We start from the raw sequence: 213,834 nt of genomic DNA on the forward strand, positions 1-213,834 counted from the left end.
CCGGGAACGGGCACGGCGGGGCTGGGGCACGGACCGCTCCCCGTGTCGTCCCCCCCCCGGGATGAGGAGAGGCGGGGGCATGGACCGATCCCCCCCCCCCGAGAAGCAGCGGGGCGGGGGCAGGGACCGGTCCCCATGTCGTGTCCCCCCCGCCGCGGGGTCGCAACGGGGCGGGGGCAGCGACCGTGTCCCCCCCGAGACGCGGTGGGGCGGGGGCAGCGACCGGTCCCCGTCGGGACGCGGTGGGGCGGGGGCAGCGACCGGTCCCCGTGTTCCCCCCGGGAAGCGGCGGGGCGCGGGCAGGGACCGCTCCCCCCGCCCCGCTCCGGTGCGGTCGGGGCGGGGGCACAGACCGGTCTCCCCAGAGAAACAGCGGGGCGGGGGCACGGATCGGTTCTCCCCCGGGACGCAGCGGGGCGAGGGCAAGGACCGGTTCCCGTGTCCCCCGGGAGGCGGCGGGGCGGGGGCAGGGACCGGCCCGACCCCCCCGCCTCTCCCCGGTGCGGGCGGGGCTCTGCCCGCCCCCCGCCGCCGGGGCCCGCCCCCGCGCTGCCGCCGCGGCCGCCGCCGCCGCCGCCGCCCCCTCCCCGCGCCCTGACAGACAGCTCCGGCGGCGCTGGGCCGGGGAGGCGGCGAGGCGAGGCCGGGCGATGCGCCGCCGCCGCCGCCATCCCGGCGCAGCCCGCGGCCGCCCCCAGCCGCGCTAGCTGCAGGCGGAAGGGCAGTGGCGGCGGCGGTGGTGGCGGCGGCTTCTCCTCCTCCTCCGTGCCGGCTTCCCCGCATGAGGAGAGGCGTTGAATAGCGCCAGCGCCGCCTTCCCCCCCCCACCCCACCCCCCCGCCCTTACCCTGACCCCCTCCCCCCCCACTGCCCGGTCGGTGGCGGCGGAAACATGGCGAGCGACTCGCCGGCGCGGAGCCTGGACGAGATCGACCTCTCGGCGCTGCGGGTGAGGCGCGGAGACGGGTCGGGGACCGGGGAGGGGGGGGGATGCGGGGACGAGGGTTGGGGGGGGGATGCTGGAGCGGCTGACACACACACACAAACACACACTCACACCCCGATCCATCCATCCATCCATCCATCCATCATGCCTCCATCCCGGTGGGGGGGCTGTGTGTGCGGGTGCACGTATGTAAATACCGAGGTAGAAGCGTGTGCGCCTGCATGCACATAGCTGTGTGTACGCATGTGTGTATATATGTATGTGTATATATATATATATGTATGTATATATACACACACACACGTATGCCTGCGCGCACAGGTCCGTTCCCGCACCCCGGTGTGTGCCTGTGCGTACAGCCCGGGGTGGTGGTGGTGGGGGGGGAGGGGGGGGACGGCGGACGGACACACACCGTGGGGACCGGTGCCCTGCACCCCCCCTGGGGGGGGGACAGCCCGCCCCCCCCCCCCCCTCCCCGTTTGGCGGCGGGGCCGGGCAGTGCCGCAGGACGGGCGGGGATGGGGGGGGAGCCGGGCACCTCCGGGGTGCGGGGCTGCTCCCCGCAGCGCCCCCCCCCCCCACCCTCCACGCCGGCAGCGCTTCCATCCATCTCCCCCCCTTCGCTCGGGCTCCTCCTCAACACCCCCCCCCCGAAAATACCCTTGAAATGTCGGGCTCGTCAAACGTGTCAGCCTCTGCGTGGGCTGTGGCCTGATGTGTGTGTTTGTCCCCCCCCCCACCCCCCCCGGCCTATTTTTTTTTCCTATAACTTTCTGCCTCTTCCACCCCCCCCAATTTCTTCATTCTTTTTGGGTAGAAGAAGAGCTGGTTGGTGTCGAGCACGGGGAGTCATTTAGAGAAGCGGCGTTTCTTGGGGAGGCAGCGGCGAGGCTGCTGCTCTCGACCTGCTGGCGTAGATAAATAAATAAAATGAAGCGGAATCCGCTGAAGACTTGCACAAGTGTATTTTTAGAAATATTATTTGCTTCAGTGCAAGGGGAAAAAAAAAAAAGGGGAAAAAAAAAAAAAGAAGTCTGTCTTTATTCAGTTGCCCTACTTTCTTCCTGGTGAGTTTCTGGTTGATTAATAGTGTAAGCGATTGCTCAGCAATAGACACTGTAGGGGAGACTGGAGCCGGGGCGGAGGGGGGAGCACCCAGTGTAAAAACAGCCCTGGAGCTCGTTTCGCCTCTCGGGGGGCAGGAAGGTGCCTTGGAAGAGGGGTTGCTGGAGCTGGTGGAGTTAATCCAGGAAAGCAGTATCGTTTGGGGAGGGGAAGGGGTCCCTTTCTTTCTCCCCCACCCCCTGAAAATATTATAATTTTTTATATATATATATTTTTTTAACATGTGTTAGGAAGTTTGTTTGAATTGGGGCGCCATTTCTTTTTAAAACTGTGTCCACAGGGGCTTAGGTGCTTTTTTTTTTGTGTGTGTGTGTTTTGGCTTTTTAATAGCAGTGCGCCCCAGATACAGTCAGGGTTTTGTTTTCGCTTTAGGAGGAAATGTATATTCCCTCCCTCCATCCCTCCCCCCCCCCCCCCCCCCCCCCCCCCGGCACCGACACCCACCGGCAGTGCCTGGTCTGTGAGCAGAGCGATGCTGGCATTTCGGGATAACAGGAGAGAAGGGGACCCGAAACCCCCACCGACGGCGGGGCGAGAGCGCAAAGCTGTGTCCCCCTGCCCAGCCCTGTCCCCTCCGGCAGGACCCTGGGGGCTCCTGCTCTTTGTGCCCCTGCCCCTTCTCAAGGGGAGAGACCTGCTACGGCGCTTCCCTATAAACGATGAGAGATGTGTTGGGTTTGTAAGTGAGACAAGAATAGGAGCTTAATTTGCCAAGGAATAGATCTTCTTCTGAACTAAGCTCTTTTAGCACTTAGAATAATTGTTAAAGGTCATAAATTCAGCAGATAGGGCAAGAAGCGTGAATCATTCCACGGGGTCTGAATCAGAAATCAATAGTAAATTTGCTGCCTGAGCACAAAACGCGGCAGGGAGGAGTAATTCCCCAAGCCTTGCAAAATTTCATTTATTAGAGAAGAAGTGTCACATTGCTGCGGGTTGGTAGATGAGTCCGGATGGAGGAGACGTTGCTCTTGTGCCTACGTGTTTGAAGGGGTGAGGGATGTGAGACGCGGGGAGCAGGTAGTGACTCAAAAATCTGATTTACTCCCGGCAGTGGGGAAAGGAAAAAAAGCTTGGGCTGCTTATCTCCAAGTTTGAGTCACCAAGACGTTGCAGGAGGTTGGGTTTTATGAACAAGAAAAAAAAAAAAAAAAAAAAGGGTGGACCTTTGCCTGCTGGTTCGCCCCGTCCTGTCCTTTGGCTTTCTGTCGCCCAAGGGACTTCTCTTCTTGCCACGCTCGCGTTGATGGTGGCCACGCAGCCGAGCTCCACCGCAGCAGTGCATCGTTCTTGACGCGCTGGCGGCCGGGCCGGGAACAAAGCGCTGAATTCTGATTAAAATGCATGGAGTTAAGCACACTTCGGGCTGGCTCCTGCCTTCTTTTGCGGCACGTTTCCATCCATCCCTCTGCGCCGCGCTCATTGCCATGGTACCCGAGTGTGTCCCCGTGTCGGTGCGGAGGGCTGAGCGCGTAAGGAAGGGCAGGGTGAAACCTTCCACATCAGAAAGGTTCTTAAAATAGAGATCTTCCGGTGGTGATGCTGGTAATGAGTATTGTTAATGTTGCAGAAAACGGTAATTTGAAATGATGAGGCCATTGAACAGGTAGTGCTGCATATTATACTGACAAGGGGATAAGATAAACTACATTATAATGTTCTTTTGTACGGGCGAGGAGATATTTTTGCTGGTCCACTCAGCATGTTTAATAGCCGAATGACCTGGCGGTGCCATTAGCAGAATAATGATTAACGCGGGGATTCGCACGGGCTGTTGACAGCCGTGTTTGAGCAGCAGATTTTCACAGTAAAAGGCGGATGAGCGAGGGGAGGGACGCGGTGGGCCAGGCTCTCTGGTGGCAAACGCGCAGCTGATCCCAACGGGAGAGCAAGCAGAAAGATGGGGCTGGGTTTTGGGGGATTTTTTTTCACCCTTTTTAAAGTTATTTATTTTTTTTTTTTTTTGTCTCGGCCAATGCGAGAGCCTGTCATCTCCTGCTGAAGGCGGTGGCCTTGATCCTTCTAAAATATTCAGGTCAATAGCTTTTCCTCCGCCGCATCCATCTGCAGGGACGGGCCTCGGGCTGATGCAGCGGTGGCAGCGGGCTCCTCCGCAGTAGGGGATGCCACAGCTGGATGCATTTGGGGAGCTTTGCGAGGTGCGTGGGAGGTGGTAAAAGCTCTTTGGGAGGAGAAAAAACCCCTTTCTCAGGGTGCTGATAACCCCCTGGGACGAGCAAACCCCCCCCCCCGCTCACAGGTGCACCTTGTCTGCTTGGCGAGGGGATCGGGTCCCAGCTGACGGCTGGGGGCTTGCGAGGCTCACCTGGGTTGTACGGCTTGGAGAAGGGTTTTCTGCGAGCCTGGGAATTGAAAAAGAGCATTATTTATTATTTTCTTTTATTTTTTTGGGGGGGGGGGGAGGGGTAATTGTTTTCTTCGTGTACCTGGACGTTGCTTTTGTTTGGGATTCATTAACAAAACCCAAGCTTTAGTTATTTACTTTAGCAAAGTGCTGACCCCGCGCTCTCTGGAAACTGGATCCTAAAACCGTTAGTTGTTTTGGAAATGCCTGGCCTTTAATGCTCGGGCTGGGAGAGGAGACAGCACAGAATTAAGGAGCCGGTGGGTATTAGCTGTTGCTGGGAAGAATTGGATGAAACCCAAAAATGTCGCTACTCTTCCTTTCGCTTGGCTTTGTATAGAAGTCAAGTTCCAGTGGCCATTTGTTTGCATTAGTTGATCGTTGGCAATGAAGATAAAAGCTCTCATATTAAAAAAAAGCAAAACAAAACCCCAAACCACAAACGCAACCCCCAAACAAAGATGCTGGCATCGTCTTGTTTGCAGAACTTCATCAGTTTATGGCATATTTCAGCATCATTAAAGATTTAGGAGAAGTTCTAATGGGGGATAAGCGCTGAAGCCACCACTCAGGAGCATTACCCTGCCAGCATTAGGTTTGGTTTCTTCTTCCAGCACCTGTTAAAAAAACTCTGTAGCTCGACAGAATTTGGGCAGCTTTTTGCGAAGGTCACCTTCTTCCCGAATAGAAAGAGGAACAAATTTGACTTCCGGAGATTAAAAAAAGGCACGAAAAGCTGATTTATTTTGTGCTGTGTTTTACATGATGTGCTGCCCTGCAACATTTGGGATGCGTCTTCAACCAATGTACGTGTAGCTGCAGTTCCTGAGGATGGACGCTTCCCCCCATCAGGGCCTTCGTCTGTCCCCTTGCAGTGTGATTCAGCGCGTGTGTAAGCTCTAGACCAGGACTGTGGCCATGTACTTTGTATATTTTTGACCCTTTTATATTATTTTTTTAAAAACCATAAATCCTTGGCAGCACAATACGGGCCTCTGAATCATCCCAAAGGGATGACGATGTCCAACTCTAAGCCTTTTTCTCTGCGTCTCCTCGCAGGAGTGCTGATAGAAGATGAGTGTTTGCACCTCTACAAACGCATATTCTTGTGCGTGCGCTCATGAAAAGTTACAACAGAAACCAAGCTGTCTTCTGTCTAATCTTTCAGCGTGGTTGATTTTATACTTTTTTTTCCCACCTTTTGGAGTCGTGCAGCCCAGATGTTGCTCTTCTGCAGTTCTCCGTGTCTCCTTCAGCACTGGTTGCTCTTCCCCATCTTTGGAGATCTTCCCCAACACCAGAGCGTACGGTGTTTTTAAAGGCGTGGAGAATCCCTCTCTTCTCACTAGTGTTCCTGTGCTGGTCAACCATAAAAATTAATAATTTGGGGTGAATTTTATAGCGAAATGTGTGCTCAAGCAGGTCGATGTTTCAGCACAAGCGTTTTGTTGAGGTTTGAAGCAACAAGGAGTATTTGGTGGGTGTGCGTATTTGAAAGAGCGTCTGATTTATTTTTTTTTTATTTCATGTGAGGATTTAGAGGAGGCTTTTCTCCTTGCTACGTGAAGGTAGTTTTTATCGGCCAGGCTGTAGTAAATGTGGCAGTACAGTTTGTATGGGGTGGGAAGCTGTTTCCATTCAGTCTGTACTTAAGTCTCCGGAAGAGAATCTCCCGGCTAAGGAAGAGGTGTCCTTGGAAGTCGTCATCTGCGTGGGGCCAGGTCACACCAAAGCTGCCGTCGCCTCTGCAAACCCTTGCCTGGCTCCTCCTAACGCACCCCTGGTCACTTTACAGGGGTCATTGCAGCCATCAGCGAGAGCTCTGTGCCTCCGACCTGCCGACCAAGGGCAGAGTATTGATCCCCGTCCCGTTTCTTCATGTCGCAAGTATAAATGGGGAGAATCCTGGTAGGTTCCCTGCGTTTGCCCCTGGTAAAAAGCTACCAACAGGCAAAAGGGTTTGCGGCGTGGAGGAATTCTGAAAGCTGGCGTGTCTTGGGGTGGGGAGGGTGGTGTTGAGGGTTCAGGACCCACCTCCTGAAGGCTTCAAGCGGTCTGTAGGCTGCGGGATGAAAACCACTAGCCGAAGTCATTGATGGCCCTATTAAATGAGGGGTTGTGTTTCCCACTTATAAAGCCAGTAACTTGGATTTCCATCCCCTCCTCCTGTCCCCTCTTGTCACTTTGAACCGTGGCTGCCCGTTGAAACCGATGGGCTCCTGCTCTGGGCTCAGGAAAACAATTTATTTAAGCGAGGTTTGACGTTCTGCGTGTAAATCACTTATGAGTTCTAAAGGAGGGGTGTCTAACAAACATGGTCCTTGGGAAATGGAGACTCCCCCTCGTTCGGTGTTCTCCCTCCCTGCTGGTTTTGAGATGAGCCCCGTGAGGGGCCGAGCATCCCCTTCCCGCAGAGGGAGGAGGATGCTCAGCAAGTGGGGCCCAGCTCCTGAGTGAGAGGGGAGGAAAAGCCACCGAGGTTGGAAAACACTGATAAGAAGTTCACTCAGAATTCAGTGATATCTCTCTGCACGCCTGATTTTATTTTGTAATGGCAAACCAGAAAAACCTTCCTCCCCTTGGGTTGAGAATGTTGCTTTTCCACGTCAGTTTTCTGCAGCGCTTGCCCGAGGTTCAAGGTTGCGTGTTGGTAGCAAATGATGGATGGTGGTAACCAGCTGGGCAGCGCTGGAATACCCAGCTGTGTCCTGCGTGGCTGAGAACCGACGTTTCTCCTGCCGTACCGGCTGAGCAAACAGCCCGTGCTCGGCTGCCGGCTTCCCCGGGCGCAGCAGAAAGCAATGCACTTTGCTCTGCTGCAGATAACCAGCTCTCCTCTGCTACAGGAACCCCATCAGATATTAATGGCTTCACGCAAACACCACCCTCTTGCCAGGAAGCGAGACCTGAGCGGTTCACATGGTCCCGTCCTTCCTCTGTACCGGCTGGGGCTGAACGCAGCCGCTCTTGGGAGCGAAGCCTTAGCAATCTGATTTTCAGCATCCTCCTGGTGCGAAGCGCTGCCGCGAGGGCGAGTGGGTGGATGTGTCTCTGCTCACGCGTGGTTTCCAGCTGCAGCGGGGCACAAAACCTTTTCTTACGTTTGTGGTTTTTTGTTTGTTTTTTTTGTTGTTGTTGTTGGTTTTTTTTGTTTGTTTGTTTGTTTTTTTGCTGGCTTCTTCCAGCAATGGCATTTCAGAGGGCAGGATGAAATAAGTTGTTCTGAAAGCAGCACTTTTTTAGAAGCCAGGGACATTGCCTGGAATGTATATTCCATTATAAAGAGAATCAAAAGTTTCATTTAAGCGGCTGACACATCCACCCCCCCCCCCCATCTTTTAAAAATTCTTTTTGCTCCTAATTTTGAAACTCAGCAGGAAAAAGCCGACTGCCAGCTGAGTCATGTGTTTTGTGCTCGACAGAAGTGACTGTTTGGGACCATGCCCTTAATCTGCTGGAGGGAGACTTTAGGATGCACTGGAGGCGGTGGAGCCTTTGCCGAGGAAGAGATCGCACAGCTTGAATCTAATAAAATGTGTCTAATAACCGCTGTAGCATGCTACAGAAATACAAGAGATCAAAGCTTCGGAGGCATTTATTTTCATAATTTGTGGGTCAGATCCTTGCAGGACTAATTGGGTGCTGTTTGATGTCCAGGCAACAATAGAAATCTCCCTGTAAATCAGAATACATTTGCCTTTTCCTTTCTCTTTCGTACACGAGCATAAAAGCTTAGTATGATTTTTTGAGATAAACTGGCAAAAGCCAAGGTACGGATCTCCTGCCTACCTCGCTGCCATCTTTCTTGGATGTATTGCATAGAGCTGATACGGTGACCAAAACAACTGCCTTTACCTGGGGGCTGGTGCTGCTGCCGGTTGTTGCCTACCGTGCTTCTGCTCTCCGGAGCGTCAACCAGAGGAAACCAGAGAACGAGCTCCGATGGGGCGGTTTGTAGGATCTCCCCTCTTGTGGCTCACCTGGTCATGATACCCGGGTGGTATCTCAGCTGTGCAGGTGGTCACCCCCGACACGCAGCAGGTCAGATATGCTGTGGGGGTACTTACAAAGGTCTTTTTTCTTATATATCTCTCTCTCTCTAAAATTAAAATAATATAAAAATTAATATATGTACACTATATAGAAACATATAAGATAAAAATACTGAAATAATATATAAAAATAATATACATGCAGCGTGTATATATACATATATATATATATAAGCATAGAAAATATATAGAGAAATAAATGCGGATGTAACGGTTCCCTCTGGAGTGGCGGAGGACGGCGTGGTGGGCTGGCGCGATATGAACGGCACAGCCTGTGTCCCTGTTCCTGGCACACAGACCTTCTTCAAAACACGGTTTTTCCATGCCGCTCGCTTACGTGGGAGATGCTGAATTAGCCGTAGACCTGTTCTCGCAGGTGAAACCTGGCTGGAAAGGAAGGGGCACTGCCCTTAAACTGGTGTTTTTTGTGTTATAGCCTCCCACTAAATACTCACCGTAGGTTTTCGTGGGGGGCTTCTCTCCTGTGCCTGCAGATGCCACCGTTTGGGGAGGAAAGAAAGATGGGCGTGCAAGAAAACTGTGTTCTTGGAGCAAAACCAGAGGCCAAGGCAACAAAATTGAAAGGGCTTTAAATGCATTTTCTGGCTATGCAGACAGCCTGTCTTCACTGCCATAAATCTTCAGCCTTCACGTATTGATTAGCTTCAGTAAATAGCGGGATGACTCCGCTCCTCCTGTTGCTATTCTGTGGGGATCGGTGTGTTCGTACGGCCGAAGAGGCTGTAAGAGCTAAATGGGGTTCCAGCAGTGAGAGCAGTTTACAAATGCTCTCCAAAGTGGACCTCGCAGCCAGTGGGACTGTGTTTGACTGCTATAAATATAAACACGGAGGGCTCCGCTGGTCACCAGGCTGGTAATGGCCATGTTTTCTAATGGGCAAAACCATGTTCCCCAAGTTAAATGCCCTGCAGTGACTGTGCCTTGCCCTGGAAGGGGTGCCGTCTTCTCGTGGCTCACTGGTTGGGGAGCTGTGGTGGGTACGTTGTGTTGGGGGGTGAGCGAATGGATGGGGAGAGGCTGGAGTCACGTTGAAATGTGGGGCTGCTCGGCTGGAAAATGGCTGAAAATGACTCCTTTTTTACCCGCCCTGTAATAGTTCCTTCAATACTCACGTGTCGCTGGGCATAGTTCAAAGTGATTTTGTTGGTTAGGCTTTGCCCCTGCTCTTGGAGGCAATGAGGTGGTGTGGCAGCCTGAAGGTGGTTGTATTTGAGCGCTGGGCGAGCGCCAGATCCTTGGAAAATTGTCAAGACAAAGTTTGAATGGAGCAGGATGGTGGCAGGGACGGCAGCTTGTTGTCCCTGTGGAGCAGAAGCGGGAGGAGGGATGGAGAGCTGCTTTAGATATCAGGTGCCGTAGCTGAAAATCCATCCAGAAGACTTCCCGGGTGTGTCCAGGTTTTGTGACAACCTGTAACTGCACCATGGTGGAAAAGTTCTTCCAGAGGCGGTTTGGGCCATGAAGTGAAACCCCAGGTTGCTCCGGAGACAGTGGATGGAAAGATGGGATGAAGCAGATGTAAAATTAGCATAACAATATACCTTTAATTCAACTTGAAGGAAATAATTGAAGACTAGTTGTCGCTTATGGTGGCGACCTCTGCCAAGATGACTCATGCTGCAATATAATATGAGTCACTTGTTAATGATGGCCTGTTAAGGAGAAAGTGCCAAATCCCGGTAACTTCTTCATTGTGCCATATAAAAGCCAGGACGAAGAAGGGTGTTCAGGATATTGTTGCCTAAAAATAGCTGATACTTGAGAGTGCTGAAGCACCTTTACTTGGCCCTGGGGGACTCTAGCGTGAAAAGGCAAAGACCCTGAGCAGAAACGCTCCTTCTTCTTTGGCCTTGGCTTAAAAGAGCCATGCAACACACTTTGTACCTCTCCTCCCCAGCCTTCTCCGCGTTGATGTGATGTTGCCCAAGGGTGGGGACCCTGATAGCTCTCCTTCCTGTCTGACAGCTCAGGTAGCTGGAGGACACGTGCCCGCTGATGGGAGGGAGGTGGGTAGGCGCTAAGTCATGCAGTGAGCATGGAAAGCCACCTTTGCAAGGGCTTAGCACAGGGAGGGACGTCTTGGGGGCAGCATGGCTGGTGGGAGAGCAGGAAGGTGGGAACAAGGTCCTCCATGGGAAGGTCCCTGTGGTGCCACCGGTGGGGGGCCGTGGGTTGGGAGACCTGCAGTTGGGAGCCTGAGGGAGAGGGAGGTGAAGAAGTGTCTGTGGCCACGTTGTCCCCTGCAGTGAGGGCTTCACCAGGCCCAATCTCTTCATGAACTCACCTCCAGCACCTGCCAAGTGGGTGCAGGCCAAGAAGATTTTTATTGTGCTCCTGGAGCAATTGACTTGAGCACTCACTTGTTAATCATCTACTAGCTTTCTCAAATGCTTCTTCATATTGAACCAGTGTTTTTCCTCAGTAAACGAGGTTTTGCAATCCACAGAAGAAAGTGAGAGCCTGGTGCAAAGGTGCAAGGGCAGGAGGTCACCAAGAAGTGATAGGTGGATTAGCTCCTGGGCTGACCCGGGATGGTCGGTGCCCCAGAGATGCTCTTCTCTGCCCTTTCACGTAGCAGAGGGGCAAGAGGAAGGTACGGCAGAAGGGCACTTTGCTCCTAGGAAAGGGTTTCTAGTTGGTCAAAAGCCTGATGATTTTGTCTGCGGTCATGAAATCCTGTGAAATCCTGACACCAGAAGTTAGCTTGAGAGGGGAGTATTTTTTTTCCTAGATCTCATAATTGTAAGGAAGCGTGGAGATAAAGGGCCTTCCTAAAAGATCATAATCCAAAGGGCAAATAGAAGACCCCAAGTACTTTACTGAAAATTCAGAAGGAAAAAATGGCGAAAAATATGTGAGGCCTTGCATTCTTTCTTCCCTGGGTGGTGCCCCACAGCAGCCGGAGATCCCTGGGCTGCTCCTGCCACGCTTTCATTTTCCGGGTGAGCTTTTTACCTCCACCATCCCCCACTGCTGCCACCTGCTTCAAGGTGTATCTTGCCCTCTGGACCAGGCTACCAGAGGAGATCCTGCTGCCTTACGCAGCACCAGCATGGTCCTCAGGGAGATGGGAGGGTGGTGGTGAAGGGCGGTGGAGGAAGGTTGAGAGTTGAGGAGATGAGGAGCGGTGGGCCTGAAGGAAAGCTTTTCACCCAGATGTTGCTGTCAAGGCGATCTGAAGCGACCAAAGGACATTGAGTGTATGAGTGGTTGCATTGCAGAAAATGGATGTGTCGTAGCTTAGGAACAGACCTCTCTGAGAGCTGGTGAAACTTCTCTTCCTGAAAAGAAGACAGTGCCAGACACTGCCAGTGCAGTGGGACCCAAATCTTCTACACATCTTTTTGTCTTGCTCCTTTGGTAATCATCATCCTCCTCTTTAGCAAGTTCCCACCGTTAGCGAGGTGGTCCTGCTGCTGTGGCAGCTCTTGGGAGCTCTCATCATGCCTCTCTTGTCATCCTTGTCAGCTTCAGCCCCTGAAGGGGCCCACAATAAAGAGGGTTTTTGTTCACTGGTAGAACAAACCAGTGCGGTTGGTTTTCACCGAGCATCCCAGGTGCCAGCTCCTCCTGGGCTGGTCTCCAGATGGCCGTTTGACCTGGGGGTGCCCCGAGAGGGCCATGGTGTTTCTCTGCCATGAGTGGAGTTGGGGTAGAGCACTACAGGCTGAAGGGTGGCTGGGCTGCCTCTGCATCACGTCGTACACGTGTGTGTTCAGGCCTGGGAAGGCCAAATGTCCTTTACAGGGAGACCTGTGCTTCTAAGATGTACCAGCTCACATCTTCTGGGAAGCGGGTGGAGTAAAAGCATTATGCTTCTGAATAGGCAAAGGCTTTATCATGTGATTCAAAGGGAGAGACGCCTTGTGAACAGTCCGTACCCCTGAAAAACCGAAGCACTGTGATTGACAAGGGAGATGGGGCATAAGTTCAAAGCTGAGGTTGCTTTCTCAAGACCCTTTCACAATAAGTCATGGTTTTGCTTTCGCTGGTTGACGTGACCTCTTCCGTGCTGCTGGTGTAGAGCAAAGTGCCTGCACAGAGGAAACGTCCTCGAGAGAAGATGCAAGAGCCCTGCTCATTATCAGAAACGAGTAAAACTGCTCCAAGCTAATCTGGTTGCCTAAAAATAGAAGTGGTGGTAGGGGGGAGGGACTGTCTTCTGTGTTCGTTTGCCCTTGATTTTCATGACATTTTGCTGCTCTATATTATGTGTCGTGTAGGGGAGACTGTGTATCCTGGTCACACTGGAGCAATTCACGGGAGCACGTGCTCGTGTCAAAAACCGTCGGGGAGGAAGGCCGATGAGCTTGTTCAGGGCTTAGCGGTTAACTCGTAAAGTGCAGTTATTCCGGTTTACTCCCTCATTCTCCTGCTCCTCGCGGGTTCACAGCCTCTCCCTTGGTGTGATCTCGAAGCCTCCCCTGGGGCAGGTCTGAAGAAGCGATGACTGGTGATGTGACTGGTGGCAAGGCTGTGGGGTGGGATGGATCCCTGGTGGTGAGCGGTGGTGGGACAGGGGGTATCCATCATGTGTGCACCTCGCCAGAGTCATGCCTCAGTTGAAGGTTGCAGTATCTACTTTGCAGTTAAGGGAGGGGGTTGGAAGAGAACCACAAATGTATGAGACTTAATTACGGTGTTACTGTTATTCACTGTTCAAACCCCAAGTTTCGTAACTGCCTTGTGATATCAGCGTTTATGTTCTTTGTCAGTATTATGCAAGCGGCTCACCTTGTGATCATGAAATACTGAAATGTTCTTTCTGATGTTCACCCTCTGTTTCTCAATGAGTCCGTAAAACCTCTTCTGCTTTCCATTAATTATGGAACAATAGGACATTTTTCTCTTCTTTTTAAAAAGAGCTGAGCCTTTTGTGTTTTTCTTTTTTCTTTTTTTCCTTCCTTTTTTTTTTTTTCTTCTGGTTCTTGGGCCAGCTGTTCCTCTGAGACCTTTCTGTTCCATGCGGCTAGACGGGGGTGGACATACCTTCTGTCCTTCACTGCACCGTCTGTCATCACTTGGTGGGAAGCAGGAGGTTTGTGGACCCATCTAGGAGCAAAGGCCTTGCTGTACTGGAGCAGCTCCGGCTGGTACGGTGGCTGTTGCTGGCATGGGTGTGGTTGATGTGATCTACCTACAAGGAGGCAACTGGGAAACATGGGAACAGGTTGGGATGGGGTGACTTTTCTTCTTCTCCAAAAGATGTGACATATTACCTTGCTTGTTGATATTCAGTTTTTCCAACTGGAAGTGTCTATTAACACCAGAAGAAGCCCTTCCTGCACCCCACCAGAAGTGCGTGGCGTGCCCCCAAAGGCTGCAGTGCCAGGGCAAAACAGAGCAGGAGCCCCATGAGCTGGGCCCTGGTCTGATCCATGGGAGCATCTGTGCTGTGTCTGGATTTTCCCCATCTCCACATCCAGCTTTTGTAGGACAGTAGGAGTAGACTTCTCGCTTTTCTTCTGAACCAGTCCAGAGCAAGGGTGGGAAAGGGAAGGTTGTTCTGTCTTGTGGCCGTGTTGCCTGTGGGACAGTTCTGACTAGCTAGAGGTGGTGGGGTCTCTGGATACTTCAGTGAAAGAATCTTGCATGATTTCTTTGACTTACAGAGACATAGAATTTCATCTTTTCTCTGAGCTTTCTCAAGAAGAAAGACATTGCTGGTTTTTTGGTTTGTTTTTTTTTCCCTGTAGAGGGAAAGAATTAAAATGTTTCTCTAAGCACGGATGTGGAGTGCAATGTGGTTCGGTTTGCCTGAATACACTGAAGAGGACGTGTCTCCAGGCTCCCTGGCCAGTGCTGCTTCTCCATCCTTTCATACTTTGCTTTACATACACATCTGGAGATGCGTAACTCTTTTCAGATGCTAATGAGGAGTTTATAGATAAGATCCCCTGTGAGGAAAGGAATGCTGGGATAGTCTCCTAGCAGGGGAAATCAAGGTGAGGAGGGGTCAAGCATCTTCCCCAGATTCCCTTCCTCAGCCCTGGCAGAGTTGAGAGTGAAAGTCAGACCCTCTGGCCTCTCATCCTGTGCTCTAGCCCTTAAACTCTGCTCTCCTAAGATTAGATAATGTGTCTTTTTGGTGTCTGCAAGGCTTGATGAGCAAATTCCTTTGAATAAATGCTTTTCTTGTACACTTGCCAAGACAGAGTGAGGTTTGGGACGTGAGGGAAGGGAAATAACTTGCAGGTGTCAATTTTCAGGAGGGAAATCAGATGGGGAGATAATACCCGGTGGGTCGGAGTTCTTGGAGGGACTCAGTGGTGAGGATCACATCTTGCATCTCTGCTTTTGAGTAAGTGATGCAGGGAACCCAAGGTGCGACCGCGCTGCCAGCAGCCTGCCACAATTTCCAATTCCTTTTCCTGCGGAAAAGGACTTGGGGGTACTGCTGGATGAAAAGCTGGACATGAGCCAACAACGTGTGCGTGCAGCCCAGGAGGCCAGTCACATCCTGGTCTGCATCAAAAGAAGCACAGCCAGCAGGTCAAGGGAGGTGATTCTCCCCCTCTACTCAGCTCTGGTGAGACCCCACCTGGAGCTCTGGGGCCCTCAGCACAAAGAAGGACGTGGACCTGTTGGAGCGGGTCCAGAGGAGGCCCCGGAGATGCTGGGAGGGCTGGAGCCCCTCTGCTGTGAGGACAGGCTGAGAGAGTTGGGGGTGTTCAGCCTGGAGAAGAGAAGGCTGGGAGACCTTAGAGCCCCTTCCAGTGCCTAAAGGGGCTCCAGGAAAACTGGGGAGGGACTTTTTACAAGGGCATGTAGGGATAGGACGAGGGGCAATGGTTTAAACCAGAGCACGGCAGGTTTAGATGAGACATGAGGAAGAAGTTCTTTACACGGAGGGTGGTGAGACACTGGCCCAGGTTGCCCAGAGAGGGGGTGGAGGCCCCATCCCTGGAGACATTCAAGGCCAGGCTGGATGAGGCTCTGAGCAACCTGATCTAGTTGAAGATGTCCCTGCTGACTGCAGTGGGGTTGGACTAGATGGCCTTTAAAGGTCCCTTCCAACCCAACACATTCTGTGATTCTAGGATTACTGAATAATCTGGGTCTCTGGCAATGGCGAGACGTGGCGCTGGAGTTTGTTTGGGCCCCGGGATAGATGCTGAAGGTAACAGGGTTAACTTTATGCCTGAATATTGAGGGTCTTGATGGATCTAGCTGCAGAATTCTGAATTTTCTTACAGCGTGAATTGTTGTAGCACGGTACCCGGTGTCACCCTGACCAAAAACTCCATCCTGGCTTCAGAGCTCTTCCAGTCTGGGGAAACACTGAGAGCTGAACTGGTTTCCCAGCGTAATGAAATATTCCTTTCCAATACGTCAGGCCTTCAGAGGAGGAAAGGATTTCAAGAGCATCTTGGGTAGTAATTTGTCTTCCTCGCTGTAGCCTGAGGCTGTAAGGTGGATCAGAGCTCAGCTGAACACGCGCTGTGGTTGCTTATGATAAAACTGCTGCGGCTGCCCTCCCCTTGGACCAGGAGAGGTGGTGATGGACCAGCTGGATCTGCCGGGTGGGATGAGGTGATGCTGTCCGCTGGGTGCCGCAGGGAGCTCTCTGAGGATTTAGGGTGGCCTGGCAGAGTTCGTTGTGCTCTTTATTTTCCTTTCTGAGACAGTGTGTTGCTGAAGCTCTCGCATGGATTTGATTTCTGGTTATGAGCACCCTTATCTGCTCCTGTAGCCATTAGCTCTTTGTCTTGCCCACGCGGGAAGCTGTAAGTTACTTCATCCGATAAGGCTTTTCTTATCAGCTCTGACGTTTATTGTGTTGAATTCAAATTATTCTAGGAACTATAAAAAAGGGGATGGGAGTTACAGCTGAGAGGTTATGTTCCTCTTCCTTGCGCAGACCAGCGAGATGTCAGTGGAAAGTCTGAATGTCTCCATGCGTCAAGCTGGTTGTGTATCGTGCCTAGAAAGAAGCACATGCTCCGAGGTTGTTTTTTTTTTTTTTTCCCTTTCCTTCCTCGCTTTGTGCAGCATCATGAAAACACTCCTTTTGGCCTTTTAAACCCATCAGCCTGCTTGTGAAATATTCTGAGAAGCTTGGGCCGCGTTTGCATCACTGTCAGTGGGTTGCATCCTTTTGGAGCGGCTTTGATCTTGCTTACTCCGTGCTGAGTAATTTACACTCCTCTCACACGAGCAGCAGCTTCAATGGATACGCCGCCCTCTGAGAGTCTGGCCCTTGCAGGCTTCTCTCAGTTTCTCCTAATGGTAAGCATTTAAATGGTATTAAAGCTGCTTATCCGACTCTTGTGCTTTTTTAGAGTCATTAACACCTCTGCCAAGAAAGCGTAAAACTCTAGTAAGTCCGCTGGTGGCACTTTGCGATGGTTTGAGTGGTTACCTGGAGTGCGGGGGACCGAGGGCTGGGCTTCCCGTTGAGAAGGGTGCTGGTGGTGGCCACAGTGCCGGTGGCTGGGGAGCTGGTGCTCCTATGGCATGGTGGGGGTCACCCTCGGGAGGTGGTGTTCCCCTTTGTCCAGGGATCAGGGCTCCCTTTTGGGGCTGAGATCAGGCACCTCAAGTTTTTATTGTGGATTGTGGTGGTTGTTTGGGTTTTTTTCCCCTCTCTGATTCCCCAGGGGTCAGAAATGCCCATCTCGCCATGTTTGCCGTGTCCAGTTTAGTGGCACGTTCCAAGTGATGTCAGGAATTTTCTTTTAAAGAATCTGTGCCGTTCTGTTACAAGGAGACATTGATGTTTGAGGGTGATCCGTCCATGTAGTGGTCCCAAAAAAACCAAGCTGGCTTTGTTCTTCACCTTGAACGTTGTCCTGTGCAGCAACAGTGCCACAGTGGTTTGACCTTCTTCATGGCCCCTGAGAGGTCCCGCTCTTGGTCTGTTGAGCCAGTTGAGCTCTGCACTGAGTAACGGGAAATTATCATGACTAATGTTAGGCTGGTAGAAAAAACTAATAGAGGTGAATAATAGCACAAGATACATGGAAATCAACATTTTTCTCCTTGGAGGCTGCAGATGTAATCCACTTAATATTCTGTGGAACACAAGATTAATTTTCTTCGGCATAATATACGTTGAGGGCTTCTCTTTTTAGCTTGCTGGCAGAGGCATTGCCGCGTTGCTAAAGCTGAGGGTAAGGGATTAGGAAGATGCTGACCCAACTTCCAGAGGATTCAGAAACAGTGAAATCTGGCCGGAGGAGATTAAACTTCTCCCTCGCCGGCGGGACTTTTCTGCAAGAAGTGTGGCTGGGACTGGGTGTCTCGCACTGGGATGGCCCTGCTGCGTTTGCTCGTTGGGCTTTGTTGTGTGGTAGGGTATCTTCCAACTCTCTGGATGCCTAAAATATCGAGGAATGGATCGGATTTGCTTGGACTTTGTGTTGAAACTCTCCTGGTGGGCTCCCGGTGCAGAGCCGGTGTCTGCGGCGTGTGGAAACCAGCTCCAGCCTTGCGCTTGCCCTCCTTCACAACATGCCTTTGCTGTGATTTAAACTTGCAAAGCTTTTCAGAGGTTCCTTTAAAATAATAATAAACCAAAACCCCCGTTCTTTTTCTTTCACGGGGTGGAAAGAATGCAGTGACTTGCCAAGCTTAAAGTGGAGTAGATACAGCAGAAATAAATAAATCAAGCCCATTTATTTTAAGTTGATTAATCTGATATGTTCGTAGTTTTCTAAAATAAAATCTAGCCCTGGAGGGTTTAGCAAATCAAATAACAATAACGGCAATTAATTTAAAAGCAGTTATGAATGCTTCCCGTCCCCGTTTCACATCCCTACACCCACATGATTAATCTCGCCGCTTATGACTGTGGGCCAAATACTGCGTGGGGATGTGTGGTTGTCTCTCTTGGGTTGGAGAAGGTGGACCCAAAGAGCTTCCTCCACGCCTGAGCATGGGGAAGGCGCGTGGGCAGGGGTGAGATGTTGGGCTGGTGGATGCTGGGCTCTTGGGGAACCCTCTGCCTGCAGGAGGGCTTGGTCTGCTGCCGGGTGGGATTTCTCTGTTGAAAAACCAAGTATTACGGACTTCTCCGCCTGCTTTGTTTGCCCATTTTGTACTGGTCTTCAGCAGGCTGGTACCTGTGGTCTTAACACGGCTTGCTTTGCTGCTGTGTGCATGTTGTGTTAATGTGTCCAGCCTGCTTTTGTGAACTAATTAAAAAAAAAAAAAAAAAAGCAAAACCACAACCAACCTGGAGCTCTAGCAAAGCGGGTTTTGCTGTGCGGAGGCCAGGTAATGTCACGGCTGGCTCCAGGGAGCAGAGCCACCGAGAGCTCCCGAGGTGCCATGGGGCTGTGACTTGACAGGGAGCTCAACTGATCCCGTAAAGCAAAACGGGGTGGTTGGATTTACAGGGCATCGTGGTGACTTGCCAAGCAAACCCAATGCGCTTTCCAGGGATGCCTGTGTGAGAAAGGTTCCTCTGATTTCTCTTAGCTGAAGTGCTGTTGGAATGCGTGTATCAAATCAACTTCACTACATAATCCTTGCCCCTACCCCGAGTTTAGTAATTTGGGACAGGGGGATTTGAAATAAAAAGCATCTCCCTGAATTTACAAGAGTTTTGCCACGATGTAAGGAGCCACCAAGAAATACGGAAGGCTCGCTTGTGGGAAATACTTTACAACCTGGCAAAAATTTATTGCAAATCGTTTCAGCAACTGTGGATTGTCTCTGACTTTCAGACCGTTTTGGTTTTTTGGCATGCGTGAGGCAGGAACTTGCTTTTTGCTATGGGACCTTGTTTCCTCCCCCCGGCCCCCAGTTTAAGTGAGCGTCTGTCAAGATCAACCCTTTGGACTCCCTGCCGAGTCTGGCATTATTGGAGGCAGCCTGTGAAATGTAGGAAAAAGGTGAGAAGCCTTCCCGGCAACTTGTTCGCTCCTGGGTGAGAAAAGGTCTTTCCAGATACACAGCACACAAATTAACATGTATTTGCTGCTCTTTTAAATAAATTTGCTGCTTTGTCAAGACAACTCTGTGAAAAATGTTTAGAACGCACGGTTTGAGGAGCTTGTTGAGTGTAGTTGTGTTTTTTAACAGTCTGTTGGCCGCGTCTTGGAGAGGTTTGCAACTAGTTGAACGCTCAATAATTCAATGTTATTTGCTCCCCATGTTATCCTTTTTTTGAAACTATTGCTACCGGAGAGTTATCTGATCCCCTCCTGCTCACCAGCCCTTGCAGAACCAAGTGTAAGGAGGTGACGAAAAGTGACAGGCTGTGGGTCAACTCTTTGAAAAGCACTAAACCAGCAGATGACTCCGTCTCCAGATGATCTGTGAAAACTGGACTGGCGTGAGAAACTTGTCTGAATCCGGTAGAGAGGCGATGTTCCTCCAGACACCTATATAGGGACTCTAGCCTGTCTTCAATAAAATATTAAAAAGTAATGGCAGTCACTTTAAACTGGGATGTAATGACTTCTGATGGGCAAGGCTCCCCACCCACCTTGTCTCTCTGAAGACCAAGGTGTAACTCCTGCTCTGTTGGGGTGGTATGAAGGGTTCCCGGCATCTCCACAAGACCAAGCCCTCCCAGGTGCAGTATCTTTGGCTGTAATGCTCGTCTGCTGCTGCTGGGGAAACATGAACGGTCACAGCTCTGGCCCAGATGCCTTCTCAGCCCTCCCTTTTCTTTAAGGCTCTCTGAAGCTCCTTGGCATTCATGCATACGTGCCCAGAGTGTATGTTGGTTGTTACAGAGATCCCTGCAGTTGAAGGCTGTGGTCTCTAGGTTGTTGGTGCCACAATGACACAACTGTTGCATCCCTGTCAACTTTTCCTTGGTCAGCTCAGCCCAAGTCTTCAACAGGCACAGAGGTGCAAAACCATCCTACTTTCAAAAATCAGAGGGTTTTAAGATTGCTTTGCTTTTTGTGCTCCTAAAAGCACCTGGAAGTAAGGCATTCTCCCATTTTAAGGCACTCCTCTGGCCATAACTCTCACTACAAGAGAGGAACAAGGCTCCCTCTTCTTGACAAAGGCAATCCCCGATGGGCGACCTCAGCAGCCTCCTGTGAGGGCGGCAGAAGCTGGGATGTCCGGCCTGCAGTCGCTTGGAGAGGTGCAGATGGGCTTCTGAGCCCCGTACAGACGCCCACAGACCAAACCACAAATGTGACCTGAATTGGAGGCTGAAGTTTTGCCTGTATACGAGAGAGGGCTTTGCTTTTGGTGTGAGCTTGGCAGCGACCTTGCTTTTCAAAGTGTGCCTCTAGGAGTGGTATGTGAAGAGGCTGCAGTTCCCGAAACAGCTGCTTTGGTAAGTAATTAAACCAACTCCTCTGAGAGCCCATAAACCTTTGACAGCATTTACTAGTAGGTAGCAATTTCAGCTTGATGCAAACATTTGCTGGATGAGGTGAAACTCTTTATTTCTCAGAGGGATGAGATCTAAACATTTAGGAATAATATCTTACTGGTCTGAAACTGCAGATAAGTGACTTCCAGTGAGGAGAGTGTCCAGCTGCTGCGCTCTAATTGATGTCTGCATCCGAAGAAGTGCGGCACAATACTAGTAGTGACTTTAGATCTTCTGGGGACTATAGATATGATTTATAATTGGCACTCTAGCTTTTTAGAGGCACTGAGCATAGCCAAGCCTTTTATATATTGTCCCGTTGAAGTTGTGTGCTTGAATTAGGCATATGTTGAAGTGGCTGATTGTACTGGGGCTGCATTCATCTAACACGGCGTTGGAAACCTCGCTTAGCAGTAGTGCTTTTGCTGGTGCTTCTGGACTGATTGACTCCTACCTCTTGGTGAACAGCCTTCTGTGAACTGGAAGGAGGGCTCATCATACAACTGCAAACAATTAGTGGAGACCTTCCTGGGGATCTACGGGATGTACTGTAGAGCTTTAAAAATGAGAAAGTGCTGTCCGATTTGGAGGGAGTCTGAATGAAGAATAAGTACAACTGTGTTGTCTTAAGGGGTATTGAACATCTCAGCATCTTCTTACCATAGTGAGTCTTGCGGAGGACAGACGTTGGTCTTCATTAGCTTCAAGTCAAAACTCACTGCTTCTTGCTTGAGTGACGTCAGGACTAGATGGAGTCACCTTGTTGCTAGCAATCCTTAGGTCAGGCTTTTGAAGGAATGGAGAGGAGGCTTGTACCCTTCATGTTTTGATTAGCGTAAGTGTGTATCTTGTGGTTGGCTTTTCCTTAGACCGGTCTGCTTCAGCGTGCCCTGTTGGAGGAAGGTTAGCTCTATATGTGTCAGTGTAGTCATTGGTGTCCTCTACTGGTGTCACTGCTGCATCTTGGGCTGTGGGACCCACCGTCTGCAGTGGTACAAGTGGTTTGGTAAATCTGTTTCCAGGTCTGTACGTGTTCCTTACTGGCTTGGAGCTCCCATGTTTCCTACTTTTGGAGAGTGTAGAGTGGCTGCTTTTTCTGTTGACATGGTAGGAAGGAGAAACTAGGTCAGAAGAACTCTTAAATTTGTGTGTGCAAGTGCTAGTCTGTGAGCAGGAAATCTGGAATTCCTGGATATTATTGTAGCTTTGTTGGCTTGGCCTCAGCAGGGCCAAGTGGGACTGGACTGCGTGTGTGCATGGGGGATTTTTTCCTTTCCTTCCTTCAGTGGTGGTGTTGGCTATACCTTTGCTGGCTGGTGGCTACGAATCCACACTTACATCTTAAGTTGAACAGGTAATAGTTGAAGAAGTAATCCGGCTTTATTGACTGAAAAGCCCAACGTGGTGATTAGTTCTCATTTAGTTTTGCTGTTGATGACTATTGGCAGGTCTTAACGTTTTGGAAAGGAAAGAGATGCACGTGTGGTGGCTGGAGCTTTCCTGCAGCGAGAAGCTAGGGAGAGCAGTGTTGGAGACCCAGGAGAGCTGATGTATGGTTTAGGAAGAGGAGATGGGCAGGACACAGAAGTGGCTCTCGGCAGGGGCTGGAGGAACGGCTCCTCCTGAGGTGCTGAAGAGGAACGGTTCAAACAGATTTGTAAACAGTCTTCTCTCAGCTGTCAAGCGGAGAAATCTTTCTCCTGTTAATAACATAGCCTTGACAACAGTTTTTCTTATGCTGTATAGGAGTGTTGTTTCTCGACTAACATCTTGGTTTAAGATACGGAGCTGGGTGTTTGGGGGTGAGGGAGGACAAACTGCTTCTTCAACATGAAAACAAAACCCTCGTCGGGTTCCTTATTACTCTTCCAAGTAGAGCAGCTTGTATTGCTTGAGTAGGCAGGAGGTGCAGTGGTAGATGGCATTGATGATAGCTTGTCTTGTGAGTCTCTGGATGGGTGGGCGAAGGAGGGGAAAAGTACCAAAGCTAGGAGGAGAAGACGTGAGATTAAGCAATCCCGGTGAAGACTGTGTAGCATCTAGTAGTCCAGTGTGGTTCTGCTTCATTACTTGGCTTGTAACCAAAGCGAAATACCTCAAAAAAAATAACCTGTGCAGCCTGTTGAGGTTTTTTTTGCACTGCTTTAATTAACGGGCGGGCTTAGGGCTACGTCTGCGTGGTGAGAAGGCAGTGTTTGGAGCTCCAAAAGCTGATGTCACCACCGCCTTTTTCTGGAAGTTCCCAGTAACTCGATCAATGTATTGTTGCCGCGGCCTTTGCCTTCCCGCTTTGCGTGCCACTGTCTGCGGCGATGTTAGCAATCCTCTCCTGGCTTCTGCAGTCCATCATCCTATTACTCACAGGGCTGTTAACTAGAAGTGCCTTGGAGATGGAGACAGCTAGTTGATGACTAAAAAGCAACTGTGTCCTCAGGTACTCTTCAGACCCCTCCGTTTTTCTCTGAACTATGTGCCATCTGGGGTAGCTCCCCCAGGGTGATCGGGACTTTGTTTTGTCAAATCATACAAGCGCTTTAATTCTTGTTGTAGAAACCAGTGTAAAAAGTATGGCAAAATGGGTGAGTTGATGTGTCTTCAGAAGGAACAGCAGGTGACTTCTTAGAGCTTGAGGTTACTCGGGTCCTGATGCTTGGGAGATGTGCGTGGCTGTCTACAGAGTTTCTGACTTTGCTAACACGAAGGATGGCTTCAGAGACTGTGGTCTAGCTCAGGCATTTGGCCTTGGGAAACAAAATCCGGGCAAGTAGATATTACGTGGACTTAAGGCTTGATCCTTACACTCGTTCTTCATAGTGATGTTTTGCATAATTGGAAATACATTGCCCTGACGACAATTTTACGTATCAAATTGAATTGCTGAAGGGCTTTTCTCTCTCTCCTGCATTCCCCGCAAAGCCTTTCCCACACGCTGAATTAATGAGCTGCCTCTCCTGGTAGGAGCTTGCTGGGGTTTGAAGACTCGACATTCTCCAGGCAGTTGTGTAGGTACGCTCCATCTCAAGACAACCACTTGTGTTGAGGGTGCTGCTCACTGCTGTCAGGCCAAGCTGCGTGATGCCGGGTGGGATCACGGCTCTTCTGCGTGCCATGGCAATGCCGTTACAAGAAACAACTGCTTGTGCCGGGGGGGGAATGACCCATTGGTGCTTCCCAGTGCCAAAAATCTCTCCCTGTGACTGCCAGGACATGTCTAAGCTGAGGCACCTGCTCCCAGGCAGCGCTCACGGGGCTGGTGTTGAGGGCTATGGGTACCTGGCTTTGTGAGCCTGCTTTGGTTCTTGAGGATGCCTGATCAGCTTAATGGGATCTGCTGGTGAGGCCGTTCTACTACGGAGCTGGAAGGCAGAGGCTCGTAAAATCCTGATGTTTGGAAGCGTTACTTGCACCGGCTTTATTTGTATTGGAGATTAAAAAAACCTCTCCTCGTGCCATGGAGTTGCTTCAGCTGACTGGTGCCTGGGGGTGCTCCTCTGTTACTGACCCATAGCTGGGTGCTGCCTCCAGTTGCGCACTGCGTTTCCCTTCTCTGGGGTTACAGCATTTGCTTAATGACTGGTTATCTCCGTGATTTTTTGGCTGGAAGTTGTCATTAGCCGCTCAGAACTGGGGGACTAAGTGCACAATGATTATAGAGGCTCTGATCTCTCGTTTCCCCTCCCGTGCGTTCACAGCAATCGTGGTTTAATTGACGTGCCCCTCGGTTCCGCCCCCCCCCCCACCCCGAGCATCTCTCCGCTGTCTCCTCCTGTAACCCTTCCTGTTAGATACCTTTTGTGTGGGCTAGAAGGGAGAAAAATGAGGCTTCCTCAAGGAAAATGAGCAAGTTTGGTATACAGACTGTGTATAAATGCTTCTTGGCGTTGGTGGACATCTGCCTGGCCGTGTTTAAGGGCAGCTAACTGGTGATCCACTAACTTGGTAGTCACCATAGCCAACACCAGTACATACCTGCAGCCCTCAACCCTGAGCTGGCTTAGCCCTGGATGTGGATATTACTCTCTAAATAGTCTCCTCGAGTGAAGTGTTGGCTCTTTTGTGCCTTGGGCTCGTTGAGACGTCATGGAGTGGGTGAGGACATCTTTCAGCTGTAGTTGGGCAGAGCGGGGGGGTTTTAACCAGGAGCGTGCTCCTGCTGGGAGCCCCGCTGCTGCCTGCTCCACGCCGATAAGCCCTTCAAAAGGGATGCCGGTTTTGTTGCTGAAATTTGGATGCATCCTGCTTTATCATCCACGTACAGAAGTCCCTTTTCTGATAATGCAGCAGCGTTAAATATACTGTGGACTCTGTTGTTTTGTTTGGTTTTTTTTCCCCACGATGTTGCTGGAAAAGATGATGCTCTTGCCTTGTTCTGTGTCTCAGACTGGTTCTAGCCGCTGAGACTTCGCTACCACTGATTTTCCTGGTGGCTGGGTGAGGAACATAACAATTTCCCACTTGAATTTGAGCCTGTGGTGGCTGCAGCTGTGGAAGCAGGGGCAGGTCCTGGCACGGGAGAGCTCGGGTGCCAGCCCGTCCCTGGCTGGAGGACCACCGAGTCTACGCAGCCCTTGCCACGGGGGCCGCTATGTAAAACATTTCCCATCCCATGGGCAACTGAAAGATCCTGTTGTTGAGTGTTCCGGTGCTTTATGAAGCCTGAGTTTGCTCCTGTGTCTTCTGGCACAAATTCAGAGTAACTCGTCCTCCTCAACGAGGCTTTGTGTGCCGTGGTGGGCGAGCGGCCGTGCCGGGGCTGGTGGCACCTTGGTATGGAGAAAGCTACAGCTGGGCTCTTCTGGGAGAGGGGCACTGAGCCTGCACCACCCCAGAAAGCTTACTGGGAGGGAGGGAGGGACACTGCTTTGGTACAAGGGCTCTCATCCGAGCCCTGATGCTACGACAACCCTGCAAACCCTTTTCTGCCTGAAGCTGCTGTAGAGCTGAAAATTATTTGTGGGTTTGTCTTAAACACTGGTTTTTCCTCCCCCCCGCCCCCCCATTTTAAACAGTGCACCTTCTTTTCCTAAACTAACAGATCACCTCGTTTTATTTTATTTTTTTCTTTTAATTTATGGGCTTGTTCTTTAGTCCAGATGTTTTCAGTTAAAAAATAAAACACGGTAGTGTTTGTGAGGGCAGCGCGGGGTGTGGGAAGAGGCGGCCGCCGTAGCGGCGGGAGGGTCTCAGCCTCAGGGACCGCGTGTCCCTCTTCCGTGGGGAGAGGACGTGGGGAGGAGGTGGAAGGTGCCTGCTGGAAGCAGCTGTGTCTAATGGGCTCCGAGGGCAGCCCCAGCCAAGCGCAACCCGGCTGGCTGCTGGGAGCCCCGCTCTGCAGCGCGGGCTATATTTGGTCTGGGATTACTCCCTGCTCGGCCTGGATTGGTCCCCGCCGGAGCTCTGCAGGCGGGATTGCTTTTCCCCTGGCTGAAGTAAAAGCCCCCATGAAGCGTGCATCCGTATCTTCCTCCCTCGCTGCCCGCTCCAGCCTGCCCTCGCTGCTCTCTGGTACCTCCTGAAGCATCTCGGCTGGGGCTTTGCAAGGTGCAGGATGTCCCCCCCAGTACCAGGGACAACCTATTCCCCAGCATCATTAAGATGCAAAGCTCATCTCCGCCTAGGATCCAGCCCAGGAGTGGAAAGAAGGATTTTTTTCCCCGCCTGCCCACTCCATCCCCTGCTGTATAACAACACATCACTCCTGGGCACCAAGAGCGGCTGTTGGGGAGAAGTGTTGTCCCTCTGACTGCCCGCTGCATGGACCGAGGAGGGCAGGGTGGCCGGGAGGAGAGATCCAGCTCGCTGCCGGCATTCCCGGCGTGTTGCCGTGGCTGTGCCGAGATGGGGTGTCTTGTGCCTGCAGTCAGGAGAGAGAAGTGTTGCTCAGCTCCGTGCCGCCAGAGATGGCTGGTTACCTTGGCAATGCTTCTGGAAAAACGCGGAGAGGGATGGAGGGGGGAGACGTGCAGCAGAGAAATTGCTCGGCGGGTGGGAGCTGGAGCTGTGGATGGTGGGAACGGTGGGGGAAAGCCCCCCTGGTGCACAAGCTGCCCCTGGCTGGCACAAAGCTGCCCTGGCCAAAGTGGGGTGGTGGCAACCTCGACAGGCGTGGGGCTGGTGGGTCTGCAACCAAGTGGTGGATGGACTCGGATAAACCTGGCGGAACACTAGCAGTCGTTGGAGGAGTAAGAAGTGACCTGGGATGGTGGGAAGGGGTACGCTTTGGTTTGAGGATTTGTGTAAAGAGGCTGGAAAACATACTGTGAAGAGCAGTTTGCTTTATCAGAAATGGCCAGCTGCTTCCCTGGATGTTTCTCTGAACCTCCTGATCATCTGCCCTAGGCACAGCTTTCTTCTCCCTTAATCTCCTAGTGAATATTCAAAAATAGATATACTTGTAGCACTGGAAAAGCCTCTTTCAGGGTTGTTTCAGCACTGCAGAGAACAACCCTTAGGAAAGAAAATAAAAAAATAAACAGCAGCTGCTGCCACGTTTCCTCCCCATCCTTTTTCACCCAGGTTATGGAAACACAGTGCACCACCAGTTCCCTTTCCCATCTGTTTGTGGCATTTCCCTGCCTGGTACCAAGGCAGTAAAGCCATGGGATGTTCGCACCTGGCTGAGATGCTGGGTGATAGAAACCTGTTGTGCTGCAGCTTCATCCGCTGAATGTTTGTTGGCGTATGTTTGCAACAGGGCAGAATTGTCCTCGGTGGTCTCCAAGCCTTCTTCAGAGCAGCTTCCCTGCCCTTAGCTGCAGATGGTACCACCAAAGGCTGAGCTTGGGCTCCCTGGTGGCTTCCCACGTGCACAAGATGGAGAAACAGGCAGAAGCAGGATGTGGCATTTCTAGATGTATGGGGTGATGAGAGGGTTGCAGTGACCCTGGCACGGAGATGTGCCGAGCTCCAGCAGGTACGCGGCAGTGTGTGTTCTGGGCTGAGTGCAAAGGTGCCTCAGTCACGTCAAGGCTTGGATTAATTGACTTGCGGTGTTATTAATATGTTGAACTGTGCTTCTCAGCTGCTCACAAAGACCCAGTGTTTGACTTTTGGACCCAGAAGTCATCTTGAACCGATGCGGGCTTTGTAATGAATGAAACCTCTGTGTCCATGGCACGGTGGTGGGTGTCCCTCTCCTGTCTTCCAAGGAGTGCTGCTGGCTAATCCGCCTTTCCCTGTTAGAGCCATTAACGGACCCATCTGCGTCCTCTTGGATGGCAGCTGGCAGCCCTCTGCTCACTGGGACGCCGACTTGTTTGGTACCTAAAGTGTCTCAAAACCCAGCAGAGAGGGTGGTTGGTGCCGTGGGTGCTGGGGTCGCCCATGTCATGGGTGGATGGGCTGGGTGGTCACAGGGATGCTGGGATGCCTCTGCATCCACCAGCATCCAGGGGGATCGCCTATCCGAAACTGGAGTGATGAGTACGGGAGAAGGAGGAGGAGTGGAAAAGTATAAATAAAGCTTCTGGAAGGGGAAAACCCACCAAGAGGAGAAAATAGCAGCGCCGGTTTATTCTTTTCCCACCCTCCCTCATACCTCTCGGCTTCTATCATCTCTCAACTGTGCCGGCGGCTTCTACACGGGTTTCTGTGACCGCTCTTCCACTAGCGGGGCAGGAGGGGGCCTGGGGACAGGTTTTGGTGCTTGGGTGCCACCTTCCAAATCATTGGCCCCTCACGACAAGAAAGATGTTGAGGTGCTGGAGCGTGTCCAGAGAAGGGCAACGGAGCTGGTGAGGGGTCTGGAGCACAAGTCCTGTGAGGAGCGGCTGAGGGAGCTGGGGGTGTTCAGCCTGGAGAAGAGGAGGCTGAGGGGAGACCTCTTTACTTTCCACAACTCCCTGAAAGGAGGGTGGAGCAAGGAGGGAGGTCGGTCTCTTCTCCCAAGGAACAGGCGATAGGACAGGAGGGAATGGCCTCAAGTTCCCCCAGGGGAGGTTTAGACTGGATATTAGAAAAAAGTTCTTCACCGAAAGGGTTATCAAACGTTGGAACAGGCTGCCCAGGGAAGTGGTGGAATCACCATCCCTGGAGGTATTTAAAAGTCGGGTAGACGTGGTGCTGAGGGACATGGGTAAGTGGTGGATTCGTCAGAGTTAGGTTGATGGTTGGACTCGATGATCTAAAAGGTCCCTTCCAACCTGGACGACTCTATGGTTGATTGTAGCACTGCCCTAGATCTGCTCGTCTCGGTTGACAAACCGGGAACATCAGTGGCCAGGATGTACCAAACCAATGATGACACTTAGGCCAAGTAATACTAATGCTGCTGACCTCAGGAACAGACCTGGAAAACCCTGTCTTGAGCCCGAAAGTGACATCCCACCGGTTACCTTGTTTTATTCCAAAGCTGATGCATCAGAAAACCAAAGTTTTAATAGGAAATAATTGCTATTGCATTTAAAACATACACTGAGCATTCGCATTTCCAGCAGATGACCGTCGGATAGATCAGTGCTTGCTCACGAGTGCCAGGCCGGTACCTCCCAGTCCAGATGCTGGAGGTGGGCAGCACTGGGCAGAGCTTCTGCTCATCATCACTGTGATGCTAATGCCTGGGCAGCCCGAAAAGCCTAAAACGCTCAAAACATTTGTCAGTGAAATGTTGCACTCTCTTTGTCGACCGTTTATTCTTGCAGAAATCTGTAAGTATTGTTTATTAAATATAATTATTGTATTTTTTTTTTCTTCCTTTTCTCCTAGGATCCTGCGGGAATCTTTGAATTGGTGGAGCTTGTTGGCAATGGTACCTACGGGCAGGTCTATAAGGTAAGGCCTTCATCTGAAGTGATCCCGTTTGCCTTGGCCGTGTGTTGAACGTGGTGGAGCATCCTAGCACATCGTCTTGGCTAGGTTGGACCTGTTCCAGGCCTGACAAGAAGCCTTTTTGAACTCCGGCTTTTTTGGTCTTGTGTGCAAGTGCCATGTAGCACCCAGAGCTCTTATTATAAGCAATTCATATTAGTTCTGAAACTGTCACTAAAAAATAAATAGCGCTTTTTCTTCCCCCCCACCCCAGCTGCTTTTTATTGATTATCTGATGAGGAGGGGAGTGAAAAGTCTGCGCTTTAATAGATAAATCTCGATCTCTTCTAAGAGCTGAGTTTACGGCCGCAATAGGCTGCCAAATGAGTTTGCCACAGTCCAGTGCTCTGCTCGCACGCGGGCTGGCGGCCGCCTTCCCACCAGCATAAACCTGCTGCGGGAGAAACAACAGTCGACAGCCTTGCTTTCGACGTCTATAAACATCTGGAAGCAGCTCTCCGGGTGAAAATAGTGAGGGGACTGTGGAGAACAGAATTTTAAACCCATGGACTTGTTTACAGAAGTGCTTAAAATGTCCACCCTCCGCTAAATTACATCACCCGTTGCAAACACCTCTTAGAGCCCCTTCCAGTCCCTAAAGGGGCTACAGGAGGGATGGGGAGGGACTCTGGATCAGGGAGGGAAGCCACAGGACGAGGGGGAATGGTTTTAAACTGAAAGAGGGGAGATTTAGATGAGATATCAGGAAGAAATTCTTGGCTGTGAGGGTGGTGAGCCCCTGGCCCAGGTTGCCCAGAGAAGCTGTGGCTGCCCCATCCCTGGAGGGGTTCAAGGCCAGGTTGGACGGGGCTTGGAGCCACCTGGGCTGGTGGGAGGTGTCCCTGCCCAGGGCAGGGGTTGGCACTGGGTGGGCTTTTAAGGTCCCTTCTAACTCAAACCATTCTATGATTCTGTGATTTCCAGAATTTGTTGTCTTGGTGGGGTGTTTTTGTGGATGATTCTTCTGGGGTTGGGGAAGGATCGAATTATTTCAAAGTCTGGGTTTATCTGTGCGTAATATTTTGGTGGGGAGATGTTTCTCGGCCCGGTTGCATGAGGAATTTGCCAAATATTTTGGGTCTGCTGGGTGACAATAGCTCTCCCAGGTCCCATTCTCCAAAAACTTCTCTATGAATGGGCACAAGTTCTGTATATACGTGTACTTTTGTGTTTGTGTGTGCACGCAGAGATCCTGTTTATCCGTGGTGCCCATATTCTTGTGTGACTATAGAAAAGAAATATATTCACGTGCTTTTTCTTGGTCACTTGGAAAGCGCAGCTCTTGCCTGTCAAGCGGTAAAAGACGGCGGCGAGTTGCCCCTGCTGAAGAGAAGAGGAGGGAGGGTGCTTAAAAAGCTACCTGTCAGGAAATATTTGTTCTGAATTCTGGTTTCCTTCCCCCCCTTCCTCCCACTGCTGGGGGCTAATCCCGCCAGTATGAGGATAGAGGGACTGAAGTGAACCGAAGATGAACTGGAACTTCTGGACTTTCAAATGTGTGATTTTTTGAACTGGAATAAGTTGCTTTTTTTTTTTTCCTCAAAAAAAAAAAAAGGCAAACAAAACAAAAAAAAAAAGAGGTAAAAAAAAAACCACACCAAAACTATTCTTATCAAGGTTATATTCCAGGGAGCCCTCCCCTCCGGTACTGGTCGTTTTTCCCCCTGTGCGCTCCCCGCCGCGGGAGCTCCCTTCTGAACTGTTTTTCTTCTCAGCTGCTAAAATGATGGTAGAGGGTGACCTAATTTTAACTGGTGCATATTTCTAACAATCAGTGGAAACTATGCGCCTTTAACGGCCTTTTTGAAAGCGCCGTGTTTTTGTGGAGAGCAGAAACGGGAAATCAGCTAGCTGGTGCTCTGCTGGTCCCGTTTCCGCTCGCCGTCTTTGATTCTTTTGGCGCGGCTGTATGTTACCTCAAAATTGGAGGGGGAAAAAAAAAAAAACCACCCAGAAACGTCCAAGTGTAGGTTTTCCAGGAGGCGAACGCTTCTGTGTTCCCTTTTTCTCCTGCTGTACAAGAAAAAAATATCCTCTTAACTGTTTTTAACTTGCTGGGGTAATGGGATTGTCCTCGGTGTGATTCACTGGGTACCGGTGCCAGGCGGGATGGTGCTGGGGGGGAACGCTGCTGTCCGAACCAAATTAGTAAGTATTGAGGTATGAGTTGAGGCTAAGACTGACTTCAGAGCTCTTAAACTGAAGACTTGGAGTAGCACCCGCTCTATAAACAAAAGGAGACTTTGATATAAAGCATACATAACTGTTTATGATGTCCCACCCTGAAACCTAGCGCAGAAATGAGACCTCGGCCATTCTTTTCCTCCAGATCCCACTGCTGTATTTATCTCTTGCAGCAAAACAAAAGGATCGACTTTCACGGCACACAGACCTCCTGGCTGCCTTCTAAAACAGCCTTCAGAAGTGGTCCATACCTAGGAGCAGTGTCCTCTGTAATCAGGTGCTTGTTCCACCACCGTTTCAAACCCATCTCTGGTGGGTTTTTCCCACCCCTCTGTGCTGGTGCTCCCCGAGGTGCACCATTGCTCACCTCCCAGAGGTTGTGCGTTGTCTCTAGTTATATTTTCAGATGTGGAAGGAGTAATTCATTGAGGTGCCCGCTCTGGTGCTGGCTTCCTAGCCCAGGCTTTACAGGTCCAACCCCTGTGCTCTCTACCAGGAGCATCCCTGGTGAGCATCACCTCAGCACGGCCGGTCCCTCTCTGAAGTGAGCAGAGCAGCAATCCCGTTGGGAAGAGGCAGATGTGAGATGCTTATTCCAGGCAGGGGAGAGCATCTTACGTTTGTGTGCTGCAAGACTGCCGAAACAGGACCGCAGCCCTGATGTTTCCCCCAGAAAACCTGACTCAGCAGCTGTGTGGCCACGTTTGTGTTGGAGACTACAGGCGGTGACCAGGTGGCCTGGCCAGGACCTGGAGGGACATGTGCAAGGTGCAAACCTCCCATTGATCCCATGGGATAAATCATAGAATCTTCATGGTTGGAAAGGACCTTTGAGATCATCGAGTCCAACCATACACACACAAAAAAACCCAAACCCCTACAATCTCTGTCACTAGAGCATGCCCTGAAGTGCCACATCTGGATGTTTCTTAAATGCCTCTAGGGATGGTGACTCAACGCCCTCCCTGGGCAGGCAGTTCCAGTGCCTGACCACTCTTTCAGTAAAGTAATTCTTCCTGATATCTAATCTAAACCTCCCCTGCCGCAACTTCAGACTATTTCCTCTGGTCCTGTCATTGTTCACCTGGGAGCAGAGGCCAACACCCACCTCTCTCCAACCTCCTTTCAGGGAGTTGTGGAGGGCAATGAGGTCTCTCTTCAGCCTCCTCTTCTCCAAGCTAAACATGCCCGGCTCCCTCAGCCTCTCCTCATGTGACCTGGTCTCCAGACCCCTCACCAGCCTGGTAGCTCTCCTCTGGACAAGCTCCAGCACCTCAATGTTCCTCTTGTACAGCGGGGCCCAGAACTGAACACAGCACTCGATGTGAGGCCTCAGCAGTGCCGAGTACAGAGGCACCATCACTTCCCTGCTCCTGCTGGCCACGCTGTTCCTGATACAAGCCAGAATGCTGTTGGCCTTCTTGGCCACCTGGGCACACTGCTGGCTCATGTGAAGCTGGCCGTCCACCAGCACCCCCAGGTCCTTTTCTGCCGGGCAGCTTTCCAGCCACTCTTCCCCAAGCCTGTAGCGTTGCTTGAAGTGCATGGTTATGTTGCTCTGATGACTAGATGATACCGTAGACTGACAAGGTGGGGAGCCTGAGAAATGTCTGGTAGTACCACGGTAGCAGGAGCCATCAGAGACCAGCGGTTCACGGAGCCAACCTCTGGATCTGCTGTGTTGGAGAGGCTGGGGAGCCCCTGCCACAGCACATACCTTCTCCTTGTTTGTGGGAGAAAAGATGTATCGGCCAAGTCCAGTGGACGTTAGGAGCTCCCACCGGGAGTGCACCCCTCTGCCGAAGCGTGGGCACTGGCGTGGAGCTGGCTGCACGGCTCGCTTTGATCCTGCTTTCCAGGTCATGATTTGAAGGTCCCCTTCAGGTGGTACACAACGCTTCTGTAAATCAAAGCCTTCTCCCCTGAGGCTTGAGCTCCCGAGGCCAAGGTAGCTTGTTCGCATTGATCTCTGTATTTTCAAGTGAAGGCCTTTCTCTGCGCCGGACCGCAGGTTAAAACATCGCTGCGGTCCTCCCCGGCTCTGGCCGTACCCTGGGGACACCTGAATGCCGCGACCTGCTCTGCTTGCTCTCCTCTAACCCCGACCACCCGCCCTTCGCTTGGGATAATTGCAGAGAGAAATAGCATTCCTTGTTCACTGCTTAACAATCTCTTGTGAATAGCTTGATTTTTATTTTAATGAGGGACCGCACTGGTGATGGTTTGTCTCTCTAATTGAATCGGCAGCTTTTCTTTATTTTCTAATAATCCTGCAGCTAATCTTACAGATTGTAAACTCTTATGATAAGAGACTGAGAACTTGCTAGCGCCTGTGCCAGACGTTGTTGCAGTAGGGGATTTTTGTGTCCTTGGTTTTTCTTTTCTCTCTTTTTTTTTTTTTTTTTTTTTTTCTTCATTTAAGGTGTTTAAAGAAATGACTAACAGGGATACAATGAGTTGGAGTTGGGGAACTGAGCCATCGCCTCGGTGTTTTTTAGGAGGTAGCTGATGGCTGAAAGCAAAACTGTAAACATAAAAATCACTAAGACCCTTTGGAGCATGATCTAAAGTGTGAGGAAATGCTGCTTTTATGTTCCAGAACGTTGTTATTACTGCTTATCTCTACTTTGCATTGGAGAGTAAGCAAAAAGTCCTTAAAATTCTGTGTGTGCTTAGATTGCCTGGATAAATCACAGCATGAGGGCCACAGCCGCTGGTGTGTCCAACAACACCAATAAATATGGGGGTTGAAAGCAAAAGGGACGCTGGGCTGCTCGGAAATACCTTTCCAACAGGTCGTTACAAGGCGGGGGGAAGGCAGGCAGTGGGCTGCTTATTATTGTGCACTGAATATGTTAAAAACCCAAAGCAATTCCCCGGGTGTTTTAACCCTGCCTAGCCACGGGCGTTCCCGCGCTGGCCTGTCACCAAAGCAGGATTTTGATGCAAGCCTTTGCAATAACGGGGGAAAAAAAAAATAATAAATCAGTAAATAGGTCAGATGGTAACCTTTGCCTCTCTCATCTTGTGTAGTTTTACAGCGTTGAACGGGGAAATAAATGGTGTTGAGATTACAAACTCACGTGCTTCTTCCCAACCATACCAGGAGGACAACGGTCGTTAATGCCAAGTGCTGCGGGCCCTGGGGACGCGACTCTCCATTTACAGCTTCAGCAAGGCTTTATTTTACAGGGTACAAGATACAGTACTGTGGGCTAACTCCGTAACTGCACAATAACTATTGATTGTTTAATTAGCTGGTAAATGCCACATAATCGCTAAGCCATTACGCAGCAGTATTCCGCGCTCTGAAGTAGAGCGTGTGGGATCCGGCAGCCGTGGATCTCGCAGCTCTGGCTCCCCGGGGAGCTCCTCCACCGTCATTGCGGGATGGGGCAGAGCAGGGGTCACCCCCCAGGAGCCACCTTGGGGTGGCCACTGGCCGCCTCCAGGCAAGGCGCCCGGCCACGGGCTGTCCCTCTCCCCCACCAGCCCAAGTTAGGCAGCGTTGGGAGAGGACACGGTTTTTGCAATTGCTCTTTGTTGCGCTGTGTTGTGTCTGCCTGGGGTTACAACACGTGGCGGGGTGGGGAAGGATGAGGAAATGCTTCCCAAGGTCTTTTGTCAGGGTTTATTTCTTTATTACCCAGCTGGCGTTTGCCGGAAGCCAGGACTGATCCACCTGGAGGCAACCCGCCAGGTTTGACCCAGTGGATGAAGATGTTGAGGTGTGTGGGTATGAGAAAGTGAATAAAGCATTTGAAATCCAAGGCGGCCTGTTGCTGGAGAGCTGGGAGCAGCAGGGCCGCCGGGACACTTTGGTCCCCGAGTCAAACCCCTGAGAATGTCCCGGACACAAGCCTGTTCTCAGTAACGTTGTCCTGGAGTTTGCGGATGCCGGACAAGGAGGGATAACGCGTGTCCTGCCCTCCCGGGTGCTGTTTGTCCCCGCGCGGCAGCATCCTTCCTGGTGGCACCCCTGGCATCCCGCTGGTGAGGTAGAAGGGGAATATACTTTTAGAAGATTGTTGTTTTTTTTTTCTTTCTTTCACATTTTTTTTGGAGGGGAGGAACGAGAAAACAAGCAATGTGCAGTCTGTGCCACGTTTAGGCTGGCCGTGGTCTGGCTCAGCCTGGCTCCGCTGATCAAGTCTTGGGCCCTTGCATCAGCCCCGGTGAGAAGAGTGACTCTGCAGGCTCCTGGGTCATTATTAGCAGTTCAGATAATTAGCCTGAGTCAAGAATGGCATTAATTGTTTTTAATAATGCGTTGTGTTATTGTCTCTCTTTCCGAAAGGCTGATGGTCAGTAGTTTGGTAATTAATCACTGTTGCTTTTAGCCGTGTGGAAGAAGTTACCATGCTGCACACAATTAATATTTCCTGGGGTTTGTTGCTGTAAAGAATTAATCTTGGTTTTTGTACACACGGCTTTTATAGCTGAAGACTGACCGCTGTGCCTTGCTCGAGAGACCGGGCTGAACGCACGCGGGCCACGCGTGGTGGCTGCAGACTGGGCACGCTGCTGGCCACCCCTCGTCCCATCACCCGTCCGGCGGTGGTGGCTGAGCATGCCCGGGGCATGCGGACCTGGCTTTCCTGGGCCACCAGAGTAATTGAGAGCCCCCGCGTCTTGCTATCCAAGCAAACAGCTCTAACCCTAGATGGCCAGCTGTTGCATTTGGAGGGGCATTCCAAGTTATTTCCCTTTTCCCACCATCTTGTTGGTGTAAAATGAATTGCGGTGCTGTGAAGTGTGACTTGAGCCAGGTAGGTCCTTCTAGTGTCCCATCCTTGGCTTTGGGTCCTTCTTTTTGTTTCCAGCCTCTTCAGAGACTGCTTTTGCTACACGGAGGACAGGCTGAGTGTAGCCCCATGCGTATGTGTGTATAATGGCCATCCCTCCGCGTGGTCTGATGGTTGCCGCAGACAGGGGCAAACACATGAAGGGTTGGTCCCCTCTGATTTCGGTGGCTCCCCTCTGATTTGGGTGACTCCCCAGCTTTCCCCATGGTCTGGAGCCTGCTCCATAGGGCTGAGCCAGGGAACCACCCTGCAGTTAACTGGTGCTGAGCTGCTGTGCCCCATCCAGGGCTGCTCTTTCCACTGGGATGGTTTTGGTGGTGGCTGGGACCACTCACATCCACGTCCAGATACGGAGCCGCGTGGGTGGGCATCGGCCAGCTGGCGTCTCCAAGGTCGCATGAGGGCCGTGCAAGTGTGAATGGATTTACGAGATTTACAAGCTGCTTTATAATCCTTCCGTATTACAAGCACGGTATTAAATATTAAGCCATTGTTTCCTCTGGGATGACTCCCTGTGCCGGCAGAGAGGACGGATGGTGCAAGGATGCTCATCGGGGCAGGGGTCCCGTAGCCACCGGCTCTGGGTCGGTGCTGTGCTGCTTATCAGCTCTTCTTGGGTTGCGGGAAGAGGCTGGGCTGGCGTATTGGTATGCGATAACGCGTGGTAGCGTTATCGGAAGGAAAACGGGCGACCTCAATTCTGTCAGCTTCCCAGTGATGTTAAAATATCTCTAGAAGAGAAGGTCCTTTCCTTGCTGACTCGAATGGGGGGTTTGTGTGTTTCTGAAGCGGGGACTTGTTTTTGCCATGCAGGCAAGGAAGTCTTAACTGGAAAATGCTTAAAATGATGTTTCACTCTGAGGGGGGGGGGGGGAAGGAAGGGGGGAAAAAAAAAAAAAGGCAAAAGCTTTGTTACCAGAGCAACTGGTACATCTTGTGCTGCTTCATTTCTCTGAAACACAGAGAGAGCCCTCAGCCCTCCCTCCCTCCCCCCAAGAAACCAGCCCACACACACCTACGCGCCAATATGTCGCATTAACTTCGCTGCTTTCTGAATAATATAAGGGAAAGGTGCTTTTCACATCTCAATCCTATAGAACTCAGGTTATGAAAGGTGATTAAAAATGTTCCTGTACTGCCTCCCTTTTTAATCTCTGTTCCCTTCCCCTCCCCTCCGGAGTTAGTGATGGGAAAGGGCAGGGTGAAGGTCAGGAGCATCTGTGAAGTGCCACTTGCCCACTCTCCCTTGCGTTGCTGGGTGCTCTGCTTCTGTAAATACTGCACAGTTTTGCAGGACAGAAAAATATCTGCAATGGCGGGGGGGGGAAGCTACCTCTGAAGATGCTAAGCAAAGTCAATGGCACGCTGCAGAGCATGGGGGACACGTGGTGGGTCTTGCGGTGCTGTTTGTGTGGGTGCCGGGCATGGATAGGGACGGAGGGAGAGCCCTCTCCTAGACTTGTGGGGATTAGAAGATGATCCCTGCAAGCAGCTGCTCTGCAGAGCAAGCACTGCTTCCAGTGCCACCTTCTATTCCATAGGAGTGACTGGACTGGGAACTCAGACCTGTCTTCTCAGGTCTCCTGTGAGGACACTTAAAGTGGGCCCATTCACTGGTTGGCGGTATGGCCCTGGGATCCGTAGGTTTCATGGTTGTGGACCAGTACTGCTGGACGTGTGGCCGATTCTATGCGAGCGGAGCTGCAGAGCAGCGGGAAGACAAGGATGTGGATGCATGTAGCTATATTTAATACTGGGGTCTGAGAAGACTCACTGCCTAGTTGTCTTCAAGCTCCCCAGGAGAAATTGGTCCATGTGAGTTGTCAGGCTGGTCTGTGCTTGTGCAGCCACTCTTGACGTTCCTCAAAGTCCCTTGACTTTGGTCGGGCTCTCTGGGTCTCCTCATGGTGGTGTACTTGGGCATCCAGCTACCATCTGCATTGCTTAACCTGGGAGATGGGGATGTGGGGAGAGCTGTTTAGGAAATAGCCAGCTTTTCAGAATCGGGGTTATTCCACGTGAAAGCATCAGTCTCCCTTTTGGGAGGTGCAGGTTCTTGGCCTACTGAAGCTTCCGTTGCTCTGCTCCCTGTAATATCTTGCAATAGTGTGTTATAAGCATGTGGTCGAGGCCAACTGGTGAGGTATGGATGCTGTAAGGCTCGGGTGGATTACAAAAAACATTTATTGCTAGAATATACCAATCTAATGGTAACCCTGGGCTGCAGAGCGGCAGATTAGGAGCATCTTGCTCAAAGTAAAAGCTGGTACTTGCTGATTTTTGTTGTTGTTGACTTATAGTATTGAAAGAGTATTGGGTTAGTCTAGTGAACTGGAGCCTAATGCAGTGTACAGAAAGCCCAGGGCCAAGTTCCCGCTGTTGCAGACTTTGCTGGTAACCTTCGCTAAATGACTCGTCTCTTCTCCTTCCCCACCCCTATCCCCATAAAATCCGAAACAGGGCAATGCCCGGGCTGGTTTTGGGAGCTGCTTGGTAGTGCCGGCATTGGAAAGCCATCTATGAGGAGGTGGTGTGCCCCATGTCTTTTGTTTGAAAACAAAAGGTTGGGGGTGAGGCCGGTTCCCAGAGGAGCCGTGTCCAGCAGTAGTCAGCCGTTAGTAGGTCAGCTGAGCAAAACAATCTAAAGGAGCACTGAAAAGTAGGTTTTGGAGCTGAGAGGTATTTTGTTCCTCCCGGCTCTGAAGGTGCCACTCTCAGCTAAGGCAGGAGAGGACATTTTGGAAGGTTTAGAGAAGGACATGGGGAAGCAGTAGCCTGTGAACGTTGGTCCAGGCTGTGTATTCAAGGCGTTCATGGTTCCTGGGGGTGTTTGTCTTCAGAGATGTTTCTTGCTTGTCATTTTTTGTATCTTTTCAAATTTTGATGCAGCTTGACTTGCGTCTGAAGACTTGAAGGCGGGCGATGCTTACGGGGAGCTGGTTGGAGCTCTGGATCTTCTCCTGGTTGCGCTTTGAAGACTCACTGCAGCGAGAAGTGTGTGTCTCGTGAAATCTGCAGTTTATTCTTAGGTTTACCTGGGAAGCCCTTTACGCTAATTACCTAAAGATGGAAAGTGCCAAGCAAACACAGCCTGCTTCCAAACGTTGTGGGGTTTTTTTCCTCCGCTCGCATAAGAATGGCAGATTGGCATAATTTTTTTTTTTTTTTGTGTTTAGGTCTTTACATTCTTTTGTGTGTTTATGTCTCTAAATTCTTGTGTTCGAATGTGTTTGTGGAAGCATGTGGCTAGGAGCCCAACTCCATCCCCACGTCCCCACCACGCTGCCTTTGTCCCTAAGCCTTCATCCCTTTCAGCTCTCCATGTTAGGTGTCTGAAGAGGTGGTCAATTTGGGCTTCAAACCGCACTGCAGTCAGCTGGAGAGGGATGCTAGAGACCTGTGTGTTGATGTTTGTATCCTCAGACTTCTCCCCCCTCAAGATTTTTTGCTCTCCACTGGGGCAGGGCAGTACTTTTAAAGAAGAAGTGTTGGTACACGCTCCTTTTCATGCATCACCTCAATTTTCCCATCAGAGGTGACACGAAGTCATCCAGGAGACTCCACTGTGGCCTGCAGGTCTTCAAGAGGATGAGAAATCCAGGCGGTGGGTTGGGGCTGGTGGGCTTTCTCTTGCTGTGAATCTGCGCTTGAGTGCAGCGGTTGGACGCAGGGACTGTAGGAACCTCCTGACTTGTTGGCTTGCATCAGTTGGGTGCTTGGGGAGGTTTCACTGAGGACCTCAGGAGCACCCTGGAGTGGGAGGGATGCTGCTCTGCCCCTGTTTTATAGGGGCGCTTGCAACCTGTGGCAGCGAGTTTCCAAAACTAATAGCCTTCTGCGGGTCTCTGGTTTTTGTTTTTAATCCACTGTAAAGCTGAACCTGATGGCAAATGGTACTTGAAGTGACCTGGGTGCGCAGGGAGCAAAGAGGGACAAGGGAAGTAATCCAGCCCCCAATGTGTTTAAAAATGGGAGCCGTGGAGGGGGGAGAGTTGCATAAAGGACAGAACTGGATTTCAGATGTCCGTAGTTAATTTTAAAAAGCTGCTGGCTTTGTTAGCTCTCCACGGGCATTAAAGATGAAGCACCTTATATGGGCAAGACCCATTAGCGCGACACGCTTCTCGCGCTGGAGGTGATGCTTCACCTCGGCTGCAGGGGACGGGCGATGCACCGCGCTCCCGTCTCATCGCATTTTGGTGGATGTTGCCTTAGCTTGATGTCATTTTTTTTATTTTTTTCCAGCTAGTGCGGGGTGGGGATATTTTTTCAGTAAGTCTAGCTATTGAGTTCCAAATAAACAAATGGTGTTAGCTCGTTACAGTTCTACTCCCTTGAGAAATAGTTATTAACAGGGTCAGTGTGAAGAAATGTATTTTATGTTGCATGGTATCTAGATGGAATGAGATCGGGCTTATGCAGTTAAACGGCTACATTAAAAAACCTTTAACTCATGGATGCCTCCTCATTAGTTAAAAGGTGTGATTGGTTCCTCGCAGGGTGGCGTTGTGTTTTCCTTGAAATAACTGCTGGTGCGTGAACTTCAGGGTGGTTCCTCCATGTGGGCAAACAGCCCTGGGGTGTCTGCAGGGATTCCTGGTGGGACCCCGAGGGGATGGGTTGGGATGGGAGCCTCTGCTGCTGGGCCCTCATCCCAGCTCCTCCTCCAGAAACCCTGCTGTAATGGCAAGTAGCGGGCAGCGTGCCGGATGGAGGGTTGGAAAGGAAAGCTCGGAGCTTGTTCCGAGGTCTCTCCTTCTCCCTGTCCGTTTATCTGTGGTTTTCCCAGTGAGGGTGGAACAGCCAGGTCGCTGGGCTGGCGGGGCTGTGTGCCTGCAGGTGGGTCAGTGTCTTGTGCGGCTGTGCTGGTTTGCATTTAAAAAAATAAGATAATTTACAGGTGGCTTGCTGAGGAGGGATTGAACATGTGAACCTCGGTGACAAAGAAAACAAATTTAAGCAGACTTTATTTATATTTTTTTTTCTTTCTTTTAAATTCCACGTGGCAGATGTGTCCCTGCAGAGCCAGGGCTGAGGCATGGCGGCGGGGAGCAGTACTGCGCTTATCTCTGCCGGGAATTGAGCTGGTTTGCTTCTCGCTGAGAAGCAGAAAGAAAAGCAAGTCACTGCAGTGGGACGTTCGTGGTAGCAGTCCCATTTCTCATTAATCACTCAGGTCTCTGCCCACGTTTTCCGACACCTATATGTCCGCGTTCAGTCCTACTAGGTTCTGTATGTCACAGAAAACAACTCTACTGAGTGTAGTGAGGAGTTGAGCCTTCCTCTGTGGTGTGGTCTTCCAAGTGCTGAGCAGCTGGTGGCATCTGTAGGAATCAGCAGCACAGTGTGGCACTCCTGGGCTCCGGCACTGGCATTCCCGGGCTCCGGCACACTGCTGGTGCCAGTACTGAGGTCCAGCGAGCGGAGGGGATGTGTTGGGAGAGACCATCATCTCTCCTGCCAGGGTCTCTGGGGGCAGCCCTGCCATGCAGGCGGAGCCATTTCATGCTTCCAGCTTATTCTTTTTTTTTATTTTATTTTATTTTTTTTCCCTTGCTTTGCATCCCCTTTTGAAAAAATGGGATGTTTCTGCTCTGGCACATCTTGCAGTTGATAAGTCTTTATGCTAATACTTTCCTTGGTGTTGCAATTTGTCCCTGAGCAAAACCATTAGTTGGGAATACGATGCCTCATTAAGTATCTAACTTGAGCATTCCGAAGTCTCCAGCCGACCTCCCCCCTCCCCGCCTGGTACATAAAAACCTCTTTAGAGCTTGAAGCTTCTTACGGGCAACACGAAAGGCTGGAAACGCATCTTTATATTTTATGGAAGTAGAAATTCGCATGCAAGCAGCGATCAGGGCTGAGGAAAAACTGCAAATACCACCGGACTTGCCATTAGTCTCTTGTTTCGTTAGAGCAATTATGGTTATAGCCGGAGTGGGCAGCGCTGCTGGTTGCGCGGTGGAAATGCCTTCGTGTTCCTGCGCTTCAGAGATTTTTCTCTTTCACACTTTAATTCAGCAGGTCCAGGATCGAGGCCAAAGCTTTTTCTCCTCTACATAACTAATAGAAAGGCAGCCAATTCAGCAGAATTTCTGTAAATAGCCTGTTCCAGATGAATTGCAAATTGTGTATCCGAATGCCAACAGGGTTAACGCGAGGGGTGGCTTGCAAAAGAAAATGGAAATCTTGTGTCGGAGGAGCAGGCTACTGAAATGTGATGTAAAATTGCACTTTTGGACTTTGCAGAAATAACGTTTGCTGTAGTCATGAAGCCGCCCAAAATGCGGAAAACCAAAGCCTTGATCCCTGCTGCTGAAGGGTGAATCCTCCAGGTTGCACAGAAGATGCTTGGGATCTACTTAAAATCCTATAGCAGCCAAGCAACGAGCCGGTCCCTTGAACGTCTACTGAAAGAGCTCCTCCAGTATTTTTTATATATCTAGATAGATTTTTTTTTTTTTAAACTTTTTTTTTTTTAATTGACAAACAATGGTATTATCCATTGGGATAGCAGAGCTGTGTCAGTCGTGGCGTGGTTCGGGGGACTCTGCCTTTAGCATCTGTGGAGTTGGGGATGCAGGGCGGGGGGTGGTGGGTACCACAGAGAAGTTGCTTGGCCAGGGGATGGTCCAGGACATGGCCCCCCCAGCAGTGACCACTGGGGTTCAACCCCCATGGGGACAGTTGGATTCAAGCTCTGCCTCTGTCTAGCCTTTAAGAATGAGCATGGAGGGGGTGGGTTGTTCCTCCCGGGACTGTAAATGGATTTGCGCGCGTGCTGCTGGGCTGGCACGTGTGTTGTGCAGGGCACGCGGGATCCAGGGTACAGCTGGGGCTGCACCTCCAGCTTTGCAGCCTTTTCCTCCGCTATGGCTAAGTTGGAGTTTTTGGTTGGTTTTTCTTTTTTTTTTTTTTTTTTTTTTTGGGTTTTTGCATCTGTCGGTATTAGCTGAAACTTGGCACAGTCAAGGAAAATTAGTGCCTTTTCCATGCTGTTCTGCAGCAGACACAGGCTTGCATGCTGAGCGGTGCCAGCAGCCAGAAGGCTCCAGGGAGACCTTAGAGCCCCTTCCAGTCCCTAAAGGGGCTCCAGGAAGGATGGGGAGGGACTCTGGATCAGGGAGTGGAGCCATAGGACAAGGGGGAATGGTTTTAAACGGAAAGAGGGGAGATTTAGATGAGATATTAGGAAGAAATTCTTGGCTGTGAGGGTGGTGAGCCCCTGGCCCAGGTTGCCCAGAGAAGCTGTGGCTGCCCCATCCCTGGAGGGGTTCAAGGCCAGGTTGGACGGGGCTTGGAGCAACCTGGTCTGGTGGGAGGTGTCCCTGCCCAGGGGTGGGGGTGGCACTGGGTGGGCTTTAAGGTCCCTTCCCACCCAAACCATTCTGGGATTCTAAGGTCATGTAGCAAGGGATGCGGATTAGCCAAAGGGCTGAGGGTAAGAGCACAGTTTTGGGCTAGCCCACGTGATGAAGACAAGCCGCCTTCTTCCAAACCTGTCGCCTTTCTTCTAGAAAACCCCCTAAACCTGTGATACGGTGCTGGGGGTTGTGTTTAGCAAGGACTCCACATGTCACCAGTTGGATTTAAGTACAGGGGGGGAAGAGGCTGGGGGGTGGGCAGGACGACAGCCTGTGAGCCCCGTCCCTCACGCTGGCTGAGCCCCCGGCAGTGGGATGTGTCCCTGGGGAGGGTCCAGAAGCCCCGGCTGGGCTGGGGGGGCTTCTGCCCTGGGGAGGGGATGTGGCTCCCAGGGTATCTACGGTAGCGTGCGCTTTAGCCTCTCCCGATTAATGCCTTCAGCCCTATTCCTGTACTAGGGAATATCGCTTGGGTCGCGTGAGCTTGGGCGTGAGTTGTTGCAGGGAGAAATCCAACGATGGGCAAGAGCAAATGCTCTTGAAAGCTCAAGCATACACTCCAAGCATTGTTTTGGGGTTGGTTTTTTTTTGTTTTTTTTTTTTTTTTTTGTTCGCTTATTGATGACCATTCACAACCTATTTGGGAAGGCACTTGAGAAGAAATAAGCTAATTGCATAATTTAATAGACAATGTGAGAATAACGGTCTAAGCACGCCGGCAGCGTGGAGGAGCTGGGGCTGGAGAATGTGACTTGTCTTGCACGGGAGAGATTAATCACGTCGGCTCCCGGGAGACAGGTCCGCTGGAAAGGTGGTTGTGCTGGATGCACTGTTTGTGCCGTTAAAATTAGGCTGTGTACAAGAACTAATAAAAGCCAAAGAAAAGATTTCTAGCAGAAGGGATTGAAAACTTGAAAGCATTTTAATTCAAAATTAGAAAAATGAGAACAGTTATGGGCAAGGGGAGTGTATTAATAAAGGAAAATGAGTATTTGTTACTGCTGGTGTGAAATGAGATAATTTAAGAGAAATGCTCTAAGTGCCTTTTGTCACAGTTAATGCCTTTTGTTAGATTTCCAAGCAAAATGGAGCCTGCGACGTTCAATTTCAGGGTTCTGAGATGATCGAAATACCGTGGGGCAGTCTGATCATCTCATACTTTACTGGAATGAGGTCATCAATAACTTTTGCCTGGGTGTGATTTACACAGTTGTCAGTGTCTGAATTGCCGTAATATGTCTCTGCCTGGGAAAAATGCTGCATTTGGAGGAAAAAAAAATAAAACCAAACCCAAACCACTAAAGCAGGAGCTCTCTGGGTAGCTGGTTCACTGCTAATAATGGATACAGAAAAGTGATTACTTGTGATCCATTCAAATAGAAAGGCTCAGCCTCTAAAGCTGGAGGCATGGAAGCTGTTACAAGGTCAAGCGGTGTCCTTTCAGGAGAAATAGGTGGTGAATACTGTCAGCTGCAGATAACACATCTGCAACATCATGAAAAGTACATCTGAAATTAAGATTAAAGGTGCTTTGCACTCATAAAGGCGGGGGGGGGTGCTTGGGTTGGTGCGGGAAGAGGAGATAGAGGTGAAATCAGAAAAAAGAGGATTAGCTTTTGGTGGGTGACAGGCGGTAGCTCCGGCCAGGGAGAGATTTAAGCAGCAAAAGTGCTCAGTAACCTGGGGAATTATCGGAGTTTTCTGCAGCTGCTTCCAACTGGTGGTCTTCAATGGCTCCAAACTGCTTGTGTTTGAGCCTCTCTCGCACCCCGTGCCTGCGTGTGTACATGCGCATGCAAAATCTCTTCTGTGACAGGCTGGGAATCCAAAAACCAGAGGCCCTGGTCATCTACCCTCGCAGAAGGCTCTAATTTTAGATGCCCTAGTTTACGTGGAGGCAAAAAAGGGACCTGACCTTCAGCGATGCTGGTAGACCTCTTTCTTTTGCTGACATACCCTGCGGGTCAGGGCACCGAGAGCTTCTGAAAATGAAGTCCTCATGTCTTGGCAGACGTTTTCAAGTTTCTGCTTTGGTAAATTGGGCCGGGAAGCTTTGCTGAAGGTCCTGCAAGAGAAACTGGATCTCTTGACTGGTGGATATGAGCCAAAATGAGCATTTCTTAATATGTTGAAGAGGGCGGTGCTGCCAGTTTTGTCAGTCCCACCATGCTGAGAAACCCAGTTTGTGAAAATAGGGTTTGGCTACAGCCGCTCTGAGGAGAAGGCCTTGACCCTTTATCAGCATGGCAGTGGCTTCACAGGTGGGAAGCTTGAATTCGTGATCCCAAAGGAAAAAGCCTCCCTGAAGCAGAGCGAGCAAAGGTCCAAGGGGTCTAATGTGCTTTTCCTCCACCTTGGGAAAATAGCACAGCCAAACAAAACTTGCGGGTTTTTCATTCAAATCGGACCCTTCCATGCAAATCTCATTCTTGCAAAAACTTCTGAAATGTTTGGGGTTCATTCCGAAGTGGAAGAAAAATATATTTGCAAATCTCAAGCACTTTGGGGAACCGGTGGAGGTGTCCTGGGGTCAGTGGTACCCAGGACCGCGCGTCGGCTTGCTTCTTCTGTGGCCAGATGCTTGCTGACACCCAGTACGTCAGGTCCGTAAATACCTAAGCATGTGGGAGACTTTACTGGTGTCTGGTCCACAGCTGACCTTTCATTTTGCTAGCAGAAAATGAAGATTAACCTTGAGATCAGCAGACTACAGCGGAGATTGCACACCCGTGCTGCTGGATAAAAATAGACAGAGAAACTGGAAGGGGGGACTATCGTATCTGTTAAAGCTCGTCTATGTGCTATTAATGTGTTGGTGACCAGGCCTCATCCTGAGCTTGTGGAAGCTTTACCTCCGTAAGAACGTTGTGTATGAGCTATAACGACCTGCCAGGTACGTGTCCTTCTTGTACATACGTGGACCTTGCCTTCTCCGGTTTCTCATCTGCCCAAACTGGCCTTATCAAAGGAATGTAGTGTTTAATCTAAGGCAAGCATCGGAAGAATAAGCTACTATGGTTTTCGGTAGTCTGGTACAAAATTCCTCCTGCATTTCTTGGCGCTCAGTTATTAATGAGGCGTTTGTTCTGTTTGCTTAAACCTCCCAGCAGCTCGCACATGTGCGCTATGCAAATTATTTGTGGTCTGGTTAAATACTGTTTTTCTAGGAAAGGGAATAACTGAAATTAGTAGAGGAAAAATAAGTAACGTTAACCCTCTGTAGGTTGTTCCCTCGTTAATTATTTTGGTTATTTGGCTCTTGCGATGGAACTGAGCGTGCTGCTGTCGTTAACAGCGATTCGGGACCTCTGCTTGAATAGTCACGTACTGAGTGCTTGCTTTGGGTGGCAGTGGTCCAGAAAACTGCCAGCATCCTAATTAACACACTTTTTCAATGGACAATATTAATATTCATACTGTTATACTGTAAAATGAGTAATTTGAATAGACAGAATGTCTTGCACTCTCTTGATCTCTTGTGGTTTAACCTACAAAAGGCCATTGGCACTCATTCTTTCAGGCCTTAATGGGTGCAAAGGCTTCTAATACAATGGCGTGGAGCAGAAGTACCTTAAAAAGTGTAGCAAATATAATGCATCCGATAAGGGTGTTAATATTTTGCTAGAGCGGCGAAGGAAAATGTGAAGGGAAATGTTTGTAATAGATGAGCATCTCCGAATGACAGTGGAGTAAGGCAGCTCTCGGGAGGGACTGGTCCCTCAACATCCATCTAAATGATGTCAGCCCGGCAGCGGTGATGCAGAAGTTCCCCAGCTGAGCCGGAGCGGAGAGGAAAATAGTACTGAAAGCGAGAAAGCAAATATATGTCTGACTGGGAAACAAAAGACTTGGAAGGTTGGTCGTGTTTTATTGATGCCCACCATTAGGGGCTACCACAAGATATACTACCGATTCTAGCGAAAGGAATGAAAGTACGGGAAATAACTGTGAAAGAAAAGCGATTCATTCAGGGGGGAAAAAGCAAAGGTGCAACTGAAGCAGAAAGCGCTGTATTTAGCAAGTAGGTTAAGAGGTGTGAGGGTTGCATGATATGTTTGGGTAGGCACCGACTCATTTGCTAAAGTATCCAGATTACTCCGTTCACCTGAGATATGTCCTGTATGTGCACGACCCATCTTATGTCGCGCGCCCTCCTCCTCTCCCAAGGTCTGGTTGACCCTGAGTCCTCAAGGAAGGAGGGTCATTATTGAGGGGAAGCTGCTGCTGAAAAAAAAAATGAGTCTCAGCACATCTTCTCTTCAACGTTCAGTATGGAGTAGGCTGTTAGCTGGAGGCAATGAGCTTTCCAGGTGCTCCATCCTCTAAAGAACCTTTGCTGGTGCAGGTAGTGCAAAGGAAGGAGGTCCTTTCGGTAGCTGCAGATTTGGCTGTGGTCCCTGCAGGGCTTGAGATCCTACAGAGGTGTTGATCTGTCTTCAGCAGTGGAGGAGAAAGCCCACTTGAGTGCAGAACTGATGCCAACAAATTGTATTTTGACTGGCTGGGCGCAGGAACGAGATCGCACTTAACAGACTCGGCGGATGCTTTGAGGAATTGATAAAAGGGAGCTGAGGGAGAGGGCAGCTGTGGACACAGATTACCTGGACCCAGGATGGTTTCTGGTGGTGTCACACACAATCTGTGCATTCGCAGGGCCTGGCACTGGCTGCGGTCTCTTACGGCGGATGCAAACATGCCTTAGATCTCAACAAGCAGAAGGCATCTGTGAAGAGCAGCATTTTTCTAAAGGGGAAGGGGACTGTGTAGTGCTATGGGGTTCACTGTTTAAAAGTGATTTAGCTCACTTTGTATGTGGGTGGCTTTGACTTCTGGACGAAAGCTTAACCATGGAAACTGTAGCTGCCAGTCCGAGCGGCAAACCTCTTTCTGCAGAGCCTGGCCTGACTCTGCTCTCCTGGTGGCACCTTTGTCTCCGTGTCTGCGGCCTGTACAGGCTGTCGGAATGGGGACAAGCCTCTTTTTCTGAAGGTAACTCATCAACCCCTCTGCCAGCAGCCGAGATGGGGAGACAAGACTGAATTGCCCAGTTGCCTTTCGATGCTACCTGTCAGCTGGTGGTAAGACCTAAAGCATTTGTGTGCGTCTGCCTAAGCTGTGCCCATCAGATATTCAAAGATGGGTGGCATCAGCTCTTTTTAAGTATCTTCAAATACCTCTTTTTATAGTGCATTCACAACGAACGCTTACCGTGGTGCCCATCCATGAGCTCTTTCCATAAGCTGGGACATGGTGGGTCCTATGCAAACGCTGAACATGGATGATGTGCACAACTTTACCCTTTCAAACCCTGGCACATTTGTGGATCCAACCGCAGCACCGATGGCCATGTTAGCTGTCACTTGGTCCACCATGTCCTTGCTGGAGCACGTTGCCAGCTTGCATCTTCATCAAATGTTGTCCTGAGAAATGGTCTGATAGCAGAAAGATTTGCGCTGGGCTATGGTACTTTGAATCTCTTCCCATCAACTTCTGGGTTGGCACGTTGCCATAGGTGTGCCACAGCGGGGGCGCTTAGGCTTTCTGGCTCTCTGAACTTGGTTTAATATTTAAAAAAAAAATAATAAATCTGTAATAATTAAGGTGAAAGGAGAAGAGAAAGAACGTCTTCAACCTGTGACAGAGGTTACTTGAGTCCCTGCACAAAGGAACCCCGTGGCAAGATTGGAGACATCCCGTTAGCCGGGAGCTAATGGAAAAATTTGAGGCTTTTAGAGCCTGAGTCAGTGTTGTGAATCGAACGCTGAAAAACCTGCTTTGTTATTGCAGCTTTAAGAGAACTAGCAAATCTCCTTCAAGGCGTTGCTGTGATTGAATGAGTGGAAAATAAAAGTCCACATCCCACCTGCTTCCCGGCTGGGGCTGGGGCTGGCAGGCTCTCCGCACCTCCCTCCCTTCGGCAGGAGGTATTTTGGCTAGCAGCGAAACAGCCAGTGAGTCAAAAAAAGGAGGGGGGGGGGGGTGGAACCACAACAAAGAATGGAGAGAGGAATAATAATATTAAAAAAAAAAATACTGCTGAAGCCTGTTGGAAGGGGAGGGCAGCGAGTGGTGCAGAGCTGTGACTCACAGGCAGCTCCGCTCCCGACGCGTGCCGAGCCAAGCCAACGCAATACTGCAGCATCTCCGCTGGCCGCCTTGTCAGCTTCATCCCGTCCCCTCCATCCCTCCTCCGTTCTCGTTTCCAGCCCCCTCTGTCTCCTGCCGGGATGCCCGGCTCAGCCCCTGCCTCCCCACCGAGGCTGCCCTTCGGGGAGCGGTGAGATCGAGGAATGGTAATTGCGGCGCCGGAGGGCGATGCCCGGTGCTGGGCGACTCCGGTCCCCTCCCGCTGGGTCCATGCCCACGAAAAGCTGAGCTCCCTCCCCTGCTCCTTCCATCTGCCCCTCTCTCTGCTGCCAGAGTTCATAGAAGTACCGAAATCTTATTTTCTTGCCGACGCTTGCTGTCCTTAGGCGTCCTCCTCTTGGGAAGCGCTTTCGTTTTAATCGATTGGGTTTTTTTTGGAGCTTTTGGGAAAAAATCCCAAAGAAGGCCTTAAAATAGAGAAATCACGTAGGTTTAAATATTTTTTTTTTTTTTTTTTTTTTTTTTGAGGAAGACTGGGAAACTATTCCACAGCCTGCTCCGTGACCTTTTCATGTCTCCTAGGAGGCCGACAGCAACTTCTTTTTGAATAATCCCCCAATCGCATTCAAAAATATGAAAAACAGTCATTTGTATAGCTGCGTATTTTGCTTCGAGGTGACAGAAGGAAGTTAAGTCTTAAATGTACCAACTGTTGGCAAGGCAGGGCTGTTGCCAGGCGGGTAGTTGTGTCCCTCAGAACACCAAGGCACAGGGCATGATTTTTTATTTTTATTTAATCTCCCTTCTGAGAAGGCTGGGGTTAGCCAGGCCAGGCTTAAAGGTCAATCTCAGCTCCGCCTAAAAGCTCGCATGACACTTTATTTAGGTTTTTTATTTAGTTGTTTTCTTTTTTTTTATTGCTTCATTCTCTAGGCTCAATCCAGATATTTTCCCCCTTCTTGCAGGAGGGACATTTTCTCCCAGATCCTTTGTTTTGGTGACGGGGGAGGGAAACTTTTCTAACCCAAAATACTCAAACAATAGTTTCCTGGTACAAAAACTTAACTTCTTTTTCTTGTTTTCTTTCTTTTTTTTTTTTTTTTCCTTGTCCCCAAATGTGTATATAATGCAATACCCGTCAGGGAAACATGCACTGTTTTTGAGCGTTGCTTCCCGTTCTGGGGTTGTGCTTTGTTTTTAACGTCTCTCTGCAGCGGGAGCTGCTGCTTTTCCAGCTAGCTCTCCTCTCTCCATGTGGAGACAGCTCATGGGAGGTTTTCCACGGCCCCCCTTTCTCAGCCAAATGCCCGTTCCTGGCCTGAGGTTAAGCATCTCTGCTCCTCCAGGAACGCGGGAGCGCCCTTTGCGGGAGCAGCTGATTGCCGGCGGCTGCGGAGGTGAACCCTTTATTTTATATTTACTATTATTCCGGCAGATTCTTCTGAAGGGCCTGTAACCCATCTCGGTGACTTTGGTGAGCGGTGGCTCGCTCCAGCCTCGGCTGCAGAGCCGCGTTCACAGCCTTTGTCAAAATACTGGTTCTTGCTAATTTTGTGTAATTTTTTTGAAGCGGGGACTTGAGCAGCCAGTGCAAACTGCAGCCGAGGAATCCATGTGTTCATCCATCCTTCTCTTCCCCGTGGGATCCCGGGCAGCGCGGGGAATAGGGATACTACTCGGGAATAGCTACCCTGATGTCAGGGTTGGCCCGTGAAAAAAGTCGAAACACGTATTATTTTGACCAGAATGAGGTACCTGCTTGCAAAGCAAAGACATTCTGTTGGTTCATTTGAGCTCCCCGCAGGTTCACCGATTTTTGGGCTGTGTAGAGGCGAGGCACCCAGCTTTGCTTGGTGTTGCGGTAAGGAAAGGAGATCGCCTCCACGGTTACTTAACGACGACTGGCTCAGTCTCATCCCTTCAGTTCCTAAATGCAGTTATTCACATGCTCAGCCCGAGCATATGAATGGTTCTTTTTAAATCAAACCGGGCTGCTTGGGTGTCTAAGGGTGAATACTGGGGAAGTGTTTTGTGCCTACGAGCCTGATCTAAGTTGACTGTGCTCCCTTTTGTTTTACTGGCCCTCACGTGGTCAGGAGATAAAATGATATGATGTTTTTTCTGCCATGAGACTGCATGGGTATATAAGCCAGGGAGGGGCAGGTGTAGATGCACCACAAAGAAGAAAGCCTTCTCCTTTGGCGGTGGAGGAGGAGGAGGAGACCCTGCAAACGGCCCTGCTGCGGCACAGGGATGCTCGAGTCAAAATGGGAAATTACTTTCTGCGCCATTTTATCTTAAGATCTAGTCCCAGTTACTGCTCCAGGACTAGTTGAGACTGACCAAGAATTAAGAGCCAGTGGATTATTTCAAATTCCTCCTTTTTTCTTGGGAGACGGGAAGACATCATCCTTGGGAGACGTCATCTTTCCATTCGGAAGCAGCATCTACATTCGTATCCATTTTTCCCCTGGCTGCTGAGAGGTTTGTGCCGAGGGGACTTTTTTGGAGAATGCCTCTGACAGAAATGTGTTTTCTCATCCCTTGAAGCTCAAAGCCATAAAGAAAAGAATGACTTTAATGAACAGACCTTGCCGAATCACCACCTTGAAGCTCTAACCGCTCATGTGAATCAAAACCTGCGGAAAGTAGGTCATATAGTAAAAATGAATTAGGTTTACTTCACATTTTATTGACTCTGTCAGTTTTTCATTCATGGAGGCTTATAGTTAGGAATGCATCTTGTCTTTTTAATGCTAGGCTGAGGTAAAAGGGGAAAATACTGTTCTTTATTCCCTTCCTTTTAGCTTGTGTCATTGGGGTGGTCAAGTATATGATGGATGTGCTTTCTCTTTTCCCTGTTTATTTATTCTTTATTTATTCTCCTGCGCTGAAGAACTGCTTAAGATGATCAAACTCCCATGGTACATTCACAAGTGGGAATTCAGCCTGATCCCAACAGTTTGTCCAACACCTAAATTCCTCTTAAAACTTCCCTGAAGGGTTGAAGTGGTAGGTGTGGTGTCTGTCTGCAGGCAGGTGGATGACCCAGCATCTCCTTCTCTGAAGCTCTGCTGAACCAGGGAACCATCCATGGACCAAGGATGTTTGGGGTCTCCAACCCTATCTATCTTGTCGTAGTGTTCATAGAATCATCGAATGGCCTAGGTTGGAAGGGACCTTTCAGATCATCTAGTCCAACTTGACAAAAACCGTCACTAATCTAAACTATATCTCTAAGCACCATGTCTACCCATCTTTTAAATACCTCCAGGTATGGTGCCTCAGCCTCTTCCCTGGGCAGCCTGTTCCAGCGCTTGATAACCCTTCCAGTGTGAAAATGTTTCCTAATATCCATCCTAAACCTCCCCTGGTGCAACTTGAGGCCGTTTCCTCCTATCGCCTGTTCCTTGGGAGAAGAGCCCGACCCCCCTGGCTACCCCCTCCTTTCAGGGAGCTGTAGAGAGCGAGAAGGTCTCCCCTCAGCCTCCTCTTCTCCAGGCTGAACACCCCCAGCTCCCTCAGCCGCTCCTCACAGGACTTGTGCTCCAGACCCCTCACCAGCTCCGTCGCCCTTCTCTGGACACGCTCCAGCCCCTCCATGTCTTTTTTGTGGTGAGGGGCCCAAAACTGGACACAGCCCTCGAGGTGGGGCCTCATAAATGTTGAGATCTGGGCGACTGCAGCGAGGTGGGCTGCGGGGGCCATTCACCGGTCCAGAGGGTGCCTAGTTTTTTCAAAAGGAAGATTTTTCTTCTTGCCCCTCATTTATGGCATTCACTTGAATTATCAGGGAGGAAGCACAAATTAAAATCACTGTAGATGCTTGTTTTATAGAGCTGCAGGTTGGACTCTGCCATGTTTGTGAAGGTTTTATCACCAATGCAACAGCCTGTTGCAATGCCGGGAGTTAACCTGCAGTTTTTAATTCATTTTTGGGTTGCATCTATTAAGCTATCACTAATTTAGCCCCTGTTCGTTTGTTTTGGCAGCGTGGGGCTGCAGCAGCAGCATGACGCTTCCCGGAAATCTCAGTGGGTGGGTTTGGGGGGGAGTTGGTGGTTTCGGGCACTGAATAGCTGAGTATTTGGGAATGTGAGGAGCAACACTGTAGTAATTTTGCTAAATGTGGGACTTTTAAGACCAATCTGTCTGGGTTTTGGATTGAATGCTGTCACTGTCCCCGTACTGTTGATGGGACAAACCTGGCTCGTGCAGGAGGTGTGTGGTTGGGGGGTTTCAGGTGACCTCCCTGTCCTTGGCTTCATAGCTGCATGATCAGAGGAATTATCTTTTATTTGTAATGTTAAATGGAAGTCAGCGTGGCTGGCTTACAGCAGAGCAGACCAAGGCCAGTGGGTAATGTGGGTGGGCCAACCATGTCCAAGTGTGACTGTGGGACTCCCAAGTGGGTCACTGTAGCTCACTTAGATGAATTCAGAAGGACTTCCTAGGAGGCCAGTTGGCAGGATACGTACATAAAATGGCAAATAGAATGGCAAATAAATCCTGGAAACATCTAGATCTGGCGTTTCTAAATGATCCAGCACCGACCCCTGGATTTCCAAAACCACGTTCCCCCAGCAGTGCATGGAGAAGGGAGGGACAGGAGTCAGGCTGGAAAAGGGAGGATGCAGTGGAGAGGATTTTCAGCATCAACGCACCAGAGCCATGACTACTGAGCTTTGTTAGTGTACTACAGGTCAAGTACTTTACTTGTACTTGGGGTGAACTGGTCCGATTCTTCCTCAAACAGCCCAGCTGGTCCAGTCCCTGTCCTTATTGCCATGGGATAAGGCGTGACTGGGTGGGAACGCTCATGGACCAAGGCAGGAGGTCTGGTGAGGCTCTTCAGTGGAAGGTACTTAAAATAGGGGTGCCTTCAGGATGTGCTGAGAGAGGGAGTGAAAACCACAGCACAGTAACTAATTCTTCAGGAGACATGGTCGTTGTTTGAGATGACGTGCAATACATCTTGGAGAACATGAGGGATGGGTTTGAATGGCCAAGGCTGGTGCTGGATGAGGGGCAGCAAGGACAACTCTGCACTTGGTATCTGGCAGGGCTTGGGTCTGGTTATGCCGATCATTTTTATCCTTTTTTAGAAGGTTGGAATTCATTGCCACATTTTGAGGATGATGATGACGATGGAGGGCTTTAATGGCGTGGTGGATGTTGTAGCCCGGAGATGAGGTGAGGTAGGTCTCAGCCTCCAGTGCTGGTGTGGTGACAGTGTGCCTCCTGGGCTTTTTAACTGAGAATTAAATGCACTAATTAGGATTTGGGAGTGTAAACAAGGGGGTGCAGCTCCATGAGTTTGTTTGACCATTGGGTTACAGCTTGCAGCAGCTTCTTTTGATGTTACTTACTGCGTAAAGGATGTAAGGGTGTTTTTCTGGTGGGAAAGGAATAAAGGATGTAAGGGTGTTTTTCTGGTGGGAAAGGAATAAAAGGGAAGAGTAGGCCAGACGTTCCCCTGCCATAAGGAAGGGCGGTTGCGCTGGGTAGCGCTTGTTTGCCATCCTGCGGCTGGGGAGCTCAGAGTTTAAAAACATGAAGGTGTGAGGGCTCCCCAGCAGCTGGGCTCCCTCCTTGTCAAATAGTTTTCTGGTTTTGTGAAATCCTGGATTTTGGGGTGGTCCGGCCTTTCTTGTCATCTGGCAGATGATGGACTCCACCCGTTAATTTCTGCGGCGTGGACACAGCTGCAGGTTGGACGCCTTGTTCAGATCAAACTTTTAATTTTTGGTGTAAAGCCTTCAAGCATCAGTGGTTCCACCGCTCCTTCATCGGTCCCTGCTGGTGATCCCTGAGTAATCCCTGATTACTCTCCCTTAAAAATCATGTGCTTTATTTCCCATTAGACTTTGCCCGTCTTCAGTTTGTAGGCGTTGGACCTCGCGGTCTTTGTCTGCCGTGTTCTGCTTCTCTCTCGTACTGCGGTGTCACTTGAAGTTTCTGCTGGAGTTAAACAATCTGGTCTCAGCTTTAGCGAGAAACTGGGAGGAAGAGGATGGAGAGAAGGCAGAAACGTCGCAGAGATGGGATTCCCATGGCTTCGTGCATGTGGTATTCTTCATTTAAAAGATGTTTTTTGAGGGAGACATGTAATAACACACAGAACTGAGATTTTTATGTTAAGGTTAGGATTTCTGTCGTAGCTAATGGCAAAACTGGGAATGAGGGCAGCTTCTCTAACGATTGATGACTTTTTTTTTCCCCCTGCCTTCCTATCTCTTCTGCCTGCTGTAGATGGTACATACTTTAAGGGAATGAAAAATCCCCACTGATAAATTAGGATTTGTTTTGCAACCTTCTCGCTGCAATTATAGCTAACTGCTTTGATCTCCGCTGAAGACCTTTATCCAATGACAGAATATAAATCTTTTCTACCTGTGGTTTCATAGTTTAAAGAAATAATGCCAGAAACTGGCTGGGTAGGAGGAGAGAGTCCCCACTGGTAGCCCTGTACCAGGCTGCCTGGGGAGGGCACAGCAGAGCGTACAAGTAGCCTCTGTCCTTTTAATTACTGCTGGAGAATCCACGCGTTACCTAAAAATCACAGCTTGAAAAAATTAAACTACTTAATCTTGCATAATACAATGTGACATACAAACGAAGGCCTGTATGTAAACCACCATTCTACTCCAGAAGAGACCTTCATTGAGTATTGCGTGAATAATAAATCTTTCATTTTCTCGAAGAAGCAGTAATTACAGAATCTTCAGCTGCGATGGGTATCTCCTGCTGACAATAAATGTCTGTCCTTCAGCATGTCATCAGTATCTCGGTGATGGATGCTGGTGTGGACTGTACTGTAGAGATAATATAAAATACTGTCTGTAGTATGTACTGGCAACCCTTTTTTTTTTTTTTTTAAAAAGCCTTGTGAGTACAGTTTGGGATGGTGCTCTGTGTATCCAGGAACACGTCCTGTTTGTCACACTTTCTTTTTTTTTAACGTTTCCAAGATATTTTTGCTGTCTGGCTCTTGGTTACTAGCAAGGAGCTCCAAGGAGATAAGCTCTGCTCTTGTGTAGGTAGGCAGCTGCCTCAGCGCTCGCGGAAGAGGGATGACCTCTTTCGCTGCTTCGCCAGCAAAATCAAAGTGGAAAACCAAGCGGATCGATGGGAGCCGTAATCCAGCGTGGAAGCGGGTGGTGGAGAAGCGCGGGCAGCTCGGAGGCTGCTGCTGTGGGTGCAGCTCCAGTGCCCGGACCAGTCGAGGTCATGTTTGACTGCTGTTCCCTTTCAGCCCTGGTGGGCACCGACTGTCCTACAGTGGGGATTGGTACGTGTAGCAGATGAGGAGATCAAAAAGGAATCGTCTTCAATATACGTCTTCATTAGGGCTAACAAGGACCTTGCTGGAAGGCAAACGTGAAGTTTCTCTGGCACAGGACCTACAGCTGGCAGCTTCAGCTCTGCTGCCCAGGCCATTCCCGGGGATGATGGCTCTGCCGCATGTTGACATGTATTTGGTCGCTGGTTACAAGACGTCTTGACTCTAGATATCTTGGACCTGGCAGGACAACTGAGTGTACCTGGAAGCAGAGAAGTGTCAGGGAGTCAGCCCAGTGTGACTGTCTCTCTAGTAACAGCCGAGAGATGAACTTCTGGACATTCTGTGGAAGGGCTTCTGCTGCTGGGTGTCTGCAATTGTAACACACAATCGGGGATGTTTGGTGGTTTTTTTTTAATCACTTGGTGTCCGGGCAGCGAGCTGTGCTGGGCACTAAGGAGGGTCTTCTCCCTCTCCCCTTGAGAGACAGGAGTCCTCCCATGACGATGGTTGGTGCTTCCAAAAGTTGTCTTCAGGGTTAGTTCCTGATAGAGACCATTGGGAGGAGCTGGTCTTGAGCAGAAACAGAAAAATAATTGTCACAAGGTCCAGAAGAAAAAGGAAGTGTTGCCGAAACCTTGCAAAGAGCAGGTTTTAAAAATACACTCCTCAGCATGAGCTTGTTGACCACCATGCTTCAGCCCTGCTTCCAAACCATCTACATACACCAAGGGCTCCCTAGCTTTGAAACTGGATTCCTTTTTTTTTGGAAGGGAAAAAAAACCCAAAAGAATATTTCTGGATGCGGAATGCTTCCGATCTTTAACTCCTAAATGTGCATGGCTTTGAAGTGAACATAAAACTGGAAAGGACATATAGAGAACGTCAACTCTCAGATACTCTTCCTAGGAAGCAGCAGTAAGTCCCTCTTGGATGCTCAGCCAGGTACCCTGACGAACAGGGGCCTCTGCAGTGGCGTTGTTTCGGCTGGGCGGATGGGGGCCAGCCTCGGTGACTGCCTGAGCTGGACTCGGGATTTGACGCCGAGAAAGATAAAAGGATAAAGGAATGGAGCTAGATGGACTCCGAATCTCTTTTTAATGCTCAGACTGGTTCTTGAGAAAATATATCTTGGCAAGAATTGCAACCATATTAAATGGCTACGGATCTGAATTTATGGACAATTCTGAGATATTTTTATTGTATGTGTTTTTTTTTCTCCTGGGTTAACATTTTAATCCCACGGGAGTTTGGTGGCAGCAGAGAGGCTCTGCCTCTGTTTTGGAGAAGGCTCAGGTAGATCTGATTTGCTTGTAGTGTCGTTAATTACAGAGCCTCTTTGCATCGCCGAGAGCTGAGAGTGGATCGGGGTCAGGGTATCAGGTTGTTGCCTGCTTTGGCTGTCACGTCGCAGCGGAGACTTTTTCCATGGCGGGTTCACGTGCTTGAGACTTGAAACCATCTCGATAAACGCTGGGGGCTTTGGCCAAGTCTGGTATGTGGTTCTGTAACTTTTAAAAAGGCTGCAGTTGGGCAAGCAAACGCTGTGCTTTGACCCTCGAATCTTCTCTATTCTCTCGCCTCTTGTCCAGGCTGCTCTTAAGCAACTGTCAGCAGGCACGTGGGGAACAATATTGGTTTGAAGAGAGCATCAAAATATGCAAATAGCCAACTTGTGTCTTAAGTAGTAGCTGTGTTTCTTGCTTCCCTTTCCTCTCGTAATGTATAGTTTCTTCTTTTTTTCTTTTTTTTTTTTACTTTTCCCCTTTATTTATTTATTTTTATCTTTCCCTAACTGAAATCGCCCTAGTTACAGCTGTCAGATGCGAGCTTTGTGGTGCTCTGATTTGGCAGCCCTGTTCCCTCTTAAAAGTTGCGGACAAATGGTGACGGGTGACTTGCAGCATCCTCTGGTTGCTCTGGACTGTCGCAACAGCGTTAGAGTAATTCACGTGGAAGCAGAAAACCCAGCTGTCTTCTAGGAGGAAAGCTGTACGGAATATGACGATGGAGCAGGCTTTGGTGGCGAGCCAGACTCCTCTAGCTGTAAGCCCATGTTTAAGCCACGCCACGTGTATGCTGCATCCTCTAGTGCTAGTGGTAGCTCCATGATGTTGTGTGTTGTGTGTCCTCTGGTCATTTTCTGGAGGTGTCTTCTGGGCACCATTTCATCGCTGCTGGTTTAAATCCCAGGTTGAGCTGTATTGTTCCTCGGAAATGAGCGGAAATAACTTGCCGAGATGACTGCCTAAATAATTTACTCTTGGAGGCGCATTCTTTGTGTGCTTTCTGAAGCAATGATGAGGAAGGAAGTAGGACACTTCTCCTACACAGCAGCGCGTTGAAAAACATCTCTAGTTCTTTTTCAGTGATAGGAACAAATTTTGCAGGCCGTCTTAATGTTCTGCTACCTCATGTCCAGTGACTGTTGTGGTCCGTTTCATATTATCCAGTGTTTTTCTTCCTGTCTGGAGTAAAAACTGGCCTTGCCTTTGTGGCTGGTGACAGAGGATCTCCTGGTATTTCCTGAGGTGACTCATCTCTTGCCATGTTGATGCAGTTGGGATGACTTTGGGCTCTGTGGTGGTTTGGTAATTATCTGGGCAAATTTCTGAAAGGGCTTTCAATAGTGACTCCTCGTGACTTTTTTTTTTTTTTTTTTTTTGCTGTTTAAGTCATTGAACTGCGGTGATGAGAAACTTTTGTTTGTGGAAAAGCTTTTGGGTTTGCCTCGCTGCAGGATTAGTCAGATAACACCCAGTGGGCTACAGCTTGAAAAGGGGCAGATGCGTGTGGTTAAAGCACGGGACTAAGACTGAAGAGCTGAACGTTTCTGCTGTGCCACGTGTTTTCGGTATGATCTGGGCTGTTGACCTTTCTGTGCCTCCCTTGGCTCATCGGTACAGTCAGCCCAACGGGGACATTGCTCATTTTATTGCGTTTCTTGGGTAATTGATGCCAAAACCGCATTTTCTAGTCTGTCCTCCTGTCTCTGGAGGGAGTTGCTGAATGGGCTTCTCAGCCTTGCGAAGCTCTGGGTGGGTCCTTGGTGTGGTACGAGGGTCTGGTTAAGAAAAGGGTCATGGTGGATCCAGGTCCTCAGCTGCAGGGGGGTCTCCATGGGCATCATCGGTCCCCACAGAGGTGCGTGGGTGCAGAACGATGTGCCTGCAGCTGAGGAGGAGCTCCACAGCCTTCAGGGGGGTGTCAAGAGCTCTGAGCGCTGGCTCTGGGTCCACATTTCAGTAACATTTGGGGGAGATCACAGCTCCCATGGAGAAGACACAGCCATGGACGTGTTTTACTGATGGTTTTTGTCAGCGTTAGGTGGATGTTGGACTTGATCTGAAAGGTCCCATCCAACCTAGACAATTCTGTGGTTCTATGGACCCATTTTTGCCTCTGCAGATGGAAGAGTCGGGTCTAGCGAGAGAGTGTACGTCTTCCTGGGAGGGAGCAGAAGCTGCTTCTGCTTCCGTGAATTTATAGCACGTGCCCCACCACGGCAGCGGGTTTTAAAACCTGGGCAGCGTGGCATTTTGTTGTTCGGGAATACGCTTGGTTAGCGGAGTAGCCTTGTGCTCTTCTGTGAGCTGTGTAAAGGAAAGAGTAGGTCTCTGATAAAACACCTTGATCTGGGTGCTGATGTTGCGCTAATTACAATATGTAATACTCTATTAGGGACCCCATTACTCAGCCTCGCCGCGGCCCCGCGGGGAGGATGAGCAGGTAATAGATGACTGCGGTAGGAGCACAGTGAATTCAGCTGGAGGTGATCTGTGAAGCACCCTTTGAAAAATACCGGTGTGGATAGAAAACCTCTGCGCGGGTTTTAAATGAAGTGGAACAAGTAGGGTCAGAGCTGTCCCCGTGCCTTCCGCAGTCCGTGGCCCGCGTGTGTCACCAGGCTGGATCCCGCGCCCTTCGTACCTGTCTGCACCACGGGCTTCCTACTGTGAGAAAAACAGAGTCCTTCTTCAGTGCGGCTTTGAAAGATGCTCTTTTTCTGACCGAATACCCAGGACTTAGCTGTGATCTCTGCAGAATGACTTTCGTACCGATGGTTTGCTGTCAACCTTGGCTGCGCCACTATAAAAAAGCAGTGATTTTTACAAAGGCTGGAGTTCGTGGAAATAATATGAAAATTCTATTTATTGTTAATACATGAAAACGCATGCTGAAGAGGAAAACTCATCTTACAAACTGCTCTTTCAATTACACCCATGTGGTGTTCAAAACATTCTGCTCGACCCTCTTAATTAAAGGCTAAACTCTACGAGGCAACTGCTTTGCATCCCTCTCCTCTTCCCCCCTCCCTTTGCTTCCTTGGCTGTTTGCTTAGAACACATTCCCTCTCTTGGGATGAACGACTGAATTGTGCTGCTCCTTCCTCTCCCAAATGTCCAGGAGTGTGTTGTTTTTTATTCCTGGAGAGAATATATGCCATAGCGCAGGTTTGCTGTAGAAGCAGCAGGAATGCTGGTCCCTTTTCCCCAGTGAGCAGCAAAACCCAACGGGTACCATGCCCTGACCCATGGGTAGGAACAGCCATGGCCAGGTAAGGTGTCACCCAAAACACTTTGTTTATTACATGTCCTGCTCTGCTGCATTTGTTGCCAAATTGGTCACTTTTGGACCAGGAAGAACTGATGGTGAGTTCAGGGAAGGCCATCACAGCACCATAGCGCTCCTGTTGTGCCAAAAGCATCCTCCTCTTTGGTAAGCATCACTCTTGTGGGTATTTTCCTTCTCGTCTGTGACTGGAGGGTTGTTAGTAGCATGGTACATGGTGGTGCCTCTCCAAGCGGTGACAGCATTGCTGCAGTGGGGTCCTTGCTGTCAGCGCTTGGAAAGCAATCAAAGGCTTTGATGTGTCGGGTCAGCTGAGCTCAGCGTAGCGTGAGGGTTCGTTTGTGCCACCTAAATAAACAGCGTTTTACCCAGTCAGCTTTGCTTTTCCTGCCTGCTTTGAGAACAGCTAGGGGATGGTGTCTCTGAGAACAAAAAGGCAGCGCTGAAGTGAGGAGATGAATGAGTCGCTTCTCTAATAGATGAGGGACCGTCACAGAAGGACCTGGTGGTGGACCCTGCGTGTTGATGGTGCCCATCCCCTGTGCAAGTGGCAAAGCCCTGTCTGTGATGTTTTCTTGTCCTTCTTAATCCCTTAATACCTCTTTTCTTCTTAATACTTTGGGAATGAATGGCATCAGTCCCAGGATCGAGGTTCAAACAAGAACCTTCTAAAAGATGGATACCATTTTCTCTTGTGAACGTTGTGTTCTACTAATGGCTGTAGGAGTCAGGGAGCAAACGACTGCAATGAAAAAAAAAAAAAACCCTCTAATGAATCACCATGTTCTTGCACACTGTTATAGGAGAACCCCAGAATGTGTTCAGTTGTGTATTTGCAAGAAATAGATGGGCAGAAGGGACCGTAAGTGGACGAGCGGTCTTATATCACACCAAAGGGGAGAGCAGTCTCGTACTTGCTGTTCAGAGAAGCAGGATGCGCTCATATCACAGCAGCAAATCGAAAAGCCATAGGTAGAAGATTAGGTTTACCAGCCTGGAGACTGCCTCCTGGAATTCAGGTACAGTCATGCTGAAAATAAAGCATTAAAATTTGATAGCACTTGGTTTTATTGGAAGTCTGAATTTGCAGCTAACGACCAGAACGTGCTGGTGACCTGGTGGAGGGTCACTGTGGCGGCTGGTAGAGCGTCCACCAGCATCTCCATGTTGCAGTGGTTTGTGTGTGGCATTTGCAGAGCAGTGCCCTGCACTTGTGTGTGCTGGTGCTGCCCAAGGCTGCGCTGGTGCGGTCGGAGCAGCTGGAGGGGGACTTGCTGTTGCCTTTTGGCTGGAGGTCTCCATTCCTCAGTGAGAAGGGATGACTTCTTAAACGAGCTACTGATGGTAAAATCCCAACCACTTTTTGAGTTTTGACCTCTCATTCACGAGGTTGTGCACCGTGCGGGGTGCTTCCCGCTTCTCACTCTGCTGAACCTCTCAGCTTTGCTTGGCGTCCTCATCGCTTCCGTGTTGGGGCTGTTTCACACAGTCTTTGACCTGGAGGTGTCATGGGGGGCTTTCTGAGGCGCAGCATCCAAACATGAGGGCTGAGATCCCACTTGAGGAGAGCCTCGCTGCTAATCCAGGGGACTTAATGGGCCGTGGTACCTTTGGAAGTACAGTCTGGTTGGTGCTCAGTGCTTTTCTTCTGTAGACGATTCAAAGTGAAGAGTGGCACACATTGCTTTAACCAAATCTCTGCTGATGCCTGTGATGATACCACGACCTCTTGGTGGTGGTGGTGTGGCATGGAGGAGCCTTTGGGGCGTAGCTGTGGGGTAGGATCCTGTTGCATTTGGCTTTTTGCATCCTCCACTCAAAGATATCATCCCCACTTCAAAAGACTTGAAAAAAGGAAAAATAAAATCCATAGTGACCCTTGAGGGAAGACTGTGTGTGGGAGTTTTTGTCTGCGACAGCAGTTGAGCCTACTTCTGACTAGCTGGAGTTGGGACAGAGCCCTGCTCCCTCCCGTGTGCCTGCTCTGGTCATGGTCCATGGTGACCCTGCTTTGGGTGGGGGTTGGACCAGGTGGAGGTCTCTTCCAACCCACACCCTTATGTGTTTAAAAAAAAAGCGAGGACACTGGTTTTGTCAGTGAGCTCAGCAGATATGAGTAACTCCAGGTGAGCAGAGAAAGTCTTGTTTTAACTCTGCTGCTTTCTGATCATCTCCACATCTGAGGTGGGTTACCAGGTGACATCGCCACCAGCAGGCCCAGGGAGCAGGTGAATCAGTCGGCCAGGCAAACATCCCACTTCTGCACCGTCCATCGGTACCGTGTGATGTGGTGCACATTCCCCTTGCCACCCCCTCACCTGTGGACAACGGTCAACCAGTGGGAAGCGAAGGGAAGACCTCCATGTCATGCCAGGCACCGGGACCTTGGGCTGGCAGCCACCGGCCCCGGTCCAAGCTGCTGGTGTTTCCCAGGCAGGGCTGGAGGTGGGAGCAGCAGAACTGCCCGGGCACGCCGCATGCCTGCGCTCGGCACAGATCATCCCGACTGCTCACTTCGGAGGGTTTATTATTTTTAGACGAAGCAGGAGATGGGAATGTGCTGAGCCGGCTCCTAAGACCTGCCAAAAAAAGAACATCTCTCAGGACTTATTTTAACTTCCAGCTCTGTCTCAACACAAGAGTGATCTACCTGGAATTGATAAGTGATATTGTGTAGGGTCAATAAGGCTTCTGTAATACATCTGTAAAGCACGAAAAAGAATTTCAGAAATATTAGAGGAACTCTGTCGGGACAGAGATCAGGCTTAAAATATAAAACAGGCATTTTACACCCAGAAAAATCTAAGTACTAGAATTTTAGCGCTTAGTACTAAGCAAGTCTAAGGCACTTCTCATCATTTAGCGACAAATTATGGCAGCTGTATTTGCATTGAGTTTATTAGTGCTCAGTGCGTGGCTGGGAGGCGTGCAGCCCTCTGGATGAGAAGAGCCATGGAGAAAGCCAGAGTCCTGGTGCAAGGACAGGCAGAGCTGCTGGCTCTTAATGTTGGTGGAGTTGGGTCGGTTTTCTTCTGTGCTTCCCTTGGTTTCATGAGTTAAACGCCTGAGTTGTTTCACGAGTTGTTGGGTGATGCTCTCCAGCCCCACGAGTTGTTGGGTGATGCTCTTCGGCTTTCCGAGACCTGGCGATGCTTCGGGGTGGTCCCAGGTACGGCTGGATGGCGCGGGAGCTCCTGGGGGACAGGCAGGCAGTGGGTGTTTGCTGCCTGCCCCTCCCGGCACCAACTGCAGAGCAATCCCTGCCACACGAGGAATGCGAGGCTTCCCCGGCGAATGGGGCTGGGCATGACACGTGCCTTCAAATATGCTCTTTTATTCTTGGCCCTTGCAACCAGAAGATAAACTCGTGACTTACAGGGTGAAGACAAACACCAGAAGCGCACCCTTGGGTTATCTCGCGTCACGCTGTTGCTGCGACGAAGTACCTTGCAAGGACGTTATCACAGCGTTTTGCTCCATTGTAAGGACAGCAGTAGAGGGGCTGCGGAGGGATGCAACATTTTTGTGAGCTTAATGGGGATAACTCTTTTTTTTTTTCCCAGACTGATAAGTTGCATTAGAAGTTTTCAAGACCTGTAGAATTAGGAGTAAATTTAAAATGTCTGGAGCACAGGTAGCTTTTCTGTGTGCTCTTTTTGCGTACTGAATAAGCATCAAATGTGGAGGTAGTGTTTCTTGTAGCCATGATGAACCAGGGACAGAAGAAAAGCCGGGTTTGTAACGAGAGGTAATGTCTTTTATTAGAACAGCCAGCAGAGCTGGAGGAGCTGCCTGAGCTTTAGGGCATGCTCAGTCCTTTCCTCAGTCTGGGAAAAGAAGATGAAAATATTTTAAGCAGACTGCCGTCCGCGTTAGGCAGGATCTAAATCGGCGTCCCGGGGCGGTGATGCAGATAGCGAAGCCCAAAGCCTGGTCCATCTCCACGCAGGATGGATGGGATTTCTCCACCTCCCGAAGGAGATCTGAGATCAATGGCTGATGTGGAGCCTACTGAGGTCAATTGGAAGGCGTTAGCGATCGCTTGGGTTTGGGGGACAGAGCGTGGGCAGCCTTATTTATGTCCCCGTCCGGCTGTTCCCCCAGCAGCCAACTTGCAGGTGTCCCTGGGAGGGGGAGAGCTGGCTCAGCCAGCTTAGCTTTCTCCTTGGCTATCAGTGCTTCGCTTCCACCAGTGAATGTTTTCTGCCAGAAAAATGTTCCCAGCTATTTTTTTATTTTATTTTATTTTTTTTCCCACTGGCTTTATGGAAACACTGTGCCTTTCTTCTCCTGGCGTCCCAGCTGGTGCCTGCCCTTCCTGCGCATACCAAGTCCTCCCTTCGTCACTGATAAGGGCTGCTCAGACGCTCTTGGTCAAAACTGCTTTGCATTAGGGGGGGGGGGGGGGGGGGGAAAGAATACACTTTTATGCAAATTAAAAGTTTGTTTTCCATGGAGAGGCTTGGCTTTGTTTTCATGTAGTTTCTTGGGAAGGAGGGTGTGCAACCAAAACTCGGAGCTTGTCGGTGCCACCCCGGTGGGATGTGTCCCTCAGCCCACCAGGGAGGACAGGGACCCCTGGCTCCCTGCAGCACCCTGTGCGTGCCTCCAGAGTGAAATATTCTGAATAGTTTTAGTGAAATATTCCAGGATTTAAATTTTCAGGGGGAAATGAAGCTGCAGGAAAGTTTTGGGTGGATTTGGTTGGGTTTTTTAATGGTTTTCTTTTTTCTTTTTTTTTTTTTTAAGCCGTCTTTATTTGCTGCCAGCCTGGACTTGAGCATGAATATCAATACTTGAGCAGTGATATGCTTTTTAGCTGAATTTCCTAAAGAAATGAAGCTGCTGCAGCTTGCATGGCTATCAGCTAGATTCCTCTGTCTCCGAGTCACGGCGATTTCCAGCCTTCTGGCTAATTCCAGCCAGATTTGACAAGGGAGCAGAGGTCTGTGAGATGGGCAGTTCCAGCAGATTTCCCAAGGACAGGTAATCAGAATAAATGAGAGACCCTCGATGCTGCCGAGGGAACAGCTGCAAATCCTGAACTCAATTAAGAGTATTGAACATGAAAGAATTTATATTTATGAGTGGCAGAAAATAGGTTTCATAAACTGCGGTGCTTGTTTCTCTTTTACCTTTTTAATGGACAGCATCACTCATTTATAAAAGGTGCTTAAAGGACCCTACGTGCACCACTTATTTAACGGCTTGTAGTGAGCCTTGATGGGAAAGTGACCTAGTTCAAGTCCCCGGAGGCTACTGCAATAAAAATGATTATGAATAAAAATACTTTTATCACCATATGGCAGTTTCAGGCATTGCACGCATACGTAGCCCGCGACCGTTTTGTCCAGAAATGGTGAGATTTCTCTTAAATAAATCTGGCTAGCAAAGGCTGGAGGAGGGGGTGGCGTTATTAGTATTCTTCCCTGTGAACCGGCTGCAAAATCCGCGGCTGCTGGAAAGGGGAGGGTGGGTTTTGTTCTGCTGGCTGCCCTGGATAATGTGCTCTGGGGAGCTGAGATCCTCCGATGGAACAGAATCCGTTTTGCAGGTGCAGAGCACTTTACTTTTTCCTTATAAGCCCAAGCAGAGATTTAATTGCTGCTCTTGAGAAGTGCAAAACAAGAGAATGTAATAATTAGAGCTGTCAGGGTGTCCTGTCTTTTATGCTGATGCTGACATTAGCTGGTTTAAGGCCTATTTTTAACCTCTGCAGCGTTGAAGACGTGCTGTGTATTTTCAGTCTGGCTTTATTTATTTCAAACTTTGTAAATTTTAAGTAACCTGAACTGGAGGAGGTGGGGCGAAAGAGGAAAAACCTGGAAGAAAATAGGAAGGAAGGAGGGGGGAAAAAAATGAACCAAGCCAAATGAAAAACATGTCTGTAAATTATTTCCACCTTCCTGTGGGATTTCTTTTCCTTTTTATGGGCCTGCAAAATTTCCCTCTAACTGGAAGCTAAAAAATTTCAAAACACAAAGCACTGAGCGCCTGGTAAGATAAATATTGTGTTTAATATACCTTCAGACAGCGCCCTGGGTACTGCAGGCGGCAAGAGGGCCGTTTTTCTGCTTAAATAGTCATGGTTTTATCAAACTTCACCCCTGACCCCTCTGAGGGTTGTCCTGGTGAGCCAGCAGCAGTTACGTGACTGATGGGAACCAGGTAGGATGTGCTCTGCTGATTCGGCGCTTCCGATGTATTGTATGTAGATGTGTGGATTTGTATGTACATACTGTGGCCAGCAGGTCAAGGGAGGTGATTCTCCCCCTCTACTCTGCTCTGGTGAGACCCCACCTGGAGCACTGTGTCCAGCTCTGGAGCCCTCAGCACAAAGAAGGACATGGACCTGTTGGAGCGGGTCCAGAGGAGGCCTCGGAGATGCTGGGAGGGCTGGAGCCCCTCTGCTGTGAGGACAGGCTGAGAGAGTTGGGGGTGTTCAGCCTGGAGAAGAGGAGGCTCCGGGGAGACCTTAGAGTCCCTGAAGGGGCTACAGGAAAGCTGGGGAGGGGCTGTTTGCAAGGGCATGTAGGGATAGGACGAGGGGCAATGGTTTAAACTAGAGCAGGGCAGGTTTAGATGAGACATGAGGAAGAAGTTCTTTACACGGAGGGTGGCGAGACACTGGCCCAGGTTGCCCAGAGAGGTGGTGGAGGCCCCATCCCTGGAGACATTCAAGGCCAGGCTGGATGAGGCTCTGAGCAACCTGATCTAGTTGAAGATGTCCCTGCTGACTGCAGGGGGGTTGGACTAGATGGCCTTTAAAGGTCCCTTCCAACCCAACACGTTCTATGATTCTGTGAAATGTCTATATATACATAGTAAGTGTCAAGAGTGACCTGCTGCTGCCCTGCAGCTTTACTGGGTTAATGGGGAGCTGCTGTTTTTTTCTGGAGACAGGAGAAGGCTGAGCTGGTGGAGAAGCCACTGTGCAGGGTGCTTAGGTCTTCGCTGTGATGTAGCGAAGGGTTCCTCCTTATCCGGGATGGACAAACACGAAGGGCACACTGCAACTGGGACTCCTTGGGAAGTCAGAAAGGTCACAGCCTTCTGGGGCTGGTTAAGGATCTTCTTTAAACCGAGGGAGGGATGGAAGAATAGCAGCGTGGTTGCACGGTCTTAGTCCCACCAAATTTGTGCCAGAATGGGATGCTCAGAGTCTCACCACATAGCTTTGCATATATAGGCTTTTTCTCTATCCAGCACTTAATTATATATATTTTTGGGCACCTGTCAGTGCTGTCAGCAGTACCTGGAGGCTGAAGGGAGAGGTGGGGATGGGTGGCTGGTGGAGGACTCCTCTTGGACACATGTGGTGGACCCTGCCACGTTGAGTGGACCCTGCCACGTTGCTGGGTAGGCACTCGGATCTCGTGGCTGTAGCTGGAGAATCCCAATGGAGGCGGTGGGAGTTTGCGCCGTGGAGCATGTCAGCCCACCCAGCGAGGGCCCATTTTACTGGAGAACACAGAAGGTGGTGTTTGTGGCAGATTTATTATATTTTTTTTTAGAGTTTCTTGGCATGGATGGCTCGTTCTCCACTTGCCCTTCTGGTTCCTCACGGATGGATTAGAGCGTTGCCGTGCCACTGCTCCTGGCCCTTTTCTCACGCAAGGTATTGACATCCAAAATATGGATTTCTAATCCTAAAATTACAACCTGCCCTTTCATAACACAAAATCAGTTAGTTAATCTCCAAATGGTTCCCCAGCCCCTCGTTACTCACTTTGCGCTAATATGTTCTCAGAAGACCTTTCTGCAGGCATTAAAGCATGAATGTTTAACAGGCCTGCTGTTTTCGCTAAGCTGTTTCTGAACCTGCAGACCCCAAAGAAGGATGGGGTGGTGAAGGATGGAGCTTTCCGTGGATTGAGGGAGCCCTGGTGAGCTCAGCGCTGCCATGAGGAGTTGGTGGCTTCACTTTCTCCTTCTCCAAGCCTGTTCACGGGTGCTGTTAGACCGAGCGACCCCGACTTGCCTCTTACATGGGTGCAAATAAAGCATCAGAATCACGGAGAAGCACTGATGGATGTAAATGTGCCCTGAGAACCGGGGTGGAAAACTTCTTCCCTTGAGGCTGGCCCAGATGTAATTTGTCGTTTGTAACCACGGTTAAACCAGAACCAGGCCCCCACCATAATGAGCTCAGTTACTTGCCCATCGCTGCGTTTCTAGAAGCTCTTGAATTTTGTTTGGTTTTGTTATTAACTTTTTCTGAAAGAGCAAACTAGGACTGCGCTATTAAGATTATGTGTTGTTTTTTTGTTTTTTTGTTTTTTTTTTTTTTTTTTAATCCCTCCCCCAGTAATCAGGAACCAAATGGGCATTTCTGCAAGCACCAGAACTAATAAACCTGGTTTCCTTTGTATTTATGTCTCTTGGTTGATTGAGTACTTCGCTAATTAAATTAGGATTCTATTATGTCTGCTTATACCTATAGTCGCTCCCTCCCATTACTTTTCTGGCAACGTGTAGAGGCTGCTATAATTGACTGGGGAAAGGGGCCGAGGGGATTAAAAGCTGTTGGAGATAAACCTTGTGAATGGCTGCGTCCAGCATCCTTCGCCACCCAGCTGCCTGTTTCCATGAAGTTGGTAGAATGTAATTATCTTTGATGTCTTTTGAAGCTACCTAATAGCGTTAAAACTCACAAGCGCGCACGCATGCATGCACCCACATGAGACGGATCTCCGGGCCAGCGTGTTCCCAAGGGAGCTGGATGAAATGGTGGAGGGGATGGTGTCTTTAGCTCAAGCAGAGCACGGGGGATTTTGGGTTGCGTGCTTTGCTTGCGAAGGTAAAGAATGCATACGGTCAGCATGTTAGAGCGCGGTTTGGCAGCCGTGAAGTGGCACGGTGGCTTGTGCTGTGGTAGCATCGTACGTAAGGGGAATCAGCTTACAAGTGAACGCTGGCGGGTTTTTTTTGTGTAAGCACCAGCTTCCCAAAGGTGGTCTGTACCCAGAAAATCCGGACGTGCCTTGAAAAATCAAGTGCCTGATTGCTGGTGTAAACCTTACTGATTTTGGGGCAGGCCGGAGGTGGTTGAGCCCATGTTGAGCAGAGCTGCTTCTCTGTGTGTAGAGGTCAATAGGAATAATTAGTGTCTCATAGCCCTCTGGAAGGTGCTTCGTTTGTAAGCCCCGCTGCCCTCGTCCCCACCTGAGAAGAGGTGACACCCTCCAGGCTGAGCCTCCTGGGTCTCTCCACGTTGGACCATACAAGGTCTTGATGTGTGTTTTAGGAGCCCTTACCCTGCGGAGCATCGCAAGAGCTTTCAGTCGACGTCAGGTGTGTGCCTGGTACAAGACTGTGGGGACTCTGTCCCGCAATAGGGTTGAGAAGACAAGTTGTTAGGTTGAAAGGTGGCGTGAGATCTTCCTCCGTATGTCACAAAAATCCTGGAATGGTTGTAATTCTTGCTGGAAATCAAAATCTTCAGTCTGAAACGCCGGGTCAGGCCTGGTGGTTTGGAAAAGATGGGAAAACCGAGACCTTGCATGGCAAGTACCCATGCGCATATAATGGTCTGGCTTAAGAGATGGCAGCAATACTCAATTAACCTTTTTTTTTTTTTTAAAAAGAAAAAAAAAAGAAACAAAACACAAGGCTGCGGAGACAACCTTTAAATCTTTATATTTGCATATATGGCCAGAGGGGGAATTGCTTATTACCGGTATAGCAGCACAGCCAGGTCCTACAAAAGTAATTGCATAAATAGAAAATGGTCTCAGCCCACCTTTTTGCCCTTTCTTAAAAGCATGTATGTTCTCCTACAAGACGGGGTAATTCTGAAGCCTTGGGATTGCCGTTTATTCATTTGTCATTAACTAAATTAGATGTTGCTTTTCTGAGTCATTTCTGGTTTATTCTGCGTGCTTTTAGTTTTAATTTATGATGTGTCCAGGTGCCACAGTTAGAGAAGGTGGGGGGGGGAAGGAGGAATCCTCCTGTCAGCCCTGTCCCTGCACTCCCCTTGAGATGAAACCGTGGAGCAAGTGGCTTTGACCATGATCCAGCATCCTTATCGGATAGATCCCAGACCAGGTGGATACGTGGTATCGGATGGATACCTCACTATCCATACCAGGACCACAGTGGAAGAGGAAACAGGGAAAAGCCGGGTGCGAGAAGGGGAGGAAAATGGAAAGAATAAAAATAAACGGGAGAGAGGAGGAAGGCAACGAGGAGGTAGCGGGGTCTCATGGGACTTCGAAAGCTGGAGACCAGCAGCTGTCGGACAATGCCACAGGAAGCCTGAATTTGTATGTTTAGGGACACTTGGTTTTATACTTTACAGTAAATAATGGGTTTGGGGGAGGAGGGGGAGAAATGACTACTCTTCCTGCCGCCTGCTCTGCTGGGCTTTGTTTCACTTCTGCGTTCCTTCTTCCCGACCGCGGCGTCTGCAGAGCGAGAGGTGTTAGCATCCTCCCACCCCGTCGCTCCTGGTGCTTGTCCCCAGCACGGTGGAGCACTTCCAGGTGGCACGTGAGCCGGGGAGCCACCACGTACTGCGTGGGGTGGGCAAAAACCCAGCCTGTCTCCTGGAAGTCTAGTTTATTCAGTCAGTTGTTTAATGGTGATTTACCAAATTGGCAGCCTCTTGACCCGGGGCTGGGTTTGCCGTATGTCAGAAGATTTTTTTTTTCCTTTATGTTTCTAAGTCAATGTTTGCATTTCAGGCAGCTCTCGGCTCAGAGCAGAAGAGCGAAGGCTGGTTAATCCAATTTGCATAAAATTGTTCAGGAAAACAGGGTGCTTGTGTTTGGAAGGACAGCCGTACTTTTAACCTGTTTGAGCTTTCAGAAGGAGAAACGATTTTGGATTTCCTCGAAGTGTTTTCAAGCTGTCCAGGAGTTTCAGGGGAGACCAAGATCAACTTCCCTGTTGTCACATCGGGTGTTTTTCACTTCCTCTTTCTGACTTATTTTTTAGCAGAACTGGGACACGTTTACATTCAATCCCAACACTGTGCGTTACTGCTGGGTTTGTTGAGGCAGGTTTTAAGTGTGTTTTTAAAAGACTTTCCCCCCCATCAGCATGTAAGACAGGGTTTGAGGATGACTTTCAGTTATCATCAGCATAAGCCTTTTCAGGAGGGGACGGGACCATCGTTTCAGGGCGCGTTAAGAGGCTGCTACAGATTCCTGAGCAGGTGTAAGGAGCTTTTCCCAGTCTGCAAGTCCTGCTGGAAATCTCTTATTCTCAACAACTATCCTCCGCGACCACGATACCCAACTCCTCTCCTGCAGGGAACAGCCTGACTTGGCCATCATTCAGGTCAACTTAGTGGTGACTGATCTCTTCAGGTGGATCTACATCTACGCGGAGGTGGTTTGTCCCCTCTGTATTGCCATTTTATCTTCAGGGTAGGTTTTATTTCCTGAGTCCCATTTCTTTCTGGTCTGTCACATTAATGCTTTGAGATCCCATGGAGACAAGGAAAGATGTTGCAACAGAAATTTTAGGGGACGCACGTGGGGCGAATAGGGACTAGATTTATTGAAATCTCTGGTTCTTCTTGATCTGAAAGGTACTGGGAACAGCAACCTCCAGGGAATACCTCAGCTCATCTCTTTCAGAGATGGGTAGGAATTTGGAAATGTGGAGGAGGGAAACAATGTGAAAAGCTTAAAAAAGAAGAAAAGAAAAGAAGATAGACTTTTAGCACAGGTACCTAACCCAGTCTAGAGATTTCTGTTTCAGAAGTTTTGACGAGGGCTCATTCTTTTGTCTGAAATGACTCATCTTCCTCCTTTGTTTAAAGCGCTGGAGGCTCACGGCAGCGCCGGTGAGTTGTGGCTTCCGCAGTCATCTCCTGCGCAGCCGCTGGTGTTGCCAGTGACTTCACTCCTTGGCCACATCACCGCTGTGAGCATTAATCACAATTATTCACTTGTAATTAAATCGCCAGGATGGATTTGTTACGGTGTTGCGGGCTCTCTGGAGTGAGCTTGGTTGCAGGCAACATCTCGAGAAGCTGGAGTTAGGTTGGGGTCAGGCAGCCCACCTGGGTGAAAGGCAGGAGCAGAGGGTTGGAAAGCAGGGCATGAATTAGGGGAAATGTCTCTCCCCGGTGTGCTTTTTCACAGCTAAAAGGTTTCTCTTTACACTTCGATGTCTCACTGGTGAGAATTAGCTTATGCACCTTTTAAATCCCCAAACAGTGGGAAGGGGAAGGAAGAGGTTTAAAGGACAAACTGGTGGGTCCCAAGCCAAGTGTTGAGGAGCGCTTACGTCTTGTCCTTGGGGGGACTTTGACAGCTGTTTTGTTTGGGGACAGTGATGGTGGTACCATGAACATCTGCAGGTGAGGACACTGCTGCATCACCCATGCAGAAAGTGGCCCAAAACTTGCTGTGGTGTTAGTCTAATCGGTACTGACCTGAGAGCTGTCAGTCTGACGAAGAGGTGAGAGGACTCAGTGCTCGGTAGGGTGGCTGGTCCCTGCTCAACACGTGCTTCCCGTTTGCTGTGGTCCTGATTTCCATCAGGAAGTGCTTGATTGAGAAGTCTTCCTCCTGGTGTCTTGCCTCTTGAGGGTGGTGACCTGAATGCAGACAAGTGGGGTGATGGGAGGGGAAAAAAAATGATCTGTCAGAGTTGTTTCATTGTCCATGTCCTCCACTGTCCAATCTTCCATTTTCATATGATTGACTGAATGGCAGGTGGACTTCAGGGGTACGTGGGTCTTCTCTAGCGCACCCTCAACATGGGTTCTCTCTTGCAGTCTGATACTCGAATGCTACCGGGGTCTGACTCTCTTTGGGCACAGCTCCACAGTACTTGTAACGTGACAGAAGTCTGCCTCTGCCCCTTTGCCTGTGCTGCAGTTTGCGTGTTAAAGCCGTGTGTTTCTCTTCAGCATGGGCTCAGCTCTGGGACGCAAAATAAGCTCTTTTGGAGGAGCTGTTTTGTCCAAAGGTATGGTCTTTTGTGAGGTGAGGGAAGAAACACCTTTCAGCCCTCATGAGGGCCCAGGTTGTACAAGTGCACCCTTGAGGACGGGAGAAGAGTAACCTGATGTAGAGACACGTCCAAAGGTTTAAGTTCTCAGCCTTCCAGTGCCTTTGCTGTAAATGTCCACCGCTTCTCACAGGACTGCTCCTGTCTGAGCAGATTCAGCCCTGGCATTTTGTTATGCTCTTGGAGTCTCCTCTGCCCTCACCTGCCCAGGAGTCCCCACTGGAGGTTCACCTCTTGCAGAAGCCATCACCGTGAGGAGCACCGGGACACTTCATCCCTGCCTTATCTCGGCTCCTCGCCCACACCATTACCGAAACAACCACAAAAATGGGCCAGGCACACCCTGTAGCTCCCTCAGGGAAACGTGATGCCCGTGGAAATATTAGAAATTCAATCCCAGGGTGGTGTTCCTGCGGCCAGTGTGTCCTGCTGAGCTACAGCCTGGGAGGGGCGAAAATGCCAGGTGGTCGGGCAAGTCAGTTTTCTGCTCGGAAGGCAATGGGGCAGGTTACATTTATGATGGTATTTATACAGAAAAACAAGTGTGTTTGTGGCGTGTATGTTATTTTTATGGGTATTTTAATGCGGGTTTTAAAGGCTAACAGCACAGTTTGGGTTCTGGTTGTTTTTAAGGCGTGCTCGTTTGGTTACGCTGACATGGTGGTTTAATGCCTGAGGACCAGAGAGAGCCTGTAGAAGATAATCTGTTTTTCTGCCATGTAACACATAGTGCACAGCAGTAAAACCCTCCTTACGCAAAGGACTGGATCGCTGCCGCCGGGCCTGGGGGAGTGGGGATGCGGGATGGGCTTGGTCCTGCCATCTCCTGACCTCCCTCCTTCCTTTGGTGGCCCAGGGGGCTTCCAACAGCCCATTTCAGTGCGGCTTGCCCCCTTCCTCTTGGCTTCCCCTGGGGTAGATCGATAGTAAATGAACACCTTGGTTATGGGTCGGGTTGCAAGGAGATGGCTCAGAGGAGAGGGGCTTTCCTTGGTCTCCATATGGCAATGTTGCCTTTGATCTGGTAGATGGGTGCTCGTCATCTCCTTAGCCCTCTCTGCATCTCTGTCCAGGCTTGTGCTGGGAAGCATGAGATGAGTGATGGAGCTCTCATGTCTTCGTCAGCACCAGCCCCCTTGGCTCACACAGGGAGGGTCAGGTGTATGGTGAGGCTGTGGAGGAAAGCAAATGAGATTCACACAGAGCAGCGTTTGGACTGCTGTAGAGCATGGGTAAACTGGAGAGGACAGCCAGGTCCTCAGCTGTGGTTTGTTGGTGGGTTGCGAGATGGTTGTGAGGCGGTTTCCGTCTCGTCTCGTCTATTGCAATTGGCTTGAGTTGACCTTGAGATCCTCTTGTTTTTGGGAAAGGACCCTCTAGTGGGAGGTGTGCCTGCCCAGGGCAGGGGGTTGGAACAAGATGATCTTTAAGGTCCCTTCCAACCTAAACCATTCTATGATTCTATGAAACAAAGGTGCCCCGGATTAACTCTCCCCAGTTCCTTCTTTGCCTCCGGCTCGGTGTTTCTGCTCCCTGTTGCATGTAGGGTCCCTTGCTCGGTGGTTTCTTTGGAGATGCTGAAGACCAGCCGGTCCTTGTGTGTATATGGGAGGGAGCCAAGTCTCTTGCTGGCGATGTCTCCATGCTCTCCCACCATGGTGCTGGCACCCTCGCTGGGATCACCAGCCCTTCGCCTTGAGGGTCTTGATCTGGCCCTTGCCAGGTCCTCTGGCAAAATCCTTTTGCTCTGTGACAAGGCTTCTGTTTTTAAAATCATGGGCAAAACCGTGGCTTCCCTGTTCGCAGAGCCACCTCCTCCAGCACTAGAGAGGGGTTTGGTCCTTTGCTCTCATGGGCTGCTCGTTTCCCCTCCGGTGCCACCCAGAAATTAGGTGGTAATAACCTCATTTTGTCTTTCGCCCTTCATATTTAAGCAAACCTTCCCCTCGTCTTCGATAAATGCTGGCGGCTCCCCGTGTGCCGTTAGGAAGCTGTGCTCCCCTGGCAGAGCTGTCTGAGGCCGGGGCTGCAGCCTGCAGAAGCCTGAGTCATCTCGTAAAGAAGATCAGCTTTTAATTACAATTTCCAGTGCACTTTTTAAGCAGCCTTGTGGAAATGCTGTGTAGGAGCATTTGAATTACAAATGTAAAGAAATTGTGCTCTTTTTTTTTTTTTTTCTTTTTTATTTGTAAGGCTGCTGGGAAAATGAAAGCTCCCTGCTATAGAAAAGAAAAAAATAATTAAGAATTTATAGAGCGCTCTTGTTTGAAGGCGCAAATCAGGGCCCTAATGCAGAGTATGGCTGCGTGAGGAACAACTCCTTTTATTCTCCAACACGTTTCTACATCTAGGCAAGGCTCCGGAGGCTTTTTGCAATGCAGCATTGGGCATTGCATCACCTTTATGGGGTAGCTGCAGTATTATTTTACCCCTTTTTGTCGGGGGACGAAGTTGAGCGGCCGAGAGCCCGGTCTCTGGCCCAAGGTCGAGGGCAGCTGGTGGGGATCCAGGAATAGCACCCAGCTGCTCGGCTCGGCCCTGGCCCCGCTTCCCGGGAAATCGGCCCGCGCCGAGCATCGCCGGCTGCGCGCGCTCTCCCTCCCTCCCTCCCGCCTGCCTGGGAGTTTAAGGCTCCGCAGCGTACTTAAAAATCAACATTAACTTAATCAAGGCACTAACATAAAGGGAATTTATACATCCTGTTAAGCGTACTAAAACTTACCCCCAGCTGTGGCCGTTTGAAGGAGCAGGCAAATTGGCAGCGATTTTTATTATTATTTTTTTTTTCCGCTGGAAAAACACAGGAAGGTCTTTCCTTGCTCCTTTTACATACTGCCTTTGCCTGCCCTCCCTTTTACAGATGCCCAGACCCTGAATACCAAGCAGCAAAAAAACCCAAACTGCAGTTCTGACCTGCAGCCAACTCTCCCTGCTGGGAAAGATCTTGAATTTTTAATATGGATCTGCCTGTAACATATCGGCGGCGTTTAGTGTTTTAGCCAGCATTGATCCCGCTGGGAAAGGGGTAAAAGCCTGGTGGTGGCCCCGGAGGGGTGACACTGGCCACTGGGGATGGGGGAGTGGGTGGCCTGAGCTGCCTTTAGGTAGGAGCAGGAAGCAGCCGGTCCAGAGGGATGTTTATAAAGCAATATCTTATGATTTTCTTACTCTTAATACAGCTGAAAATGCAGGTTCGTTGTGCGACTCGATGCAGCGCGTGGCCTTGGGTCCTTCCTGAGGTGCCTAGAGCATGGCATAGTCCCGGCGAGGTTTGGGATTAGCTGCGGATGAGGTTTCACACCGAGCCGTTCGGGTTTCCACTAAGATCTTTATCCAGCGGAATAAAAGGCCATCACCCCCTGCCCATATGTGTTCTCCCTGCAAAGCTGCAGGCAGCCTCCGAGCTGCCCACGTTCCGGCAGGCGCCCTGCCTGCAGGCAGCTTTTCGGGCTGCTTTGAGAGCTTTTTTTCTTTTTTTTCTTTCCCCCCCCCTCTGCTTTGTTTCACTTGGCAAATAGCAGCGAGTAAAATCCATAGCCCGCAGACGGTCCCTTTAAACCGTGCGGCATCGATCTGCGTCTGCCCGTGTTATTTCTCTGTAAATAGGAACCGTAATGGCTGGATGGCCCTCCTGCGTTGATAACCACGGCTGGGCAGTGGCTGCAGCCCCTTAATTACCAAATAGCGAGGTGCTGGGCTGGCCCCTTGTGTCCTCGAGTGCTGAAGGGACGCTCGTTCCTTTCTGGCCTCCTCCCACTCCTTCCTGAGCCATACTGTTCCCGTGCAATCCCTGGTACCGGTTTAACCTTCCCCTGCTAATCCCAAATCCTCCTCCTCTCCTCCCTGCATTCAGGTCTCCGGCTAAAGCTCCCATGGGGACGGCGTGCGGGGCTGAACGGGGGGGCCTGCTGCTTTGTGGGGTCTTCTAGGGCTCCCTCCTTTCCTACAGCAGCCCTCGCACCCCAGTTTCTCAATTTTTGGAGAGAAATGAGGACCAGCGAGCACTGGGTGTCCTGGGAGGAGGGTCCTCTGCCGAGGAAGGGCACCTCACCCTCTGGCGTGGTGAGGTCTATTTTGCAGGTCTGTGGGGAAAGGCAGTGATTTGGCTGCCTTATTTCTTAATTAAAAAAGAAAAGCTTGTGTTTAAGGGTAGGAAGTTCCTGCTTCAGAGGGAGAAGGCTTGGAAAGTGAGGAGCTGTAAGAGCGACGCACTTTAATCTGCTGATCAACTCCGTTGATCCCAACCTGCGAGGCTGGCTTAGAAGGTGAGCCGCAGTGGGGCTGCTCGGCGGCGGAGTCCGAAATCCCATCTTTATCCCTGACAAAGCAGCGAATGCAGGTGTGACGTGCGTAAAGCAAATAGGAGGATAAAGGGTCTGCATGCCATTTCTCGGGCTCCCCTTTTCCAATAAGGGCTTCTAAAATTTTGCTACCCGATACCTGACTTGCGTAAAGCAGCGGGCAACGTGAAAGTCTTGATGTAGCCCTGTACAGCCGAATTAGTATGTATATCACATAGTATTGCTCTAGGCACGGCAGGGTCTTTTAAATCAGTAGAGCCCAGGCACTGCAAAATGTTTATTGACTGCTGACAGTAAGTGACTGGGAGCAGGACAGGATGGACAGTCAGTTGTCGAGGCTGCTCAGGGCAGACAAAAGCCCTGGAGGCAGCTCTGGATAAAAGAGGGCGTTGATGCCCATCTGCCTTCAAGTATGTGAGGTCGAAAATTGCTATTTGGGCTGACATAGATAGAAACGTGCGCCCAGGGGGTCTGCAGTATCTTGAGTTACAGAGGCATTGGGCTTAGGGGAGCACCTCAGCCCTCCATAGCGCTAGATTTGGGGTTACTTATGTCATTGTTACGCTTATTTTCTTAACGCTAAGACCTAATCCACCCAAGAGATATACGTGAAAGCTTGTGGCAGCGGTGGCATTTTATCCTAAGCCCCACGGCACGTAAGTACCTTTATCAGCTTGCTCTTGTTACTTCTACCACTCTGAGACAGGGACTTGGAGTCTTGCTTACAATTGATGAATGTGTGAAGCCTGGATGTACAAATCAGCTCAGATGCCAGTCAGCCTTGCCACACGGTCAGGAATCGAGGTGGTTGGACCTGAACTGACCCCAGTTGGCAGGACTGGAGATGCTCAACGAGGGAGGCAGTGGAAGGGTTGTAAGGATGGCTTGCCTAGAAATTGGTTCAAGGTAACGGGACAAATGTCCTGGCTCCTGCTGTACAGGCTCAGCTATTACCAGCAGTGGGACTGGGCCTCAGAAGTTCAGCCCAAATTTCTCCTGGATTTGGGGCGTTAGGGTTGCTACACACAAGGTTTGTGTTCAGGCTCCGCTCTGCGACCTGAGAGACGTGGGACAGGTGGGGGTGAAAGAGGCGAGAGCCCCATTTAACTGCCGTGATAACCACTGCTCAAGTGTCTGGTTGTCACATCTGGAGAGATCCGAGGTGGGACCCCAGGAGCTCATCCTGGGTCGTCATGTCTGCAGAGAAACACAGGGCCATGGGGGACGTGGGGCGGCACAGGCAGCTGTGCTGTGAGCCGAGGTGAGAGAAATACCAAAGAAACAGAGGGAATGGGAAACCTTGGGCTGGGAAAGCAAGCTGGGCTGCTCGGTCAGCTTGGGTAATTCACGTGGACATGGACGTGGTCATTTTATGCCATTGGCAATTCAATGAAATGCAATGGAAGCCCTTCACGGAAAACCATTGACAGCCATAGGGTTAAATTTCCTGGCTTAGATGGTGGGGAAATCACCGAGAATAGATTTGGGCTTTCCTTCATACTCAGTTTTCCTTACACAGGGATAAAAATATAAAATAAAAATATCTCCGTCAGCTTTAGATAACAGATACCTCGGTGTTACCTGGCTCCCCCGTGGCTGTCTCCTGCCACCCGTGCCGTCCGTCCCTGCTGCCGGAGGGGACGCTGAGCGCTCCGGTTCGCGGGAGGTGCTTCTCCCCGCCTGTTTGTTGGTTGAACAACCACCTTGCACTTTACATGCCACCTCCAAAATTGGATCCTGCTACTATGAAACTCGAGCCGAAGTCAAGCAGATGGCACTGAAGAGGTGTTTCCAGAAACCACATTTCCATCAGCATGTGTGTAGTGTTGTTTCCGCAAGGGCCATTTTTTTAACTCGGCTGCGGTTTGCAAGACAGTTCCTGTTTTGGGGCATGGATTAAAGAGCAGGGGAAACTTCACGTGATGAAACGCAGCTGTTTAATGCGTGGCACAGATAAATGGGGTACCAAAAGCTGGAGGAGACTGGGGGGTACCTCCGTCTGCCCGGTGTTCTGGGATGAATTGCCACGGCAGGCAGGAGCACGCGTTTGCAGGTATTAAGCCCTGTCTGCCCTGCAGCAGGGAGCGCGTTAGGAGCTATCTGTTTTGAAGGGAATGATTTTTTTCTACAAAAACAGAAGAAGCAGCAGCAGCAGCCCTGCTAAAGCACATCGTGTGGTGGAGACCTTCCTGGTGTTCCGAGCTGCTGTGAAGCTCTGGACACAGGAAGTCGTTCCCATCCTGAAGCAGATGGTCTGAGGCCATGAGCAGCCCCGGTAATTACAGGGAAGGGTTTAGAGAGCTCCCCAGTGCCCTGGGATGTCCGTTCCTGTATCCTGCACAGAGCCAGTTTCACCTGTGAAGGGAACAGGTGCCTTGGGAGCTGGTGGGGTCATCCTGGATTTAGGGTTTGAACGTCAAAATGGATGTTTGCAGATGCAAAAGCTCCCCACTGCAGAACAGACCTGGCCAGGTTTGTGGTTGTCTCCTGTCAAGTGGTGAGGATCATAGAATCTTAGAATGGTTTGGGTGGGAAGGGACCTTAAAGCCCATCCAGTGCCACCCCCTGCCCTGGGCAGGGACACCTCCCACCAGCCCAGGTTGCTCCAAGCCCCGTCCAACCTGGCCTTGAACCCCTCCAGGGATGGGGCAGCCACAGCTTCTCTGGGCAACCTGGGCCAGGGGCTCACTGCCCTCACAGGGAAAAATTTCTTCCTAATATCTCATCTAAATCTCCTCTCTTTTGGTTTGAAGCCATCACCCCTCATCCTATCACTACATGCCCTTGTACAAAGTCCCTCTCCAGCCCTGGAGGAAGGTCTCAGCTGGTGGGATGGCCTGGCCCATCGGAGGAGGCTGTGTCTTTCTTGGGCCGCCCTTGAGAGCCAAGCGTCTCCCTTCAGAGGACGGGGTGGTCCGGGCACACGTGGGCAGCGCCGTTCCCTCCACATCTCAGTGCTTCCCACTGGAAGGAGCAACCTGCTGCTGCTGCCGGAGACGTGGCCGATGTGAAAGGGTGCCTTGTGGGTCTCCTAAACGCAGATTTAATTTTAGTTATGAATACTGCAGCGTTGAATAGGCAGCGATGTGAAACAGAAGCACAGTGGGGGTGTTAAAGGGTGGTAATAACACGGCTGTCATGAACTAATGTTACTGGGAACAGACTGTGCTGCCTTCTTTTAGCTGCAAAAAATGTGCACTTTGCAGGGAAGCAGAGGAGCCGGGGACAAAGTGGGGGGGCCGGGCTGTGCCCCGTGGGGCATAAAGGAGCACCCCAGGGACCGGCCGCTGCCTTCCCTGCTCTGGGGGGCTGCAGGCCATGGGCTGCCCCCCTTGGAAGAGCAGAGCACCGTGGGGATTGTCCCCATGCTGGGAGCTGCTGTGTCACACCTGCCTGTGCTGGGGGTGTCGGAGCAAAGAGCAGAGCTCCTGGAGGGCCTGGGAAAATGGCAAGTGGTCCAGGGGTAACCGGCAGCATCCCGTTCCTCCTTCATCCCACTGGTGCTTCTTTGAATCCCAGTGCCTTCAGTGCAGAGCAGCTCTGGGGATATTTTCCTAAAGCACTGCTTGTCCTTTTTTTTTTTTTTTTTTTTTCTTTTTTTTTATACATTGTTCTTTGTCAGGAACATTTCTCCTTAGTCCTTTGGTGCCTCAGGTCTCCGTAGGCAGCTGCTCCTTGAACCCGCTTCTGGTGTATTTGCTGCCTGGTGTTGATCTCTGTCTCTGCCTGCTCCATGCTGTTGGGCTCGATCCCCTCACCTTCCAGCCTGGACCTGCTCTTGGCGAGGCTTTGACCTCCCTTTTGGAGGCTCCTGTGTCCTGGGGAAGCCCTGCCAGATGCAGCAACATCTTGAAATCTGGTCTGCCACAAGGTTTCTTGTGACAGTGAAGCGCAGCTCTTCGAAACCTGGAGCTTCAAACCCTTTTGGACAAAAATCTGTGCTCAGTCCTTTGTGCGAGCGTGAAGCAGATCCATGACACCCCCCCACACCCCGCCACGGCCAGTTTGCTGATGTTAGATGGTGGCAATGCCGCAGAGAGGGGGGGATGTGCTTTCTCACCAGTGGTTTTCCCTGGGTGGGAATTCGAAGGGGTGCGAGCCACATCTGGAGGAACCACCCACAGAAACTTCTGGAAGGATTTGGGATCTCTGGTGCTGATTTAGGACCTCTTACGCTGGTGGTTTTATCCGTGGAAGAGGGAAACCTCTCAGTTCTGCCTGAGCTGGAGAAGGGCTGGTGTCTCCAGCCTCCTTGGAACTACAGGAGGGACAGGGCACGGCATAAGCGCAAGCATTGATGTAAGGGATGTGTTTCCCTTACATATAAGGGGATATAAGATTGTAGTCTTCCTCGCCTATATGCTATAGCACGTGTTATTTCTGGAGATGAATAATATGCTAATTTAACAATTTAGCTTGTTAATCTAATAATCCGGCCGTCTTTACTTCACGTCAGACCTATTGTGGAGCCGCAGTAATGGACTTGCAGCTCTCCCAGCTGCACGGCCCCGATCAGAGCTTGGATTGATACAGAGGATTAGAAATATTTCAGGCCAAAGGTCGGCTTTGTTCGGTCAACACAGAGCTTGGCCCTGTGCAATTAGAGACGGCTGTGCTGGGAGAGGATTTATGCTCTGGTTGTTCAATCCAAACTGAAGTGTTAATAAAAGTGCCCAGCTGAGGAGAACCCAAAAAAAAATATAAAAATAATCCACTCTATTTATTTTTGTTTCTCTTGGAGGTTTTTTTGAATGTTTTCCAGGGTTTTGCTTCTTGAAATGTTGGAAAAGATGACAGATGTGAGGGAGGATTGGCCACAAGTGAAACTTGGGCTTGTCCTCCTCGGTGAAGGTCTTCTGCTCTCTGAAAGCACCCCAAGGGAAAGCGATGTGCTCGAGCGAGCGACCAGCTTTCTGCAGGAGAGCTCAGGAGGACAGAGGAGAAACTCTGGAAACATCACCTCGATGGCAAACGAGATGTCAGACTGGATCCACCTTTTTATCTTTTCCATAGGTTTTTCCATTTCTGGTGTCAAAGCGCGTGAGTTTCAGGCACGCCGTGTATATGGGAGGATGCCGTTTGCAGAGGGTGCGTTGAAGGCTTGGGGCGGGGGGACACAGAGGGTGTTTTAGGCAGCCCCAGAAGCAGGTGGAGTTTACCCCCGGTGGGAAAGAACTGCATCAAGTCAATAATGTCCTTTAGTGCCATGGGGTGGCTCTGAAGCTCTTGCAAGGCGTACGCAAGGAATGATGGAGAGGTGGAAACACGTGCCGGTGGAGGGAAAAGCGCTGCCGTCGTGGTCGTGCTGTTTCTCTCGAAAAGGGCAGCAGAAGCTCCCGCTGCAAAGGGCAGAGGTTTTGCTGCAGTTTTTGGCTCCGAGGCAACGAGGTGGTGCCAAGTTCTTGGCCAGGGTGAAGACCTGGTCCCCAGTCCCCAGGGTTGTCGCTGAGTCCCCACCGGCTTGAAATCCCCCTGCCAGTAGCTGGGGTTAAGCGCAGGCAGGAACAGTAAGGTTTGGCCCACGATGGCTGCGTTTTAATCAAAGAGATATTTTACTCTTTGTTAAAATAAACATTTTTCTCCTGTCCTGTTGTATGACTCACTTCTTCTTATGCTGACCTGATAGAGTATCTGATGTTTTAATTACCTTCTCAGAGACGTGGGTTTATTTCAGATATGTTTGAAGAGACGTGTGAACCAAGTGCAAAGCTGGAGTACATCATTTAAAAAAAAGAGCTTCTTTTTGGTATTGCTGAATTTTCACACTGGGGTAAGACTATTTTTCCGTCGATAAGTATTTTTGCTCCTTAAACTGGTTGGAGAGGGGTTTTTTTTGATACCCTCAAGATTGTTTTCAGTGGGAAACAAAGTACATAAACGTGCCTATACTCTGTAAAAGCCGAGAACAAATCGCTCCGGGTGCTATAAAATGGTCTAATTTACTGCAGGATGGTGGTTTGGATGCACAGCTCCCGTTGGAAGGCAAAGTCCCTTCTCCCAGGAAAAATTGTATGCAATTTTCGGTGCATTAGAGCTAAAGTGCCTTCACGCTAAAAATTCTTGGACCGAGTCCCTGAATTGCCTTGAGCTACAGGAAAATAAGGAACTGTCAGGGCCTGGACCAGGCACCTGCTTGAAGTTCCGGCTCATCCCAGGAGAGCTCCGCTGCAGAAGGTCTTGGAGGTAGAAACGGAGTCCGGAGGAGATGAGACTCACCAGAGAACACCTTGCTGGTGTGTCTGCAGAAGAAAGGCTTGACAAAAAAGTTTGTTGTAGCTAGCACGTATCAGAAATGCTATGTTGATGTAGAAAAATGAACCACAGAATCACAGAATGGCAGGGGTTGGAAGGGCCCTCTGGAGATCATCTAGTCCAACCCCCTGCCAGAGCAGGGTCACCCAGAGCAGGTGGCACAGGAACGCCTCCAGGTGGGGTTTGGAATGTCTCCAGAGACGGAGACCCCACCACCTCTCTGGGCAGCCTGTGCCAGGGCTCTGCCACCCTCACAGGAAAGAAGTTCCTTCTCATGTTGAGGTGGAAGTTCCTATGGTCACGTTTGTGCCTGTTACCTCTTGTCCTGTCGCTGGGCACCACTGAAAAGAGCCTGGCCCCATCCTCCTGACACCCACCCTTTCAGTATTTATAAGCATTGATAAGATATTTATAAGCATTGATACGATGATTTCTCACCTGGCAAAACCTCTGGTGTCCCACGCTGTTCCTGTTGCAGGAAGAACACGTGTGTGCTGGAGTTGGTGGTGTCGAGGATGTATTAACGGCGCGGTTTAGAGGCAGGAGTTGGCCAGTAGAAAGGGTGGTCGTTGGGTTGCTGGTGTCAGCTTGATATTTTAACTGCCAAGAAGAAGAAAATCAGTTGGGAGGCTTCTGTCATGCCAAAGGGGTAATATTCAGACTTTTATGAGACTTTTATTTGTCTGACTTTACTGAGGTTTCGTTACGAAATGGAATGTTCCTCAGGTTATACTTTCTCAGCGGTGAGGGTGGCGTTGTGGTTGAAATTTCTTCGGGGCCTTAATCCCACTTCTTTAATATTTACGTGTTACATGACTAAGGGCATTGCGAAATGGCTGGATCCCAAGTGTTTTGCTTTAAAGCATCAGACCTGCGACAGGGTTACTCCGTGAAATGGGGTTTACGTATGCATGGGGGGTTGGAGGCTGGCTGCCCTGGTTGGGAGGTTTAAGAGACGATGCTCTGCCCGGCTGAAGGAGACGGGAGCTCTGCCCCTCTCAAAAAAGGGACAATTCTGGTTGTGTCCCACTGGTTGCAGCAGGTGGCGGGTCATGTCTTTCCTTGAACAAATAGGAGCAGACGGCAGAAGTTAAGCGAATGAGGTGGCGTACGTTTCTGGGTACAGAAATTGCAGGTTTTGCTCAACTGTGAAATCTGTGCTTGTGCAAGCAAAATTTTAAAAAGCAACAATCAATCATCTTCTTTCTGTCCTTAAAATGCAGACTTGAATTTTGGGCCACAGTACGCAGTTTTTACATAAAAAGGCTGATACGGAGGCCAAGGTTTATTTATTTAGTAAATATAATGCTTGAGTGCATCAATCGATGTTTAAAGGCGTTTACCAATGTTCCCATCGTGTGCTGGTCCGTTACGCTTTATGGAGTGTGAGGAACACAACCTCTGAAGACAAACTTGTGGTGCCTGCCTCATTCGCAGAAATTAGTCTTAATATGTGACATTAGCAACTTAGCGATAGTTGATATAACATTTTGAAAGTAATTGGGAGCATGAATTTATGCTCAGATGGATGTTTAATTAAAAACTGTGGCAGCTTTGAGGTTCACACTTGAATAATTTTGAGGCTGAAGTGTGGGTTTATACCCACGTGAACCTTGGCAGCAAATCTGGAGAGGGGCAAAATGCTTTAGTAGCTCCGATTTCCTCCTATTTGTTTTACGCCGTCGCAGCCATCGCGGCGTCTGTAACGGTGCTGAATTTATGAAGACGAAAGCAGATCTTGCAGTTCAGCCAGGACGTCACGTAGCCAGATGCAAATCCTGCTTTGGGGAAAGGAGCAGGGAGATGTTGGAGGATATTTTTGTATTTGAGACCTCCGGGAGCCGTACCCCAGGTGATGCTGGCAGTGGTCCTTCAAACCTTGCGGTGCTCACTGTGAATAGCCAGCGTGAGGCGGTGAAAGTGCCTCCTGGAAATCTCTTCTTCTCCTTGAACTTCTTGGGGGGTTCAGTTGCTGTCCTGTGTGCGCGGGGAGGAAGAGGAGGGTAAACCCATGCTGAAGTCCAAAGCAAAGGCGATGGCCTGCATGAGCTCGAGCCCCACAACAGGATGGGGCTGGTGGTGGGATGTCATGGCAGCTTGGGCTTTTTGAGGATGCCGGTCCTCTTGCATCTCCCACTCATGTGTACGAGCAGCTGGAAGCAGCTCACCCACCACCGACAAGCGGAAAAATCCCGAACAATGCCAGGAGACAAAGGAGGCGAGAAGACAAAATGTTACAGATTGCTAAAGAGCAGATCGGCTCCTTTTCGGTAGGCAGACAGATGACCGAGGGCTGTTGGTGTTGATTATTGAGGAGGCAGGAGGCGAGGAGAGCAAGGGTGGCTGCAATGATTGCTGCTCTCCCCAGCTTCCTTCGCTCCTGTCACCAAAAGTGGTGGTGGTAATGGCGTGGTCTGAAGGCTCAGAAGTGACTGCCTTACCCTGGAAGGGTCCCATCCTCCTGAAGGCTTTGCCTCCGGGCAGCTTCAGCATCCCCAGGGCCAGCTCCGAAGCAGGGGGCCGCCAAAAAGGAGGAATTTTGGAAAAGCAAAGAATTTCTGTTGAACTTCAGTGAAGGCACCTGCGGTCTTACCTGTTTGGACCCACATCTTTGGGGGAAGAGAGGCGACCCCAGGAGCAGGAGTTGTGTGGCTTTGTGGTGGAGGCCCCTGCTCCAGCCATGGTTTAAAGGAAAAAGCCGACTTTTTTGATGGGTGGAGGACACGCAGGGGATAAAAGCATATCGCAGCAGGGGCTTTCTGGTGCTTTTCTTGGTCTTGCTACCCCAATCCCCATTTGTAGCATCCTTACGTCGGCACAATATTCGCACTGGACAAGGTAGCGCTTGCCACTCATGAATTAACAATTTCAGCTTGCCTTGGCTCTGCTGCTCGGTCCAGCTGGATTCTTTGGAGATACTTCAGGGGCAGGGGTGCTCCTGGTCTTGCTCCCAACCCTTGGGCACGGGTGCTTGCTTCTGCGTGGCCAAAGCCCAGGGGGTAGTTGGTGGCTAATGCCGTGGAAGGGGCTCGTTGCTGCCGTGACATCTCTTAATGTGTACGGGTCAAATGCTAATTTTACTCCTGTATTGCATCTGTCACTTTCAGTTCTCAGTGTCTTTCTCCAGCCTGTCCATATCCGTATTGCAAAACCAAAAATGCCTGCAGTAGGCTGAAAATCAACTGTTTTTTCTCAACTATAAATAATAGTTTCATGGCAAGTTTCAATGCTGAGCACTAGGCATGCTAAATTAAAAGGGACAGTTAGCTGGTGAGGAAACGGCTGGTTTCCATGGATGGAGGTGGAAACCTGCTGGGATGAAGCTCAACAGTCCATCATTGCAAACAAACTATACGAAAAGCAAATCTTTGTTCTAAAGTTCCCAGGCTAAATACTTACTCGTTGTACTTTGCCTGATTTTTGCGTGACTAAGTGTCCCTCGTGGCTTACATTAACATACATTTCAAAGCAGTTTATTTTGGTTTGGTCCGTGTTCACCCAATATTAAGTTCTTACCTTCATCTGTAAATACTTGGGAGGTTTGCAGGGCGGTGGGAGATCCCTGGGAGAAGGACGGTGTGGGCACGCGGGGCTCCTCTTTCCTTTGACTGGTATTAGAGGTTGGCAAAAGCATCCACAGGAGGGCTTATTTCCTTAAAATACAAAACGAGGTGGCAATACGTCAGGTGAAGGTGGATATAACTAGCAAATACATGGCTTGAAATGCCTCGTCTCCCTTCTCCGTTTAGTGGAAGATGCAGCGTGCCGTGGTTGTGTCCGAGCGTACCCTCTGCTGGTGCTCTGTTGGCTTTAATTAAAGAGTTGGTACGTTGCGGGGGGGCTGCCTGGCCAAGCAAACAGGGGTGATTTTAGGAAGGGGAGGATTTGTTTTTGCACGTCACGCTGTCTGAATTGATGGTGTCTAGCGCTGCGCCCCTCCTTCCCGACGGCCCCATCCAGGGGATGCTTCAGCCGCAGCCTGGTGCCGCTGGGCCGTGTTTTATTCTGTTTTGGTTTATGTTGCACGTTTTAAACTAAAGCTCCTTCTCCGTTGTTGGAACATGCGGTTGCTCGGGACATATAAATTGTGTTAATAAATGAGCGAGGAGCCCTGGTGGGTGAATTGGTTTCCTGGTGAAGTCATAAATTTGGAGAGGATGATGCCGCCTTGCTCCGCAGCTGGCGCCCGGGTTTGCTCCCCAACGCGGTGCTTGGAAACCCGAGGGGATGGGGTGAGGTCCCCATGGCTGGTAATCTGGGGGTCCTGCCAGAGAAGAGGTGGTGTGAAAGACCATCTCCCATTTCCAGGGCTGGGAAACCTGCGCACAAACCCCAGCTTATCAACAAACACGCTGGTGAGGAGCGGCAGGGCCAGAGGAGCCTGTAATTTAGCAAAAGCTCATATTTTTCCCTGTTTTCTGCCGTGCTGCGGCTTGTCCCCTCTCAGGCTCTGCTCTTCGTTGTGTCCTTGGTGCATTAATTATCAATGCTGCAGGGCAGGAGCTGCCGTTCCCCACGTGTCCTCGGTGCCGTATCGCACGTGATGGGTCCCTGGGCTGGTCCCGTAGGAAGAAGTGACTTGGGAATAGGGATGCTTCCCTTTGCCCCTTCTACTGGGATCAGCGTCTGATGCTTTTCCTGGAGAAGAAGCATCTTTTCCTCTGACTCTGCCCGGTTTGTAAGCAGAGCACGTGCCCTCAAATGGAGGAGGGAGGATGATTTGATGGGAGCAATTTTGATACGCTGTTGGGCGATCCGTTCATCGGGAGAGGAGGAAAGGCTGGGAACTGGCTTGCTTGAGAGCAGATGTCTTGGTTTTAAGACCACCATCAAACAATTTGGGCTCTTTTAGTTTTCCCCGTCGCTTCCAGGCATTTTTCTATTAGGATTAATGAAGTCGAGCACTGTGTAACAAGCAGTTCGTTGCAGCGATTTGCTAATTTTTCAGTTGCTGTTTCCGCGCTGGCTCGCGAGCATCACCTCTAGATGGATGCTCCCTGTTTATGCCGGTCACTTCCACAGCCGAGAAGCAAATCCCATTTTAAAAACCCCTCTAGCCTGCTAACCGAGGTTTTTTCCAAACAAATAAATTAGCAGACAGAGTGTATAATGGTGCCATACAGGCTTGACGTCCCTCGGGCGTCCCCAGGTCTGTGAGAGCTGGGACTGGGACACGAGGGGACCGAAATCGGTGCCGTGTGGGTGCCAGCACATCTCCATCATCACGGCTCCAGCAGACCATTTCCAGCCGAGTCATGCTCTGTGCTCGCGAGACGCCCCGAGCTGGTTTTTTGCATGGCTGAGCATTAAAGGATATTTCCAGCCCTTGTTTGCCAGGAAAATACAGCATCGAAGGCCCTTTACTAGTTAATTGTAATGGCAGGAGGAAGGGGAGGGAATTACTTTCCCATCATGGCTGCTGTGAAGATGCTCTTGAAAAAAAACAAAACAAACAAACAAAAAAAAAACAAAAAAAGTGTGCGGATGCTGCCAGGGCGAGGACGTTGTGCAAGGATATTGTTTGCTGCGAGGAAAACATTGCCACCAAGCAAAACAAACAGACTTCTCCCTTTTCTTTTGCAGGGTCGTCATGTTAAAACGGGCCAGCTTGCTGCTATTAAGGTTATGGACGTCACCGGGGTAATGTATCCTCCTCCTCCTGCATCCATAAGTGACAGATAAGAGGGGAAAGGGGACGGGGTGTGATAACGTGTGGGGGTTGGTGAAGGTTTGCGTTCCTGGGAAGCAAATCCCCTTTGCCGTAATGTGAAATGTGCCACTAAGGGGTTTTGGTTTTAATAAATGTGCGAGAGAAAAACGAATCTGGAAGAGTTTGGGAGATTAAGTAATTTTATGCTGAAACAAAGCAGCATCCAGTTCCAGCAGTGGCTCTTTCGAGCGCGTTAATAAAATCTGAAGAAAATTGTAGCGACAGGATCGTGTATTCATAACGCATTTCAGTTTCTTCAGATCCGTGTTTTTCACCAAAAAGCTTTCGTTCACCAAAACTTTGTGCAGGCGTTGTTATGAATAACTTCACTACGCAAGCTAAATTACTCCCGTGCATCCTACTGATAAAGAGCGGGGGGAAAAAGCACCACCCTGGTCTCAGAGAGGTGGCTCTTTTGAAACTTGAACCAAGAATTTACAAGTTATTAAATGAATAACAGGATTTAGGGGAAATAATGGTTTCACCATTTCCCAGTGGCCACAGAAGAAAAAATAAGTGGAATTGCTGTGATCCCTAAAAGCCTAAACAGATGCGTTTTGGAGGGTGACACGAAAGTGCTTTTCCTTGAATATTGTTTTTTTTACGTGCAGTATTATACCTCCCAAAGTTCCTGCCTACATAAACAATACCAGCTTTGGGAGTAAGAATGTGTTTTGGTGTGTGTTGTCTATTTTTTTTTTTTTTTTTTTAACTGGAATAACACATTTCAAAATTTAGGACTCACTCCCAATCTACTCACCTTATTTTTTGAATTACTCTTTTGTAGTTAGCTTTCGGGAGTTCAGCACGTACAGAATCGACTCGCTGTGAAAGCAGCCAGCTGGCTCAGGAGTATGTTTTGAAATACCTTAGAAGTTGTGGTGTGGTGTTAATATCTCCAGGACCTTCATCCAGGTTCTTTTTTTGTGCTAACAAGTGAAATGATGCATGGAAATAAGTCCGTAAATGTGAATGAGATTTGTTTCTGTTTACTTGGAATATCTACAAATGCCATTTATCCAGTTCTTGTGGGAAGCAGGCTCTAAGGGAATGGGCAGACCCACCAAACGTGATCCCATGGCATGAATGGCAGCGAGATCCTCATGGGATGGAGTTTGAGGTTACAACAAATTTAAGCTGAGAAATCAGAATATTACTTTGAGGCCAAACAGGGGCTTAAATCTGAGCTCACACTTAGTTCGGTGGTTTTAAAATATCATCACTTCCAAGGAAAGATGTTGGAGAAAAGCACCCCAGATCTGATGCTGAGCAACAACTAATATTTTCAGCCAGGTCTTTAAGTAGATGTCCCTGATCTAAACTTTTACCTTCCAAAGCAAGGTCTCATGACTCTGAACGTCCAAGGTGGTAAATCAGGTATTTGGCTTGGGATGTGTTGTTTGGATATTTAATTATTTTTTTCCCTTAAGCTACTTTTATCTGTATTAAAACATGCCAGCTATTTTTCTTGTAATATATAATGTGCAAACTTTTCAACAACTTTTCAAGTTGTTCCTCTAAAAAAACCCCTGACCGAACTTCTGCTCTCTTCTGCTTCTTCTACCCCATTGAATACCCTGCGTGGTGGCTTCTCAGCCTTGAGTGACCCCAGTATAGCCTGAGTGGAGAAGTAGCTTTCGAGCAGGCAGTAGCAGGATCGGCTGAGGTGGAGAGGTGAGACCTCCATGTCCTCTGAAAGGATGCCACCGGCCCGTAGTCACCAACAGAAAGCTCCTCAGAGAGCAGGACCAGGCTTGGGCAGGAGGGGTGATGACCACAGTGAAGGCAGAGCAAACCCGTGACATGGTAGGGGACTGACTGGGCTTCCTAGCTGTTGATGCTGAAGTCAGATCTAGAGCCGTGTCCTCCAGCCTCCAGTGGTGCCGGGAATCATTTCTGGAGTCATTTCCAAAGCTGGTCCCTGAATTGTGCCTACGGCCATGTTTGGCACCTGGTCCAGGCTCAGTGTGAAGGCTACTGGTGTAATCCCCAGTGTGTCCACTCCAGTCCTTCACCAACTCCTGACACACACCAGGTGCTGCCCCTGCTTTTTTTTATCCAGATCTTCCATCCCATCTGTTTTTCCAGGGTGTCCCTGATGACAATGTGTTTTTCAGCAGCCTACAGAGAACAGAACTAGTGCGGTCATCCCAACCGTAGCCACCTGCAGCTTCATGGAGGAAGTTTTTGGAGTGTAAAGCCCCTATGTTTTAAGTGAGCTCCCAGCCAGCATCTCGTCCTGACCATGTGCCTTGCACTAGACCCCCAAAGACTCCTGACGATGATGCTTTGTCTGACTCGTCTGCGCTCTTACTAATTATCTTTTAGGGAAGATTGCAGCATTGAGGCCCTAAAATTACAGCACGTGATCAGTTTGGGCAGCCACTCTCTCCGAATTAAGCATTTGGATTCGTTTCTCAGGGGCTGGTCCTGCTGTGTGCTGCATGACCTACTTCCAGCAATTGATGTAACGGCATTGATTGACGGAGGCAAAGCATGGCAGCAAAACCTGGTCTGTGGGTTTTGTCGGTTTTGGGGTTGGTGCAGTCACAGCAGCTCACTGTGAAAATTCCTTTTTCTTCCTTCCTCGCTGGACTTGCTGGTGGTGATCACTGGCAGTAGTCCTGCTTGGAGCAGGAGGTTGGGCTGGAGACCCCTGAGCCTGGCCATGCAGACATGTCCTCAGGTGCCACAGAATCGTAGGGTTGGAAGGGACCTCTGGAGATCACCCAGTCCAACCCCCTGCCAGAGCAGGGTCACCCAGAGCAGGTGGCACAGGAACGCGTCCAGGCGGGTTTGGAATGTCTCCAGAGACGGAGACTCCACCACCTCTCTGGGCAGCCTGTGCCAGGGCTCTGCCACCCTCAAAGGAAAGAAGTTCCTCCTCATGTTTAGGTGGAACTTCCTATGCTCAAGTTTGTGCCCGTTACCTCTTGTCCTGTCACTGGGCACCACTGTAAAGAGCATGGCCCCATCCTCCTGACACCCACCCTTTCAGTATTGATAAGCATTGATAAGATCCCCCCTCAGCCGTCTTTTTTCCAGACTGAAGAGACCCAAATCCCTCAGCCTTTCTTCTTAAGAGTGGTGTTCCAGTCCCCTCAGCATCTCGGCAGCCCTTTGCTGCACCCTCTCCAGCAGTTTCCTGTCCCTCTTGAACCGGGGAGACCAGAACTGGACGCAGTACTCCAGGTGCAGCCTCCCCAGGGCAGGGTAGAGGGGGAGGATGACCTCCCTCGACCTGCTGGCCACACTCTTCTTGATGCACTCCAGGATGCCATTGGCCTTCTTGGCCACAAGGGCACATTGCTGGCTCATGGTCATCCTGTTGTCCACCAGGACTCCCAGGTCTCTTTGCACAGAGCTGCTCTCCAGCGGGTCAGCCCCCAACCTGTCCTGGTGCCACCCCAGGTGCAGCTCTGATGTTTTGGAGTGTTTTTTTCCCCTCATTTTGAATACTTCACCTGAAGAAGGACTTGAGGTAAAACCTCAGACCACGTGTCCCTGTGGCTTATCTCCTAGAGAGGCTTATCTTCCTAGAGAGCCAGGCATGAGGTGGGAGACGACTGAAGAGCTGGGGAGCTGGTGGGGTTTTGCACTGACAGCTCCCCCTTGCTCCCTGCACCATTGAGCATCCAGCTGCTTTTTTGTTGCAAAGGGCTTCAATAAAAAAAAAAATAATAATCTCTGGGGCCCGATAAACTAAGTGTTATATTCCCTGGTTTCCTGGGCAAATGAAAACAAGCAAAGTTGTGTTGACTGCTTGAAGGAAAGAGGTGATAAAGGTTTTCCAGAATAGTCCCTGGGTTTTCCTTGTAACGTTTGGGCCCGTTCCTCATCCTCTTTGGTGCTTATGCCCTCCATATTCTTACCAAAAATGGAGTCTATTTATACAAGCTCCACCTAAGCTGCTTCTTTTATTTGTTCCTCTTGTCCTCACGCTGTTCTTCCCTGAATTCTCTCTGGAAGACTGTAGTCATTAAATCACTTTCCGTGGTAGTTTGGGAAGAAAGCCGGCTTTCTGTCCATGTTGTGTGACGGCCGGTCAGGGAGCATCGCTCTTCAAGAAGAGCTGCTCCTGCAGCTTCGCTGTCACCGGGGTGCCTTGTCCTTTGCCCATTTGTAAAACTGAAGTCAGGATGAAGGGGGTGAGGGACACAAGGGGAATAAAGAAGAATAAAGAAGTAACAGCCCTTTCATAATAAAGCTCATCGACATCAAGGCACTAACTGCCGCTCCACAGCCCGTGGAATTACAGCGGGCTGGAATTCGGTCAGCTTAAAATAAAACCAGGGCGTGTTTGATGGTCGTGAAAGCAAAGAGGTAGGACATCAAAACAGGTACCGGCGCAGTTCCCCTGCCTCGGCTGCTTTGCAGACAGGATGGAGAGGGGCCGTGACAGCCCACGGGAATGGCGCTTGTCACCAGGACCGAGTTAGTCTGGCAGAGTTTGTGGACAGGCAGCGTCTGCCGGGTCCCTGCCCTGGTGCCACCCCGCCACCAGTAACACCTGGTGTCCCCAGACGTCTCCTGCTGCTTCCAGGTCGGGCAGGAGCGGCGCGTGGGAGGGCTGGGATGCGCAGTGCAGGAGCACTTCTGCCACGCGGTGGTTTCTAGAAAACCCTCCTCCTGGGCCTTCGATGGGTCTGGGAGCGTGTGCTGATGGGTGAGGTGCGAAATGCGCTGCTGATGGTGTAACGCAAGTATGGTTGAGCTTCGGAGCAATGCGAGACTGATGTAAATTATGTTATGAATTATAAAGGAATTAGTTTTAAAAGATGGAGGAATGTCTAAACGGCTGAAAACGTGTAATTTGGCTGCGATGCCAAAGTCTGGCACTGGTGCACCCCTGGGTGGAGAACACGTCTCCATGCGAGGGCTCAGTTCCTGGCCAGACCTTGCTTTGCCGGGCCAGCCCCTCCTGCCCGGGACTTACACTTGCGGATACTGAGCTGCTCAGGAGCTTCCCGGGGCTCTGCTCCCACCGTGCTGCAGGGTTTGAAGCAGCACACGGGGATGGTGGGTCGTTAACCCATGCGAGTGGGCTGCTGCCCACCTGAAACTCTGCCAGCACCTTTGGGATCCTGTTATGGAGGAGACGCCATGATCTGAACCGTTCGGAAAACATCTGGTTTCCACGCTGCCTGAAGATCTGTCCCGTTCAGGGTGCAGAAATGCGATGGCGAATGTGGAAAAGCGTTAGTTTCCTCCTTAGCTTTTTGCCCAAGGGCCCACGTTTAAGCCGTTAGTCTCCAATCCAGACCTCAGGCTCCCAGGGCTCCGCTGCAAAAAGTGCCCGTAAAAAATGGCGCAAGGAAACTCAGGCAAGATCCGTCGGAAAGGGGGCGCGTGGAAGCTCACCCACGTACAAAGAGAACGGGGGGCCTGTGCAGCGCAGTCTCTTAGTGCCTCCCGTTTTGTTTTTCTTCTCTTTTCTTTTCGCCTCACCCCAGGATGAAGAGGAAGAGATCAAACAAGAAATCAACATGCTGAAGAAGTATTCTCACCACCGAAATATCGCTACGTATTATGGTGCTTTTATTAAAAAGAACCCACCAGGAATGGATGATCAGCTCTGGGTAAGTTGCTTTCTTTTCTTTTGAACAACTGGGGTTTCGCACAAATGGTTTGCTCTGTGTTGTCCTCTTACCACCACCTGTATTGCACAAAAAGCCTTACTTTGCATCTGTCTTTTTTCGAAGTCACGGCTTTGAAAAAGACTCTTCTTCCGCTGCAAAATGCTTCTCTGTTTTTGCCATAAAATCTTAGCAGGCTGATGATAAAAAAAAAAAAAAAAAACCAAACATTTTTATTCTGAATTGTTATTAACAACGTCTTTCTTACAATATTCAATTGCAAATGATTCCCTCCTATGAAAATAAAGGCATTAAAAGAAAAAGAAAAAAAAAACCCACAAAAAAACCCCAACCAGTTGGAGGGAGCCGGGAGCGTTGCTGGGAAGATGGAGGCTGGGGGCGGGGGGGGATGCTGGGTGCTCGTGGTTCCTGCCAGCTCTCGGCGCTGCCTTCTCTTGCTTATAATGTTTCCCGGAGCCAGAGAGGGCGAATAAAGGAGAAGGGGGACGGCGAAGGGAGGGCAGGAGGGTCTGTGGCTGTTCAGCCATTGCGGTGACGATGCCTGGTGTCGCTGAAGGGCTGCGAGCTGCTTTGCCTCTCCATAAATCCGTGCCTGCCTCCTCCCGCCGCTTCTCTTGTCGCCGGCTTCTCGGTTATTAATTCGGCATTCCGGGACTGCGGAGGATAGGGTTTAAATCCGCTGTCTCTCTCCGGAGACAGACGGGGGGTCGGAGCTCACCTCCTCAGTGGTCACGGGGGCCGGGCAGGGTGGCAGGCAGCCTGGATTGGGGCTCTGGGTACCGCCCGGGGTGGGGGGGGGGGATGAAAAATTAATTCAAGTTATTGTCGTGTCTTCTGAGCTCGGCTGTTGCTGATCTGAGTCTGTGGAGCAACAGCCCGTGGGTGTCTGAGCCGCAGGTTGAGACCCTGGGGCAGCGACGAAGGGAAGGCTGCCTTTGAGTTATCTTCAGTGTAACGACCTGGATGTTGTCCTGCCGTCTAAACAGCGTTTATTTCCTCACAGTCTTGTAAATCCGGTCAGTTCTGACTTACCCACGTGCGGTTTCCAAAGTGTTTCTGTGCCTGAACAAGATCGCTAGAGCCTAATTTTTCGGGGGTGACGAATATCCATGGTTCATCTGGGAGGCCGTGGAGATGCTGAAGAGCAGCGGAACGCTCTTTCTTTCGGTTTCCATATAATCTGGGCTTTATTTTAGCAAAAGGTTCAGTGGCTTCAGCTGTTTGCCCCTGCATCCACATGCCAGAGCATCCGCGGCAGTGGGAACTGGGGGGTTTCGGAGGACATTCCTCCTGGGACAGAAATGGAGGTGATGGGTTTCTGCCCCGTTTTGTTACCCGAGACTTTCTGGTACGCTGAGTTATTGGGAAGGCTGGGGGGCCTGGACTCCAGGGGCTCTTCTTACTTGGGTGTTGGGGTTATTTTTGGTGGGAACTCTTAAAAAAAAAAACAAACACGTTCTTTGCAGCTGGCCTGGGATTCAGCGAGGAGAAAGCTGTCAAGCTGAGAAATGCCTTTTCTCCCCGTGAAATTCCATTTGGCTTGAGATGGTTTATAATGTGGTTTGGTTTTTTTTTTAAAAAAAAAAAAAAAAAAAAAGGAAAATAGAAAACCAACCCACAACATTTCCCCTTGTGCTGCTGGAGTGCCTGGAGGAGGAGGGAAAACCCCCACCAACTATGTGCCAAAGCCCTCAATAGCGAGAGGAGCCCTCCCTGGAGCTGGGCTACGCTGCCTGGGTCTGGGGTTAGCACGGTCTGACCAAGGAAGAGGGTTTGGGTTTTTTCTTTCCCCCAGCTCCACAGCAAAGAGCTCTTGACCCAAGTGTTAATACCATAATGGTTTTTGAATGATTTGCCCAGCCATAGCAGACCAAACTTCCAGAAGGAAAAGCTCAGTAGGCGACTCCTTGGATTAAGAGGGGCTCGTTCGTCAATCCCCATCACTGTGAAACCGCGGAGGATGCTGTATGTGCCGCACCACCTTCAGCTGCCCAAGGTCAGGAGGAGAACCCGGGCTTTTCCCCAGCCGTGCAAGGGGGGAAGGTGTTCATCACCCTCCTGTGCTGCTTCTCTTGGCCCCTGAGAAAGGCAGACTAGATAATCTGAATTTCCTGCCAGACCAGCTACCTCTCCTCTCAATTTTGGGGCCTTTCTCGTGGGCTAGTGGGGAAAAAAAAACCCAAAACTGTTGCAAAAGCTGCTTTCCTTGCACTGAAGAGTTCTGGGGCGTGAGGTTGTTTTTAAGTCCGTTCCCGGTGCTGGGGCTGGTGGAGGTATTCACGGGAAGGCTCCCCGGCCGCGGAGGAGAGGTGTGCTGGTGTCGCTGTGTTAAATAGCTGTTGTTTCAGGATCTGATTGAATTAGGACTCGGGCGAACTCTATCAGTCTTGCCGCGCAGATAAAGGCTTGTTTATTTTTCATTGGCCCTTTGTTGAAATAAAACGGTTTCTGATAATGCCCAAGTAATTCTTTTTATCGACATCCAGGAGGCTGATACGGAAATAAAAACCAGGGAGCTCTTTCAGTGGAGATTAAGATCTCTCGGAAACGCGGCAGGCTCCTGACATGAAGTATTGTCATCGCTCCTGCCGCGGTGATGAGCAGGTCTTTCGGTGCCGCTGCTCCCTTCGATAGCAGCCGCTCGCCCTGGGAGACGAGCGTACGAAACAGGCAAGTTCTCCTGAAATTAGAGGGAGGCACGGAGCATATTTTAGCAGATGACAGCGGAGATGCGCATTGCAAATTAGTACAGACAGGAAGTAAAAGTCATAGGGACAACCTCCATGGAACATTTAAAAAAAAAAAAAAAAATGAAAAAAATAGGAGGTAGGCTTGTTCCTGTGTTGGATAAAGTGTTGCTTTCTGGGGGTGCCGTGGACCTTCGGGGAGGATTGTGCCCATCTCTAACCCGAGACAAGGGGGTCTTGGCTGAGGGAGCCTGTGGTGCAAGGGGGCAAAGAGAGGGTGGGCTGCAGAGACTGGGGAAATGAGCCAGGGGACGGTGAGGACCCAATTTATCCATTAACCACTTCTTTACTGAGTTCAACTCATTAAATTCCCCTTGCATATCTCAGATTTAAGGTATAGGTTACCAGGATGTACGTCACTTGGGGCCGGGGGGCTTGTTTGGAGACCTTTCAGGGTTTTTTTTTTGGTGGTGGAAGACGGGGCATTCTTTAGGATGTGTGACCTCGATGGGGAAGGTGACCCCATCCCAAAGCACCCCCTCCCCAGCACATCACGGCCCCCCGACGGCCGCTGGAAGCCGCAGGGTCTCTGCTTCGTTCCCATACGTTAACACACCGGATCGGATACATCCATGGGACAATAGGGATGACAATAGGGATGACAATAGGGATGACAATAGGGATGCCACCGCGCTGCACGTTTGTCACCTGCCCTTGCCATCCACCGGCGCCCTGAAGCCATGAATGGGCGGTGGGTGGAGTGGGGGGGTGTTGCAGAGCAGGGGGGCTGAGCGGGAGCCCACCCAGGGCAGAGCCCACCCAGGGCAGAGCCTGCCCACCCGACGTGGTCCCCGGGGGCCAGCGGCGCTGGTTGCCGATGGATGGCTGCCATGGCAACCCTGCCTGCGCCCGGAGCTGCATCCCTCCTGAAAGGGAAGAGGGGGGGGGAAATTGCTAACTGGGCAGGTTGCCAAATACCTGCTCATGGCGAGGAGGGGGCACAGGCGGTGGGGCGGCCACCGGTGCGTCCTCTGCAGCGGGTCATCTGGGGCGGTTTCGGCGGAAGAGGGAATTAGGGTGCTTTAGGGCTGGAGGCTAAGTCAGGGTGGCATCGCTGGAGCTGCGCGATGCTCAGGGCTGTCACAGCGTAGTTGCAATGCGCTTTTTCACCTTGTCGAGCCGTAGGGACCCATTGAATCGCTGCGGGGTGGTACGAACGGAATGACTCCGGGGATCTGGAGAGCAAAAACAGGGGCAGCAAAGCCCCATTGAAAATGGAGCAGAAGCCAGGGAAGCACTGGGTGGCACTGGTGCAGCTGGGAGCAGGATTGATCTTCATCTGCTTATAGGCGCCGAGGAATATTTTTGGGCAGTTGCTGATACCTCGCGTCGCAGGAATTAAATCATTAAACGTTTGAGAGGGGATGGGTTTCGGTTGAGCTGTATTGTTCTCTCTAGTCCCTCCAAGCCCTGGAGTGCGGGGGGCGCGGGGCTGCTCCTCCGGCCCCCACCGGGCGCCCCGGGGCCAGCAGAGGTGCTCTGCTGCTCTCCGGCCGAGTTAAGCCAACGCTGTTTCCTTCTCGCTTCTCTTCAGAGCGATGTCAGTGCTGGAAATGCCGCAAGGCTGCGAACCCAGCTCCTTTCGCTGCCGTCCCCAAAGCTTTCACCCAGCTCAGGACCCGGGGTGGCGGCTGCCCTCTGGCTCCCTAAGGGCCAGGAATTGCTTTTCTGGCCTGGAAGCGCAGGGAAATGCGGGCAGGGCACTGCTGGGCACGTCATTTATTTATGAACATGGGCGAGAGCGGTTTGCTGCTGCCGTTGGGGATGGGAGAGCGGAGCAGCGCTGGCCCTGCTGCTGCAGCATCACCAACACCAGCAATTCGAACCTGTGCTTATCTTCCTACAGAATATTTAGATGCTGCTTAATACCAATTCGATGTCTGTTTCTGGAATGGGCATCAGCTTTTCTGCTCATCCAGCAAGCGAAGGTCTCCGTATTTTATTTTTTTATTTTTAATGCGCCGTGGCTGGCTCCAGGTGCCACGATGTGTGTGAGGAGGGACCCTTCTGCAAGGGAGCCAGGCTGTGGGGTGGGAATGGGCGCAGGGGTGGCATTGCACCCGTGTTCTGTTCGCACACACAGCCAGGAGGAAGGATTTCCAGCAGCATTTAGCCTGGGGCTGTTGCGTGCTTATTTCCTGTAACTTGAAAAAGGAAAGTCAAACTGTTCCTGGGATGAGGAATAGGAATGCGGAAGGATTTGTCTTGCAGAATAAAGGATTTGAATTATTTTGGGGGGTTTCCTGTGGATAAGCTGGAGCGATTCACCATCAGCTGGATTGGGGTTTCTGGGGGTGATGAGTTCTGGGCTGGGGATGAGTTCTGGGCTCCCCGGTTCCAGAGGGACAGGGAGCTGCTGGAGACGGTGCAGCAAAGGGCTGCCAAGATGATGAGGGGACGGGAACACCTCTCTTATGAAGAAAGGCTGAGGCATTTGGGTCTCTTCAGTCTGGAAAAAAGACGGCTGAGGGGGGATCTTATCAATGCTTATAAATACTGAAAGGGTGGGTGTCAGGAGGATGGGGCCAGGCTCTTCTCAGTGGTGCCCGGGGACAGGACAAGAGGTAACGGGCACAAACTTGAGCATAGAAAGTTCCACCTAAACACGAGGAGGAACTTCTTTACCCTGAGGGTGGCAGAGCCCTGGCACAGGCTGCCCAGAGAGGTGGTGGAGTCTCCTTCTCTGGAGACATTCCAAACCCGCCTGGACGCGTTCCTGTGCCACCTGCTCTGGGTGACCCTGCTCTGGCAGGGGGTTGGATGAGATGATCTCCAGAGGGCCCTTCCCACCCCACCATTCTGTGATGTTCGGGTTTGAGCCCTTCCAGGTAAGGTACATCAGCAATGGGAGCAGAGGTCTTACTGGCCTTTTCCAGACTGGGGAAAGTGGTGGGTTGATTTGAAAGCTGCGAAGGCTCTTTAAACAAAAAATTCATGAGACAGCAGGACACAGAGATTTACAGCTGCTGCTCCTCAATTTGCCTTGCTTATGAAGTTTGCTGTCACTCTGATATGAAGAGCTAAGTAAATGCTAAATGAACTGTATTTAAAAATACTTCCTCAATAAATGGCCTTGCAAATTAAATTTCAGAAGATGATCTTACCTTTAGCCCATCTTGATGATAATTTTAATTATGGTTAATAAAAATTCAATCTGCATTTCAAGTTTATTGTCTTACCCCATCATGACTTCATCCTTTAACAACATTGGTAATGATGCAAGTTGTGTGCAGGGCAGAGTGCTCACCGGTAAAAAAAATATCTAGTGCCATTTGAAGGCTTTCCTGAGTATACTAAGCTCTGTCTTAAAATCAGCTGGAATTTTTGTTCCCTTTTCTTTTCTCCTGGAAGGCTGTTTGTTGGTTTCCAACCTAAATATACCCATAGGGTGTTGATATATTGATATTATGCCAGTATCCACCTTGTTCTTATCCCTCTCCGGTGCTTACCTGTCCATACTGTTGACAGTATACACTCGTATCCTGTGGCCGTCCATCCCCTGGCTGGCTGAACAAGCCCTCAGGTCCTCTGAGAAGACCCGTTCATCTCCCCGTACCTGCTCCAGTGTGCATTGATCGTTCTTGGGCTCCATCGCCCAGCAGGAGACGCAGTGCTGTGGGTGAGATCTCACCTGGCCTGTTGGTGTGAGTCCTTAGCCATCGTCTGTTTACCCTCTCTTTGGAGGGAGCTGTAGTTGGGTCTTCTGTAGCATCCTTCCATCTGAGGGAAACCATAAAGGCTAAAGTAGATCACCGTGGTTTTCCCCCTGTTCCATCCATACCTTCTGGAAACGGTGTTTTTTCACATCGGGCATCCATCGGCTCTCCATCGCGGACAGAGATACTCGGGCAGCATCTTTCTGGTGCCTGTTTTCTTGGAGAACCCATGGCAGAGCTTTCAGGAAGTACCTTACTGTTATCAGCAATTTGCTGAGCCCCCTCGGCCCCTGCCCAGCTGGACCCAGATCCTGCTGGTACTGCCAGAGATCTGCGGGTGCTGGGTATTTTCCTATGGATGTTATGGGACTGCAGTCGAGTTAGAAATATTCCTCTTAGGATTGTCTTTCTCTTTCCGTCTCTCTGTTGGTTTTTTTTTTTTTTTTTTTTATTTTAATCTCCAGGACATTTCGCAATTACAGATTTGGGATACATCAGCAGGTGGCCGTTATTATTCACCGCCTGGTGCGAAGTTAATCTTTGCTCTGTGGAAATCAAGGACAGGGTAGAGGACCGAGTGAACTGCCAGCTCCATAAAGATAATCTGGCAAATTAATGGGTGCACTGTGTACTTTTAATGGGATTTCTTCCATCTTCTTTTAATCACTGTGATTGCCGTCCGTAGCATAGCATGCCCTTCCTCTTCCTCCTGCTCGGAACCCTGGTGGGAGCCTGTGGATGAATTTCCATGGAAGGGGGCTGGAGAGGGCAGCCGTTTCGGTTGGAAAGCGTTTGTGGCTGGCTCGGCTATCCAGGATTTTCCTTCCCATGCTTGCTGCCGTGGTGTCCCAAGCGTTCATTTAAACAGAAACACATGCAGACTCCCCACGTGTCAATCGGCCAAAGGGAAGAAAGAGAGGAAAAGCGACCTTGAAACCAGTTGTTCTGTTATTCCCCAGTTGGTGAGCAATGAGTAACCGGTGACTTAGGCTGTGTCCCAGTGACCCAGCTGGATCGCTGGTCTCCTGCTGGGGTGGAAGAGCCGCGAGCGCTGGGGCAGCACTCCTTGCCTTTGCACAGGGCAGACTTCGTACGGTCACGCATCCCTCTCTTGAAGCCAGTTTCCTGATGCAGCAGGGTTATACGAAGAATTTTTCAGCTGTCAGGTTAGGAAGAGAAGAGAAACGTAATACCAAAACTAAAGATAAAGGAGCGTGGTCAAAGCCAGCTAAGGTATAGTCTGCTCAAGTATCTTACTTAACCTGAAGGTTTATAGCAGTACTCTGAATTTTATGATCATTTATTTATGACAGTCTTAAAAATCTCTGGGTTTGAACAATTTGGTTAGAAGTAACCCTGCTGCTGTTTCTCTTCTCCTCTTGGCCCGTGCTTTTTAATAAAGTGATGTCACTTGCTTGGAGAACATTAAATGCCATGCAACCTTCATGTGATAAGAAACTTTAAACATGCACATTGAAGAATCTGGCAAGGCACGACTTGCAAGGGAATATCTTTTAGTAGCAAGCTAATCTAATTGGAAAACGTGGTTTCATATCTGAGAGAAACAGTTCTACACGTCTTGGAGGAGGTTTGGTGCGTACGCGGGCTGTGCTCGCATTCTGGACCACGCTGGTGGCTCCTGCGCGCACTGAGGATCCGTGATGTCCCTGGGAGGCAGATGCGCATCCCGTGCTGTTTTTATAGGGTTTATTTCACAATTGCTCAATGACAAGATTAAGTTCAGGTCTGGGTTAGATCCTTGTACTTTTATATTTGATATTGTGAAACTTCGGAAGTGGTACAAGCAATGGTTCCCAGTCTCATTTGAACCAACCTGAGGAGTAGGACACCAGCTCACTCCTGGAGGGCCTGCAGCTGCCTGGCGAGCGTGTCCTTGAGAAAGGTTTCCTGCTCAAAAAGGTGGTCAAAAAAAAAAACAAAACAGACTTCCTGGTAAAAAAAGAAATAAAATTGAAAACTATACCTGGTTTTTAAGGTTGTAGGAAGCTTTCAGACATCTGTCTTGTTGCCTTCGCTTTTTCAGAGTTGAAGAACTTACATGCAAGAGGTAGAGTTGTGCTTGTATTGTTGTTGACGCTGAAGATTGATCATAAGTATAAAGTAGGGTATGTAGTGGTGCGGTCTGCGATTTCAAGGTTTCCAATTTCCTCTGCTGATTTTCGAGCACTGCACTGATTCCTGTTCCCTGTTCCCAACCTTCTGGAGAGCAACGAGCCTTTCAAACCTTCCGGCCTTTTATTGTTTCATTTCTATAACAAAACCCACATGCATTACAAGCTGATAGGTTCAAGATTATGTCCTGGTGGCTCTGCGTAGCACTGCGGTGGCCCCACAGCGGCGTTAGCAGTGTCAGGGTCCTGCCCTGGGATTGGGCAGCCTGGAGGATGCTGTCGGTGTCATTGCAGTAATGGCATTTTTGTTCCATTTGGCAGTTGGTGATGGAGTTCTGCGGCGCGGGCTCCGTCACCGACCTCATCAAGAACACGAAGGGGAACACCTTGAAGGAGGAGTGGATCGCCTACATCTGCAGAGAGATTTTACGGGTACGTGTCCAGAGGGACCTAAATGTCGTGGTTGTTGGAGTATTGCGCTCAGGGGACATGGAAAGCCTTTGGCTCCGCAGGCTTCGTGGCTGCTGTGCTGCCATGGGCTGGAGCCTCTTCGGTGCCGGTAGGCATGAATGATTCATGTGCTTGTATGATGCATAATAAATAAGCCCTATTTAATGCCCTTTTGCTCTGCTAGTTCCCAGACTTTTAACTCTCTTTTTCCTTCAACAAAAATATAATTTCCTTTAGTATTAATAGGGCAAAGGTTTATTTACGTTAGAACTACATTTTCAATTAACAGAAAGTGAGGACTAATAAAGTCGGCGGAAAGAATCTTCATGATTAAAAAGCACGCTATGTTTTATTAAATCCACATGTCTCTGGCTTTAATGAGGATGCTGCAGCTTTTATACCCCCAAGATAAATGTTTGGCTGGAATGTCTTAAAATGGGCCGTGCCGGAGTTTCATGTACTGGGAGGTGGCAGCTTCATTTTGGACAACTGAGGTCAGATGATGTGATCGTAATGGTTGCTCTGACATTAAAACCTATTGCTCCAACATTAAAACCTATTGCTCCATGAACAGAGGTTTTGTTCAGGAGAAAACAGAAATATCGGGCATGGAAAGGAAACCTGTAGAAGAACCATTCAAGTGATAGGACAAGAAGAAATGGCCTCAAGTTGCACCAGGGAAGGTTTAGATTGGATATTAGGAAAAATTTCTTCACCAAAAGGGTTATCAAGCATTGGAACCACAGGGAAGTGGTTGAGTCATCATCCCTGGAGGTATTTATAAGATGTGTAGATGGGGCACTTAGGGACATGGTTTAGTGGTGGACATGGCAGTGTTAGGTTAATGGTTGGACTCGATGATCGTAAGGGTCTTTTGCGGCCTAAATGATTCTGTGAAAGAAAACAAGGCAATATGACTGCTCCAAAAGGAGGTGTCTGACACTGCTGCTGGCTCTGGTGTCCAGGGGTGACACAGCACTTCTCTGTTGACCCTGAATGCCACCATCCGCACCAACATGATGTGCAGAAGATGCCGGCGCTGTAGCTGATCAGTTGTTGTAGGGGCACTGCTTTCAGTGCCAGGAAAGCACAGTTACATGGGCTTATTTTAAATGTATGAGCTCTGTGAGCCTACTTCTTAAAATAGACCCTTGGCAGTGAGTCAGAACCCAGCCACTGACTCATGTCCCAGGGCCACCATCCAGTGTCATCGCTCACATTTTGGCCACGCGTTGGAGCAGTTAGTTGGCGACCTCCGTAGGGGTTCAGGTGATGAAAGGCTCCCACCTTCGTGCCGCAGAAGGTGACTCGGTCTTGGTTCAGACGTTGATGGCCAGTTGTAATTCTAGCACGAGGCTCAGTCCCATGTTGTTGAAGGATTTATTGAAATTCCGTGAAATTTTTGCTTTGGCTCCAGTGCACAGAGGTGCCTCTTAACTGAGTATAACATGGCTAAAAAAGGGCTTCTGTACAGATATAATCTATTCCATGGTGTGTCCCAAGGTAACAAGCGTAAAATGACTAATAACTACCAGTAGTGATAGCAGAAATTATTTTCTTCCTCAAATGTAAATGTAATGCAAAAATGTGAAATGTAAACCTAATGCAAAATTAGTTTTTGAAGTAATCCGTATTTTTACTAAGCTGGCAATAGGTGGATGTTACTTTGAAACTGAAATAATAAGTGAAATAAAAATGTAGGTTGCAAAGAGAAATTAATGAGCTAATAGAAAAGCACAACAGAAAAGCTAGTTTACCTTTAGCCTTTGAGACAGGTTTTTAATTTGAGCTGTATCTCCATTAGGGATTTGTGCAAGTTATAATATTTGTATTTGCATGGTAGTGTTTTTTTAATATAAGCTTTTCGGCATATTGAAGTCCCGTTTATTGGACTGATATAATAAGAGGATTGGGGTTTTTTCGGTTTCTGGGTGATGGGAATACAGAAAGGAGACAAACCCGTTCTGTTATTTCTGCCAGAGAAACGGCTCCCTAAGGCAAGGGAGCACATGGGGGAAAATATGTCTGGAGCTACGGAGGAATTTGGGTTAATGTGGGTTCCTGCAGAAACTAAAGGGTTGGTTTGAATCCCGGTAGGATTGATGGTTCCCATCTCCTGCTGTGGAGAGCACCCACTGCGGCACGTATAGCCCGTCGGTGGGCGTCTCACTTGCCGGGCATGTCCTCCCAGCGTGTGACATAGGACAGTATTTTGAACACATGATAAACAAAAGCGTTCTCAAGTGCTTAACTCCAACTGTGAATCTTTCATTTCTGGAGCGTAATTGGTTGAGGAGGAATGTCAGAAAATAACATGCTTTGAACTTGGATTCCTCTAACCTTTCTCTGAATTCTCTAGGGCTTGAGTCATCTACACCAGCACAAAGTAATTCATCGAGACATCAAGGGACAGAATGTATTGCTGACGGAAAATGCAGAAGTTAAACTAGGTAAGAGTGGGTTAGAGCTCTTGGAAACTGCAAGAGGGCTGGCTGGAGAGAAGCACCAAAACTGACTTGTACGGGACTCGGAGAAAGGGGATGGACACTAAGAGCTACTGGGTGTTTTTTCATCTGCCAGCCTCCATAACACGACCTTGGATGTTGACCAAGTGCTGTGCAATAAACTGCTGGTGGTTGATGGCCAAGTTCTGCGTGCAAAGGTGTACTTGGAGTTATGTTCAGATACATAACTGCCATCAGATACAGATTAAGCAATCAAGACAATTTTTTCATGCCCTGGGTTGAAAACTGGCCTCTGTGCATCGCCAGCCATTATCAAAGGCTGTTTCTTCACATCTTCATAGTGGTGTCCTATAGGATCATAGTCCAGCCAATTTAGTATCACATAATCCAGATTTTTTTTTTTCCAAGCCAGCCTGTTGGAGAGAGCTTAATTCGCAAGAACTACTCTGAATTTCATAAGCGATATTAGTCACCCTGGAGAAGACCAGGCATTCACATGAAGATCATTTGGAAGACACCAGATCAGCAGAGATAATGTGCTGATACCCTCAGTTGTCCAACACCAATGTTATTAAGGCTGTCTTTGCGTGTTTTAATTTGTGCTAGTGATGAAAGATCCCTTACACTGATAAAGTGAGGTGCAAGCCTTGTTTTCCCATGTCTCTCCTGTCTCTTTACAGCAGAATAAAACCCCATCTTAACAGATGGCATCACCGGCTCATTGGGCTTTATGCTGGTGAAGATTCCCCTCCAAGGGCAAATTCTCCAGGGCAAATCTCCAACCGTTGTGTTGCGCAAAGTGAACTTAGTGGACCATAGAGTATTCTCTCATTGGTTTGATTTCATCAGTTTTTGCTTCATTTTGCAGCTCTGCTTGACGTTTCCCTATGGGCCTTTGCCCTTGACCCTTAGTTCCTTAAGTCTTTTGCATTTCTGCCATTTCCAGCAAGAATTTAGGGAGAAAAATGGGGCTTCTATCAATGTTTGGCAGGCTTTAATTCAGTTGAGAGAGCATAGAACAAAGGCTGCTGCTTATTCATGTTGCTAACCCTGTTTCTCGTTAGTGTGAGGAGCTGTGATTTCTTTTCATTGCCTCCTGGCAAGGAGGAAAAGGCACAGGGTTTTGTACAGAACCTGGACATCAGATGATCAGGTTCGTCCTTGGTTGACCTCTGTTGATCCTGGCAGAGATCAAACAGGAGTGTCTCTGGCCTTGTGCTTCTCTCCTGACCACACAGAGGAGTTGTCCCGAACGAACTTAAATGTCGTGCAGTCAACAAAAAAGCGTTGCTCAGGTTTGTCCCCAACCTTACGATGATGCCCTGTTCTCTCTCTGATCCACAGTGGATTTTGGTGTCAGCGCTCAGCTGGACAGAACGGTGGGCAGGAGAAACACCTTCATTGGAACGCCTTACTGGATGGCCCCCGAGGTCATTGCCTGTGATGAAAATCCCGATGCCACTTATGACTTCAAGGTACCTAAACGAGCATCTTCCTGCTCTTTTACACCTCATTACAGATGCAGTCTTTGCAAAGCCTTGCACTCTCATGAATAAGGCAGGCGAGGAATTAAAGCAGCACTTAGCGGTGCTTGCAATGGGAGTTGTGATCATAAACATCTGAAGAAGGTGCTTGGTGTGGTCTCGGATTTTAATGCCCCACTACCATGGACCTGAGCACTCGGGAATTTAGTATATCCTTGCAGCTTTGCAAAATAATGCTGACAGGAGGCGTAGTCTTCTCCTGCTTTCTCACTCTTAGATTTTGGCCAGTTCAGGTCCAATGCGAATGTTTGTTGTGCTGTTCACGTACCCAAATTTACTGGGAAGAAGTCTTTCCCCGTGCTGCCAGAGGTGTCAGGCTGAGGCTGCTTACCTGCTAGCCTGCTTTTGAGTGCCACGTGTTTAAATGCTACAGTCAAACACGCCGTATTTGCTCTATTTACTCTGGAGAGAAGTCAGGTCACGTTTAGAAAGGGCAAAATCACATCTTCTGGCCTGCAGGCTGGTGTTCCTTCGCGGGGAGATCTGAAGGCTGCCACGCAGTCAGACGTCTGGGGGGCTGACCTACTTTTCCCATGTCTCTGTTGCCTCTTTGAAGTTTATTTTCGGATTGGTGGCAGCACAACATCGCTTCCGAGTTCAAACGTGGCACGAGAGCGCCCGTGCCACGCAACAGGTCCACGGGAGGGTTGTGAGTCCCACCTGCCCGTTCAAACTACAGCGAGGTCTGATGTTTAAAGCAAGGAGAGCTTAATTATTTTTTTTTTTTATCCTGTTTCTGCCTTGCTGCAAGTTTCTGGACAGGCGTGTGTAGAAACATCCCTTGGTTTTTGTCCCTTGGTGTTTTGAAGCATCCAGAACTTGAATTTTTAGCTCCAAACCCACTGAGCGTGTCCAAAGAGGAGAGAAAGACCCTAACGCACGAGCTAAGACACACAAAAAGCTCGCTGTACCTGTGCTCGTGTGCGTGCTGAGAGGTCACCTCGCAAGGTAATGCTTAAAAAGGACTTTGATACCCTTTGGTTTGGAGCCAGGTAGCTGCTTTCTAACAGTTAGGACACTGCAATATACTACTGCAGCAGCCCGCCGTCGTGGTACGGCTTGGGGTGCGATTACCGATCACTCGGAGAAATTTTTAAGAGACGAAGGATTTTAAAGTAAGCAAGCGATGCTTTGGCATCGCAGCTACTTAAGCGCATCAGTCAACTTTTGAACTGATGCTTTTCCAGAGAGCGGCTCTCCAGTCGGGGTTCAGACTCCGGGTTACATAAATCGTTAATGATAAGGACGTGTAGAAATAGTTTAATCTGTGATTGCTTAATTCCCTTTGATTAACCAATTCCAACAGGCGTTTCCTCGGCTCTGCTGATGGCAACGCGGCGTAGCAGGGCTGCTGCTCTCGCCACTTCTCCGATGGCAGCCACCTGGCTCTGGCGGCTCTTTATTATTATTATTAATGGTTATTTTTTTAAAAAGGACCCATATCTTCATAGGCTGCTTTCTACCCTCAGAAAGCCCTGAGGTTTTTTCTCTTTCCAGAATAACTAGGGCACTTAATATGCCGTTGACGGATGCACAAGCGCCGGGGACCAGAATCCCTCTATTGTCCCCAAGGATCAAACGCTCGTAGCGAGCCGGGCGCCTGCGTCTCTGAAGTTGGCATTGACCGTTTTCCCTTGGCTGGGGGTATGAAACAGAAGGCTGGCTGCTGCCAACACGCTCCCTGCAGGGTGTTTTCAGAGCTCGCGGTGATGTGGGAGCCGCTGGACGTTGGTCCGTACCCCGGATCGCGACCCTGCACCTGATGCTCTGGCTTTGAAGTGGTGGCGGGGAAAATGTAAATGGCAATTATTTCTTTTTAAAAGGGATGCAAATCAGATGCTCGCTCAGGTTGAGCCGACTGGCTTAAAACAGGGAATACAAAAGATGAGATTTATAGGGTGAAAAAATGAACCCTCGCAAGCTTAATCTGTTGGACAAAAAGCCTCTGATCTCACTGTTTTCTAAGCCAGAAAGAGATGCCTGTGTAATCTATGGAAGGAGGCAGTAAATACCTCCTCAGAAAAATAAACCACTTTAAAAAAGAACAAATAGAAACCCCACATTGTTGAGGTTATTTATTGGTTTTTCCCCCAGCTGGTCTTCCTTTTTTCTTTAGAGATATCTGGTCAATAAGCTTAAAATCAAAAGGGGGGGGAGGAAAGGAAGCTTGCTTCCCTTCCCAAGTCAAGACAACAAGACAATGCAAATATGTTAGCATGGCGTCTCTCTGCTGCGTGGACCGAAAAGCTTTTCAGGCTCAAAAATAAAAACGCCACACCAAAAACAAAAAAAAAAAAACGACGCCAAACCCTGAATTCCAGATCATTATAGAATGCGTGCTTCCCACTGAGTTTTCTGCTCTCTCTGGGAGACTTAGAGAGGTGATAATCCCTTTCTGTATTGCTCCAGCTTTAAGATCACTTGGCATCTTGTGTATAATACCGGGCACCTCAATATGGAAAGACACACTAGGAATTTGGACGGAGTTCAGCGGCAGCCCAAAGGGAAGGGGTCATGCGTGCTGAATCATGTGGAAAGACTGCGATAATTAAGCATGCGGCAGAAATCCCAGCTGACCAGAAACAAAGAACGGATGAGACTGTCCTGCGAAAGGGCTGGAAATAAGATTTGAGAGAGAATTCTTTAAGCAGGTACAAAGACGTGTAGCAAGGACGGCGTTTGTTAAGGGAGATCTTGAGTTAAAAAAAGAGGAAAAGTGCCTTGAAATTGAAAATCCAAGTTGCCTTTCCCGGGTGGTGTAGGTGAGAAGGTGCTTGTGGTCCCTAGAGGCTGTCTCTAGCTCTGACCGAGCTTTTGGGGCTCTTTGCTGGGAATAACAACCTTTCTGGGATTTACTCACTAAATTGCAGGTTTAGAGGCTTGAGGCGGTTTGGAAAGGGCAGCTCTTGAAACCGAGAGGAGAAACGAAGAGGGACTGCAGGGACATGGCAAGACGTGCAGGAGGAAGGGTGGAAGGCAGAGCCCGTCCCTTCCGCCCTGAGATGTACCTATTTACAGTGTTTACTGGTTTTGATCTGCTAACTGGGGGTCAGCTGGTCTCCAGCAAGCATCAGCTGCAGCTCCGTAGCATCAGGCTTGTTCTGGTCCCCTGCGCACCTGCACCTTCTGCCCTTGCCCTCCCGTCCCAGGCAGGTCTCTCCACGCTCCCAGAGATGGGTCAGAGGCCGCGCTTGAGATGAAGGCACACAAATTAGCGTGGGTCCGGTTCCCGATGCATCGGGTGCTTGTGAATCATTAGCAGCCAGAATGATGATTTAGCCGCTTTCTGCCCAAAAAACCAAGTTGTGGCAGTGCCGTTAAGGAAGGTGCTCGTTTTGTCTCGCCAGGCACGTACTGTCTGTGCTTTCCCTGCTGTCGGGGCTCGCCGAGCCGTCCTTTGGGGCTCGTTACCAGATCTGGAGGCGCCGCAGCTCGTCAGCGATGGTGGGGTGGGGAGCGGGCACTGGAGGGGAGCTCACCGCTGCTCTCTGCCAGGGAGCTGGGGATACAAATATCCCTGTTTGCAAGGGAGAAAACTGGAAGGAAAGTGATAGAAGTGTGAAACCAAAGGAGTTTCCCAAATACGTACGTGCTCTGTGCTCTGATCGTTCAGGAGGCTCAACCAACCATGTGGGCTGAGGAGGGCTTGGGAACAGGGTAAAGAAAAGTGCCCGTTTCTCTTTCCACTGGCGAAACACCGCTTTTCAGGCTTCCCTTTAATGAGGAGTCCACGATACAAGAGCCTCCGGTGGTATCTCAGGATACTTCATGTTTTTAATCTGTTCCAGGCAGCCTGTTTCCTGTGGAGCTGTATCACATCCATGGATGTATCTCCGAGCTTTAAGCAGGGAGCCAGCAGCCGGGTTTGCTGCTTACCCCAGCCGTGAAGCCGGGGATTAGTTTGTCACCAGCTCATCTGGGAGCTGGGGGTTTGTTCGTTAGCGTGCAGGGCTCATTAAGATGCCCCCACCAGGGGACCTTCAGGTCATCAGCATCTCCCCAGGCAGCGTCCTCACCACGGCTACTGGGAGCCGTGTCCCACACCGAAAATGCCTTGAAGGTTTTGCAATAAAATCTTGGGATAAATAACAGGGGTGGGAGCCTCCTCTAAAGCCCCAGCCCACAGCGGGAGGATGAGACAAGCTCCTCAGATGTGGGTCCGGGGGCTTGCAGAGGACGTGGAGACTGGGTGATGCTTCCCCGCCTCGCCCGGTGCCTGCTGCTGTGACGATGCTCCCCTGCGTCACGTATGTCCCTCTGCTTTCTTCTACAGAGCGACTTGTGGTCTTTGGGGATAACAGCCATCGAGATGGCGGAAGGCGCTCCCCGTAAGTAGATGCATCGCTCTGCTTTAATTAACCCTGGGTCGTAAGGTGGTGGGGTTTGCCCAGCACCAGCCGGCGCTCGGTTCTGTGCGAGAAACACCGTGCAAAGGTTTTCCCAAGCAACCTGGGCTCGCTGAGATGGAGCTAGCAGGGTCCATGGGGACAAAGCTGCCAGGGCAGCATGGCCCAGGGGACAGGATGGGCAGTGAGCAAAGGCACACGACCGCCAAAGTGGTGGAATTGTCAGACCTGGGGTTATTTAAAAGATGGGTAGACGTAGTGCTCAGCAATATGGTTTAGTGATGGTTTTTGTCAGTGTTAAGTTGATGGTTGGACTCGATGATCTGAAAGGTCCCTTCCAACCCAGGCGATTCTGTGATTCTGTGACCCTGCGTGACTCCTGATATGTCACTTGATACGGGACTCAGTTTCCTCAAATAGAATACAGATGAAGGGGGGGGTGGCGAGGACGGGAAGCTGGTAAAACGCTGCTCCTCAGCGCCGGTTAGTATTTACTGACGGATTTACAAACATGAGTAAACAAAGCAGAGCATGGTGGCACGTGGTGCAGCTGCACCGTTGCTGTCAGCACCTTGGCAGGGTGCTGGGGACGCGCACGCCACTTGGCTGGGGACGTCACCTCTCATCCCAGCTCCGGGCCGCCGCCGGGACAGGGTCCGCAGGGGGATGTCAGTGCAAATCCTCCCACCGCGCGGGTCTTGTGGCTTCAGAGGAAACCTGGCTCTCCCCGTTTGTGCGTGGAGCCCGTCTCTAGGAAACCCGGGGGGTGTCTGTGAGATGCCGTGCCGTGTTTAATGCCTCCTCTTGCACATTGCAGCTCTCTGTGACATGCATCCCATGAGAGCCCTCTTCCTCATCCCCCGCAACCCGGCCCCGAGGTTGAAATCGAAGAAGTGGTGAGTCTCTTCCTCAATCTCCACCGGCTGTAAAAAACGTCTCTGGAGCAAATTGTTTCTGCAGCCCGGGCGCGCTGGGGATTAAATGTTTATATTTATATGGCTTTGAGGGACAGTGATGGTCTCTACGCCCTGGTGAGTGCAGGTTTGGGTCTTGATCTCCTACGGAGAGTTGATTTGGTCTGAAGGAGCCGTGCGCCGTGGGACGGAGAGCTTCCCAGGCAGGCAGAGAGGGGAATGCTCTCTGATCCTGCCATTTCACGGCGCACGGTCGGCTTTTCCAAGGTGGTTCGTGCAGTCTGAAGCCAGATGACACTTTGCTTGGCTCCCGTTTCTTTCCAGTCAGGTTCCGTTTTCAAGTGGAAACATGTATCCAGGCCAAAAAAAAGGATAGTTTATCTTGAAGGCCTAGGAATGCGGAGATTTGTACTTAGTTTGGGCTTTATTTTAAAATTTCACAGGAAAAAATACATCACTGTTTTGAAAAAAAAGCGGGGCATGCCAATAAAAACCCGTAGGAAAAATATTCCTGAAGCCCAGCAGATGTTGTTTTGTTACTGTATGTTCTGTACCGATGGAGCTAGAATCCTTAAAAACACTCATCTTTGGTTTGTGCTGTCTGCCTGCTCCAGGTTCAGCAGTGGTTTGGTCAGGAAAGATCTACCAGATGTTAGAGAGACACCACTGCCCCTTGGTCCTAGATAGGCTGAGCTCATGGAGGGAAGGTTTGCCTTATTCCTTGAAATTGTGCTTATTATCCTTTCGAAGATGAAAAAGAAAAAAAGAAAAGAAAAAGAAAAAGAAGAGTAATTGCTAGGTATTGAAAACACTTTGTGCCAAAGCAGCAGGTATTTTCTTGCTGGGAGGGAAGACGCATGGTGTTGGGTTTTAGGGTCGGGCCCCTAAAAACTCACCCAGGCTTTGGCAGGAGGCATCATAATTTTGTCAGTCCGATCGTCAGCTGCTCCAGTACCAAACCAGGAGGAGAGGGACCTTTCCCGGCTGGCTCTTCAGAAGGCGTCAAAGATGCACGCTCTCCTCGCGCAGCCTTTTGAGGATACCATTAGTCAGCTGTGAAAATAGTTTATATGCTTTTTTTTCTACCAGGTCACCAGTCTCCTACTTCGTTATGCTCTCACAGCACAAAATGGATTGTAAGCCTTCAGAGTTTCTTTCATACGAAAGTTTTTCAGCAAAGGTTTCCTCGTCCTCCAGGCGGGAGGGGGCTGAGGAAGGCAGGTTTTGAGCAGAACATTTCCCCATCTCCTTAAGGTAAAAACGGAGCTGGGGTGGAAGTTGGATTTTCTTCCCTGCTCTGAGATACCGGGATGTGCTTTGTGCAAGTCAGGGTGTTACTTGGCACCACCTTCCCTTTGCATCGCCGGTTGGCCGTCTCGGGTTTGTACATCTCGTGGTGGTGTCTGCCCAGGGTCGGCTGGTCTGTCCAGGGCTGCTCTCTGCCCCCACCAGGGATGGGATCCCAGGTTCCTTGAGAAGAGGGATTGCTTTAGAAATCATAGTTTAATGAAACTCCAGCTTCGAACCTCTCCAGGGGAGCGTGGTGCTCGCCTGGCCTCTGCTGCCCCTCCACGAGCAAGCAGGGATCCCTGGTCTCCGGCAGAGCAGGGACACGCGTACCCCAGGCAGCTCAAACCTATATCCATCTTCCAAGCTTTCATTGCAATGAGAAACTCCAGAAGACGAGAAGAAGCTACAAGCCAGTATGACTCACTTATTCCTTAAGAACCATTTTTTTCAGTATTTTCAGTGGGACACGGGGAAAACTTGCTGTCCTCGGCTCATTTCTCAGCTGGAGGTTTTGGACCTGGCCGGAATGGGTCCTGGAGCTCTGCAAGCCCAACCCAAGAAGACTGGAGAAGTTTGACCAGGCTTTCACAGCGGCTGTCTGGCAGCCAGTGGTTTTCGCAAGCACAGGTCACAAGAGAAAAAGAAAAAGAAGAAAGGTCCAACGTGAACCTTGAGTTCATCCCTGCTTCTGCGTGCAGCAACCCGTGAAAGCACACCAAGTGGGCAGACCATCTTTATCTTTGCATGAAAGAAACAGCAAAGTGACTCCAGCACCTCTGAGGGAAAGTCAGGGAAATCTGAAAGGGAAAGCAGGCACGGGAGCTGCCCCGGATTGCAAAATCCCAGAGAGGAAAACACTTCTGTTTCCTACTAAATCCTTGAGCTCTCTTTTAAAATAGTGCTGCGTTCCTATGAAATTAAAGAGTCTTCAGTATCATTTTATTTCTCGACTAAAACCAGCCAGCAGCAAAGCTTTGTTTTCTTCTTCCTGCCTTTTGCAGGTAAAATGAACTTGAACTTTAGCGACGTCGTTCCCGTAAACATTCCCTAGCCCTGCCTTATAAGAGATGACAAAACCTCTTTGTTAGCGAGGAGATATTTGCACTGCGATGCCACTTTTCACCCAAGCAGCTGCAAAGACTTTGCAAACATTTCTTTAAGCTTTGCAAACCCCAGGGGCGGGAGGAGCAGCGTGGTTGCTGAAGATGGGCTGACCTGCGCCTGGGGAAGAGGATGGCATGTGTGATGGTGTCCTCCTGGATCAGAGCCAGGGAGAAAGCCCTTGTCTTCTGCTCCAGCCCTAGTGCGGGCTGAACTGTGCCACTGGACGCTGGAGAGGAAAATTTCAGGAAAACCTGAAATTCAGTGGCATGAGCTGGTCCCTGACCATAGCTGCTCAGCCGGCTCAAGGATGCAAAGGTGCCTTAGGGCATCGCAGGACACTGGGACCCTCATCCCCAAGAGATGGGCAAACCCATTGCTTACTGGAGGACAACTTCTTAGCTACTTCACCTCAACCATGTTTATAGGTGCCCTGGACCATGCATCCAGGACTGGAGTCTCTCCAGCTTCACACCGACAGGGGAGAATCGTATTTTAGAAGCAGATGTTTTTGGCACATCACATGGATTGTCCCTTCTGGAATGCACCAAGGCACGGGGTTTCTTGAGGCAAGGTGGGGAAGGAAGATTTGCGCGTTAATAAAGCTGAAGGGAGGATTTAATTGGATCCAGTAGCCTATTTTATTTTTGCATCTCAATTTGTGTGGATTAGCACTTAAAAGATAAATCACTTTTAGTCTGACAGCTTAAAAGTAAAATCCCTGAAAGCTTATTGTTTTACTCCTAATGCAATTCTGTAGTATCTGTTGGCTTCTGACATTAATTTACACTCATTTTCCTATTTGCTAAAGCAACATAGAGTATAGTGGCCTGTCAACATCTTTCTGTCTTGTAAATCCCTGTTCTCTTGGGTTTATAATGTGGTGAAGTTAGTTCCCGGAAAACTTTTGATACGCAACGCTTGAGACTAAGAGAAATTTGTTTATTAAAGATTTGGCTGAAATTGTTTTAGCTGAGATTGAATTTAACTGTCACATGAATCCACTTGGAAGGCTGCATCTGAGCAAAAACTGTGTAGCAGCCAAACGTTCTCAAATACCCACAGGTTTCTCGCTTTCTAATAAAAGAATCAATACAGTTACATGTTTTTCCAATACCTTCCTTTTGTGTCATGGGGCAGGTCTAAAAAGTTTCAGTCCTTCATTGAGAGCTGCCTAGTGAAGAACCACAGCCAGAGACCAACCACGGAGCAGCTGATGAAGCACCCCTTCATCCGAGACCAGCCCAACGAAAGGCAGGTCCGCATCCAGCTCAAGGACCACATCGACAGGACTAAAAAGAAGCGAGGCGAGAAAGGTAAGTGGAGAAGCGGCGCTCTGGGCAATCCTTGACCTCTGCCAAGTGTGGAGATCCCTGGGGTAGACCAAGGCGCATCCGTGTGGCCAAAACGTACAGGTAGAAGAAGGAAGGCAAAGAGGACTGGGTTGCTCATGGTCTCAGTCCCAGTTTCCCTTATTCACATGGCTAAGTTTGTTCGCGAACTGGTTGAGTTAAGTAAGTGTGGTGCTTCTGTGTGACCGTGCGTCTTATGGTTTTGAGGTCAGATTATTTTCTTTGACTTGATTCCTCTCCATCGTTGAAATGAAAATAAATATCCATAACAAAACAATGGGTGTTCATACAAAGCCTACAGGTGATTGTCATTAGAGCTAAGCAATATTTTTTAATCTTTTTTTTTTTTTCCTGATATAAAAATGGTGTCTTTTTTTGTCCAGGTGGCAATTTCCACATGGAACATTTAAGCTTCTATTCGTTAAAATGCGTGTATAAAATTTACGTCTGCATATATACGTGCTGGCGTGTGGGAGGGAGAAGCTGCTAAGCTGAATTTTTCCCAGCTCGCGCATTTCATGCCAAGTCTGTTGATCTACGTGACGTCCATGCTGCACCAACGATGAGCAGAGTTGTGCAAACGAACATCTAGATAAGACCGTTGCCCCAAAGCAATTCCATTGACTAGGAATAACCTATTAAACGGAATGTTTTCAGTGAACTCTCCAGGCCCTATCAAAGTCCTCTGAAGGGAAGATCAGATAGCCGAAGAAACTTGTTAAAGTATTCAGCGGCTTGTGAACTGAATTTTAATTTGAAAGCTCATTTGTAGAATCCGGCAAATTGATATGTCGCTATTTCTCTTCTTATTGGTAGCAGTATTAATTTTTCATGTGTACCTTCCAGCCCCTTGTAATAGCTTTCACTACAATCAAAACAATAAAATGGGATCCCAGCGAAGTATTAAATGTGTTTAGTCTGGCAAATGAAGGTTGGACCCTAGAGATGGAGAGTAATTGGATAAATGCAAGCCTTTCTTTTACTATCCTTCCCTTCATCCGATAAAGATGATATCCCAATAGAAATCGCAGTACGTAGCACAACATTGCAGTTGGGCTTTTATGTAGATGTCTTCTTTGCCTGGAAATTCATGGATTTGCATAGGAAAAGCATATGTTTAGGGAGAGAGGAGTTGGTGCCTTCAGAGCCGTAGTTAAATCCCATCTTCCGGTGCCGGTGGCTTCAATAGTGGTGCACCTCCCTTTGAAGAGCCCTCCTGAAGAAGGGGGTTGCTCGCTGTCGTATGGTGATAAATTCGTATTTTGTGGACCCTCCCCATCTTTACATCAAGAGTCTTTGGTTGTTGGGGCCGTTGCCCGCTGTGCTGGTCCTGCCTGCGACGCTCCGGCCAGGATGCAGCCTTCTTCCCAGCCAGCACCCAGGGAGACCGCCCATGCTTCCCTGGCCTCCCAGCCCCCCATAAAAACAGAAAATGCGGAGAAATAGTGCTGCTTGTTCTTTGTCACGCGAGAAAAAGAGAATTGTCTGTTCTGCCTTCAGAGCTCTGGGGTTTTCAACCACTGGAAAAACAAACGAGTCCAGCAAAGGGCACTGACGAGCAATTCTGTTCCTAGATGAGACGGAGTACGAGTACAGTGGAAGCGAGGAGGAGGAGGAGGAAAATGACTCTGGAGAGCCCAGGTGAGAATCAGCATTTCATATCTGCCCTTATGTCTCTCTAACTCTGCGAAATCAGCTCGGATTACAGGCCCATGTGAACTAGAAATGGAAAAAAGACAGTTTGAGCAGTGAGTGCTGTTCTCTGGCAGAACAGAGGATATTCCCTCTGTTGGACGGTGCGTGCGTATAAACTGATGCTAGAGATCACCTTAGCCAAAAGCTGGGGAAGGCGCCCCAGGTACTCTGTCGCCTGTGGGATCTGCAGCACGGTGTGGTGCTGTCACGGGAACGTGGGTACTTAGATGTGGAAAAAATGTGAAGTGAAATTAAAGAAGACTCTTTAAAATGTGGTTCCTTACATCCAAGTTTAACTCCCTATTTCCGTGTAACTTTTCACCGTGAAACCTCCACGGTGCTGCTGCAAGGACGGTAGGGCTGGAACTTTCTTTCTTTGGTGACATTTTTCAGAGCCGTTGTAATTAGTATTAGGCTATTCCATTATTTCACTGAGATAATGTAGTATTTTAATAGCTGGCAGTGATTCATGCTAAGTGTGCTTTGTGAACAGCTAAATATAGTGTGTGCCGCTGCAGCACAAGAGGCTTTGGTTAGAAACTTAATGTAAAGGCAGCCTTTGGCAAATAAATTCCTGGTGAGCCATGCCCTGATGCTTGTGGTCCCTCCATCCGCTGCTGCCCAAGCTCTGGCAGGTGATGGGATGCTGTCGGGATGAGCCATGTTGGGAAACCACACAGAACTTCCCCTGGCAGGAGGTTTAAGGCTGAGGGAGGGGATGTTCTCAGATGCTTCTCTCCTCTGCAGCTCCATCCTAAACCTGCCCGGGGAGTCGACGCTGAGACGGGATTTCTTGCGGCTGCAGCTGGCAAACAAGGAGCGGTCGGAGGCGTTGCGCCGGCAGCAGCTGGAGCAGCAGCAGCGGGAGAACGAGGAGCACAAGCGGCAGTTGCTGGCCGAGCGGCAGAAGCGGATTGAGGAGCAGAAGGAGCAGAGGCGAAGGCTGGAGGAGGTAACTGGCCAGAGCCGAACAACGGGCTGGCAAAGGCTGGTTTGGGCTGGAACAGCGGGATTTCTGGTAGCAGGTCCCAAGTGACGGTTCTCAGCCTAGTTTAAGAAGACCACGTCCTAATCCCTCTAGTGGGTGACTCCAAATATTTTGTTCCGCTGGACAAACCCCCGGCTCGTGCTTTTTGCATACCGGCCCCCAGCCACTCTCCTCACCATAGGAAGTGTTGCCAGCTCTTGTGAAGGTAACAGAGCTGCTTTGCTATAAATAAACCCTTCAAATACCAAACTTAAAAGGATCCCTGGAACTGCTGAGCAGAGGTAGCCCATTATTGGGGTGACAGCCGCACTCAGGCGAGGTGGGCGAAACTCTTACTGGCCCAGGCATCCGTCAGGTTCATTATCGTTATTTGCTGCTGTGGACTGTTACAGCTGAGAAGCAGCTGAATAGCTCTGTTTGCCCTTTCCCCAGATCCATGTGCCACTTGTGTCCCCTTTAATCCCCAATTTCAACCTTAGTCCTTCCCATCCCTGCCAATTACAATGTCTCTGGCAGGGGAGGGGCAGATGCCTGCCTGACTTGTGCAATGATCCCTATATGCCCCGAAGCATAAGATTTCATTACCCTTGTCTTAACATACCAGCTACAAATGCGATCGATCATAAAATTATCCACCCCATTTAAAATCCAGCTGCAGGATCTGACCGCGTGACTTTGGGTGTCCGTGAGATGCGCAGCCTGGTTGCGTTCTCTGTACGAAGCGCTCGCTTTTGGCTTAGCTCTCAGTTCCTGGGTTGCAGAAATCCACCAAAGAATAAGAAGGGGTTTCTCCGTTTTGGGGGGAGTTTTGATGTGGTTTTGCACAGAGAAACCCATTGCCTCGCACTGAACTCATCCCAAGTGTCTCGTTGAAAGGTTCATACGTTAAGGGTAATTAAATTAGCTTTCCAAAGAGGACACTGATATGTCTGAAAAAAGGACTTGCAGTAACTGGGCTATTAGAGCAGCCACCCCCTTAATTTGCACGAGCCAGAGCGTCTCTTAGATATAACCTGCCTCTCGGTGTGCTGGGTAATGCCCCCAGGCCAGGGGCGCAGAGGGGAAGGAATTTGAGGCAGCTGATGGTGATGCTGATGGTGATGGTATGAGCCCCTCTTCGAGGTGGTCCTCTGAGCCCCTCCGGGGCAAAACCCGACACAGGCGACTCCCAAGCAGAGCGTTTTTTTCAGTCTGGTAAATATGTAGGTCTGCGGCGCTGTCGGAGCACAGAGCATCGCGCGGTCAATACGTGGTAGGTCAGGCTCTGCTCGCCCCCTGCACCCCTCACAAAGCCGGCGAGACGCTTTGAGAGAGGAGGGGGCTTGCACGTAGACGCGCCCCGCAATCCCCTGCCCCAGCAGATCCGAGGACCGTGGTGAGGAAGCCTGGCTCTGCCGTGGTCCCAGCCCGCTTGCTGCAAGCGGTACAGGAGCAGAACAACAGCAGAATGAAAGCAGACACCAGATTAGCTGCAATCCTGTAATGAATACAATGCTTGCTGCGGTATTAATATGTTGTCTTCACACAGAAGAAAATTGTTCTCTCTCTTTGCTGCTTCCCAGGCAGGTTTTGAATGGAGGACTAATCCCCTTGCTAAGCTGGTGAGCTCTGCCCTGAGCTACGGAGGCTCTGCCTTGCAGGGCCCGGCTGTGCACAGCCCCCCCCGGGCTCTGCCGGTCTCCCCGTCCTTTCCCCCATGTCATTAAAAGCTAATGCCACCATAGCCGGGATTTAAAATCAATGCCCTTCCTGGTGGCTCTAACAGCCCCACCAGGCTCTTCACCCATCGCCTTCTTCCCAGCTGCCTTACAGTTCTCAGACCTGAATTGAAAGGGAGAGATTTTTCTGGGGCAAAGCTGGCGAAGAGGTATTTTCACTCTCCTGCCGTATCAGAGAACCGGGGAAAGAAGAAGCGTCCTCTGCCCTCCCCAGCATGGGCCCGCCGGCGTGACCCACTGTGGGTTTAGCCAGGACTGGGGCAGAGCGGGCAGCTGCGCGCTGGTGGCTTTGGTGGCCCCGGCATGTTCTTGGGAGCCCATCTTCTCCGGTCCGTCTAGCCAGGCTTAGTCTCACCTGCATCTGCAGCCACGGAGTGAAATGAGCTCTCCTCCCTATTAGACACCGTTTGCGTGGCGAGGAAGAAACGTAGCGGAGTTGCTATGGTGAGGATTAAAGCAGGAGTCCTTGAAGAGGTACAAACCTGCTGTTGCAAACGCGGTGGGTTGTGGCAGCGGTTAGGAGGGATGCTCCCCAGCGTGGCCAGCTGCAAGGTGTCCTGTATCTGCCCCGGGCTTCTGTAGGAGAACCAGAAAAATAGTAGAGGCAGAGATTAGCAAACTGAAAGTTTTGTTGTGCTGCAGGGGGTGGGCCAGAGGAGCTGCACACGCAGCTTCGGGCATCCTCCCCTTGGGCTTCTTGCTCCTGGAGAGGTCCCAGCATCCGCCCTGCGGAGGGATGTTACCTCTGCCCAGGGACACGGGGAGGGGTTTGTACCTCCAGGCTGTCCCAGTATTTCTAGCAGAGCCAGCCAGCGGTGGATATAGTTTGGTCTTTATGTTCTTCCCATGTATTTTGGGGCAGGAAGGATGTGATGGCCAGACAGAGGTACCAAACAGCGGCTGTCACAGCTGTGCCGAGTTTGATATCGCTGCCCGGAGGCACCCAGCTCACTCCATCCATGTCGCTGCAGTTTAGCTCCAGAGAGCAGCGCTGCTCCAGCTCTTGTACCCATCCCAACGGCACCCAAAGGCTTCGGCAGCAGCCAGGCACTTGCCTTCTGGCCTCTCTGCTTTCTCCTACGCTAGCTTTGCGCCGGCGTCAGTTGCTGACTCTTGGCTCTGGATTTATTTTGGTTAATGAGAACATGGTTTCTTCCATGCTTCTTTATGGGGTCTGACTAAGATGGGGTGTGCCTCCGGTAGGCAGCACTGTACCAGCAGATATCTGGGAGGAGAGACCAGTGGAAGGCTCAGATTACTGTATTTTCAAAATAAAGTTGACCTTTAAAACCCAATAGAGCATCCGGGACAAATAAACACTTGGAGGCTGGCGGCTTTTGGGGCTCCTAAGTCAGCGTGTTTAGTACTGCCAGGCTTATTACTGTGTTTATAGAAAGAGCTCTGACTCATCATAAGACGCCGTGAAGGTGGCCAGGCTGGGCGAGTGCAGCTCCAAAAGGATTGACTTCGGAGGATGCCAAGCTCAGAAATGCCTGGAGTTAATTTGTACTGGAGATGCGCTGGAGAAAGGCTGTTAGTGGGATAACTGGTCCGTTCCTCTGTCAGAGCAGACCTTCAGTAGATCTTCTTGTGGTTTTCCAATCTTGTTTTTAAATACTGCCGGGGATAGAGCTGCCACCATTTCTCTTCCTTCATCCATCGGAGCTCATAATGAAGGAATCCCATTTCTTCCGTCATCTTGATCTTCCAAGCTCAGGATTTCTGAACCTCTCACAAAGTACCTCTTGTTTTAGGGCCTTTTTGGGGAAATCCACCAGCTCATAATGTTGTTCCGGCAATAATATCAAATGCATGTATAACAAAGTCAACTGAGGAGCCTGCTGGTGGTCTCCTGATGCACCTCCTGCTGCCCCCAAGACCTGCTGCCATCCTTTGCGTGCCTCCTTGCATCTGTCGGCCACTGGACTCCCCTTTCTCAACAGCTGACCAATTTCCTTCTCTAAGGCTGAATCTTCTTCCAGGCAGCCGGAGAGATTTAGATTTGCAGCTGTCTTTAATTGCGGTGGAAGTAAAAAATCCCCGAGCTAGCTTTGAAACCGGGGCCTTCATGGGAGTAGGGTTGCAGCTTTGTTTCCCCTCGTGCAGAAGGTTGGTCTCGTGAATTCAAAATGTGCACCAGCACGAACTGCAAAAAAAACCCCCGAATTATAGATTTAAATATCAATAGATCAAATAGCACTAAGGAAAATATTTGTGTAATGCAGAAGGGTGAATAGGCTTGAATGTGTTTTAATTTTTCCCTGTGTATACATATATTAGATTATATATAGTTCCCTAATAAACCCTCCATTTATTGCTGGCACAGAATGAGCCTTCCTGCACCAGTTTAACCACCAAAACTCCAGCTGAGCTGCAGGAATAACACATCTCCCGGTCAGGAGCGTTAGGGATGCCACGAGACGAATCTCTGCGAGACCCCTTGGCAGCAGTGGGCAGATGTAGTCAGGGAGGGGTTTGCATAACCTAATTTTTCTGCCGTGTGGTGGATTTTCTTCCTTTCTAGGTGTAAAATGAAGGTCAGGGCTTCACAGGGAACGTACACGGCAAATCTAAGCATCTTGCTGTTTGGGTGTGAGGTTTCGTTCGGTGCGGTTAGAGAGCTGGATGTTCAGGGGATAAAAAATTGCTGCAGCTCCTTTATATGTTAACCAGCAGAAGACCGTCTGCTGGAAGCTCTTATAAAGCAACGCAAAAAAAAAAAAAAAAAAAAAAATCCAGCAATTAATTATAGATAAACTTAGCCTAGCTAAAATGGTGGTGGTTATTTTCTTCTGCGTATGCAAGTGTCATATAGCTTGTAGGAATATTTTCGTTAAGATGACAGCTTCCTTGCAGTAATATGGTACACTGGGGGCATTGCAGTGGTCCCGGCAGCAGCCCTGGACCCATTTCCAAGGAGAGCTGCGTTAGAGCAGCTCCTGGAGTACGGGTATGTGCTAAGCCTTATGTCTCTCTAGTTTTAATTTGGTTAGAAAGCGTGTAGAACTCCTAGTTTCTAAAGCACGAGCCTTTTCCTGCATGGAGCATCCCTTCACGATGATCCCGACTAAAAGCTGCTGCGATGGTTCAGGGCGTATCAGATCCCCGTTTGCCGTGGTGGGAAGTTCTGACCCAGTTCCTCTACCGGTGGGAAACACCTCTCCGCTCCAGTGCTCGCTGTGTCAGGAAAGATGATGTTCCAGCCACAGTCGCGCTTTCCCCGGTGGCTCAAATAAATGAGCCTGTCACAACAATGCAACCACCCAGAATATTAGTTTTCGTTTGTCACTTGGAATTCCCCTTCCCCTTTTTTTTGCTGGGTCACGCTCATGTCGGGGAGCGGCAGCCGAGGTTTCCAAGGAGCCTCTTCTTCTTGCAAGCGTCGGCGTCTATCCGAGCTCATCGGGTTCATGGAGTGGCTGCCGTTCTCCGCTCGCTCGTAGTCCTGAGCGCGTCTGAGCTACCAAAGTGAGCTTGCTCCTTTGAAGTCCTTGTTTCACGCCAGGCCTCCAAGGGCCTTCCCACCAGAGGTTTTTGCCTTCGTGTGTCTTCCCTCATCAATATTTAAAGCTTGTCATTTCTAGCGCGGCGCAAATAAGATCCCATTCTGGCTTGCAAGCAGCTACATATAGCTTTACCTGCAGAGTTATATAAACGCGGTCCTAATTAATTGGCGCTCTCGCCTTGCATGAATAATAGATCTGGATAGTGTAAATACACACGGTAGTTTTAGGCTTGGAGAAACGTGGGAAGTGTGCATTTGTAGTGGGAGAGGGGAGGGCAGAAAACGGGGAGAAAAGGAGGAAATAAAAAGGGATGTTTGAATCTCTCCCCCCCCCGCCTTTTTTTTTTCGCTTCCTACACACGCTTTTCACGCGCAGTTTTCAGCTGCGTCTCACTGAGCTCCATCCCCGCTTTAAGCGGGGTCCCCATCATCCCGGCGCTGCTCGGATGGATGGGAGCAGGGGCGCCAGAGGGGAGATGGGGGCGTTGCCGGAGGCTTCGCCCACCCCTCCGCAGTGCCAGGGCCTCTCCAGATGTTTGCCAGCTGCCAGAGCGTGGCCGTACAGCTGTGCCGCTGCCGACGGAGCCCCCCGCTCTGCTGAGACGGCGGCGCAGGCTTTAGCTGAAGGTGCTCATAATGCGACCGTGACAAATGACTTTGCTGATAATGTGACCTGACAAAAACGCTGTTGAGCTGGAGGGAAGCTCTCTACTCCCGGCCTCGATAAATGTACGTATTTCACCCCGCGCACGGCCTCAGCCCGAAGAGCCTGGCCGCGGCAGGGTGCAGAGGTCCTTTAAATATCCAGAAGAGCATCAGGCCTGGCTTTGAGGGAAAACCGTGCCTGGGGGACTCGGTTCCCGGCTCCTGGGGTTAAATAGGATTTTCGGTGTGGAAATGGACCCCTGGCTGGGTGTCCCCTGGAAGGATGGTGGTGCGCTGCTCCCTCCCTGGGAAAAACGCTTTTGTCTCCTTCCTTGGAGGGGTTTGGCTTTGTTCGCCTGCTGGATTGGGAATAAGGATCGATCGGGTGGTTTTTTGATTTAAGAAATAGCTGTGGCATTCAGGGCCTTGTCTCCTGCCAGCCGAGCCCAGCCTCCACAAGCATGATGTGCTTTATTCAGCAGCCTGCTATTTTCACTAAAAATAAAAAAACCCAGCATTAAAGCCCACCCAAAAACCAGTGCGGTGATTGGAAGCTCGGGGTAACGCTCGACCGTTTAAGTCAAAATATCTGTGCTTCTGCGTGCACAGGAGAGGTGACCATCACCAACAGCACTCATCTAAGGAGGACAGGGAGCGCTGGCAAAGCCAAGAAATTCCATGTATTACCCATCCTGCTGCAGAGGTACCACATCCCGGTGGTGTATCCTCTGCGCTTTCTAGTACAGAGTTCAAAAAAAACTACAAACAGCCCCACGTTCGCGTTGCGCTCGGCGAGGACAGGCGTACGCGCGGAGTAACACATGGATCCCCGGCTTACGTGGGCAGCGCGAGCAGCTGCGCCTGGCGTGGGACACGCCGGAGTCTGGAGCTGGCAGGTTATTTCAGGTTGGATGCGATTTTTATTTTTTTTTTCCTTCCCTGAGGCGAGTGGAACAGCGCTGGTAAATATGGCTATAGGTGGCACTAAAGCTGCGCTGCAGCTCGAAGCTCGAGGAGATCGCAGAATTCCTGTGCGGGGTTGGCTGTGGCTGTTACCCGTGGACGAGGAGAGCCGCGAGACAGGCCATGGCTCCTCCCTACATTGAAGTGTGGGTGTCTTTAAATGTTTGTTAAAATATCTATAAATCTATCTATACATCTATATAGGTGTCTACCTATAAAGATATCGGTAGGTGTCTGTCTCTAGGGAGATATTGAATCATAGAATGGTTTGGCTTGGAAGGGACCTTAAAAATCATCGAGTTCCCACCCCCCTGCCATGGGCAGGGACACCTCCCACTGGACCAGCTTGCAGGGTAGAATGTAGAATAGATATATAATAGAATTATAGAGTTTTATATATATATTAAAAAAATACATATGTAATAGAATTATAGAGTAGATCTATCTATTATATATAGTGTGTGTATATATATAATAGAATTATAGAGTAGATCTATTATATATAGTGTATATATATATAATAGAATTATAGAGTAGATCTATCTATTAGGTAGGTATCTATTATAAATATATATATATTAGAGATGGATCTATTGTATTAGATATTATAGAGATAGATCTATATGATATCTACATAATATCTCTATAGATAGGTATCTCTAATAGGAGTAGATACATCTGTAGAAGATATCCATAGAGATAGATCTCTATAGATAGGTATCTATAATAGGAATAGATATCTCTATAAAGATATCTATATCTCTATAGAAGATACCTATGGAGACAGATCTCTATAGAAGATACCTATGGAGACAGATCTTTATAGGTAGATACCAAATCCATCTGTATATACAGTGCAGCAGTTTCAAGTGGATGCATCTTTGTCTCCAGATAGCTCAGCCTTGGGTAGAGCCGCCGATGCCAGCTCCAGCCTTCCACGTTCGGCATTGCCAGCCCCTCCGGTGCCCTCCTCGCCGCTGCAGTCTGCTCAGCCGCTGTGTGCCGGCAATGGGAGGGAGTGGAGGGGGGGGGGAAATAAGGGGAAAAAAAATGGAGAAAAAAGGACCAGGTTTATGCTTCAGCAGGTTGCCTCCCCGTCAGCGCTGCACGCGTGTTGCTGCACCCAGCGCATGATGGAGTTCTGGCAGGCTGCAGAGCCCCGCTAGCCAATGTTGGCATTTGAGTGCCCTCTGCCGATGCGGCGGCTGCGGGGCCTGCCGTGCGGAGCAGCCTCATGGCCGGGTATTGCAGCAGCTTGCCCCAGATTGGGGGAGCTGGAGGAGTTATGTCGGGTTAAAAGCGGGGGGTGTGGGGGGCCGCGGGTGTCACCTGGGTGCCCAGCCCTCCCCGGGTGGCTCACAGATGGCTGCAGCTCGTCGTCACCCCAAAACACTCTGGGTTGCTGTGGGCAAAGATGCTACAGAGCTGAGCAAGCAGGGATGCGACCCAGGCGGCAGGGGCCTGGGGCGGCCTGAGGATGGCAAGAGAAGCTCAGTTTGTGTTTTGAAAGGAAAAACCCGTGGGTTTTGGCTCTTCTGCGTTAACATTTGCTGAGACTGGAAGCTAAGGAAGATGCGTTCCCCTCCCGGTGGGCATTAGCTCCCCCGGCACCTTCCCTCATCCTCACGGGTGGGTTTAGAGCTGAGACATGAGTTCCCCATAAGTGATGGGCTCCTGGGGTGAGCCCCCCCTGCCCTGTGAGTCCAGGGCCCGATGACCCCACCGGTCCGAAACACTGGGAAGTGGGGATCATGCACTGCCCGCATGGCTTCACCTGCAAGTGGGAGAAGAAGTGGGGTTGTGTGCACGGTCCAGCGCTGGTTTGGAGGATGCTGTGGGGTCTCCATAGACGGTGTTGGGCACTGGAGCACGTGAAGGTGGGGTGGGATCAACAAGCCCCTCTACCACCCCAAATGGACCTTCCTGCTGGTGAGGCATCTCCTCGGGCAGGTGGGAGCGTTGCAGGTCACCGGGCAAGGTGGCTCCCCAAAAACAGTGAGAGAAAGGACTTGGAGCTCCCGGGGAGAGGAGTGGGGGTGCTGACCTGTGCCTCCTGTCCCCACAGCAGCAGAGGCGGGAGAAGGAGCTGCGGAAGCAGCAGGAGCGGGAGCAGCGGCGGCACTATGAGGAGCAGATGCGGCGGGAGGAGGAGCGTCGGCGCGCGGAGCACGAGCAGGTAACCCGCCGGGAGCAGGACGATCGCTTTCGCCGTGGATTCCTCTGCCTCTACTCAGAGATTTTTCTTGTAAACACTTGTATTTTTTTGCCACTTGAGAGCAAATTGCTTAATTGTTAACGCCGCGTGTGTCGCTTTCCACTGCTGTCGTCTATTGCCATGTGGATCCACTTGCTTGCCCGCAGGTGTGGAGACACTTGATGCAGGTTTTTTCCACCCGCTGGTTCCCGGGGTGGGGTTTTGTTGTGTTCCAAGTTAATGTTTGCTTTTTCTCAGTGGTTTTCATTCGCCCTTTGCCCTGGGAGGTCCCTTGTAGAGCGGTGGACACCCGGGGCTCTTTGGGCAGGGATGGAGGGTGCCTGGGCTGATTGACCGGTGTCAGCTCTCGGGTGGGATGGATGCGGGTGCCCACCTCAGTTCTCCTTCCTCTTGAGAAACACTGTCTCTTTTACCTTCTCTCTCTTTTTCCTTCGATCCTTGCTGCCCATGCCTCCAGGAGTACATCAGGCGACAGTTAGAGGAGGAGCAGAGACAGTTAGAGATCCTGCAGCAGCAGTTGTTGCAGGAGCAAGCGCTACTTCTGGTAAATGGGAGGCCCCCGGCCACGCTCGCCATTTGCTGCCCGTGTCGCGTCCGCATGTGCCCGCGTCCACCCACGTCCCCCGAGTGCCTCCTGCCGTGCCGAGACGTGGGGGACGGCGTGGCCGCGAGCATGGCTGGTGCCGTGGCTGGGTCCCCTCGCGGTGCATGACTCCTCTCTCCTTGCATCGGGACGCTTGTGCCTCTGCGAGAGGAGCAGCCCTCTTCGTTGCCACGCAATTTTGGCAGCATGTTTGGAGCATGTCGTGTGCCTGCACCCGGCAAACCCACCCTGCCGTGCGGGTGTTCATATTCCGAGCGAAGGCTTTTGTTTTCATTTCCTCACAGGAACGCTGTATATTCCCTCTGACGCTGTTTGCATTCTAGATGTCCTCTTTTTTTAATTCAGTTTGGTTTTGGGTTTCCCTTTTTTAATGCTGGTAGCTGTTACTGCGTTTTCTTTTAATCCGCATGGATTATTCTTTTTTTTTTCTCTCTGGCTATTAATTTTATTTAGGGAAAAGAAAAGCCCTCGCGCAAGCCCTTGCCTATTGAAAAGGCCCTTTCAAAATTATTTACTCATTAAACCTCATAGAGCCGTAGGGATTCAGAAGGATCATACAGTTGGCTCTGCTCTGCGGCCCTTTTGACAAACAATAAATTGGTCCTACAAAGGACTTGGCTTCAGTTGGGTTTTGTCTGACCCGGTGGTGTTTGGCACCTGGTCGGGTTGATGCTTTGTTCTTCCCATCCGGAAAAATCTGGGCAAAGTCAATGGTAGCTCGTAAGGGGATGTCTGAGCCCTCGGGGGGGTTCCCCTGGCTGGCACTCCCCGATACTCTGAATTTGCCGGCTCTGTCCTCCCAGCTGTCCCTCCTCCGGGATGCTTCGCAGCTCGGTCCCCAGAGTCTTCCAAGTCAATGAGCTTTGCCAGAAAACAGCCTTTCGGGTTACTCGGGCCCCGTTTTCCACCCAAACAGATAAACCTGCAGTTTGCGGCCCTGTGTTTACGCGCTGGCCGGGCACCCGTGTCACTGTGCTTTCTCCTGGGTAGGAGTACAAGCGCAAGCAGCTGGAGGAGCAGCGGCAGGCGGAGAGGCTGCAGAGGCAGCTCCAGCAGGAGCGGGATTACCTGGTGTCCCTGCAGCAGCAGCAGCAGCAGCAGCGGCAGGACCAGAGGCCGGCGGAGAAGAAACCCCTCTACCATTACAAAGAAGGGATAAATGCCAGCGAGAAACCAGCGTGGGCCAAGGAGGTAGGCGAGAGCGAGGAGCGTGGCGATGCTTGCCTGCATCCGCAGGGCTGGGCACGCGGTTCGGTCCGAAATACGTACGGCAGATTGCGCTCTGCCGGGTTGGCCTCCAGCAGATGCCATTAGCTGTGTTGGAAGCACTCCCAGTTCAACGCAACGTGTCTGTGTGTGCGTTTGTGCGAGGAAAGGGGGTGGAGGAAGGAGGTTTTTCCATGAGGGCATGCAAGGAGGAGGATGGATCCCTCCTGGAGGGGTTCAGCCATAGCTGGGGACTTGTGGATGTGCCAGGAGCTCCTGATGCTCCTTCCTGGTCTGCTGGGGGACAGGGTGGTCATACAGGGTTCCTTGCTGAGCACGAATTCATTTCCCCATAATCAAACAGGGACCAGACAGTTTTTCCTCCCATGCTCAGGACTGTCTCTCTTGGGGTTGCTGCTCTTTCGTGATTTTCAGGAAGGCAAGCCACAATACCGATTTTCTTTTTTTCTCCAGCAAAAAGAGGGAACTGTTGTAACAATTGTGAGATCTTGAATATTAATTATTGCCTGGCTGAATAGTCTTGAAAATGTGAAGACATGCATTGTCTGCTCTGCGGTTTCAGGATCATGTGCAAACACTTTCTTTCTCCTTAATTTCCTTGTGGTGGCTCCAGTAAGACTGGTCCCCACTCTTGCTATTAATTTTTTTGAAGTTCTTTGCATTTAGTTGGTTTAATTTCGTAACTCTACTCCTGGGCAGAAAGATCTTTTAATAACTCGCGTATTCATTCTACTAAGCAGGATCCCTGCTCCGCTGCCAAATGTCTGGCACCCTTTAGTCCTGGCAGAGATGTGATGTGCATCCAACATGCAGCTGTCTCCTTGTTTTTTCCTATCAAGGATGCTTGCAAGCATCAAATACTCACGCAATTCAATCAGCTGTCTTTTGCTAAGCGAAGGCTAATAACACAAACCGTTCTTAGCCTTTCTAAACCATCACAAAGATAGATGCGGGTGGCAAAAAGTCTTGTCACCTCTTCATACTCCCTTGGCTTTCTCCTTCGTCCCCTTCTGACTTAGTCTTCAGAGTCTTTTGGTGGCGACGTGCCAGCCAACGTATTTTCACGGAGTAGGAGCATCCGTTCTCCAGCCCTCCCAGGGGAAGCAGAGGTTTGGTGAGTGGGTCTGCAGATGAGACGATCCAGATGTGCTGAGCCGCCTCTGACGGGAGAGGCGTCCACCTGGGTGGTGCCTCTGCGGCTTTGTGCGGGACCGGGTCTCTCTTGTCCATCCGCAGAAGTGCCGAGAGTAGGTAGCAGACAGGAAGAAGGGAGTAAACTCTGCCTCTGGTTGCCTGGTTTTAAATAAATCCTCTAGCGTGTTGCTGAAGTACCTCTGGCACTGTCTTCAAAACTATAACAAAGATATATAAAGAGGACTCTTATTCTTTATCCGAGGTGAAGGAGAAAAGCGCTGGATTTAGCTTTCCATTCCAAACACAAAGGCCCGTTTCTTCCGTTCCATGGGGGAAGCAGCGTCTTTTGATGCCGTCACTGGAAGCGGGGCACTGGGAACTGTACGATGGGAATAAGAGCAGCAGAACGCGGCCTCATACCCTTTGCTGGAATCATAGGGAAGATGAGGTTTCCCGTTGTTGGGGAACATCTCCAGCTTCCACCAGTTAGCTCTCCAAACCGTTTATTCTTTACCTGTGTCACTCCGTCGGGTTTCTAATGAAATGCCCAAAGCAGCGACTGTGGCATCGTTCTGCTCTTGGGAGCAGTAGTTTGATGTACTGCCTCGACTCAGCACCCTTGGGAACTTCCCAAAACGACTCCTCTTGCCTCCATCCCCTGTTTTGTCCACTGCACAGTCCCACTTTCAGCACAATTCAGCTACTTTGGCACATATGTTGAAGTACCATCCTTGCTGGCCGTACAGATAGACTTGCGCTGATACTTAGTCAGCCTGCCATGGTTCTTGCTATACTTAAGCAATTTCCGTACCCAACCCATGCATGCCAATTTAACAGAAATATCCAGACTTTATTTTCCTTTGGGAGCAAGGAAGAGACAATTCTGGTGCTCAGCCTACAATTTCTGGAGGCTCTGAAGAGCTTAATGGGATATTTCCTGAGGATTTTGCATGATATCCCATACCATCCTTGTTTTTATGCTCTTTGGTCTCAAGTCTTCTCTCTCAGGAGCTTGATCACCACAGCTGAGTTCTGCCATGTCCCTCTCTGCTCTTCGTACCTCTCCTTTGTGCACTTATTTTCCCACCTCTCTCATCTTCACGTGGTGACTCCAAGACCCTGCAGACATGGGGTAAAGCATAAAGGTGAGGCTGTGGCTGCTGACATTGCGGTTGTGTCCCCGCGTCCCCTTGCGAAGGGACTGGCCTGTCGGTGAAGACAAAGCTCTGGGTTAGGAACAGGGCTGTGCTGCATCCTTCATAGCTTCCCTGGAGCACAGTCAAGGATTTCTCTTTTTTTCATGCTATTCATGCTAAAGAAAACAGTCTGATCAAATAATCCCACCTACACACATGGATGCACATCCCCATCTGCTGTTCCTTCTACTCATCTTCTTGTGAGTAAGCGGTTATCCAGTGGAAGTTAACTTGGGGTGTAGCTTGGGTGCTATCCCAGACCTGCCCTGTTCACGCAGCCACATCTCTTCTTACAGCCCAGGCCTTTTGGACATCGTGTGGGGACCCTCTGATGATCCAGCCAGGATCGTGGCAGCTCTCTCCCTTACTGCCTCTTCTGTAATGGACCGCTGTTTGCTAAACAAGGTGATGCAGATAGCCAGGTCTAACTTGTCAGTGACAAGGAAGCTTGGTCAGCTGAAGGGCAGCTTTGGGCAGGTCTATGCCATACATGACCATGCATAAAGGAGGGGACAGGATGTTTTCCACGCGGTGGCCAGGCCCTGCGGTGCTTTCCCGCGGCTCGGAGCTTCCCAGGGGCTCGGGGCTCGTCTGTGCGTCACGAGCTGTGCTGTTCTCTGCAGCAGCCAACGCGCACGTCAGCTCCTCCTTCGGTCCCCGTGGCTTCTATCCTTCCCTCGCTTTGAAGTGATGTATTAAAACATTAGCAGCCTTCCTCAGGGACTGCGCAGAAGCTGCTAAGGATGTTTCCCGTTTGAGGGGAATCTTGAGTTCAATTAGAGATGGCTTGAACTGGAGCGATGATGAGTTCCTGCAGGGTTCTGTTGCTTTTTCCCCCCCTCTCTGCATAATGGTGGAGTCACTAAGGCTCCACAAAGTACGGCTGGAGAGTCCCAAGAGCATCCTCTCGTGGTGCTGGTGCAACAAAGTGCCAGCGAGGAGATGCCGGCAGTGGGAAAACCAAGCCCCTTTCTCCCTTCCCCGTACACAGACATCCCCATTTCGTCACTATCCTGCCTTCTCCACGCAAGCTTTGAAGCCCTCCATACCCAGCCGTGCATTTCGGGTTGGCAGCGTGCCAGAGGGCGCCTGCAAACAGCCAGAGGACTTGGCGACAGCACCCTCTCTGCTGCCCTTCCGGCCAAGGCTCGGCTGATAAGCAGATGTGCTGGACCGGGACTGCGATCCAGCGCTCGTGATGCTGTCCCCTTGTTCAGAGTTCTCCTTCCTGCCCTCCTTCCTTCCCATCCTCACGTCTGCTCCCGTGGGCATCACTGAACCGAGCTCTGGTACGGCCTCTGCTCGCCTGGAGAAGTTGTCACAGAATCACAGAATGGCGGGGTTGGAAGGGCCCTCCGGAGATCATCTCGTCCAACCCCCCGCCAGAGCAGGGTCACCCAGAGCAGGGGGCACAGGAACGCCTCCAGGTGGGGTTTGGAATGTCTCCAGAGACGGAGACTCCACCACCTCTCTGGGCAGCCTGTGCCAGGGCTCTGCCACCCTCACAGGAAAGAAGTTCCTCCTCGTGCTGAGATGGAAGTTCCTATGGTCACGTTTGTGCCCGTTACCTCTTGTCCTGTCGCTGGGCACCACTGAAAAGAGCCTGGCCCCATCCTCCTGACACCCACCCTTTCAGTATTTATGAGCACTGATAAGCATTTGTAAGCATTGATTGCCAAGTCCTCTTGGGACGCAGCAGCAGTCCGGGTGGTCCCTCGTGAACTAGGAAAGAGTCCATAACACAAATCTCTTCCGTAAATTCTACTCTGGCTCCTGCTCAGTATCTGAAAGAGGAAAAGATTGGGTTTTATTCGTATAATGGCTCTTTTGTTTCATGTATACTTATTTGCTTAAAGAAGAGCCGGGGTTCTCTGCAAGCAAACCTGTTTTATAGATTGCCTTTTAACGTGACATTTGTACACGCCGGAATCGAGCCACGCTAAGGGCATTTAACACGTTAATGATAGATAAACGAAAGCACACGTCAGATCGCGAGGTATCAAAAATCCTGCATAGCGTACGCCGCATGAATATCAACGCATACGGTCTCGCTGCCGGAGCACCCAGATCGCACGTATGCCTGGGTTAGCTGAAACCGCGGCGTTCCCAGCGCGAGTCACTGAAAGCAGCGGGCTTCGGGTTTATTTCTCTGTCAGTAATAGAGCTCTTCCCCTTCCCTGCGTGACAAGGTGCCAGGCTCGCTAAATCTAGATCAAAGCCAGCCATTTTCTGGCTGCCATGTTTATTCTTTTATTCAGATCAAACAAAAGCACTACTCGCGTTGTTTGTAGTCGTGAAGGAAAAGGGTCCCCTTGCTTGAAGATACGTCTGGGAAGAAGCAAGAGCTGCTCAGGAGTCACCTTGTAGGAACACCTCCCTGAGGCCTGTTGCCTTTATTTTTCCATTTCATTTTCAGAAATGAATTATGCACATAAATACAAATAGTCCTTTTGATGCCTTTAAAATGCATTTATTGCACAGTGTGCTGGGCAGCTTGGGTTCTGTGGTCGTCCGATACCCTGACATGCCTGAAGAGAAAAGAGCTTCCTACGTATATAATCGTACTTTGATTTTCGACTGGAAATGGCTTTTTACGGGGCGTTCACCCACCCTCCCCGTCTCGCCGCAGGTGGAGGAGCGCTCCCGGCTCAATCGCCAGAGCTCGCCGGCCATGCCCCACAAGGTGGCCAACAGGATTTCTGACCCCAACCTGCCTCCTCGGTCGGAGTCTTTCAGCATTAGCGGCGTTCAACAGGCCCGGACCCCGCCCCTGCTCCGACCCGTGGACCCGCAGGTAATGGACCCCCCACCTACCGGAGCCAGGACGCTGGGGGTGCTGGTAAGGTAACAAGAAAAAGAGCGGATTCAAGGGAAATAGTGTCTTGCTCCCTGGTTTCTCAGCCTTAAGCGTATTCGTGGGTAAGAGCAGCATCTACATTCATGAGTGGCTTCCCCTTGTCACCTCCATGTGTTAGAAACATCACGCTGGTTTATACCTTCCTTTGAAGCATCACGTACTGGTTACTGCCAGAAACAAGCTGGAGGACCGAGAGGAACCGCTGGTCTGGTCCAGTGCAGCAGTTGCTCTGCTCCTCTTTGGATCTGGTTTATGTAAAGGACTTAAAACCGCAGCGCCTGGTACAAAAGACCCAGGACGTTTTGATGCTGAGGATCATCAAAAAGAGGTTTTTGCTTTCTTTGCCGCTTTAATTCAAGGTTTTGTTTTGTTTTTTTCCATTGAGTTGACATCAGTCACAAACACATCTGGAGAGGGCATAGATCACCATGACCATCCAAAAACTCCTCCCAGCCGCGAGGGCTGTCAGTACTCTGCCACCGAAAGCTCTGCACTGAGCGTCGGTGCTGGCTCTGGTCCGGCCCCTGGAAGTGCTCCTGCGGATCCGCAGGCTCCCGCGGGGATTTCAGAGGGAAGTACAAAGCCTTTGCTCCGTGTCCACATGGGCTTTCTATGGGAAAATGTGCCACATGTGGTATGCGCACCTGTCGGTCAACAGGACGATGCCAGCTTTAAAAACATGCAGGAAAAGCCCTATTTTTCCCCACTGTACATAGTCCATAGATGCTGGGAAGTGAGTAAAATCCACTTCACTGTAATCTCTCTTGATTGACCAAAGACTTTTCAGACACCTTTTTGATGACCTATATTGTCAACAGCTACAAAGACTTCTGTTTGGCAATAAAATACTGATGAAAAGGTGGTTTGAAGCCCAGGGACCCAGGTGAATGTATGCATGCGTACACATGCACGCGTGGTACGTGTGCCTGTGTACATAGACGTGCACGTGGAACCGTCAAATAAAAGTTACAACCCCACTGCATCAAGGAAGTGCAGCTTCACAGGGTCCTGGGAAGAAGCTCTGCTTTCACAAACTCTAACTTTGTGAATTTCTCAGATTTCCCGAAACGAATGTCAGTATTCCTTTCACTCGTAACCCTTAAATCCATGGGATGGGGGCTACCCAGACCTATAGATACTCATGCCTCAAGATGTTTTTTTAAGCCATCTATGCCTCAGAATTCCTGACTAATTTTTTTTTAATTAATTATTATTTATTATCGTTTCCTCTCTTTTTTGTTTTTCCCCCTTTTTTTTTTTTTTCTCCCCTTTTTTACCGAGGAAAATCCATGCCAAACCTCATTAGCGCAGCCTCAGAGGCGCAGGCGTGGGGGCTGCAGGCTGGGGCGGGCACGGCGTGTGCGGGAGCTGGCAGGAGGGAGCATCTCCCCCCCCCACAGCCCCGCGCCTGGGGTGGTACCCACGGAACGGTGCGGGGCTGCGGCTACGAGCCCGGACCACCGTGCGCACGCAAGAGCTGGCAGGACTCTGAAGCATGACGTTGCCTGATTTTAAAAGGCCGAGCTGTGCGAGCGTGATTTTTTTTTTTTTTTTTTTTTTTTTTTTTTAAAATAGATCTTGCGTTGAAGCGATGTAAGTCACAAGTTCCTGAAACCAAGGCAGCGCTGATCTCAAACCGAGGGGGCTTTTTAGTGCATCCAAAGTGCTAATCAATTTTTTAAAAAAAAAAAAAAAAAAAAATCAAAAATCAAATTTTTAAATACTTTTTTTGATTCCTTTTTTTTTTTTTTTTTCCATTTTGTACTGATAGTTGTGTTTTGACTTGGTGCTTAGATTCCACATCTGGTCACTGTGAAATCCCAAGGAAGCTCCTTGTCTGGGTCTCAGTCACTGCATGAACAGCCTGCAAAGGGACTGGCTGGGTTTCAGGAGGCTCTGACGGTGACCTCTCACCGCACTGAGATGCCAAGGCAGAACTCGGACCCCACCTCAGAAAACCCTCCTCTGCCCCCTCGCATTGAAAAGTTTGACCGAAGTTCTTGGTTACGGCAGGAGGAAGACATTCCACCAAAGGTAACACTATCGCTCCTCGCTTTCCGCACGTCAAAGGGGCAGTCCCCGACCCCGCGGGACGGTGCCGTGCTCAGCACCTCCAGCGAAGCAGAGCGGGCAGGACGGAGCCCATCCCCGTGGCGCCGCGGTGGGTCCCCACCTGCCGTGGGGTGGGGGTGGGGGGAGGGGGTTGCGTTTCCCGAGGCAGGTTTTGCACGAGATGCCGGGAGCTGGTTTCGGGTGCGCGGGCAGCGCTGCGAAATAGCGTTGCCCTCCAGCAAAGAAAGTTCTCGAGCCCGGACAGAGGCCAAAGCAAATTAATTTCTCCATTCCCTAGGATAAAAAAACAAAACAAAACAAAACAAAAAAAACAAAACAAACAAAAAACCAACCTTCTGTTTAAATAGAATTATAGGAACATAAAATTTGTCATACTCAATAAGACGGGTCCTCTTTAGTCTGGGGCCGTGCCTCCAGTTGCAATCAATATTTGATGGAAGGCTTGTAAGGGCTCCAGCAGCTTTATACCTTCATTGACATTTTGGCAGCGCCTGGCAGTACCTCTTTAATTAAGACTCTTCTGGACCAGTATTTCGATCGTGTTGTTTTATACACCTTCCATTTTGGAAGAATTATAACTTGGCCATTAAAGTTCCTCTTCCAGTGAATCAGCGCTCAGCCTGGGAGGATTTTCGCAGGGGAAGAAATGATTACAGATTGATTAGTGAGGGTGAGGCAGTATTTGTCCCCGATTGAGAGGCAGTTTTTCTATGTATTAACAAAGTAAGCGGCTGGCCTTTTTAAGAGCGAAATATCAGTTACGAGGTAAGCCTCCTGAGTTTAAAGGGATCTATGGTGGCATGTCACCTATGTTAATAATACTCCTATTTCTTCTACCGCTGAGTGATAAGAGGTGTTGCTGCTTACTTAAGAGGAAAAGCAAGCCAACAGCTCCTGGAGTTGTTCGTGTGCTTTGCTCCTCTCTAGTGCAGGAGAGCGGCTGCCTGGTTTTAATCTAATCTTGGGAAAAAAAAAAAAAAAACCCTTGCAATTTAAGGTTGGCTTCTGCCTTGAGCCCTTTGGGAAGGGCATCTCTTCGCTGCAGTAATGCACGATGTGGTGGGACCGCAGCGCCAGCTCCTTGGATAAGAGGCGTTTTCTGGCACTATGGAGTGTTTTCCCTCTTGGCTGAGGGAACGTGAGCTCTGGAAGGGGTCCCCACCACGCGTTTCAGGCCGTTGTGTCGGCAGCAATACCCATGAGGACTCCGACTTCACGTTTTACTGCCCGAAGTGGGTTTGATGTGTTTGTAAGTGGGAACGAAAGGACTGCCCCGAGAGGCAGGGCCGGCTGTCTCTGTGGTCCGGGGTCTTGTTTCTGCCAGTGCTTAGGGCTGGATGCTTCAGAGGAAGGTAAAAAACTCCCCAGGTCCCCACTGCAGAGTACCCTACCCGCAGGGGAGGTTGCTTTTTAATGAGACAAGCTGTAGCTAGCGACGCCGCAGGATGTAAACCTCGCTCGCTCTCTAAATCTTTTTATCTTGCCTAACATAACTGCGTCTTTATTCTCAAAAAAAAAAAAAAAAAAAAAAAAAGAAGACTAATTTTTTTTCGCTAATCCCACCGAGCCTTTGGGTTCTCTGTTACCTGGTGTGCGGTGTGGCGTGGTGAGTATCGTCGTGCCTCTCCATGTCAGCCTGCGCTGCCGGGGGTGAGACCACCGGTGATGCCCGTGCTCCTGCGGGATGAGGCAGGGCTCTGGGTCCCCACCATAGCGCCCGCAGGCTGCGGTTGGCTTTGGGTTCCTTGGTGAGTGAGCCGTCCTGCCAGCAGCGAGGTTTTCTCAGCAGCGTCCGAAGCTCAACGAAGGTGATAGGGTTCCATGCGAGCATTTGGTGGATCAGTGTGGATCTTCCCGCTGTCGGCTCTCTTGTTTGTCCACCGCTCAACACCTTCTCTCTGCGGGCATGTGTTGTATCTGAACTGGAGGTGCTAAAAACGCCACCGTGGCTGCTGAAATGCACTTCAGTCTGAGTTTTACCTTAAAAATTACTTTTCTGGGTTTTGTCAGATTTAAATTATACGTATATTATTTATGTGTGCACGCGTACATTCATCTTTGAAAACGTAAACGCCCTGGTTGATGGTAGCAGGGCTGCTCTGTGTGCTGCTCGGGGCTCCTCTGCCGGGAGCATCCCTGACCCCACCGGTGCAGCTCGTTTCTGTCTCGCACTCGGGAGATTCCTTCTGAAAGCCAAGAGCTTTGGGTTTCATAAGTGCTATAAATACTGCATAGTGGGAAACCAATTGCAAATCAAGTCTTGAGGCAGCGCTGATCTCTCAGGTGTGCCAGCGGCCGCCGGAGGTGGTGGGACAGGCTGGGTGACGGCGAATGTCTCTGTTCTTTTCCAGGTGCCTCAACGAACCACTTCCATATCCCCTGCTCTGGCGAGGAAGAACTCCCCGGGCAATGGCAGCGCCCTGGGGCCCAGGCTGGGCTCCCAGCCCATTCGGGCAAGGTAGGGACACCGAGGGGGACGGGCAGGAGCGATCCCGGCGTGCTGCAAACTCCTCCTGGCATCGCCCAGCTGGGGTTTAGCCCTGCTTTTGCTGACGGGTGACAACAGGAGATCTGCAGTGCTTGCCTTGTCGCGGGGATGAACCGGTTTTGCGTTCGTTAGTGTTTTGTACCAACAGCAAAGGCCATGAGCGCTTGGGTACCTGGAGGATTTGCTCCCTGGGCTGAATGTGTTCCTGGGCATTGCGGGGTTTGGAGGCGGATGCTGCAACTGCTGCTGTGGGCTCAAACAGGAGTTAGAATCATAGAATTGTTGAGGTTGGAAGGGACCTTTAAGATCATCGAGTCCAACCTTTAACCTACCCTGACAAGAGCCACTTCTAAACCATGTCCCTAAGTGCCCCATCTACCCTTTTTTTAAACACCTCCAGGGATGGTGAATCCACCACCTCCCTGGGCAGCCTATTCCAATGTTTAATAACCCTTTCAGTGAAAAAATGTTTCCTGATATCCAATCTAAACCTCCCCTGACGTAACTTGAACCCGTTTCCCCTCGTCCTATCACTTGTCACCAGGGAGAAGAGGTCAGCCCCCATCTCTCTACAACCTCCTTTCAGGTAGTTGTAGAGGGTGATAAGGTCTCCCCTCAGCCTCCTCTTCTCCAGGCTAAACAACCCCAGCTCCCTCAGTCGTTCTTCATAAGGTTTGTCCTCCAGACCCCTCACCAGCTTTGTAGCCCTTCTCTGGACACGCTCCAACACCTCAATGTCCCTCCTGTAGCGAGGGGCCCAAAACTGAACGCAGTACTCGAGGTGGGGCCTCACCAGTGCCGAGTACAGGGGGATGATCACTTCCCTAGTCCGGCTCACCACACTATTCCTGATACAGGCTAGGATGCTGTTGGCCTTCTTGGCCACCTGGGCACACTGCTGGCAAGTGTGTGAGTTTGAGCATTCCCTTTAGTGGCATTAGGTTCTGGCTCTCCCAGTGTCGCCTCTTGCATATAAGGGGATCCATATAAGCCAGTGGGGAGATGTCAGTGGTGCATACCATACGTGCATCAGAGCAGCTTTTCACAGGTAACGACTGAGGAATGTGCTGGGGGACACTGACGCAGCTGGGTGAGATCTTCCTTAGATGTAGGTGAAGGATTTAAATTCCTTTTGGCTTCCTCGGACGAGGGCCTTTACTTGGCCAGGTCCAGCTCTCCGGCACGGCGGTGCGCAGGATGTGCTCGTAGCTCCCCGACGAAGGATGCTGCGCCGCAGCAGTGGTCCCATCTCTGCCGTGTCAGAGCTGTCCCCGAGCGCGTTTAAAACGAGCAGGGAAGGTGACAGGCCGGATGGAAAAAAACGTGGCTTAGTCAGGCGAGAGCTTGTCTGTGGTTTGCAGAGCATCGTGGGCAGATCTAGACCTCAGACAGGCAAACCTCAGGGTAAATACATACTCCGCGTAGCGTGATGGAGCGCTTTGCTTTCTTCTTCCTGCCTTGTCTTCTCAGGGTGAGGTCAAAAGACAAACGCTGGGGTGTTCGTAGCCATGTGCTCCCACCAGTTTTTCAGCATACGCCTTTCTTTGCAGCTCAGCGCCCCAGCCGTGCATCAGCATCCTCACGTCCCGCAGCTTGGAGGAGCTGGCAGGGGTTGCAGCAGGAGGAGGAATCTTTTTTGTTGGTGGTTTTTTTTTTGTTTGTTTTTTTTTTTTTTTTTTAAATGAGACAAAACCCATTCATAGCGTGTGGTTGGTTCCTCCTTATTGCTCAAGGCTGAAGCGTTTTGAATTCTTGAAAATGTTGCTCATTTCATTAGCTCTTGCCTGAAACGCGGAGGGGTATTGGACTGCATGGTCTTAGTAAGTGATAGTATTGAAAGGGTAATGGGAGTCTGTGGGATTCGAGTTGAAGGTTGCCCAACATTTCCTTCAGCCTCCCGATCCCAGTCCTGGTCAGTACAAGTGAATAGATTCGTATTATTTTGTTCAAAGACATTTCATGAATTAATTTACCTAAGGACATGTCAGCTGTACAAGCATGAGCTGGAGGCCTTCACTCTAATGAAAATTGGAAACGATTAGGATGCCACCATGTCCATTAAACTAAGTACCCAGTGAAATAGTTTCACGTTTCATTTCTCTCACAGTAACGTAGCATTTCTGCAGTTTTCCTTTTTAACCGCCTCTCCTCTTGGTTCCTGATTCCTCCCATCCATAAATGTATATATTCTTGAAATACGCTTTCTTTCATTTGTCGCCCGGTTGTAACAAATGAGGGGATGTTTCCTCGTGCGCAGAAAGTTACCCTCTTGCTCTCACCATTTTAATACCCACCTGCGTCAGTGCAAGATAGCGCTGGGCAGGGATTGTATATAACATCCACGCTCGGCAGTGGCCAGACTGTTCTGCCCACAACTCCCATTACGGCATAGAATCATAGGGTCGGACGGGACCTCTGGAGATCACCCAGTCCAACCCCCCGCCAGAGCAGGGTCACGCAGAGCAGGTGGCACAGGAACGCGTCCAGGCGGGTTTGGAATGTCTCCAGAGACGGAGACTCCACCACCTCTCTGGGCAGCCTGTGCCAGGGCTCTGCCACCCTCAAAGGAAAGAAGTTCCTCCTCATGTTTAGGTGGAACTTCTGATGCTCAAGTTTGTGCCCGTTACCTCTTGTCCTGTCCCCGGGCACCACTGAGAAGAGCCTGGCCCCATCCTCCTGACACCCACGCTTTCAGTATTGATAAGTGTTGATAAGGTCCCCCCCTCAGCCGTCTTTTTTCCAGACTGAAGAGACCCAAATCCCTCAGCCTTTCTTCATAAGAGAGGTGTTCCACCCCCTCATCATCTTGGCAGCCCTTTGCTGCACCGTCTCCAGCAGCTCCCTGTCCCTCTTGAACCGGGGAGCCCAGAACTGGACACAGCGCTCCAGGTCTGGCCACACCAAGGCAGAGCAGAGGGGGAGGATGACCTCCCTCCACCTGCTGGCCACACTCTTCTTGATGCACCCCAGGATGCCATTGGCCTTTTTGGCCACGAGGGCACATTGCTGGCTCATGGCAGTGGCTCATGGCAGTGGGCATTGGCACCACCACGGTCACCCCATGCCCGCCCCACACACACACCTTGTGCTTGATGTGCACAGCCTCCGCTTGCAGTTGAAATGTGGCACGTGGCACTGTTACCGCATCCTCTTGACGTACGCAAAGTCCTAACAGGACTCCGTGGAGAAAGCTTCCTCTACCTTTTTTGACAGGACTTTGAATAATAACATCACTTAGCAGATATATCGTATAAAACCAAATTGCGTAACTCTGCGTGAGCATGCCTTCTGATGTCATTTCAGTGCCAAATAAGAATTAATTTCCTAAAGGCATCTGATACCCAGAGAGATATTAGTCACTCTTTGTGTATCAAGGACGCTTTTTATTCTAGATTTATGTGTATGTTCACGAGGGTGAAAGAAATCAAGGAGGAAAAGTGGAGATCTGATGCAAGTTTGAAGTGAAGCCGTGAAAACTGGGAAGTGTGAATAAGTGGTAAAAGCGATCTGCAGCCTTGTTGCAAACTTTGCGATCCTTTCTTCGCTGAAATGTTTCTTTCTCTGTCGAACATCAATTTGCAGACTCCTCCTTTTATGACGAGTATTAATTTAGATAAGTCCAGCATTGCACAGCTGCAGGCTGAAGGGGAGTTCTGAGCGAAGAATCTTTTTTCATTTGTGCCAAATGTGGCAAAATAAGGGTAGAAAGCTTCTCTAGCCAATCTTTTCTTGCGGCGTACCTCCATAAAGATGTTGAGCGCCTAATTCTACGTAGTCCCTCAGTGGGGCTTGCAGGCTCGGTAGCTTCAGAAGAGAAGACCTCAGCCCTGTCTTCTCCAGCAGAGGAGGTGTCTCCTCACCTTCCAGCTCTCCCTGTTGGGGTGGGATGGGATGGATCTGAAGCCCCGGAGGTGTGGGTGGCTCTGGCTGATGGTGTCCCCTCTGTTTTGTGCTCCTGCAGCAACCCGGACCTGAGGAGGACAGAGCCCATCGTGGAGAGCCCGCTGCAGAGGACCAGCAGCGGCAGCTCCTCCAGCTCCAGCACTCCCAGCTCCCAGCCCAGCTCGCAGGGCGGATCCCAGCCCGGCTCCCAGGCTGGCTCCAGCGAGCGCAACAGAGTCAGAGGTGAGGTTCTTGAAAACATCCCTCGGCGCCGTGCGTGCTTTCTGAGGCTCGTTTGATAAGCAGGAAGGGCAAGGGGTCTGTGATCTCATATATGTTTCTTAAAAAATTAAAAAAATCAACGGATTCCTCATTTCTGCTGTACTTCTGCGACCAGCTGGCCTCCTTGCAAACAGAGTTATGCCTGGATGCTGATGTGGGATGCCCACGGCAGCGTACGCTGCTCCCGCACTCTACCGAAGCATCCCAGTGTCAAGTAACTTGCAGAAAAGGAGATGGGAGTTATGCTGTAGGGTTAAAAAAAGAAGGAATACCAGCTTCCTATCTTCATTGACCCAAGCTCGCTTCTTCTGTGACGGTTCTTTGGGATTGTGTTACACTTTGGGTGGGTATCTCTTTTTTTTCTGTTTTTGTTTTGTTTTGTTTTTTTGAGCTTCATCTTTATGCAAAGCCTGAGGTGGGAGCAGAGGAGTGAATCAGCCCGTAAGAAGCTTTCTCTAAAATGCTTTCGCCAGCCGTGTTTACACTGGGTTTATGTTCCTGGCTGAATTGGCTCCTCTCATCTTAGAGCCACTCTTAAAGATATTCAGTTCCCCTGTTTAGTGGCAGTAGGAGTTGCTAAAGCACATACGGCCCATACATCTGCATTTCTGGCACAGCCCCGCAGCATAAATCCCCGGGGCTGAAGCGCATTAAAACAAACGCTGCCTCCATGCTTTGAATTTTTCATGACTGGGCCATAAGACGACGTGTCTGTTGTTGAAACCGTCACTTCTCTGGGTAGTCAATAAAAGGAGTCTATCGCCAGTTGTCCTCTTTGCTTTGGTTTTGTTTTTACTAATTGAGGAATCCTGTGACAAATAATGTCCTAGCAATGTCAGATGCTGCAGAGCTTTTAATTTATCGCGTGCCCTGCTCTTTTGCAGAGTGAATTTGTTTCTTTCGTAGAAAAAAAGGGCAGTAACGCTGCGAGAGGAGCCTCTGTGGAGGCTGGGCTGGATTATGGCTTCTGTCTCCCTGGGGAAGGATGCTCCAAGTAGAGAGGAGCAGGAGGATTTTTTGAGACAACAGAAGCAAAACGGGGTGAAACTTTATTAGCTGGACAAAAATTACCTATTTACAGGGCACCTAGTCCTGAGCTTGGGATATTCCCTGTGAACAAAAATTACCTATTCACAGAGCATCCAGTCCTGAGCTTGGGATATTCCCCGTGGACAAAAATTACCTATTTACAGGGCATCCAGTCCTGAGTTTGGGATGTCCTTGGCTGCTTTCACCACCATCTTCCTGTGCTTCATGGGCAAATAGCTGGGGAAGGGGCTACCAGTGCCCTGACACAAGCAGGAGGACGAGGAAGCCCCCCCAGTGCCCACCTTTCCAGGGCGATGGGATGCAGTGACCGCTTTCGGCGGCGTTTTAACTCCCACTCTCTCCCCTTTGCCTTTCGCCCAGGGAACGCCAAGCCCGAAGGGTCCCCTGTGCTCTCCCACGAGCCCGCCAAGGTAAAGCAGGAGGACAACAGGGACGTGACGCGGCCCAGCCGACCCGCTGTGAGTCTCACATTACTTCCCGCGGGAATGTTGCCAGCCAGCTTGGCCGTGTTTCCCTTCGGCGCGGGGTAGCGCAACCGCGGGGACCCCCAAAAAGTGGCTAGTACCGTGGCTCCTCCAGCGGAGAGGCTGGAAAGCGGCGGTACGGCGAGAGCTCCTGGGAGATTTGAATGCTTAAGAGAGTGCATGAGTTCCTTATCAGGAGCCCAAGCCTAGGGGAAAGCACTTAAGCCTGTGTTTTCGCGTTGAAGCAGATGCTTAAGGGCTTCGCTAGCTTGGGCGCGGTGGTTGCCGATGGCACATTGTTGTGTTCCGTGCTGCATGTCCCCCCGCAGCAGCCCGGCGGAGGGATGCTCTGCTCGGGAAGGCTGGGCGACCGGCCCCCGACAGCCTTCGCAGCTTAAAACCAAGCCCCGGTAGCGGTCTCTCTACACTCCCGTTATATTATTCTGAGCAAAATCTCATCCGAAGTGTTTCCTCCTGGTTTAATGCTGTTGACGTTTGTATTTTTAAAACTGCAGAGCCGGCCTAATAACAAAATGAATTTCCACTGCTTCTCTTTTTTAATGTGTATTAATGTTTTGTTGATGTTGTGTTTTTTTTTTTTCTCTACACTCCACAGCGTTGAGCTAACAATTCTAATTTTATTTCTAACCTGCTTGCCCTTCCTCTGGCTTTTTCCTGTCCTGATCTGTTTCCTCTGATGATGATTATTCTTCCTTTACCCACAGAGCTATAAGAAAGCTATAGATGAGGTTAGTGATATCTTTTCTCAGTGGGTCATGCCTATGCGAGGTTGACTAGTTAGCGCTTAATGTCGAAGCGGGTTTTTCTTGGTGTGGATGGCGAAAAAAGGTGGCGATGCAATCTCGGGAGCCCGAGCGGTGGCGTTTCGGCGTGGGGAGGGGAGCGGCACTGCCGGTGTGCTCTGCTCGGCCCCGGGCTGCCCGAAACCCGCTGGCTGGACCACTTGCATGGAGGCCGTGGCCAGCGGCACCCTGACCTCGGCGCGCGGAACGAAAGGTGCTGCCGTTGTTCGGCAGATCAGAAAGAGAATGAGCCGGAGCGGAGGGTTCTGGTGCCGCTGGAGGTGGTCCGGGCAGCCTTCACCGCTCGCCGCATTCTGCTCTCAGCCACAGCCCCCGGCCCCCCCGCTGACTTCAGTGGGGCCGTCAAGCGCTGCTTGAAATGTATTTTTAAGCCTAATTTGAAGGAAGGCGCTTGGCAAATAAAAGACAACAGCGCAGTGGGATACAGTGGGTAATTCGTTCTCAGGGACCAGACCATCAGCTGTAAAGCCAGAGCCAGCGGAGCGCTCACGGATGTTGATGGGCGGTGCCAGTCTCCATCCATCCCACTAACAAACCATAAATCACAGTCCTGAATTACACCTTTGTAGGCGTAATTAATAATAACGATGATCACCGTATGATAATAATGATAATCGCCGTACGATAGTATTTTAAATTTGCGCGCATTCGGTGATGGTGGATGTTTAAATGTTCACGGGAAGAGACCAAACATTCCTGATTTAGCTTTTAACTTGCCTCGCGCGTGCATCGCTGCGCACACGCCGCCGATACTGGTAACTGCAGGGCCGTAATGGAAAGCACCGGTATCTGCAGCCTCTCCCGCAGCCGCTTTCCTCTGGGAATAGAAGAGGGGAGAGAAGGAAGGTGTGCTGGTTAGTTAACTTGTTCTCTTGGGTAGAACACGAGCAATGTGTTTTGTTTAATGAGGTGCTTTGTTAAGTAAAAAGCACATAAATCAGTGTCTAAAGAGAGGCGGCGTGTGTGCCAAATTCAAGCTCAATGAGCTATGTGATTTTGGAAACCAATCTGACTCGATTCCGGCAAATATTAAATCTAAAGAAGTCTTTGTAATTAAACGCAATTAAAGAGCCCTGATACTGCTAACTTAACGTATTATGTCACCCTCAGTAATAACATTTCAAACGCATGTGGAACTACAGAGCACTTTCTTTCTAGTTGTCAGATTGTTTTTGGTCCAAGAGCAACTCAGTGAAGCCGTTTAATCCTACAAAGTGCTCATTACTTAGAGAAAATGAGAACATCAAAGAATTAACCATCCCGAGGCAAAGCTTTAACTCGGAAATACGAGTTATCAGATGATATCGTCTGGGCGTATTATTGCTGTTATAACTTCCAAATTAGTTATTAAAAACTAATTAAGCTGATCTTTAAAAATACTTGACTATCTTCCAGCGAGGACCAAAGAAAGCTGATAGGGGGCCTTGAAGCGCGGTAGAAGTGGAAGGTGCAAAGAAGAAGTCCTTTTCACAGTCCATCGCCGCGATAGAGAAGGGTTCGGTGCTAGTCCTGCTCATTTAAGACGCAGTCTCAAAGTCCTTTTTAAAGTTGAGAAGGGTCTAATCCGGCTCAAAGCCAACTCCTCAAAAAAAAGAGCATGTTTTTCACTCGAAATGGGAAGCGTTGTTAAGCTGCTCGGATTCTCAGTGATTCTTCTGTAGGGAAAGGAACAATCGTATCATAGAAGCTGCTACAGCACTAATTAAAATAATTAGTTGTCGTGACTGTAGATTTGACTGTATTTCAATCCCAAACACGTTGGCATCGAGAACGAACTCCTGAAATACCACATCCTCTCTTTAAGCGTGATAAAGAACCTTTCTTTAAAGGTATGGAGAGCGTTTGGAGAGGGATATAAAATACCCGTCACGGGTGCCTGCTGTGAAACTGGGATTGATCCTTTTTTAAAAGAAAAAAAACAAAAACTATCTATTAGGTTTTTTTAAAAAAAAACACTAATTTTTAGGGGTGTGATGCAAAGCTGCCGGCGCTCAGAGGCCGGGGAGGGCAGACCTGGGAGCAGAATGTGGGGCTGCCCACGGTGGGAGCCCGCCGGGAGGTGTGGGTCACCAAAGTACAAACGGCTTGCCGAAAATATTCCGGCTTCGCGGTTTAATAAAATAAACTGGGTTTGCATCTCAGCCGTAGAAGGTTTTTTTTCCATCGCTTTCCTTCACGTGTCGACGGGATACGTTTTTAAGAGCTGCCTTTTGCAACCGTAATTAATATTGCCGTAGTCGCCCTGCTGGAACGGTAAACTGGAAATGCAGTAAATGAGAGTATGGCCGTAAGACAATTGTGGAATCTAGTCTTTTTTCAATGAGTTTCTTTCTCCCTAATCCTTTATCTCTGACCGAATGCACTGATGCCTACCTCGGTCACTAATATAGGGAGAAATGGTAAGACTGACACTTGCGATGCTTTGTTCGTCATGTGCATGTCTTGTGCAACAGAGTTCTCTAACCCATTCTAATTCGAGCTCTCATGCTTTTCTGCCCTACTGCTTCCCCCTGCATTGCTATAAAAGCATGTAAGATAACAAAAAGTCTCTTTTCTACACGGTGCCTGCCATGTTCCTTGTTTTGAAATAGCGGTGTCTATTTTATATGACTGTCGGGTCTGAGACCTCATCAAAGTCATGGTAAACTGAAAAATTATTACTAGGCTTTGGGACTGCTCCTATCTTTTTTTTTTTTTTTTTTTTTTTTTTTCTTGTTTCGAGGCTTTTTTTTTCTTTGCCCTTAGCTTGTAGGCTGCCACATTTCACATAAAGTGCTTAATGGGTCTCGCTGAGGGATTTTTTTATTTTTTTTTTTTATTATTCTTATTGGTTTTTTTGGATCGTGTGGCTGACTCAGAGCTGTGACTCCAAAGTCTGGCTGAGCTGGGCGCTTCTCCTCGTGCTCCTCACCGCCTCTCGGCAGCCGCCCCGCAGCGGAGACTCACCACGGAAGCAGCTCTTGACGTGGGGATTGCACCACTCCATGGGAGATGCTGTCATTGCTTCCTTCCCAAATGCATTTATTACAGAATAAATACAATGACGGGGTCTCTTTGAGAAGTTTGAAAGAAGAGAAAACCCTGCAGGAGAAATTCTCCGAGCCAATCTTTGAAACGATGTTGTTTTCCAGTTTACTATGATGGTGACTGAACTTCACCTTTTCCAACAAATATAATTTTGTCGTGTATATACATATAAGTGTGTGTATATATATGCACATACACGTTCCAAACAGAAAAAGAAGAGGTTGGCTATTGATTTTTTCAGTGAGCGTAAATCAGTTTTGTTTTGTTTAATAAATGCTACATGCTACAAACATTGTCTTACGTTCGTCTCATGTTTGTAACGACTCTGTAAAGCTATTTCTTGTTGCTCGTGCCGTTAGCATTGGCTTTTGAAGAGATGTATGTGACATCCTCCTCGCTTTAAATATAATAGCCATCGCTTTCTTGTTTCCTTGCCCCCATCCCCTGTAGGATCTGACGGCTTTAGCCAAAGAGTTGAGGGAGCTGCGCATCGAAGAAACCAATCGCCCCCTGAAGAAGGTGACGGACTATTCCTCCTCCAGCGAGGAGTCGGAAAGCAGCGAGGAGGAGGAGGAGGACGGGGAAAACGAGACGCACGATGGGACCGTGCCTGTCAGTGACATCCCACGGCTTATGTAAGAAGCGCTTTCTTTTGGGGGGCAAACGGTGAAACCGCAGCGTGTCTTGGTCTGGAGGAGCTGTAGCTGTGATATGGGACACAGCCAAAGCGCGTTGGTGTTTTGGGGCTGGCACTGGGAACGGCCTCATGGTTGCAAGGGATAATTTGCTCAGATGGGTCTTTTTCCTGGTCCAAACTAGAGATACTGAATGGGAAAATCGGAATTATTTACACTGCACGTGTGGTGAACTTGGACTCCAGGCTGATGGACATGTTCCTGCTGATGAGCAAGGGGGATTTTTTGACCAGAGCGGACACACCTGACCTCATCCACACCTTGGTCCTGCCCATGGGGCTGGCGTGTTAGAGTCTGGTCTTGCCCCACATCAAGCCGTGCAGAAGTGCAGGACTTGGTGTCTCTGCCCAGTGCCAGCTGGTAGAGCCAGGATTATAATGATCCTGAATCGCTGTCTTTGATTTTTGTCTTTGGCTCAGTCACCGTGCAGGAAGCAAAATTTGGTGGACTTCAAACATTGAAATGAAAAAGTCAGCAGACTGTGCTATTGCATCCCCATTATAGGTCCTGGGACACTTGCGCTTTTGAGAATCTCTTGAGGAGGGCTGCGTGGATCCAACGCGCATAAAACAGTTGTCACCATGCAGAGTGAGCTCATGGAGCATCTACGTGGGCTCTCTACCCAGTGCTTTGCAGCACTGGCCCTGCAGGGGGGTTTCTGGGGGCTCTCTGCCTGCTCTCAGCAAGGTCTGCTCTCAGCAAAGTCTGACTCTTGCCCCTCTGAATTGGCAGAGGAGTTGTGGGAAGGCTTTAGGGGATTATTTGCATCTTAATCAGTTCATTTCCATTCTTCCTGCTAAATGAATTGTTAGCTGATATAGATGTAACTGGTTTCATAGTGGTGGGACATGGAGCCAGCAGGGAAGCCCTCTGGCAAGGAGACCCAGGGGGGGTCCATATTATGCAGAGTGCCAAGCTCCTGGGTTGGAGCTTCCTTCCAGCAGAAGGAGAAAAAACAGAGCTCTTGGAATTTGTCAGAGAAAGTCAGGAGACAGAGGGATGGCCATGAATATGCAGCAGAAGGATGGGCAGTCACGCGTGCGAGAAGGGGCCGCCGGCTGCTCGCAGAAGAAGAGTTCACTCGGGGAGTGGTTAATCTGTGCTGACATCCTTCCACCAAACACCCTGCGTTTGACACAGCGCTTCTCAGCGGATGGAATATCTCCCTGAATGCTCTGCAGCCAGACGCGGGATGGATGCCCCAAACCCTCGGCCAGCCGAGCGCCGCTTGCTCCGTAAGGTCCTGTCCATGAATGTGCCCCAGAGGCAGAACACGGAGATGCAAACCCTTGGTGTCACAGTGAGGTGGCAGGAGCTATGTCCGTATCTAAGCCTTCACGGGTATCCCTGGGCATGGCTGCGCTGCTCTGTGTCTGGGGAAAAAGGAAGCGAATGCTTGGCTTTACACCCTTATTTCCCAAAAGGAACCTTAACTCAAGTTCAGACTGGATGTAGTTGGGCATTTTTCTATCAAAGCTCTATTTTTCCTGTGTTCGGTGTTTTTCATTAGAAACTAGGGCCGAGAGGGATCATCTCATCTTCTCCTGCACCTTCCGAGTGATCTTTGTATAATTAGTTTTAAACTTCCCTGGGAATGAATCCTCCCTGAGCGCTGGGCTGCTCTTCGTTCCAGCCCTGTCCGGGTCTCTCCTGCTGCAGGATAAGCCCATCCATCGCTTTGTGTCCCAGTGGATAGGAGGGACCGTTGACTCCTCCCACCTCTGCAGATACCTTTTCTCCATCTGAAGACCATGATGACTCCCTTCAGCTCCCTCTTCCCTGGGCTGTGCACGCCAGCTCTTCCCCATCTCCAGGGGTTTCTTGCAGGGTGACATGGAAACTGCGCGCCGAGGAAATTTGGGACCTCAGGGCTACCACAGCCATTCTTTCACTCGCTGTACGGTCTCAAAATTAACACACACACACAAAAAAATCCTTTGTCTCTGCTTTCTTATTTCTAAAACTGGGATAATTGTGTTGTTTTCCCATCCTTTGGCGGTGTTGAAGCACTAGTGGTAGGAAGGTGTGAGCTCCTCAGGTGAAAGGTGCGGCAGAAGCGTGGCACGCTGTTGTTTGGAGCGATGCCTGGCCAGTCGTGTGTTTGATACGACGCGGGCGAGGATCTGTCATCGAGCCAATCCCACCTTGGGGTCCCCGGGGCTCGCATCTCGCGTTGGACCAGCAACCCCCTCGATTAAGGCCGGCTTGCTTTGGCCTTTCACGCCACCAGGCTCCCTCCTGAGCCTCTGGGCATTAACAAGGAGGTGTGCACGGGGATGACGTGTTAAAGCGTAAATTAATTCATATTAATGGAAAGCGGCTGGTCTGTGTGGCCGTTAAATGCAAAGTAACAGGATTCATCAGCGACATCTCCATAACACCGTCGGCGTTTTCCAGCGCACGGGCAGGGCTGGGTAATCCAGAGGCGCTTCATCGTTGGCTTTTGGGTTCGTTTGAATAATTACATTCAAGCAGCTGGTCTGCTAAGAACGTAATGATAAAGTAACGGGGGCTTCTCACCGCCTGCGACATCCACTCTCAGGCAGTCCTAAAATCGAATGCGTTTGAGAATAAATCCCAGCCTGTCTCTTGATATAGGAGCACAGTAATAAACTCAAGGCGAAATCATGGGTTAGGGCTACGCTTTCACCTGGAAAACAGCAGAGAAAAACAGGACACAACTGTTTTTCTGTTGTGATCCTGCCCACATCTCTCCCAAACCACGTCCCCTCCCTTGTTGGCGTATGGCATCGGATGCTCTGATGCACTGCTTCCTCTTCAGGGCTCAAGATGGGGAATAAATGGAGCAAATTATTATTTTTTTTTTTAAAGTTTCTTAAGTAGAAGAAAGGATGCAAGGTGGAGCAGGACTGCAAGTCCTCATTACCTGTTCATCAGTGCTCCTCTGGGGGCACCTTGGGATGAGAAAGGCCCTCCTCTTTGGTCTCTGTGCTCTATTGGTGGTACATCAACTTGTATTTCTGACAACATAAATAATTTCCCCATGAATTCAAATGGATATATTTTCCTAATTTTTCTTCCTATGAGATACAAAGCCTTACCCCTACTGAAATAATACTGTATTAGAGGATTTTTCATCTAATTTAGCAGAAGAAATTTCTGTCATTAATGCTTTTCCGTTCTGCCCTCAGACCAACAGGAATTCCTGGAAGCAACGAGCCGTACAACATGGGAATGGTGACAACCCACGGGCTAGAGACTTCCCATGCAGATACGTTTAGCAATATTTCAAGGGAAGGGACTTTAATGGTGAGGGAGGTAAGTTGCAAAACAAATATTTCCATGGAGCATCTTCAGGAGGTTTTGCCCATGTAAGCACAAAAAACTAACAGTGCTGTGTGTCCGGAACACAAAATGACCGAGTAAATTGTGCTCGTTAGCGCTCTCGTCATACAATTTACACTCGCAGCAAATGTGACAAGTGCAAATGTTTCTCAGAACTACAAACAGCAGTGAATAGTAACGCCGGGGCACGGCGGGGAAGATGCTCCTACAAATGATTCTGCCGTAATCCCACGCTGGCGCCAGGCAGCAGAAAGTTACCTTCAGTTTACAGCATTTCGTTAATACACTTGGAGCCTGGCCCAAAGTTTCCCTTCTTCTTCCCAACCTGTGCCACCGTGTAACCGTCCAGAGACGTGCAGTGTTTGTAGAGCGTTGGGAGGCTTTTCCAAGGGCTGGTCCTGCCTAGGGTGGTCCAAACCCCCATCCCTACCAGCCAGCCCAGCGAGCCGGCTGCGGGGGGCACTGGGCATCCTGCCTGGATGCGAACCCCCATCCCCGGCTCCGGCGTCGCGGAGGTAAGGCCGCGGTGGGAGCAATCCTGATGGATGGTACTGCAGGAATGAGGCAGAGGAAGGCTGTGGAAGATCTTCCCCCAGCGTTTCTCAGTTTCCCAGTTGCTGGAACACGCTGGTGATGCTGCTGGAAACACAGAGGGGTTGCGGGTCTCGTGGTGAGGGGGCAGGAGGCTCTGGAAGTTGGTAAAACCAGGGGGGTCGCTCTCCTGCCGGCGTGTAATGGAGGTGGATGGGAGAGGTGAAGGAGGGAGGTGAGTTTGGAGCCAGCAATCGTAAAGGAGGAATGTTTAGATCACGTGCAAACTAGACCTGAGCAGCATTTTAATTCTTAATTCCGTTTATATATAATGTTCGCATATGAAGGGGGAAAAAAAATGAATGCACCTTTGAAAGAGAGGAAGGAGTTGTCAAAAGAAGCCGCAGCGTGTTTGCTGCCTTCCTCCACGAGTTTTGGAGCTGGGCAGCAACGCACAGCCCACCACAGCCCTCACTGGTGTGGAACTGGGATCTCCACGGCCTGGGCATCCTTCTAGCAGGGAGGGTGATGCGGTTGGGCAGGAGAACAAGTCAGTGCTGTAACAGGCAGGTGTTCCCGCAGCGAGCTCGGTGGTAAGCATCACAGCTGTAAAACACGTGCCACGCCAGCGAGGCCGTTGGAGAAAAGCCACGGGTGAGCTGGGAAACCCCTTCGGGGAGGAGGGAGCATGGCGAGAAGCCCAAACTACAACCGTGTGGTGGGTGCTTACACTTTGCTGCCCACCGCCGCCGTAGCCAGCAGAGGACAGACTCACTGAGGGCCGTGGGCTTTGGGCAAAGGGCTTTTCAGTCTTTGGTGGGATGGCAAGGTGGATGAAGGGTGATGGTAACGAGTGATCGAAAGACAAATGTTGCCAGGACTGGCCAGAATCTTGGTGAGCCTGTTCAGAGGGAGTTTTCCACTAATCCCAGTAAATAGGCAAGTCTCTGTAACGATCTCCTTGATGTGCTCCGGGTGGATGGGATTCATCAAAATGGCAAATATCTCAAAATGATAAGCAGGGAAGGGGGAAACTTCCCAGCACCTGCCTGGCTTGAGGTGGGGATGGAGAGGAAGGGGAGCCCCCGGAAAACCCTGGGGACCTTGTGTGCAGAGCGAGATGCCGGTCCTTCTGCTGATGTTCTGCCGACGCTGCCACTGTTCACTGCTGGTTTGGGTCACAGAAACATGCGACAGGGGCTGTGTTGGCATTTGCAGTCAGGCTACTCGCCGCCGTAGCTGTGCAAAGCCGTTGAGGCTAACGCTGATCGAGGGGTCAGATTCTGCGTTCACCGTGGCCGGTGGCCACGTGGGAGAAGAGCTGGCCATGGGCTTTGCGCCCATAGTGGCAAGAGCAGAATCTGCCCTGCGTTCCTTGTCTCAAAACGACGATGATCAGGCTTCTCTCGCTGTAACGTGGCTAATTACTCTGTATTGACTTTGTGATTAATCCCGTCTTTATTTCTTCGGGGCGGGGGGGTGGGGGGGGTGGGTCGGTTTGCTGCTTGCCGGATTGCATGGGGATGGAAACAGCAGAGAGGGTCCTTCTCCCGCGCTTGCTCTGGGAACCGGGGGACTGGCAACGACTTGGTTTTGTTTGGGTATTTTTCTCTTCTATTTCTCTTTTTCTTTTTTTTTTTTTTTTTTTTTTTTTTCCTCCCCCCTTCCCCCTCCCCCTTTCTCTTTCTTCCTCATACCTTGTGTCTCTGCAGACCTCTGGTGAAAAAAAGCGGTCTGGCCACGCAGCCAGCAATGGCTTTGCAGGTCACATCAATCTGCCTGACCTGGTGCAGCAAAGCCACTCGCCTGCGGGCACGCCGACCGAGGCCCTGGGGCGAGTCTCCACGCATGCGCAGGACATGGACTCGGTGCCTGAAGTAGGTGGTGGTGGGGAGGGGGGGGGGCTCCTCCTGCTCCTTTGCATCGCTTTAAAACAAGTATTAACATCTCTGCCCTGTAAAGGGGCTCCCCTGCTTTCCCCCCTGGCTTTTCTTGCTCGTCTGTCTCTCTGGTTCTGGTCCACGTTGGGGGAGCGTAGTGGAAACATAAGGGAATCTGATGGGTTACTGCTATATAGGTCTACAGCTGGTGGTAGGAATGTGTATTAGGTCTTCTCTCAAGCCCACCGGCTGGAGTTTTGGTGGCGATGGCTTGAATGCTTGCCAACTGATGTGAAAATCCCCCTTTCTTGGGCGCTTGGAAATAGGAGGAAATTATGAGCGCCAGCGATGCCCTTAACTTCATCTGGGCCCGGCTTCCACCTGTGCCATCTCCGGTACTTAATGGGACTCCAAAGGTTAGCAAAAAAACAAAGCCAACAAAATTCTGGATCGTTCTTCAGGCTAGCAAAAACCTGCGCAGCTTTAAAATTGTGTGTTTCTCCAGTCACAGCAAAGTATTTCTCCCTGGTAGCTCTTTTACGGGGACGCGATCGAACATTGACATGGCGTAAGGTGTAAAAAGTCATAGAAAGTACAAGATGTGACACATAAGACAAGGGAAGTCTTGCTTACCATCAGCAGCTGTGGGAACCAGGCACATAGTCCTCTGTTTTCCCATGAGAAGTCAACCCATTTGGTGCTAAATAAGCTATTTTATTTAATTTTTTTCTTTCCATTTTGTCGGTTATACTTCAGAAGTTCTGTCGTCTTCTTCGCTTTCATAGGAATTATGTACTCGTTTTATGGCTTACTTTTACTAGCAGTACAAAAATAAAATTTGCTTGGAATTGGGCATTGATAAAACGTAAGAACAGATGGTGTGTGACTTGGCCTCAAGGTTTTCTCCGTTTCCTCGTTGCCTTTAAAAGCGGCGATGAGGGAGTCGATCCTGAAAGTAACACCTTCCGCGGTCATCCTGGGACAGCTTAAACGCGGGCGAGGACTGGGTTTAAATATATTCATTTGTAGAATACCAACCGAGAAGATCTTTCCCATTTCTAAAACTGCACTTTTAGGGCTGGCTGAGCCAGGAGGGGGGTGGAAGTGGAAACGTGGGGATTTAGTTCGCAGGCTTTTGGGTGAGTCATGGTGGCTGCGAGCGAAAAGAAGGGAGCAGGCACGACCTCACCCTGCGGCTTGGTGCTGTCTCTGTAGGCCACCAGGGAGGTTTATAGGTGGTTGAACAGGACCTGGTGGAAAATGAGGTCTTCGTATTTAAATAACGGACTTGTACGTTATCAAAATGCCAGCTTCTTAGGAGAAGAAGAGCTGAATGTGAGCAAAGAAATGCTTGGTGCACTGGGATGAAGGGTTTCTTCGTAATGCATTTGTCGGAAAGCACCTGGCTCTCGGCTGGAAAGCATCCCTGTAAATACGGAGTTTTTCCCTCCTTGAATATTTGGGGTTTCATGGAAAAGACATTCAGTGCAGGAAAAAAATGTGTGTTTCTTGGATATGAAGAAGCGCAAAGTATTGGGTATATCTCACACGCGCACACAAAGATGGCCGTACTGTGTATGTAAATGTGGTATCTGTTCCCGCAGCCTTCCCTGCCGCAGGCTGTTAACTCTTTCCATGGACCTCGGTTAACCGTGTACTTTTTGGAAATCCATCCCGTTTCTATGGAAACAGGCGGGCTGTCAGGGACGTGGAGACAGGAGGGACGCGGGATGCCAGCTCCCAGCCCACCAGCCCCAAAACCTGCTCGGTGCCACCACGGAAAGTCCCAAGCCACGGGGCTGCTCCCGCACCCCATGGTTTTTTGCCCCTAAACCTTTTTTATACCTCGCTGGAGGACGGGTACCGGCCCAGTTTTGGTACGGACGTGCCGTGCGGTGGGGTTCCCCATGGCACGTGTTCCCACAGCTTGTCCCCATGGCGGTTGTCACCATGGGGGCGGTGGTGTTGGGCATGGGGAGCAGCCTGGGCTCTGGTGACCTGGTGACTGGAAAGCCGGGGAAGATTTATTTCAAGGAAGGAAAATGTGAGTAGTGGTGCTGTTGTGGAGTGACTTGGGTTTTGCTGCTGTTACAGCTCTTAACGGAGGTCATGCATAAAGCGTATCCTGATAAATACCGGAGTAGGAAAAATTAGCTGCTCAACAAGGGGGGAAAATCACATCACTTTGATTCCCAAGGCGAGGATTTCCTTTTACCTGGGAGAAGGTCATGGCCTCGTTTTCTGCCTTAACACAGCAAGGGTTTTAAAAAGAAAGCAACGTGATGCTGCAGTTTGTTCCTCTCCAAATTCCCTTGGCAAAGTATTGGCTCTGGTATTCCCTGCAAAACCTTCAGGTTGAAGTTTCGGTAGCTTAGAAACGGCCCCTTCTGCAGTCCCACCTGAAATGCTGTAAGCGATTTAAAACACGTTATTGCAATTGCAGGCGACCCGTACGTGATGCCCCCATGAGGTGTGCTGAAGACCAGACTTTTGGGGGGTGGTGGAGCGATGTGTGAGATGCCACCTTTGAGCAGCCTGGTCTAGCGGGAGGTGTCCCTGCCCATGGCGGGGGGCTTGGAACTAGATGATCTTTAAGGTCCTTCCAACCCGAACCATTCTGTGATCTTCTGACCAGCCTGAGCATCCGAGGCGTTTTCAGACACCTCCTGTTCAAAAGCTCTCCCTAAAGCATCTCATGGCTCACCCCAAGCACTCCAGATCCTCCCAAAACCAGAGCATCCAGGCGTACTGAGGGACATTGCTGGGTCCTGCCTCGGCGATAGGTGTGAGGACCAGCGATAGCAGCCCAGCAGAGCAAAAAACAGGCGTTTTGCTAAAGAGCTGACTTTTCCCACTTTCCCAGGGGCGCCAGTGTTTTGGGCTTGGCCCAACAAACCCCTAGATAATGGGCAGTACAAGCAGAGCAGCGTTAAGGCTGTATGAGCTCTCCCGCCTGGGCTTTACAGGTCCTAAAATAGATTTCCACGACCTCTTGAAATAAAATCTTCGCTCAGACAGTGCTAGTTAGCGTTTGGCTTGGCACAGGCAAAGCAACGCTCCCAGCTTTTCCATCACTTCGGTGGTCGCTGGTCCGTATCAGCAGCCCCATGCCGGGGCTTTCCAGGGGCTCCCATCCCACCAAGGCCCCGTCCTTGGCTGCAAGGTGGGAGAGTGGGAAGAGCAAAGCCTCTCCAGCCCAACATGGGCTTTTTAAGGCAGGTGTCTTACCTGCAGACAGGTTGGTTTTTTACCTGCATTGACTTTTGCCTCTGGCCCTGCGGCTTCTCCGCTAACCGGTCTCGTGGCTGTGCTGTGCTTCTGCCTGCGAGAAGAGAGTGGAGCCGGGCCCTGCTCCTCTCCTCTTCTGTTGCTCGTGGACACTCACAAATCCAATTTAATGTTTTTTTCCTGATCCGTTATGGGGGAGGAGGAGCAAACGTTCATAGAGGGCTTGAAAAGGGCACCGCAGGGTTGGCACTAGGTCTGCTAATTAGTCTTAGATATACACACATACACAAAATTACTCTTATTTCTGCGCCCTGAGCTCTCTCTTTGCTGTTTATTTTCCAGTATGGTATGGGAAGTAGCACCAAAGCCTCTTTCACCCCCTTTGTGGACACCAGAGTGTATCAGACCTCGCCTACTGATGAAGATGAAGATGAGGACGAAGAGTCATCTGCTACTGGTAGGAGGCAACGGGACGAGTTTGAGAGGGGAGGGCCTTGTGGAAACCAGGTCACGGAGCCTGAATAACCCCACTGAACCTCTTCTACATTTCACTTAGTCTTGTCCGAATATTGCCCATGTCTGCATCCTTGTGCTCTGCAGTTTCCATCCAACTTCTTCTTCCCCACCAGTGAAATGCCACCAGAAAGGTCCAGGAGAAAACAGGGAACAGCAGAAATCCACCCACCCGTCTGCCCGGTCAGCCGGGAGAAATGTTCCTGGCAGAACTGGGAGGTGGTAGTTGCTCCAAAAAGCTGGCAGTTGCTCAGAAGTCATTGAAAATGGCTGGATGTGAGCAGGAGGGCAGCGAATAGCACTGGTTGGCTTGGTAGGCAGGGCTGGAGGTCTGGGGACATCACCTGCTGGTGGGTTTGTGGTGGTTCCAACCCATGAAAAGATCCTGATGATCCTTCTTCAAACTAATAGCTCCTAACATAGTGATGACATCAGAAAATACACCAAATATTGTCTTCCTATTTCAAAAAAACCTCTGACAGTAGAGGTATATACAATTAATCCATCACACCTCGCTGTTTTGTTGTGTTTCCTTAAAGCCCTGTTCACCAGTGAGCTGCTCAGACAGGAGCAGGCCAAGCTGAACGAAGCCCGGAAGATCTCAGTGGTGAACGTCAACCCCACCAACATCCGTCCCCACAGCGACACTCCGGAGATCCGGAAATACAAGAAGCGCTTCAACTCAGAGATTCTCTGTGCTGCTTTATGGGGTAAGCCCTTACCACACCGTGCCCTGGGCAAAGCTCTCCGTGAGAGCGTCTCACGTGATGAAACGTGAATGCGTCATTGGAGAACCAAGCCCCTTCTCTGGTTGTCCCCTTCTCCATCTCGGGCAAGGCTAATGTCCTCGAGTCCCTGCGCTGTAAGAGTGACTCTGTGTTCATGGGAAGATCACAGCCATAGCTGGGATTGGTCGCTCTCGCGGTGGTAGCAGAGAGGAGCTTGACGTGTTGTCCTTGGGAGCATCCATGGCTCCCGGTGCCCATTGCCCTCTCCTCTTCAGGTGTGAATCTGCTGGTGGGCACAGAAAATGGCCTGATGCTGCTGGATCGAAGTGGACAAGGGAAGGTCTACAACCTCATCAACAGACGGCGATTTCAACAGATGGACGTACTCGAGGGCCTTAATGTCCTCGTGACAATATCAGGTACGAGTCTCATGCTCTCACCCCATCATTCACCTTCTCAGCGTATGCCCCAAGCAGTTCCAGCTCAGACAAAACCTGTCTGCCGGTGTCAGAGAGAAGCTCCCAGAGGAGCTGGAGGTGGTTCATTCCAGAATCAAAGATGTTAGATCTGCAGGAATGCCTCTGAGAGCAATTTGCTCCCATCACCTGCTGGCTCTGCTTCATCTGCAACACTCCATCCTCCTTTAGCAGGGAAGGGAAGGTGCAGGATAAGGGCAGATACCCCAGCAAGGTGGGTAGTCACGGCTGGAGGGGGCAGCGAGCTCTGCTTTTGGGTCTGTTTGACTCTAGCCAAGGAAGCCATGAACCACGGCTTCAGGGCTCCAGCTCAGACCATGGCTGTGCTCACGGTGTCCCAAGCATCACGAGGGACATGGGATGGTCATTGTCCCTGGGTTCAGCTGGGAGCTCTGGAGCCCTCAGATCAGTCTCATGGGTTATTTCTTGACAAAAAAAAAGCCAAAAACTCTGTAGTCTAAGCTCCCAGGAGAGCACCCAGCCCTGTGAAGCACACAGGTGGTGGAGCCAGGGCAGAGCCTTCTGCTGATGGCTGCCCCACTAAGCTCACGGAGGACAGCGAGAGAAATACTCATTAGGAAAATTGCTTGACATACAATCATAGAATGGTTTAGGTTGGAAGGGAATTTAAAGATCATCTCGTTCCAACCCCCTGCCCTGGGCAAGGACGCCTCCCACTAGACCAGGTTGCTCAAAGCCCCGTCCAGCCTGGCCTTGAAAACTTCCTTTCGTCCTTCCTTGAAAACTTCCTATCGTCCTTCCATTTACTTTCTCGTTGTCAACAGCCCCCTGGGCTCATTCTGCATTCACCAGCAAATTCCTACTCCTTCCATTCAGATAGAGCTCTTAAAAAATGCTGCTTCATCATGTCCCTTGCTCTGCAGCTGCCCCGTGGTTTTGGGGATACGGCGGTAGGAAGAAGGGGTGGAAGATAAATGGGAGGCGGGGGGGAGCCCTCCCCAGGGAGCACCAGCCCCTGAGACGGCGCTGAGGACAAGCCCTGGGGGGGGGACTTGTGGAAACCCACCGGCAGACAAGACACAGCCCCTGGTTTATGGTTTGGGTCCTCTCCCACCAGCCTCGGTGCAAGCTGGGTCCCTGTAGCAGGGTCTCCGCGGGGAGGTTTATAGCCTGATCCAAGAGGCGCTGCGGGAATTTGGCAGCCCCTCAGCACTGCGGAGCCCAGCACCGGGATTATCAGCAAATAGCGGGGCCTGCCGCAGACCGAGGAGCTCGTGTCTCAGCTCCAGGGTGGAATTAATGTTGTATGAAGGAGAAGAGAGGAAAAGAAACAGGTAGTTGAGTGGTTGGGTAAGCCCTGAGCTGTAAGAGAGCTGGGGTCACAACCCTCCGATGCCCAACCGTCTCTCCGTGAACACTGATTTATAGGAAAAGGAACATTTTCAGCCTGCGGGAAGGAAGAGCCCAGCTCTTCCAGCATCCGCTTGCAGTCTGGAAAGCTCTGCTTTCTATACCTTTTTTCCCCAAGTAAAAGAAAAACAAAACACATCAACTGAATTCCTGTTTTCAACTTCATTGCGAAAGGAACTTCAATTTAATCAACTTTTGAGGGAAAACAAGCACTGAAATCTCAACATTTCCCGTGCCCACGTGTGCTGCTCTGACAGAGGGGTTTCCTTCGCCAACAGGAAAGAAGAACAAGCTGCGCGTGTACTATCTCTCCTGGCTGAGAAACAGGATTTTACACAACGACCCTGAAGTGGAGAAGAAGCAGGGCTGGATCACGGTCGGGGACCTGGAGGGATGCATCCACTACAAAGTCGGTGAGTGGCCTCGCCAGAAAAAAAAATGTCCGAAGAGATGCCTTTTCGTTCTCCAGTCTTAGATCTGACCTGACAGTTTCTCTTAAATTATGGGTAGACCGTAGCCACAAATATCTTCGGTGTTCATCTGTATGTATTAGGTGGACACTTTACCAAAGGAGAAGCTGTTCCTGGAGATGAGTTGTTCAGTCTTGTTGGAAAGAAAATGAATGTTTTTGAAGACATTCATTTAAAACATGCGTATTTTCATTTTAGTGAAATATGAAAGAATCAAGTTCTTGGTGATTGCCTTAAAGAATGCTGTAGAGATCTACGCTTGGGCTCCTAAACCATATCACAAGTTTATGGCATTTAAGGTATGTTTGTCTTTTAACCAAAATGCACTCTGTAACTGTATATACACGAGATTTCTGTCCCGTGCGGAGCAGAAAAGCGTCTTGCTTGTGTAGCTGAGCTGCTCGGAATGCCTGGCAGGCGTGGGATCGGGGCACGTTCTGGCTGAAGAGATGGGAGACATTATGCTTATGGCTAGCAATTAAGTGTTAACGTTAGCTTATGCTGGCAGGCTTTACGTGGGAAGTTTGCAGAGAGCGGACCAAATGTCCATGAGTAAAATTGAGTTGGGGTTTTTGGCGGTGTTTTTTTGTGTGTTTTTTGGTGTTTTTTTTTAACCTCTGAGTAATTTTTTCACCTGCACACAACAGGTTGGCATTATTTTCCGTTGTTATTTTGCAAGGTCCTCTCCCCTCGTGCAACACAGATTCTGTTTCCAGACAGAAAGTCCAGGAGAATGATCCATTCTTTCTGTCCTTTGCTCTCCCTTTCCATTTACCGTGGTTTCCTTCAGCGAGACCTCTCTCCTCTGCAACCTGCCAGCGGGTATTTCGTACTTGGTGCTTTAAAGCACGTTTCGTCCTAAGCTCTGTACGGAGACAAGTCGCAAGGGGCCATGCCTTCTGGAGGCATTCCTGCTGAGTAATCTCATTTTGCATCCTCCCAGCACAAATGGGCTTATTCAGTATTAGGTCACATTTGCTTTTTCTGAACAAAAGCCAGAATAAATGGGCTCGGTGACATGGAGAGCTCAGCAGCGTTAAAATAGCCTGGGATCCAGCCTCGGCGGGCCCTGGGGAGGGTGCTGGTTGGTGCTCCCGGTGCTGCTTCTCAGCCTGGGGGGGCTGAGCATCCTTTCCTTGCCTCGTAGGCAGGGATCTGTCGGGACGTTGGGAAATACCACCCACTGATTTTCCCTGTCAGCAGTCAAAGCGATCCTTGCACAGAGCGGCAGGAGTCCTTTTCTCTCCTTGGGGGTGTTTCACCCTCCTGCTGAAGACCTAAGCCATGGAGAGAGGCTCTGTCCTGGATCAGTCCATGCCAGGGAGATGGTCCCAGCCTGCATCCAGCAGGTTAAATAGAACAAGGATAAGTAGGTCTTTGCTAATCTGACTCATTTCAGCTGCCCAAACCGGCGCGGTGATCCCTGCCGAGAGGGGAGGTGGGTGGTCACAGCTCTCTGCAGACTTTGGGCTTGTTACCCAGAGCAGCTCCGGCATCGGGCAAGTCCCGCGTGCTGGCTGGACGCCCGCTCTCTAAAATTGAGCTGTTGCCTTCCTTTAGAGACCGAATCCTTGGGCTGGCCTTGGGCTCCTGGGGCTAAAAAACTGTGCTTGGCAAGGGTGAGAGCTTATCTGCTGGGATGGCTGGAGCGAGTGGGTAATACCCTCGGAGGCATCTGACACGGGAACAGAGAGACAGGAATATAAATAACCACATATTTAGTGGGAAACAGTCTCAAGCAAATATGATTTCAAAACCGTATCAGGCTGCTGCTGTGGGGATTTGTTGGTTTTCTGTGATACTCACCGAAGGGATTATAAAAGTCTTTTGCAGATCTCCAGCACAAGCCGTTGCTCGTGGATCTCACTGTAGAAGAGGGTCAGAGACTCAAGGTTATCTTTGGATCACACACTGGTTTCCATGTGATTGATGTAGATTCTGGGAACTCTTACGATATCTATATACCCTCTCACGTGAGTACTCGGGGGAGTGCGGCTGCATGACTAACATTGGGTCACCAGCAAGGTTTGGACGGGCCTTTGGTGGCTCAGGAATGGTGACCGGTCAGGTGACATCTTGCCATGGGTATGGCATTCTCTGGTGCCATCCTCATTGATACTCGCTTAAAGAGGACTCGGAGGTATCGCATACTTCATGTTCATTATTCGCTTCTGTCCTCGTGCCCGAGCAGTCAGGTTTAAGGTTGCCATGTCCCACTGAAAGGAGAATCTGTGTACACTGCATGGAGCAGTAATGGAGCTCTCTGTAGGGCAAGATACCATGAAACCAAGTTCTTGGTTGTTGGACAACATAGACCCACCAGGAGCTGGATGCCCAGTGCACTGCCCCATTGCGTGGTGTCCCAGATGTGCTCACCAACGCTCGTTCCTGCTGAGGCAGCACGGTTTGCCCAGGTGAAGGTTTCGGGATTAGGGTAGCCCAAATCTCAGTGAGCCGCCTGCTCAGAACTCCCAAACCTCCTCTCTCAGGTCCATCTATTTCAAGAGAGAACCAGTGCTACCAAAAAATACTGTAGATGAGGATTTTCTTGTTGGCTCAGTTAAGTTCCTTCCATGCTGTTGGCCCAAGCAACGTGAGAAACTGTCCTAGGAGAAACGGTGTCACTAATCAAGTCCAGGAACTGCTGAATCTCATCCGAGCAGCAGAACCTCCTCTGCGAGAGCTGGCAAGAAGCATAAGGAGAAATAAATACTGGGGCAATTTGGGATGGTTTTGTGGTGTCTTAGCTATGGAAGGGCGGACACGGGTGGAAAGTCGCTGTAGCTGCCCTTGTAGCTCGAGCCTGGTTGCTAAAAAATGGGAATATTTCCTCCCTAGGGCTACCTGCAATATTCTGGGCTTATTTGCCTGAATTTGAATAGGAGGATGGATTCATCAATCAGTCAGCAGTCGCTGATTTGTGTTACAGAGAAGTGTCAGCCGTCAGTCTTGGGGGCGTGTATGTTGTGATCTCTCTGTAATTGCTGAACCTGTTTATCCTTGACGTATCAGACAGCTTTGATTGCAGGGCAAACATGACAGTTTATTCCCCTTCAAGCTTATCTCTGAAAGCCAATGCCTGTTTGTTAAATCGAGGGAGGGGATTGTTCTCGCGTTGGTTTGGGGTTTTGCTTTTCTAAGGCTCTGCTCCCTTCCCCCTCCCCCTCCCCCCATTCCATGTAATTCTGACTTTTAGGGTTTATTTTAACTGCAGATTCAGGGCAATATTACTCCTCACGCCATTGTCATCCTGCCTAAAACAGACGGGATGGAGATGCTTGTGTGCTATGAGGATGAAGGCGTCTATGTGAACACCTATGGACGGATAACTAAAGATGTGGTGCTCCAGTGGGGAGAAATGCCTACTTCCGTGGGTAGGTCAACCCTTCCTCTTCGCCTGCATAAGATACAAATGACCAGTAAGATGAGGAGTCGAGGATGCTGTGCTTTTGGGAGTTTATCAAAGGCGATTTTTTCTCAGCCATATAAAAGATGCAATTGGTAGATTTCTACGGTTTGGTCCTGTGCAATAAGAGCAAGTGACTTCTTGAAGATTTGAGCTCTGGTTCATCTTAAGTATAAGATAATATAAGCTGTTGCACTGGTGGGATACTGTGATGAGCGGAAGAGGGGCTGGGTGCGGAGCTGGGAGCGCCTGGGCTGCTCTTCTGGCTCTGCTGTTGCTCAGCTCCCACCACTCGTGCCCTGCCCAGCTCCTCGCCCGCAGAAATCCGAGGAAGCGATACTTCTGTTTAAATTACTCAGCAATTTCTGGATGAAAAGTGCTCGGTAAAGGCTATTATCCCTGCAGGCATGTGCCTGGCCGCCTGTGCCTCCAGCAGTCAGAGCTCTGCCATTGATCTCCATGGGCTTTGAATAGCAGCTGATGAGAGCTTTTCTGCCCCTTGCGTAATGTTTAGCTCAACACACGTTGTAACACCTACCAAACGCTTCCTTTTGACAGCCTACATTCATTCCAATCAAATAATGGGCTGGGGAGAGAAAGCTATTGAAATCCGGTCAGTGGAGACGGGACATTTGGACGGAGTATTTATGCACAAGCGAGCTCAAAGGTTAAAGTTTCTATGTGAAAGGAATGATAAGGTAAGTCCACTTTAAAGCTTCTGTCCATGCTTTAAGCTACAGCCAGCTACTTTTAGACTTCAAATCTGGTTTATTTTGAGGTTAATAATTAATCTGAAGATCCTGTTTAATAAGCGGTGCCCATAAACCCACTCCCAATTAATTCTCTCCGGTGGATGCGGACCTCAGCCTGGGCTGGGAAGATCTTCAAGATCTCTTTGACCTCTGGCTGAGATCCGCGTTGACTTGGCTTGGCTTCCTCCCAAGTCTTGCATCTGAGCTATTGAGGCTGCCGAGTAAACTCTGCAGAAGTTGGGAAATGGTAGCAGTAAGGATGTGTAAACGACCCCCATTTGAGCTCTGGTGCAGAAAGGTTTTGATGCATTTGTTTTGATGCTCGTAAACTATTTTCTCCATTGAGGCCCGTCTTTTTCTGTGGAGGGTGTTGATAAAGAAATACTGCTCTGGAGGGGCACCAGGGTCGCATGGGGAGCGCGGCTGTCGCGTAGATGACCCCTGCCGCCGGTGTTGCTGACGGAGCAAGGGGTGCAGGAAATGAGGGGAGGAGAAATCGCTGGAGGAAAAGGAATGTTTGCGCGGGAGACGCGGCTGAACGCCGAGGTCCTTTTCTGCTGTTGGCATTTCATCTCACAAGGTTTCACCGAGATAAATCGGGACCACGCAGCAGGGAGTAACGAGCACGATCACGAAAACACGTGAAGAAACTGATTGCTCTGTCCCTGGAGCAGGGTTTAATGACGTGCAATAAATAAGGTTTGAGGCCACCATCAGTTTATTGAACGGCTGCTCACTAGTCGAGCGTTGCCGTGCCTGTCGCGTGGGGTTGGGCTGGAGCTCTGCACAAAAAATGTATCCTAACCTTGCGATTGAGCGTATCGTGGGAAGCTGCCCAAGAAGCTGAATTTTAGTCGCCCACATACCCCTGGTTTGCTTTTTTCTAACTTTTTGAGTACTTCCCTCTGCAGGTTTTATACCGGTGGGTTGTTTTTTTTTTAAGGGTTGTTCTTCTGGTTTGCTTCTATTGATTTTCTTTCCTTTTCTAAGAAAACTGGGGAAAAAAACCCACCCACCTCGTTCTTTCTAAAACACTGGAACCAGCTGATCGCTGGTGGGTTTGAAATACTGCATACAGGTGTTTCTGCAGAAATGGTTAACGATGAAAGTCACGTGAAGATTGGGTAATTTTTTTGTTTTAAAAAGGACAGAGGGTCTTCCGACTGTCCCCTTCAACATTTGCAAATTATAACTTGTTTTTTAAGACTTCCATTGGGGTCAAGTGCTGGTGGATCCTGACAGAAGGCCCAAAAATCGTATTCTTCATACAGAGTCCTGATACGTTTCTGTGCTTCGAGCATATTGAAGGAAAATAGTTTTCCCAAGCTTTACTTTCAGGAGCAGCTGAAATACCAGCACTAACTTTCCTGAAGAAAATCATCTCAAACCAAGGCAGATATTGACCCAAATGGTTAACGTTTAGCAAGATCGACATTACTGACAGCAGTCTCATTAATATTGCATAATAACTGGTGCCGTGGCAGTAAAATGTGATAAACTTGGTATTTTTAAAGCGTTCCAAACCTTGCTCTCTTTGGTAGCGATAGCGAGGGAGGTTTTATTACCGTGTTTACTAATAAGTGGTTCGATTTGATTAGAGTCTTGCGTGTGTTAGCTCCGGCCCCTTGAGCTCCGCAGAAAACTGAGAACCGGGCAATAATGGGTCTGCAGAAAATTCCTGCCGTCATCCGGAGAAAACGATCAGGGAGAGGGAGGTTTAGGCAGAGGAAACCATGGGGTGTGGGGGGCAGCTCCTGCTTCCTTCCCTCACCGAGAGCGCTCACAGACTTTTTCTTATAATAATAAAAGTTATTAATAAGGGGTTTTTTTTTGCTTCCCAACAGGTATTTTTTGCATCGGTGAGATCCGGAGGAAGCAGCCAAGTGTTTTTCATGACCCTCAACAGAAACTCCATGATGAACTGGTAACAGAGGAGCACTTGGCACTCACCGCCATGGCATTATTTCTAATTTAAAGGACAATTAAAACACGTGGACTAACACTGTAGAGGCAGAAGCGGAGGGCGCCGAGGAACACCGCTCCCCACGCTCCCCCGGCGCCGCCAGCCCCGGGACGGGGGCTGCGGGCAGGGATGGACTTTCGCGCTTGGACCCCCCCGAGGTCTCCTGATAACGCTGTGTTATAGTGGGTTATGAGTTTTCCTTTATTTTATTTTAATTTTATTTTTATTTTCCTTTCTCTTTGTCCCCTACTTTGTAAGAACGGGGAAAGAAACAGTGTCAAAAAGTCTGTTTTTAATTCTGTCTGCCTGCTAGCATCAAATATATAGTATGTTGTAAAGTTACCAATTAAATCTGGTGAGAGACAGCACAATAAATGTACCTTTTATCTTTGTGATGAAGGCCATAACCGTATAGCTGGGTAATTTTAGAAATCTTTTGCCTTCACCAACATTTACATGTTGCTTTTGGCAGCAACGGCTTAACGGATTTTTAAAGAAGAGAAAACGTAATAGGTTTTTTTCCCCTCTTTTGGGAAATGGATTTTAAGTGGCTAAACTACTAGCCTTAGACTAATAAAAATCAGCTACCATTTTTGTCAAGTCTGTCAATCCATATTTCTATATGGATCTTCACATAATGGTGTGTCTTGAATAGGGACAGAGGTGCCATTTGTTGTTGCTCTCCGGAGGTGCCCGCCTGCCCCGGGGCTTGGCCGCGGGCGCCGGGACGGGGGATCGGAGGAGGAGAGGACGCCGGAGCGGTCGGAGGAGCCCCCGAGGCGGGATTTGTGGCCGCAGACGGCTCCCGGGATGCCGCGGGTGCCGGACCCCCATGCCGAAGCCGGCGTGAGCTGTGGGCGCTCGTCCCCACCACCCGGAGGCAGTCGGCGCGGGGATGGGGATGACGACGACGAAACGAGCTGCCCGTCCCCGGCGTTGCTGGATTGGGCTTGTAAAGAGCTTAAAACAAAAAAATATATATATGTGTGGTTTCTTCGGCCAAGGGTCTGAATCTCTACTCGTTTTTCCGCCCCCTCCGCTCCCTAGGAATTACCCAACATACAGTGAAAGACAACATCTGTGCCGAACCGTGTGTGTGTGTTTAGTTCAGGTTGAATCGTGTCCTTATAAACTCTGCTCAGTTGATTTCCGTTTTCGGTGCGTATCTGGGGTTTTCTTTCTCAGTAGCTGCAAGCATGGCCGCCTGTGGTGTTGGGGTGTCGCATAACAAGGTCTGTGTTGCTGGTTTTAACCTACCTCGTTTCGGTTGGGGTTTGTTTTTTTGGTTTGGTTTATTTTTTTTTTCTTTTTTTTTTTTTTTTTTTCCGTTCCGCTGTCGATCACAGCGCTGTTACCTCCAGCGACATATAGAGAGCTTAACTGGCAATCTTGGTGTACTCAGTAACGATGGCTTTATTAAAAAATGATTAAATCAACAGGACTTGGTCAAACTTGAATCTTTATCGAGGGTAAGGAGATGATGCGGGGTGGGAGGGGGGTGGCTCGGGATGGGACGAAGCATCCCGCGGGCAGGGCATTGCTTCGGTACCTGCGGAGGGATGCTCGGCAGGCGTTGCCTGCGGAGGGATGCTCGGCAAGGATTGCTTGCGGAGGGATGCTCGGCAGGGCACAACCTCCAGAGGAGAGCGGGCAAGAGGTGCTTTGCAGGTGCCTCCTTCACGCCCCGGTCCCGCTCCCCATGGCCCAGCGCAGCCCCAGGCAGCAGCCGCCTGCCCAGCGCCTGGCGAAGCACCCTGCGGAACGCGGTGACGGACGTAACACCCCAACGCTGGAATTAAAACCCCACACGAGTCCCATCACAGAAGACATGTGATTGCCACCGGCTCTTTATATTTTCACGGTGGTTAAAATATAAATAAAATAAAGCCCAGAGCTTTTTATGATGTTCCAAACTGATAACTTTTTTTTTTATTATTATTTCGGTCCCCCTTGAAGTGATGAATACACAGCTTTTGGGTGATTTGGGTTGGGTTTTTTTTTATTGTGAGTTCTTTTTGGTGCAGTGACAATATAGAAGGGAATTGTGATGTTTAAACATAAGGTAGTTTGTGAATGTATTCTTTAAAACTGTAGAGTCGCTTGAATCAAAAAGCAAAAGCAGCCGATATTAACGCAGTCTTGTCTACGGAGTGTGTCCCTGGACATACCACGGAGCAAACGCCTTTCTGGTGCCAACACAATAAACCACAAAACTTCGACATGAAGCCATGCCTTTTACGTTTTTGTAAATCAAAGCTGGGGTGTTAACAGTTAGCGGTGAAGTGGCTTTTTAGGGCTCCAAGTCGTGGTGCCCTTTGCCTGGAGGGGCTCAGGAAAGCGGCGGGTTTGGGGAGGATGAGCGCTGGGGGGGGACGGGGCACGTCCCCTGCTCGCTGCCGGGCAGCAGCCGAGGGATGTCTCGACGGACCGTCACCACCTGAAAACTTCTGCTCTTCTACAAAATCAACCCTTGATTATTCTAAAGAATAATCCCCCTCCAAATACTCCTGGCTTTGATTTGCTTGTCTTTTGTCGTAAGTAAAATAGGCTTGCGGTTGATCAATGCTGTCAGAAACTACTTAATTTTTAGCGTTCAAAGAAATAAAACCTGGTCTCCTTTTAAAATCCGGTTTCTGGGAGGTTTTGACCTTTCCAGAAAGGAAACTTAGTTCTTCAGCGGAGCCGTGCTGCAGGAGGAAAAAGAAAAATCGTGTCTGTGCGTGCAGGAGTCACTTGAGCCTGTTGCAGACCGAATTATTTACAGAGTTGCTGCGAAGTATGGCAGGAACGTTGGGGACAAGTCGCAGCCTCGCTGGTAAATGACAGAAAAGCCCCAGAGGCGGTGGGAGGCCGCGGGGTCGCCCCCAGCACGCTGCGGACACCCGGGAGACGCTGGGTACCACCCCCGAGGTTAAGGATGCTCCGAGGTAAGGCTGTAGCAGCTGCCCCTGGGAATTGAATGTGTTTTCAAAGCTGTTTCCCGCCGTGATTATCAAATGCCTTTTTTCTTGTTGGGAGATTATTTCGGGGTTGATCGTATTATGTATTTTGGGACAGAAAGGGGGATGCTTGAGGTGACCCTGGCCCCGGAGCTGGGCTGGTTGATGGAAATGGTTGAAGTTGTGCCGCAGTTCCTTGTCTCGACCTGGTATCTTTATAACTGCGCTGCAAATTCACCCAATTCTCCCTTTCAAATGTGTTTGGTGGGTCCGAAGCCCCTGTCCCCCGGGTGGCCCCAGCACTGCTGCCTGCCCCGGCTGCTGTGCGTATAGAGACAAAAAATGAGCATATATCATGTTCTTTTTGCGCCAGCCTCTGGTGTGTCTCATCAGCCCGCTCGTACCCGGAGAGCCACCACCTTACGGTCTGGATCTTCCTTTCTTTTCCTTTTTGTTTTTGTTCCGGTTTGTTTTCTTTTTTTTTCTTCCTTTTTTTTTTTTTTTTTTTTTTTTTAAAATATCAAAGCTGCCTCTGGATGTGACCCAAAGGCAATAAAACGGGTGCGCAAATTACCCCGGCCGCAGAGAAAGCCTCACTCTCCGTACGGCGTCTTTAAATTACTTCCAGTGACGTGACAGCACGCTCAGCCCTTCAAAAAAAAAAGCAAAAACCCAACGATAAACTTTAACCCATTGCTTTTATCACGTAGCATTAGATTTAGGAACACCACCAATTACAGTAGACACTACGTATAGTAGGCAACAAGCATGGCGATTCTGCGTGACAGCAGCATTATGCATAGTTCTTACAGTGTATTAATCAGTAACTTATTAGAAATAATGCAAGCGCTGATGTTTGCAAATAACGTAAATGATGCCCATCGTGAAAGGTTAGGATTCATGCTACAGGGTGCAGTCCCCCAGGGTTAAGGGGTTGGATGCTGTTTAGGATTCCTGGCATTTGTGTATTTCGCGCGCTCGGGCAATGAGAAGATGGAAGAACACTTTGGAGCAGCTTCCTGACAGGAGCCCTGGAGAAAAGCCACACAACCCTACGGCACTGGCCAAAGCGCTGAGAGGGATGCGGCGTGTGCTGCTGCCCCGAGAGCAGTGACACCGGCGTCACTACTGCGCTGTACCGGGGACCGGCAGCGATGCCCTCACCGGGGTCGCCCGCCCCCACGGCAGCGCTCGGTCACGCGCGTGGAGACCCGCGTTTGTCATCTGCGTGTTTCAACTCTGCATCGCATGGCGTTCCCGGGGTGACCACGGGATGAGTCTCTCTGGCTGAGCTGCTCTGTTTGCCCTGGCAAGGAACGCCCTGTGCTTTTGTTACCCTCACGTGCCCCTGTTACCCTCAGACGTATTCAAAGATCATCTGAACGTGGCCAAGAGAAAGTACAAGCAAGCTCCAGGCCGGCAAGCTCCCAGGTGAGGATGAGGATGGCAGGGCTGGCGCTGCAGGGAAGATGCCCGTGGGCCAGCTGCCATCTCCCCTTTGCCCTTGGTATCTCTGTGCCCTTGGTCAAATCCCTTAACTGCTGCCTGGCGAGGCTCGACAGCCACGGGACGGGTTGGTGGTGCTCCTGAGCCGTGCTGCGTTGATATCTGCACCCTGCGGTCCCACAACCGGCCGTCAAACACGCAAGAGAGATTAGACGGGATGATCATTGATCCTGGTGGAGTCGGGCATGGTGCTCTGGCGTGTGGGAAGCGTTGTGCTTCAGTTTTCCAAGCGGACAGTCAAGGTGTGATGCTCTGAGAGCCCCTTTGGGAAGTGACTGCAGCGGGAGGCAGATTTACATACCGACCCTTCCCATCCCAGAGCCTCGGGACCAGCCCCGAGCTGGCCTCTGCCAACGGCACGTCCCCATCCAGCCCCCCCGTTCCGAAAAACATGGGCTTGAATCTGTTAGAGTCACTGAGAGCTAAATATGTGCTTAAACTGCTGGGGGACAAGGAGGGTTTCACAGCCCAGCTGGCATCACCGGGAGCAAGAGGCGAGGAAACCCCGGATACCCGCTGGCAGCATCCCACCCCGCAGGGAGGGTCAGAGGGGCCGGGAAGGGATGGGCAAGTCCCAGGACAGCTTCACGCCTTTCGCCAGCAGACCTGGCTGTGGGAGGCTGGTGGCCACGGGACTTCCAGCCTTCGGAATCCAAAGTTTCCATGGAAGTGGCCGGCCCGTTCCTGGAGAGGCGATCGATGCTCACCCTGCCTCCCCACCGCTGCCCCAGCCTCTCCGCACCCCCTCCCCGAGAAGCCGGACCAAGGGAGGGCTCTGCGCTGTGAGCAGCAGCGGGGAGGACACCACAGGCCAGGGCAAGGCCACCCTGCTCCCTCCTTTCGGTATGTAGCTGGCCTTTGTCCCCTCAAACCGCCTCCGGTGGGCTGGGAAGAGCAGGGGGGAAAAGCAGCATCCTCCCTCAGCCAGGCACCTGCGATGGGATGGAGATCCCGGAGGGGGTCATCGATCCCGGCCAGGAGTTTCGCGGTGCCCGAGGGTTTCAGTTTGGGATGCTGGGTCAGGGCTCCGTCTTTTTTTTTTTTTCCCCACATCAAACTTGAGCAGGTTGTTAATTGCCTGACCCCGCCAGCCCCCCGCGCGGAGGCATTTAACCACGGCGCAAAGAACCGGTGCTTGTAAATGCCTGGGTATCCACACAGCGCGAGCAAACAAATGCGACGGGCAAAGATCTCGGCTGGAAGGACAAATATTGGGGAAAAAAACTTCAAAAAGCTCAGCCTCGGGGCCCTCCCCCTTGCAGCTACGCCAGCCCACGAGGAATGTAGGCGCTGCGGCTGGAATCAATGCCTGCATTAAAGCGATGAACTTTTCTCCTCCAGTTAAAGTTTTACTTTACTGGAAGAGACCAGTGCAAAGATTAGTGGTCCTGCTCATCTTTTTTTTTTCCTTTTTCCCCTTCCTCTGTAGAAAGTACATTTTGTGCCCATGTGAAGCCTGGCTGACTGAGAGCATCACCCAATGAGTCGCCGTTAACTTCGCTGCCGGACCCGTCAGGAGTTTATCTGGGGGGTAATGAGCATTAATCACCTTCCCTGGGCTGATTCAGACTTTGACGTCTCTGCTACGGATGCCACCGCCCGCCCTGGCCCGGCGGCTCCTCTGGCTGATGATGTCAAGGACGGCGAAGCCCGAGCGGGACCAGCTCAGACCAGCTTGGGCAGATGGGCAAAGTTCACCAGGAGCGCGCGAGCCCAGCCATAGGGCTGCGCTATTCGCCAGCATCGGCAACAGCTGACAGCCCGGCAATCAGCTGGCGGTGCCAAAAGGCTCAGCGTTGCGCCGTTTGTGGGCTTTTTAAGGAAAATGTTGTGGTGTTGTAATGTTCTGGGTAATTTTGCCACGTTGTGGCTCCATAAAGGCATGCAGCCGTCTCCTCTGAGTGCTCAGGATGTATACGCACAGGGGTGTACGAGCATTACAGCTACGCAGGTATGTATGTACATATATATAGAGAGAGAGACCTTTACACATATTTATTTATATATGTTTGGCTGTGTATGTTATATACACACAAAAATATAGTTTAAAGCAGGTGCCAAGTAAACACTAAATAAAACACTCGGTCATTTTCCAGCTTCTTTGCTGCATATGCTGGAAAGGTTCCTTCTTGCGAATTCAGCAAGGGGTTCGCGTTGGAGCACATCAACCCGGCACAGAAGCCAAGAAAGGTGTTGAACATCTCGAAATAGGCTGTAGCGTGTTCCCAGGTCCCTGGAATGTCGCGTCGTGGACTGTTCAATGGAGGGAAGCCCCAAATCAGCCTTTCAGCTGGATCATTTGGATTTCCGAGGTCCGCTCCATGCCTTTGCCGGTCTCCCGTTGTTTCGTTTGTTCCCCCAAATACAGGGATTGGTAGCGGCTGCTCTGACCCGAGCGGTGGCCAAATAACGCGGGGAAGGCTTGGGTTTCTCATTAACTCCAGAGTTGATATAGTCCCATCTCTCGGCGCACCAGCCAGACAGTTTTCCCGTTCCCTCTTGTCTCCATCCCAGCCCTGCTGTCCCTCTGTCCCTGCCCAAGCTCCCACCTCACTCCGCAGCCCAGGACAGTGACCGCTCCCGGGAGGACAACGGAGGAGCTGCCAGATGGACAAGAAAAGCAAAATGCAAGAGGAGAAGGTAACTACGGCTCGGTGGTATTTTTACACTAGAATTTCTGTGGGAGCCCAGCACCGAGCAAGGGTATTTATTGCTTGCCAAGACCAAAACCAACACAAAAAAATCCCCTCCCTTAAGTAATTGCTCTTTGATGACTGCCCTTTTGCAGGGGCAAAGGGGTCAAGGGATTATTTTTTATTTTTAAGAGCTCAGATAATTTTGACTGTGATGGAAGGAAATAATACTTTTGAAAGAGCACTGCCGAAAAACACCATTTTGGTCATTTTTCCTAGCTGTTCTGCTCAGCGGAGGTGCTGAGATGGGATGGGACAGGGCAGCGGGGAGAGCCCCGGCACAGATTGCCCTTTGTGGGGCAACATGGCTCTGTCCTGGGGGCCTGATCCTGCCCATCCCTGGAGGCTTCGCCTTCTTCGGAGCCAGTCAGAGCGCCTGTGCTGCTGCAGCAGCATCCCTGGGTGCCACCGTCCCGGGCAGCGGGGTCCCTTGGGACGGGGATGGGGTCCCTCGGGACAGGGATGGGGTTTGGGGAGGGCTGGGACAGCGGGATGAGGCTGTTCTCTGCTTCCTCCCCCAGCACCTCACAGGAACGCTGGTCCTCTCCGTCTTCACCGCGGTGTTGGGCTTCTTCCAGTACGGCTACAGCCTGGGTGTCATTAATGCTCCCCAAAAGGTAAGACGAGCCCTCCCCAAGCCATGCACAGCCGAGGGACGAGGGCTTTGGGGCAGCCAGGGCTGGTTTGTCCCTCGCAGAAGGGACCTTCCCCAGCCGCTACCTCCCGTGGTACAAAGCCCCCACGATAAGGCAGCGGGGTGAGAAAACATTGAAGATACCCCCTCCTCACTGCCACCCCCCGCAGCGAAAGGAGCGGGGCTCTGCACGCCGTGCTGCCGTTCCCCCCTGCAACGCTGTCCCTGTGCCCGGACCGAGGGACGGCACCTCTCCGCGGGTGCCGAATCCGGGCACCGCGTGCACCCCGTCCCCGGGAGGAGGCGTCGAATGAGGGGGGGATGCTCCGCGCCTGCCCTCGCGGTCCCTCCCCGCTGGGGGTCCAGCTGTTGGGGAGCTGTGGGGGACCCCGAGATTCCAGCCCTGCAGAGCCTGTGGTGAAAAAGCTTTTCCTGGGGCAGGAAAAAAAAAAAAAGAAACCAAAACAGGGTTTGGGGGTGGTTATAGATTTGAGCTGACGGCGGTTTTCCTCTTTGCCCGTCACAGGTGATAGAAGCCCACTATGGGCGTGTGCTGGGCATCGCCCCCCTGGACAGACATGCCATCAACACCTCCGGGGAGGACGGCACCAGCGCCGTCCCTGGCACGGAGCCCTGGGGTGGCACCGAGGGCACGCTGGCACCCCCGGCTGACGCGGGCGAGGATCTCGGCACCTCCCCGCACCTCATCCTCACCATGTACTGGTCCCTCTCCGTCTCGGTGTTCGCCATCGGCGGCATGGTCTCCTCCTTCACCGTGGGGTGGATCGGTGACCGGCTGGGGAGGTGAGGGGACCTTGTGTGCTCTGACTCGCGTGCCAAAGCCCAAGCCTTTCTGTTTCATTTTTGCCCTGGAACCGTTTCTTCCCCGCAGAAATACAATTTGTGTTATTTTCCACAATCTAATGAAAAAAAAAGACATAACCTCAAGCCTCCAAAATACTGTTCCAAGCATCACAGAGGTCTGGCTTATTAAAACCCTCAATTATACATCAGACATTTTATTGCAACTTTTTGCAGTTCAGACAAGCAGCTGATGAGCAGCCTCGACTAACTTCCAAATTCCCCCCTTTCTTTCCATGGCAAAGGGGAGAAGAGGGCATCTGCATGGCATTGGCACAGGCTGTATAATATTCTTTTAGCTACTCCGATTGCAGCCCTGTCTGATGTTTTTCCAGTGCCTACAACCATTATTTTTTCCCGTGTAGTGCTGATTAAGTCACTTAGTAGCTCTGACTGTATGTCGCGATGGCTGCTTTGGCTGCGAGAGGAGTCAGAACGAGCTGTGCTGCTGCTGCCTTGCAGGGTGAAAGCCATGCTGGTGGTGAACGTCCTCTCCATCGCCGGGAACCTCCTCATGGGGCTGGCGAAATTCGGGCCATCTCACATCCTCATCATCGCCGGGAGAGCCGTCACGGGGCTGTACTGTGGTAAGTCCCGGCAGGGTTATCTGTCCCTTGGCTGGCCGCTGCGTGCTGCAACGCTCCAGGGCTGCCGTCAGAATTTCTTCTATTTTAAAATCTTTTTTTTTTTCAGTTCAGAAGTGGTTTCAGAGGTGGGAGTTTCCCTCTTCCCCCTGTGTCTGTCCTTCTCAATCCAGGATCTTTCCCATTTGGGTCGGTTCTATCATGAAATCGTTTTATTTTACATATCCTAGAAAGGAGCAACTCCCTCTTTTCTATCTCAAGGCTCGGTCTTGGTGGTGGCGGCTGTAACAGTATGTTATCAGCCATGCTGTTTAATAGGTTCCCTAGACAACAGTACTATCTAGCACACAGTACAGGAGTACTGTACATAGCAGGGATAAGATAGTAGGCAAATAATATGCAATCACATAAGAATTAGCATAGAAATAACAGCTCATTATCACTGTTTCTGGTATGCAAATACAACACTCCACTCTGCAGGTTCAAGGCAAGTTTTAAGAAAGCTCTTTGCTCTGTGATAACTTCTCCCAGGGGATGATCTCTGCTCCATGCTCCTACGTGTGTGTTCAAGTGTAAAGGCTTCCCAGCTCGGGAATCTGGGGATATCCTGGCACCTTTGCAGGGTGCGGGTGGTTCCCAGGCAGGCACGAGGGACATGGTGGGATGTGGGATGCAGCACACGGGCTCCATCTTCCTTTCCTATTTGGGAATTGGTTTTTGCTGGTTGCTGAGCTGTGGTCTAGAGAGGTGACAACCATGTGTGCCTGGTGCAGGGCTCTCCTCCGGACTCGTGCCCATGTACGTCAGCGAGGTCTCTCCCACGGCCCTTCGAGGAGCACTGGGGACATTGCACCAGCTCGCTATCGTCACGGGAATCCTCATCAGCCAGGTAAGAAAGAAAGCACACGAGTCCAGAAAGGATATTTCAGAGACTAGAGATGCCCCAGGGATATGCTGAGGTATCACTCACCATTCCTCCCCGAAACTGAAGGAGAGTGGGAAGCCATCTGCTCTAATGGGGTTAAACTCCTACCTTGAGTCAGAGGTGTCCTTAACAAAGATGACTTCTCATGAAATAAAAAGTACTTCTGCAAACAATTTCTCCCCTCCACTGCAAAGTTTTTGCAGCCATTTCATCCGAGTCAGGCTGGATCCTGAGTATGAGATCCCTGATATTCAGGTACTCAGAAAAGGCTTCATCAAGAAGCAGGGAGTCCAACACAGAATCATGGAATCATAGAACCACAGGGTTGTCAGGGACCTCTGGAGATCATCTCGTCCAACCCCCTGCCAGAGCAGGGTCACCCAGAGCAGGTGGCACAGGAACGCGTCCAGGTGGGGTTTGGAATGTCTCCAGAGACGGAGACCCCACCACCTCTCTGGGCAGCCTGTGCCAAGGCTCTGCCACCCTCAAAGGAAAGAAGTTCCTCCTCATGTTTAGGTGGAACTTCTGATGCTCAAGTTTGTGCCCGTTACCTCTTGTCCTGTCCCCAGGCACCACTGAAAAGAGCCTGGCCCCATCCTCCTGGCACCCACCCTTTCAGTATTGATAAGTGTTGATAAGATCCCCCCTCAGCCGTCTTTTTTCCAGACTGAAGAGACCCAAATGCCTCAGCCTTTCTTCATAAGAGAGGTGTTCCAGTCCCCTCAGCATCTTCCATCAGCATTGCCCACCAAGGCAGGAGTCCCAGCTACATGACAGGTTGGCACATAAATGTACTGAGAACCAACACATCCAGAAAAACTTAACGTAATCACAAAGTTCCTCTAATCTGACTTAACCAAAGACTAGGGACAGACCATGGGGGAAAAAAAACCTTGCAAGGTAGATCCTGCCAGCTCCACTGGCTGTGGGAATACAAAAAATGCATCGCCAATTGTAGAAGGAAAAAGGTCGCAAGGACTCACAACCCCTCTGGAGGACCTTTTTCAATGCCACAATGACACACTGAAGCAGAGCTCCAGTTAGCCTATTTGCTGAGCTGCAGCCCTGGTGTTCAGACTGTGCTGGTTAGTGGCCAGGCAGCTGGGGCATCCCACACCACGTGGACCTCCACCCAAGCTCCGCACCTTTGTGGAAGTGCTTAGGACACATATGCCCATAAAAACCCATACCCTAAAAACGCAGGATAGCAAGGTCCGAGGAGAAAACACTTAATCGGGATGCCTCTATTTGCTGAGTGCTTCTGGCCAGGCACATATCTCCTGCCAGTGGCACATCCCAGTGAGGACCGAGTCACCCCAGGGTGGGGAACAGGCTTGCAGAGGGCTGTCCCAAAGCCTCACTCATGACATTTTACGCCATCTGTTCATTCCCTCCTTGTAAATGTGCGTCATAACTAAAGAAATCAAATTGCGAGGACTGAGAATTGGTATTTGCTTCTAGTTTTCTTCCAGGTCGCCACTTAGAAATGCCATAGTGGTCCATCGCTTTCTTCTTCTAGGGTGCAAAATAAGCCATTCACACGTGCCTCAATTATTCCAGGTCCTCGGACTAGACTTTCTCCTGGGCAATGACGAGATGTGGCCCCTGCTCCTCGGTCTGTCCGGCGTGGCTGCCCTCCTGCAGTTCTTCCTGCTCTTACTGTGCCCCGAGAGCCCACGATACCTTTACATCAAACTGGGGAAGGTGGAAGAAGCTAAAAAAAGTAAGACACACATTCTGGGCTTGTCTGGAGTTGCTTTTATACTATACATAGTATTAAACACAGAAGGACGAGGCTTGAGCGTGGTGTCTCAGCGCTTTCACAGAACTAACGTGCAGCCGCCCCTTGCCAAGCAGACACATTTTTGGGGCTTGATGTGCCATAGGAGTCCTCAGAGCAAGAGGATGTGACTGTCCATGTGGTTGGCTTACCCTGGGTTTTGGCTAGAGAGATCCTTGTCCTTACTCTGCTCCTCATCTACCATGAAAATAAAATGCCAATCTTTTCTTTCTCTTAAGGTTTGAAAAGGCTCAGAGGAAACTGTGACCCGATGAAAGAGATTGCTGAGATGGAAAAGGAAAAGCAAGAAGCTGCTAGTGAAAAGAAAGTCTCCATAAGGCAGCTTTTCACCTCTTCGAAGTACAGGCAGGCTGTTATCGTAGCGCTGATGGTGCAGATATCTCAGCAGTTCTCAGGAATCAACGCGGTGAGTCTCCCAAAACGTTTGCCTATAAAGAAATCCACACTGAGCATGAAAAGGCAATGCTGGCTCCATCCAAGCCATGTAGGGGTGAAGAGAAGTCTCTCCCGTGACTGCAGTAGGCTCCTCGGCCACCATCATCAGTGATGAAGGTGGACATCACCACTGAGCCAGGCTGCGGGAGGGCAGGAGGGGAGAAGGATGCGAGGGAGTTCAGTATGAAACCAGCTGGCACAGCGAGTCGTAGAATCATCATAAAATTGTCTGGGTTGGAAGGGGCCTTTCAGATCATCGAGTCCAACCATCAACCATCAGAGTTCACACTGAGCTCTCCCGTGACCCTTCTCAAACCTGGGTATGTCAGCAGTTTGCTCTCTACCTGCTCACCCCAGGAGCCACGCAATCACCCTCTTTTAGCAATTTTTAGCTGAACAGTTTTTGCAGCATCTCCTGGGATACCAGAAATTACCATTTTATATCTAGAAGCACGGAGCCGCCTTTTCAAAATTGGCTAAGACTCGGATTTTTGGAAGCCTGGTGGCAATTTGACAAAGGCTGAGGCCTCTGTCCCACCACCTTTCAAAACTCTGAGAGCGTTCCCGCACCGCAGCGCGGGGCAGCCTGCAGGGATGCTCAGCCTTGCAGGGCTGAGCCGGGGATGAGCAGCCCGTGGAGCCCGACTGCCCCAGCTCGATGCTGTGCCCAGCCCCATCCACCAGCCGTGGGGTCAGCCACCCATTTACCTCCTGCCCTGAACTTCCACGAGATAGGAATTGCCTTATTTGTTGAGAGAAGGGAAAGACTTGAGTCATTCCAACGTAGCAATATTTTAAAATTCATTTAAAACTCAGTCATGTTCAGGTATTTGTCTCCAGCGCTCGGCGCTTGTGATCTGGCGTTCAAGATTAAACACGGGACTACATGCCAAAAAAAAAACAGCTTAAAATGTGCAAATGCAATAGCTCTGGAGGGGAATTTCAATAGGAATTCTAACTCCCTCAGGCTCCTTTGAAAGTTTCAGCTTTAATTATTACAAGAAGCCATTAAAAAGTTGGAAAAGTAATCATAATTAAATTACTTCACATCTCAGCCAAGCAAGTGCAAGGCTTCCCTCAAGAGAACAAAAAGTTCCACCAGCCCTGTTACCTAATCCTTCATCCTCATGTATTTTGATAGATCTTTTACTACTCTACAAACATTTTCGAGAGAGCTGGAGTTGACCAACCAGTTTACGCAACGATTGGCGTTGGAGTGGTGAACACAGTCTTCACTGTTATCTCCGTAAGTAAATGTTCCTGCCCCTTAGGCTACAAAAACACGTAAGCTAGAATGTGGTTTGGAAATTTGATTTTTATCCTGGAGCTGGGGCTGGGATATGCGATTTTGCAGGGCTGACCCTGCGCGCCTTGCAGGAAAAAATCATTCCCTGGGCAAGTCTCGTTTGAAAAATCAAGCCTTGAAATACAGCCTGTTGCTATCAAACAGCACCGCTGAATGCCTCGTGAGTGAAAACTGCATCACCGTGTTTGGGGAAGCTCTGGTAGTTCAGCGTGTCCCCTCAAAATAAAAGCTGCCTTTGAGACTGAAATTCTGCGGGTCCTATTCCCCCTGGCGTTGCGATGGGGAAGCCAGTAGCTCACAATCTCCCTCTTACCTGTTATCTTTCAAATTGTTTTCCGTATGTACATAGTGCCTGCACGAGTGATATCCAGAGGCTATTCCACAGTAATAAATTAATCTAGCACCTATCCTCATCGTATTTGCGCAGTGCTCCGCAGCAATAAAAGGATGGTTCCGTTTTCACAGCCTTTCCTTTCATTGTCTCTCTCCTGAGAGTATTAACACAATTCCTATCAGCAGGCAATTATTTTTTTTTTAATGTGGCCATTAATATAAGATCAGGAAATGCCAAGCCCATTTCCCTCACATCTCTAGAGAGACTTAGGGAGGAAAGGACTTCTACCCACCACGAAGCAGGACTAGCTACAGGGTAGAAATACACAGCTCTGAGAGATCTTAGTCCAGCGTGCATGAGACAGGAGGTCTTGGGGCGAACCTGCTTTAGAAGTAGGTCATCCCAGGTCCCATACAGAGGAGAAAAGATGATGTTTATTGTGAAACGAGGCACGGAGGCATGCAGTTGGAAGAGGTCTTTCTCCAGCTTGGAGGGTCTCCTGCAGTTTGATCTCCACCTTGGGGCTGTGGTACTTGCAGCCTGGGGCATTTGATCTTTGCTTCTTTTGGCCAGGAGCACTTAAAGATTACCTGCATCTGTCAATAAATGACTGACCCCGATCAAAAGGCAGAAGCATCGACGGCTGGGTGGACCTTGGCAAGGGGAGAAGGGAGCGCAGAGGCTCGCCCTCTGCGGCTTCACGAGTCTGCAGGATGAACTGCCTCCAGGAAAACAGATGGTCTCTCGGAAGCATAAATCACTTGCTGTAACGGCAGGAAAGATTGAGCTGATGGCCAAAGGTGTCCTTTTGAGCAGAGGGGAAGGAGCAGGCAGCCTCAGAGGCCAGGGCACGGTATGTTAGGGCAGGCCAGATGCACTGTCCTCTGGAGTTACCTACACCTCCCCATTGGGTGAAGTGGTTGGTACAGCCTTAGATGTCAAAAGTTGGGTGAGATGGCTGGAGTTCACTAAGAGGAGCGGAGAAGGAGCAAGCTAAGCCTTGTGGCTACCAGGGAAGCAGAAGGAGTCTGGGAGAAACTGGAGGAAAAAATCCTGACTCCAGCTGCTACACAACTACCCCTGCCCTAGGACTGGCAAGGTGCAATGGCCGGTGAGGTGACTTGATACATGCTGCATTTTCAAGGTTGCTTCCAAACTAATGCAGACCTAGCAAATTTATTTAAAAAAAAAAAAAAAAGAGAGAGAAAAAATGTCCATAGTCAGCAATATATGTGTAGGAGCAGTGGGAAGTCCTGAGAGCTTGGCAATGCATGAGCTGTGAGTATATGTGGGTTTGTCCTGCCCTTGGCAGGGCAACTGCTCAGTCTGGCTCCCTAACAGCCACCAGCAGAGTCTCTGACACTTGGAAACCAGCACATAAATCTCCACCGCGAGAGCTAAAAGGGCAGAAGCGCAGCGTGGTAGCGGTGACAGGCTGCTCATTGCTGATGGACCTGATTGAACCTCCTGAGAACGGCGATGCTGGAGACTGAGCTGCTGCACATGTTTCTACAGGTCTTTCTGGTGGAGAAGACAGGCAGGCGGTCCCTGTTCCTGGCTGGTTTGATGGGCATGTTAATAAGCGCCGTGGCCATGACAGTTGGACTTGTGCTCCTGGTAAGGATTTCTCTCCATTTTTTTCTCTATGGTTTGCAAACAAGAGAAGACCAACCACCCTTTAAAAGTTAATGTTTTGCATTTTCATCTCAAAGAAGTTCAGAAAACGTTTGTCCTTAGAAGGGACAGTTCAAAGTGGCCATAGCTGGAGCCATCTCTGGTTACGGCAGTGCCTGAGGACATTGCACTCTTTGGCCCCTGAGATACCCCAGTGCTGCTGGAAATGATGTGTGTCCCCTGTCCCCTCCCTGAGCCCACTGACAACCTCAGCTCCTTACACAGCAACTGCACTATTCGCACAGCATAGTCCCATGCCTGCTAAGAAAACCCAGGGCATACCTCCACGTGCCCTAAACCCTCAACCTGCATCTCCCTGGCTTGGCACAAGGATGCTAGACTACCATCTTGTCATAAAAAAGGGAGAAATTATTCCTTCGACACCCAGGAGAGGGGTCAGGCTGTGAGACACGGGGCAGAACCGGCAGGGGATGGAGCCAGCCCCCATCAAAATCAGTCCAAAGCACTGGTGCAAGCCCCAGTGATTTGCAAGAGTTTAGAGCTTTAATTATGCATGTCCAGTCCCCACTTGTCTGAATAGAAAGAAATTTCTGAAAAAGAAGCCTAATTAAAGTAATTAGTGATAATTAATGAGTCGTGTTGGGACCGTAACACTGAGCGCACCTTCTTGCAGAGCGAGTTTGCCTGGATGAGCTATGTCAGCATGGTCGCGATCTTCCTCTTCGTCATCTTCTTTGAAGTGGGGCCGGGGCCCATCCCCTGGTTTATCGTAGCCGAACTGTTCAGCCAAGGCCCGCGCCCCGCCGCCATCGCCGTCGCCGGCTTCTGCAACTGGACCTGCAACTTCATCGTGGGAATGTGTTTCCAGTACATAGCGGTAAGAAACCCCTCTAAAACCGGACCGATACGGTGTGGGATGTGCACGTGCCTCCCAGATCTCCATCCCCAAGTCCCGCTGGGCAACTCAGCCACCCAGGGTAGGAAGGTGAAGCCATCCCCGCGGTGCTGATGGTGGTGTCCCCTGTTCTCATTTCCCCCCACTGCAGGATCTGTGCGGACCGTACGTGTTTGCGATCTTTGCAGCTCTGCTTCTAGTCTTCTTTCTGTTCGCTTACTTCAAAGTACCAGAGACGAAAGGAAAGTCCTTTGAGGAGATCGCAGCTGTGTTCCGCCGCAAGAAGCTCCCAGCCAAAGCCATGACTGAGCTGGAAGACCTGCGAGGCAGTGAGGAGGCATAGATATTGCCACGGACCCAGAAAGGAGGGACTGAACATGGACCTCCTTCAGGCGCCGCAGGAATAACATTGGGCAAAAGTCTCATTTCTCAAAAACCTTGCAGCTGGCAGACCAGGAGGACCCATCCATCAGAGGCCTTCTGGCTGCTGCGGCTCACACCTCCGAGCCGCAGATGCTAGCCTGGAGTTTTACTCTGAAATACTCGGTACAACTGGGCTGTGGGAAGAGCCGGGGAAAGGACAGGAGGAATACATTGCATGTGCGTCTCCATGCCCCACTGGAAGAGCCCAGTGGGACAATGATCTTCCTACTTGGCAAAGCATTACATTGAGCAGGGTCATTGCTCAGATGGAATGAAGGAAAGAGGGGTCGGGTGATGCTGTAGCCTCATGTTTTCACCTTTTTGTCCCGTGCTTGCTGCTTCCTTCTGCTGAGTGAGCTGATGCCTTGAGAAATCAACTGCTAGTGCCGTTGTGCTACCAGCGCACGGCACTGATCACCCGAGGTGCTAAGGAAAACAGACCGAGCAAACTCCCCCTTACTCTTGCCTGTGCAGAGGAAGAAGGTGGATCCCACCTGGATCGGTTGGGATGCACCTCGCTTGCTTTGCTAACCGTGCATTACGGAATCTCATAAGGATTTCTCAAGTCACAACATTTTTTTGGAGAATCTTAGAAACTCTGTCTGGGCTGATGTGCCTTGTTTTTTCTTTTGTTTCAGCCAGACTGTTTACCTCCTCTTTCCTCCTCCGAAGCCTTTCCTCCCTCCTTTATCCCTGCAGCAGCACAAGCCACAGCACATCCTTGACCACGCAATGAGTCCAGCTGACATCCCTCCTGTGGTGTGACCATCACCAGGTCACCTCCCCTCACTGCTCCTCCCTCCCCACCCTCTGCCTCTGCCTCCCCTTCCTTTTGTACAATGCTTAGACCCACAGGCTCCAGCTTCAGCGCGGGCTCCCCGTACCCTAACACTTAATGATAATAAGGGGAAACGGATATTGCAGCGTTAACTGGAAGGTGCCCCACCAATCCGACCCCGACTTTGCACCACTTAAGGTTTTGCTGGCTGGATGTGCTTCAGACAACATAGTGTGCGAGCAGGAGGTTGTGTTGTTTCTATAGCCTTGTTTGTGCTTGTTTAGCTTCTTCATGAGATGCTTTTATGTGACAAAATCAAATCGCAAAGATTTTTCTTCCTTTTTTTTGGGGAGGATATGTTGGGATCATTGTAAAAGCCTGCTCTCTATCTGCTTGACTTTTACGATTTGCATGTTCCTCGTTGTCCTACCAGGTTACTTTCTAGCAACTTTCTCAGGATAGAAATCCATTATTTATTTAGAGATGAAGCACCAGCATTGCTCAGTCACTGTGACTGCCAGTGACAATAAAGTAACAGAGGATGGAACACAATGAAAAGCCTGAGGACAGATGGACCAAGGAGGATCGTAGGCTGGATTTGGTTTTAGGGAAGGTCCCCGGTGCACAGAAGAGAGCAGCGGAGCTGGGGCGCAGGCTCTGGGTCAAGCCGTCAGAGTCTGTCTGCTGTAAACAGGTCTCCTCGGGTGAGACCAGCGTGGCAGGCTCAGAGCCACTCCATGGCGTCTAGTGCAGGCATTTAAATGTTATCATGGATTCTCTGAATGTAAAAAAAAAAAAAAAGGACAAAAAAGAGATGGGTTCTTGCTTTCAGCAATGTTATCTACGTCTGTTACATAAAAGTGACAATGAGCAACATCTACGGCATGTGTTGGCTTGCACCGTTGTGGTTTTTTTTTTCCCTCTGCACATCTCAGTCATGTTTCCAGCTCCAGATGGGAGGTATTTTCGTGGCAGGGTATGTTTGCTCCATAGGTGATAATTGCTGTGCAAACCCCTCAGCTAAATCCCTTTGAAATGGATGGTCCAGAGGTGAGACTGCAGGGCTGGGAGGCAGCCCTGGCGCCGGTGGGAGCTGGCTCTGCATCGGGATGGACCTTCACTGGAGGCACGCAGGCATCTAACCCCAGCTGTCCCCACCAGCCACCTGTAAAAGCCCCCTGTAAAGCGCACCTCTGCTTGCATGGGCGCTGGTGCAGCTTAAAACTTGGTGCTGGGACCTCTCTAGGCACAACAGGCAGGAGCGACGGGGTTCGAAACAGATTTGCCCCTGCTCTGGGGGCAAAGCCAGGCTGGGTTCCCTCCAGGAATGGGAGGATGGGACAGCAGAGACAGGGAGGGTCCTGGCACTGGGCTCACAGATGTCCCCGCTCGGTCCTTGTCAGATGGCCAGTCCATACAAACGAAAGGGCTCGAGCTATGGCCACACAACGGTCATACAGGTGGCTGAACATGAGAAAGGCTGGCCAAAACTGCTTCTCTAAACTTCTGCTGAGCTTCGTCCTAATGCCTGAGGGGCTTCAGTCAGTGACACTGTCAGCAACTCTGCAGCGAGGGCTCATTTATTTAGCAACATTCCGAACTGCCAGTCTTTGTTTTCCTGCGTGTTACAAAGTGAATGAGAATAGAAAGCCTGATCTGATTACTGTAATGTAGCACATTCATTAGTTTAACAAAGCCCACAACACTAACACTGCCCATAGCTATATTCCTGAACTTCACGGAAGATCTGCCTGGGGGTTCAGAGGCACTTAAGGAAAATGACTCTCTAAAAACGGTTGTCAGCTGAAAGCCGTGTGTATACTTAATCAGCCTTTCTCTCCTTGTTTCATCCCACACCTCTATGAAGGTTCTGGCTAAACAGGAGCCACAGAGCTAGCAGACTTCACATGCCACTAATTATTTTTTCCCAGTCTGCTTCCAGCATGCTGTGAATTCTGTGGGCTAAGGAGACGCACCCCGAGTTTCAGATTGTGCTTCCTCACCGCTGCATATAAGGGAAGCCAGCCTTCTCCTTCCTGGCTGGGACCTCCCACCAGGGACCCTCTTGGGCCACAACTGGACAACATGCCTTCACGCCTTTTACTATTATAATTTCATTTATTTGTATATCCCCCTGGACATGATGCTTTGCTCACCCCGGGATGTTTCAAATCAATTCCGCTCACGGTTGCGGTGGGGCGGGCTGCAGCCTGGGGTGGGATGTGCAGAGCTCGGCGCTGCCGAAGGCTGCAGCAACCCCTGTCCTCACCAGCGCTGTGGTGGAAGGATTACGCTGATACGCTGGGCTGTGCTATCACAAGTGCACTTTTACCACGTGTGACGATGCAGGAAGGGGTCATACAAGTTGACTAAATCTGCAGATGTGTTTACTTCTGTCTTGTCACATCAGGCTGGTAATTAGGACTGTACACTTTATCTGTCCTTGCTACCTGCAAGTTCCAGTTCAAACTTGTTCTTGAGACACAGCTCGTTGAATCATTATTTTTATCTCTCAGCGTTACAGTTTTACTAAGTTGCTAATCATTAAGAAAATTTAAAAGACCAAGTCAGACTTATTAGCTAAATGGTCATTGCACTTTAGTTAACATGCGAAATATGTCGCCATACTGTGGTTGGCTAATAATGCAATATAATTAATAATACCTGAGAAAGCATCTCGTCAGCAAGAGCTTTGACAGTGTTTTCCTAATGTGCTGAGATGACAGCCATTAAGACTTTCCTGTTGTGTCAGACAAATGGCTAACGATATCCAGTTTCCCACTCTCTAGGCATAATTTTAAAATTAGTTTGACTTCCCTAATCCAATAAACTCAGGACATTTGGCCCCATTAACACTTTCCACACTAATTTATCACAGATTTTTCTGCCTCACTTCAACTTGTTTTTCGTCGCTGAGAAGCGCTACCCTCCATCTCCCGAGTCTCAGCCGATGAGGATGAAGCTGAACCAAGTGCTGCATATGCAGGGACCAAGCCTTTGAGGTACCACGGATATTCCAAGGTGCTCCGTGTCCTTATCTTTCACTGAAATCTATGGGACCTGCGGAATTACAAGCTCTGCATCCAGCAGCACATGTAAGCATGAGATTTAATTTAAGGTAACTAAGCCTGTGCTCAAGTGTTTTCACTAAATCCTGAAGCTTTACCCAGAGGCACAGCCTGAATAGCTGTGCTGAAGGAATCTCCTCCCCAGCAGGGTGGCAATAAATCCTGGCTGTAGATCAGCGGTCCTTAAATTTTACAGGCTGTAGGTGTAACTGCAGACCCGAGGCTTGGGCAGCGAGTGCCTCGTGGGTTTGCCCCCCTCTATTCTGTTCAGGAGAGAGAGCATCTCGCACGACTATGAAAAGCACCAGGCCCCCCATGTCGTGCGTGGGATATCACTGGACTAGCACCAACTGCAGCCCCAGGAGGAGGGAACAGCCGGAGTTACTGTGTGCTTTCCCCCTTCCTTGTGGGAGTTACAGGTGGTTCCCGCCAGCTCAACGTCCCTGCGTTGTCACCACTTGCCTCTGCTCTCGTGTATGCCCAGGGTAATTCCCTGGGTAATTCAGCTGGCACGGCTCTCTGCGCATACCTCATCCGACCACGTTTGTCCGGCTGGGCGGTTGTGTGGACCACGGAAGAGGTAAGGGTGACCACGGAGCAGGCAGAGCCAGTACTGCGGTAGTTTTTAAGAGCCCCAGGGCATGCAGCCCCGAATAACTGTAGGAACCATCCAGCATCCCAGAATCCCTTTCTCAAGGCTGATACAAATGCAAAGTGAGTCACTGGCACTGCATTCCTTCTTCCTAGGAAGCAGAAGGTGAACGGCAGGATTAAAGCAGTGCCTGCAGCAGAATTGGGTGCCGATGGCAAGGTTGCTGCAGAGGCTCTTTAACTGGGCTCACACTACATGGAGAGATCGTATGTAGGAGCTCAGAGGGTCTGCTGAGCCTGGCACTGTCCTGTGGAGGTGGGGTCACCACTGCCCAGCCTCTCTTGTGTCCCCCTGCTCGAGGCTGTGCGCAGAAGCCAGTGTGAACCCTCACCCCCAGGTGAGGACACGTTGGTGGGATCCCAGGTGAGAGTTCAGCAGTTGAAACGGAGACGTTTGCTCAAGTTGGAATAGGGTTGTTTACGCCGCTTTGCTCATGACCCGTTATTTCTAACCTTGTGACCTGAACCAAGTCTTGCTGAATGAGCCTCCCTCTACTTTCCCATGGCACCCACCCAGCGTTGAGGGGAGCAAGGCTGGGTAAACTGCTCAGCGTTGCTCTGCGACTGGCCCCCTCTCAGCTAGCCTGCAGGGCTTTCCTGTGGCAACCTCTTCTATCCTCCGGGCACCCCTGGACGTCCCAGGACATGGCTGCTCTCCTTGATATTCCCCAGAGAGATTTCTCCCTGGAGATGCACCAGGCAAGTAGCTGGAGGGAGGAGGCAGCGTAAACTCGGCTGCACCCACGGCTCCTGTTGGTGTAAACACCACCTCCTGCGTTCTGGTGGGTTTGCTGGCAACAAGGTGGGACACTTACCCCAACGCTGGCTGAAATGCATACTGCCAAAGCAAGGCTTTACTAAGGTGTTCTAGGGCGTCAGACATTTCTCCAGAACATGACTGAGAACAGATACAACTCGCTCACTTTAAACCTTCCAAAAGTTTCCTAACTCCAATCATTTCTGCAAAGCAATTCATATAAAGACTAAGGTAGCAGAACAAAAGCTTGGTAACATACCGAGGCTGCTCGAAAGAAAAGATGCATGTGTGATCCAGCTGTGCAGCACTCTACACACACACGCACAAAAGGAAATACATTTAAACACGAAAGGCCGTGTTATTTACGATTACGCTTTGAAATAAAATTGCTATTGTTGTATAGAAAAGTGGGATAATCGCATTAGTACTATCAAGAAACACATTTTAGAAAATAAACGTTGATCCAGACAAAGGAACGATGCCTGCAAGCAATGACTGATGGAGCTGATTTCCAATTTTTTTATTGAATCTCTGATAAAGGCTGCCTTGGAATATTTGTTTTGTGTCTCGAAAATAAATATGATCTACAGCTGCACTTCAGCAAAAAGACTTGGTTTAGTACAAAAGACGGAATCATAGAATTGTTTAGGTTGGAAAAGACTTTTAAGATCATCAAGTCAAATGATTAATTTAGCACTACCAAGTCCATCACTAAACCATGTCCCCAAGTGCCACATCTATCTATCTTTTAAATACCTCCAGGGATGGTGACTCAACCGCTTCCCTGGGCAGCCTGCTCCAATGTTTGATAACCCTTTTGGTCAATAAATTTTTCCTAATAATGAATCTAAACCTACCCTGGTGCAACTTGAGGACATTTCCTCTCATCCTATCATTTGTTACTTGGGAGAAGAGACTGACACCTCTCGAGTCATCCAAAATTAATCTGTTCATTGTGGAAAATCAACCAAATTTATAATCTGATACTCGAGAAATTACCATTAGTGCTCAGGCCCAGGCTGCCCTGATTTGGGCTCAGAACAGTTGGTAGTTCTCTCACAGTTATTTTATTAAAAGAAAAAAAGCATGTGCAACTAGTCATACATTTTCGGGTAAACAAACACACACTGCACATGTAAAAACACTTAACAGAATGCCCCAGACTCTGTTTATCAGCTGACACAGAAGAAAAATGGGTAGGTCCCCAGGGTAAAGCGTATCATCTCTAGAGCGGGCTGGGTGAGGCAACATCCGCTGAAAACCCCGGTAACAGAAGAGAGTCACCGTCTCGACCTGCTGGAGCATCATAAAAGGGCCCCACGTCAATGAAAGCCAAACCTATCTGCTTGGGTACATGCTGTACAATTTGTAGTGGGATCTATGTAACCAAGGGCAGGACCACAGGCAAACAGATCACACAGATTAACGTGAATTAAATAAAAGATCCCTTAGAAATAATTTTAAAATGTGACTTTACAACTGGCTCCTGTGGCCACCCCATTAGAACAGAGACAACAAACTCAGGATCTCAGGGCAGAAAACACAGGACGGCATGCTGCAGCCCACGGCGCTGATGGCAGAGGCCAGCTCCGACAACACTGCCGCACGTGCCTCTGAATTTCTATGTTACTCTGTTTATCCGGTGTTTAAAGCAAGTTATCCACACGGCACCAGGCTGGGCTGGGCCCCATCCACCAGCAGCTCCACAGAACTGGTGAATTCGGTCAAACAGCTAAAGGTGCTACAGCATCTGACTTGCAGAGTTCTAACAAAAATAACCGTTTGGCCTTATTTCGCTCGGGATCCACCTGTCTGGCTTGGTGGCTGTGTTCATCTCCGTGCACCTCTCCTCAGACAGTGCAGGGTCTGGATATTAGGGGTTGTACCGTTAGCGTTGCTGGTAAGGGGTAGGTCATGGAGCCATCTGAGTCCCTCCATTAACAAACGCAAGCTTTCACCATGCTTTCTTGGGACTTTCAGGCACTTTTGACTGATTACTGTGCACTTCCAAAATGCTCGTTTCTGATTTTTCTGAATGGGGAAACATTAAGCAGATAGAACGGCTTTGTGTTCACAGGATCACAGAATAGCTTCGTTTGGGACTTTTAACTGTCATCTAGCCCAACCCCCTGCAATGGGCAGGGACACCTTCAACTAGATCAGGTTGCTCGGAGTCCTGTCCAACCTGACCTTGAGTGTTTCCAGGGATGGGGCATCGACCACCTCTCTGGGCAACCTGGGCCAGGGTTTCACCAGCCTCATTGTGAAGAATTTCTTTCTTATGTCTAGTCTAAATCTCCCCTCTTTCAGTTTAAAGCAATTACCCCCCATCCTGTCTCAACAGGCCCTGATAAAAAGCCTGTCCCCATCTTTCCTGTAGGCCCCCTTTAGGGACTGGAAGGCCGCAGGAAGGCGCCCCCGGAGCCTTCTCTTCTCCAGGCTGAACCCCCCCAACTCTCTCAGCCTGTCCCCATAGCAGAGGGGCTCCAGCCCTCCCAGCATCTTCGTGGCCTCCTCTGGACCCGCTCCAACAGGTCCATGTCCTTCTTGTGTTGGGGGCCCCAGAGCTGGACGCAGCACTGCAGGTGAGGTCTCACCAGGAAGCCACATCCCGCATTCCCGCATCCCAGCAAGCCGCATCCCGCCTCAGCGCCAAGATGGCGGCCGGGGGGAGGGAGGGCGGGGCTGGGGCGGAGGTGGAGGCGCGCGGCGCCGCCTGGCGGCCGAGGGCGACAACGGCGCCGGCGCCGCGCGACGGGCGCGCGGGCGCGCTGAGCCCAACCGCTCTCCGTAGGCGCCGGAGAGGATGGGGGGAGGCGGGGGCGAGCGCACGTGGTCAGCACGGGCCAATGACCGCGGGGCGGGCGGCGGAAGCCGGAGGGCGGGGCAGGGCGGGGCGGGGCGCGGTGCGCGCGCTCCCCGCCGCCCCTTCCCGCTGCAGTGGTCGGGCGCGTGTGCGCGGCGACGTGACCCGCCGTGACCCGGCCCCGCCCCGCCACCGGGACCCCCCCCACCGGCCTCCCCGCACCGCCCTCCCCAGGTAAGAGGGGCCGCGGCCCTGAGGGGACCGGGAAGTGGGGGTGAGGCGAGGCCGGCGGTGGGTGCCGCCACCGGGAGTGGGGCGGGGGGCGGGTGGGCTCGGCACATGGCGGCTCCCCGCCCGCCGGGCACGTGTGGCGGAGGGAAGCGGGCCGGGCCCCGCCATCGCGCTGTGGCCTCGCCGGGGGGAGGCGGTGGGGTCCCCCTCCCCTTATCCCGGGGCTCTCCGCCCCCGCGGCTCTGGGCCGACCCTCTCGCTTGCCTGCAGCCCCCCCGCCGCCGCCGCCATGGCCGACGAGCTCGACTTCACGACGGGCGATGCCGGCGCCTCCTCCACCTACCCCATGCAGTGCTCGGCGCTGCGGAAGAACGGCTTCGTGGTGCTCAAGGGCCGCCCCTGCAAGATCGTGGAGATGTCCACCTCCAAGACCGGCAAGCACGGCCACGCCAAGGTGAGCCGGCCCCGGGGCTACCGGCTGGCCCGGAGGGAGGGCTGCTTTCCCTTGGTAGCCTATTCTCCATCCTGCCGCTGCTTTTCCCGCAGCTCTCTCTCTTCTCCCGCTCCAGAGTTAGCTGGGGAATTGCCTGTAACGTAAAGGATTGAGGAAAGGGCGTTGGGTTGGGGTTTTTTCAATCTTAACTCATTAAAAAGCTTTTAATAATGGTAAACCCCTCTTTCTGTAGTAGGGGCAGAGCACGTTCTGGAAGGGGGGTTGATGAAGTCGCCCGGGCGCGGTCGGGCTGTGGTGTCGCTGCCCCCCGAAGCAAGTCTGCGTCCGCCCGTGCTGGCGGAGTGTCACTATCGCAGCGCTCGGCGTCACAGAGGCGCTCTGTTACGTAAACCCGAGGAGCCCGGCGACAGCCGGTACCTCCCTGGGCCTGCTCTGCCCCGATTCTCCTGGCCTGCCTCACTGCTGCTTTCCTTTTCCCAACGCTGAGTGAGGAGCACCGTCCCCCTCCCCTGTCCCTGCAGGGACATTCTTGGGCTGCTGTCTTGGGCTTCCTGCTGCCGAAGCAGTTGGCGCATACAGCTGTCTAGAGCTCGGACCCAGGCTAGATTCCCCCGTCATGCATTCAGCAACGCTTTATGGTGGCTTTATTAGAGTTTAGAGGCAGATTTGTTACAAGCATGGATTAATTAGAGTTGTAAGTTTCCACAACCTTGCATGATACATGTAGGTGGGTAAAGTACTTAGGATTTGTCAAAGCTGGAGTATGCCAAGACCTTGCTAGTTTTTTCCTGTCTCATTCCCTTTACTTTTCTTATGGCTTGTTTTGTTAGACAGATCTAGTTTTCATAAATACTGAAACAGTTGTGAGAGTGAAGGGACCTGAGAAGAGCAGGCTATGAACAGGTAATCCAGGGGCTGGCTGCAGTGGGCAGCTGCTGCTAGAGCGTAAAGGGAGGTGGGAGCTGCTTTAATCTCTGTGCACAACCACCTCTTCTTTTCTTCCTAACCTTCACGTTATCACCGACACTGTTCTGTTTCTCAGAACAGCCAGAACTTGAAGTAAATGTTTTCTTAACCACTGCATACTCAGAGCTCTCACTTGCTGTTGTAAAACTACAGAAGGCTGTGGAAGATAACAGTGGATGATTTTTCTCTTCTCACGTAGTGTTTCTACAGTGTGTTATGAAAGGGTGTGAGAGGCCTTCTCTCAGTGCTTGGGCCGCTCTCATACCACAAGGAAAGGCTTTAGGCGGAATCTGGTATTACACATGATCTCTTGGAAAGCTGTGTGGAACCACGAATACCGATAGCATCTTGCTTCTCTAGGACCAACAGTAACCGATGTTATTTTTTTTTCTTATAGGTCCATCTCGTTGGTATTGATATCTTCACTGGTAAAAAATACGAAGATATTTGCCCATCGACTCATAACATGGATGTTCCAAATATTAAGAGGAATGATTACCAGGTGAGTTAATAGTCACTGTGTCCTCCCACACATTAAGAGGCTTTATTTTCCTAATACCACACGTAAACTCTCTTCCTCCCAAAACCTGCCTCCCAATTAATAAAGTAATGTTGTCAGAATTAATGGAACTTGCCTGTCTAGGCATGACATTGCTGAACTCATAGCATTTACCGAATTGTTAAAATGGTCAGAGTTCACTGAGGGAGAGCTGCTTACTGTACTAACAACCTCATGTTGTAGTAACAATCTTTAGAAATGACAGGTAATAGACATGATTCAGAACCACGTTTTTTTCTAGCTCATGTTGTAAGGTCATTTATTCTTTGTGATATTGCCATCCTTTAGAATTTGGAGAGAGGTTATCCCTGCTGCAAGTTATTACTAGGTAAAGGATAATCAAGGTCTCAATTCAAGTAAACTTGAAGCTCAGCATATATTGTAATTTTTAATTTCACCCTTACATAGGGTAGATGAATCAACTAGACAGTCTTAAGCTGCATCTGATGCCACTTCTAACTTGCTACAGTGCTTTCTGCTCCTTGTGTGGAAGCTGGCTTTAGTTGATCTTGGTAATTTTGGTGCTCCTGAGCTCTGCTCTGAAATATTCGGATGAAGGGAACTTGGCAATATCTTATAACTTCTGTGACGCCTTTTAAAAGCAGCACAATCCAGGTTCTGATTTGTAATGTGTTGGCTATCTTCCCATTGCCTTAGGAGTAGTTCTGGTCAGGAACTGATGCATCCACGTCAGTTGGAAAGCTGCAGTTGCTGGACAAAGCCAAAGTTCAGAGTGTTAACAACTCTTCAAGACAACTGATGCTGTTTAAATAAAGCGTGACTGGCCTGTCTTAGGGCACAGACTTTCCAGGAGATTCTTAATGTTATCTTGGTGATCTTTCTCTCATGTTCTTGGGTCCTCATTGCCACTGAAATTCTTGCCGTTTATCAGACTTGTTCGGGCTGCTTGTTGGGTTTACTGTTAACGTGTTCCAGGTGTCCTAACCTGCTCTGTCAAGATAGCTGTTCGCCTTAGCTCAGGCCTTTGGTTAGGCTGAAAACAGCATTATAAAAGTGGTCCAGAGCTTGGTGGATATTCCCTCATTTATTTATCAGCCTTTAATGTAAGTGATAGTATCTCACTGTACAAATGAAGATATAGAAGTTCAGTCATTGTATACTTTATACACTGTGTTCGGTGAGCACCATTCCAGTCATTGTTTCTAATTCACAGATGTAAAAAGCTGAACCAGTGACCTGGAAGGAATACATCTTCCAACTCACAACGATGGGTTTTGCAGTGCCCCTCATACTGGGAAGTAACCAGCAGGGTTCTGGTGATTCTTGATAGCTTAGAATCTTGACAGATTCTTCATAGCAACTGGCTTTTGCTACAGTTGCTTCTAACTCTCAGTCCTCTCAACTGTTGTTAAAAGTGAACGTAAATTAGGTTCTTAACTGTTAGAAACACAGTACTAAAGAATTAACGTAGCAGGTAGAGTTCACTGTGCCTTCAGCTGATGCCTACTAGTGACCTCTGATGTTAAATTTCCTAAAAGTGAACTTCTCTTCACAGCTGATAGGTATTCAGGATGGGTATCTCTCCCTGCTGACAGAAAGTGGTGAAGTTCGTGAGGATCTAAAGTTGCCAGAAGGGGATCTTGGCAAAGAAATAGAAGGAAAATTCAATGCCAATGAAGATGTGCAGGTAAGCATAGAGGGCAGATGAGAAGAGTTAACGGTTAATGCCACTTGATCATACAATGAAGAAATCTTATTCTGATATTGACCGTTTGTGTCTCTCTGTGAAGAGCAGGTTAGAAGCACGGGAACTGGTCCTTTGAGATGTAGGACTTTTGTCCTGGAGCACTCAATAGGACACTGAAGCCTGGCTCGGTTGACAGTGAGGTGATACGGGTGTCTCTCAAATGCCTAGATCAATCATAGAATCGTAGAATGATTCAGGTTGGAAGGGACCTTAAATATCATCTAGTTCCAACCCCCCAAATCCTAACAGTGCTGTCTGCACAGTGCGGATTGGAGCCGTGGAGGCTTCCTTAATCAGGACCAAGTGTAGAGGTTTGTGATGTAGCCTGAGTAGTCTAATGTGTTATCTTAGCAAACCTGTCTGCAAGTCTCTACTGGGCTACACCAATTGCCAGTTCAGCTCCATTGCAGGCGCTTGTTTGTCTTCCTCTGCAAACCTCAGGCTGCCGGCCAGGCCAATATGGCAAAGAGCAGACAGCAGAAGAGCAAATCAGTGGGAAGGGCAGATATTGCGGAAATTCTTCCAATGACCGACCAGCTTCAGCTTCCTTTTTTCTTATCAAGAGGGATGGGATAGATATTAAAATGTGAAAGTCTAACTTTTGGAGCGTTTCCTCTGGCCTGGGTTGGAGCTCACCTATCTGTCTTTTCTTCCAGATATCCGTCATAAGTGCAATGAATGAAGAATGTGCTGTAGCCATAAAGCCTTGCAAATAAAGAGGATCACCAGGCTCGGGCAGCTGCTCAGGTCTGGACAAACCACAGATCTATAAATTTGGTTCCTATTGTCACCAAAGCTCTGGCCTTCACAAGCAACCTCATTTCTTTTTTGAATTGTTAAAAAGCCGTGCTGGATTCTGGATTAGTGTTGCAGGCTAACTGGCAGTTTTCAAAATCACTGAGATTTTAATTCCTTAATTGTAACTATTTTAACATTCCTGTGGGTTTCAGCTATGGATCTAAGAAACCAATCAGGTGTTACTAGTGGATATATTTTTATTTGCTTGAGCAAAACAGTGTTTGTCTGTATGAACAGACAAAATACAGTATTCAGGGGCTTTTAGATAAGCTGGTAGGTATCTAGGATTATAAAGTGACCTAGAGCACAAATAGTATTTTTCTTGACATGTTTAGGTAGAACTGACAATAAAAGTAGCATTTTTTTTTTTTTTTTTAAAGCTTAAGTATTTTGTGGATTGGGACTCTTGCAGAACTGTAGGTGCCAATCGCAACTTTTAGACCAAGAAACTCAAGTGATCAAAAATGCCAGCTGGCTTGACCAAGCCCCAGTGGCCATGTGCAACTTAACTGTATTACCTCTGTATTCTTCTTTGCCAACTTGTTGGCTTATCGTAACGATAAAATGGTGTCAAAGCCTACCTGTGGTTTAGGCAGGCAGTTGGAATATTGGGTAGATAAGACATAGATAGGTCAAGGGGACACAAAGGTGAAGAATGGATGTTAAAGCTATAGACTTTCACTCGAGGCCTTTGTCAGACTTGAAAAATAAAATAGAAAAATGCAGTTCAATTGCTTTCCTTTATTGTATTTATCTTAAACTATAAAAGGCTGACAAACTCCATGGGAATCTGTTGCAGTGCTTCCAGCTTTAGGTTTTAATCTTCAGGTTCAGACCATATTTTTGTAGCACAGGGACCACACGTTTTTCAAGAAGTGGGACAAACTGTAGCATTGAGCCTAAACTAAATGCATGTGATTCTTTTTAAAAGAAATGGAACTATTGTATTTTCAAAATATAGACTTGACAGACAATACTGAACAACCATGGCTTAACTATAAAAGTAAATAAATTGCTATGTAGTTATGAAAGCTAGCTCCTCTCCAAGGGAGTTCTGAGTCATTGAAACATGCATGCATGCCTCTAACTATTTAGTAGCTTAACAGGCAAACACAAGGCTTCACAGAACTAGACATGGAAGGATAACTAGCCTACGCCTGTTTAAGGTGTTCAACTTGAATTCTAAGACTTGGTGACTCTTCATGAGTGGGAAACTTCCTTAGCCCGGGGCTCAGACCTGTCTTCACAGTTGCTAAATTGTTTCATGAACTTGCCTTAAGCTTCAGTGGCTGTTGGCTGATGGAGGACAACTTGTAAACATGTGGCATGCTGCCCTGGACAGCACGCACGAGTCACACTCTATTGGCAGGGAGAGTCGGACTTCATGCTGCTGTTTAAGCTGGAAACATTTTAAGCATTAATAGTATGTACTCTCTAATCCCCCAAAGGGCTCACGGCAACTGTCCTGAACTGCCCTTGTATATACTGTGGCAGGGCTTAGCAAATCTTGGAGGTCTAATGTAGATGGCAAACCCACGCATTTTCCATAGACTTCTCCTGACAGGGAAAGCAGTACAGTGAAGGTAAGACAGCAATAAATATACTCTGGTAATAAAGCACAGTTACCTGGGACACCTGGCAGAAGCAGGATACTGCCACATGCTCTTGCCGAGCACAATACACATTGCAGGTGAACTCTGTAAATAGCACCTTGACTGAAATGGCAAAACCGCTTTTAGAAAAAGCTGTAGATGCAAGAGGTGGAAGTGCATTGAGAACAGTTTTGAAGTGCATGCTTAATAGTTCAAGCTAGTCTCTGCTATGCTCCTTTCTGCCTCTCCATCAAACTGGTACCCGAAAGACAGGCTTTGTTGGCTTTGGAGGTGGCTGTGAAACCATTGATGATGGTCGTGACAGCAAGCTGAGCTGTGTGATGTCAGATGGGAAGTCATAGGTTGCTATGTCAAACTAATGCAAGTTCTAATACTATCACTGCATTATGAATACTTCTAATGTGCTTGAAGACTACAAGGCCTGGATTTGTCCTTGTTCTGGTAGTGCTTTAGTCTACTTTCAGGTGCCTGTCTGTCCTCTAAAACCATGTTGGAAGGCAGGTATTTGATGCCACTGGCCCACAATCTAAGCATTTACTTAGACTGTAAGCTCTCCGGCGCGAGGGCTGGGTTTTGTCCCGTTCCTACAAACAGGCTCCTGGTCTGACTGGAGGTTTCAGGTACTACAGCAATCTAAAGATAGAGGTTTTACGTCCTCCAGCTTGCTAGAAGAGTCCTCCTTGGGACATACGCATGTCCTTCTATTGCAACCTTCAGTTCTGCAAGATTTAAATGATTAAGTACTTCATTATAGGTTTGTTCTTATATACTTAGTTGTCTTTTGTGAAGCACTTCAAACACTATGGAAGTGCAGAGCATTGGCTTGTCATGCATGAAGTTTCCCATAGGTAATACATAAGCATGAGTCTCAAGCATAATCTCTGAGTTTCAGTAAAGTTAAAAGTTGCTTCTAAATTAGAACATGTATTTGAGGCATTTTTTCTGAAGTAAGATGTTTCAGTTTACTGTCAGAATTGTTTGCAACAAACTTTGTTTGTGATCAATAGTCCATATAGATGCGTGTTTTAAGATCCCTAACCAAACGCTTTGGGAAATTCTCCTTTCATAGCTTTACTTTAAAACAAATCTTACCAATGTACTTGTTCTGTAGTACTATCTTAACACTTAATTTGTGTGAAACCGAGAACTATAAACTCTTAATACCCGATGGCGATTGCTAAGAGTAAAGGCTGTGAAAACTAGGAGGTGAAGAAAAGGATTTCCACTCCAAGTAATGCATTTTTTTTATGGCTCCAATTCATTGAGTTTCTCTTACTACTTTACAGAATTTGAAAGACTGCAGTGTTTCCTGCCTCAAATGTTGGCAAATAATACTTTAAGATTTCAATAGATCCTTCTAATTTTTGCTTATAATGATGGTTTTTCAACTAGGCTCCTGCTAGTTGAGCCATGTTCTCAGGGCTGTTTTTTTTAAGAAGTTAGCTGAATTTCATTGTTTTAACGTAACTGCTTTCAAGCCTCTCGCAGGTTTTTCTAATCCACAACGTACCCAGAAATGGTGCACAGTCTGTAGTTTCACAATACAGGTAATTTTACATAATCTGTAAAGAAGTCAAATTTGTTGACAGTTCAGACTCTTATGGTTACTGCAGGTCAGTCTCACAGAATTCAAAATTCAATAAATCCCACCTTTTTTGGTTGAGTAATTTAGAATGTAGTTTGTTACAGTAGAACTAAACTTCAGGGGGGGGAAAAAGGACCTTGTTAAGGATATTTCGAGTATCTCGCTTGCACACTGAGAATGTTACCGAAGGCATAGATCCTGGAGGCGTTGTGCTGGGAATGTGGTGGAGAGTTCAGCACGGTACGCTGAGAGCATCGGGAGTCTCTCCAGCGTCTGCAGCCTGGCCCTACAGTATTTGGCATCTGAGAGTAACTTGGTTTGTGAACTTAAAACGAAACGTTTGCTATGTATTGCTGTATCGCAGAAAACCTCTGTTGTCCTGTGCTGTTACCTTGTAAGCGTAACCGTTGTTCGGTGCGGCTTTCAAAATGCCGGGGGAAAGAGGAATGATGGCGATTGACTCATTTTACTGATCATAGCGAAAACCAAACCCTGTAAATCATGTGAACCAGGCATGGTAGTCCTTGTGGCTCAAACCTGTATCTGTTTTGGAAGCTGTATTGTTCTCAACACCATGGAAACGTTTGGGGGGAAAAGATGTAAATGTGTGTTTTGCTCCATAACTAATAAAGATGTCGGTGCTGTGGGGATCTGGGTGCTGGCTAAGGTGATAGAGACCGCTGGAGAGTCTTTAATGCTTCGGTGAAGCCGTCGATTGCTCTGCACGCGCCAGGGAGGACGGTCTGTTCTCCAGGCCTTGGGCCCCTCTGCTTCCCTGAGGCGAATTGCCTCACCGCCGGAGCGGCGCGGCCTGCCGCTCGTACGAGAGCGAGAGCTTGCGTTCCTGCCTAATAAAAATTAAAATCGGGAAATAAAGTTCAATAAAAGGTGACTCCTTCATGCTAAAAGCGTGTGCCGCCTGTTTGTTCCCCTGACCGACGCCTGGCCTGACACCGCCCCCCGCGCCTTCTCCCGCCATGCTGCTGGCCGTGCGGGGGCGCTGCCCCGCCCCGCGCGCTTACGTGATGACGTCTGGCCGAGTATAAAAGCGTGGCGTGCCCATCCAACCGTCCTTTCTGTGGGAGCGGCCGGGCGGCAGCATGGCGCCGGTGAGGGCCGTGGGAGGACGACTGCGGGGCCGGGGTGCTTCCCGGGCTCGGTGAGGGCGGTGTGAGGGAGCTGGTGGCCTTCGCCCCGCCGGTGGCCAGCGGGCCTCTCCCTGAGCGGGCCTCGAGTGGGTGGCGGCCGGCCGGGGCCGGGGCCTGGGCCTGGGCGAGCTGGCTGCAGTGAGCCCCGCTCTCCAGGCGGTGTCGGCCTGGGCCGGCGCCCGCCGCTGCCGGGGCACCCTCTGCCTTCCTCCCCCCCCTCCCCCCCCCCCCCCCCGCGTCCCTCTAATAAAAGGTTTTCGGTTGTGGGTTGTTAAAGGGTTGGGTTTTTTCTGTGTGTTTTAGCAAAAGGACAGAAAATCTAAAAAGTCAACCTGGAAGTTCTGCCTTGACTTGACCCATCCTGTGGAAGATGGAATCTTTGATTCTGGGAATTTTGTAAGTCGTGGTTTTGCTCATACTTCCGGTGCATAGTGTGTGTGTGTATGTATATATATATATATATATGTATATGTATATATATACAGTCTTGGTACAGGAGGACAACTGAATTACAACTGAAAAGTTACCTTTTAAACTAGTAAAATCAACAGCTGTTCTTTAAATTATCAGCACTTTTCAAAAGTTTCTTGGGTTTAGATGTCTTTTATAGACGACATGGTTCATACCTATTCATGAAGAGAAGTATTTTAAATTGAATCCTATTTTAGCACAGGGGTGATTTTTTTTTTTTTATTACACACTGTAAAATCTTACTGCATTGTAAATACTTGCTATCAGGACGTAAGTAAACAGTGATTTTTAATATTGCTCTGTGGCTAGGGTCCCTTCCCTAGTTCATACCTAGGGTGCCATTCCCTAGTGTTCTATTTCTTTAATGTTGAAACAGGAACAGTTCCTAAAGGAGAAGGTTAAGGTCAATGGAAAAACTGGGAACTTGGGCAACACCGTTCACATTGAACGTCTGAAGAACAAGATCACAGTGACATCCGAGAAGCAATTTTCTAAAAGGTTGGCATAGATTTCCTTTTGTTGTTTTTGTGATAGTGGGTTTTGAACAGTGCTATATTGAACATGATGCGCTTCTGTTACCTACAGAGGAGGTGTTAGCCCCAACCTTCGTAGCACTTATAAGCGTTACTGAAAGACCTAATTCAAACGTATTTATAATAGTAGATATTTTAAAAACTGCTTTTTAAAACTTAAGACTTGATTGCAAATAACGCTCCTTCTAATATAAGCATAGTAATACAGAGATGCTTTATAAAGGTTGTTAGAAGCGTATCAAGGAAATACGGGCTTTGAAATGTCATAATGTGTTCATGTCACAGGTGGCTGGTTTATCACTTAATTGGTTGTCTTAAAATGTATGTGTACGCAATACGTGTTGTTGCAAAAGAACACTTTAAGTCAAATGGAGCCTTAAAGTGCTTTGTATGTTAGGGCATGCAACAGGTGAGTGCGCTGATGAGAGGTACAGTTCCTTCCCTGCATCCCCCCCTTCATTTGCTGGTACAGATGGACTGGTAACTGTTACGTTAGACCAAGGTTTTGAACCACTTCTCAATGCTTTTGAGTTATTGGCGTTGTGCTGTGCAGTCGAAAAGCATCAGATTATAAATTCTTATGTATCTGGAATGAAAATATACTTTTATTGTGTGTTATATATGATAGGTTTTTTTATGTCTGGATATAATTAATGTGGTGTTGCCCTGCTAGGGCCATGTCTTGGGTCGAGTGCTGACATCAGTAAGGGTTGTTAAATGAGAAAGTTCTGATGTAAGTTTACTCTTTTAAAGGTACCTAAAATACCTCACAAAGAAGTACCTCAAGAAGAATAATCTGCGTGACTGGCTTCGTGTCGTTGCGTCTGACAAGGAGACGTACGAACTACGCTACTTCCAAATCAGCCAGGATGAAGAAGGATCAGAGTCTGAGGAATAATTGAAGCTCAACTTTATACTCAATACAGTGTACAAAAGACTAGAACATCTATTTATAAGAACACTTAACTTATTGGTGAATAAAGATTTTGTACCCTGTTTGACAGAGCGTGGTTAGTTTTCTAGACTTTTTCTTAAATTCTACTTAAAAACCATCTCAGAGAATCATTTGATTTGCAGTTTTCCTTCCGTTGCTGGAAATCAGAGCTGTTCCACGTAGCATCGGTGAAAGCCCAAGTAGAAAAGAACTCAGCCTTTCACCCCATACAAATGTAGAACGGTTACATCCGTGTTTAATCATATTGGTACAAATAATGCTAGAGCTTTTTGTGACTAAAAGCACCGTCCCCTTCTGATAGTTTATGTGGAGCTAATGATACAATATTTAATAACAGTGTACTTATAATTATTTTAGTTTAAAAACAGGCTTATAAATCTTTAATTGGTTGTCGTATTCCTGCGTATAACCACAAGTCAAACTGGAATATGACCAGGAGTTGTCAGCCAGGTTTATATTGGATTGACGTGTAAGGAGGCAGAGACCGATCTCATTACCAGCATTGAGCTAAAACACCTTAAAGGAAGCGGTGAGATGTGCTTTAATGTTGACAGTGACTGAATTCCATGAAATCCATACAGGTGCCTGTACTTTTATGATGGTGGATTTTATGGTTCATGTATTTGACTTCTGGGATTATTTCTTTAATACAAGAATTTCTTCAGTGCAAGTGAAACACATTGAAACACAAATCACTCCAGGTCTTATAAATGTTCTTTTGCTCATGTAATATTGAGAAATTTGATTAGTTTTCACTATGAAAAAGTGGTACTTGCGAGCCTGCGGTTGCAGTACCTGTTGCACGCACGTGCATTTGAGTACCGTATTCCGTCAAGCTGGTTGTGTGCTCTGCATGTGATTAATTAGAACATTTGCTCACAGGTTCCAGTGCGATGGTGAGCTCTGGAATTAGTAATGCCGTATTTGTTTAATATCATAAAACGGGGATACATGTAGGCTCTGATGCTGAACTTTGTGCTTGAACACATCTGCTAGTTTAGGCTGAAGTGTGCCTACTAAATTGTTTAATTTCCTGATGATTTTTTTTTTTATTATTTCAGCATTGTTTTTGCTGGCAAACCTCTGAGACAGGCTATTAGGAGAGTTGCCAAACACAAAGCAATGCATTACCAGTCGAGTGACGCCCACTTGCGCTACCTAAATCTAAATGACGAGCCCAGAAGGGGAGACGAACGTTGCCGGCAGCCTTGGGGTCCCATTTGTCGCTTTGCGGTTTGCCCGCGCAGCTGTTCCTGAAGTGGCCCAGGGAGATGGGAGGAAGCAGCAGTGGGAGAACAGCTACTCGTGTCGTCTCTGCCTTGTTGATTTGTTTCATTTTGCTCTTTCAGAGCCAGCAAAAGGAAGGAGCAGCGCAGGTAACCGGCTGCAAGGCTAGGGATTATTTCCTGGCTCATGTGTGCTGAGCTTTGTATGCTTCAGTGGAAATAAAACACCTGAAGTCCTGCCCCTGACCCTGGGGCATTGGATAATGCCGGAGTGCTGCCTCGGAACTTCCTATTTCAGAAAAATCAAGCAGTTTTGAAGCAACGATTAAAGGTGGCTGGGTTCTTCTTTTTCTGGAAATCCAAAAGGTTGCTAGTGCTTTCTTGACGTAGTTACGGTATTGGTAGTTAATACTGTGTTGAACAAGCAACGTTGTTTTTCAAAGCTGCAGATAGAAAAACCTCTGGCCTGTTTTCTTCGCTGCACTCGGTGAAGCGAAAGGCATGACTATTTCAAAATACATCCCCACCTGTTTTTTCAGAGTTGGGCTTTTATGTGGCAACACATCCTTTACCCTAGACTGACACAACAGAGCTGTTCTGATTGAACGGAACACGCACAAACACAATCAGAGCTAATAGGATCCTGCTGCCTTGATATCCTGCCTTTTAAAGCAGCCTGGCAGCTACGTGGTAGCCTGGCAGATACAGATTGTCATTAGTCAAAAGATAGGAAAACAAGGCCTGGGATTTCAAGCAAAGCAACTTATTACGCGGCTGGGTTTGGAAGAAAACTGCCAGACTGCTCGCGTGAGTTGTATTACCCACGCAGCTTCACGGCGGTGAGGAGGGAGTCTTGGAATTCCTTTCCCCCGTGCTTGAAAACGTGGTAAACTTTGGAAAAAAATAAAATTCCAAGTTTCTGACGACAATAATAAGCGCAGCTCTAGAGTGCTTAGTAAGTATCGGAAATTCTTCCTTCCTCATTGGATAGCAGAGGTGGTTTAAATTTAAATGGGGTGTTTACAGTACGGCTGTTGATTCCTAAAGTTTCGTGGAGCAAAATAGCCGGAGTACACAGATGAGAAGCCGATCTCAGACAAAGCTTCAGAAAAATGGTGGTTCTTTTGTAATTTCATGTATTTCACAGCTGAAGAGGCCAGGTGTAAGGCAGGGGGCAGGCAGGAAATAGAGCCTGTTATTGTTCACATAAGGGAATTAATACACATTATCCAGATTTTAATCGAAGCGAGCTTTTTGAAAAGGCACAGGTCAGCATTTCTCTGATCTTCGGCGGGGTCTAACTCACTGAGACGGCAGCTCTGCTGCGCCGGGAGCTGCCAGGTACCTTCAAGTGTTGTTTTTTTTCCAGTTAGATTCTGCTGTAAAATAACCGGTTTTGTTCCTCTTTGTTTTGAAAGTTAAAAGATCCCGAACAGCTTGAAAATGGACAGGATCGACTGTCGGAATTTTCCATATTTAGTGCTGGCCAGGAGCCCAGAAAAGCCCAGCTCGAGGGAGGGACGGGCAATCCTCGGAGCTGTAGAGATGCGCTCCTGCGTCAGCCGGACCGTGAAGATGCTGGGAAAAATAACACGCCCACAGCACGAAAACCTCGCAGGTGACCGGGGCTGCTGCCAAATCCCGTCCTCGCGGCTCCTCGGTAACGAGCTCAGGTCTCTGACGATGCTTTAGGATTTCCAGAAGGGATAAGCACAAAATCCAGCAGGAGCGAATGCTTCACCTCCACCTCACTGAGACCGGCCCCCCCGCCCCGGGTTCATGAAGGCAGAAGTTTAATTTGGAAAGAGGAATAATCTTTGTGAAGCACCAGTTGCACTGGTAGTACAGCAGATGGGCTAGTGCCTCTGAGCCTGGGGCTCAGGAGGGCAACAGCACCGTATTTCTTACAAGGCTTTAATATAGCCAAAAATTTTATATATATATTTATTTTTTTTTAATTATTATTATTATTTTCTCCCCCCTTTCATTTTTCAATAAATGTTTCTCCCCTGCATTTCTGAAAAAATGTTTTTGCTGCTCTGTTCCACATAAAATCAGTTTATGAGAGACCTCCCACACGTGGAAAATTTTAAGGTCTGGCAAATAAAAGAAAAACCAAACAGATTTATAAGCGCAAGAGCTACACGGCTGTTGCCAGAGCAGCAGTAGCAGCACCACATAGGCTATTTATGTGTGAGCGTATAGAGATATTATATTTCTGCACCATCAGTCATTTATTGTCTCTACAGCAGCAAAACTCTCATTGACTTCCACTAAAAAAAAACAAAACAAAACAAACAAAAAACCAACAAACCCCACAGGATTTCACCAATCCTAACCACCACTAGTAAAAGTTACGTATCCCTATGCTTTCTGTCCGCTTGCCCTTCTGGCCCATAGCCCCATCAGAAAACAGCTTTGTCATATACCCAAAAGCAGTAAGAACAGAAATAAAGAGGTAAATAATAGCAGGAAATATCTGAAAAATGTGTCGGGGTGCTAACGTAGACAATAGACCCAGCATGTGGCAGGTATTAAAGGAGGCACAGACTCAACATATTCACATAACATCAGCACAAAGTAATTAGAAACAGAGAAGCCCGTGGAAAAATAAATAATAATAGCTTCCATGTACCCAACAGCAGGAAATGAGCTTCAGCGGTGGGAGTGATCTGATTACACCAAATACAGACAAAAACAAGGAACAATTTTTCTCTCTATTTAAAGACAAAAAAATAAACGAAGGCTTTGTATCGGGCAGATCAGAAGGGATCAAATGCCTCCTCACCCTGCTCGTGTCGTGGTGCCCCACTGGGTTTCCCCCTTGCCCCATCCTGGCGCCCCGGATCCCCGGCCAGCCCCATTCCCCTGCCCGTCAGCCCTCACAGCAGCACACAAATACCGGTTTGAAAAGTGCTGGGACCGCACGGCAGTGACTGTTTTTCCTTGGCAATACCCAGGCAGGTGCCCTGCGTCCCGTGGCGGCAGGAAGGCAGGCAGGAAGGCAGGCATCCATTGTCTCTGAAGGCCTTTTCCACCTTCCCACTGTCGTTATTAATTCTCACAGCTCGTGTGAGAGTAAATTCCCATCTAGGGCAATAAAATGTGGTTCATTTTATATGGATATGTTTGATATTGAAAGTAGAGTCTTGTCCCATGGAGTTTAATAGCTATGTCAGGTGAAGTGTCCTGTCATGAGCCCAATCCCACTCTGCAGGGATTTGTGTAAGCACCACCCTATTTCGGCGTCAGAATCATAGAACGTGTTGGGTTGGAAGGGACCTCTAAAGGCCATCCAGTCCAACCCCCTGCAATAAGCAGGGACATCTTCAACTAGATCGGGTTGCTCAGAGCCTCATCCAGCGTAATCTTGAATGTTTCCAGGGATGGGGCACCGGCCGCCTCTCTGGGCAACCTGGGCCAGTGTCTCGCCACCCTCCGTGTAAAAAATGTCTTCCTTATATCTAGTCCAAGTCTTCCCTCTTTTAGTTTAAAGCCATTGCCCCTTGTCCTGTTGCAACAGGCCCTGATAAAAAGTTTGTCCCCATCTTTCCTGTAGGCCCCCTTTAGGGACTGGAAGGCCACTGCAATGTCTCCCCGGAGCCTTCTCTTCTCCAGGCTGAACACCCCCAACTCTCTCAGCCTGTCCTCACAGCAGAGGGGCTCCAGCCCTCCCAGCATCTTCGTGGCCTCCTCTGGACCCGCTCCAACAGGTCCATGTTCTTATGATGTTGGGGTCCCCAGCGCTGGAGGCAGCACTGCAGGGGGGTCTCCCCAGAGCGGAGCAGAGGGGCAGAATCCCCCCCCTCGCCCTGCTGGCCATGCTGCTGGGGATGCAGCCCGGGATGTGGTGGGCTTTCTGGGCTGCGAGCCCACATCGCTGGCTCAAACCCACCAGGCACGTCCTGCTGCTAGCCTCCGGATCGCTGCCCAGCTGTCCCGCAGACAGAGGAATAGTTGAATTCCCGTGGCACATACATAGATTTTTTTTGGCAGGATGCTGACATGAAACTGCTTTTCGGCTTGCCTTGGCGCGCTGCGGCTGCTATTTGAGCCCTAACTCATGCTAAGGCTGCTGCTCGGGAGAAATGCTGTTGCAGAGAACAGACCGTAGGTGGGAGGAGTGGCCCGGGGATAACTGGCCCAAGCGGCTAAAACATGCCCCAAGTCCCTTCAAGCAGGATCCTAGGAAGCCCTCACGGAGGGGGCTGAGTGGTGGTGGGGGGTTTCCATGACCCCTCTGGGCCTGAAAACTGCCCTCAGCAGCTTTTCGCACCTGAATCCCTTTGCTCTGGGGAGGAATAAATCCACAAATTACCTAAGAGCCACCAGCTGGGAAAGATTTTTTTTCCATCGCTGTCCACCCATGCTGGATTTCAGTGAGCAATTAAGAGAGAAATGCTTTAATATTCTATTAACAGATCTTTTTTTATAAAGATGTTTAACTTGGCAAGGCAGTTCAAACACCCCATCCCCACAAACCGCAAATAGTAACCATGATTTGAGTCTCAGTTTTGTTGCAATGTTCTTGCCATCCAGTTTACATTTTTGTAGGCATTTTAAATGGGAAGGTGGGACATCGGGCATTTTTTCCAGCAGCCCGTTGCCCACACAGCAGCACCGATGCTCCCCGCACGCCGATGGGATGCTCTGAGCCTGGTCTCGGGGTGGGGTGGGGGGGCAAAGCCAACAAAGGCATCAGCATCTTCTTAATCACTGGCGCATGGAGCAGGAAGAAGGAAGACAGCGCTTAATAAATACAGCAAGGCACACAAACAGCGGAATTGAAAGTAAATAACTAAAATGCTTTAGATTAATGCAGGAGGGAAGATGCTTCTGAGTGCAGCACTGCTGCCATAGGAGCCCCCAGCTGCCCCCAGCTCCTCGGCCAGGACAGATAAGGGATGAGGGGATGCTCAGCTATCCCGGTTCCCAACTCGGTAACATTTTCCAGCAAAACTGGAAAGCTGTCAGTCCTCCTCTTTCCAGCTCATTTAGCAAATATTTACACTGGTGGAAGATAACGGCCCTGCGATAGGGGTAGTTTTTGCTGACACAGCGGGCTTCCCCCCAGCAGCCACTTCAGGGCTCTTTCTCCTGCCGCAGCCTGGGATACTGAGATCCCCGGGATGGGGAGGGGGTGAAAGACCCTCCCCATGGCACCCGGCATCGATGGGGCATGGCATGGGGCTGGTAGGAGCTGTGGGTGGTCAGCAAGGGGCAGATACCCTGGGGGGTGATCAATGCAAAGCCCAGAACGGGGGGGGTCCTGCCGTCTCTCATGGCTGTGCAGCACCCACCACACGCTCCAGGGACCCATGTTTTCCCCCCCGTGCAGGTTTTGGGACAGATGGATATACACTGGAAGCAGGGATCAAGCCTTCTTTTCTCCGGATAGCCTCAGGAACCCCGGACTGGCGATGCTCTGTAGAGCATCCCAGGGAGCATCAAACCCTCTGGAGGTGACGGGTGTGCCGTGATATACGGCTGTTTCCGTGAGAAACTATAATGGAGCTGAAAAATACTAATGAAAACCAAACACCGGAGCCCCCTCATTACGCCAGATTTGCTATTGAATTTAAATTGCCCCAGTGTCTCCTGCCAGACCCCGCTGACAGGTTACAGCTCTGTGCCAAGAGGTCTTCGCTAGCAGCGCTGCAGCAGCGAAGCGGAC

At 49.9% G+C, this 213,834-nt stretch overlaps 4 protein-coding genes across 11 annotated transcripts; all 4 read left to right on the top strand.

The window, feature by feature from the left end:
• The first annotated feature begins 585 nt into the window (after positions 1–585).
• Positions 586–172,318, top strand: TNIK (TRAF2 and NCK interacting kinase). Of its 8 annotated transcripts, XM_074592060.1 has the most exons (33): positions 586–949; positions 29,499–29,564; positions 91,006–91,062; positions 96,586–96,711; positions 105,586–105,696; positions 108,074–108,164; positions 109,524–109,654; positions 113,997–114,051; positions 114,887–114,965; positions 118,515–118,690; positions 120,301–120,367; positions 121,169–121,373; positions 130,306–130,416; positions 130,913–130,999; positions 132,050–132,250; positions 137,246–137,410; positions 139,268–139,507; positions 141,898–142,004; positions 145,996–146,159; positions 147,609–147,706; positions 148,438–148,461; positions 152,014–152,198; positions 155,411–155,537; positions 157,808–157,972; positions 161,546–161,660; positions 162,256–162,426; positions 162,720–162,863; positions 164,570–164,704; positions 164,960–165,060; positions 166,585–166,734; positions 167,976–168,135; positions 168,726–168,865; positions 170,764–172,318. In XM_074592060.1, the coding sequence occupies exons 1-33, from the start codon at positions 893–895 to the stop codon at positions 170,845–170,847; spliced, it is 4,095 nt and encodes a 1,364-aa protein (XP_074448161.1). In that variant the 5' UTR covers positions 586–892; the 3' UTR covers positions 170,848–172,318. The 8 variants fall into 8 exon arrangements, with proteins under 8 accessions (XP_074448161.1, XP_074448165.1, XP_074448162.1 ...); XM_074592064.1 differs by lacking the exon at positions 157,808–157,972; XM_074592061.1 differs by lacking the exon at positions 148,438–148,461.
• A 5,518-nt stretch (positions 172,319–177,836) lies between these two features.
• Positions 177,837–189,516, top strand: SLC2A2 (solute carrier family 2 member 2). Its single transcript, XM_074590828.1, has 11 exons — positions 177,837–177,967; positions 178,542–178,637; positions 179,181–179,458; positions 179,978–180,102; positions 180,873–180,988; positions 182,585–182,747; positions 183,044–183,231; positions 184,402–184,506; positions 186,416–186,517; positions 187,209–187,412; positions 187,582–189,516. Exons 1-11 carry the CDS (start codon positions 177,935–177,937, stop codon positions 187,771–187,773), a joined length of 1,602 nt encoding a protein of 533 aa, XP_074446929.1. The 5' UTR covers positions 177,837–177,934; the 3' UTR covers positions 187,774–189,516.
• Positions 189,517–195,969: 6,453 nt separating this feature from the next.
• On the top strand, positions 195,970–204,735 carry EIF5A2 (eukaryotic translation initiation factor 5A2). Its single transcript, XM_074590830.1, has 5 exons — positions 195,970–196,147; positions 196,415–196,598; positions 197,962–198,066; positions 199,640–199,771; positions 200,488–204,735. The coding sequence occupies exons 2-5, from the start codon at positions 196,434–196,436 to the stop codon at positions 200,545–200,547; spliced, it is 462 nt and encodes a 153-aa protein (XP_074446931.1). The 5' UTR covers positions 195,970–196,147; positions 196,415–196,433; the 3' UTR covers positions 200,548–204,735.
• Positions 204,736–204,854: 119 nt separating this feature from the next.
• On the top strand, positions 204,855–206,982 carry RPL22L1 (ribosomal protein L22 like 1). The gene is made up of 4 exons (XM_074590970.1): positions 204,855–204,936; positions 205,279–205,371; positions 205,823–205,944; positions 206,733–206,982. Exons 1-4 carry the CDS (start codon positions 204,928–204,930, stop codon positions 206,875–206,877), a joined length of 369 nt encoding a protein of 122 aa, XP_074447071.1. The 5' UTR covers positions 204,855–204,927; the 3' UTR covers positions 206,878–206,982.
• Positions 206,983–213,834: the final 6,852 nt, after the last annotated feature.

The sequence above is a fragment of the Larus michahellis genome, chromosome 6 (assembly GCF_964199755.1).
Source record: "Larus michahellis chromosome 6, bLarMic1.1, whole genome shotgun sequence".
Lineage (NCBI taxonomy): Eukaryota > Metazoa > Chordata > Aves > Charadriiformes > Laridae > Larus > Larus michahellis.

What these genes read in the sequence shown, in the direction of transcription:
- RPL22L1 (XM_074590970.1), top strand. An exon ending in TCTTTGATTCTGGGAATTTT is followed by an intron (nt 205,372 to 205,822) that starts GTAAGTCGTGGT and finishes ATGTTGAAACAG; the next exon opens with GAACAGTTCCTAAAGGAGAA. An exon ending in GAGAAGCAATTTTCTAAAAG is followed by an intron (nt 205,945 to 206,732) that starts GTTGGCATAGAT and finishes ACTCTTTTAAAG; the next exon opens with GTACCTAAAATACCTCACAA.
- SLC2A2 (XM_074590828.1), top strand. Translation starts at nt 177,935, where the DNA reads ATGGACAAGAAAAGCAAAATGCAAGAGGAGAAG. An exon ending in CGGGAATCCTCATCAGCCAG is followed by an intron (nt 180,989 to 182,584) that starts GTAAGAAAGAAA and finishes CAATTATTCCAG; the next exon opens with GTCCTCGGACTAGACTTTCT. An exon ending in CAGTTGGACTTGTGCTCCTG is followed by an intron (nt 186,518 to 187,208) that starts GTAAGGATTTCT and finishes ACCTTCTTGCAG; the next exon opens with AGCGAGTTTGCCTGGATGAG.
- TNIK (XM_074592060.1), top strand. Translation starts at nt 893, where the DNA reads ATGGCGAGCGACTCGCCGGCGCGGAGCCTGGACGAGATCGACCTCTCG. An exon ending in ATGCCACTTATGACTTCAAG is followed by an intron (nt 109,655 to 113,996) that starts GTACCTAAACGA and finishes TTTCTTCTACAG; the next exon opens with AGCGACTTGTGGTCTTTGGG. An exon ending in AGTGACATCCCACGGCTTAT is followed by an intron (nt 152,199 to 155,410) that starts GTAAGAAGCGCT and finishes TTCTGCCCTCAG; the next exon opens with ACCAACAGGAATTCCTGGAA.
- EIF5A2 (XM_074590830.1), top strand. Translation starts at nt 196,434, where the DNA reads ATGGCCGACGAGCTCGACTTCACGACGGGCGATGCCGGCGCCTCCTCC. An exon ending in TTAAGAGGAATGATTACCAG is followed by an intron (nt 198,067 to 199,639) that starts GTGAGTTAATAG and finishes TTCTCTTCACAG; the next exon opens with CTGATAGGTATTCAGGATGG. An exon ending in ATGCCAATGAAGATGTGCAG is followed by an intron (nt 199,772 to 200,487) that starts GTAAGCATAGAG and finishes CTTTTCTTCCAG; the next exon opens with ATATCCGTCATAAGTGCAAT.